The sequence below is a fragment of the Meles meles genome, chromosome 1 (genome assembly GCF_922984935.1).
Source record: "Meles meles chromosome 1, mMelMel3.1 paternal haplotype, whole genome shotgun sequence".
Lineage (NCBI taxonomy): Eukaryota > Metazoa > Chordata > Mammalia > Carnivora > Mustelidae > Meles > Meles meles.
In genome coordinates, this window is record NC_060066.1 from 117,318,469 (window position 1) to 117,588,658 (window position 270,190).

The following is a 270,190-nucleotide window of genomic DNA, read 5'->3' on the forward strand; positions in this document are numbered from 1 at the left end:
CTAGTAAAATTTGAACTCCTTAGGTCTGCTGTCTCTTATAATGCTAACAAAGGAATTCTAGAACCTAGCCTTTTAAATGCAAGTTTTCTTTTTTTTCCCAAGTTTTTATTTAAATTCCAGTTAGTTAGCATACAGTGTAACATTAGTTTCAGGTGTAGAATTTTGTGATTCCTCACTTACATGGAACACCTGGCGCTCATCATAAGTACCGTCCTTAAAGCCCATCATCTATTTAACCATCCTCCCAACTTGGCTAGATTTCTTTTTAAACAAAGAGTTTGCTAATCTGTATCTCATTAATGAAAGAGGAAGACTGCTGGCTGCCCCCACAACAGTCACTGCTGATGCAGCCACATAAAAAGAGAAATAGTGATTACAGCATGGAAGTCACCCAGAAGTTCTCACTGGCCTCCAAGTAAACGAGAGTAGTAGCTGAGAATGTGGCTAGGAAACTTACCAGAGGAGTTGACTGCAAATTCAGGAGGGACCAAGGTGGTCTGTAACTCAGGACTCTAAGGATTACTGCCTCAGCCATGAACCTATTGGTAGGTATGCCTTAAGGAGATGTTAGATCTGTAAACCCTCTCTACCACCCACCGTGGTCAGGGAGGACTACCAGGCCCTGAGTCTAGAGAGGACAGACGAAGCTTGTGGAGGGATGGAACCAGACTAGACTAACCAACCACACATCCACAAGGCGGGGGTTTGGGGGTGGGAGGACACTCTTTGTCCCAACACCCCAAACGCCCATATTCCATCATGGATCAAAGTGGGGAAGGGGGAGGAAATCTGAAAAACTGCATTACACATAAGAATCTGATTTACCGGGGCACCTGGGTGGCTCAGTGGGTTAAAGCCTCTGCCTTTCGCTCAGGTCATGATCCCAGGGTCCTGGGATCGAGCCCCGCATCGGGCTCTCTGCTTGGCAGGGAGCCTGCTTCCTCCTCTCTCTCTCTCTCTCTCTGCCTGCCTCTCTGCCTACTTGTGATCTCTATCTGTCAAATAAATAAATAAAATCTTTAAAAAAAAAAAAAAAAAGAATCTGATTTACCCAAAGAAACTGTTCAATTACTTAGACTAAGTTTATAGACTCAACTAAAAGCTAGAGTTATTCTTTTTTTCCTAATGAAATTTTCCTAATTTCACCTAATGAGGTGGATAAGGGGTCCACAAGAAATGGCAGATTATAGAAAAATAAGCTCAAGTTTCTGTACACATCTGTGTAATGGAAGTAAATTTGTACCCACTGCATACAGTTTTACATATTGATCACAACTGGTCAGCATATTTGTGAAAAATGCAGAGCACATTAGATGATGACATTAAAGAAATGTTTTAAAAAACAAATAGCCAATTCCATTAAAATAAAAGTACAGTTACCCACCCTTTGGTCCCACGCAGATTCCACCATTGTTAATAGGACTTTGGGGCTGCATTGCCAGTCCTCCCATTCTGCCAGACAAGCAGCTTCAGTAACCAGAGACTAATCCAATAAGAGGAAGTTTGAGTTTCATAATGAGGACCATCCATCTTGCTCGTCCCCCAACATTCTGATAATACCCAAACGCCTGTTTTTTGGACTCCCTCATTAATTTGAATGAGAACAGACTTTTTGTTTACTTAAGAAAGATACCAGTCAAAGCTTTTGTTTCTTTGTTTTTAATTTCCTTTGTTTTTAATTCTTCCATGCATGAAGGATAAGAGGTCAGTGCCAATGATGTTCTGATTTCATTAAAAACAAAACAACAACAAAAACAATGTGTATCAGTTTCCTAGGGCTATCTTAACAAATCACCACTGGGTGGCTTACTCAAAACAACAGAAATTTATTCTCTCACAGTTGTAGAAGCCAGAAGTCTGAAATCAAGGTGTTAACAGTGCAGATACCCTTTGGAGGTTCTGAGGGAATCCATTCTATGCCTCTCTCCTAACTTCTAGGGGCTGTAGACAAACCTTGGCTTGTAAACACACCACTCCAATCTCTGCTTCCTTAATATGACATTCTCCCCTGTGTGACTGTGTGTCTTTTTCTTTTCTGTTACGGTTTTTAAAAAATATTTTATTTTTAATCTCTAGGGGCGCCTGGGTGGCTCAGTTGGTTAAGTGGCTGCCTTCAGCTCAGGTCATGATCCCAGGGTCCTCAGATCGAGCACTGCATTCCGCTCCCTGCTCAGTGGGAAGCCTGCTTCTCCCTCTCCCACTCCCCCTGATTGTATTCCCTCTCCTGCTGTGTGTCTCTGTCAAAGAAATAAATAAAATCTTTAACAAAAAATGTAATCTCTACACCCAACGTGGGGCTGGAGCTGAGATCAAGAGTCGCACACTCTACCAACTAAGCCAGCCAGGCACCCCCTTTCTGTCACTTCTAAGAATAACTGTCTTTGGATTTGGGGTTCATCCTAATCCAGGATGATCTCATCTTGAGATCTTTTCCAGTTACAAATGCAAAGATCCCTTTCCAAGTAAGGTCACATTCATAAGCAGAGGGAGTTAAAGCTTGGACTTATCTTTTGGGGAGAAACAATTCAACCTACTATAAAGCATTTTTAAACCTTTTAGGAAATAGGGATGTCAGTTTAAATATTAAGACCAGGACAATAAATTATTAAGTAAAACAACCAATCAGAATTACAGACTTTTTAGATGTTAAAGGTTATTTTCAAAAGCCACAGCAACCATCTCTGAAGTCAGGGTGTCTCATAATTAGAATTAACATTTATGAGGAGTTTTGTGATACAAACTAGTATCTGCTTTTCTGGCTTTCTAGAAGACTAAACATTTTTCCTTATCTTACTGAGATTTCTTTTACCATAATGATGAGGGTCTGTGGTTTTTCAAGACCAAGTCCTAGAAAGCCAGTAGTTAGCAGCAACAGGAAAAAATTAGGTATGAGAGCTCAAAACTTACCCTATGGAGGATGAAGGAGCAAAATAAAACAGACAGATTTTTCTAACCTTAAACACCAACAATTTCATTCCAAATGTCTCCTGAGAGGCGTACACCATATACAGGAAACCATTTTCATGCTTCTTACTTTTGCACACTTCAGAAATTGGCATGGATATGCTCACCATGCTGTATCCATTCTTTACCAGGAAGAAGGCTTGATTGACATTGAACTGTAAGAGTCTTCTAATTATTTGGATGAGTTCATCATGTTGACATGATCAGGTACAAGAAACTCAGCTTTATTCTGAGTTTTATTTCCTATCTCCTATTTTATCTTCTATCTCAGGATAGGGGACTGCTTCTCATCTTTGTATGGCTCTTCCCCCACCCCCACCCCCACACTTGCATGGTACTATTATCACTGGGATTTTGGTAGGAGTTGCTTTTGGGTAATTCTGGCACCTTTTATTCTTTGTTCGATGGTGCAGCACCACTTAAAGTTTTCTCCAAGGTCTTAGCATGGTAGGTTGAGGTGGTGTTGCAGCAGTGGTGGCTGTGGTAACAGCAACTTCTGCAAAGACTTAGTGAATAGCTACTATCTCCCTTTCTTCTCCTGGTTTTTCCTCCTTCAAATGTCCTTCTACTCTCTTCTAACTTTTCCTTTATTAGATCCTTCCCATACGAAGGCTACAAATGTACTTAAGATTCGTTCATAAAAATAAAAGCAAAAACAGAAACAAAAACCCTCTTTTATTTCTGTATCTCCTTTTAGCCACTACTAGAATCATAGGATTGGTCAAGGGTTGGCGTTTCCTGCTTGCATTTGGCTTTTTAAAAAAGTGCACCGGAGCACCTGGGGGCACTGTTGGTTAAGTGTCCAACTCTTGATTTAGACTCAGGTTATGATCTCAGGGTAGTGGGATCGAACCCTCCACCCTCACTGAGCTCCAAGCTCAGCACCAAGTCTGTTTGTCTCTCTCTCGGCTGCTCCCCACCCACTGCCTGATGTGCGTATGCTTTCTCTTCTTCTCTCTCTCAAGTAAATAAATAAAATCTTCCCAAAAGTGTGCAGAGAAATTAGGGGTACTGGAGAGACTCTGGTCCAGATTGCCTATTGTAAGAGCCCTGTCTGGTCAGGGAAAGAAAATTAAACAACAAAGAAATAATCTGTAGGTAGAGAGAATGTGGACATATTAAAAAATAGAAGAGCTGGATGAAGTCAAAGAGACAGTAATGGGAGAAAAGTTTGCAAGAACTAGATAGACTGAAAGAACGGTTGTAGTCAAACAATTAGATGAAAGCTTAACACTTATGATGAACAATTCTTGGTGAATGATCGAGGGTACGACCAAATGATCAAGGGATGGCCAAAACAAATTCAATGTCTCTAGAAATGCGGAGGCCAAGGAAGACCATTAGCTAAATTGTTCATATAGACATGAATGCCATGGAAAGCATGAAGTAATCAAAAAGACTGTAAGTCAGTTCCTCAAATCTAGGAATAAAGGAGAATACTCAAGGTAGATGGTCAGCAATAAGGAGGAATAGAAGATTCTTCAGCTGGATGACACAAACTTCAAATAAAGTGGAGGTTTTACACAAGCAGGTATGAGTAATTACTTGGCTGTGTCATTGGGGAATTAGAACAACCAGTCTAGTTCTCAGCCCTAATGTGCATGGGGCATAGAAGAATAATTACCACCATTGAAGGGCAGCAGGCCTTGTGGTATCCTTGATGAAGAGCTATTAGAGGAAAAGGCAACTTGAGGTAGGGAGAAGTCCAGTTAGGAGACCCTTGCTTTATAGGGATGAGAAAGGATGATGGCCTAACCTATGGTAGCAGTGAGAATACAAAGAAGGAACTATGGAAGGAACGATGTCCTAAAGATATAAAGGACATATATTGCTTTGATAACTAATTAAATGTGAAGAATAACTAGGAAGAATAAAGTACAAATTTCAGGATTCTGTTTTGGGCAAATGGATATGAATGCACTCTTTACTGAAGCAGAGGGAGAAGCAGGTTTTAAAAAATAATAATGAGATCAGGTTTTGACCTCCATGTCCCTCTGGAAATACCCTATAAGCAACCCAAATATATATTCTAGGCTCATGAATGAGATTAGGCTACAGAGCTGCATTTGAGAACCATCATCCCTGAAGGTAGTCAAAGACAAATAAGGGAAAGAGATCACTTAGGGAGGGTGTTTTGTTTTGTTTTAATGAATGAATGAATGAAACCTCTTTATATCTGTGGCTCTGTGTTAATCTTTTTCCTGTTGGTTAGGAGTCCTGATTTGTTATTTTTGTTAAACTTGTTCCGCATCTCCCTCTTACAATTATTGAATGTCTCCATTGTGTGATTTTGTATTGTGAATACAAAAGTAAAAAGCATTGCTCTTTCCCTGCTGCTTCTCTACCCTCTCACGACTGCTCTGAGGCTCTTGCCCTTTTACCAACCTCCTAATTCTGTCATTACCTTCAATTATTTATGAGTATAAACTCTTTTTCCCACTAGAATACTCCCTAAGGGCAGAGACCCTGTGTTATTCTCTGCTGTATTCTAGACACTAAACAGTGCCTGAAACAGAGCAGACTCTCCAAAAATATTTATTAAGGTAATGAATGAAAAAGAACAAAGTTTGACATACACGCTTGACAAAGTAAACTCATAAACCAATAAAACAACTAGTACAAAAGTCATTGCCATTCTGGTTTATTTTTAATTTGTTAATTGAATAAAGAAAAAATAGGCAAGCAGAAAATAATAGTTACTACATCTCACACCCATTAAAATGGCTATCAACAACAGCAATGACAACAAAACAGAAAACACCAAGTGTGAGCATGGATGTGGAGAAATTGAGACCCTTATGCACTGTTGCTAAAATGTAAAATGGTGCAGACACTGTGAAAAACAGTGTGATCTTTCCTCAAAAAAATCTAAGGTACGATTACTCCCTGACCCATCAATTCCACTTCTGGGTACAAAGCTAAAAGAATTGAAAGCTGGGACTCAAACAGATAAGCAACACCCCTATTCATGGCAATATTACTCACAATAGCCAAAAGGTGGAAGCAACCCAAGTGTACATAATGGGTGAATGAACAAACAAAATATCGCATATACATACAATAGGATATAATTCAGCGTTAAACAGGAAGGAAATTCTGATGTGCATGAATAAAACTGGAGGACATGTTATGTGAAATAATCTAGTCACAAAACAAATATGAATTGCACTGATTCCATTCATTTTACATAAAGTATGAAGTAGTTAAATTCCTAAAGGCAGAAAGTAGAATAGTGGTTGCCAGTAGCTGGGAGGGTTGCGGTGGGATAAGGAGTTAATATTTAATAGATGCAGAGATTCCATTTTGCAAGAGGAAGAGCTCCGGAGATGGATGTGGTCATAGCTATACAACAAAGGGAATGCACTTAATATTACTGGAGTGTACTTCTAATATGGTTAAGATGGTATAATTTATTGTATTTTAACCACAATTTTAAAAAAAATTAATTTCAGAGAGAAATTAGTCAAAGAGACTAAGCGCCAAAAAAAATAAATAAATAAATAAAAATAAAAAGCCTAAGACTGAGTAACAACCGACATCAATCAAAACGCGTATAACGAAGGAAGAAGCTCGGTCCGCCCAGCTGCAAACCAGCTTGACCACCAGGCCCTGGGAGCCCGAGACCAAAGGCGAGGAAGGGTCAGGCCTGGGGCTCCCGCAGGTGAAGCTCCGGGAGGCCGCTACTGAAAGTAGGTCACGTGTGGCCTGGGCCGCCACTGCGCAGGCGCATATGGCTGCTGCCCGGGAGCCTTTGAAAAGTACCGGAAGTGACGTTTGTAACGCTGGGCCGGGTTCAGGGAAGATTCGGGTCGGTGATCAGGGCTGGGCCTGCGGTCCTGGGCCACTATGAGCTGCACCATCGAGAAGATCCTGACAGACGCCAAGACGCTACTGGAGCGGCTGCGGGAGCACGACGCGGCCGCAGAATCGCTGGTGGATCAGTCCGCCGCGCTGCACCGGAGGGTGTCCGCTATGCGGGAGGCGGGGACGGCGCTTCCGGACCAGGTCGGGCAGAGGGTAGGGGTCCGTGCCCGCGGGATCTGTGCACCGGAGGGGTGGAGGGCGAAGGAAGGTGGGAACTCGGGTTTAAGTCTATGCCTAGTCTCAGAGGGTGGCGATGAGACCTTTCTGCGGGGTCGGGGTTGAGAATGCTGCCCTGGAGCTCCGATTCCTGCTTCTTCGGTTGCATCCGCGGCTGTGCCCCTGTTAACGGCGCGCTTAGTCTGTCTCTGTTTGTCCAGTATCAGGGAGATGCATCCGATATAAAGGACATGTCCAAATTCAAACCTCACATTCTGCTGTCCCAAGAGAATACACAGATTAGAGACTTGCAGCAGGAAAACAGAGGTTAGTCAGGCCTTTTTGCGTAGTTATGATTTTCTCATATCCAGTAATATTTCAAAAGTTTTTGCCTAACTATTCACATCCTGTATGTATTTTAAGATTAGGACTTTTAAAAGCGTTATTCTGTGGTGATCCCTAACAATAAAGTGTTAACATTACCCGTTTTAAGCTCATCTGACTTATTTTGTATCTGTAGGCAGCTCTTCAAAGGGGTGCTTAGTAGAGTTGAATTATTTCATGGCTTATTTATGTATCCCCTTATGGATATTTGCACAACAAGAGTGTTAATATACTCAAGGGCTTGAACTTTTTAATGTTTTGATATTAATTGAAATACACACTGACGTTAAGATTGAAGATTTTTAAAAAATGTTCTTGTGCAAGGTGGAAGAACTGAATTTTACCTTCAGGGTGTATATTCTTAGGCTTGATGAGTACATTATTAATGATAGCAGTATGAAGTTATTTGTATATCACTTGACAGAGAACTTTCGCATATATCATCCCATTATATTCTCATCTTCATTTTGAGGTAGATAAGTCTTAGGTACTTAATATGACAATGCAGTTAAGAAATAGGCTCAGAGAGGGTATTTATAATACCCTCTTTTATAATACCTTATACCTATAATACTTATAATACCCATTTTCATAATATGAAAATGAGATTTTCATAAGAATAGTAGTAAGCTTGTAACTCACTGAACTGAACTGAAAACCATGTCTTCTTATTGTACATCCCATGTTGTTTCTACCAGATTATGCTGCCTCTGCCTAGAAAGTTATTTTTCTCATAGAGCTTAACTGATGAGTTTTGTGGACTTAAACACTGAGTATAACTTTGCATTCACAGTATCTCATGGAGTGTCATAAAATTCCAACTGTTAAGAGTTTGGCTTTGAGAGCTCTCTCTCAGATGTCACTGCCAAGCGATTTTATTTTTTTGATAGAGCTATGGGTTTCCTTGGAGGAACACCAGGATGCTTTGGAACTCATCATGAGCAAGTACCGGAAACAGATGTTACAATTAATGGTTGCTAAAAAGGCCGTGGATGCTGAACCAGTCCTGAAAGCTCACCAGTCTCACTCTGCAGTAAGAAACTTTAATGAATAGCTTCTGAATGAATGGGATTAAAATCTTGAATTGTTTTAAATTGATTGCTTGTTTTTGAAGGAAAGTAAGCCTGTTTATCACATTCACTGTTGATTTTGCTGTAGCTTTGGAAGGATATGAATAGAAAGAAGGGAGTAAAGGGTAGCTGAGAAGCTTTTTTTCTTTTAGTGGGACTAAGTTTCCTCACTCCTGTCCGCCTCAAGATCTCTTTTCACAAGATGAATGGATGCTTATGCAAACATAAGGCAAGGTAGTGCTGATGGTGCTCAGTAAATACTTGGTTGGTTACAACTGTACTTCCACTAAATTGTAAGCTCCTTGATTAAGAAGCATGGATTCTTCTCTTATCCCTAGCACAGTACCTGGCACATAGCAGGCAGTCAGTAAACCTTTATTAAACTGAACTACATAGCATCATACTATGTTGTTAGAGAGAAATAATATTTAATATTTAAACAACATTAATAAAATGTTAAAATAATAAATAATATAAAATACATAATAAATAATATATAAAATCTAATGTATGTAATATATTAAAATAATAAGTAAGTAATAAAAATATTAAATATTAAATAATATTTAAATAATATTTTTAAAAATACATGGCATAGTTTCTACACTTCGGTTACTTACGTTGTAATTTGAGAGACCCAGTAATTGTGCTTATGTTTGTAGAGTGTTTCATAGATATCATTGTACAGTCATATGTATTATATCATTGAAACCTGGATTGACAGATTGGTACCTCACTATTTGTTCCATGGAATTTATGAAAGATAAGTTTCATCTTAGATTCCTTTGAAGGCATTTTGTGGACTTAACAAAAGTCTTAGTGACCAGGAATATTTTAAATATGTGACTAGTTCTCAAAGTAAATAAATACATAGCTCTCATCTGGAAGAGAAAAATAAACTATTTTCCATAATCTGGAGAAAAGAACTTAAACCTTAAAAGATACAGTTTAGCTCACATAAGAAAGTTGGGAAGAGATATAACCAAAGATAAAGTAAGGTACCTTGGGATGTGGTAGGCTTCCTGCCAATTAAACTATTCAGTGGGTGGTTAGACTAGAATCAATCTTTAAAACAAATTGTGAATACCACGAGATAACTTTATTATGGCTTTGCCTCTAAGGACTCAGATTATGGTGAAACTCCTACGTAACTTCTGTAGCATAGATTAAATGAACTTCTAACATTGTAGTGCACGTATCCTCATGAACTTCATATCTGCAGAAAAGATAACTTTTTCACTTTTTTTTCTTAATATCTTCACAGGAAATTGAGAGTCAGATTGACAGAATCTGTGAAATGGGAGAAGTGATGAGGAAAGCAGTTCAGATGGATGATGACCAATTTTGTAAGATTCAGGAAAAACTGGCCCAATTAGAGGTAAGATTGCTGCTATTATAGACTTGCAATACTTAGGAAGTTTTCTCAGAGTCTGGAAGGTAGGCCATCGCTATCCTAGGCAGTGTATTGATGTTTTCTTTGTGTTCATGATTTAAAATTAAAACTTCCTCCAGGGGTATCCAGGTGTCTTGGTTGCTTGATTGACTCTTGAGTTTAGCTCAGGTCATGATCCCAGGGTTGTGAAATGATCCCTGTGTTGGGCTCACTCAACTTCTTTCTGCTTGAGATCCTCTCCCTCTTCCTCTGCCCCTGCCGCTCCCCATTCTCTCTTTCTCTAAAAAATAAGTAAAATAAATCTTAAAAGAAAACAACTCCTTCTCCATAACCTTTTCAGGAACATAAATGTAATCAGCAGCAAACAATGAAAATGCCAACTATGTCTTGGCTAGAAATTGAAATAATTGTCATATTAAGAGGGTAGAGACAGTGGAAGAAACAAATTATATGTGAACCAAAATCCCTCCTCTGGGAACGCTTGGGTGGCTCAGTTAAGCGTCTGCCTCTGGTTCAGGTCATGATCCCAGGGTCCTGGGAGCAGGTACTGCGTCGGGCTCCTTCCTCAGCAGAGAACTTAGTGCTCCCCCTGCTTGTGCATGCTCACTCTCTTCCCCTCTCTGTCTGACAAATTAATCTTCAAAAAATTAAAATACAAAAAAAAATTTTAAAATTAAAAATAAATCCCTCCTGTCGTAAAAGGAAGTCGAAATTGATGATCAAAAAATAGCAATACAGCCATATTAATAATTATTAATCATTCCTCTATGAATCATAGAAGAACCCAAAGAAAGAGATAAAAATATTAGAAGTGGTTACCTTTGGGGAACAAGGCCTGCCACTTATTTTATAAACCTTATGGTCTTGATTTTTTAAGTTATTTTCATGTAATTTTTTCCATTATAATAGCAGTATTTTACAAAAAAAAAAGGCATGGGGTATTAGTATGCTCATAAAATTATTAAGAAAACACATTAAAATAGGTGGTTTGAATGTTGCTTAATTACCAGGTACTATCATGGACCCTTTGAGAAATACCAGAGGAAAAAAGATAGGATATCCCTGAGTCTTGTGAAAGGAATAAGACTGATATGATATGAAATGCTTCATACATGCTAGGAGAGATGCACAGTACTAAGGAAAGCACTTTATATGGTAGACGATTTAATGACCATGGGCCCAGACTCTTGGTGAAGCATGAAGATGCTATGGTTTATCAGAATTTCCTACAGAGAGAATAAAGATGAAAAGTGCATGCTGCCCTACCTGGAAATCAAAGGGAGTGACAAAGGTCTCAAGTAGGAATTAGGAGTTAGTTAAAATGATAGGATGACCTTATCTGCACTATCCCTGATTTACTCAGATATAGAAACAGCCCTGAGGAAATATGGGACAAATTTTATTAAATATTTTAAGTGGAAAGGACACGGGCATCAGATTGAAACCCCAGGAATACCACATCTAAGTTGTCTGAGTTTGGACAAGTTTTTGGACTTTTGTGGACCACAGTGTCCTCATCTTAAAGAGAACATGGATGTGAGCAATGGTACCTGCCCTACGGGTTGTTCTGAGGTGTACATATGTACATCGTACATATGTAAGACACCCAGTGGTACCTGATATCCCCAGTGAGTAATTTCTTCCCCCTTTCTTTCCTTTCTCCAAAACATCCAGGAGAGAAGACTGAGCAGAGTCAAGATATTTTTAGGAATTTAAAAGGTAGAAGAAACAGTAGTACAACTTGTGGGAACCACAAGAAGTATGACAAGCAGTGAATTCCTCAGTGGAGAGAGACTTTGTTTTTTTCTTTGTTGTCCTAACACAGGGCATATAGAAATTACTCAGGAAATGTATGTTAAATGATGAATAATTAGTGTTTTAGGAAATTCTCAATTACTTTCTTTCCATAAAACGTTTAAAATTAAAACACTTTCTGTTCCTGCTCTAAAACAGTGTATTCTGATGCAGTTTGACAGTCAAAATACTTGATATAAACAAAACTTTTTTTTTTTCCAGCTTGAAAATAAAGAACTTCGAGAATTATTGTCCATCAGCAGTGAGTCTCTTCAGGTCAGGAAGGAAAACTCAATGGACACTGCTTCCCAAGCTATCAAATAACTCAACTTCTGAATGAAAGCTGGAGATTGTTTATCAAGGAAGGAAATTATCTATTTGAGTATTGTCCATTTAGTGTCTTGCCTCAGGCTTGATTTAGTGTTGATTAAAGGTATCAGGTGGCACTCTAGAATTCGCAGTCAAACTGGCTGTCCACAAAATGGTTTTTGGGTGTGTTTGTGAAATACACACTGAGTTTCACCATTCCTTTCTCTAAGAGACCTACTTTTAATTTTCAGCTCTGGGACCTCAATTTAGATAATATGTGTTACCGGTTCCTTTTTGTTTCTTCACATCTCTCAGACTTAGAGCCTTTTATTATAAGCCAGCAATCTTTATTTTGTATAGGATTATAAGTTACAATTCTAAAAAATTTTTAAGAGATTAGCTTTTTAAATTATTTGGCACAAACCTAGATTTTTTTCCCCCATTTGTGAAAAGTAATACAATTCCACACAACTAGATTGGCAGATTCTCTGATTTGTGATGTCCTTCTCCTCCTACGAAGTTGTAAGTCTCTCTGGTGCTAAGAGTTGGCACTTTATGACCTGGTGTCTTTACTCTTAATTTGAGAGAACCTACTGATAGTTCCCAAGAAACATATTTGAAAATAGGTAACAGGAGAGTCATCATATTGTTCAAAGAGCCCTGAGAAATTTGTCCTCTGTGTGCACATACACATGTACTCTTAGTTCAGATGCTGAAGGAGCTGTTAGATATTAATAGTCAATTTTTCAATATTGTCCTCCTAGGTAATCTTCAACTTGGGTGGTTTACTCAGTTGAAGAGCATAAAATGGGTCTTTTCACATTGTAGTTTTTAGGTACTACATTCTGTTTAATTTATATATAACTTTTGTTTCATAGTTAAGAACCATAACTTACTTAGGTGTCTTTCATTACTAGTACTGATAGTTGGCTTTCTTTTTAGATCCATTTATCATGAGGAAGCAAAGTTTTATCACGTAATGAGAGTTACTACATTCGTTGTGCTGTGAGGACAACAAAGCAGTGTTGAGATTCAAATGCTGAGCAGTCAACCAGACTCACTCATCAACCCACTCGCCTATCTCAGTATAGTTACATGCCAAATTTACAAATTGCTTCATGCTACACTTTCAACTCGGGTTTGCCCAAAAATAATTGAAATAATGAATCCCAAACCTATCCATATTTTCCAGTAGCACTGAGCACCATACTGCACAGGAGACACAGTATTTAAAAGAGTTTTTTGTTAGTACTTTGCATGATGTAAAATTTCTTTTGTACTGCCATAAAGAATTAACTCCAGTTAAAACAATAAAACCTCACGAAGATACCCTGAAAGCATCTGATCCCACTAATACTGAAAGAACTTGGCCTATTGTGGTCTTTAATGATTAGGTATATGTCATTTTAGAAACTCAAATTTCTATTCAAAGTCCTGCATAGAATTTGAAAAATACTTCCACCCCCAATGTAGGCATTTTTATCTTATTTCCCAACAGGAAATAAAACTTCAGTCCAGCCGTTTGGCTTGAAGTATATGCTCTAAGTGCCACTTTGTGTTCCATGGTTCCACTCAGGAAGCAGGTACCCCTACGTGATATATCAGCTGCCATGGCCAGTTTTCAGTAAAAATGATAAAGTCATCAAATGGCCCGTTAAAGTATGAGATGGTGTCTCTTTATCTGCCTTATGTTCCTTTAAAGTTGTTTACATCTTGGATATCAGGATAAATCTGTGTTAACTTTTCCCCCTGCCAAATCAAAAGCATTTCAACTGTACCTCGTTTTACACATACTCAGGCACAAGGAGGTTATGCTACATATCTAAAGATTCCAACCCGGAGAGACTCTAAAACATATTCTTACCCACTAAGTTAAGATGCCTTTAAATGCCAAATACTGGTGGGAATTCAAGTGGTTCTTGATAAGCAAAAACTATTTTTAGTAATGTGCAAAGGAAACATCACAGCCCATATATTAGGAAATAGGAATTCAATAAATGGAGTCATAATGAGACATATTTGTCATCTCTTTTCTAGAATGATGTAGCTGAGAGCTTGTATGCGTGCAACTGACAGTGTTTCATCAGTGGTCTTACCTATGTATGGAAAAGTGCAGTTCTGTCTTTCAAATCTGCTTCCTTAGCATGTATAGCTTTTCATCTTTCATGTTCTTGTGATTGCAAGAAGGTTGGTGCTGTGCCAGGTGTCTTGGCCATACTGAAGGCAGAAAGAAAGAAGGAAACGGCCTATGTCAATGTGTGTATCCTCTTTTATGAAGAAAAGCAAAGCTTTCCCAGAAATTCCAGACAGATTTCCCTGTCTCACTTGTCTGCCTCTTTAAATGGTTACTTCTGTCTGCAAAGACTGGGTACATAGTTGCCTCAAATAAAATCGTATTCTATTAGCAAGGAGGAAAGAGTATTGAGAAAGCAATTAACAATGTCTGACAAATCCTTTTACATTGAATAGTTTTAACAAGTGAAAACATTAGCTGAAGGTGTTGGTGTTAGGTAGCCAAGAGAATGAGCTGTGGTAGACAACTGTCATTTCTTTTTTGGCTGCCCAATATCTTTATTCCTGTCTTGTTTAGGGAATCCCTCACCTAATAAGGCAAAGCCTTCCTCCCTCCTAAGAAATTTGAAAGTGTCAGGGGCGGGGCGCCTGGGTGGCTCAGTGGGTTAAGCCGCTGCCTTCAGCTCAGGTCATGATCTCGGGGTCCTGAGATCGAGTCCCGCATCGGGCTCTCTGCTCAGCGGAGAGCCTGCTTCCCTTCCTCTCTCTCTGCCTGCCTCTCTTGTGATTTCTGTCAAATAAATAAATCTTTAAAAAAAAAAAAAAGAAAGTGTCAGGGGCGCCTGGGTGGCTCAGTGGGTTAAAGCCTCCGCCTTCGGCTCAGGTCATGATCCCAGAGTCCTGGGATCGAGCCCCGCATCGGGCTCTCTGCTCAGCAGGGAGCCTGCTTCCTCTCTCTCTCTGCCTGCCTCTGCGCCTACTTGTAATTTCTGTCTTTCAAATAAATAAATAAAATCTTAAAAAAAAAAAAAGAAATTTGAAAGTGTCAGATAAAGGTTTGCCCAGTCTGTTTTGCAGCTAAGGAAGATGCATCTGTCTTAAACTCTAAAGTTAGGCAAAAAAAGCAGGAAACTACAGAATTCTTTGAGTAAAGACCTACAACACTGACTACCATATGCAGTTCCCCAGAGGAGCTGCAAAAGTGGCTTGAATAACATTCAGTAACCAGTGTCAGCGAAGTCAAGGGTGTAAGCTGTAGTGTCCCTGCCACACAGTGGGATCTTCACTGAAGCAATTATCTGAAGTGATTAGAGGCTCTGTAGCCTCTAATTCTGGTTTTTCTGGCTGTCTTAGTGATCCTGAAGATTGCTTATTAGCGTTTCAATAAAATCACTTTTTGTTGAAGTCAACCTGAATTGCCTATAATTAAGAATGCTAATTGATAAAATAAGCATAGTTTTAAAAACAACCATGCCAGGGGCACCTGGGTGGCTCAGTGGGTTAAGCCTCTGCCTTCAGCTCAGGTCATGATCTCAGGGTCCTGGGATCGAGCCCCGCATCGGGCTCTCTGCTCAGCAGGGAGTCTGCTTCCCCCCACCCCCTCTCTGCCTACTTGTGATCTCTCTCTCTCTGTCAAATAAATAAATAAAATCTTTAAAAAAAAAAAAAAAAAAAAACCATGCCAGGGGCACCTGGGTGGCTCAGTTAAGTACCCAACTCTTGATCTCAGCTCCTGTCTTGATTTCAGGGTTATGAGTTAATCCCTGTGTCTGGCTCCACGCTGGATGTGGAGACTACTTAAAAACAAAACAAAAAAAAAACCATGCAGATATAAATTTTGCAACACTGTATACATAGTGTTGTACTTATATTTTAATATTTGACAGATAAAAGGATGTTTAACATGCAAATAATTTTCAAACATAATCATTTGTTACGTAAGAATTAGAACTATTACCCACAATTTGCATTTATCTATTTGAGCTCCTCTGTCTCTCCCCACCCCGCTACTCCCTCTTTTTGATAGTTCTCTCACATGGGAAAAGACCTAAAATATGTATGTATCCCTAAAGTGCCATTTTTTAGTTTTGTTCCTTTTTGAGCTTTACAAAAATGGTATCATATTTTACATAGACTATGGAGATCTGATTTTTTTCACTCAACACTGTTTCTAAGATCCTTTTGTACATAGCCTTCATTTATTTCCACTGATACACAATATTTCATTGTGTAACTATGTAATAGATTGTGAAAATACATATATAATAGTAAAGTTAATGCATTTTTAAATCCTAGTATCTGACTTCCTTATTTCTAATTCTCTGTCTACCTCATTTAGATTAAATATATTTCACAATAAGCGGTCATATTGCACATTTTTCAGTTATTTCACTTGCAATTGTCTCAGCAACCTTCAGAGGGAATTAAGGACTATTATCTGCTAATATGATGGAAAGCAGATCATGCTTTTTCTTTTGTTACAAAGAATCCTAAAGAGGAGGCAGAACCTTCAGAGCTTCTGAATGAACTACAATTCACTCAAAATTTGATCTAGCCTCCTAAAAATACACAAAAAATTGATGGAAGTGGTCTTCTGTATGTTATTGATCCTAAGATTCATTTTTATTTCCTATTTTAACATCTCTAAAATTTGGATAAGTCTAATACATGTAGGGGTTTGTAGTGTAGTTGATTCTAAGCATAAGCAATAGCCATGTTCCTGATGGCATGGACTGGCCAAAGGTAAGTTCTTAGTATTCTGATCAAGAAACCATTTTAAGGGGTGCCTGGGTGGCTCAGTCGGTTAAGTGTCTGCCTTTGACTCAAGTCATGATCCCAGGGTCCTGGAATGGAGCCCCCACATCAGGCTCCTTGCTCAGCAGGGAGCCTGATTCTGTTTTTCCCTCTGCTGCACCCTCTGCTTGTACCCTCTCCCTCTCAATCCCTGTCAAATAACTAAATAAATAAATCTTTAAATTTCAAATAAGTAAGTAAATAAAATCTTTAAAAAAAATTGTTAAGCACTATTCGAAAAGGGAATAGGGGTTTAGCTGTTGTTTATGAACTTTGCATTCATGTGAACCCTTCTGTAGGATCAGGAGAGTGCCAGCACAAGAATTTGCAGTATGGCTATATTAATTCTCTATTATAACCATATAACAGATTACTGCAAATTTAGTACTTTAAAGCAATGATCATTTATTCTCTTACGATTCTGTAGGTTAGAAGTCCATGCAGGATTTAACTAGGTTCCCATCTAATGATCTCACAAGGCTCAAATCAAGCTGTCAGCATAGACTAGCATCTCATTTGAGGCTCTGGGCCCTCTCCCAAGTTCACGTGTTGTTGGCAAAATTCCTTTCTGTGCATGTGTACAACTCCTAGGACTTCAAGGCCAATAGAAGATCCGACTCCCTTTAAAATGCTCACCTGAGGAGTGCCTGGATGGCTCAGTCCATTAAGCAACCGACTCAATTTTGGGTCAGGTCATGATCTCAGGGTCCTGAGATTGAGCCCTGTGTTGGGCTCCACGCTCAGCTTGAGCTGTTTGAGAGTCCCTCCCCCTATGTCCCTCCCCTCACACCCTCTCACTCCTCTAATAAATAAATAAAAATCTTAAAAATAAAAAAATAAAAGCTCACCAGGCCTAATCAAAAGAATCTTCAGCTTGATTAACCCAACTAATTAGAGAGCTTAATTACAACTGCAGTAATCTCTTCTCCACAAAGGAGATATGACTATCTTCTAATATCCACAGGTTCAGCCCATGCTCAAGGGCAGGTGATTATACACAGCATGTACAGGAGGTGGTGGGATTTTTGGCAGCCATCTTAGAATTCTGCTGACCACATGGCTTTTAGCAGCTTGAAATAAAATCCTAGACAACAACAATGACACACTCTTAGGAAATTCTGCATTACCAGTATTCTTGATGACCCAAGAATGATTCTGTGAGGAAAAATCTGCACATCTATGAGCCAAAAAGAGATTTAGCAAGATCTATCAACGTATGTCAAAATTAGTGAACTAAAGTTTAAGCAGAAAAATGTATTTTCCTAGTCTCTTGTTAGTTTCCTAGAGTTACCATAACAGATTAATACAAATGGATGGCTTAAAACAATAGAAATTTATTCTCTCATAGTTCTGATGGCTAAAAGTCTGAAATTAAGGTATTGACAAGGTTGGTTCCTTCAGTTTCTGTCAATCCTTGGTATTCCTTGGCTTCTAGATATAGTACGGCAATTTCTGCTTCAGTCTTTCTATGGTATTCTCCCTGTACGTTTGTGTCTGTGTCCAAATTCCCCTCTTGGGAAGGGGAATTGGATTAGTGTTTACTGTAATTCATTATGACTTTATCTTAATTTGATTATATCTGCAAAGACCCTATTCCCAAAAAGGCCACATTCTGACTTCTGAATAGACTTGAATTTTGAGAGAACAAATTAAGTATAGTCCCAAAGCATCTTCCCCCACTCCCCCGCAAAAAAAAAAAAAAAAAAAAAATTAGTAATTATAAAGGAAAATTAAAATTTTACTATGAATAATCCTGGCTGACTCCACTTTAACCAACTGATTAAGGTAAACATCACTAACAATACATTTCAACATTTTATGCCCCCTGGTATGATGCAGTGAGAAGGGTACATAATCTAAACAATGTTTCAAGGGAAACATCAGATAAAAACAAGTAGAAGGATGTTTACAAAATAAGTGATCAATGTTGTTCTAAAGTATCCAGGCCATGAAAGATAAGGAACTTTCATAGAATGGAGGAGAGTAAGGAGACAGAACAGCTAAATGCAGGGTGGGATTCTGGATTTGATTCTGGAAAAGAAAATGGATATTAGGGAAAAACTGACAAAACCTGAATAAATTTTGTAATTTAGTTAATATTGTGTCAAGGTTAATTTCCTACTTCAGAAAATTGTTCTATGGTTAGGTAACCTTAACATAATGGGAAACTGGGTGAAGGGTTTGTGAGAACTTTCTATATAATTTTTCTAATTCTTTTGTAAGTCTAAAGTTAACTCAGCAGAGACATCTGGGTGGCTCAGTTGGTTAAGCGTCTACCTTCGGCTCAGGTCATGATTTCAAGGTCCTGGGATCAAGCCCTAGGTTGGGCTCCCTGCTAAGCAGGGAGCCTCCTTCAGCCTCTGCCTGCTGCTCCCCCTGCTTGTGCTTGCTCTCTCTTTCTCTGACAAATTAAATAAAATCTTTAAAGAATAAAATAAAATAATCTCAACAAATTCATATTCCCCTGATTACTAATGAGGCTAAGCATAATTTCAAATGCTTATTTGCCTATACATTTTTTAAATTAAAAAAAAAATTTTTTTTCAGTATTTAAATTTATTTATTTTTTCAGCGTAACAGTATTCATTGTTTTTGCACAACACCCAGTGCTCCATGCAATACGTGCCCTCCCTATTACCCACCACCTGTTCCCCCAACCTCCCACCCCCGACCCTTCAAAACCCTCAGGTTGTTTTTCAGAGTCCATAGTCTCTTATGGTTCGCCTCCCCTTCCAATTTTTTTTTTTATAAACATATAATGTATTTTTATCCCCAGGGGTACAGGTCTGTGAATCGCCAGGTTTACACACTTCACAGCACTCACGATTTTTTTAAAATTAAAAAAAAAATGTTTATTTATTTGAGAGAGAGAGCACAAGGAGGGGATTGGGGCAGAAGGAGAGGGAGAAGTAAGCTCCCCACTGAGCAGGGAGCCCAATACAGGGCTCAATCCCAGGGCCCCAGGACCGTGACCTGAGCCGAAGGCAAACGCTTAACAGTAAACCACCCAGGCACCCCTATATAGTTTTTTTTTAATGTCGACATTCAAGTCATTCCCCCATTTCTTTTCCTTGACTTTTTCTTATTTATATAAAGTATATATACTTTATATATATATAATATTTTTATAATATAAAAATATATTTATATTTATTTTATTTATATATAATATATATTTATATTTATTTATTTAATTTATATATATAAAATACTTTTATAATATAAAAATATATTTATATTTATTTATTTTATTTGTTATTTATATGTATTAATTTAATATATACCCGTGATACTAATACATTGTCAGTTTTACATGTTGCAAACATATATTCTCCTAATTTGTTGATATTAAATTTTTTAATGTTGTCTGTTGATCAATGACTATATAATCAAATTTATTACTACAAAGAAAGAGACTCAAAAGAGTTAGGCTTTGTGAAGAAGTTTTAAGAATACCTTCACCAATTTACTTTGCTTATTTTTTTTACTTTATATACACATAAGAGTGATACATGATAAAAACATTTTTAAACTTTTATCTAATTAGACCTAAAGTACATCTAAATAAGTTTTAAAGAGCTCCATTAACAAATATAAAAATTCTAAGTAATAACAATGTTATGTCAGGGTGAAAATGTCAACATATTTTCTTCTTGCTAGTCCACAAATAATGATGTATCATACAATCAATACTGTCTTAGATTTAATGAAATATATAACTCATTCATTCGATGACTATTTATTTAAATATTAAGTACTTACTCTTATATTAGTCCCTGTCCTAGGGTTAGGGGATGCAATGATGAACCAGAGAACTGACGCTTGGACTATTGTTGAGGAAGAAGAGGAATAAACAAATTCAAAAATGTGTTAATTTTGGATAACAACACATTATGAAAACAATAAAACAAGTAATGTTATAGAGTGACGGCAATAGTGCATACTTTTACTTTAGAGAAGATCTTTGTAAGGCCGTAACATTTGAGCTAAAACCTGAATGATGAGAAACTGTCAAAAAGTGATGGCTGGTGTTGGTGGTGGGGCACCTGATTGGTTCAGTTCAGGCTCTTGGTTTCTGCTCAGGTCATGATCTCGGGGCCTGGAATGAGCTCCATGTTGGCCTCCATGCTCAGCAGGGCATCTGCTTCAGGATTCTCTCCCCCTTCCTCTGCCCCTCCCACCCTGAGTGTGCACAGGTGTGCGCTCTCTCTCTCTCTCTCTCTCAAATGAATAAAATAAATCTTTAAAAAACGTGATGATTTGGGGAAAGAGAATTCCAGATGGAGGCAACAGTAAATGCAAGAGTTCTGAGTAGGAACAAATCTACAATGTTGAAAGAACCAAAACAGCAATGGAATTGAATCACGGTGAACTAGATGTTAGAGATTTAGTGGGAACTAGGTCATTTAGGGCTCTGTAGGCCATGATAAAATAGTTTGGATTTTATTTTAAGTGCAGTTGGTTTTCATTTGGGTCTAATTTAAGTTTGGTTAACAATATGCTTTTGCTCCACCTTTCCCTTTGGTTAACTGATCCCAAAGCTAAAGTGTTATGGTGACTACCTTTATAGTACAGCAGCTTAGCAAGTCCACATAATTCTTGCCTACAGTGCAACATTGACACTTTAAAGGAAAGCATATAGTTTTTGCACTATTCTTATTTAGATTCTAACATTTTATTACATATTTCTTATTTTTATTTACATAATGCATTTGAACTGTTGGGGGCTTGTTAATGAATAAAAAATTTTGGAATGCAGGATTCTAGGATTAAATCTTAATTGTTTCTTAATAATAAGAAATGATGAGGAGTGCCTGGGTGACTCAGTTGTTAAGTGTCTGCCTTCAGCTAGGGTCCTGATCCCAGGATCATGGGATCGAGCTCTGCATTGGGCTTCCTGCAGAGCAGGAAGCCTGCTTCTCCCTCTCCCACTCCCCCTGCTTGTGTTCCCTGTCTCGCTGTTTCTCTCTCTGTCCAATAAATAAAAAAAATCTTGAAGAAGAAGAAGAAGAAGAAGAATTGATTATTCTTTATGAAAGCTGCTGCTCTAAATGGTGTTTTCCCATTCTGAAATCTTGAATATGGATCCCTTTACCATCCACTATTACCAAAATTTTATAAAAGAAGTTCCCTTTACCTTCCCTAAATAGGAAGGACATAATGTCAGAATAAAGAGTCCAAATCTTGAATAAATTTAGCCTTATTTTTTAAAAAATCTCCACACTGACCTAATTTTTCTCATTTCATAGAGAACTTACAAAAGTCTCATCCTATACAGTTGCCATCACTGCTCAAGAAAACTTTACAAATCTGTAAAGGATGGTTACTTTTGATTGTCAAATATACAAGAGATATGTGCTTATTGATATTCATAGAGAAATTAAGAAAAACAATCATAATCGATTTCATTGCCTCTGTTTCTCAGAGAAGAAAAACTAATATGATAAATACCAAAAATAATATATACACTATTTTTGCTTCATGTTATTCCTTAATACACTTGATCTTAGCCAAAAGGCCAAGAAGCGATCACATTACTCCTTAATAGACTAAATATCTCCTCAAAATCCATGACTACCCCATTATATAGGAAAAGTTTACCAAGTGACTTCACAAGTTTCTGCTTTAACTTCTGTTTAAAAAAATAAACCTAGGGACGCCTAGGTGGCTCAGTGGGTTAAGCTCTGCCTTTGGTTCCGGTCATGATCCCAGGGTCCTGGGATGGAGGCCTGCATCCAGCTCTCTGCTCAGCAGAGAGCCTGCTTCCCCCTCTATCTCTGCCTGCTGCTCTGCCTACTTGTGATCTGTCTCCCTGTTTCAAATAAATAAATCTTTTATTTAAAAAAACGTGGTAACTATACATTTTTTCAGCTTTTTTACTTCAAAATTAACCTGAAAAAAAAATTATTGCCATAAAATGTAGTGATCTTCTAAAACTGAAATCAACCTCTAGTTATGGGTAGTACTTGTAGAAAGAATAAATCACTTAAACTGTGATTTAAATCAAATGACTCCATCTTTTGCTTTCTTGAATGCATTGAGGAGCTAAAATGGAAGCCTCTGGATGTAAGCATATTTGCATTTTTGGTTAAATGTAAACTGATACTATTATGGACTGAGGAGGAATTTAAAGGCAATTGAGACAATCAGAATGATGACGATGAAATGGTTTTATGATTTAAGAAGGTATTTAGAAATTATGTGTAATGGTAGAAATCAAGACTCACTCATTCTTAATCTTTCTTATTAATTGGAATTGTGTATATAGAATTTGAGACTATTATTCTTTACATTTCCCATTACTGTGATATTTGAGAACGTGCGCTCTTAGACCTAATTCTACTTTTAGCCCAGCTTCACATGACCTTGTTTCTAGTGCAAGAGCCCAGGGCAGTTTCTCTGTAACATTAGATTGGGTTATCCAGACTAGACCTATTGCTAAGAAAAGATCTCAATTTAAGAAATGGACAAAGGAAACAAAACAGCTGGTTTGATATATTAAATGATTTGTACTGCCCCAAAAGAACATTCCAATTTCTGCCAACTTCTTACACTGTTGTTCAGTGCTACTCGTTCAACAAGCCTTTGAGTTGTCTATGACAAGCACTGTCAGGACCAAGTATGCAACGATGAATGTCATAGGCTCTGTCCTAAAGTATCACTAGCTAGTATAAACTAGTAATTACTTACAGTAAGCGACGAAAGTATTGAAAGCAAATGCAAAGCAAATATCTTGGGCCTAGGAAAGCGTGGGAAGGCATCAAAGAGAACAAAGAGGCTGCTAGGAGGTGGAATGTAATTGGACCAATAGCAACAGAGGTAAGAGGAAAATCTTTTTAAAAACCCTAAGTAGGATACTGCCTCCTCTTAGAATTCGATAACTTGCTCAGTATTGGAGGCTACTTACTCTCTTAACACTGCACCTTTCCTTCATTGCACTTATTTCACTGAATATGTTTAAATTTGTTTTTGTGATTACTGAATGATGCTAGACTTAAAGTTCCTTGAGGGCAGAACCATACCCATTTGTCTCGAAAACGGTATACACCCCAACGGTGACACATTAAGAGACGCAGGATAAGTATGTGTTGAAAGCTAAAATAAAGTGGCTATCAGAGTTCTCAGGAGCATGACTGGTCATTGTTTATCCAATACTGTTGAGAGAGAGAGAGAGAGAGAGAGCGCGCGCGCGATCGCGAGCTGCAGAATCTGGGAAAAGCATTCCTCTCACCAGAGGGTACTGCTCTCTTGTTTGACAAGGGAAAATTCACTGAACTTTCCTGTGGCCACAATTAACTTTTTCTCCCTCCTCTTACCCCGTTGGATTAATCATCCATTTGCCCTGATTTCAACATTTTAGTTACTGATTCAGCCTCTTTGATTACCGGATAAACCACGAATATCTTGTGGTAATTACAAAGGTCAGATGAAGGTTTTTGTGGGGTTTGGGGGCTGTTTTTTAAAGATTATGCGCCTTGCTCACTCTTGTCCGTCTGTTGCAAGCAATATAGTTTCTAGGTGACAACGATCTCACGTAAACCTTCCAAATTACCTTACTAAAAACCTACTCTATACTAATGAAAATTTCAGTATATTATAGCAAACAAGAGGGGGAAAAAACTTGCATTATGAGGAGAAACTAGGGCTTGGGGCTTCTGGATTATCTAGAAAAAGCGAAATCCTTTATATGACATTCCTGGAAATGCCCTCTAAATCGTGCCCCCTCGAAGTTTACCCTGTCTCGAGGTTTAAGGTATATTCAGGTTTGCTAAGACCAGAGATGCCGAAAGTTACCCGCCACCGCTCCCCAGGCGTCCCAGCGGAGTCAGTAAACACAGAGATTGCTTCCCGCAGCTCAGGGGGAAGGGAATGTAGGGTAACGCGGACAACCATATTGGTTGTGGTTAAGCGCAGCGCTCTGCTTGGCGTCACTCAGCCCTCGCGCGCAGGCGTATTAGGAGCAAACCCCCGCCCCCGCTTCCCGTGCACGCGCTCGGAGCCCGCAACTCTCGCGAGAGAAGCGAGATTATTCCTACGTACCGGGCCGTGCTGCTTATGGCGGCGCTGGAGAGGGGGCGCTGAGCTGTTGGGGTGAGTACGACCTCGGGGTCCAACTGGGGTAGCAAGAAGCCAGGTTAGGGGCAGAAGAGAAGACCAAGATTAACGGGAGAGACTTCTGAGCCAAGGTGGCCACTCCTAGGGCTCCGGGCAGGAAAGATCTCACCCTGAGTCTTTACCCGGGCTTTCCCACCTAGGCCCCGTTCAACTGTCTAAGCCTCACGTCAGGCCGCAGAGCTGAAACGAAGAGTCGAACCCAGGCAGCCGCGCGTGGTAGTGGTGGTAGTGACTACAGTGGGGGGAGGGAGCGAAAATGGAGGCTCCGACCGCAGCCAAGATGGAGGCAGGGGTGCGGGGCTCGGGCGCGGAGGCTGCTGGGAATTGTAGTCTAGTCACTTCCTCCTCTGCGGTTTGGCGGGGGAAACGGGAACTACAAGTCCCGGCGGGCGGGGCGAGGGGGTGGTGGCGCGGTCCTTTGTGTGAAGCTGGAGGAGCCTGAGGGAGAGGGGCCTACTCTCACTCTGGACTCTGTAGTTTACTGTCCGTCACCTGCTTGGGGGTCTGTCTACGAGTGCCAGAGCGCAGTGCGGTAGCGGCGCCTCCTTTGTGTGTGGACTGACCCTGCTCCGTCTAAATGCTTAGAGACATCTCCTTTCCCGGACCACGTCTGGCACAGTAGCTCAGCCGAAGTGTCATCTTTACTTCAACTCACCTGGAGCTGTCTGTCTTAAGTCTCCGCACCCAGCCTTCCTTTCTTGCTTCCTCTTCGGCTTTTTGAGAAAGGAAACCAGCCCCTAATCTTAGGCACGTGGCTCTTACTCCTTTATCCTGGAGTTAGGGCGTGCTGTTAGAGCCACCATCTCTGGCTCTTATGGTGCAAAAGCCCAGCCTTCGTTGAGCAATGAACGGCGTGGCTTCGTCATACTGTGTAGGGTTAGTGTTTTAGAGCCCTGGTTGGAGACACTTGTGGTTTTTAACCATCCGATATTTTATCTGTATGAAATTTCAGTGCCACGGTTCTTTTGCTTTAAGGTTTTCCTTTAGAAACACCTAGATGGTTTCTTTCTTGCTTGACTCAAAAGTGAGGGAGGGAACGCTCCTAAAAACAGCTTTCAATCTGCAAACACAGAAATCTGAACATTGTAGGAGGAGGTAATTGATTTGCACCTAAAATGAGTGAAAGAATGTGGTCCTCTTTAAAGAGCGTGGAGACAGGGCTGGAGAGGGAGGGAAGACTCTCAAAGGCACTGTGGTGGTTAAATTTCTTTTGAGAGACTTAGGTTAAGACGAAGATACATGAACTGACAGCTGTTGGGCAGAGCAACTGGTCTATAAAATGTAGGTACCAAGTTGTAGCTCATAAGTTATTCTGTATCAAAATGCTGAGTAATTTTCATTTTGAGTTTCTAGAAGCTGAGCATTCTCAATACTACATTGAGGGGTAGTACAATATCTTGGTCCTTTTGGGGTACTAATGAATAATAGGTGTTCTGGGTGTGGATAGAAGGGTTTATATGCCTGAACGGGCATATGCCTGAGTCATAATATCTAGATAAAAATTCAGTCTTGTTTCTTTTTTTTCCTTTTAACCTTAGGCCTGAAATAAGAGAGATGGTAGTGGTTTGAGTGATTTTGCAGCTGCTCTGGATGTTTACCATTGAGATGAGTATTTATAGCAGCTGAGTTGAAAAGTAAAGTATTTGAGGCGCAGAAGATAGGTTTTCTTTTTTTGTAATTAAGTTCTGACTTAACCAAGTATGACCTTTAGAGTGTGGTTGAAAATTCTAGTAAATTCCTGCAAATCAAAAATAAGAGCATGAAAGCTGACATACAGTCCTGCTTTTTCCCCCTCCTATTTTCCCCCACCATCCATGTAAAGACCCACTCCGCAGGGCCATCCAACATTTTAAAAAAATTAGTTCTTTTAAAATGTGGTAGAATATACTAGCATAAAATTTATCAATTGTAATCTTTTTTTTTTAAGTGTATGGTTCAGATTTACTAAGTTCCTTCATGTTGTTGTGAGGGCCATACTTTTGACAAGGTAGTTGAAACATAATGCTGTTTGGAAAGATTTTTTTTTTTTTTTTAAGGAGCTGAACTTTAGGATGGTATCATGAAATATGACAAAAATCCTGATTTTGTTAAATAAACACAGAATTGATGTGCCTTCTTAGCTTTGTCTTTTAAAAAAACCAAAAGGGAACCTTCTTTGAGATCTTTAACTCAAACTATCTCATGGAGAGGTGTCTGTGAATCTTGTAGGATTTTTCATAATAGAGAATTACAGCCACAGAAATTATAACTTTCTTTTCTTTTCTTTTTTTTTTTTTTAGACTTCATGGCTAGAATGTCTCCAGGGGTGAAACTGCTTTGGTAGGAGTGACTTTTTTTTTCTTGAATCCCATCATTTCTTGATGTTAAATTCTTTCTGCCAAGTCAGGATTTAAAAATTCCTTTGTCTACAGATATTGGAATGTTTTCCACTTCATGTATGAGTACCAAGTTAAAAACAATGCAGAACTTTTTTTTTTCAGTTTATACTGCCAAGCTTGAGGAATTGTGCTACATTTTTCATTAGGGTTGTTAAACTGGAATATGACATTCTTGGCAGTATTTCGTTCAGAAGTATTGAATGGTAATTTTATTTTTGGAGTGTTTTTATATTTAGTATGTCCTTTAATGCTGAGGCAGAACTGTGTAGTTGAAATAAACTGATAAGCAATTTCGTCATAGTTAACATGTAGGCTATCCATTGGTTTGTATCTATAGCCAGTAGATAACCAGCTAGTTATTTGCATTTCTGCTTCTCAAATGTAGTAGGTACAAGCTCTGGCTATGGCTTGCTAGATAACTGCCTCCTTTTAACTCTGAAAATCTTCTTCCAGGAGCCTTTTGTTTACCATTTATTGGGTATGACAGTGCCTTTTGCCCTCATGAGCCTATACTTACTGTGACCAGTGTTATAGCCAGTAGCCATGTGTGGCTGTTGAGCATTTAAACTGTGTACGTTCTGAATTGAACCGTGCTGTAATTGTAAAATAGACATTGGATTTCAAAGAAAACTTTTTAAAGATTGATTATATATGGAAAATAACATTTTGGATATATTTGATTAAACAGATGTAATTAAAATTAGTTTCACCTGTTTCGGCTTTTTTAAAGATTTTATTTATTTGATAGCATGTGTGTGCACAATCAGGGATAGCAGCAAGGAGAGGGAGAAGCGGAGCCTGATGCGATGTGGGGCTTGATCTCAGCACCCTGAGATCATGACCTGAGCCGAAGGCAGACACTTAACCGGCTGAGCCAGCCACCCAGGTGCCCTGTTTCTCTCAATATTAATATGATTACTGGAAAATTTTAAATTACATATATGGGTTGCACTGTGTTTCTTTTGGGACAGTGCTGGTCTGCGCTATTTTCTGATTTTGTGTCTGGAACATTTAGCTTCCTATACTGGCATCTGTCCTATTTCAAAGTGTCAGTATATTGTAAAAACAGTTAAGTGATAAATGAATACTTAACTTTAAAATGTCTTAACAGCTGTTCAGGTAACAACTCATCATAATTGCTATTACTAAACATACACAAAAAAATAGTTGTAACAATTTGATTTTCTCTAATTTCAGCCTGACATGTTACTGACTTAAATTGGTTAATTATCTGAACTCTGTCATTTTCCATAGATTCTAAAGTGAAAGTGAATTAAAACCTGTTAAGCTCTTCAGTTTTACAGGTTATTGCAAAATCTGACATACTTAAACTTGTCTTGAGTTACAATCAAGAAATATGAAGGAGGAAGTTAGGGTAAGAGTATTATTCATATAAAGCAACAATAGAGAGCCTTCTCAGTCCCATGCTGCATAATTGGATCTTCCCTCCTCTCAAAAAGGGGGGTGGGCGCCTGGGTGGCTCACTGGGTTAAAGCCTCTGCTTTGGGCTCTGGTTGTGATCCCAGGGTCCTGGGATTGAGCCCCTCGTCGGGCTCTCTGCTCAGCAGGAAGCCTGCTTCTGCCACTCTCTCTCTGCCTGCCTCTTGGCCTACTTGCGAGATCTGTCAAATAAATAAATAAAATCTTTAAAAAAAAATTACTTAAGGAAGTGGGTTGGGGGGGAGACTTTTAGACTGGTTTAGCCTTTCATTAACATTCTCCCCAAGTGAGCCCTGTACAAACTCTGAGAATAATGTCAAAATGATGAAGTGAGTTATGGGATAGATTTTAGGTGGGTTGCTGGCCACATAAGTTTATTAATTCAGCGTGGATTTATTAATAAGTTTATTAATTCAGCGTGGATTTAGTACTGAGTGCCTGGTTTCTAGTAGTCCTTTTGAGCTAAAGCAGTGAACTGGAGAAGACTGTAAATAAAACAGGTGATGATAATTTTAAGACAGGTGAAATAGGGAATAACTATTTGGGTTATCAGTTTAAGTAAATGAATTAGCTTTAATTCCTAACTAAAACAGTAACATAATAGAGTTGCTTCTGTTTCCAAACTGAGCAGAAAGAAAGTAGATTACTTAACAATCAGGGAGACTTTCAGATCAACTATCAATTAGTATTATAGTTGTTATTCTGTATTTCATGTGACTTAAGTATCTAACTTTTGGGGGATAGAGGGAGTGCACTGTGTTCAGAGGTTTAAGGCAGAAGAGTTATCAGTACCACCCATGAATGTTAATAATCTTGGCATGAGCGCATAACTAATTTTATTAAAATGCCTAGTGGGTACTTTTTAAGTGTTTCGTTAAGTGTTAATTTGACTGGAAAGTGTTTAGTTAACCATAGAAATCTCTTAGCTATGAAGGTCATAATGAAGTGAAATTACACCACTTTGGGTTTTTCATGGTAGTTGGTGGGTTTGTTTGAGCTTTAATGGATCCTAATAGGCTTCATTATTAGTGCCCAAGTTTGGGTCTGAGTGCTCCAAATTTTAGATTCTGGAAGTCTCATTTCTCTGTTACTTTGTGTCAAATTAGGCAGTTCTTAACATAATACAACACCCTAGACTGGGTTAATCCAGTTCAAGGTTTTCAAGGTAGGTTGTTTTTCTTAATTCCCCCCACCATGAGATATACAAGCTTGTCCTTAGCAGTTTGATGAAATTCTTATCTGTTTTATGATACAACAATTTTGAGGTCTTTGGGTTCATAAATAGATGTAAAATATTAAGATTAAACCAGTGTGTTGAGTCTGTATTTTTTTTTTAAGATTTTATTTATTTATTTGACACAGAGAGATCACAAGTAGGCAGAGAGGCAGCTGGGGGGTGGGAAGCAGGCTGAGCAGAGAGCCCGACGGGGTGGGGGGGTGTCATCCGAGGACCTTGAGACCATGACCTGAGCCGAAGGAAGAGGCTTAACCCACTGAGCCACCCAGGAGCCCCTAGAGTCTGTATTTTTAAAAGAAGACATTATTTCTTGGTGGGATGAGTAAGACTATACAGTTAACCGAAAAACAAAACCGAGGGGCGCCTGGGTGGCTCAGTGGTTTGGGCCGCTGCCTTCGGCTCGGGTCATGGTCTCAGGGTCCTGGGATCGAGTCCCGCATCGGGCTCTCTGCTCGGCGGGGAGCCTGCTTCCCTCTCACTCTCTCTGCCTGCCTCTCTGCCTACTTGTGATCTCTTTCTGTCAAATAAATAAATAAAATTAAAAAAAAAAAAAAACGAAAAAAAAACAAAGTTTTTTAGAAGTTGGTAGAACTGTCTGCCCTTAAATTGTGGTGTCGTTTCCTATTATGGATTAACTACCTCTTTGCTATTGTAGTTTTGCTATGGTTAAGTTTGGCAGTGCTGCATTAGATGCTGAAGGGGGCTGTGGTAAATATACTTGAGTTTGTTTCATAATTGGAGGAACAAGATACATAAAAATGTGAATTAAAGCAAAGTGTGGAAACAATTTGGTATCAGAAAGAATGATGCCAACAATGGGAGTTAGTGCCTCATTTCGTGGAAATTAACATAAATCTACTGGAATGGTCAAGAAAAACTTCTTTGTTACTTTGAAGATGGCAAAAATTACTTTCTTTGTGAGAAGACCCATATATATGCATGAGGAAGACTAGAATTCAGGCATCTCCCAGGGATTACACTTAAGGATTAGGCAGGAAAATACACCTATGTAGGAGAAGATCTGGAGAGAGGCAAAAAGTAAAAATGGAAAGGTAGGATAGAGAACGTCGTAAATGGTGATTCTTAAATCCTGGCTGCAAGTCAGAAACACGAGGGCAGGGGTAGAGGGAGGATAAAATGTACCAACTCCCGGGACCTAACCCTAGTGAAATTAAATTAGAATCTCAAGGTTGGATCCAGGCTTTGTTTGTTTGTTTATAAGTTACCCAGGTAGTTGGGTTGGATGTGTGGCCAAGATTAAGAACTTCCCGTCTAGAATGCTGGAAAAATCACTGAAGATTTTGGACAATGAAATGAGTGAAATTGGAGTTTTAGATTGATCAGTCTGGCAATGTTATGTGACAGAAAATGGAAAAGGTTGACAAAAGAAGTTAGCAGATGTGTTAGATATCTGGACTAAAATGTGATGTCATTTTAAGGAGGTATTGATCTCAGTAAGGAGGTATTGATATGACTTGGCAACATTTGGTGTGGAGGTGGAGTGGGAAGAATCAAAGATCATAACAGAAGTGGCCCTACTTCAGGCCACTTAAATTATTCATTGAGTGGGGACTGGGCCCAAGTATTTTTTAAAACTTACCAAGTGATTTGCAACGAATGCTCTAAGAAGTATCTAGTGTGTGAAATAGAATGATCCAAATAAAATCTGAAAGATGGGACAAGTGTAATATTTGAAGTGATAATATAAAGTCAGGAACTGTTAGGTATAGCCCCCTCCCCCCAAAAACACAACCATAAGTCAGCTGTTGATAGGTTTTCATTTTGCATGTGTGAAGCTGAAATTTAGAGAGATGAAGTGACTTGTTCATGGCATTTTACTAGGAAGTGTCAGTGAATGAACTTGAGCTCTCCTAGTCTAAACTATTTCACAATCTCTGGCCTCTAACCATATAGTCATTCTTATTTCTGATGTTTTTAAAATAAATACAACATTCTGGGTGCCTGGGTGGCTAAGTGGGTTAAGCCTCTGTCTTTGGCTTAGGTCATGATCTCGGGGTCCTGTGATCAAGCCCTGCATGGCATCAGACTCTCTGCTCAATGGGGAGCCTGCTTCCCCTCCTCTCTCCACCTGCCTCTCTGCCTACTTGTGATCTCTCTGTCAGATAAATAAATAAAATCTTTTAATAAATAAATAAGTAAATAAATACACAATTCATTTTTCAGCATTTCTAAAACCAAATCTACTTTTTTCTTCTCCCCATATAAATCATTTAGCTAACAGCACCAGTTTAGTTAATACCCCAGTCAGTGCAAAAGAATCATTTTTATGGCCAATATAAAGCACAGTTCTGTGGCTTTCCTTATAAATATATTTCGCTTCCCATCTCCTCTCATCTTAATTGTTTCTTTTTTATAGACATTTCTCATCTATTTCTGGCAACAGCTCAAATGAGATTTCTGTTTCCTTCACTAAGTCATCTCTCATAGGATTTCAAGACTTAATACCCTTTCATCAAGAGCTAAGGCTTTCTATTTCCTGTTATATCAAGTTGAAATACTTCATAATCTGGCTCCACTACACCTGTCACACCACATATCCCATTTCACTTTAAGCTAGCCCTCTGTTCTGGCCGGACTAGCCTATTGATTTCTCTGAAACAAGCCACACTTGTTGCCACGGTCCTTCATGTCATAAACCTCCCTTGATGTCAGGCATAGAAAAACATATATGTGGTCCCTGCTTTCAGGGAACTTAGAAGTTAGTGGCACACCCTGTCTTGGCTTCCTTGACGTGCCTAGAATACTTGGCTGTTATATTTCTTTTAAAATTTTCCTGATTTCTCCAAATTAAGTCTCCAACTCAGATTAAAAGCCTTCTGTGACTGCACACCATGTTGCTTCAATGTACATGCAGTGGCGAATAAACAATAAGTAGTAGTTCTAGTGTATAGTATATGACAGTCAATACTCAGATATTAGTTGAGCAAATTAATTTTTGGCAATTTTGTTCTATACTTGGTTCTTTTTTTTTTTAAATATTTTATTTATTTGACAGAGAGAAATCACAACTAGGCAGAGAGGCAGGCAGAGAGAGAGAAGGAAGCAGGCTCCCCATGGAGCAGAGAGCCCGATGCGGGATCATGACCCGAGCCAAAGGCAGAGGCTTTAACCCACTGAGCCACCCAGGCGCCCCCTATACTTGGTTCTATATCTGGTTTTTCTCCATATATAATTCTTGTCTTTTCAGAAAGAGTGTAAATTACCTGATGGCAGGAACTTCTTTTATATTTTCCACAATACCTGCCACAGTGCTAGATACCTATAAAACACTTGTGTTAAATTGAATATTATGCTCTGTAACTTAGAACTTACAGTGTGGGGGTATCACCAGGGAGTGTGAAATAATTTCCTGTTTTGAGTATGATGTCAAAGGAGGTGGTATCCATTAGCACTTGAGAGAATGCTCAGATAACATCAAATGAGTGTGCTTCCGAGTTTCCCGCATTACTTGTTAACCAGTGGTTCTAAGTTTATGAAATGAGTCTGTCCCTCTACCCACCCTCTGTCCTGGTTCTTTTCTGTAAATTAAACTTACTGTCTTCATTTTTTATCTCTAGTATGAAGTGTAACAGAACAGACTTTACCACCTGAAACTGCTGCTTCAAGTTCAGATCAGGCAAGGAACAAACCTCGAAACAACCAACAAGACCAAAGAAGAGTACACTTAAGTTGAAGACACAACACTTGATCTGAAACAAGAAGTTTGTGCCTACTCAACAGCTTTGAAAGAGCACTTCCCAACGCTGCTAGTAGTCTTTGTTTTCTTCAGTGCTGCACTGTGAGATTGCCCGGTGCAGCAGCAGTTGTATTCTTTATTAGCTTGATAGATCATTTTCTCTCGCTCTTTTTTTTAATACTAGCAACTTTCATCCTTTGAAACGTGTGCTGAAAAGAAGAATCAGCAAATACTACTGAAAGTGCAATATTTGATTTTCACTGCGAGGTAGGTTTGTAGTTTTCTTTTGGCAAGAATCGGTTTATAATTTCCTAGTTATTTTGGTCAAACAGCAAATCTTAATCTGTTCTAAAGATACTTTGAAAACAACTTAGAGTCTCAACTACTGTGAAAATATCAACACTGGATTATTTTATTGAATTTATTGTCTCTTATTAAACAAGGACAATATTTATGGCCACACTATGGGATTTTTTTCACACAGTATTACATTTGTTAATACATGTGGATCTCTCCTAACTTACTGGTCTCCTAGAAAGAAAACCTCTCATCTGTACTGTTTAAAAGTTAAGGTTTCAGTTATGGATGCCCTTGGCAATCTATGTTCAGAGGTCTCTCTAAAGGGGTAAAGAAAGAGAAGGGATATTGAAAGTGAGTAGTGCTTTGAGAGAGAGAAGAGTCTTCTGGTAGCAGCAACAGTATGAGCAGATTCAGGGAGATTTGAAAGCACATGGTATGATATGGTGAGTAAGTTCATTATGAATGAACTAGAAAATTCAGCTTTGTGGGTAGAGAGAATAATTAGAGTAGGAAATACAGTTTTGTGGGTTAAGAGAGTAATTAGAAAGGGACGCTTGCTGAAGGCAGGTTTTGAAGGCCCACTGTATTTGACTTTGTTCTGTGGAGAAGTCATTAGGTGTTTATAAGCAAGGGCTTAATGGGTTTTTTATTTCAAAACTGAGATAGTTTTATTGCTACAGAATTTAAAGAAACACTAAAAGTTACATATTCAGAAGTGTATCTTATAAAACAAATGGTGTGACTTTAAGAGATGGGCTGAAGATAGGAACACCTGTAAAGAGCAATGGATCGAATATAAGGAAGATAAAAGCCAGGGTGTAGGCAGAGAAGAAGGCAGTAGGTGTTTTAGTGGTAGAAGTCATAGGATGTGATAACCAATTGAATGTGAAGATGAACCTGCAGGGATTTGACCCAATCTATCCAGTTTTAGAAGTTCGAAACCTTCGAACTATTCCTACTTCGTAGGAATAAGGAAGTTTATGTGGGGACGTGCTGAAAGCAAAATACACTGTGGAAATCTATTGCATTCATTAGATACGAATCTGAAAATTGAGAAAGTATGCTAGCATGGAATGTCGAACAGTGTTTTTTTTGGGGGGAGGGAGGATGAGAAAAGGTGGTTTTCCTTTTTAATCTTAAGTTTGGGTTTTCTAAATTGGATAGAAATAAAAGCTTGAAATTCAGAAAGGAGCCCTCACTGTATACATAATAAATGAAGATGTGCCAAAGAAGGGAATGTTCAGAGAAATGAGGTAGCCAGTAAGGAATACCAAGGAAGATGCTTTCAAGGAGGGTTTACTTTGTGGTAAACCTTTTTAAAAATGCTGCAACAAATAGAATGATGAATGAAAATTCCTTGTCATTCCTAGGTTGTTGTCTTATAAAAGCTTCATCACCATTTCAGGAGGCACTCTGGCCTTTAATCTGCAGTTTCTTTAAAGGTTGATGAGCCTACTATGGTAATGACCTTACTGTGGACCAAAATTACTCCTTAACTGAAAACTGTCAACAGTAGTTAATTTAAATTATCTCTGTTCTTTCAACAGACAGTTACTCAGTTTTAAGGCTGTTGTACCATTTGCTTTTTCTGTTTGTTTCTTCATGCCTCCTCATCTGATTACAAAATAATTTTAAGCTGTAATAAATTGTGCTGGGTAGTTAAGATAGTACAGATTGAAACTGTACAGTTTTATCTTGACTGTTGAAAGGGTAAAAGACTAGAACTAAAGCTTCCATTTTGTTTTATTGAAATGAATTGTAGAAATGGATTTAAAGTAGAAGTGCTTTTTTTAGCCTAATCTTTGCATTCTGAATATTAGTTTAGTACATGAACATTTTTATAAATTTTGTTTCTTTTTTAAAGATTTTATTTATTTGAGAGAGAGCACGAGCTAAGAGGCATAGGGAGAGGGAGAAGTGGACTCCAAGCTTAGCAGGGAGCCCAACGTGGGGTTAGATCCCCGGACCCCAGGATCATGACCTGAGCCAAAGGCGAACGTTTAAGCAGCTGAGCCACCCAGATGCCCCTAAATTTTATTTTTCTCTACCCCCAACATTCTGCTCAAACTCAAGAGTTTCATGCTCCATCCACTGAGCCAGCCAGCCACCCCAATGTGAACATTTTTAATATATAAATATATGCCCTCATAGCTCTCAAAATTTAAGTTCACAAATTTTACAGAAGATAAAAAACAATTGGGGTTTTTTTGATTATGTAATTGTGAAGTATTCTACTTAAAAGGGGTATAGCAAAGGAAATATATCTGATAATGCAAAAGAACCCTAGATTTTAAAAGGGACTTTTTTGGTAACATGGTAAAGGTATTACATAATTAAGAAGGAATAAATACAGGAGACATTGGCCTGAAAAAATGGCAAGGAAGAATAAAGCTTCTGAGAAGTTTGTTTTGTATATGAAATAGATTGATTTGTTGTTTGCTCAAGGCAGTCTAAAAGTGACAAAAGGAAAACAAAGATGGGAACATTAAAAGAAAATTAAAGCCCCAGACTGAATGAGAATATAACCCTTGTAGGAGTGTGGTAGTTAATGGAGACCTGTGACCAGGAACTGTATAGATCTTGACTGATTTCTAAAGTCAGGTGTGGGAACTTTGAAGCTTGCTCTCCATCCCTAGCAAAATCCAAGAGCAAATGAATTTAAAAAAAAGTTTTCAATGAGGGTATTTGATCGAGTATCTCCTGATATTCTAATATGGTCACCCTGGAGAAATGTAGATTGGATGATAATACATTAAAAGGTATTAACTAATGGACTGCTTTTCAGAGAGGTTTCCAAGTGTGTTGCCAGATTATCTCCTTGCCCTGCTTTTGAAAAGGACCTAATAATAAGTAGTTATGTGAGCACTTATGTGCTAAGCACTACTATAGGCTTTTAGTAGAGCTGCTCATCTAACCCTCCCAGCAACCCTCTGAGGTAGGCATTAAGGGACGCCTGGGTGGCTCAGTTGGTTGGGCGGCTGCCTTCGGCTCAGGTCATGATCCCAGCGTCCTGGGATCGAGTCCCACATCGGGCTCCTTGCTCAGCGGGAAGCCTGCTTCTCCCTCTGACTCTGCCTGCCACTCTGCCTGCCTGTGATCCCTCTCTCTCTCTCTCTCTGACAAATAAAAAAAAAAAAAAAAAAATTTGATTACAAAGCCTAATTTAAAATTACCTCTAAACTGGAATTGGAATTCCAGGTTAACCAACAAAGGAAATGTAGCAGTCAGTTAGCTTTTTCTTTAGGAGCAAGATCAGTCACAGAAGCAACTAAATGGAGAAAACCTGATTTTACTAATTTGTTAAGAAATGATGTGGAGAATATTTTTACTGTACAGAGTTACTGAAACTTAGGGCTATAGAATCAAACGTAATCACTCTGCATTCTCTAAATGTTTGTCAGGGTACAGTAAGAGTAGTAGTAAACTACACATTAACGAGTAATTACTTGGAACATCTCAAAAACTTTCAATCCTTCAGAAAAACAGTTGCATTCAGAAAACTGAAAGGAGCAGTGGGAGTGAAGGGTAGATATGTTTAGATAAAGAATAACAAGTCATTTTCTAAAACTGTCTTCAAGCGAGATCAGCTACCTCTTCTAAACTAACTCCTTGTCACTTAGCAGCCAAGCAGACTAGGTTAGGAAAAAGAAGAAACAACTCAGGTTTTGGATGAAGAAATTTCAAAACACAGAATTTTGATTCCTCCCCACAGGAAAATTTGGAGACCCCTTAGGCTTTCACTTTACATTTGAGGAAACAATCTTAGAGAAGTTCATGTGTGAGAAGCAGGACTAAAAGCTGGTCTTTTGATTCTAGTTCCGTTTCTTGGATCAAGTTTAAATTTGACCTCTGATTCTAATTCTTTTTTTTAAAGGGTTGGGTTGACACTGTTAATGACTTGACTTTCCGATTTTTAAAAATTAATACGTAGAAAAGAGTAGAAAGTTTAAACTTTATGAAGGTGGAGATTTTTGTCTGTTGTGCTCTTTATATAAGCAGAGCCTAGACCAGTGTTGATGTATTATAGGTACTAAATGGTTACGAATGTGAAACACAGGGGTGTCTGGGAGACTCAGTCAAGGGGCTAACTCTTGATTTTGGCTCAGGTCATGATCTCAGGGTCCTGGAATCCAGCCCCGCATCGGGCTCTAAGTTCTGCGTGGAGTGTCCTTGTCCTTGCCTCCTTGCTTCCCCCCATGCTCTTTTTTGTGCTTGCTCTCACTCTCTCAAATAAGTCTTTAAAAAAATGTGAGTCATGGAATGAGTACTGGATTCTATCCGCATTTACCATTTTAAGACACCTTCCAAGTGTTTTCTTGAGAAGTCTGAGCATTAAATTAGATTTTTCTGGTCTTTCTTTTTTTAAGTACATTTGAAATCATACTTGCATAGGTATCTTTCTCTCTCGTTTTCATATTATAGCATAAGCATATTCATACATCCTTTCTAATGACTGTAGAGCCTTTACATAAATTACTGTGACTTCTTGAACTAGCTTTAGGCTAGATTCTTTCCAGGCACTTGTTACTAAAACATTTCTATGAATGCATTTGTGCTAAGTGTTCACATTTCAGACTGCTCCAGGATAGGTTTCCTGCATTGAAATTATTAAGGAAAACAACTCCACGTCTTGATACATGTTGCTAAACTGCATTTCAGAAAGGTTATAACCAGTTTACCACCATAAAAATATTTGAGCATATTATTCTTAACCTACCTTCTCGCGATTTTTAAATCTTTTATCTCTGGTAGTTTGATAATGACTAATTTGCTTTATCGAAATTTTTTACTGACAGAGCTGAAGTTCTTGTGTTTTGTGTTTAATGTTTAATTATGGTCTTTAAGACTAACTTATTTGTCTTAATACTTCTAGTGTTAAGACAAATGAGTGCCTAATATGGGCCAGCAACTGTTTGTCTAGACTCTTGGGATTTAGCTTTGAACAAAAAGTCCTTGCCCATATAGATGATGTTTTTCCTATACTTACATGCCTGTAATTAAGTTTAACTTCTAAATTAGGTGCAGTAAGATACTAGTATATAGCAGTTACAACAGTATGTGAACGTGTCTCTGGAAATATCTTTTTTTTTTTTTTTTTTTTTTTATTTGACAGAGATACAGCGAGAAGGAAACACAAGCAGGGGGAGTGGGAGAGGGAGAAAGCAGGCTTCCTGCCGAGGGAGCCTGATGTGGGGCTGGATCCCAGGACCCTGGGATCGTGACTTGAACTGAAGGCAGACGCTTAACAACTGAGCCACCCAGGTGCCCCTGGAAATATTGTACAGTACTTGGCCTTGTTTTAATGATGTGAGGTGATAAATGCTTAGATGACAGGATGAAGTGATGAATGACATATGCATAGTGACGCAGTGTGACGCTACTGTTGACCTTCTGAGGATATGTCAGGAGATAGCACCTGCTTCCAGACTGCTGTTGGGGGGAAGTGGGGGGTAACATTGCAGAAGGCAAAATGCGGAAAAGGGGTGACTATTACAGATCTTACTGATTTAAATTTCCTTAATAGTACAGAGATATTTGCATTTGTTTTCCTTAAGTTTGAGTATAAAACTTGTCCTTTTCATTGAATCAAATATTGATCTTTCCTTTGCAGTTTTTTTCCATTTCAAATCTAGAAAGTCTTCCTTCCAAAAAAATTTTTAATATGTTTTTATTTGATGTTTGTTAGAGTATTTAACTCAGTCTATCTTCAGTATATTTTTGTATGCTATAAGGTGAGCAAATAAATTGGATTTTCCCACTATTTAAAAAAAGCCAAGTAACATTTATACATTGGTCCTTTCCTTCCACCTCTTGTGGTGGGAGGGTCTTTACCTTAATTTATTATTAAGTCTCTGTTTTTTGTGTGTTTTTTTTTTTTTAAGATTTTATTTATTTATTTGACAGATAGAGATCACAAGTAGGGAGAGAGGCAGGCAGAGAGAGAGAGAGGAGGAAGCAGGTTCCCTGCCAAGCAGAGAGCCCAATGTGGGGCTCGATCCCAGGACCCTGGGATCATGACCTGAGCTGAAGGCAGAGGCTTTAACCCACTGAGCCACCCAGGCGCCCCTAAGTCTCTGTTCTCGAGCCATGAACTTTTTTCATTGGACTTAGACTTTTATGTAATTGGTGGTATTTTTTTAATGAACTTTTATTTTGTTTAATGGTAAAGTATAGTGCTGGTTAAGAAAATTTTACAGTGCAATAGAATTGTAGTTTAATCTGAATTGTGAGGAATTCTTTGAAGGGAAGGTCGTCAACCTATTGTTTTATCTAAAATTGAGTAATATGTTTTTCCTTAGAAAAAGAAGAGCCCCCCGCAATGGATAAAATCTAGAGAAGGAAACTTCAGTCAGGAAAGATTCTAGGAGAAAGGAAAGGCCTTTTTCAGTTGTGTTTTGATGTTCATTTAGAGGCGAGGTGAGACTTAAAGAGCAATACAGCTTAAATTCCAGAACCTTCCTTGTAATTCTGTTTCATTTACCCTTAGAAGAGCAAATGTCTTACCTCTTTCCTACAGGAATATGTGGTAGGACTGGAGACTTGAGGTTTCTGTGATTCCATGGCCTGTGTGATACAAATGCCAGTGTAGTGTTCTTACCTATACCTGTATGGTAATAACTATCATCCAAATATGAGAGAAAACTCAGCTTGAAAGTCATGATCCAAGATATATCTTGGGCTTAGAGTAGTCTTCTTCAGATTAATTTGATCAAATGGTTAGTGTAATAGCATGTACAGTCAGTGTGTGTGTGTGTGTGTGTATACTTAGAAATCACATGAGTATGCTGTATTTGTGTTGTAAAATCTAGTGCTACAAATAAGATAAAGATGAAATAAGCAATATTATAAAAATATTTTAGCTGTTAACAGTGCAGAAACTTTCCACTCTTACTAAAAATATTATGTCTAAATGCTTAGTTTTTAGGTGTTTAAAAACTTTATGCCATCATGAATTATTATGTGAGGAACAATGTACATGTAGTGTGTCTTACTGCTCCTAGTATAAGTCTGTACATAGTCTTGATATTAATGTTTTGGCAGACTTGTCAGATATTATTAAATGGTCATTTTATGTTCTGATATGGAGGTCAAAGAACTAGTACTAGGATGAGAAGTGTCGGGTCCCATTTTCTTTGCCTATGTTTGCCTTGTTTAGCATGGTCTACCTAAGATTCTTCTGCAGCAATCTTTTTCTACCATTGTCTGTTTTTGAGGGCAGTTTAGTTAATCTAGATAGCTAAGTTTGTCCACTTAATTGGGCAAATATAAACTAATACACTAAAAGTAAATGAGTGGGGGTTTCACTTACCAACCTCTTGTGTTCCTCACCCTTCCCTCAGAACACGTAATTAATGTATATATATGTGATGTGCTCTAACATACCAACTCAGTCCTCTCCTACAAGTACATGATAGATATTTACAAAGCTTAGTTTTATCTTCGCACAAAATAAAATATGTAGTTGTAATATTTTCTTCCCTTATCCCATTGGATTATTTTGTGTGTACTCTGGGGAGCAAGTTGATTGAGAATTTTAGATTATTTGTAAAGTTGTGAGATGTTGAGAAGAAATTGGGCTGAACTGTGTCATTATAGCAACCACCAGAGAATCCTGATGGCATTTTAAAAATTGTAAATGTTGTGGATTAGGGATTGTAAAAAAGATTTTTAAAAATACATTTCAGCTTGACCTTTTAATATTAACGCCATAATTTCTTTTGTCAATAGAAATTTGATTGAATGAATTATATTTTGCTGAAGTAACCTGGTGAATCTGAAAAGATAAAGAAGTTGACTGTTATGTGTGTGTTAAATTGTTCTTGATCCATAGTTATAAACATTGTGCTATGTTATCACAGCTGTTTGAGATGGAGAATGCTTTTACTGTATCATCATCAGATCCTCATCCCCCTCCTGCAGCCCCTTCTTCACATTCTTTACCTTTATCTTCATCTTCTACCTCATCTGGGACTAAAAAACAAAAGAGGACCCCCACGTATCAGAGATCTGTAAGTCAGGAAACCTGTCATTTTAGCTTATTTTGCTTTGTGTTAAAAGCATGACTTAGGAGGGCCACTCACTTCTGTTGAAATAACCTGCAAACTCACTTTCTAACTTCCCTAGGCCTTTCCTTTATCTTGTAGTTTAGGGTCTTGCTACTCAAAGTGAGTCCAGAAGTGTAAAGTGTTGCTGTCACCTTGGGAGCTTGGAGAATCTCAAACTCCTGTCCCCAATACCATCAGTAATTTGTATTTTAACCAGATTGCCAGGTAGTTGAAGTTTGAGAAGCCCTAGTTTAGAGCCAAATCATAGAGGTAGGCCTTAGTTTGAATCCTCTACCGTTTGACAAGTCATTTAACCTTTCTGGGTCTGTTACCTCATTGGTAAGGTGGTGATAATACTACTTTCTAATGGGCTTTGTAAAAATTAAATAAGTTAATAAATCGTAAACACAGAGCAGTGTCTAGCACGAAAGAACTAGAACTTAAGCACCTACAGGTTTGGCTTTGATTTGTATGATTTGGCCATCTTATGCACTGTTTCACTACTCATACTTGGATTTAGTGTTCTACAATTTGTCATTTTTTTTTCCTAATGAAAGACATTTTTATATTTAATAATGCCAACATCACACTTAGGATGCTTATTAATAAGTCAAATTTTCAGTGAAAGGGTCTAAAACTAGTAAAGATGTGGATATGTTGCTGTTACAGACCTGACCTTTGCTAAGGATTTTGTGCTCTTTAATTCATCACTTACTTATATTAATAAAATAATTTGTTTTTATAGTATCCCTCAAGGCAAAATGAAATATCCAATGTGATAGTATTGATGATGTAAACAGGTTCCATTGCATTGTACTTAAATAGCTCTTTTCACTAAAGATTGTTTTCTTTTACTTTATATGATCATAGAAGCAAATGGCAGTTTTTAGAGATTTCATCAGCCTCTGAAATGGATGAAAAGATTTCTTTAAATATACCTGTGAAATGATTAAAAATTTTTAGATTTGAAGAGCTTTTGTTTTCTTGGAGGTTTGTCTTAGAAAAATCCTGTTTTCCAATTCACTGTTTTGGCTCGTTTTCCTTTGGAAAATCTAAGTATGCATTTATTTTCTGATATTTTCTAGTTTGAAATAAGTATTGCATACCAAGTTTTTTTTGTTTTCATCTCTACTAATTTAAATAATTGCTTTTGGATGCATGGCTTAACAAATAGTATTCAGGTTTCTATTTAAGTCTCAAAGTCGATTTTAATTTCTTAAGGAAGTATTCTGGTAGTTTGGGTTGCCATCCCTTTGATATCCATTACCCTTCTTCTGAAATTATTGTTTTAGTAATTTAAAGTTAACATAAAAGAAGCTTTTACTTATGTAGCTGCTCTGCCTTAACACTGAACTCCAGAAATCCTATTTGCTGGTAAGTGAAAATTCTACCATAAATTGGGGAAGTTCCCTAAAATAAATGAAATTATGTCTTCTGAAATGTTTTATAGCTGAACTAATAGTTCAGTAATAAAAGTCCTTAAATTTCCCTTTACCTACTTTATTTTCTTACTTTTTTCCATTAAAAATTTAGTGGTTTGTTAATCAGACTTAGTATGGTATGAAGATACTGTACAAATCTGAGTATATTCTTTTTCTTTTTTAAACAGATGAGCTTTGATCCAAACCTTCTCCATAACAATGGACACAATGGGTACCCTAATGGTACTTCAGCAGCACTGCGTGAAACTGGGGTTATTGAAAAACTGCTAACCTCTTACGGATTTATTCAGTGTTCAGAACGTCAAGCTAGACTTTTCTTCCACTGTTCACAGTATAATGGCAACCTGCAAGATTTAAAAGTAGGAGGTAATCTGTCACTGATTATCCTTTTTAAAATAACTAATCACACATTTCTGTTGCATGTCAACTTGCTTATGACAGTGTTATAGTTTTGGCCTTTTAATTGTCCCAATTACAGAAGTGTGTCTCTCTAAACCAGCAGAATCTTGATTTCTGTTGTGGTGTCTTTGGGGGCGATGAAAGTCTCATTGACTTAAAGATAACTTTGAATTTTTTTTTGAATGGATACTTGGAAGATCTAATTATTTTTCTCCATATTTATGACTGTAGTTATATATTGGATTTTAAGCCAATGGAAATATTAAACTTAAAATGTTAGTTTTGACTATTTTATTAGGTCAAATATTTGGTAATACCTGAAAAAAAAAACGAAGAATGTCACCACTCGGACTGTTCATCTTGGTTTACACAATAAAAATCACTTCTACATATGAAAATATATGACTTAGTAGAAGGCTGAAATTACAAGGTCTCATTGTGTGTTTTTTAAAATATCTTTGGGGGGAAAGTCAGAACAATGGTTAACATGAATATTTGCATACTGAATACTTTAAACCCTACAAGAGCATTATTTTGGTTAATCCTTATTTTGTGGATGAGGAAACCTGAGGTATAGAGAAGCTTAAGAAAAAAGAAAACTTGCCAAAAGTCATGATTTGCAGTATACGTAAATACTGTGAAAATGAAGACTAAGATATTTCTATCTTAGTCTAAAGCACTGGTTCTGAAGCATTAGTATGTATGAGAATAACCTGGAAGGCTTGTTTAAACATAAATTGCTGTACCTGGTGCCTAGAGTTTGTCTTTGAATAGGTCTGGAGTGGGGCCCAGGAATTTGCATTTCTTCTAAGCTCCCAGGTAATGCTGCTGTTACTGGTCCAAGAGCCACGCTTTGAGAAATCACCAGTGTACAGCAACTCAAATGCAAAGTTTGGCTTGAAAGTGAGATACCATTTTGTCAAAGTTAGTCCAACAAATACAATACTTAATTTATTTTAGATGATGTTGAATTTGAAGTATCATCTGACCGGCGGACTGGGAAACCCATTGCTGTTAAATTGGTGAAGATAAAACCAGAAATCCTCCCTGAAGAACGAATAAATGGACAAGTTAGTGGCTTTGATGCTTTGTGTTTTCTTAGGGCCCTGCATTTGCATATCTTTCACATTAGAAAAGGAAGATTCTGCCCATCTCCTCAGTTTGCACGCAAGAGAGCTATAGTATATAAAGATTATTATTTTAAAATTCCATCAGAAGCACTGGCATTTCTTGACCTGAAACATAAAATATGGTCAAGATTCAATTTGGGTTTTTACATATAACCCTAAGTCTATACTTACAGTTTGTGTACTGTAAGTTTGAAACTTGGCAGCATGACATCCTCTTGTGGATCATATTAAAATGCATCCCTATGTATAGTATAGAGGATATTAAAATTCAGTTAATATTGCACAGTGCTGCTCCTGAAATGATTAGCAATGGAAATTTTTTTTTTTTTGACTGGTAGGTTGTGTGCGCTGTTCCTCACAACTTAGAGAGTAAATCTCCAGCTGCCCCGGGTCAGAGTCCAACAGGGAGTGTATGCTACGAACGTAATGGGGTAAACTTGTGTATTTTTCTTAAACCTTTGCCTGATCCACCATGTGATCTGTAAGCGTACTTTAAAATTCAAAATAGAAAACGTAAGCTGCAGTTGGTAAATTCAGTTTTAAATTTGGTTTCTAAGAGACTTCGAGTGCAGCATAATCAAAAAAAGAAAAAATCCTTAGGACTTCCAAGTGTCTTAGCTTGCCCAAGTGTGACCTTAGTTAGAATATTAAGGTAAAATGTTCCTTTTACTTGCTTTTTTGGGGGTTGTGGGAGGGGATCTTTTTTCTGGTTCTTTTAAAGCACTAACTCCATCTTTTTGTTTGGAATGCCTTACATAAAAATTGTTCTTTTTGAAATGTAACTACAGTCTCTGGGCAAATGCTTCCACGTGTGTAAGCTTTTTGAAGTTGGATTGCTGCTCAGCTGTGGACTCGCAGAAGTCATCAGCATCATGGAGGGGAAGTGTGTGTTTATATGATTAAAACAATGTACTTGTTATAAAGCATTTTTAAGAAATTTGGCTTAAAATGCCAGTTAAAGAGGTATTTAACGAAGTAAATCACAGTATACAGAGAACATGCATCCTGCCAATATAGTAATAATAACTTACTAATTCACAGGAAGTGTTTTATCTGACTTACACCCCCGAAGATGTCGAAGGGAATGTTCAGCTGGAAACTGGAGATAAAATAAACTTTGTAATTGATAACAATAAACAGTAAGTTCTTTTATTCCACGTAAGTTGGGGTTTTTTGTTTTGTTTCTTTTGTCTACCCCCTCCAATAAAAAGAAATCTGAAATGAGTTAAAAACCTAACATGTAAATGTGGATAATTTTAATGATTTTCATGATCTTTTAAGCTTCATTAAGCATTTGAGGGACTGTTCTATGATGGGCACTGTGTGAATAAAATAGGAATATAATTAAAATATGGTCAGAGTTTTTAAGGAGCTGTTTGAGAAGTCAGTGAAAGTTTTGGAAAAACAGCAGTGTGGGAGAGAAGTTTTAAGGGAAGGGTGAGGGTGTAAAAGTCACTAGGGAGATTGCAGGGTGGGGGGGAGCATTCTGAATACAAGTATCATTTTGAGGAAATGGTGAAAAATTTGAGTTGATTGAATTGACTGGATCATGGGAAGATGAAGTTTGAGCTTTATCCTATAGTCCTATGACTCTGAAGGATTTTAAGTTGGGGGGTGGGAGCGGGGATGGAGGTGTGATCAGTTTAGGTCATTGTAAGTCATGGAGATGGTAGACATGGAGAGTAGTGGTACTCTAGAGGCAGTGACATAAGAGTTAATATGCAAGATGAGGATCTAATACACTAACATGGATAGGCCAGCAGTGATCAGGTGGAGAAGTCAAGCCACACTGAGAAGATAAAACCATGTTTTGTGATTGATTAGGTAAAGGTGTATATGGGAATTACTGAGAGGGGAATACCAAATGCCACTTCTCTGGCTACTGGGCAGATAATGATATTATTAACCAGACTAAGAAGATACAAAAGAAACTATTAAGTGTGGGAGAAGAATTCTGCCTATTTTGGCATTTTGAATTTGAGATGTCTGGGTATATCTAGGTGAAGCTACTGAACATGTAGTTGTATGTCTAAGTCTAAAACAAGCTAGTACTAGGATATACAGCTGTGAAATTCATCAGCGTAAGCAGTTTAAGAGAAGTGTAGTTAAGAAAGCCTAGGGATAATTATTTTTAAAAGAGTACAGAAGGAAGTTAAAAAAAGTAGGAAGTTGAAAAAAATGCTAAGAATGCACTTTCCAACAGCACAGAGAAAGCAAAGACCCAAGAGCATGTGCAGAATTACTAGCCCTAAATCTTATTTCTTATAAGACTTTAGTCTTCATTTTAAGGAATCAGATTGAGGGGCTTCTGGGTGGCTCAGTTGGTTAAGTGTTGGACTCTTGATTCCACTCAGGTCATGATCTCCAGGTCATGGGATATGGGCCCACACTGGGCTCTGTGTCAGACTTCGTACTCAGCAGGGAGCCTGCTCCCCTCTCTCTCTCCTCTTCCCCCACCTTACACGTGCTCTTCTGCGCTCTCTCTCTAAAATAAATAAATCTTTAAAAAATAGAAGGAATCAGATTAAGTTGGTGTTATATTAATAGTTCTAGCCTAAGGGCCTCAATTTGATCTCAGGAAGTACAGGGATAGGGCTTGAGTTTAAAGGTGGAACCAGGGAAAGGATTTTATTTAACCTTTATTAATTTCTGTGTGTGCCAAGTACTTGCACTGAATACTTTATGTATAGTTGTTAATCCTGAGAACAGCTTCACCTGATGTCTTCCATCTGTAAAATTGAGGTATGTTCTCACTTGCCTAAGTCATAACAGCCTTGAAATAGCAGATATTTGAACCCCAGTCTGGTTCTAAAGCCTTTCACTGTAGTAAATTGCAAATTTTTCCAGTGCCTTCATTATTCTGTTAATTTTTGAAATAAAAAGCACAGTTGGGTTATAGTTTGTCCATGAAAAATTAAGGGAAATAACTGCTTAGTCTGCAGCTTTTCTTAAAACAACTCTACCGTCTTTGAGAAGAAGCCAGATTCATATTGCTGCTGCTCAAAGATGGGGACAGAATAATATGTGGTGCTTAATTGGTTTTCAGTGAAGGTGAATGTCATTTTTAAAAGTGTAGCAAATTTCTTCTTTAATTACTGCATTTACTCAACTTTCTTTTATGACTTTTAATCAGAAATAATTTTGGGGATAGCTACTAAATTCAGCACTTATTGAAAACAGGGACCATCTCTTACTCTTCTCTGTATCCCCAGTACCTTTGTTTGTGGCATATAATACCTGCTCAAATGTTTATCTGAGAAATTATCTTCCTAAAACTTCAGATTCTCCATCTTTTGTTGCATTCAACTTGTAACTTCATTCTTTTGTTGGAATAGGAAAGCATAGAGTGTCCATGATATTCTTTTAAGAATCTAAGAGAAAAATGATTCATATGTGTGTGTGTGTGTGTGTCTAATTTGGAAGGATAGGGAGTTTGAGCAAAAATCCTTTGCATATGAAGCCATATGAAAAGGATCATGTTCTGTAAACTACATTTGCTCTTCATGTTGACATAAAATTCTTGAGACCTCAGAAAACTAGTTTGCTTCTCTGAACTTACCATGTCTAACCAAACCAATGCATTTTTCACCCCCTCTTTGACCCCCTCCCCCAACCCCACCCAATTACTCCCTTTCTAGTACTGGTGCTGTAAGTGCTCGTAACATTATGCTGTTGAAAAAGAAACAAGCCCGCTGTCAGGGAGTAGTTTGTGCCATGAAGGTAAGTGTCATCAAATACAAGAAACTTGAGGTTTTTTTCTTTTACTACTTTTAGTCTGTACTTCATACCCAAGCAAGCCTTTTGTTTTCATTTTTTTCTCTTTATCTTCCCTTTAAAAATATTTTCACTATTAACATCAGAAGTAATCCCTTAAAATTCCTTGGTTACTAATTCATTATGTTCTTTAAAATTGATACTGTTGGGGCACCTGGGTGGCTCAGTGGGTTAAGCCGCTGCCTTCGGCTCAGGTCATGATCTCAGGTCCTGGGATCGAGTCCCGCATCGGGCTCTCTGCTCGGCAGGGAGCCTGCTTCCCTCTCTCTCTCTCTCTGCCTGCCTCTCTATCTACCTGTGATCTCTCTCTGTCAAATAAATAAAATCTAAAAAAAAAAAAAATAAAATTGATACTGTTAATAGTAGACCTAACCAAATATATTGTTTCTGATACAGTATAATTTTATGAAAAGATTGCTTATTGAATGCAAATTGTAATCATTAATACATGCACTTAATAGTACCTAATGTTCCTATTACTTTTTTGGGTTTTGCTTGTTTGTCTTTAGGAGGCGTTTGGCTTTATTGAAAGAGGTGATATTGTAAAAGAGATATTCTTTCACTATAGTGAATTTAAGGGTGACTTAGAAACCTTGCAGCCTGGAGATGACGTGGAATTCACAATCAAGGACAGAAATGTAAGATAGTTGACTGGCTTGATCTTTGGCCTTTTAAGATCAAAAATGAATTACATTTTTAGGAAACACTTAAAATTATATGATGCCCCCCCCACTTTTGTAATTTAGGGTAAAGAAGTTGCAACAGATGTCAGACTATTGCCTCAAGGAACAGTCATTTTTGAAGATATCAGCATTGAACATTTTGAAGGAACTGTAACCAAAGTAATCCCAAAAGTACCCAGTAAAAACCAGGTAAGGAGTCTTTCTCAGGAGAGTTTTCTTTTGTCTCATCAGTAGTAGAGTAATTTGGTATACAGAAATTTTAATTAATGTAATTTTATGATGTTGAACTGAACAATTGACTATTTCTTGACATATATAATTAAACTAAATGAGAAACCAGTGATTGTATCCATGAATATGTTTTAGTTTTTACTGGTTTATAAGGAGAAAGGGACAAAACTGCTGGTTAAATTGGGGGAAAACCAGTTTGGGTGTGCATTTATTGGGGTTCTCTCTGAGGCCCCGCCCCCCCTCCCCCCATTTGTTTCATTTGTGTGGGAGGTAAGGTGAGGAGAGGACACTGGTGGTGTCATTGCTGAAGAAATGTGAAATGCAAAAGACTTGAAATTCTTTTCCTTAAATATCTCTGTGTCATAGTGGAGGTTCTTAACCTCCACGATTTATGATTGTATTATGTGACCATAGAACACAGAGCTTTCAAATTGGACTTGTTATCGACATCTTTTTTCCCGGTAGGGAACTGTTTATTATAAATAACATGGGTTTGCTGTGTGTTCTTCTTGTTTGACTTAGAACTAGGAAGGATGAGAAATCTCCAGCTAAAATAGTTTTTCCTTCTCATCAGAATGACCCATTGCCAGGACGCATCAAAGTTGATTTTGTGATTCCTAAAGAACTTCCCTTTGGAGACAAAGATACAAAATCCAAGGTGACCCTGCTGGAAGGCGACCATGTTAGGTTTAATATTTCAACAGACCGACGTGACAAATTAGAACGAGCAACCAACATAGAAGTTCTATCAAACACATTTCAGTTCACTAATGAAGCCAGAGAGATGGTACGTGTTGGATATTGTTCAATACTTGTATTCAGTATGGGGCCAATATTATATTTGAATTTGTAATGCTGTACTGAGAAGTTTTTAAGGTAATGATAACATTGGGCAATTACCTTAGTGATTAAGAAAACACATCTTTGAGTCAGTCTGAGTTTGATATCTGACCCTGACAGTTATCTTGGAGTAGATGTGAAAAAGTTTTAGAAAAGAAAGTGTGTACAGGATGATTTCTGAGATCTTTAGTCACTGATTCTCTGGACCTTAAACAGAAATTTTGAGAAAAATCAGGTCTATTGTAGAAAGTAAATTTTCCCAAACTGTTCCATAAAATGTTCAGTGAACACTAAATAAAGTTAAATAGGCTTTGGGTTTTTTGGGGCATTGCAGATTCTTTTTAGTGGATATAAATCCAGGAATGACATGTACCAGAATTGTTTCCCAAACATATTTTATGGGCTTGCTTTTCATAAATTAACTTTCTCAGATGTAATACATAGTTTTGTTGAGGGTCATAACGTGTGATATATCTCATGCTGTTAGTAGAACTGGGTACATTCACTGGAAATTTAAGTTCCTTGGGACTTCTAATATTTACCCTTGGAGATCTGATCTTATTTGACACTTGCAGTGTGCTTTTAACTTTAAAAATTTTGAGAACCAAAGGAATGTGTTTTTAAGAACTTCTCAGGTAGCATCTATTTTGCTTGACAGTGTGGACTGCATTGTAGAGTACCTTGGCTGCCATTAAGATTTAGCAAGGATTAAATGTCAATATTGTTTGTGCTGTATTCAGAACTGGTTATAGAATAGTCATCAGTAATAATGTAAATAAATATGCAATGTGTAAGTCATTGGTAGGTTGATAATAATTGTTTCAGTAAACATTTGAATACCTGCCATGTGCCAGTTAACTCCGGATACAGTGCTACCACAGAGCTGATAATTTACAGACCTAAATTTTAAGCCTTTCCTGTGCCTAAACTCAAATAAAATTTTTTAAGGTAGAGACTAAAAAGTTGCCTTTAGTTGACTTTGGAAGTTTTTGAAATATTAGTGTATAGATTTTTGTAAATTCCTGGATGTCATCATAAAGCTTGGGCCTTATTTGGAGTCTTCGATTCTACCACTTAATTAGCTGAGTGCTTTGGACAAACTGCTTAACCTCCTTCAGTCTCAGTTTCCTCATCTTGCAAAACAGGGTAATAATACCAAGTTCACAGATTTGAGAATTAAAAGGAATACATTGTGTGCATGTTCACATTCAAATGTTGGTAATTTTTCCTATGCATACTGGCCAGGGAGTAGCATCTCACACATTGCTTAAAGGTTAATTTACTAAAAGATTGAAAGCGGTGAGTTTGTATTTAAATGGAGAAATTAAAATGTACATACAGAATTTGAGTCATTAATACAGAGAATTCCTAATGAATTCAACTTGATGCTTCCAAAGTTGAATGTTGTTTTCTTGGCAAGCTTCACAGCCAGTGAAAATATTATTGTCTGGATTTCAGGGTGTAATTGCTGCCATGAGAGATGGTTTTGGTTTCATCAAGTGTGTGGATCGTGATGCTCGTATGTTCTTCCACTTCAGTGAAATTCTGGATGGGAACCAGCTCCATATTGCAGATGAAGTAGAGTTTACTGTGGTTCCTGTGAGTAGTTTTTGAGGAAAGAATGGAATGGTTTCTTGGTCCTTCGTTTTTCAGTTTAAAGTTACTTTTGTTTATCACTTGTAGGATATGCTCTCTGCCCAAAGAAATCATGCTATTAGGATTAAAAAGCTTCCCAAGGGCACGGTTTCATTCCACTCCCATTCAGATCATCGTTTTCTGGGCACTGTAGAAAAAGAAGCCACTTTCTCCAACCCTAAAACCACTAGCCCAAATAAAGGCAAAGAAAAGGTAAGTTTTACATGATCAAAATGATTTAAAGATTTATTTATTTTAGAGAGAGGTGTGCAGTGGGGTGAAAGGGGCCTCAGGAGAGGGAAAAAGCAGACTCTAAGTAGAGCATGGAACCCGATTGGGGGCTTGATCTCCCGACCCTGAGATCATGACCTGAGCTGAAATCAGGTGTTAGATCCTTAACCGACTGAGCCACCCAGGCGCCCCTGATACATGTAGTATAGTATGTATTAGTCTTCTGCTTCAAGGAAACCACTGTCCACACAATAATGGAGTTAATTATTACCTCTTTTGGAATTCTCTAATATTAATATTGGTGAACTAATCTAAAAGTTTTCTAATCTCAGCACTGTTGACTTTTGTGTGGGAGTGGGTTGCTCTTGTGTACATTGTTGGAGGTCTTGCAGCATCCCTGGCCTTTTCCCAGTAGAGACCAGTGTCTTTCTTCTCCCCTCTATGACAGCCAAAAGTGTTTCCAGATACTGCCAGACATCCCAGAATCACCCCTGGTTGAGAAACACTCATCTAAAATGACAGTACTTGTCTTCCAAAGCACTTTAAAACTTGCACATTTGGGTAGACTCAGTTCACACTTTTGAACTCCCATTTATTGACTAGTTCACTGAATAGAAATATAAAGCTATCTAGTCTAACATGGCTTTTGCTCTCAAGTAAGTAATAAATTGAGAGTGTACAGAAGCAGGTAATTCATGCAAAATATAAGATGTTGCCCAAAAAGGTCAGTAATAAGAGTGCTGTGGTGAAAATGAATTCTAAAGAGGGGGGTGCGCTGGGATGGTTTCACTAAGGCACTGGCATTTAATAGGTAGAGATAACTGAGGAAAGGACATTCCTTACAGAATAGAGGCCAGATGAGAAAAATTCGGTTTCTTTAGAAAGCACTAAGTATTAAATAGGAAGACAGAGTTTTTCTTTGATGGGGCCAAATAGGGGAAATAAGAGTGAAAAATCAGAATACAGAAAGATGGAGAAGGTTTGATTGCTACTCTAAAGAATTTAGACATTGTTCTGTACTCAGTAGATTTCTTTTGGAAATTGTCATCAGATACGTACTTCAGGAAGAAATGGCAATAGTATGAACCCTAGATGGGAGTGTGGAGAAAGGCAAAAGATGAAGAGGCCTGATGGGAAATTTAGATAGTTGTTGAACCAGGGGACAGAGATCATGGGTGTAGACAAGAGAGAAGGAACATGAAAGAGAAGGTGATACAATTTTTTAAAAAAAACTAGGAGCCTGTAAGAGTGGAATAGCATCTTTTTTTTCTTTTCTTTTCTTTTTTTTTTTTCTTTTCTTTATTTTTTTTTTTGAGAGAGGGGGCGAGCACAGGGGAGGGGTAGGGAGAAGGAGAAACAGACTCCCTGCTCAGCAGGGAGCCCAGTGTTCCTGCTTGATCCAAGGACTCTGGGATCTTGACCTGAGCTGAAGGCAGACGCTTAACTGACTTAGCCATCCCCAAGAATAGGCACCCCAAGAATAGATTAGCATCTTGTTTTACCATTTTTCTTTTTGTAGCTTAGGAAATCAATTCACCTCTGAGCTTAAGTTTTTAAACAATAAAAAAATCAGTCTCATATTTCGTTGAAAAAGCTCTCACAGGGCCTAGCCCATAGTAGGAATTTCACAAGTGCTCCTGTTAAAAATAATAAAAACAAAAGAAAACCAGTGGGGCTTATTTTTTAATGGTTTTTAGGTCTTAGAATGCTCAGCTTCCCAGATGGCTCTGGCGAAGCTGACTTGATCAAGACAGCCTTTGTATAAGCTTTTCCTGCCCTTCTATTATTCTTTTCTTCTTGGCCAACACTGGACCCTAGTGAGTCCTTCTGTCATTGGGTTTATTTATAACAGTATATTACACTTGTTTATGAATCTGTGTTCTCTACTAAACTGGGCTCTTCGAGAACAGGGATGGTCTTATCTCTATTTCCTATACTTGCTGTGGAGTATGGTGTCGGTGATGGCTAGATATCGAGGTTAATGGATTATAGTTGAGAGCAAAATCAGATGCTTAGATTTGAGTGTGTTTGACTTGCAAAAGAATCAGTGTAAGACCTGAATTCGCTGACTACCTCCTTCATTTAACCAAAGTCAGATACTTAGCATCATTTTGTGCTGGCTGTATAACCTTGGTTGAGTTTCTTTTAACTTCCTAAAACATTCCTAATAGAGGTCAGAGTAACTTTTGAAGATGGTTTTATCATAACATTAAATTTGGTATTATAAAGTGCCTAACATAATGTCTGATACAATTTAAATGTTTAGTATGATTACATAGTAGTTGTACAAGGAATATGAATGGTAAAAGAGTAGAAATTAATTGGTTTTGAATATTAATAGTTGGTAATGTATTCTGGAGCTTAGGAAAGGAGAAATGTGGGCAGTAATCCCCATAGGAATGATAATTGAAACCATAGGAGCAGTATTACTTATGTAGTTGCTCTACAGTGTTGTTTACTATGTGATTCTGTGTGGCATATCCGAAATTTCTTAAGACTTTTGAAGAGCTAATCTTTCTAGTATTCATTTAAGTGTTATTGTGGAAAAATTGGTATAATTGCCTGAATATCACATGCTCTGAACTGTGCTAGATCCTATACCAAATTAAATTCTTGTTCATTAGTTAAATTAATTTCATACAAAACACTACAGGGTATTATGGGAGATTCAAAGCAGGTGATAGAAAAGCTTCTTACCCTGCAGAATTTCCACTTTGCTAAATATTCATGCTTAGTTTAATTTCTGATGGTCTATGAGAAGTATGGAGTAAGTATGGTAAATTTTCCATAAGCTTTCCCTCCTCAACAAAAAAAATCGGGTTCTTGAGACTAAAAAGCAGATTGAGTTGGTCTTGGGTTAAGGCAAGACTCCCTTTTATTCATATGAGAAATCTTTTACTGTTAGGGAACCCTAGAATAGGATATTTCTTATAGCCGTGCCAATTCTGTAGCTCAAAGGTCTATAAAAACTGTAGCTGCTTATTGCCTTTTTGTTCTTGATACTTTTCATTGTATTCTGTCTCTTTTTTTAGGAGGCTGAGGATGGTGTTATTGCTTATGATGATTGTGGGGTGAAATTGACTATTGCTTTTCAAGCCAAGGATGTGGAAGGATCTACTTCTCCTCAAATAGGAGATAAGGCAAGATAATTCTGCTAATTTGAGAGCAGGGTTAAAGATTGTCATCTTAATCCTAAGTCTTGTACAATGGTTTCTTTTGAATTTTATCAAGTTTTACTAAAACTGCTTTGTGCTTATGCAGTTAATATAGGAACATCTTCCCATTTAAAAGCAGCTTACTCAATTAGAACAGGGTCTAGAAGGCCCTTGTTAAAGCTTTTTGAGGAGTATTTAAAACACTAGCTAAGATATGCCTAAATCAACTTAGATAAAAGTAATAATATTACAAGCTAAAACAGCCACCAAAATATTAGCAAAGTAAAATCACACTGAAGATTTCATTTTGCTTTGCATTTTTCTCATACTTACAATGTCTGGTTTTCTGATAGCCCTGCTTTAGAGAAATTGAGACTAAATTTGAGAAATTGAGAATAAATATACACTGGAAAAAAAACTTGATCCCTTATGAAAAATGGAATGAGACATAGAAGTGTTAGCTTTGGTGAAAATGTATTTAACACAAAGGATATTTAGAGTGGAAAGCATGGTCTAGGGGAAGTTACAGGTCCTGAGGTAAAGAGCTTGATGTGGAAAAGACATGGTATTAATGAGTGTCCTTATTTTTCACAGGTTGAATTTAGTATTAGTGACAAACAGAGACCTGGACAACAGATTGCAACTTGTGTGCGACTTTTAGGTCGTAATTCCAACTCCAAGAGGCTCTTGGGTTATGTGGCAACTCTGAAGGATAATTTTGGATTTATTGAAACAGCCAATCATGATAAGGAAATCTTTTTCCATTATAGGTGAGGAATGCCTTATAGAACTTAGAGCTTACTATCCATTCTTTGGGAGTCCAAAATATTTAGTATTGGGTGGTTATATATTTTTTTAATTCCAAATCTCATATTGGTAAAATTATGGCAATATATAAACAAAAGTTACATATTGTATAGAGAATGTATGTATAAAGATTATGTGGCCAAAAGATAAAGGCCTGTACCTGCTTTGAACATTGGATGGAACTTTCCTGCATCAGTGAAAGAATACTGTTTCATATGTTGTTACCAGATAATTATACGTTTGATTTGGTGTTCTAATAGAGCATAGTGTTAGTTAAGGGTGTGGTCTCTTAGCTGGTTCAGGTTTAAACGCAGACTCTGCCACCTAATTAACCTCTTGGTATCTTAGTTTCATTGTCTTAAAACTGGGGATAATGGTGACCTCTTAATGGGTTGTTTCTGAGGATTAAATGAGTCAGTGCCTATAATGTGCTTAATACAGTATCCAGCATAAGCACACCATGAATGTTGTTATGTAAGAAATAAAATTTATTTGCTACTGTTGATATTTGTGGTGATTCCTTTTTCACATGTTTCCTTTCTTCCCAGTGAGTTCTCTGGTGATGTTGATAGCTTGGAACTGGGGGACATGGTCGAGTACAGCTTGTCCAAAGGCAAAGGCAACAAAGTCAGTGCCGAAAAAGTGAACAAAACACACTCGGGTAAGGAACTGTGATTTCTACTTGTTCAGTCTGCTTTTGGTGTGAAATAAGGGGTAGGTAGGATGCGAGAGGGAGCAAAAACCCAATCATTCTAGATTAGTGGTGTCCCAGGTATGATCCAGCAGCATCACCTGGCTACTTACTAGAAATAATACGTTCTCCAACCCCACCCCATACGTACTAAAGTCAGGATGGGCAATCTGTTCTAACAAATCCTTTAGATAATTCCGACGTACACTCAAATTTGAGAACCACTTAGATAGATGATTGAGGTCATTGTTTTGAATTTTATCAATTTTATGCTTATTTTCAATTTAATATCTGTTTCTTAAAAAATAATTCTAAGGTATAGTCATAGGGATGGGGAGAGAGGCCTTTCTCTAGGAGACTGTCTTGGAAAAGAATGAGTCAATTAGGAAAAATAATGGGAACTTAAGAAAATTGTTGCTATTTGGATCTCTTAACTTTTAAAAAACCTATACTTTTGGGCTTTCATCTCAGTTCCCCAAGTAACACTTTTCTTGGTGAGACCTAGAGAAAGGACAGCCATGAATGTTCATTTCAGTTCAGTAAATATCTAAGTGCATGCTGTGTTTTAGGTACTGGGGATATAGCGGTGAAGAAATCAGACAAACCCCTGCCTTTGTTGAGTTTATTTTTTAATTTGTCTGTAGTCACAGGCAAACAAGATGAGTATTGTATGTAGTATGTTTAGAAGTATAGTAATATATGTTAATAAGATTAACATAAAGTGGGGGACGGGCCTGGGTGGCTCAGTTGGTTAATCCTCTGCCTTCAGCGCAGGTCATTATTCCAGGGTCCTGGGATTGAGTCCTGGCACCAGGCTCCCTGTGGTTCAGAGCCTGTTTCTCCCTCTGCCCACCCTTCTCTCTCTCTCATTTAAAAAAAATAATAATAAAATGTAAAGATTAAAATAAAGGGAAATATGTAAGTGTTGGGGTTCCCATTTTAGAGACGGGGGAAGGCACCCCCTAAAAGTGATACTTGGTCACCTAGAAAAGATGAAGAGAATAAGACACGTTTTAAATATAAGTACTTGTTAATTCCTTAAATTAACTTTCTCTGTTTTATGGTAGTCAAGAATAGCAGACAAGCAGTCAACCCACTGTTAACATTTGTTGCAATGATTTTGGCTTCTTTTCATCTAGAATGAGTTGAAATTGTTGAGTAAGAGGTAGAACATGCTTTTGTTTTGTAGTGAATGGCATTACTGAGGAAGCTGATCCCACCATCTACTCTGGTAAAGTCATTCGCCCCTTGAGGAGTGTTGATCCAACACAGACTGAGTACCAAGGAATGATTGAGATTGTGGAGGAAGGTAAGAGCATCCCTGTCAGATATGTTGGTGGTGTTGCAGTTCTTTTTGGATTCCTTAAAAACTGAAATTAAGGAAAAGTGATTCTTCCCTACCCCCACCTACTCCCATTTCTTGGCTTCCATTTCTGTATTGTTTGGAAATTAGATCAGCCCGGATTTATATTGTGGACAAATGATAAGTGAGCAACTGAATTACTGAAATAGACTGAGAATAAAATCTCACACTAACAGTAGTCCTCCAATGTGTGATACCAGATATTGACATTGATTATGTTAAATACAACTTTATAGTTTTCTTGTATTATTTTCTACTTATTTATGTCAGTATTGGCAAGTTTTCCTAGTAGCATTCACTTCTGTGAACATTTTTGCTTTCTATAAAAGTACTATATTTATTCCTCAATATCTAGGGTTCCATGTGGATCCTACTACTTGTCTCTGAGCCAAAGCTCTCTGCATTTTTCATTTTCGGCTTTTTTCTCTGCATATTCAGTAATTCTCTGAGTTTTGGTACCATTCCTTATCCCTAGGAATTAGCACCAAAAAGACAATTTGGGAGGTACCTAGGTGGCTCTGGTCATGAGTTCGAGCCCCGAGTCGGGCTCCACTCTGTGTGGAGTCTGCTTGAGCTTCTCTCTCCTTCTCCCAATCATGTGCATGTGCACGCTCATGCACGCTCAGATACATCTTAAAAAAAAGACTACTTTGTACATAAAATAAGTTTGCAATAGGGGTGGTAGTAGGAACCAATGGATGATTAGTATGGCTAAATTACATAATGATGGGGTTGGTGAGAGGGTTTGAATTTCCAACCAAAGATAATAGCTTGGCTCACAAAGAGAATAAATACTGTGTCATGTAAGTGTCAAAGAGCATGAAGTGAGGAAGAACAGGTCATTTGAAAGAAAGAAAGGAACCTTGATAACATGTTCCTTTAACCATATGAGGTCCTTAGGAGTTTGTTTTACACAGAACCTCAATACACCCCATCTCCCACCCACCCACCTCAAAACCCATCCAAATAGGAATAGATTTTATAGTAAATCATTCTCAACTTTAATCAATCCTTTTGTTAATTTGGGTCTAATTCATATTAATTTAAAATAAACTTACTTTGTTCTGCTTTCCCACCTTTACTTGTGGTTAAATACACTGTTTAAAAAAAAAATCACTCAGTATAGATCTGGCCTTTTACAAATCAGTATTTTAAACTAATGCCATGATTACACCATATCCTAAAAGGGCTGTGAGGGCTAGGCAACTTACTAAATTGTCCTTCTTCCTCCTGTGTAAGTGCCACTTCTTTTGTGTTCCCAATCCCCAGTCCATTTATTCTTCACCACTGGCCCTAGGATACAGTCCAAAGCAAGGATTTTATGGAAAAGGAAACTTTCCTGAAATCTATAAGCCTAGAGGTTTTTGAGATTAGACCAGTCACATTTTCCCACTTGTTGATGAGAACAGCTCTTTTATTCAGGAATACAACAACTTTGTATAAGACCATGGACTTTGAAGTATGGCAGGCCTGGATCTGAAAACCAGCTTTTCCACTTCCTAGCTATAGAATCTTAGATTACTTCAATCTTTCCTAGCTCAGTTTCTTCATCTTTGAAATGAAGATAACTTCAATCTAAGGTTCTGGAAATACTAAATATGAATCTATAAGTGTTTAATAAATGGTAGTTAGTATTAACACAACTACATCACACCAGCTATCTCTAATCCTTCTATATGACTTCATCTGTTGGAAGTGTATCCAAAAGTTTGTGGTTCCTGTATGGGTTTTTTTTTTTTAATTATTTTATAACTTTTTTTTTTTTTAAAGATTTTATTTATTTATTTGACAGAGATCACAAGTAGGCAGAGAAGCAGGCAGAGAATGGGGGGGAGCAGGATTCCTGCTGAGCAGAGAGCTCGATGCGGGGCTCGACCCCAAGACCCCGGGATCATGACCTGAGCTAAAGGCAGAGGCTTTAACCCACTGAGCCACCCAGGCGCTCCAGGGTTCCTGTATGTTTGAAAAGAAGACCTTCACTTATCCTATAATCATCAAGAGAATTATTAAAAACATTTCCAATTCTGAAGCTTCCGCTTCCACCTGATGGTTTTCTCCTCTTCTTCATCTTTGTTGATTCATTGCCTTACCATCCTGGCAAACTGATATGCAGCTGAACCTTTGGCATGGTTTTTATTCCCAGCCTCCACTGACCTACAGCCAACGTTTTTTATTTACTCTTTTAAATTTTATTATTTATTTATTTGTTCGTTTATTTTTTAAGTAGGCTCGGTAACCACCATGGAGCACAGTGCAGGGCTTGAACTCTGGATGCTGAGATCAAGAGTCAAAACGCTTAACCAACTTAGCCCCAGGGAGCCCCAGCCAACTTTTTTCTCTAGGGAAGAGCTCTACAAAACTGGTGGCTTGTTTCTGTAAAGAAAGGTGTCTTGAAACAGCCATAGCCATTCATTTATATATTGTCTTTGGTTGCTTTCTCACTGCAACAGCAAAGTCGTGTAGTTGTGACAGGTGCAGGATGACCTGTGACCCTAAAATGTTTACTGTTTTTTAAGAAAAAGTGTGCTGAGCTCTGAACTGGAAGAAAAGTACCGATTGGTTTGACGGAGCCACAGTCAGAACAAAGAAAAGATGTAGAATGCCAAAGAAATTTATCCATATTGTTTTTGCCTGTTCCTGACTTGTTTAATGCCCTGTTAGGTGTGGGCCAGAAGTAATTTCGAGTGGTTGGCTAATATTGTGAACTGGGGAAGAAGAAAATCCAGTAGATCATGTTAGCAACCTGTTGTGTTTAGAACACCCAAATATTTAGGTAATGAGATTGTGAGTGGTAGTGTTATTTTTAATTTTGTAAGTGTAGTTTAAAACTGTTTATTAGGGGTACTTGGCTAGCTCAATTTAAAGAGCATGCAACTCTTGAACTCAGGGTAGTGAATTCAAGCCCCACATTGGATGTAGAGATTACTTTTAAAAAAAAACTTTTAAACTGTTCATTAGCTATTCTCACTTTTTTCATGATAGTATTTCATTGAAGCTTTATGGTAAAATTTCTCAGGTATGAAAATCTTTTTAGGAACATAATGCATTTTTAACAATTTACTTATTAATTTATTAGGAACATCGGCATAGGACCGTTGTGAAATATTAGTTTTTAGACTTTGTACCTATTTCTCCTTACAGGGGATATGAAAGGTGAGGTCTATCCATTTGGCATAGTTGGGATGGCCAACAAAGGGGATTGCCTGCAGAAAGGGGAGAGTGTCAAGTTCCAGTTGTGTGTCTTGGGCCAAAATGCACAGACTATGGCCTACAACATCACACCCCTGCGTAGGGCCACAGTGGAGTGTGTGAAGGATCAGGTAAGTGGTAGTATCTCTGAATCTGAACTTGATCCTTTTATTGGTTGGTAAACAAGTGTTAACCAAAACCTTGAAATTTTTTTCAGCCAAGGGAAAACTGCCAATATTCACTTGGTTTTTATTTCTGTTCCACCCCTTTTTCAATGATTTGAGGTAACTTGTAAAAAATATGAAGAAAGCCACATGAAGAAAATGGCGATACGAGCAAAAAGAAAGTTAATTAAGAGTATTATTGATTAACATTACATGACAGGAAAAATAAATTTGGAGTGAGATATTTCAGAATAGAACAAGATTTTGCATACTTTAGCTCAGAGCTGCTTTTGCAGACCACACAAGAAAGAAAGCTGTGTAAAAATGTTCATAAATAAACTTAGGGCAAACAAAACTATTCCTCATATTAAGATCTCAGTATGATTTTTTTTTTTTCCTAATTCAAAAACTCCATATACTATATGAAGACACAGCCAACATTTGTCTCAGTCAGGCTATGATAGATTGAATGGCAGTGATTTCAAAGATTTCTTCCCTCACAAGTTTTTTGGACCCATATCTTATATTCTAGCACAGGCAAGTCAACATTAATATACCATGTTTTATAAATCCCATTCTAGTTAGGTTCGGGCAGCGTGCTTCATTCAGAGTGAGGTACTTTTCCCCCTTGTAATATGTCTCCCCCCCCCCCCTTTTTTTAAAGCTATCATTGTCTCCCCCCCCCCTTTTTTTTAAAGCTTTTTTTTTCCTCCCCTCTTCCCCCAGTTTGGCTTCATTAACTATGAAGTAGGAGATAGCAAGAAGCTCTTTTTCCACGTGAAAGAAGTTCAAGATGGCATTGAGCTACAGGCTGGAGATGAGGTGGAATTCTCAGTGATTCTTAATCAGCGCACTGGCAAGTGCAGCGCTTGTAATGTTTGGCGAGTCTGGTGAGTTTGTTGTTGTTGGGCTGATAAATTCCCTGGACTGCCTTTAAACTTTCCTAAACTCTGGTTTATCACGCTTCCTCACTTTTCATCACAGCTTTTTTTTTTATCCTGCCACTTTCTGGTTATTTCTTGATCTTTCCTGTGTCTTTTTTTTTTTTTTTTTTTTTTTTTTTTAACCTCTAGTCTTCATTTTCTAAATTTCATAGTCTTATACATCTGGCCCAATGAAACATTAATTGGGTACATCCTATGTATTAGAACTTAGATATAGTAAGATTATGTAGTCCTTGTTCTTAAAGGTTCTGTTTAGCTTTTTCTTTCTTTCATTAAGCCATTTATATGCTGCTTAAAATTCTAACTTTAAAGTCTCTCTCTTTTTTTAAATGTTTTAAATCCCTAATGTTACCGTGAGAGGAGCTGAGAGTCTCTTGAAATATTTCTTCATATTTAACTTTTCTAAGGCTTTTCACGTCCACTACCTTATTTTGTGGAACTGGTTTTTCTAGTTGTAGACAAGATGGGATGAGGGATGACCCTTACTCAAATGATTCTTCCAGTTCCTCTGTAGTAATAAACCTTGAGTTCAGAACAAAAACATAAACAAACTTGTCTGTCCTGTCTTGCTAGCTAGCTGGCTAGGTGAGGCAAGAGTCCCTTATTAAAACTGAGTCATTTGGCGGTAGTTAGAAAACATACTCCTCTGCAAGTGCTTGCTTTCTTTCCACCAAGAGTTGTTTCTTCTCACCTCTTGACTTCATTACAGTGAGGGCCCCAAGGCTGTTGCAGCTCCACGACCTGATAGGTTGGTCAATCGCTTAAAGAATATCACCCTGGATGATGCCAGTGCTCCTCGCCTAATGGTTCTTCGTCAGCCTAGGGGACCAGATAACTCAATGGTATGAGGTTTTGGGGTTTTGGGGTTTTGGGGTGGGTGGGGGCAGCTGACCAGTATGCTACTCAGGGTCTTGTTTCGGCATAGCACAGAGCAGGAAGACTTCAGGATTCTTTCATTACTCAGTATGCTTTTAACTAGTTAAAACTCCCTACTCATTTGTTCAGCCCCTAACAATAACGGTTTGCTCACCATAAGCACATTTCTTGATCTTTCAAACAGATTTTAGGTAATAGATCAGGAGGGCTTACTATGGATTTCCTCCTCTGGGAAAGAAATGGTGGTTATGATGATTAAAAGTAATACTTTCATAGTAATTAACTGCAATTTTACTTTTTCACAGGGATTTGGTGCAGAAAGAAAGATCCGTCAAGCTGGTGTCATTGACTAACCACATCCACAAAGCACATCATTAATCCACTATGATCAAGTTGGGGGGATTCTGGTGAAGGGTTCTGAATATCTCCCTCTTCATCCCTCCCAAAATCTGGAATACTTATTCTATTGAGCTATTACACCAGTTTTAACACCTTCCTCGTGTTATGTTTAAAAAAATAAATAAATTTAAGAAAACCATTTTAAAATTATGCACAGTTGCAGCCTGGAAAACTTAAGGTGGCGCCTTATAGTATCAATTTTAGGAGCTTTATTTGGTGCATTTAACGCAACTGGTAATTGCAAAATCCACTTCGCCTGTGTAAGTGAAAAATATAGACTGTTATCTCGTTGGCCCTATGAAATTCTGCACTTGGTATTTAGCATATAATCTACCTTCATTACTATCTGGCAAGATGTTCTGCCTTAGCACTCAGTTGCGTTCTTTTCCTTTTCTTTCCTGTTCATTATGCTTTAATCCTGAGGACCATATGAAGGTAGAATATATTAAAAATTACAAAAATAATAAAAATTTGTATAGGCAAACCATTTTCTTAAGTTGATGGCCAAATGTTAAAATGTTATTTTTCATATCATTTATAATCTTGTCACAGTCCACTTAACGAAGTTTGGTTAGATTTCAGTGAAAATTATCTTCCAGAGTAGTTTCTTTTTTCCTGGGATTGGGGAGGGGGGTAATTTTACTACAATTAGTATGTATGGTGCAGAATTTCATGCAAATGAGGTGTGCCAGCAGTGTGGTAATTTAATCGTATTTAAACAGAAAACAACAACAAAAAAACGAATGCACAAACTTGCTGCTGCTTAGATCACTGCAGCTTCTAGGACCCAGTTTCTTTTACTGATTTAAAAACAAAACAAAAAAAAAATAAAAAAGTTGTGCCTGAAATGAATCTTGTTTTTTTTATAAGTAGCCGCCTGGTTCCTGTGTCCTGTGAAATACAGGCACTTGACCCCTGGTGTAGCTTCTGTTCGACTTTATATCACGGGAACGGATTGGTCTGATTTCTTGGCCCTCATCTTGAATTGGCCACATCCAGGGTCCCTGGCCAGTGGACTGAAGGCTTTGTCTAAGATGACAAGGGCAGCTCAGGGGATGTGGGGGAGGGCGCTTTTATCTTCCCCGTTGTCGTTTGAGGTTTTGATCTTCTCTGGGTAAAGAGGCCGTTTATCTTTGTAAACACAAAACATTTTTGCTTTCTCCAGTTTTCTGTTAATGGCGAAAGAATGGAAGCGAATAAAGTTTTACTGATTTTTGAGACTCTAGCACCTAGCGCTTTCATTTTTGAAACGTCCTGTGTGGGAGGGGCGGGTCTGGGTGCGGCCCGCCGCGTGACTCTTGGGTCGGTGGCCCACGTGGCCGGGGCGGGGACTCTGGCGCCCGGGGCGCCGTCTGATTACGTAGCGGGCGGGGCCGGAAGTGCCGCTCCCTAGTGGGGGCTGTTCATGGCGGTTCCGGGGTCTCTAACATTTTTCCCAGTTGTGGTCCTAAATCCGTCGGAAGCGGAGGCAACGAAGCTTGAGGTAAGGTTCTGTGGTGTGTAGCGCTCGTCTTTGGAGCATACAGGCGCCTCCTTGTTGCCAGGAATCGAACGGAGTCTGCAGGCTGGAGACAAAGGCCCTTGGGCGGGGGTTCTTAGTTTTGAGCCCTCCGGGGGAGATCTTTGGAGACTGGCGGGGGTGTAAGACTAGGGGGCGGCCTGGAGGCTGCCCCGCCATAGCTGAGAAGACGTGCGGGAGGAGTGAGAAGAGGGTATTCCTTTACCTTAGGCTGAGGGCGGGGCCCACGGACTTGAAAAATAGAGCTAGGTGGGGGTAGCTCGGCGACTCACCAGAATTCTGAGGCCTGCAGTTACCTGCGAATGATTTTGCACTCCTGAATCACTTTGAGAACCAAGTGGAGGGTCACGTGTCTGGAACCGATAGATTTCAAACTCGGGCTTTAGTTACTATTGATTATGGAAGGCTTTGAAGAACTGTAGTTGTGGCTCGCCCATTAAACCTAACTGCTGCTTTCCCACAGGTTCTTGCTGGTGTGAAATGACTGAGTACAAACTGGTGGTGGTTGGAGCAGGTGGTGTCGGGAAAAGCGCACTGACAATCCAGCTAATCCAGAACCACTTTGTAGATGAATATGATCCCACCATAGAGGTGAGGCCGGTGGTAGTGCGCTGACCCTACCTCTGACTTTTGGTTCACCCGTACACCCACCTTTAGCTGTTCGTTAGCTAAAGGAATAATCAGGAGAGAAAGTAAAAGTTATTTGGAGTAGTGCGTTCAGTAATACAATAAGGAAGCTTTCCATGTTTGTGGAGAAGAGTTCAAGAGTTCTTCATAGCTGCTAAAGTTTTCTAAGAAAAACCTGATAATGTAATAGTTTAGTAAACTCCCATACTCATTGTTGAACTCATGACTCTATTAAACACAAGCATAGGAATAATAGGATGGAGATAAAAGTTTCAAGGATCAGGTGATCCTTCACTAACTAAAATTCTTCAATTTTAGTTAGCTGGCTGAAGCAGCTGAGACGGGGCTGGAGTAGAAAGAATAAGAGATTTTGAGTCATTGCCTAGATTTCTTTTGGTCCCTGTTTGCAGTTTATTTAGTCACATTATATTGAGCAAATCACTTAAACTCTCTGAGCCTCATTTTCTCATCTACTAAATTACCATAAACATGTCCTGCCTGTCACACACAGGGATGATCCGTAAAATCAGTATGTTTTTTGTGTGAGTTCATGTTATAGATTGGCTTGAATAATGGCATCTAAGTTCCTTTAATTAAAAGGTTTTGTTTATTCAGTTTAGAAATGTATGATTAGAGAGTATTTTATTTTAACCCACACCCTGGTCTTCCTAATCCCCAGCCACTTAATGTTTAATGGAAGCTAACATAGCCATTATTAAAAATCAGTCTTCAGTCTTTGAAAGAAATTTTATTTTAAATGTAAGTGCTCATTTAAGCTTTAGTGTTAATAGTTAGAACCTTTTTATATTTTTCTGGATTTTATTTATTAAAGGGGAATGTACATACAGTAAAATACACAAATGGTAAAATACACACAGTAACTTAAAAATTTGTATATACTTACATAACCACCGCTCAGGAATATAGACAGTTTCCAGTGCCCCAGAGAGTTCTCCCATGCCACTTTCCAGTCAATAAACCCCCACCCTGCCAGGAAGTAACCACTTCTCTGACTTCTGTTACTGTAAATTAGTTTGACTAAAACCTATCTTAAATTGTGCTCATTTCCTCAGCATATTTGTACACTTAGCCATATTTCATGCTTTGAGCAAGTTTTGTCAATGCGTATGCTGTGTTAATTTCAAAGTACATTACAGTCCCACAGTGAAGGTGCGTTACAGAGGCACTGATCAATGAACTGGGAAACTAGATCACATTCTGTTTCTGGAGCCAGATCTTTACCAAGAGTGATGGGTTATTTTCTTTGAACTGAATTTCAAAAACATATGTATTAAGATGCAAGTATAATTTTGGCCTCAGAACCAAATTGAGAACTTTTAAAATGTAAATATATGTGATCTATGCATGTTTTTCCTCCTTAGGAAATAGAGCTATAAATCTTGTTTGGCACATTTAGGAACTTGATTCAGGAATATTCCCCAAAGGTAAAAATTCACCATGATGAGAAAAATATTTTTATGTTATAATCTTGTCTGAAATAAAAAGTATTTGTGTGTTTAGTCATAAACACAAATGACACCGTGTCTAGGGTCAGGTATAATTGGTGGAGGTATATTTAGAACTTTGAATATACAGTAAATAAGTAAGAAAAGTCCACTTCGTACCTTAGTGAAACACACTGTGAAATCGAATCTCTAGTCTAACTGCAATAGAGCTGTCTTTTGAATTACCACACTTTTCCATCTTTTCCAGGAAGAGAATGACCACATTTTTCTTTCTACAGGCATATAGGATTTGGGGCTTTTATTCCTAGGGTGATATTAAGTACTTTCTGATTGTGATTATATAGGAGGAGTTTGAGGGATAAACCAGAGAGATGGAAATAAACTTAGGTAGGAGCTTATCTTACCTTGGCGATAGCATTGCATTCCCTATGGTTTCTAATAAAAATGAAATCTTCCTCTCTCCCTGCCATCTCCCACCCTCCACACCCCCAGGATTCTTACCGAAAACAGGTGGTTATAGATGGTGAAACCTGTCTGTTGGACATACTGGATACAGCTGGTCAAGAGGAGTACAGTGCCATGAGAGACCAATACATGAGGACAGGCGAAGGCTTCCTCTGTGTATTTGCCATCAATAATAGCAAATCATTTGCAGATATTAACCTCTACAGGTACTAGGAACATTATTTTTTCTGAAAGGATGATCTGTAAGTGTATTCTGAAGCTTTGGGTGGGGGGGTTGAGGATACCACACTAGGGAAGATAGCGTTTTTTAATTATGAGAAGAGTTGGTTTCAGTTTGTTTAACATTGAGGTTCTGGGTTATAACTGAAAGTTAATATTGGAGTTTATTTTATATAATACGCCATGGCTAGAAGCTTGCTTATTGGATGATTTGGAACCAGAGGTGGTGTTACGAAGATCAACAGGAATTTCAGAAAGGAAAACATGTCTGAGAGTCCTCAGTCATGGAAGAGAGAAGATGGTTGGAAGAAATGAGTGGGAAGTAAATAAAGAGGAAAGATGGTCTTTCTCAGTAAAACCATTTCAAAGATCAATCAGATCATAAAAAACTCTAGTACAACATCCTTGTTTTACAGAATCAGAAGTAGAGTTGCAGGAAGTGGTCTGTTAGGTTTTTGGAGCCATGGTTGTTACTAGTAGCAGAGCCAGGACCAAAAACCCAGGACTCCTTAGCTCTGTATTCTTTGAGCAGAGTAATATAACAGGTAGAAACTTGGCTCCGTCATCTACTACCCATGGGACTTTGGGGCAAACTACCAAATGTCTGTGCCTCAGTTTCCTTACCTGGAGAGAATAGTATCTACCAAGAGTTGTTTTTAAAATTAAACAAGTAATAAACATGTTAATCACCCAGAAAAGCGTGTAGCACATAGTCAATTCTATGCAAGTGTTCTTCCAATGGCCTGCAGTGCTGGCTTGTGCTCGATCCATATGATGTCTGCTCAGAGAAACAGGCTAGCCCAAAACTGACTTCAGTGGGGGGGTTTTTCCACCTAAACCTGTTCTACTTTCCATCTGGTCTCTGGAAGTAATAGCAGTATGTAGTAAGATTTCCAGCACTTGTCAAGCATCTAATATTTGTTGAATTTCTAGAAGTCATTTTTCCTCTTTGACTGTCTTGACTTATATTATGCTTTAAACACTGCCATTACAGGAAAGGTCAGTTTTAGAGCTAGCCAGTGTGACGCCGGTTCAGCACATGACCGTGTCTGTAATCCAGGGCTAGGATCTGGAGCAGTACTGTACCGTATGGTGGCCACAACCTTATGTGCTTATTTCATTTAATCACAGTTAAAGAAATTGAAAAATCAGTTCCTTGGCCACATAGCAACTGATTCCTCAAGTGTCCAACAGCTACATGTGACTAGTGGATGTAGTTGGACAGCATAGATAGAGAACCTTCCCATCACCGTGAGAAGTTCTGTTAGACAGTATTGGTCAGGAGAATCTAGAGCAGTTGTTTCCAAACTGCTGTTTGCTATGTCTTCTTTGTCATTGAAGGGAGTGCTGTAAGTTGGGAGTTGCAGATCCTTCAGTCCCCTTTTAGTAAGAGCAGTTCTGGTGTTTTCTATTTTGTATCTTGGACTTCCAGCTAATACTGTTTGAAGAAAATGTCTGAATACTACCCAACTAGAGAAGTGGATAGACTGTCTTTCATTAAACACTGTTACTTTGAAGAAAACCTCAGAAAGTTATTTTGAGACAGTAAGATTTACTTTTTATACTTCAGATCTTAATCTAGAGTGTGATTTCAAGTTGCCAGTTAAAATCCAGAGCCAAGTTCTTTGGAAAATGAAGGGGCCTAACAAGGGTATGTGTCAAAAGGTAGAATCGCCATCCATTTCCACTAGAAGGTGAACCAGTATTTGGCTTCCCTCTCACTACATCAAATCTAAACCAGTCAATGTAGTATGCTTGGTCTTTTATAATTAGTGAGGGGGAAAGTAAAAAGTAAAACTCCATACTAGAAGCTAATAGGACTAGATAAAATTTATTAGAACTTTTTTTGTTCTAGCTGCTCATTCCTTCCTAAAAACCTACTGTTAGGTTAGGATAACATATTCCTTTTTTTTTTTTTTTTAGGGAGCAGATTAAGCGAGTAAAAGATTCAGATGATGTACCTATGGTGCTAGTAGGAAATAAGTGTGATTTACCAACAAGGACAGTGGACACAAAACAAGCCCACGAACTGGCCAAGAGTTATGGGATTCCATTCATTGAAACCTCAGCCAAGACCAGACAGGTATAGCAAAGCTTTGAGCATCTGGCAAGCGTTTGTTGAATGCAGAAAAGTTTGACTGCTAGAGATAGGAGCCGCCTTCTTCGTTGTTAATTTTCAGTATTCTGTTTTTTTAATCTTCAGTTTAACCCAAAATGAACTGATGAATATTCTGGTGTGGTATTTTACTCCCACCTTAACATGCTAATATTACTTAACATTACTAAAGTGAGGACCCTTAAAGATAAGTACAAACGTTAGACCTTTTCTCCATCAACACCAGCCACGGTTTAGGGCTTTTGCTCTCCTGAATGGAATCTTTAGATCTGGTAGTTCTGTATGTCCCACATTACCCATTTTCCTGTGCTTGAATGTTATTTTTGCAAAATACTGCCATTTGTATATCACGCTGTTGATGTAATTTGGTAAGAATGCTAAGTTTGCTGTCCTCTTCCTAAATCACCCTATTTCATCAGCTAATTGGAATTTTAAATCCACTAAAGAAGTACAAATGAGAGAGCTTACAACTTGGATTGTGTCTATTAAGCCATTGCTACCATGTTCTTTTATAGGGTGTCGAAGATGCCTTTTACACACTGGTAAGAGAAATACGTCAGTACCGAATGAAGAAACTCAATAGCAGTGATGATGGGACTCAAGGTTGTATGGGGTTACCTTGTGTGGTGATGTAACAAGGTGAGCATGTGGTCTCCTAACATAATTATCAATTTTATTAATTTAGCATCGGGAAATTTGGAGGAGATTGCTATTATTTTTTTCCTGTGGTGCTATTTAACTGAGAGTTTCTGCTCACTTACAGTTATAAAACATTTTCCTTATGACACCTTTTCTGAGAGTACTGAAGTCTAAACTGTTTTTAAAGCATTTAAGTAGGCTACACCTGGGTGGCTCAGTTGGTTAAGTGTCTGCCTTCAACTCAGGTCATGATCCCAAGGTCGTGGGATCAAGTCCCTCATCGGGCTCCCTGCTCAGTGGGAAGCCTGCTTCTCCCTCTATCTGCTGCTCCCCCTGCTTGTGCATGTTCTCTCTCTTTCTCCCTGACAAATAAATAAATAAATAAAATCTTTAAAAAAAAAATAAAGCATTTAAGTAATTTTATAGACATTATTACACTTTCAATAATTTTAGAAACTAGAAGGCATTATTATGAAAAGTACACACTGTGCCATATTCTTGGCATTGATTAGGAGTTTGAAGAACCACTACATGAAGCCTGATTATAATGACCTGGTGTGTGTGCTTTTCTTATAGATACTTTTAAAGTTCTAGCATCAGAAAAGAGCCACTGTCAAGGTAGGACAAGTTTGGAAATGAGTATGTTATCGTTCGTGTTCTTTGTATGTCACTTATACAGATTCTGTCTTTATTTTAGCTGCACTGACACCCTGGTCCTGACTTCCCTGGAGGAGAAGTATTCCTGTTGCTATCTTCAGTCTCACAGAGAAGCACCTGCTACTTCCCCAACTCTCAGTAGATCAGTACAATATTCTCTATTTGAGAAGTTCTCTGAATAACTACCTCCTCACTTGGTTGTCTGACCAGAGAAATGAACCTCTTGTTACTCCCCACTGTTTCCACCCTGGGTTCTCCCCAACATAAACAAACCTCCGCCATCCCAGGTTTTTCATCTGAAAAGTAATTCATGCTCTGAAACAGAGAACCAAACTGTAGACATGAAATTCTGTAGGAAACGTCTTGAGCTCTAAAGTAGCAACTGCTGGTGACTTTTTTTTTTTTCCTTTTTACTGTTGAACTTGGAACTATGTTGGTTTTTGGAGAAATGTCATAAATTACTGTTTTGATGAGAATATAGTTAAATTGCCATTTGGTTTGTTTGTGATGTCATTGGCTATAGTCTATAACTTGGCATCTGCTTTGCATTCATAAATAGGCAAGTGAATACTGACTTGAGTCTATCCTAGTGTTCTCGACTTTCACATAATTAAATCTTAACTCTTGCAGCAAAGTGCCTTTTTTCTTAGGAGTGGTTTGTAGACTTGCTTTATAATATTTCAGTGGATAGATGTCTCAAAAATCGTTATACATGGAAATGAATGTCTGAGATACATCTATGACCTGTCTATCTTTGAGGGAGAGACATACCGATGTGATAGCAGATGCCATTTCTTACGTGTATGAGGTTGGATTTCCAGAGACCTGATTTGGGTCTCTTCCAAGAGAAAGGTGAAACTGGAAACAATTATGAATAATTTCACTTAATTTTTACCTAATTTCTACTTTTTTGGGGGGCGGGGCAGGGGCTTGGTTACCACTTACAAAATGTATGCAATTTGTTTCTTCCAGCTTATTGATAATGAACTTCCATTCATATTTAAATTTAGGTCATATCTGAAAGCGCCACATTTGTAGGTGTTCTAAATTGTAATAGTTTAATGCAGTTTTACTAGCTATGATTAATATTTTCAAGCCTCAGATGTATTATCAGACACATTTTCACTTTATATCATGGTATTTTAATGATGTATATTATTGCCCTCATTCCCCTTCTCACTCCACCCTCTCCCTCATCCCACCACAATGGCAGCATGGTTATTTCAGTTGAGTAAAGCATGTGCTGACAGACCAGGGTCATAGTTTCCAAACTTGAGCAAGCCAGTTAGCATCACAGAGAGAGAAATTCTTCCATGTTTTCTCATTGCACCAGTAACTTCAGCTAGTAGTTTTGCCAGATACATACTGTTAGTCCTACAAGGAAGGAAGAGGTCAGTTAGCACAAATCCTTCACCATGGCTGGAAAAACTTGCCATCTTGAAGACGGTCAGCCTAGAGGTTTTTATAAATAAAATATTTAGACCTTTTTTAGCCATGTGGAAACTCTGAATTAAACCCATTTTTTTTTATTATTTTGAGAATGAGGATGCCTCAGATCAAAATTTTTTAAAGTTTTCTCTGTTGATAGTGTTCTTCAAAGGATGCAAAACAGTATGTTAATGAATTAGTCTGTGCATACCAGATATATAAGCTGATGAGTTCATTCAGAACAAGAAGTCACCTTTCTATTGAAATCGTCGTTTGAGAAGGGCATCGAAAATAGAATGAATTGTTCGTTATGAGGATTTGGAGGTAGGGCTTTTCCATTTGTAGATAATTTCATGGTAATTCTAATGAAAAATAGACTCGATAACTTCTGATAAATGACTAGTTCCAAAATGGCCACTTTTTGTTCTGGTTTTAGATGTGTAAATACTTACTGAGGTCCTCCATCTTCTAAAATGAATTTTCCTTTAAGTAAACTCTACATTACCTTGAAATAAATTCCAGAGATGGGAAGAAACATCAACTGTGCCCAGAGTGGAATAAACCCAGAGAGTTGTGTTCCTTTGCGTTAATTTTGAGACCTTTCACATACTGTCAACATCTGTAAACAGAAACTGCTGCTGTGTTTCTGCTCCCTGGGGAACACTGCTGTGTAATTTTCTCAAGGCTGGATTGAGGCTTGTCGCCTCCATCCTTGTCATTGTCTTCCACCTCTTCCTCCTCGTCCTCTGCTCTGCTCTGTGTGACTCACAGCAGAACTCCTTTTTTTTTTTTTTAAATATCAAATTTAGGGGGAAAGATACTCATTTTAGCCCTTATATGGATGTACCTTATAGTTTTTTCAATGTTCTAAGCACAGATGTATCAAAATGGGGCCAAAATTCAGACTTCAAATGTTCTTTTAATAGCTTCTTAAGAAGTTACATGTAGGTGTGAATTTTGGCACAATAGAGTGACAAACTTAGGGTTAAATGCTGAATAACTTCAGTTGGTGTGAAGTAAAGTGTGGTTTTTAGAATATGTTTGTAATTGCTGAAAACAGTTCTAGTTTACCTCAAAGTCTGAAAGTCTCTTTCCCCAAGTTAAGTGCCTGGCCAGCTGTTATGAATTACATACTACTTTATGTGTGTTTGTGTTTCAAAGGTTGCACCCTCAAGAGTGTGAAAATGTTCTGTCTAAAGGCTACCATGCCTAATCTGTAAATGAACCTGTTAAGTGCTGTATTCGCTCCAGCAGCATACTCTAGAATGTTACTTGGTAATATAATATCGTACTTACTACAGTTTTCACTTTAGTGTAATAGGTAAAATTATTCTCAGTATGTATTTTAGTTGGCCCATGTTTAGTCTTTCATCATCCTTTAAACTGCTGTGAATTTTTTGTCTGACTTGAATTGAAAGCAAGGATAGAGAAACACTTTTAAAGAGCTATTTTGGTTTTTTCCCATTCCAGAATTTGTGAGCATAATCATGTTGCTTTACATTTACAGTCATGAACTCTCAAGCTGGCAGCTACAACCAAGAACCAAAAATGGTGCATTCTGCTTCTTGTAATTCATCTCTGCTAATAAATTATAAGAAGTGAGGATAATTAGGGAAAATATTTTATTTAGGTGGTTTCTATAAGCAGGGGACTATAATTCTTGTACATTATTTTTCATCTTTGCTGTTTCTTTAAGCAGTCCAGTGTGCCACAAAATTATTTTTAAGGTTTTTTTCCTGTAAGAATTATTTTAAAAGTGTTCTCATTATCAGAGTAGTTGTAGATATGTTTCAGAATGTAACTGGTGATTCTTAAAGGCCCAAGAACTGACCTAAGAAGCAACTATATGAATTCTACTCTGGAGGGAATGGAGGATCTCAGTGGAAATTGTATGACTTTCATATTTCTGTGCCATCGAGTATAGGTAAAAATACCAATTGTGCAATTCTGCTGTTTAAACAGGAATTATTGGCCGCCTCGGCCCTAAATAAAAAGGGCTGATATTTTAAGTTGACTATTTTATTGTAAATTAATCCATCCTAATTTTTAAAAATTTGGTTGAATGTTTTTCTTGTTAAATGTTTAAAAAATAAAAACTGGAAGTTCTTTGCTTAGTCATAATTCTTTTTTCCACGTAAGTGCCATTATTGAAAGTTAATATCAATTTTAGACATTTGGATGTGACATTTGGACAATATTTAGAATATGAAAATTCCTTATTTTATACCAATATAAATATGTCAAAGCCTGCTTTTAAACTCTTGCATTGGGTGTGATTCATAGCCCTGATCCACAGCTTCATGTCAGATTCTAACATTAATATGAAGTGCTTGAAACTATCTTTGGAAATCTTTTGTCCTATTTTTGCATTACTGCACAGTCTACCAATCTTGGTTATCATTAGAACATCTTTGTGGGAGCCAAAGAACATGGGTTCCAACTATTATTTTACTACTATGAACTATAGCTCACTCATTTGCAAAATAGGGAAGTTGAATTGGTGTATCTCAGATTCCCAACCCTAATCAAGGAAATGTAGTTACTAAGAAATAAACACAAAACAAACTTTACACCTAGGACTTTCCACCAAACACTGGCATACTGTGATTATGAGGACCTTGATTTGTTCTACCACAGACAGAATTTTTACTTTCACTTTAATTTCAAAAGAGGACAAGGATGGATAGCATTAATATTTGGCTGAGTTAAGCTTGAGGAAAACAAAGGTAAATTACAAAATACTGTTTCCAGATAGGACTATTAGGAAATATAAACATTTTAAATAATAAAATGTAAATGTAAAACAGAATTACGTCCTTTGTATATCTAAAACATTTTCCCCCAAGTCTATCACCTGTGCCTACTGTCATTTATTTTCTGCTAATATTTGATACCGTAGTAACAAAGAGGAGAGGAGAAAAGGATGTTTTCTGGCTTCTGCTGATGGGTGGTATTCTGTTTGGCAAAGTGAAGCTATAAAGAGACAAATGATGAAAAAGTAGCCTAGGAAGCTTGTTTGTTTGGGATATGTGGAGACCTCCCATGCATCTCTGCGCTATTAAGATTTCTGTTCTCGGAACAAGCAATACTCAAGGTCGTTAAAAGGTCAACATAGATGAGTTATTTGATAATCCATAAATACAGATCAAGTGCCAAGAAGCCATGCTAGTGATCATTTTGCAAAACTGCTTAAGAGATGTTTCAGAGAGTGTCCGTCTTCGTGACTTCAGAGCACAGGATCGATGTCCAGTACCCAAGTAGGAAAATGTGCTTTGTATTGCTTTAAAAATAACTTGGCAATGAAATGTGGTCAATAAAAGCAAACAGAACTCTAGGAACATACAAAATACAGGACACAAGTATCCTTTGCAGCGTCAAGAGGAGCAATAAAAGGTTCAGATTCATGAACTGGAAGTAAACTTCATGAATTGATCATTCTTATCTGGAGATTTTGTATTCCTTCACACTTGTATTTTTGTATTTTGTATTTTGTATTTTGTATTACTTCACACTTGGCACCAAAACAGTTTATTAACCTACTGCATGTTCTTTTTTTTTTTTTTTAAGATTTTATTTATTTGACAGATCACAAGTAGGCAGAGAGGCAGGCAGAGAGAAAGGGGGAAGCAGTCTCCCCGCTGACCAGAGAGCCTGATGTGGGGCTCGATCCAGGACCCTAAGATCATGACCTGAACTGAAGGCAGAGGCTTAACCTACTGAGCCACCCAGGTGCCCCTGCGTGTTATTTTTCAACTTAAAAGAATGAACTTAGTCTCTTAAAAATGGGATAAATACTCCAGTATAAACGTACAACCGACTTGTAGGAGTGTAAAAAGAGGTAGCACTCACCCAATGTTGGGAGTTAAAGTGATATTAAATGTTTCTGAAATGTTTGTAAAGATAGAGGCAACTTCCAGCAGAACTGCTACAGGGGGAGGACGGGGGAGGACGTGGTTGGAAGGGCGCCTTGCCTCCTAGAGCTTTTGAAGCACAGGAGTCTGAAACATCCAAGTTAAGAGAAGTCTAGAATGGCTGCTGTGAAATGATACAACTGGCACTATTGACCCTTTCTCTAGGAGCTACGAATGTGCAAGGTACATACAAGATAAAGTCTGACAGAAAACTTGCACATTATTTTAAAACATCTTACCACAAATTGTCCACATTTGCAACTGAGATCCAACATCCCTGATATTTTTTTACATCAATGGAATTAAGTTTAAAGACCTCTTCAAAGTTAGATCAAGAACTCTCATAAATTTATGCTTGTTTTGCTTGTGAATTTGAGGAGTTTGACATTTAATAATTGAAGTCCAAAATGAAACTCTAGCATATGAACTGAAATTACCAAGGCCTGTGCCTGTGTCACCCCATCATTCTGTATGTGGTGTTGACATTTCCTCTTAGAGCACCACATTTGGAGCCCGCTGTGAGGCAGAGCCACATGCCCTAACAAAATGTATTTGGTTCATTGGCTCACTAAATTTTCCTTATGACTTACCTTCCTAATTCATTCAGCAAGTTTTTTTTTTTAAAGATTTTATTTATTTATTTGTCAGAGAGAGAGAGAGAGAACACAGGCAGCCAGAGTGGAAGGCAGAGGAAGAGGGAGAAGCAGGCTCCCTGCCCAGCAAGGAACCCGATGTGGGACTCGATCCCAGGACACCGGGATCATGACCTGAGCCGAAGGCAGCCGCTTAACCAACTGAGCCACCCAGGCAGCAAGTTTTTATTGAATACCTACTATGTATTTCTACGCCATGCTCTGGACATTGAGTAGGGAACCAGAGAGACATTGGTTCCTTATTGATCTTTTATATTCTGTTGAGATCACTAAAACAAAATTTCTTAGCTGGAATTTGATGATTGTCTCCAAGACTCTACCCAGTTTTTCTGATTCCTCTCACTCCTTCCCTGTCTTTCTGAGAATGCTCAAGTCTACCCAAGATGCTCCAAAAACTGCCTTGTGCCTCATTGCCACTTGGGTCTCTCCTTTTCAAGTTGAGCCTCTGTAGAAACAGAGACTTTATATTGCTTCACAAGTTCAAAGTGCTCTTACGAACTTCATGTAATCCTCAACAACAAGGTAATACAGGAATGGCCTCCATTTTACTGGTGAAAAAACTGAATCTCTTAAAAATGGATTTTGGACAGCTGGGTGACTCAGTTGGTTAAGTGTCTGCCTTCAGCTCAGGTCATGATACCAGGGTCCTGGGATCGAGTCCCACATTGGACTCCTTGCTCATCAGGGAGCATCTTCTGCCTCTGCCTGCTGTTCTCCCTGCTTGTGCGCTCTTACTCTCTCTCTCGGTCTCTCTCTCTGACAAAGTCTTAAAAAAAAAAAAAAAAGGGATGGATTTATTTCGATTTGAGCCCAGGTCTCCCGATTCCAGATCCTGTGCTTTTTGTTTCACTTAGTAGTTTTGAAACCATGCTTCTCAAAACTCTTTGAGTCTTCTAAAGAAGTCTTCTGAGAAAGCCTGAGTGGTTGGAGCCCTGCCCTTCCTTGCCCCCCTACTTCAGCCGAAGCAGTCCACTTTCATCCACTTTTCATTTTAGGCTTTCAGTCAAGATTTAGTTTGAAGATTCCTTAAGAAAAAGTTCAAAAACCACTCGACTTCACCAATCTACTTCCACAACCATCTATCAATGGGGAAACACTAGGTCACATCCTCATGACTAGTCCAGAACCCAGTACACTCTAGGCACAGTCATGGTCATTGCACACCTAAGAAATAGTGAGGCAGGAAAGAACACAGTGGTTCAAAACCCCCACTCTGGAGCCAGAATCCCTGGGCTACTAACTTACCACTAAGCTTTGGGCACATCAACCTTTCTGTATCTAACTTTCTTCAACCGTAAAACGGAGGTAATAACAGTTCCTCAAAAGACTGTTGTGAAGGGACGCCGGGGTACCCCTTCACAGTTGGACACAGTTAAGTGTCCAACTCTCGATTTTGGCTAAGGTCATAATCTCAGGGTTGTGAGATTGAGCCCCACCCACAGTAGGCCCCATACTGGGCATGGAGGCTGCTTAAGATTCTCTCGCCTCTCCCCCTCCCGCACATGCAAACCCTTCCCCCGCTCCACCACCCCAAAAAAGACTATTGTGAAAATTAAATGAATTAATATATTTCTGAATTAATATATGTTTACAAAAACAACAACAACAACCAAAAAGCTTGGAACAGTCCTCAGCACAATTAACATTGCACAGACCGCATAGCACACCTCCCTCTTACTTCCAACAGAATGCAGCACCCTGTTAAGTTTAGATTGTTTTGTTAAAAGCAAATTGCTGAATTTCAGTTCCATTCAAGAGACAGGAAGTAAAGTCAGTTTGTCTCATGGAAAAGGATGAGTCTTATAAATCTGACTTCTTTATTTTTAGGCATGTATGGGAAATTATTACCCACAGGAAAATGAAGCTGAATCCAGTAAAATTCCACAGGTTTCGTTATACTCCAAACAAAAACTGATTACTTAGGTATAAAGTAACTTTTCCATACCTGTAACAGGGTGACAGAAACAGTGCACAGATGCTGCTGGCAAAAGGATTGTGTTCCCCAACCAGAAGTTGTAATCCACCCGTTTGCTCCCATGAGGCAACGAGGCAATGTAACAGAAGACAAAGCTGATCCTGAAAGTGTACTTAGAGCCACCCTGAGCCCCCTAGGTGGCTTTGGTATCTCTGGACGGTGCGCATGGGGGTTGGGGGGGTGGGATGAAAGGCAGGTTGGAAGGAGTGGGACCTCCCAGCAGGTTTCACAGCAGAGAGGGAGACCTGCTGTAGCAGAACAGAAGGGCTTTGTAGACCCAAAAAAGGCAGGCAGCAGTGAGCTGTGTACAGCTGATTCCCCATCCATGCCTGTCATCCTCCCCAACAGTCTCAGGTTACAGATCTCTCTAACTCAATGAAGTACAAGTGATCTCGCCCTTTTAAAAATACTTGTAGGGCACCTGGATGGCTCATTTGGTTAAGCATCTGCCTTCAGCTCACGTCATGATCCCAGGGTTCTCTGATCAGCCCCTGCATCGGGCTCCCTGATCAGCCAGGAGTCAGCTTCTCCCTCTCCCTCTACTCCCTGCTCTTGCTCGCTCTCATTCTCTCTCTCTCTCTCAAACAAATTTTTTTAAAAAACTAAATCTTTAAAAAAAAACTTGTAAATTTGTTATTCAGAACTCTGGACATTTTCCACTGGAATAATGTTCTAAAGGATTTTTTCCTAGGTTAGCTCCAACCAATGTAGTCCTTAATATAGCTGAAATAGTCACGTTAATAGTTTTTAAAATAAAACAAAATAATACTTTTTATTTTTTTGCTAAAAACTAAAGCAAAAAAAAGAGTTGAGTAAGACTAGTTTATCTTATATACTGATGCTTGAAGAAAAGCAAGCTTGGGGTCCCTGGGTGGCTCAGTTGTTCAGCATCCAACTCTTCATTTCAGCTCAGGTCCTGATCTCAGGGTGGTGAGATTGAGTCCCAACTGGGGGCTCCATGCTGGGCATGCAGTCTACTTAAGATTCTCTCTCTTCCTCTGCCCCTTCCCCCCCACTCCAGCTCTCTCTCTCAAAAAAAAAAAAAAGATTAAAAAAAAAAAAAAGAAAATGGAAATAAGCCAATAGAAAAAGTAAAAAAATGGCCATCATTCTACTCCCAGACAGAACACTCGTGTAAGTTCCCCAGGCTGCTTTTCAATGTCTATAGTGATATTTAAATTAAATGCCTTTCTCTCTTTTTTTTTCCACAGAAACAAGATTATATTATGTATACATCTTTGCACTATGTTTTCTCACTTTAGCAACATCTTTGAATGATTCCTATGTTACTATATATTCATTCACATCATCATGTTAATAACTAAGTGGTATTTTATGTGATGGTTGTATCATACTTTAATCATTCTTCTTTTGCAGACAAATCCATTGTTCCCACATTTTTGGCTCTTATAACAGTTTGGCTATAATTAACATTTCTGAAATACATTTTTGAATACTTGTATAACAATTTCCTTAAAATAAAGTCATAAAATGAAGTTGTTTTCTCAATAGATAAGCAAACTTTTTAAGGGTTTCTGATAAATGTGTGTCCAATTCCCTTCCATAAAGACTAAAATCTTGGAATGCCTGGGTGGCTCAGTTGGTTAAGCCACTGCCTTCGGCTCAGGTCATGATCCTGGGGTCCTGGGATTGAGTCCTGCATCGGGCTCCTTGCTGGGCAGGGAGCCTGCTTCCTCCTCTCTCTCTGCCTGATTGTGTTACAAATAAATAAAATATTAAAAAAAAAAAAGACTAAATCTTATACTTCCACACCAATCCCATGACAATCTGTTTTCCCATTTATTAAACATTGAGTATTATCAAGGAACTGGTTCTTTTTTTTTTTAAGATTTTATTTATTTATTTGACAGAGAGATCACAAGTAAGCAGAGAGGCAGGCAGAGAGAGAGGGGGAAGCAGGCTCCCTGCTGAGCAGAGAGCCCCATGCGGGACTCGATCCCAGGAATCTGAGACCATGACCTGAGCCAAAGGCAGAGGCTTAACCCACTAAGCCACCCAGGTGCCCCGGAACTGGTTCTTTTTTTATATAAAATTCACTTCAAGTTGTATGGAATAATAGAAACAAATTATAAATTATTTTAAAAAAATAAATAAATGTTAGGGAGTCCCTGGGTGGCCCAGTTGTTAAGGGACAGACTCTAGATTTTAGCTGGGTTCATGATCTCAGGGTTGAGAGATTGAACACCACCCCCTCACCCGCCCCCATTTGGACTCCATATTGGGTGTGGAGCCTGCTTAGGATTCCCTCTCTCCCTCTACTCTTCTCCGCCCCTGTTCATACTCTTTCTCTCTCTCTCTCTCACAACAACAACAACAAAAACAAACAAACAAAAAAACCCACTGAGGGGCGCCTGGGTGGCTCAGTTGTTAAGCATCTGCCTTCGGTTCAGGTCATGATCCTGGGGTCCTGGAATTGAGCCCGCATCAGGCTCCTTGCTCAGTGGAGTCTGCTTCTCCCTTTCCCATTTCCCCTGCTTGTGTTCTCTCTCTCACTGTGTTTCTCTCTGTCAAATAAATAAATAAAACCCTTTTTTAAAAAGCCACAAAGTATTAGAATACATGTAGTTTTAGAAATTCCTCATAGTATAATGAATCACATTTTTCAAACTTGCATCAGGTGGAATTCTCCAAAAGACTTTTGAGATATTTTCATTAAAAAAAATTTTTTTTATTTATTTGTGATGCCAGAGTGGCTCTGTTGGTTAAGCATCTGCCTTCAGCTCAGGTCATTATCCCAGGACCCTGGGATCGAGCCCTGCATTGGGTTCCTTCCTCAGCAGGAAGCCTGTTTCTCCCTCTCCCCCCAACTTGGGCTCTCTCTCTCCTCTCTCCGACAAATAAATAAAATTAAAGATTTTATTTAAAAATTTTTTTTACTTATTTATTTTGAGAGAGAGAGAGTGCATGCACACACAAGCATGGAAAATGGCAGAGAGGGAGGGAGAGAGAGAGAGACTCCACACCGAGCTTGAAGTCCATGGGGCTTGACCCCACGATCCCAAAATCTTGACCAGAGATGAAATCAAGAGTCAGCCGTTCAACTGACTGAGCCACCAAGACGCCCCAAAATCTTTCCCTTTTTTTTTTTAAGGTTTTATTTATTCATTTAACAGAGAGGGAGAGTACAAGCAGGGAGAGCAGCAGGCAGAGTGGGAGGGAGAAGCAGGCTCCCTGCTGAGTCAGGAGCCGGGTGTGAGACTTGATCCCAGGACCCTGGGATCATGACCTGAGCTGAAGGCAGCCACTTAACGAACTGAACCACCCAGGCATCCCGATCTTTTCACTTTTAACTTGACGGTAAATACTTAAAATCTGTTCTTCTCTCTTTTTTTTTCCATTTTATTTATTTTTTCAGCGTAACAGTATTCATTGTTTTTGCACAACACCCAGTGCTCCATGTAAAACGTGCCCTCCCTATTACCCACCACCTCTTCCCCCAACCTCCCACCCCTGACCCTTCAAAACCCTCAGGTTCTTTTTCAGAGTCCATAGTCTCTTATGGTTCGCCTCCCCTTCCAAAATTTTTTTTTTTAATAAACATATAATGTATTTTTATCCCCAGGGGTACAGGTCTGTGAATCACCAGGTTTACACACTTCACAGCACTCACGATAGCACTCCCCCTCTCCCAATCCCACCTCCCCCCAGCAACCCCCAGTTTGTTTTGTGAGATTAAGAGTCATTGATGGTTTGTCTCCCTCCCAATTCCATCTTGTTTCATTTATTCTTCTCCTATCCCCCTAACCCCCCATGTTGCTTCTCCATGTCCTCATATCAGGGAGATCATATGATAGTTGTCTTTCTCCGATTGACTTATTTCACTAAGCATGATACGCTATAGTTCCATCCACGTCGTCGCAAATGGCAAGATTTCATTTATTTTGATGGCTGCATAGTATTCCATTGTGTATATATACCACATCTTCTTTATCCATTCGTCTGTTGATGGACATCTAGGTTCTTTCCATAGTTTGGCTATTGTAGACATTGCTGCTATAAACATTCGGGTGCACGTGCCCCTTCGGATCACTATGTTTGTATCTTTAGGGTAAATACCCAGTAGTGCAATTGCTGGGTCATAGGGTAGTTCTATTTTCAACATTTTGAGGAACCTCCATGCTGTTTTCCAGAGTGGTTGCACCAGCTTGCATTCCCACCAACAGTGGAGGAGGGTTCCCCTTTCTCCACATCCTCGCCAGCATCTGTCATTTCCTGACTTGTTAATTTTAGCCATTCTGACTGGTGTGAGGTGATATCTCATTGTGCTTTTGATTTGTATTTCCCTGATGCCAAGTGACGTGGAGCACTTTTTCATGTGTCTGTTGGCCATCTGGATGTCTTCTTTGCAGAAATGTCTGTTCATGTCCTCTGCCCATTTCTTGATTGGATTGTTTGTTCTTTGGGTGTTGAGTTTGCTAAGTTCCTTATAGATTTTGGATACTAGCCCTTTATCTGATATGTCGTTTGCAAATATCTTCTCCCATTCTGCCAGTTGTCTTTTGGTTTTGTTAACTGTTTCCTTTGCTGTGCAAAAGCTTTTGATCTTGATGAAATCCCAATAGTTCATTTTTGCCCTTGCTTCCCTTGCCTTTGCCGTTGTTCCTAGGAAGATGTTGCTGCAGCTGAGGTCGAAGAGGTTGCTGCCTGCATTCTCCTCAAGGATTTTGATGGATTCCTTTCTCACATTGAGGTCCTTCATCCATTTGGAGTCTATTTTTGTGTGTGGTGTAAGGAAGTGGTCTAATTTCATTTTTCTGCATGTGGCTGTCCAATTTTCCCAGCACCATTTATTGAAGAGGCTGTCTTTTTTCCATTGGACATTCTTTCCTGCTTTGTCGAAGATTAGTTGACCATAGAGTTGAGGGTCGATTTCTGGGCTCTCTATTCTGTTCCACTGATCTATGTGTCTGTTTTTATGCCAGTACCATGCTGTTTTGATGATGACAGCTTTGTAATAGAGCTTGAAGTCCGGAATTGTGATGCCACCAACTTTGGCTTTCTTTTTCAATATTCCTTTGGCTATTCGAGGTCTTTTCTGGTTCCATATAAATTTTAGGATTATTTGTTCCATTTCTTTGAAAAAAAATGGATGGTATTTTGATAGGGATTGCATTAAATGTGTAGATTGCTTTAGGTAGCATAGACATTTTCACAATATTTATTCTTCCAATCCAGGAGCATGGAACATTTTTCCATTTCTTTGTGTCTTCCTCAATTTCTTTCATGAGTACTTTAGAATTTTCTGTGTATAGATTCTTAACCTCTTTGGTTAGGTTTATTCCTAGGTATCTTATAGTTTTGGGTACAATTGTAAATGGGATTGACTCCTTAATTTCTCTTTCTTCTGTCTTGTTGGTGTACAGAAATGCAACTGATTTCTGTGCATTGATTTTATATCCTGACACTTTACTGAATTCCTGTACAAGTTCTAGCAGTTTTGGAGTGGAGTCTTTTGGGTTTTCCACATATAGTATCATATCATCTGCGAAGAGGGATAGTTTGACTTCTTCTTTACCAATTTGGATGCCTTTAATTTCTTTTTGTTGTCTGATTGCTGAGGCTAGGACTTCTAGTACTATGTTGAATAGCAGTGGTGATAATGGACATCCCTGCCGTGTTCCTGACCTTAGCGGAAAAGCTTTCAGTTTTTCTCCATTGAGAATGATATTTGCGGTGGGTTTTTCATAGATGGCTTTGATAATATTGAGGTATGTGCCCTCTATCCCTACACTTTGAAGAGTTTTGATCAGGAAGGGATGCTGTACTTTGTCAAATGCTTTTTCAGCATCTATGGAGAGTATCATATGGTTCTTGTTCTTTCTTTTATTAATGTGTTCTATCACATTGATTGATTTGCAGATGTTGAACCAACCCTGCAGCCCTGGAATAAATCCCACTTGATCGTGGTGAATAATCATTTTAATGTACTGTTGAATCCTATTGGCTAGTATTTTGGCGAGAATTTTTGCGTCTGTGTTCATCAAGGATATTGGTCTGTAGTTCTCTTTTTTGGTGGGATCCTTGTCTGGTTTTGGGATCAAGGTGATGCTGGCCTCATAGAATGAGTTTGGAAGTTTTCCTTCCATTTCTATTTTTTGGAACAGTTTCAGGAGAATAGGAATGAGTTCTTCTTTAAATGTTTGGTAGAATTCCCCTGGGAAGCCGTCTGGCCCTGGGCTTTTGTTTGTTTGGAGATTTTTGATGACTGTTTCAATCTCCTTACTGGTTATGGGCCTGTTCAGGTTTTCTATTTCTTCCTGGTTCAGTTGTGGTAGTTTATATGTCTCTAGGAATGCATCCATTTCTTCCAGATTGTCAAATTTCTTGGCGTAGAGTTGCTCATAGTATGTTCTTATAATTGTCTGTATTTCTTTGGTGTTAGTTGTGATCTCTCCTCTTTCATTCATGATTTTATTTATTTGGGTCCTTTCTCTTTTCTTTTTGATGAGTCTGGCCAGGGGTTTATCAATCTTATTGATTCTTTCAAAGAACCAGCTCCTAGTTTCATTGATTTTTTCTATTGTTTTTTTGGTTTCTATTTCATTGATTTCTGCTCTGATCTTTATGATTTCTCTTCTCCTGCTGGGTTTAGGGTTTCTTTCTTGTTCTTTCTCCAGCTCCTTTATGTGTAGGGTTAGGTTGTGTACTTCAGACCTTTCTTGTTTCTTGAGAAAGGCTTGTACCGCTATATATTTTCCTCTCAGGACTGCCTTTGCTGTGTCCCACAGATTTTGAACTGTTGTGTTTTCATTATCATTTGTTTCCATGAATTTTTTCAATTCTTCTTTAATTTCCTGGTTAACCCATTCATTCTTTAGAAGGATGCTGTTTAGTCTCCATGTATTTGGGTTCTTTCCAGCTTTCCTCTTGTGATTGAGTTCTAGTTTCAGAGCATTGTGTTCTGAAAATATGCAGGGAATGATCCTAATCTTTTGATACCGGTTGAGACCTGATTTGTGACCCAGGATGTGATCTATTCTGGAGAAGGTTCCATGTGCACTAGAGAAGAATGTGTATTCTGTTGCTTTGGGATGAAATGTTCTGAATATATCTGGGATCTCCATCTGGTCCAGTGTGTCATTTAAGGCCTTTATTTCCTTGTTGATCTTTTGCTTGGATGATCTGTCCATTTCAGTGAGGGCGGTGTTAAAGTCCCCTACTATTATTGTATTAATATTGATGTGTTTCTTTGATTTTGTTATTAATTGGTTGATATAGTTGGCTGCTCCCACGTTAGGAGCATAGATATTTAAAATTGTTAGATCTTCTTATTGGACAGACCCTTTGAGTAGGATATAGTGTCCTTCCTCATCTCTTATTATAGTCTTTGGCTTAAAATCTAATTGATCTGATATAAGGATTGCCACCCCAGCTTTCTTCTGATGCCCATTAGCATGGTAAATTGTTTTCCACCCCCTCACTTTAAATCTGGAGGTGTCTTCGCGTCTAAAATGAGTTTCTTGTAGGCAACATACTGATGGGTTTTGTTTTTTTATCCATTCTGATACCCTGTGTCTTTTGATTGGGGCATTTAGCCCATTAACATTCAGGTTAACTATTGAGAGATATGAATTTAGTGCCATTAGTAGCCTGTAAGGTGACTGTTACTGTATATTGTCTCTGTACCTTTCTGATCTACTACTTTTAGGCTCTCTCTTTGCTTAGAGGACCCCTTTCAATATTTCCTGGAGAGCTGGTTTGGTGTTTGCAAATTCTTTCAGTTTTTGTTTGTCCTGCAAGCTTTTTATCTCTCCTTCTATTTTCAATGATAGCCTAGCAGTTCTGTAGTGATTGTATCCATTTAAGCCTTCGTGATCTTTAACCAAGATTTTCAAAAATGACCTTTTAGTGGTTTTCCTTCTGCCAGCCTTTCTCTCTTCCTAACTACACGGTGGGCAGAGGGATGTCCTGAAATGCAAATGGGTCATATAAGAGACAGTAAAATGCAGAAGTAAAGCACAAAGGCTTTAGCTTAAGATGAATCTAAGTTCAAATCCTGACTCTGCCTCTTATTGACTGTGTAACTATGGATAATCTCTTAATATTTCGTCTCAGTTACTTCATTTGAAAAATGAAGATTAATAATCATATCTACCACAAAGAAACATTGTGAAGATTAAATGAAATAATAAATGCAGGGCAATTGGTGGAAGATATATGGCCAAAATATGTTTTCTGGCTCTTTTTTTTAATTAACTGTTGTTATTTTTCAAGTAGACTCATACCCAGAATGGAGCCCAATGTAGGACTTAAACTCACAACCCTGAGATCAAGACCTGAGCCGAGATCACTTAACTGACTGAGCCACCCAGGTGCCCCTTTTATTATTTCACATTGTTCCTGAAAATCTTCAGTGGTTCCCCAGTGTTATAATGATTACATTCAAAACCCTTAACATTGTATGCTTTTGCCTCAGTTTCCTCCCTGCCTCTTGGCAGGCACCATTTCAATTCTATCCTTCCATCCCAACCATACTGAAGTAATTGCAATTCCACAAGTGGGTCATGAATTCTTGAAAATAGTACATTTATGAAAAAGGGCTTGGGCTCTGAAGTGGATTGGTATATAAACCTTTGAATTTGGAGAATGGGAAGTACCAGTGGGATAAGAGTATGAAGTAACTAGAGTGATCCCATAAACTTGATGAAATTTATTTTCTCTGTAGTGTTCCACAGTCATATGGAAATCTATTCAAGAGTTCTCAAATTAATTCTTTTGGTGGGGAGAGTGGACAATTTTCTAAAAGTACATTATACCATTTGTGTGGATACTCTTGATGACCCACTAGAGACATGTGAGTTATCTAAAAATCTACACGAGTAGTCTAAACAGTTCTGTAGGGACACCCGCATGGCTCCGTTGGTTGAGCGTCTGCCTTTAGATCAGGTCATGTTCCCAGGGTCGTGGGATCGAGGCCCGAATTGGGAATCCTTGCTCAGTGGGGAGCCTGCTTCTCCCTCTCCCTCTACCTGCTGCTCTTCCTGCTTTGGGCTCCCTCTTTCTGACAAATAAGTAAATAAAATCTTAAAAAAAAAAACAACCCAAAAACAGTTCTGAGAAGAGATTTGCTTCTGTCCTCAGTTATAGAATTGCTTGAAAACCATCTCATCATTACAAATTGTCTCATTTTGTTTTCTTCATAGCACCCATTACTATCTGAAATTACCTTATTGCCCATTAGAATATAATCAGAAACCTTGTCTTTCTTGTTCACTATACATATGCCACTGCCCACTACAATATCAGGTTAGGTTTTCAAAAACTGAAGCCACACAACTAGTAAGAAGAGATACAACTAGAACCGAGGTCTGTCTGAACTTATCCACTAAACTTGGTGTCCTTGAGTACCCAAGAAATATTTGTTGAAACAATAAAGGAAGAGTCAATGAATTTTTTAAAGATTTATTTATGTATTTGAGTGAGAGAAAGAGAGAATAAAAGGAAAGAGAGAATCTCAAGCAGACTCTGTGCTGAGCATAGAGCCTGGCATGGGGCTCGATCGCATGACCCTGAGATCATGACCTGAGCCAAAACCAAAAGTCAGACATGCAACTGACTGAGCCACTCTCAATGAATGTTTTTAAATGGAGAATATAGGGATCAAAGTGGTGTTTTTAAAAGATTTAATCTGGCAGTATTTTGCAATATGGTTTGGAGGCAGGGAAAATAATTAAGAATCTATTGCAGTCATCTGAAGTTGGGGAGACTAATAACTTACCAGAATTACATTAGTTGCTAGTAGCCAAAAACCTGACTGATCAGTACCTAAAGCAAATTCTTCTTATATACAGTTAACCCTTGAACAACATGAATTTGAACTGCCCATGTCCACTTACACACAGATTTTTTGATAGATTCTGTACTGTAGTTGTATTTTCTTTTCTTTATGACTTTCTCTCCTCTAGCTTATTCTATTGTAAAAATATAATAAATATACACATAAAATATATGTATAATACATATAACATACAAAATATTTGTTAATCCATTATTTACATCATCAGTAAGTCTTCCGGTCAGCAGTGGGCAATTAATAGTTAAGTTCTGGGGAAGTCAAAAGTTCATGTGGCTTTTTGACCATGCAAAGGGGTGGGAAGAAGTGTATCAGTGCCCCTAACTCCAGAGCTGTTTGGGGGTCAACTGTTTCGGAAGTCTGCAGGTGGGCAGTCCAGAGCTAATATGGTGACTTCAGGGGTCATCAGGGACCCTGACTCTTTCTTTCTACTCAGGCATTCTTCACATGTGGCTTTTGTCCTGTTTGTCACTTGCGTTACAGCAATGACTGATTTGCACCCACTCAGATTTTTTTAATTCCAGACAGGAAGAAAAACAGGGGCAAAAGGCAAAACATAGGCCAGCTAAGTTGACCTCTTTTAAATGTTTTTTTTAAAGATTTTATTTATTTATTTGACAAAGAGAGACACAGCGAGAGAAGGAACACAAGCAGGGGGAATGGGAGAAGCAGGCTTCCCGCTGAGCAGGGAGACCTCCCACTGAACAGGAAGCCCCATGCAGGGCTCTATCCCCAGGCCCTGGGATCATGACCTGACCCGAAGGCAGACACTTAACCACTGAGTCACCCAGGGCCCCTAAGTTGACTTCCTTTAAAAGAGCTTTTATAGACAGGCTATCCAACAATCCTATCTATATCCCATTGGCCAGATTGTGCTGCCTGAAGTTTAGCAGATGCAGTTTTCCATTGAGTACGTTAGTGTCCAAATTAAAAAAAAAAGGCTTTATTAATAAGAAAAAAAGGGGAAATGACTTTGGAGTAGACAACCACAAAGGGAATGGGAAAATTGGAGGATAATATATAAAGATAAGAATCACTGAAGGAGAAGCAGGATTGGTGAAGGAAATGTTTGGTTTGGATATATCAATTTGTAGATACCACTAGGAAATCCAGGTAGAAATATCATCCAAAAATGTTGGAAAAGAATGAAAAACTATTTCGGTTTAGTAACGGTGTTGTGAGGTGTTCTGATGTTGATTAAAAGGAGGTGATGACCATAAAGCTGGGCAGCAAAATACTCAGTTTTGCCAACAAAGAGGCTTGTCCCAATTTTTAACAGGAAATAGTAGTGAAAAAGATCATTCAGTCTAGGTCCATTCAGTTTATTCCAAATCTGAAGTTCCAACCTCTGCTACTGTCTTTTTTTTCCTTTAGATTCTTTAGATTTTATTGATGTGTTTGTCAGAGAGAGAGAGCTTAAGCAGGGGTAGCGGCAGGCAGAGGGAAAAGCAGGCTCCCCGCTGAGCAAGGAGCCCAGTGCAGGATTCAAGCTAACGGCAGACGACCGAGCCACCCAGGCATCTCTCTGCTACTGTCTTTTTTTTTTTTTTTAAGATTTATTTATTTATTTGACAGAGACACAGAGAGAGAGAGACTGAGAGTGAGAGAGGGAACACAAGGTGGGGGAGTGGGAGAGGGAGAAGCAGACTTCGCACAGAGCAGGGAGCCCGATGTGGGGCTTGATCCCAGGACGCTGGGATCATGACCTGAGCCAAAGGCAGATGCTCAATGACTGAGCCACCCAGGCCCCCCTCTGCTACTGTCTTTAATAAAAACTTTTACAGCGGTGCCTCGGTGGTACAGTCAGTTGAGCATTGAACTCTTGGATTGGGCTGGGGTCGTGAGATGGAGACTTTCATCTCTGTGCTCAGTGGGGAGTCTGCTTGGATCTCTCTCCCTCTGCTCCAATCCTTCTCAAATAAACAAATAAATCTTTTCTAAAAATTAAAAAATAAAAACTGGTACAGTCGATACATTCTGCTGAATCCAGGAAAAAACTTTCTTTGCCTAGACGTAAATAGCACATAATTAGCCATAACAAAGACTCACAATAACATTGTGGAAAGATCACAATATTTTGGTCTAGAGAGCCTCAGCTTTGCCATTTCTGAGCAGAATGGCTCTGGGCAGGACATTGCACTTCTCAGAGCCTCGGTTTTCTCACTTGGGAAGCAGAGATAAAGTACTTCTAAGATTGTAGTTAGGATCAAATAGATAACATCTGGAAAATGCTCTATGTACTATAAAATGTTATGTAAAAGAAAGATACTATTCCTTTTGTAAAAATTTACAGAGTAGGGGTAACTGAGCACTCTGATGGCAGGTGACTTTTCTCTAAGATTGGAAGTAAGTTTACTACCTCATTTATTACATGAGCTCTGTCGGGTGAGTTTCTGTTCAATCTAAGGTATTTCTAAAGAAAATGTGTGAGTGCACGCACATGTGTGTGTCCGTGTGTGTGTTGCGAACTCAATGAATACACCCGTATATTCATCAACTATAGAAACCTTTCCTCATGACTGAAATCCTGAGAACTTGGACATCCACAGCTTGGAAGATTCCTGTGGTAAAAAAAAAAAAAAAAAAAAAATCATCACTGGTGGTCAGGTCATGCGAGAAAGCTACACTTGAGGAGAATCCAATCCGTTGGAAGATTTAGAAAGTAATGAAGTGCAGTTCCTGACCTAGCATGTATCATCTCTGAAATCCCTGAGTAAAGACCGGAGGCTTCACCTGTTTTGCACCATCAATTGCCTCAACCTATAAATAGGTCTAAAACTCATCTCTCTCTTTTTAGCAGAGAAGGGTCGGATTACGGGTGCAAAGCAAAATCACAAAATGAGTGTCAGGGTATTCTACTGTCTGACAGTCATCCCCACAGCCTCTCTCCTCTCTCCTCCTTCCTCCTGTGCTATCCTAGAATCCAGGACCCCAGCAACAATGCCTCTGTCGAAACGGGCAGGTAGGTGTGCAAAAGCGTTTGGAGAGCTCGATTCTTTTAAATGCAACCCGTTCCTCTAGGTATCTTGTCAGCTTTGACTACCCTTTCTTTAGGGTCAGAGTAGTTTTGATAATACTTTTCAGGAAGAAGCAAGACATGATTTTCAAGGATTTTTTTTTTCTTGTTAGTTTTGGAAGGGAGGTGATTTCCTAGAACTGTGTCATGTGGTAGCATCTTGGATGATCCCAGTTTGAAAACTGTGAGAGATATTTAAAATCCCCTCTGCTCGTCCAAACAAAACCGGTGTTGTCACCATTCTGAAAAGGGTCCCCTACAACATCTTTAGCTAGAGGGTTTAGCTGACAACCATGAGCATAGTGGAAACATTAACCCAATCACAATCTAAGTTTGTACACATAGTAATTTTTAGAATTATAATGTCTTTTTCTTTGTGAAAGAAATACATGTCTCCTATGAAATAAGAAAAAGAAATGACACTGAAAATAAAAGGAGTAACACTCATGCAGAGAACGCAGAACATTCAGGAAAGGTAATGCAGAGAACAGTAATGTAGAGAATGCAGAACATTCAGGTAAAGGTGTTGCTAAGTGCAGAAGTAAGTAGTAGCAAGAAAAAAACAATCACCGGCCCATCATCCAAAGATACACTTCACATGTCAATTTATTTTCTATGCAAATTTAAAGAATTTTTAAAAGCATTGTTATGATTATTCCATACATGTCACTTTATACCCTGCCTTTTTTTTTTTTGGCTTAATATTATCATTTACCATCGTTTTTAAAACTCTCCCTAATATCATTTTGAATGGCACTGTAATATTCTAATTTCCTTAACTAATCCTCCAGGCTCTCTACAGTTGGGGTAAGTATAATTATACTCTGAGAACATTATTTGCACCTAAAGCTTTTTCCATTTTTAAGGATGAAAATCAGTAGGATAGATTCTCAGTAATGGCTGTTTGGTAGGTGTTACTAAATTGTTGACCAGATGAGGTGCATGGTTTACCCGTAACAAGTATCATAAGAGAGTTTCCATTTCTCTAGATCAAATTTCTTTAAAATCACATTTTACAAAGAGTACCTCTTTAGGATTATAAACATAAATTTAAAGAGCCATATTAGAAAGAAAAAGAGAGGGAAAAAGGATGTGTACTGGCCATATACCTAGAGGCTTCTGATGGCAGCAAACTGTAGGTAAATCACGTTCCATCATACCCTCTTCTTGTACAAGTCTATGCGCTTCTTTTCCAAAGCACTGAATAACAGCCACTATCATTTCTGAAAGTTGTTTATATATTTTATCTTGTTTTATTTTTCTTCATACAGCTAAAGAAAAACGTGAGTATTTTGGACTATTTTTCCTGCTATTTGCCAAAGAATCAGTTAAAAAATGACACTATTCATTAATTCAGAAACAAGAGTATTTTTCAGCAGTGTTTATTAAATATCATTGGAAGCCAACAAAGATTAATAATGACCAGGGTGCCTGGGGGGCTCAGTCAGTTAAGCCTCTGCCTCTGGTTCAGGTCATGATCCCAGGGTCCTGGGATCCAGTCCCACCTAGAGCTCCCAGCTCAGCGGGGAGTCTGCTTCTCCCTCCACCCCTCCCCCTGCTTGTGCTCTCTCTCTCTTTCTCTCAAATAAATAAGTAAAATCTTTTTTTTTTAAAGATTAGTAATGACCATAGATATTCCAAAGCATTACAAATGAACTCATAGATTTTCTGGACTCCCAAGAAAAACCACATTTTTTTAAAAAAAAAGACTCTCATGGGGTATTCATTTGATGTTTTAAAATAAAAGATGTTCTTCCTTAGATATAGATTAGCCAAGGGGGTCTATTGAGTCTTGCCTTAGGAAATCCTCAGCTCAAAAGCAAAACATTTCATGGTCAATTTTTAGAACCAGAAAAATGAAATCTTGCTTTAGGTAAAACCATAACTCTATGTTTCCCTCCATCACAAATGAGATTTGTCCTTTAGCTGATGGATAGTAGGTCTGCCTTGGAGTTCCTCCATGAGAAGAGATGCGGCAGATGAAATCCCTAAGACCTTTCCTACACACCCCTAAAGCACTGCTGGGAAATAAGCATGCTTTTCCGGATTTGTTGAGTGAAGAGGCAAGCATGATATTCCTTTTCTCTAGAATCTTGCACTTCCCATGTTAATAATAATAATTCCCAACTTCTTTATAGTACTGTGTAGTTTTTAAAGTATGTTTGTTTAATCTTTATAACAGTTCTCTGGAGTTGACATCGTTATTATTAACATTCCCCTGTTATGATGATGAACACTGAGGCTCCCTGTGATTATGGGGTTTGCCCAAGGCCATCCAGCTGCCACAGACACTTTTTCTCTCCCCTAGTTCAATGTCTTGGCTTCATCATTCTACTATTTGTTTCTATTCTCTGTCTATTCTATATGTAAAGGTAGATGTCCTATCCTCAAGATATTTCCACTCGGATGATGCATTATCACAAGCAAAAATGCTCAAAAAAGAACTCAACAATTATCTGTACACCCAAGGGAGTCATCTGTCCTTTATGTCAGGAATTCCAATTGTCACCAGATCTTATCTACTCACCTTTGGAAATACCAATTCCACTCTTTCCTTCTCACAATCATCACCACTCCCTGAAATATTTTAGAAAGGCAGAGTTCTTGAATTCAGAGTCAAATTGCAGCTGTGGTTGCGTAAAGTCAAAACAACTGGTTGATTCAGTGGAAGGAAACGTCAACCATATAATTTGGGGGCATCATGTAAGCCACTTCTTGACAGTAGAGTTTCTACTTGACAACTGTCTATAGTGGCTTAGGGAGATGCAACCTTAGGAAAAACAATAGCGTTTGAACATATGAAACAAATGGATATGTGCAGTCCTAGATAAAGACTGCTTGTTCTGGAAGAACTAGATCTCCAGCATGTAGGATTTGGTTTCTGCGGCTCCATTTCCCTGCCGTCCTTCCTGAGGCCTCTGACAGCATTGCCACAGGCTCACCATGACAAGCCAGGTGCATCCTCATCGCCAGCCCTGTGCTAATTCTCATCTCCATCCTCATCTTCCTCCTCATCATCATAACCAACCAGCCTATTTTTATTTGCCTTTCATGGTGCATGAAGCCTCTTCTAACTTCTGCCTGCCATTCATCATTGAGGTGCATGGGCATGCTTGTGATTCTCATGCAGGAATGATACTAATTTCTGGGAATCTGTTGGTAGTGGGGTGGTGAAGTATTCTAAGGCTATCAAATGTACCTACTTAGAGTTCCATTTGGTCCTTTGTGGATTGTGGTACTTGTCAAAAAACCACTCCAGAGCATCCAAAGACAGTTTTAAGTTTCAGGCTTCGCTTGAGTTTAATGAAGCAAATAGATGATAAAGTTCAGCCAGTAGAGTGGGTTGCTGGTATTCTCCTGGGAGAAGCCAGGTTTTGAAAGCAGGCTGACCTGACAGTGTTGGCAAAGTTAGGAAACAATCGCTATCATTTCCAATGTATGCTTCAGCCTAAATTAAGTCATATTGTTGATGCTTTACTTAATAGCCAGCCCAAAGCTAGCCCCAAATGCCACATAGCTGTCTGACCAATGCTACCAAGTTGAATTATTCAGTCTGAGCTATTGCTTTATTCTCACCAAGTTGAATTATTCAGTCTGAGCTATTGCTTTATTCTCTGTAAAGCATTTCCATGTACATTACCATGATAGCCTATGAGTAGGTATTAGTCTTACCACTTTACAGATAAGGAAACTAAGACGGAGGAAGGTAAAGGTGTTATTAAGTGCAGAACAGGGACTTGAGCATATGACACTTCCTTAGGTTAAACTTGAAAACGTGGCATTTTGGAGACCTGTATGGATACTGATGGGACAGAAGCGAGGGGTACTTTCTCTTTGCATGCAGTTTTCTCTGTCATCATATGAAGAATGTTCCATCTTCTGTTGCTTCAAGTAGCTAACTGTTTGTCATTCTCATTATTTGCTACCTGCTCTTTTCTGGAAATACCAAGAGATTTTGGAAGTATTAGAAGTAATGCTGAAACAACTGAGTATGTGGACAATGCAATGGAACTTAACAGAAGAACAGATCCTTAATGGCCATCACCACTCTATATGATGAAATTAGTTCTCTTACATCCTGAGAGTTTTGGAGTTAGTCATTGCCAAGCAAAAGGTCACCCCTCCACCCATTCTAAGGATGGGAATATTAAGGGGTACCTCAGTCGAAAGAGCATGCGATTCAATCTCGGGGTTGTGAGTTCGAGCCCCACACAGAGTGTAGAGATCACTTAAAATTAATTAATTAATTAACAAACTTTTTTTAAAAAAATGGACATATTAAAGCACGTAAAGTGAAATTTGCTTTCTATGGGTCATTCATTATGGAAGGCCATGTGTCCACAAGAAATGGGACTCCCAACACTGAGTAGTAAATTTCAGTGGCTCCCTTCCTCAGTGTATCATCAAGTTGTCAGGATTTGAAATAATGTGTAAGAGAAACACAGTATCTGCTCCATGAGGAGGAAAGACCCGAAGGACATACTCATTTCTCAGAACTACCTACATCCCTGGTTCTCTTTAGGAAGAAAAACTCCAAGGACTAACAATCCTATTCACTTCTTCACAAGCATCAGAAAAACTCCACCAATCTAATGAGAAGGACTATGTTGCATGGTTACTATGAAGTCAGATTTAGCCTTGCCAGAAACAGGTGATCTTAGATTAAGTGCTAGTCCTATAAGAAGCTAATCCCATCTTCAGGACCTCCTGGGATGTGCTGTAGGAATCTGACCTATGTCTCTGAGAATGGATTTCCAAGCTACCCACCGGGAAACCTCTAAAGAGAGAGCAGGCATTGAACTCTGACATGTTTCTGGGACACTGGTTAGAGTATAGGGGAGCCACACCCCCCAAGGCAGTCTTTAGCACTGTGCCTTACACATGGCAGGAATTCTGTGATGACCTCTGACAAAGGGTTCTTAAATACTAACCCATGAAAACCTCTTTCAGAAATTGATGATGCATTACGTAGCTTTGCTGAAAAAGTATTCGCCTCTGAAGTCAAAGATGAGGGAGGCCGTCATGAGATTTCCCCCTTTGATGTGGATGAAATCTGCCCAATTTCTCATCAGGAGATGCAAGCACACATATTCCACCTGGAGGCCATGGCCACCTCTATAGAAGGCAGGAGGTAAGCGGTGTAAGGGGAATGCTGGGACATTGAGACACGGGAAGCAGAAATGTCAGTCTGTCTGAATGATGGTTCAACATGGAGGAAGAACTGTGCCAGAGCTAAAAACTCCTCCCTCTCCCCAATACCCCCACCCCAGCACTGTATAAGCTAGGGCAAGGTTACCAATGACTCAGAAGAAGAAAACAGAGACATCCTGTGCTCATCGCATCTTCCTTTAGTTCAAGCTTCCCTATCTATCCAAGTAAGAGGATGTGAGCTCCTGGGAAACTGTTCCAAACCACAGTGGGCTGATGGCTGCTGGGCACACATTCAGCTTGCATACCAGGGGTATAGAAACCAGAACTTAAGAGCCTCATCTTCAGGTCGGTTTGAGCCAAACTTAGCACTGTGCTCTCTGATATGAATATTGCCCTCTGGCCAGTCTGACCTTCTCCAGGCCTCAGGGACACAACCTTCCATTTCTGTCCACCTGCCCTGGTCATCCTTGTCATTTTATGTTTTTAAAAGAGCAATGATCCACTTTCTTGGGCAGGCACCATAGGACCTATCATAAGTGTCAGGCCAGAGCAGAAACTCAGTACTTGTTGATTTGAGGAAGTAATATTAATTAAGCAACGTATAAGTTCCATACACTAAATCTCACCGAATTCCTATAAAGTAGGAATTTTCATATGGGGCAACATGAGCTCAAAAGTTTAAGAGCAAACATAAAACGACACATGTAGTGACTGACAAAGTCTGTGCTTATTATGATACCCAGACCCCTATCTGCTAGGAGCCAACTGCCTGTGAAGAACAAGGTCATGCTGAAAGCCTTCTAGCATGTTCCCAAAGGCCCACTGTTCCAAGAGCTACCAGGAAGAAAGGAATACAGTCACATGATACCTCTTCCCATATGCTTGGATCCTGTTTCTGACACCCCGCTGACATTTTTTTTTAATTTTTTTTTAGATTTTATTTATTTGACAGGGAGAGATCACAAGCAGATAGAGAGGCAGGCAGAGAGAGAGAGAGGGAAGCAGGCCCCTGCTGAGCAGAGAGCCCGATGTGGGACTTGATCCCAGGATCCCGAGATCATGACCTGAGCCGAAGGCAGCGGCTTAAGCCACTGAGCCACCCAGGCGCCCCCCCGCTGACATTTTAATTTTCAATTTTTGTCCTCAAAATGAAATTGGACAGTGAAACATCATTCTATCACAATGAAACTCCCAACGAGGCCAACATTAAATCCTTTTATTTTTGCATTTCAAATCCAGAAAAAAACGTTTCCATGGACGGAAGACTGTTAATTTGTCCATTCCCCAATGTGAAACATCGTCCACCAAACTGTCCCACATCGATGAATACATTTCTTCATCTCCAACCTACCAGGCCGTGCCTGATTTCCAGAGAGTGCAGATCACCGGCGATTATGCTTCGGGGGTGAGTCACTCCCTGCCCCTCAGATGCAGCTGCTGCAAAGACACAGCTTCATTATTTCAGCTTCCTTGCCTTCCTCCCCTTCCTACTGAGAAAGGTGTTAGCTTGCTTGTCCTTGTTCTACTTCCTAATTGCCTCTCAACACCAATATGCTATACCTCCTATTTCTGTTTTGCTTTAGCATCCCATATAATTCATCCTCCTTCATCTCATTTGATTGCACATGGAGAACATGTGACAGGAGGCAATGTGTGTTATGGAATACGTTAGACAAATCTGGACACAGGAGACGAGAACAGCTGGTGGGCTAGTCTTGCCAAGGATACCACAAAGCAGGACAGGGAGCCTTGGGAGGCACAGGGGACTCCTGGGAAAAGATGGTCCAGGGCAGCCCTAGACCTAAAGAGAGGGTAGCATAAACCAGTCAAAAAAAAAAACAAAAAAAAAACACACAGATGGGAAGAAAGAGAGGGAGATGAGAGGAGTAGAGAGCCCAGAGAAAAGAAGGAAGATGAGAGACAGGCTAGAAAATTCTAATGGGGCTATTGTTTTGTTTTGTTTTGTTTTTTTGACCAACGGTCATCTCTGATTTCATTACAGATGCTTACACAGTAGATTATTGCCTGGAATAGACTCTAGTTATGCCACAGGGATCGTAAACTTATGTCACAAACAACTTGACCTGCCTGTCCTATCCAGAACAGTTGGGCAATTAATAAATCTCTGCCACATGGACTTGCAGAATCAGCATCATATTGGTGAAACTGATGGTTAGCTATCAGTCTGTGCTCCAAATATAGTTTTAATGACCCATCCTAAGCCCTCTTCTCATGTAACTGACCCACTTGGGGTCAGTCCCAAGATACCAAAAGTGACAGAGCAAGGAAACAAACATGATTCTTGTCTGTTCACTTCTCTGTATGATAACACGGGTACTCTGCAAATGGTTGGCGTTTTAGATGGTCAATAACTGAAAGGATATGTTTACTAGAGACAGGGAAAACAAGGTTTGGAGACACCACCCCCACCCCGCTGCCCCGGAAGTTTAAAAAAAAAAAGCCATAAAAATTGGGAGACAAACTTGATACCTCTGTGCTTGGTAGAAGCAAAAATAAAAAGAAGGAAGATGGGAGGGACAACAAGTTCACAGAAATCAGGGAGCAGTAGCTGCTTCTTCTCTGGAAGCTGGAGGGCACATGGAACCATGACTGGGAGTCTTTGAAGAACTAGGTGTGTTGCTATACCTGTTGGCTGAATGTGGCTGGGTGATGAGCAAAACCCTACCGAGTTGGAATCTGTGCCGCATTGGTCTTCGCCCTTGTAATTGAACAGAGAGATAGGGGGATCAGGACTAAGTTTCCAAGGCCATTAATCCCTGCTAATCAATTGATGCCATTTAATCAGGTCTTTCCCAGCACCTACTCTGTACTAATGGTGTGTGTAACATGGTGTGCTAAGTGTGGAAGATACCAAGGTGAATATCTTTTCCAGCTCTTATCCTGGAGAAGATAGACTGGTGGCCCACCATGTGGCAAAGCAGCAAGCATGCCGTGCTGGAAGCAGACCCTTAGCTCCACCACCTGAGCCAGACTCTCTTGGCCAATGTCAGCAGAACTTTAAGGAGAGTTCAGCAGATTAGTATCAACATCAGGACCTCAAACTCTGGAAACACGCTCACACTGGTCCCACAAAGTCTTTGGGCTCTGATGATGAGCCTTCAGTGATTTCAAGTTATGACTCCCTGGGTGTGCCAGGCCCAACCAGGGGTCGGGGATGGTGCATGGGAGAGGCCAGTTTAGGAAATTTCCAACAATTCTAGGAAAATGTTACTCTAGAATCTTGCTATTTTTAGCCACGGCCAAAATTCTCTTTAAAGCCATCCAAAAGAGGCTGCCTGGGTGGTGAAGTTGGTTAAGTGTCTGACTGTTGGTTTTGGCTCAGGTCCTGATATCACGGTCCTAGGATCAAGCCCTGTGTCAGGCTCTGTGTTCAGCATGAAGTCTGCTTGAAGATTTCCTCTTCTTCTCCCTCTGCCTCTTCCCACCACAACCACCCCCCCACACACACTCTCTCTAAAATAAATAGTTAAATCCTTTTTAAAAAGTTAAAAACCATCCAAAAGAATGGATGATGTTCTGATTCATGTATAGCTAAAGAAGGCTGTGCATGTGTGATGGGGTTGGAGGGATGTGACACTTTATTAATTCCCAAATATTTCCCTTAGTGACCAAAAAGTAGTTTGAATTCTCAGATTAGAGTCACATGGTCTTTCTGTTGAGATATTGTCTTCAGAAGCCTCTACGTAAAACGTCCTTACCTGGAAGGAAGAAAGTATTCTCCACGTTAGGGAGAATGGGATTTTTTTCCATCACATTTGCTAGATAATCACTGCTTTCTGGCAAACCCCGCAAACACACACCAGCCTGTATAAGCCAAGACCTGTAGAATAGGTGAGTTTTAGTAGAGATGGGAGAGTTGGAAAAACTTCAAGACCTGCTCTTGGAGGAAGACCGAGGGCCCAAGTCAAGCAGGAAGCGGCTGCATGGGCAGGCCAGGCTCAGCATGGGCAGCAACAGCCCAGAAGGCGGGCTCGTACCAAAGACAAACTTAACCCGCTCCCTGGATTTTCACAGGAGCGACACTGACATTCTGTCGTCTTCTTGGCAGGTTACGGTTGAAGACTTCGAAATGGTCTGCAAAGGTCTATACAGGGCATTGTGTATACGGGAGAAGTATATGCAGAAGTCATTTCAGAGGTTCCCTAAAACCCCTTCCAAGTACCTGCGGAACATTGAGGGTGAGGCTTGGGTAGCAAATGAGAACTTCTACCCAGGTAAGTAGTTTTCTCATGCAGAGTATGAAATAGATATTTAGGTTTAATTACTAGATATCAAATATGCCCCTAGATTACAGTAGTTTCCCATCCCCCACCCCCACCCTTCCCTCCCCACCCTGCTCCACCCATGGTTTGGCTCTCTGCAGTTTCAGTTACTCGTGGTCAGCTGAAGTCCATAAGCAGATGATCCTCCTGATTTATTGTCACATCAGGAGTGGCCTAATGCTATGTCACAATGCCTACATCATGCCCCTCTCTTCATTTCACGTAGGCATTTTACCTTCTCACATCCTCATAGCAGGAAAGGTGAGTATAGGGCAATAAGATATTTTGAGAGGGGTGCCTGGGTGGCTGTCATTTAAGCATCCAACTCTTGATTTTAGCTCAGGTCATGATCTCAGGGTCATGAGATCAAGCCCAGTGTCGTTCTGTGCTTAGCGGGGAGCTGCTTGAGATTCTCTCTCTCCTTCTGCTCATGTTCATTCTCTCTCTCTCTCTCAAAATAAACAAATAAATAAACAAATAAAACCCAAAAAAAAGGTATTTTGAGAGAGACCACATCACCTAACTTTTATTATACTAAATTGTTATAATCGTTCTATTTTATTATTCATTGTTCTTATTAATCTCTTACTGTGCCTAATTTATACAAATACGAGTAAGTTGGTAGACCAGTAGCCCATCAGTAGGCATGTAAGTATAAGAAAAGACATAGTATATACAGGGTCCAGTTCTAGTCACAGTTCCAGGCATCCTCTGGGGGTCTGGGAACATATCCCCTATGGCTAAGGAGGGACCCTTGCATAAGTAATCCAGTCTAAAAATATAGTCATCTTTGACATCCATTGTCTCTCCTGCCCACATAAATAATCGTAATTGACTCTGTACAATATCTCTCAAAAATCTCCCCTCTTTGCTATTCCCCAAACCCTAAGTTAGGCCTATATTTCTTCTTGTCCAGATTACTGCCAGTTTCTGACCTACTCTGTTAAATTCTAGTATCACTCCCTTTTGGTTCATATTCACTTTAGTGTCAAATATGAAAACACAGATCTGAGCATGTCCTTCTCTTAACAAAACCTTTCATTGCTGCCCATTACCTACAAACTTAAGTCCAGTCTTCAGCCTGGCATTCAAGGCCTACCATCAACTGGCTCCTAACTACGTTTTATTTATTGATTTTTTAGACGTGCACCCTCAACGTATTTATATATTTACCTTATCTACTCCACTTTGTTCTGGTGGGAAGTTCTGGTGGGAAGTGGTTTAGCACTGTCCTGTCCCTTGTCATGCTGTGCCCCCATGCCTGAACAGGGGAAGAGTTCACTTTTTCCCTGTATGTCCAAATGTCTAGATCCAACCACATCCTTCAACGTGCAGCCCAGATACTATCATTTCCTGACTTGCTTTAACCTCTGGATAAATCTAAACTACACATTTTGACTTTCCATAGTCCTTTATTTACATATCTCACTGGTTTACTTTCTCCCTTACATAAAGCTCAATACCTGTTTTTCAATAGTTAGATTTTAATAATTTCCCAAATTTCTATTATATAACTGTATCATAATTTATTTAACCAACTCTTACTTTTAGACATTTAGATTCCTGATTTTAAAAATTTATTTCCAGTAAGGCTATCATAAATGGCTTTATATAAACATCTTTGTGTAGCTGCTTTACCTAGTTCAGATTATACTTCTAGGATTGAAATTTCAAGGGAGGCAAATATTAAAGCGTTTCTGAACTTTCAGATCGCTGATCATTAAAAGATTTCCAGTTCTACAACTTCTTCTCTATAATGCCTTTTAATATTAAAATCACTTTAAACATGTATCCAGTTTTGTAATACATCAAATTGGTTTACCTATTTTTCTATAATATCGACATTTAGGATATCTGTTTTGTCTTTGTTTCTTCTAAATTATGCTTTATCTCTCTAGGGTGTTTAAGTGTAAAGATTGGAAAATTAAGATTTCACACAGAAACATATTGTTTTATGTTCCTTGTGTTCCTTAGCTCCCAGTTTTGAATAGAAAATGTATGACTTTTTCTTTCTATATTCTTTTCCCCACTCTGGCCATCAGTCATCCCATACAAAGGAGCCTTCCTGCTGCCTTGGGCACACACTTGTAGAAAGTAAAAAGCTGAGGGGCACCCGGGTGGCTCAGTGGGTTAAAGCCTCTGCCTTCAGCTCAGGTCATGATCCCAGGGTCCTGGGATCGAACCCTGCATTGGGCTCTCTGCTCAGCGGGGAGCCTGCTTCCTCCTCTCTCTGCCTGCCTCTCTGCCTACTTGTGATCTTTGTCAGTTAAGTAAATAAAGTCTTAAAAAAAACAGAAAAGAAAGTAAATGGCTAAGTGCATTACAGGCCATGACCACATAGAATTTGTTCATAGCTTACTTAGGCTGAAATCGTTAGCATGGGACAGAAGGGGACATTTACCCACAAAATCCCTTCTCAATTCCTTTAGCAGACGTTGTAAAATTACAGGTGCTTTAAAAGGTGGAGAATACATTATAACAAGAACTATAATTCTTAGAGTAAGAATTTATTTTATATTTCCATTTCTATTAAAACCACTGTAGGTGGAGTGCAAAGGGCCTTTAGGGCAGTGAGACTATTTTCTCTGATACTGTAAGCGTGGATACGTGTCATTATACATGTGTCAAAACCCATAGAACGTACAACCCCAAGAGTGAGCTCTAAGGTAAACTATGGACTTTGGGTGATTATGACCTAATCACCCAAAAAAAATGTACGTTCATACATTTTAACAAACATACCCCTCTGGTGGAGGGTGTAGGTAGTGGGGAAAGCAGTGACTGTGTGGGGGTACGAGTATATGGGAACTGTGTACTTGGCCCTCAATTTTGCTATGAACCTGAAGCTGCCCTAAAATATAAAGTCTATTGAAAAATAACCACTCTAAATGAAGACTTATAGAGAAAGTTGATTTTATGAAGGAAAAGATCCAAATTCTACTTTTATTTCTATGCAGTTATCTCATAAGCTCATAAAACGTTCTAAACAGAAAGCCTTTGATAACCTACTGTAGTAAATAAAATTCTTTGTAAGTAGTATATCAATTATATGAACAGTTCTTCTTAAGAACTTGAAAAGCATTCTTATTCTAGAAACAATCTTATAGTTACTTTACACTACTAATTTAGTCACCTTTGGAAAATAATACAAAAATAAACTTTAGCTCAGTGCTGGATAATTATAACTTATGATGTACAGGATTCCAAACGAATGAGATCTTACAACGTTTCGTGTTTTGGTTATTTTTATGCAGCCATTTATCATATTTCTTGATCTATTGCTCTGTGTTTTATTGAGAAAGTCTTTACCCCTCCTGTAAAGAAAGGAGAAGACCCCTTCCGAACAGATGACCTCCCGGAAAACCTTGGTTATCACCTCAAAATGAAGGACGGCATAATTTATGTCTATCCTGATGAGGCGGCCGCCAGCAAAGAGGAGCCCAAGCCACTTCCTTATCTAAATATGGACAGCTTCTTAGATGATATGAATTTTTTACTTGCTTTAATTGCCCAAGGACCTGTGTAAGTGTTTGATGGTGACTGAACCATTATTATTCCCATCATGACTACCTCCACCCCCATGACTACCACCCCCACCCCCACTACTAGGACTACTACTACTCAGAGTAAGAATGAGTATTTATTAAGTGCTTACTATGTTCAAACATTATGTGAAACCCTTCATGTATATTTTTCCTCCCTCCTCACCGTCATTCTCTGAGGTGGGTATATTTATAATTGCAGTTTTAGAAGCTGAGACTTTGATGAGTTAAGTAATGTACCCAAAGTTACACAGCTGGCTGAGCCAGGATTCAAGCCCTAATGTGCTCTCTCCAAAGCCAGGGTGCTTAGCCTTGAGCAATATTGTCTTACATGGCTTTATTATTATTATTATTATCAACTTAAGTAATCCCTACACCCAATGTGGGGCTCAAACTCACAGTCCTGAGATCAAGAGTCTCATGCTCTTCCAACTGAGCCAGCCAGGTGCCCCTCCCCCACCCTGGCCTTTAAATGCCTTCCCAAATCCTCCCTCACTATTCTCTCTAGCTTTGATGAAAAGATTGAGCCCGGGGAGCCCCATATTTTTCAAGTGAGATTAACTGCAAACTGGATGTTTGTTCCAGTAATTGTTTCCAATATGTAATAAGGGTCCTGACGATTTTGAAATTGAGTCTATTTTCTTTAAGTGTCTGAATGTTTCAGAACAATGCTATTTAATTTTTCACAGTAAGACCTATACCCATCGACGCCTGAAGTTCCTCTCCTCCAAGTTCCAGGTGCATGAGATGCTCAACGAGATGGATGAGTTAAAGGAGCTGAAGAACAACCCCCACCGAGATTTTTATAATTGCAGGAAGGTAAACATTGTCACAGGTCACTGCTGGGCAAGAACATTAACCCAATGTGTTCTTGAGTGGGACAAGAAAGATAGTGTTTCTCTGATTACTGTAAGATTCCTGCAGGTTCAGTGGGTTTAGTGAATGCAGACGAATTACTCTAAAAGGTTAAAATGCCATTTCTATGGTTTTCCACACAAGAAACATTTACCACATCCTTGCCATAAAAGTTATAATGATCGTGAACAACAAAAATAACAAAAACAAATGAAATCTCAAAAACTGCTACCCAGGGATTTGGGAGATCTTTATTCTAGTCCTTTTTCTTCTACTTCCTGACTCTATGATATTGAGGGAGGTGCTTAAATATTTCTGAGTTTCAATTTCCTCATTTGTAAAATTGGGAAATATATCTGCCCAGTCTAGCTCACAAGAGGACTGTGAGTATCAAATGCACTAAGAACTGTGGATAACTAATCAACTTAGAAACATTTCTGAGATGTGTTCTGACCATTTAAGTGATTGCAAGAGGTAGGGATAGACAATAAACGAGCAGATATTTGAGACCAAATCCTGGCTCAGCCGCCTGTTTAACCATGGATAAATTAATCATTAATTAATCAATTTAATTAAACATAAATCTAGCAAATTTATATTTTATTAATAGTTAACAAAATAATAAATTGATAGATTTATAATATAAATAATAAAACAATAATTTATTAAGAAATAAGGTTAAATATTAAATTTAATGAATTTATTATTAAATTAATTGAATCTCCAGCTTATAAAATTGTAATCATAAAAATACCCAACTCAGAAATGCTATCACTGAGCCATGGCATCGTAATTTCGATCCTTTCTCTCTTTGGGGTGAAAGCTAGGCCAGCTACTTCATTTTGGGGGTGCAAAATGCCCCCCAAGAATTTTATGTGGATCAAACGTAGGGAGTAAATTGGATGTACAGATATCCAAAAGAAATGTGCATTATTATTATATCCACCTAACCTGTGACATTCTTGCAAGGGTATAAAGAGGTGCCATGGGTTCTTTTCTGCTGGGCACCATAGCCTCTAACAGAGCGGCACAACTAAGGCTGACTGTTGGTTTTCTTTCTCTGAATGAACACACAGGTGGACACGCACATCCATGCAGCTGCTTGCATGAATCAGAAACATCTGCTCCGCTTTATTAAGAAATCTTACCAGATTGATGCTGACAGAGTGGTCCATAGCACCAAGGAGAAAAATCTGACCCTAAAGGAACTTTTTGCCAAATTAAAAATGCATCCCTATGACCTGACTGTTGATTCTCTGGATGTTCATGCTGTAGGTTGAAAAAGATCGTGTCAGTTTCATGATCCTACTCAGAACCCTGCATGCCTTTCTCCTACAAACTACCCACTTCTCAGAACCCTCTTAACCTGACCACGCTGACTGAAAGCACCCACAGACAATTTTGAGGTTCACTCATTGTCGACTGTCCCAGAGTCCATTCTTGGAGACCGACCCTTGCCCCTGTTCCCAGGCCCCCATTCCTGCTGGCCATTCCCTAGCTCTCTATGTCCCATACGTCCTATGTATAATGATACACTTGCGCTCCTGTTTCCTGATTCAGGGACGCCAAACCTTCCAGCGTTTTGATAAGTTCAACGACAAATACAATCCTGTAGGAGCAAGTGAGCTACGAGACCTCTACCTAAAGACAGACAATTATATTGATGGAGAATATTTTGCTACTATCATCAAGGTGAGGAGGAACCAACCAGATCTGTGGCACCTGGTCTGGTTCTTAAGGAGGGGGAGGAAGTAGGAAGAGAAGGAAGAAAGGTAGAAAGGAGAGAAGAGCGAAGGAAGCAAGCAGGGAGGGAGGGAGAGGAAGGAAGGAGGAAGCGTGCTATCCCTGGGACCAAGCACCCCAGAAATGAATATAAGAATTTCTTTGGAAATGTCCGCTGCAATGATTTTAAAAGACTTCTATTCCTAGACCAGAGAAGCAGAGACTGTGGATTTGGGACTGATTAAGGACCCTTTCAGGCTCTGGGAGTTGTAAGCCTGGAAAGGGATGGGATCGGAATTCCCCCTCATCTTCATGGCCTGAGCACTAGGACAGGGAATGACAAGGTGGACTTGGGAGATGTGTGTTTTGGAAAGTAGGAGGTATAAGAGAAACTGAATGTCTTTTGCAGGTGCCTTGGATAGGATGACTCATCATCCTTTGACTTCTTCACTCTCTAGTCTCCTTTATTTCTTATCTGTCTCTTACTGATTAGATTCCCCTCATCTCTCAATTTCCTTAGGTCTTTTTTTATAGATTTACATTTATCTATTAGAGAGAGAGAGCATGCACACGAGAGAGAGAGAAAGGAGAGAGAGCAGGAACAGGGCCAGAGGGAGAGGGAGAAGCAGGCTCCCCACTGAGCAGGGAGCCCAGCACTGGCAGGGCTCCATCCCAGGACCCTGGGATCATGACCTGAGCCAAAGGCAGGCGCTGCACCAACTGAGCCACCCAGGCGCCCCTCAATTTCCTTAGATCTTAACATGAAACAGTTTCCCTCTGCCTTCCTTTCACACCTGCTCTGTTCTTTGTAGTACCTATGTCCACCCCCAGACCCCACAGGTTTAGACCCCTGAGGGACTTGAGGGAATTCCTGGCTTTGGACTCCTCTCTTGGCTTCGCAGGAGGTAGGCGCGGACCTGGTGGAGGCCAAGTACCAGCACGCCGAGCCTCGCCTGTCAATCTACGGCCGCAGCCCGGATGAGTGGAGCAAACTGTCCAGCTGGTTCGTCCGTAACCGCGTCTACTGCCCCAACATGACATGGATGATCCAGGTCCCCAGGATCTAGTACGTACCTCCCCGTTGGAGCCCCTAAAGCCTGGCTTCATCCCACTTGTCCGACCTCCTCCACATGAACAAGGAATACACAGTCACAATAAGCTTTGTTATAGCACTGCTCGGAACCCCGTCCTGGGGGCCTGGTTTGGTCCACTCTGGGTTCGGCATTCTTGACCAGAGACAGGAGTTAGGAAGATCATTTCACTTCAGTTCTCTAGCCAGAAGGTTTTTTGGTTTGTTTTTTTTTTTTTTTTTTTTTGAAACACAGGTCTTTACGCGACCACAAAATAACTCATTGAGAATATTTAAAACTTAGCTAGGCTAAGAACTATGTCCACTTTATTCTATTTTTTTCTTTCTCTTGGCCTGCCTATCTGTGTCCAGCTCATTCTTCCCCATGTTTATCTGGACTGGGAAGTAGCTTTCTTGTATCAGAACCTTTACTACCATCTGCTGATTGTCTCATCTACAAGTGCTCAAGTTCCCCATAATCAATGAGTATTTACTGATGATATTACCACCTGCTAATTACTCATTGGCCTCAGGGATGCTCAGTATCATTGATCTTTTATCAAACTTGTATTTATATTCTGGCCACCTGCCCCTGTGTTCTGTGTGCTCTGGTAACACAGGAGTCTTTTACTGTCTCTTGAGCCAAAAAATTAACTTTGTTGACTGGAGTAGAACTTCCTATATTGTATCATTATGGCAAGGAGATGGTAGCTATGGTAGTTAGGAGTATGGACTCTGGACTAGACTGGCAATACTTGACTCTTGGTTGTGTTACATATTAGCTGTGTGACCTTAGGCAAGTTTCAAGAGCTCTCTGTGCCTTTGTTTCATCATCTTTAAAATGGGGGCACCTGACTGGCTCAATGAGTGGAACATGCGCCACTTGATCTCTGGGTGGTGAGTTCAATCCTCACATTAGGCATAGAGCTTGCTTAAAATTAAGAAAAAAGGGGGGGGTCATAAAGGTACTTAACGTATTGAGTTGTTATGATTAAATTCACTAATATTTCTGGCCACTTAAAAGAGTGAATTATATATACTAAATGGTATATTAGAGTTTGTTAGATTGTCCAGAAGTGTTCTTTTAAAAAATATTTTATTTATTTTTCAGAGGGGGAGAGAGAGTGTGTGTGTATGGCAGGCAGAGGGAGAAGCAGGTTCCCCGCTGAGCAGGGAGTACAATGTGGGACCCGATCCCAGGACCCCAGGATCATGACCTGAGCCGAAGGCAGATGCTTAACTGACTGAGCCACCCAGGTGTCCCCAGAAGGGTTTTAATAACTATTTCATGCTCACCATTTTATACGCCACAAATAAATCACTGAATCTTTTGTGGTGTAGTTCCTATACTCTTCATTTTCCACCTGGACTTAGCTGTGAAGGTTAATATTTTTGCCACAGAGGGTTTATGGAAGAGGTGGGGACAACTGGTCCAGCAAGACATTTGTATCTCTTTGCCTATTCTAAACTGAATCCCTCTTTATGGGTAACCAAGAAGAATGTATCTAAAATGGACCCAGTCTTTTCCTGAACATGGCGTTTTGGCCCTTTGATTCCCTCACACAGGGGCTACCAATCCTAAAAATACTTTCTTCCTGAATTCTCCCCATTCTTGCCTCTAGTGATGTGTTTCGATCTAAGAATTTCCTTCCACACTTCGGAAAGATGCTGGAGAATGTTTTCATGCCAGTGTTTGAGGCCACCATCAACCCCCAGGCTCACCCAGACCTCAGTGTCTTCCTCAAGCATGTAAGCATGACCCGATAGGCCTTCCTGTTGCTGTGCATGAACCAGGACTCCCACATAGCTGTGACTCATTTTTGCTGCTTATCTCTGACGTTTGGTCCTGGGCTTTGGGAGCTGAAAGTTTGTCCGAGGACCAGGATCCTGCAGTCAGACTGACCCCATTGCATGGCTCACTTTTCCGGACAGATTACTGGCTTCGACAGTGTGGACGATGAGTCCAAACACAGTGGCCACATGTTCTCTTCCAAGAGCCCCAAGCCCCAGGAGTGGACAATGGAAAAGAATCCCTCTTACACTTACTATGCCTACTACATGTATGCGAACATCACGGTGCTCAACAGCCTGAGAAAGTGAGTAGACGAGAACTGGCACTAGAAGGAGATTCTTTTTTTTTTTTAAGATTTTATTTATTTATTAGAGAGAGAGGGCGAGCGAGCATGAGAGCAGGGTGAGAGGCAGAGGAAGAAGAAAGCTTCCTACCAAGCCAGAAGCCCAATGCGGGTCTTGATTCCTGGAACCCTGCGATCATGACCTGAGCCAAAGGCAGACACTTAACCGACTGAGCCACCCAGGTGCCTTGAAGGAGAGGATTCTACCTGACACACCTCTGCTGAGACATTGGTGCCCTGGGTGGTCATCCCCCTGCACTGCTGGGATGCCTCTGACCTGCCCAAACCAGACCCTTCTTTCTCTTGTCTTTTTGTTAGGTTTCTTTCTTTCTTTAGCAGGAGGAATGGACGTTTTGGAACCTTCAGTAACTTTCACAGTTCCTTTTCGTTGGAAGTTTAGGAATTGATACTAATCTCTGTGTGATGTATTATAGACCTCCATACATGTTGCCCTTCTTGATATACGTGGGTAAGGAATAGGGGAATATTATAACAGGGTTTTCTGGAAATGTTTCCCCCTCAAAAGCATGAGTAGGAGAAATGAGAACTTCGTGATACTGGTAAACTTCCTGTTGAAACTGAAGGTAATCAGATCATGACTAGGTTCCGCCATACCCCAATACTCTTTGCTGCCTCTTTTTTCGGAAGTCTGCATTCAGGAAGAATTAAGATTGTGATTTGGAATTGCCAGTTTCACTGAATCCTTTAGATGCCCCCACTCCCTTTCAGAGTGTTAATTTTTTTTCTACCAGATTTTCTTGTAAATCCCTCCATGCCCAGAATTGCTGCCAGGTCCTAGTCAGCGACCTGTGATTACCATGGCGGTTCCCTCTCCCTAGGGAACGAGGCATGAATACGTTCCTGTTCCGACCTCACTGTGGGGAAGCTGGGGCTCTCACCCATCTCATGACAGCATTCATGACAGCAGATAATATCTCCCATGGCCTGAATTTAAAAAAGGTGAGTTGGAGGCTCTCTTCCGAATGTTTTATATTGGAGCTAGAGGAATAATTTTTTTTCCTTATCATTTTGTCACAAGCCATTATCAACAATGGAATCAAATGAAAGCAGAGCAAAAAAAGATTTTTAGGTTATGAAGTGCAGTACATTTTACAGAGGCCCAGAGAAGTCAAAGGAGCTGCTCAAAATTACCTAACCAGTTAGTGGCAGGGATGAATTAATGCAGGTCTTCAGGCTTCCATTTTAGAACTCTGACAAGGGATAATTCAGAGGCGCTTGGCTTACCTTAAGCTGGTTTTTGCTAGATTTCTTGTTATTGCATGTTTCCAAACGCCTCTGGTGAGAGTCAGAACTTTCTCGTAGAGAAAGAAAAAATGTTTCAAGATGAAGTTTCTTCCCTGAGAGAGACCATCTAACTTAGGCAATTAAAACTCAAACATATGATTTGACCAAATGCTTCTGAAAATTGATGATCCCAAATAAATTTATTCTAAATAGTATTTACATTTAAACACTAGTATTCTTTTTTACTAAGGGATTTAAAGAACATGTGATCATTTTGTGGAAAGCTGAAACTTGAGGTAGACCACGGGGTTTTAACATTTCTAGTCTGTATCTCTTTTTCAACATCCTTAAATATTGTTTTTCACTATTCCTTTTCAGAGTCCTGTGTTACAGTACTTGTTTTTCTTAGCCCAGATTCCCATCGCTATGTCGCCATTAAGTAACAACAGCTTATTTCTAGAATATGCCAAAAATCCTTTTTTAGATTTCCTCCAGAAGGGACTAATGATCTCGCTGTCGACAGATGACCCAATGCAATTCCACTTCACCAAGGTATGCATGTGGAATCTTAAGCAACACCAACATATTTGGTGGGACTGTTGTTGCCCACCCAGAATTTTCTCTATTTATTTGTTTATTTATTTATTTGAGAGAGACTGAGTGAGTGAGAGAGAGAGAACATGAGCAGAAAAAGATCGGAGGGAGAAGGAGAAACAGAGGGAAGAGGGAGAGGGAGAAGCAGACTCCCTGCTGAGCAGGGAGCCCCACATGGGGCTCCATTCTGGGCCTCCGGGATCGTCAGCTGATCCAAAGGCAGACGCTTAACCAACTGAGGCACCCAAGTGTCCCTGTTGGCCATCTAGAATTTTAGAGTCTACTCAAGAGATTTCACTGTACTTTTTCTGCTGGATGCGTGTTATTTTTTATTAATACACTATTTCCTTTTTTTTTTTTGCCTCATTTAAATAAATAATCCAAGGAGCCCCTAATGGAAGAATATGCCATTGCTGCACAAGTGTTCAAGCTGAGTACCTGTGATATGTGTGAAGTGGCAAGAAACAGTGTTCTGCAATGTGGAATTTCTCATGAGGTAGACCTGTCCTTGACTGGTTGCCCTTCTGTGTATGGGATCTGGTAACTGAGTACTGAAAAGATAGCTGGGGAAACACATGTGGAAAAATTATCCCACAAATTATATGCTGTTACTATGGACAGGGACTAGAAAAAAGTCTTCTATGTCTCTGGCTCTGCCTTTGTCAAGGCAAATAAAATACACTTGACTTCTCAGCAGACCATGAGCATTGCGGCCCTGGATGAGTGCTTTGAATGGTCTGTTTTTCCCTTTTGTCAGTAAGTAATGCAAGGCAGGAATCTTTGTGGAAGATGTAATTATAGTCTATATCAGGATAAAAAGACAATAATCATTCTGCTTCCTTTTCTCTTATAGGAGAAAGCAAGGTTTCTGGGCAACAATTACCTTGAGGATGGCCCTATTGGAAATGATATCCGGAGGACAAATGTTGCCCAAATCCGCATGGCCTATCGCTATGAAACCTGGTGTTATGAACTCAATTTAATTGCTGAAGGCCTTAAATCAGGAGACTAAATTAAATAAACCAAATAATAATATGGGTGACATTTTCATTGAAGAATATGAATCATAATAGTTACTGGTTATTGAATCCCAGCTATAAGCCAATGATTGCTCTAGATATTCCTCCACTGACATTATTCACTTAATCATTTTCACTTTATGAAGTAGATAATAACATCTTCATTTGGGGGAGATGAATAAACTGAGGTTAGTGAAGTTAATAACCTGCACAAGGACACATCTGTTGAGTGGTAGCAATGGGCACATAGGTTTGTCTGACTCCAGAGTCTCCATGATTTTCAGGCAAAACATTTGCTCACAGTTGCTCATATTTTTGCCCCACCTTAAAAACTATTAATTACTCATAATAACTTGAAACAGGACAAAAACTTGTGGTTGGGAGGATGTAGGCTTTTGGTTTATAGAATGAAATTTGCTTGAAACACGTAGACCATTAAAATATCCTTTTGACAGGATATGACAGAAGTCTGGCATTCTTAGACAAAAACATATGTTGCCCAATATAGAAAATCCATACTTATAAGCTATTTCACTTCAGGAGAATTTACCTTACAAAAGGATTCTTAGTTGTAAGGACGTACTTGGCAATAAAATTATAGTCAGTGTCCTTGTACATTTTAAATAATTCCACTTACCAAAATAAGATACACATGTAACTGTTTAGAAACCTGCCTGTTACTCAAGGCCAGCCAGGCAGAATTCCTATTAGCTAGATCATATCTCTACATACAACTGTGTTGCCACCTAGTGGCTGGGCTGATAGTTCATTTGATTTATCAATAAACAGTTACTGATCAAACAGCTCAAATATCAGGCTCTATTTAGGCAGCAAAGTTATAAAGAATAAGATTTCATTACTCCTCTCAAGTTGTTCACAGTGTGAAACACTATCCACAGTGTGGATAGAAATGTGAAAAAGAACATTTTGTGAAATATCTCAGAAAGTAATGACTTTTCAAATGGAAAAAAAAAATTAAGGGCAAATTCCTGCATGTTTCCACATTCTATACCGGTCGCTGTAAGCATGGGTGTGATCCTGACAGCGTGTTTATACTAGCCCTAGTGTAAGGATCCTCTCCTTGGTTTCTGAGGTTGAATTTCTGTTTCCTGAGTATTTGTAAGTCCCTTAAAGAACCTGATTTTATTTTACTTTGTTCTCCATGTCATTAAAAGAATACAGATTGCTAAACTAAAAATCTTTCTCGAATTAAAAGGCGTTAACTAGCATTAGTTATATTTCCATCTTACCCATGAGAGGGCAGTAGAATACATACATGTTAATTCCTTTATTACAGCCACAGAACCCTTGCCAGGTTTGGTTTCCTATCTGGTACTTGGAATTCAGTCGGCGTCATTTTGCCAAATAATCTTCTTGAATGCAAAGTTTGGACTCTGAAATCAATTTGTATTTTGAAATAAGTTGTAAAATCATACTGTTCTAGCTTAAAATTTCGTCTTAGACAACTGTTTGGGAAGTTTTCTAAACACAGAAAGACTTGGGGAAGGTGAGAGGGATAATCCATGAAGATCACCATTCAAAATTTATGCAAACAATATTGACATTTATTTCCTCACCAAGTCACGATATTTAAAATGTCTTGTCGTTACTCCCCCCCTCCACCACCACCATAAAAGGTAATTCCTGTTTGTCCATAGCTCACGGTTTCACCACGGTGTGGGATATGCAGCTTTCACTGCCCTGGCTAAATTGGCTTGTGACAGTCATCTGTGATTTGTAACCAAACACCTCTCTTTCTGGCAGTCTTCTATTTTGGTACCTCTCTGCGAACAGATGTGGGAAGATTTTGGTCATCAGACCCAAGAGGCTGGGGCGGGGTGGGGTGGGGTGGGGTGGGGCGGAATGGGGCGGAACGAGGTGGGTTGGGGTGTTTAGCGAGTGCCTGGGAAACAGGCTCAACTCATCCCGATTCACAGCCTTAGTGAAACTGGGCTGCCGCTCGCAGTAGGCACAGCGCCACGCACATACCTGAGTACGAGCGTGTTGCAGGCGTAGGGCTTGGGCATGTGTGTCACAACAGGGCGTGGGGGCCGACCTCAGGCACTGGGAGTATCAAAGGCACCCTGCTCTGGGACTTCAAACCTCAGGTGTTCGGAGCGTTATTTGCATCTGTCTACGTTTCAGGTTGGCACCGGACTGCAAATGCAGTGGCAAGAGAGAATTTCATGCTTTCCTTGAGGGAGGTGCCATCTGGATTCCTCGCTTAAACTAGGAAGAGTCAACCTTCATGTAAAATTCAGGTCCATCACCGTGGGGCCAGTAGGACCGCGGGCACGGCAACTGCAGTGGGACTTCGGCTAGAGGCCTTGACGGGAGTCCGTGTCACCAACTTCTAGGGCAAGGTTCTCGCCCAGAGGCTGACTCGAACAGGGGCGATTCCCTTCTCGACGGTTTTCGGGCGGTGCCGGAGGCGGGCCCTAGCGTGAAGGGTGGGAAGAGGAGCCAATAAAAACCGAGCTTTGCCGGGCGGGGGTGGGGTCGCTGCCGGCCGGGGGCGGGGCCCTCGCAGGGCCTGCGGGGGCGGGTCGGAGCCAACCCCGAGTGAGTGCGCCGAGACCTGGCGCGTCTGGGGAGAGCCGGAGAGTTTCGCAGCCCGGCCGCGGGGGCGGCGTGAAGACCCAGGGCAGGTAGGCGCGGGGCGATCCGGGGTGGACTCGGAGGCGGGGGCCTCGGTCCCTCATGGCAGTGGACGTCGCACGCTGGGCGTCTGGAGCCCGGCTGGCAGTGCGGGAGCGGATCGGCGGAGGTGTCGGCCCCGTAGTCTGAGCTCCTCCCCGGCCCCGAGGGACGCGCGAGTTGTCGGACCCTGCGCCCCGCGACGGCGAGCCGTGGGAGCCCCGCTCTTGGGACCCGGCGGGCCAAGTCCCCGCCACTCACCTCGGGGACCGGAGGCGTTGGGCGCTGGGCAGTCTTAGGGCAGGGAGAGGGAGCGCCCCGTCGCGGAGGAAGCGCGGGGCTGTAGCCCTCTGGGGCTGGCCAGAGAGCTTGAACGTCGACAGGCTCAGACTTTTAAACATTCTTGCTTTTTGTGGGTTTTGATTCATAACAGAATCTGATGAGCACAGCATTGAAAGTTGCCCAGTAGGATTTTGATGTTAAAATTGGACAGTGGAACATCTAAGAACTTTTGAGTAACGAGTATAGCAGATGATGATTAGATAATGAGTCAACGGCTGGAGTCTCGGCCAGGACCCACAGAACTGATGGGATACCTTGGTCAAATCGACTTTTCTGGGCCGCTGTTTCCTTAGCCGTAAATCTGGGATGTTCATGCCTAGGGGTACTCCGAGGGTCAAAAGAGATGAGTGAGAGTAGTCTGTAAATGTTAGGTATTGTACTTTGCGCACCAGCGTTAAGCATATTCTGCAAAGCAACTACTAAATGCCAAGGCACATAGTAGGCACTCTGTAAACCTTTACTCCGAAGCTAGTGATTCACCTCCAGTGTTTATTAGATAAAGTCCTAAATCTCTGTTTACTTAGTAAATAAATTGTTTAAGCTCCCACCCCACCCCCCAACAAAATCACTGTTGTTTGAAGTGTGGTCCATTTTTTAACTGATCAATGAATTTTTCTAGAATAGAACATATTATCTACATATTGTTACTGCATTATTTATCATGAAGTTCAGTACCAATCAAATTATCTACTTTCTTGCTTTAAGTAAATAGTTATAGTTTAAGTTATCTGGTAAAGTAAGCTGGAGTATTGCTTCAGATCTTGACTTTCATCTGCTTTTAGTAAAAACTTAGTAAATTTTTAGTCCTTCAAAACAAAATTAATATGTAGCTGTATTTTTTGTACAACCTTTATTATAGACATGCGCATTCTTTTCTATGGGTATATGGATGTATGTGGGATTTTAGGGGGAGAATGGAAATAAAAAAGAGAATAGCAGTTTGTAACCAGCAGACTTTTACTGGGGATACTTGTAGGCGTGTTCTGAAGTAGTTTCCCAGGCAGAAACCAGGAAATGTAGTAATTGTGTCCCTTGGCCTTTCGTTGGTTTTGTTTTTTTTTTAATATTGACTGTGGCAATAGATATTTTAAAATACAGATATAAAGGAAGAATGTTAGTTTTTTTGATGTGACAAGAGAGTTTTCTAAACCTGGAAATTTTATTTTTTTTTAAAGATTTTATTTATTTATTTGACAGAGATCACAGGTAGGCAGAGAGAGAGAGGAAGGGAAGCAGGCTTCCTGCTGAGCAGAGAGCCCGATGCGGGCCTCAATCCCAGGACCCTGGGATCATGACCTGAGCCAAAGGCAGAGGCCCTAACCCACTGAGCCACCCAGGCACCCCTGGAAATTGTATTTTAAATGATCTGTCTTATACACAAGAATTTTAGACCACTGGATACTAAGAGCAGGTCAAATGGAGTAGAGGTAAAGTTCCTAATGAATACAATTTTTATAATTTTTTAAACATTTTACGTTTCAGCAGTTCAGTGGAAGATAGGTGTTTTGAAACTACTTAAAGTGTTATTTTAAATGCGTACTCCATGTATAAATTTTGCTATAACTTATAGTTTGTTCATGTTGGAGGCCTGAAGCCTTACAGTCACGTTACTTATTGAGCACCTATTCCAAGGCACAGTTTTAGCACTTCCATCGAATTTGTGTATGGAATACAATTCCTTCCTTCTGGGAGGTTAACACTACCGAGTGGGAGAAAATAAGTAGCAAGAAAACTGTTTTTAAAACTGGTGATAACATTAGTCAGCATTTATTGGGACCTCTTCTGAGCCAGGCAGTGTTCTAAATTCTTCAGGTGCATTAGCTTATTGAGTCCTTACCACAGCACCATGAGGGTTATCGTTTTTCTGTGTCCTCATTGAGAGATACAGAGGTTGAATAATCCCCTACCAAAGAGCCTAGGCAGGAAGGCTAGCATTCAGACCAGACAGACTCCAAAAATCCTAATCCTAACTTTTGCATTGTATGGAGTTTCATATTCTGTGAGTGAAATACCAATAAAACCCAATGTGTGTTTAAGAGAGTTCTGTAAAGAACTTCTTCAAAAAGAAGGAAAGAAAGAGACATAGAGAAAAAGATGTGGATGGAGGTTTGTCCAAGCTACAATTTAATTATACTTTGTATATAAGAGCATCCCCCCGCCACCCCCCCGCCCCGTGAATGACAGGATTCTTCTTGTTTCTCAATTCTCAGTCACTCAGTTACTGCAATTATGGCATTATCATCATAATAGAAGAGGTGGTTATTTTTCAATAAGAAGCTTAAAATATCTATTCTCAGACCATAAGTTAAATGTTAGATTTAAGAAAAGAAAATGCTCTCCTGGTGACAAGAAGCTAATGACCAGACATGTAAATAAGTCCCTACAATTTTGGTGTGATAAGAGTTGTAACAGAGATAGAGATAGAATTCAGTGGGGACAATGATGAGGGGAAATAATTCTATGTGTGATAAGGAGGAAGATTAGAGAGAAGATACCATATTTGAATCTGGCTTTTAGGAAAGGATAGGAGTTAACTGAGTTGGGGAAGGAAACAGAAGATGTGGATGAAAACAGGAATATTACGTGAAAGTATATGGTATTTGTGAGGAATATGTTGTAGTTTATTGACTAAAGGTCAGAGTGTGGGCCCCTCAGTAGCTCAGTTGGTTAAGTGTCTGCCTTTGGCTCAGGTCATGATCCCAGACTCCTGGGATCCAGTCCCATGTTGGGCTCCCTGCTCAGCAGGGAGTCTGCTTCTCCCTCTCCCTCCCTCTTCCCACCCCCTACTCGTGCTCTCTTACTCTGTCTCTCTCTCTCAAAAATTAACCACTCAATTAATTAATTTAAAAAATCTTAATGTATATTTAAAAAGAAATAAAGGCTAGAGTGTATGGAGATAAGAAGTTGGACTAAAGGGGATGGTGCTTGGAAATAAACTGGCAAAAGAAAATTTCTGAGCTTGACTGCTAACCAGGTTAGGATCACTGAAATTGCTAGAAATGAGGTAAGCATGGGGTTTCAGTGCCTCTCGTTTGAAATAATGAAGGTTTATCCAGTTTGGCAAAATCGTTCACTATAGAATGTGGTATTAAAGGTAGTTTTAATACTTTGAAATGCAGGATGTGTTATAGAAGAACATATGGAGGTAGGTAAGTAAAAAGTTAAGACTCAGAAAGAGAAAAAAGAAGTCTGCTGGTGCCACACAGTGAAGAGCTTGTGGATCATGCTAGAACTTTGGACTCAATTCTAAAGACAATGGAGAGCCAGTGAGGGATTTTAGGTAATGAAGACAGATAACGTGGCAGTATGGAACAGAGGCTGGATTGGATGGAGGTAAAACGTAGAGAGATAAGTTAGAAGGCTAATAGTATTGAAATAGTCCAGATAAGAGAGGATAAGGGCCTGGAGTGGGAAAAATGTAATAGAGGTGAAGAGGACAGGATAATGAAGATGTAGAATTACAGGGCTTAAAAAGTGGATTGGCTTTGAAGGTGAACAGAAAAGTAAATGACTTCATTTTTTAGCTTGGGAAACTGTGGATAGAGGAACTTGTTCTGTTTTTTTTTTTTTTGTTTTGTTTTTGTTTTTGTTTTTATGTGGGAGGAAGAGCATTGTTTCATTTAGAGCATGTTGAGTTTGAAGTGTCTCTGGACACTTCACGTGGAGTTGCCAGGGGAGGGTCCAGAGCCTCCAATCTCAGGAGGGAGGCTGAGATTGGTGATTCAGATTTCAGAGTTAGCAAGTAAGTGGTAATTGAAGCCTTAAGAGCAGATGAAATTGCTCAGGAAGAGCATATGGAACTAGAAGAGAAGAGGGCCAGGGATAAATGGTTTGCTTTGTATGAGTGGAAGGGATTACTGATTGATTGATTGATGCTAATTTTGTCTTATAACTTGTGATTATAAATCAATAAGATGGGCTTTAATTGAAGGTTAAGCAACTTTTGCAACCCAGTGAATCCTGTTCTTTTAAACTTTTTTTGAGGGCCGGCTTTTTTTTTTTTGTGCCTGGCTGGTTCAGTTGGTGGAGCACACAACTCTTAATCTCAGGGTTGTGAGTTCAGGCCGCATGTTGAGTGTAGAAATTACTTCAAAATAAAATATAAAAATAAATTAAAAAATGAGTAAAATAAAATTTGATTTGGGAGTAGCTCATTTATTCCAAAAGTGTATTGCCTGAAATATTATTGGAGTTCCTCTTTGTAAAAAAAAACTTTATAGCATATTCCCAGCCACACAAGAAAGTAGATCTTCTAGTTTTATTTTTCCTCTTCTGTACTTTCTTTTTTGTTGTAGTTGGACTCAGGACTGAGATCAAGACCTGAGCTGAGATGAAGGGTCCGACACTAAACTGACTGAGCTGCCAGGTGTCCCCCTCCTCTGTACTTTCAGTTTCCATGAATATACAGCCTATTTATCTTGAATCAAAGCTATGAAAACAAATGACTATACCCTCATGTGATTGGAAGTGACAAATGCTTTTTTCCAGAAGAGATCTTCGCTTCCGGTAAATATATAGATTATTAATACATGTTTGTTGGTTGATTCATCTTGATAACCAGTCTTACTCAACTTTGGCTCCCGGTGGCTTAACCATCTCCAGAATTCATACTCATAATCAAAGAGTGAAGGTTTGCCACCATTGAGAAGAGTCAAAAGAATATGTTATAGCTTTGAAAGCATTTTCAAAAATGGACTTTCAAAAATGTTTTCCTAATTTGTAGTATTATTCAAATAAATGTATGGTCTCCTAAGGCAGGGAGCGGCAAACTTTCTGTAAAGGGCTAGAGAGTAAATATTTTAGACTCTGTGGACCGTCCATCCTTATCAGCCCTCAGTCCTGCTGGAAGAGCCGTGTCATACTTCAATGAAAGAGCATGGACTGTGTTCCAGTTAAAGTTTATTTGTGGACATTGAAATTTGAATTTCATATGATTTTCACATGTCACAGAATATTATACTTTTTGATTATTTTTTCAACCATTTACAAAATAAAAACCAGTCTGCTCAAGGGCTTTATAAAAACAGGTAGTGGGCCACATTTGCTTGATCCTATCATATGGGATGTTTTTTTAGGTACTTAGATCTGCAAGTTTAGTTTAAAAAAAAAAAGCTCCTGGGACGCCTGGGTGGCTCAGTTGGTTAAGCCACTGCCTTTCGCTCAGGGCATGATCTCAGGGTCCTGGGATCAAGTCCCACATCAGTTTTCTTGCTCAGCAGGGAGGGAGCCTGCTTCTCTCTCTGCCTCAGCATGCCACTCTGCGTGCTTGTGCGCTTTTTCTCTCTCTATGACAAATACATAAATAAATAAATAAATAAATAAATAAATAAATAAATAAATATTAAAAATAAAAAAAGCTCTTCACTACATCTGAGGCTAATGATGTACTATATGTTGGCTGACTGAAGTTAAATAAAAGTAAAAATAAAAGTTCTTCAAAGTTGCACCTCCTGCTGAAAACGTATGAAAATTTTTAAATTCATCCTCTCATTTCTCATATAGAGTAGGTGGAAAATATTCCCCTTATTGTTTTGGAAACTGAGAGATAGACTAACTTGTACAATGTCAGGATCAAAAATATGTTTGAGGTTAGGGAGAGGGTGGCTGGGTTATGGACATTGGGGAGGGTATGTGCTATGGTGAGTGCTGTGACTTGTGTAAGCCTGATGATTCACAGACCTGTATCCCTGGGGCTAATAAAATATATGTTAATAAAAATAATTTAAAAATATTTGAAATATTTTTCAGTATTCAGTGCTCCTTACTAAACCAGTAAAACAGTAATCTGTTTGCCTCAGTGAAAGTGGGGACATTGAAAACTAAATGAAAAAAAAAAAGACTAAAACTTGAAGGAGTGTCCTGCAGGGGTTCCCAGAGGGTTAGACAGGATGGAATCTTTTTTGTCTTTTTCCTCTCTGACTTAAATGAGTAATTTTTATCCTAAGGAAAAGAAAACATGAGATTTTTTCTTCACTTTATGGGTATTATAGGAGGTTGTAATATTGAAGGATTAAGTAAATGATGGTGATTCAAGAGAAAGAAATGTAAAGGACTGACTTCACATCTGGCTGTTCCTGATGTTTCTCTTGTACCCCCTGTTTTTGAGAAGGAAATTCAGTATTTTTTTCCTTAGAAGTCTTAGACTCCTGGGTAGCAGCTTGAAAACAGACTTTTTAGCATTCAGTTTAAGCAATATTAAGCCACTTATATTAGTTAAAGGTTATTATTTATGCTGTTTTTTTAAGTTAGATTTCTGACTTTCAAGGTTTTTACAGCAGTGATAAATGTTTACAACAGAGACCATGGAAGAAAATTATTAGTCTTCCTTCAAAGTTTAAATTGATAGAAATGGCATATGTGTGGGTTTTTTTCTGTATGGATATTAAAATTAAGACAGACGGGTGAGTGTGTGTTACTCTTGCAGCAACTTAAAAAAGATATGTGGTTTGTTGTTGTGTTTTTTTTTTCTTTCTTTTTTCCACTGGAGTGGAAAAAAACCCCAAAAATCTCCAGCTATCTAGGATATGTTTGAATTGGTTACTTAGCAATATGACGCATAATTTTATATTTAAATATTTATCTATATTCTTTGATACTCTATAGAGTCTATTGAAGCAAGTGATAATAGGACCTGCTGGGAGGAAAGGCCACAGCCTTCTCTGCAACAGTGTTTACAGCAAACTCCCCTTTCCCTGGTCCCTACCTCCACTGTAAGGGCTAACAAGGAACAAAAGAGCAACATTATGTGAATTAAAGTGATGTTCCATTTGCACATGATCACAATGCAGTGGTTATCATTGCATAGTTCAATTCAATTAGCATAATTCAAGGTCAAGCAAAATGTTGCAAAATCATCTTGGCTGTGGTTGAAAGTCGTGACCTGCTGTCTAATCAAGAGAGAGAGAGAGTGCATGAGCGGGGCAGAAGGACAGAGGGAGACGGAGAAGCAGGCTCCCTGCTCCCAGGCTTGATTCCAGGACCTAGGGGTCATGACCTGACTCCAACGCAGACATTTAACCCACTGAGCCACCCAGGTGCCCCTAATAATTGTAATTTAAAAGCAAATTAGATCAATTTGCCTGTAAATTTTATTGTTTAGCTATTAGAGGAAGAAAGCATGAAGTAAGGATCCAGAAACATGTTCAATAGCTGCATTTGGAAGTATAAAAATGTTGAGAAAATAGTGAATTGAGAAAGAGCCTAGACTTTTAATGAAGATTATTTAAAATACAGGTTTATCAAATGTGCAAAACCTGAGTATAATGACAGGTTTTTGTATTAATGTCTTTGTATTTGTATTAATGTTGCAGATGAAAGCTAAAAATCTTTAAAAAGACTTTTAGAAACATAGTATACTGGATTTTTCAGTAAGCCTTTTCAAATATTTTCAAAGACAAAAAAAGTAAAATTATCTCAGGTTCCTTTTTATTCAAGGACCATTCCTGGTAAAGATTCATTGTTGTTTTATTTAGTTTCAAAACAGAAATGGCTACATGCCTCTTGGGAAAAAATATTCATCTAGAATGCATGGATGAGGGGCCCCTGGGTGGCTTAGTTGGTTAGGTGCCTGCCTTCGGCTCAGGTCATGATCTCAGGGTCCTGGGATCGATTCCCTGCTCAGCAGAGAGCCTGCTTTTCCGTTTTTTGTCTGCCCCTCCCGCCCCATGCTCATGCTCTCTGTCTCAATAAATAAAATACTAAAAGTGTAGAATGTATGGATGTTATGTTTATGATTTTTTATGATAAATCAGCTGAAAATTATAATTTCATCTCTTAGTGATGACATATCTCCATTCCATACCATTATGGGATGTTTCATTAATGTTGAAAAGGTGGCCATAGTCTGGTACAGATATCACAGTCCAAAGTGATGGGATCACAATTATAAGTTGTACCATGCTTTTAATTTGTCAAGAGAATGGATTTTTGTGGATTAGTTCTTCATTTACTGTGAAGAATGATTATATGACGTTGCTTATCATCATTTTGTATTAAGACCAGAGAACTTCCATTGCAAAGTAGAAAGAATGTAGTACTATTTTTGCCATTCACACCAACTTATTGTTTCAACTAGGATTTTCCACCCTGACCCAATTTAAAACTAAAGAATAAAAGACTCTATAGTGAACCTGATGAGTATGTAGCATTGTCTTTGTGTTTTTCAGACTGGAATTAATTTATGAACAAGAAAGGTCACCTATTGCATTACACTGAATCTCTTCTAATTTTAATTTTTATGTTATTTGTTTTAGAACTTTAAGTATATTTGCATCATGGGAACATAATATTTGATGTTAACTTTATGTTTTATCATATGTAGTAAGGGTAATTATTTTGTGCAACTTCTGTTTCAGGTGTGTGTATTATGACAACAAATGTATTTCTTGCCATGGGTTTGGTTAGGACAATTCATGAAACACTGGCCTGTAGTGCAAGAGGAAGGACTTGACTCCATGGGCAGTCCTCACTCACTAAGCAGGCTCAAGAATCTTGGTGATGGTGTGTGCATGTTTTATAAAACCAGACCAATGTATACTTCTTCTGTTACTGCCCTTAGATGATCCCTTTTTGCCTTTCCATTCCTCCCCAGAAAAATTATGATTGCCTGCTCTATCCCCTCCCCTGTGGATATTACATGTTCCTACTTTCCTTGTGTTTTTTGATTCCCTCAAGCCCAGTTTCTCCCCACAAACAGGCCTCTCCTTCACCCAGTGCCTGAGACTTCAGTTTTGCCCTCATCATATCACCAGGTTGCTTTCTCCACTGATCTTCCATTATGCACCCCAAGAAGCAAGGCATTCCCCTGAGTGGAGCGAATCACTAGTTTTCCTGTCTCTGGCCCCAGCTTATTTTGTTCATTCTTGTGCCCAGCTTTACAGGGAGATGAAGAATCAGGTAAGCCAGACCCTCTATGAATCATGCCATCCAACTTCAATCAGCTATCCAGCCACTTATCTATGAACTGTGCACCTTGTTGAGTAGCTCTTCAAGATTTTAACCTCAGGTAGCCAGGTCTTTTCTCTAAAATAGTCAGGCATTTTCTTTTCATAGATTGAGACCTAGTACACCATGAGCAAGCTTCACTGGCTTGGTGTGAGAAATTTTCCCTGACTTGGTCTGAGTCTTCATTATACACACCTTCTCATGTTTCTCCCACTTCTGTGAGAGCTGCCATCCTTCTTGGACTCCTAAGCTTTTTTCTTCCATGACACTTAACTTTCTGCAAACCGTTTCCCATGGATTTATCCTTCTTCTTCTTTTTTTTTTTTTTTTGCCACAGTTTTTAAAATGTATAGGTTTTTTTCCCAGCTTTAAAACATTGTGTTTGAAATGGCTTGCCCTTGTGTTTTTATTCGTCTCACTGGCTTTACGATAGCTGTTGTATTCATCACTGCTCCATTTGCTCAGTGATTGTCATCTAGCTAGCTGTCATCTGTCCTTACTGTCCTTTTGACACCATTCATTAATACCCTCTCATCAAAACTAAGGACCTTTCTCGGTCTTTAGTCTTCTTACTCCTCAGATACTGATGTGCCTCTTCCTTTTCTTTCTAGGACATTTTCCTCCCATGATAACCTGTAGTCCACATTATCCTGATCCTTTCGGCTATCAGTAGTCTATTGGCCACTCATTGCCTGATTTTGTCATTTCTGCTCATTTACAGATCGTAATCATGTTTCATGTTCTCAAAGGTTTAGTTCCTGACTCTGCTTTTTCAAAACTCTCTGCTTAGGGAACCTGTAGATTCTTGCTGCTTTTTTCTACACTGAGCCTCTCTTAAAACCTCCTCTACGCTGGGGTTTTCCCTCTCTCACTTGACTCTCACCAGATAATCTCACCTGTTATTTCAAAGGGGAGACAGCAGCCCTGGCGGAGAGGGAGTTCATCCGTGCACGGCCCTTCCACCTTCTATGAGTATAACTGCGTCCTTACCTTTCTTTCCTCATTCCCTTCTGTCCCAGTGGGAGAGCCATCCCTCTTCCTGTCAGCTGCTAACCCCTGCAGCTCCAGGTGGGTGCCACACCATCTCTCCCTTTCGGGGTTTGCTCTCAGACCTTTGTTTCTTCTCTACTGACTCTTTTCCACCAGTGTTTAAACAATCTTTTTTTTTTAATATTTTTTATTTATTTGACAGAGAGAAATCACAACTAGGCAGAGAGGCAGGCAGAGAGAGAGGAGGAAGCAGGCTCCCCGCAGAGCAGAGAGCCCGATGTGGGGCTCGATCCCAGGACCCTGAGATCATGACCTGAGCCAAAGGCAGAGGCTTTAACCCACTGAGCCACCCAGGCGCCCCTGTTTAAACAATCTTAATTCTTTTCTATTAAAAAAAAAAAAAAAAAAGGCTTTACTGAAACCTGTGTTCCTGGTTAGCTACTACTCTGCTGTCCACTTGCCTGCCTGGATGAGCTTCCGGTTCCTGGTTCCATTCTTTTTGTCCCATTCCCCTGTCAGTTCACTGTGACCTCCCTTTAGCTTCCTCCATGCCAGCGAACCTGCTCTTGCCTAGGTCCTAATGACTAATACACATTCAGGTCTTTACCTGATCTCACCTTTGTTTTTTAAACTTTTTTTTGAAACTTGTTTTATTTATTTATTTATTTATCTCAGAACATGCCAGGGCAAACCTGAGTGGAGGTGGGTGGGGGGATGGGTAGAGGGAAAGGGAGAGAGAGAAACGCCTTAAGCACACTCCCAGCTGAGTGCGGAGCCTGATACAGGGGCTTGATCCCAGGACTCTGCAATCATGACCTGAGCCAAAACCAAGAGTCAGATGCTCAAACAACTGAGCCACCCAGGCATCCCTACCTTAGTTGACCTTCTGATGGTGTATCTATTGACCATTCTTTTCTGTTTGAAGGATTCTCTTCCTTTGGCTTCCATAATTCCACACACTCCTGGCATTTTCTCCCATCTTTTATCTAAATTTGTGACAGAAATTACCACCTAAAATAGAAAAGAACTGACCTGTTTCAGGTTAGTACTGTTTTGGGAATTTATAATGCTTCATTCCAGCAGAGTATGATAATCTATAAAAATCTATAAAAAATCATTTGAAGAAATAAAGTTATGATTCTGTGGTAATAAAGGATATGTGGCATGATATGGTAAGAATAAATGAGTGTAAAATTTACAGGGAAACCACAGCGAGATGCCTATGCCGCTGCATAACAGAGTGGCTAAAATGTAACAGACTAACAGTGTAAGTGCTGGTGAGGCTGAGGAGTGACCAGAACTAATAGACTGCTGGGAAGAGTGTAAATTGTAAATTGTGTAAGTTGGTACAAACCCTTCTGAAAAGCCTTTGGCAGTATCTATTAAGGTGAAGCATCTGTCTATTATAATCCAGCAGTTCTACTCCTAGTTAATACCCAAGAGAAATAAGTGATTGTGTATATTAAAGACACATAGAAGAATGTTTATAAGAGCTTTCCTCATAATAGTCAAAACCTGGAACAAATGTGTGTGTCTATCAAAAGGAGAATGGATTCGGGGATCGAGCCCCGTATTGGGCTCTCTGCTCAGAGGGGAGCCTGCTTCCTCCTCTCTCTCTGCCTGCCTCTCTGCCTACTTGTGATCTCTGTCATATAAATAAATAAAATCTTAAAAAAAAAAAAACAAAAGGAGAATGGATTAATAAATCCTAGTGTTTCCATTGGATGGAATAATACTCAGCAATGAAAAGGGGAAAACTACTGCTATATACAACATGAATGAATCATACAGACATTATTTTGCTTGAAAGAAACCATATACAGAATACTACGCCTGTGGGGTACCTGAGGGGCTCAGTTGGTTAAGCGTCTGCCTTCGGCTCAAGTCATGATCCCAGGGTCCTGGAATCAAGTCCCACGTCGGGCACCCTGTTCAGTGGCAAGTCCACTTCTCCCTTTCCCTCTGCCCTTACCCCCCCCCCCGTTTGTTCTTTCTCTCTCTTTCTCAAATAAATATAAAAAATTTTAAGGAATAAGACTATTGTATAAATTATGTTAAAATGAATTCAAGAAAAGGCAAAAACAAGAGAAATACTTGTTACTGTTGTTCTGTTTGTCTGGTATGCCTCTTAGTTCTGTTCTTCTGGTAGATACTTTTCATCTGTCAAATCTCATTTAATAATAAACTGCCCATAATTATATATAAATTTCCTGTGAGCGTGTTTGTATTTTATTTTCATGTATTGATTTTCTAATGGGACATAATATGAAATGAAAGGTACATAGACTGATGACATTCTCTGCCACTCTGCTATGTGACTCTACACCTCTGTTTTCTGTCTGCAAATGAGGACAGAAATAACCTGCCTGCAGCAGAGATTTTTTTGCTTACTCTAATATGCATTCTCCAAAGAAACAGAAATCAGTTTTTTAGCTGGGCACATTGCAGGATGAAAAGGTGAATGATTATATTCCCAGCCTCCATTCAAATGGTACATGTGACTTAAGTCCTGGTCAGTGGGCAATAAGCAAAAGTGTTATATGGAACTTCCAGGAATGCGGCTTTAATAGAGCTCCCTTTTTTCCTTTCTATTTCCTGGAATGTGGATGTAATAGTTGGAGCTCCGACAGCTAGTTTGAGCCATGAAGTGATCATGACGACAGGAGCTATATGATGAGGATGGTGTAGCAGAAACACTGGAGCCTGAAGGACCTGGGGGCACCTTGGGCTGCCTACTCTCTCTTAAGTGGCAGAGAAAGAGACATCTCTTTGTTTAACAAACATTGGTTAAGCCACTGCTATTTTCAGTTTTTAAGTAATCTGTACCCAAACTTAATCCTAACTGATCTACTATCCCAGAGAGGTGCTCTGAAAATTAACTGAGATAAAGTGACTGAAGTGATTGGTGCATAATAGTTACTTAAGAAGGCTCAACTACTGTTACTGCTATTGTAATTCCCAAATGCCTTATATGAAGTGGGTGCTCAGGACACATTTGATGAATCTTCTAAAAAGTAAGTTACCTTTTTTGGTAACAAATGCTACACAAGTGATTTATGTTTATTTTTTAAAATTAGAAAATACAAGTGTTTGTGCGTGGCTCAGTCAATTAAGCATCTGCCTTCTGCTTGGGTCATGATCCCAGCGTCCTCGGATCAAGCCCTGTGTCTGGCTTCTTGCTCAGTGGGGAGTCTGCTTCTCCCTCTGCCTCTGCCTGCCACTCCCCCTGCTTGTGCTCTCTCTCTCTTTCTGTCAAATAAATCTTTAAAATAAATTAAGGGCGCCTGGGTGGCTCAGTGGGTTAAGCCGCTGCCTTCAGCTCAGGTCATGATCTCAGGGTCCTGGGATCGAGTCCCACATCGGGCTCTCTGCTCAGCGGAGAGCCTGCTTTCTCCTCTCTCTCTCTGCCTGCCTCTCTTGTGATTTCTCTCTGTCAAATAAATAAATAAATAAATCTTTAAAAAATAAATAAATAAAATAAAATAAAATATGGGGCACCTGGGTGGCTCAGTCGTTAAGCATATGCCTTTGACTCGGGTCATGATCCCAGGGTGCTGGGATCGAGCCCTATATCGGGCCCCCTGCTTGGTGGAAATCCTGCTTCTCCCTCTCCCACTCCCCCTGCTTGTGTTCCTTCTCTCACTGTCAAATAAATAAATAAAATCTTTTAAAAAAAAAAGTAAAATGAGGCACCTGGTGGCTCAGTGGGTTAAGCCTCTGCCTTTGGCTCAGGTCATGATCTCAGGGTCCTGGGATTGAGCCCTGCATTGGGCTCTCTGTTCGGCAGGGAGCCTGCTTCCCCTCTCTTTCTGCCTGCCTCTCTGCCTACTTGTGATCTCTCTCTCTCTGTGTCAAATAAATAAATAAAATATTTTTTTAAAAAAAGTAAAAGTAAAAATTAGAAAATATAGATTAACTAAAAGAAAACTCAACCATAGTTCTATTACTTAGAGATAATCACTGTCAATGTTTCAGTATATATTTACTTTTAAATTTTATTTATTCATCTAGATTTTTGAAATAATTCTTATAACATTTTTCTTTTTCTTAATAGATTTTGAACATGGTATAACTTGTTAGTATTTCAGTGTATGAATTTACCGTAATATTGTACATTTAATGATAGTCCCCTGTTGGAAATTTATTTTCAGCTTTACAGTAATCTAAATCTACTCTTGGGGTGCCTGCCTGTCTCGTTCAGAAGAGTATCTGCATTTGATCTTGGGGTCATGAGTTCAAGCCCCACACTGGGTGTAGAGTTTACTAAAAAAGAAAAAAGAAAAAAAAAAGAAAAAAGGAAAACCTCAACAAAATAAAAAAGCCTACTCTTATATACATAGTCGTGAATTTATCCAGTTACTTCCCTAGGATAAATTATTGGAAGTGATATTTCTGCAATATCTGTGTGTTCATTTTTTAAAAAAAATTAAGGGGCACCTGGGTGGCTCAGTGGGTTAAGCCACTGCCTTCAGCTCAGGTCATGATCTCAGGGTCCTGGGATCGAGTCCCACATCGGGCTCTCTGCTCAGCAGGGAGCCTACTTCCCTTCCTCTTCTCTGCCTGCCTCTCTGCCTACTTGTGATCTCTCTGTCTCTGTCAAATAAATAAATAAAATCTTTAAAAAAAATTAAGATTTTATTTAATATAGAAAAATATAAAGGATACAACTTAAAAGATCCATTATTCTACTGCTCGAATAGATCCTGTTTTAATATTAAAAACAACAAGAAAAATATATAACCCGGGTTAAAAAAAAAAAAAGATTCAAGCCTTGTAAAAAGTTATAAAATAAAGAGTAAAAAACTTGTTCCAGGGCCTTATCACTGGTCCCATCACTGGTGATTTCTTGCTTATCCACCACAATCCAACACGCAGTGTCCATAAAATTTAATCTTATAGAACATTGAGTCATGTTACTACAAAGACTATAAAAAATTTCTTTAAGTATGGTCTGATTGTATAAAAAGTATCAATGTGAAGATAATGTAACTTTTACTGACAGAACCAGCCATATACTGAACTGAGAAAGTCCAAATGATTGTAAGATGATCACTTTCTAACCAGTCCCTTGGTCCACTTTGAGGAAGAGAAGAGGCCTCGTCCATCCAGTCCATTTCAGAGAAGGAGGCCGAATGGAGGAGGAATCAGCTGTGGTAACGTCCAGTTTACATCATGGCAAGGGGTGTGTGTGTGTGTGTGTGTGTGTGTGTGTGTGTGTGTATGAATATGTATTATTAATATCTGTATATCCTTTTTAAAAGTCTGTATAGAGATGTAATCATACTAGAGAGATTGTTTCCCCCACTTTTATTTTGGACATTTTTCCGTATCTGCCCACAGATCTCTACCTCATTCTTTTTTTTTTTTTTTTGCTTTTTAATTTTTTAAAAAGATCTTATTTACTTATTTGACAGAGATCACAAATAGGCGGGGGGGGGGGGACGCGTGGGGAGCAGGCTCCCCGCTGAGCAGAGAGCCCAATGTGGGGCTCGATCCCAGAACCCCAAGATCATGACCTGAGCTGAAGGCAGAGGCCTAATCCACTGAGCCACCCAGACACCCTCTACCTCATTCTTTTTAATATTTGCATGTTACAGGTATCCCCCAGTTTTTGAGAGTTCACATTGGGCTACTTTGCTTTTATGGGCAATCCGCAATTTTACAAAGAAAGGCCAAAAGTGAAAATAGCATTCAGCATTTGTTTTGCATCACACTGAGCTGTTATAGACACAGCTTCCCCACCCTCTGCAAGATGACCCCTCACCCCGCCCTGCCACACACACAGAGCTAGCCTGTCTCTGCGGAGCTCCTTCCCCTGAAACTACTCTCAGCATCTCAGCATCCAGCCACCATGGCTTTGAACTGCATCTGTGAGCATCTGTGCTTTAGCTCAATTTATTTTGTGCATCCATTAACAAAATGTGTCCTTAGGTAACAGAAAACCCTAAGAGAGGTTATTTGGAGGGAGTCTGGAAAAGCTCAAACAGTTGTCCATATAAATTAACAATGACCACTTCTTCACTTTACACCAGTTTGGGTTAGGAAACGTTTCCTAGAAATGCTCTGCTTACAGATGGGGGGAAGCCTGTAGTCAATCAAGGTGTTCTGTTTGTGCAGGTTGTCTGTTACACACTGACACCCCGCTTACAGTCTGAAATCCAGCCAGAGTTTCACTTGTCAATACTGTGGGCCAGTTTGCCCTGGCTCCTCACCCCACTCTGGTTCTGAAAATCCACCCAGACCACCCATCAGCCTTGGACCCCCTCATTTTGCTCAGCCACTGACATCCTGTGCAGGGCTGCACCTTGTAGGGCCTGTGCACTTGACCTTGTTCAGGCCCTGCAGGCCACACCACCTGACCTCCTACACAGATGCTATCCTGACCCCTCCAGCTCAGGTGCTCTGATCCCCTCCTCTGGTCTCTTGCAGCTCTGCCTTACTCTGGATGCCTGCCTTACTCTGTTCCACCTAATGGCTTTAGGACTGGATTGTCCAGGAAAGAGGAGGGGAAGGAGAGTAACTTGGATGCTTTAAAGAGATAATTGTTGGGTCCGAAGGTTAGCATATTACAGATCTAATACTTCGTGTGTTTCGATGGTAATTTGAGAAATAGGAGACATGTTTAATAATTATGTGAATGCAGGGGGCCTGGGTGGCTCAGTGGGTTAAAGCCTCTGCCTTCGGCTCAGGTCATGATCCCAGGCCCTGGAATTGAGCCCCACATCGGGCTCTCTGCTTAGCAGGGAGCCTGCTTCCCCATCTCTCTCTGCCTGTCTCTTTGCCTACTTGTGATCTCTGTCAAATAAATAAATAAAATCTTTTTAAAAAATAATAATTATGTGAATGCAGTTTTACTTTCTGTTGTTTCTATATTGTCAAGTGAGAGAAAATATCCACTGAATGTATAATTTGGGGATTTGAGAACTTGAGAAATCCGGTCTTCCGGCTTTTTGGCTTTAGAATAACATTGGAAGTTACGTTCAGTGGATATGAATGTATGTTTTTAGGAGTGCTTGTTATGTCTATAGTTTTAAATCCTTGAAAAGTGCACTTTTTTTTTTACATAACACTAAAAAAAGCAGGATATGAATACATATATACTATAATTGCTACTATATAAAAATATACTTATTTAAAAAAGGCAGGGAGGAAATATACTAAAATATACCAGCGATTATGCTGGAGGTGGTAGGTTTAGAGGTGTTTCCCCTCATATTCTCTATTTTTCAAAATTTCTAAAAAGTAGTAGTTTATGATATTTAAAACTTAAAAAATTTTTTTTGTTTACTTTCTAGAATTTTTTTTTCAACCTTTGAACACTATAGGAAGTAAGAATTTTGGTGCTAAGAAGAGCTCAGCCAAGTTTGAATTTGTGATTTAAAAACTATGTTACTGGGGCACCTCGGTGGCTCAGTTGGTTAAGCATCTGCCTTTGGCTCAGGTCACGATCTGGTCCTGAGCCTACTTCTCTCTCTCTCTTTCCCCCGGACACACACACACACACACACACACACTCTCTCTCTCTCTCTCCTGCATACGTGTGCTATCTCAAAGAAAATCTTTTAAAAAAATAATAACTGTTGCTTTAAAGTTATTTTGAAGTTATTTGTAAAGTTTAAAAGTTCTAATTTCTTATAGTTATTTCTTACTACAGAAGAGGTTTTAAAAAGGATAATTAGATAAAAAAATTAAGATAAACTTCATTAATTGTATGGACAGTTACTAACATTGCATTAATTTAATGAAATTGTAAAGTTTCATGTAATTAAAGTCACTTTTTTTTTAAGATTTTATTTATTTATTTGGCAGAGAGAGATCACAAGTTGGCAGAGAGACAGGCAGAGAGAGAGAGAGAGGGAAGCAGGCTCCCTGCTGAGCAGAGAGCCCGATGTGGGACTCGATCCCAGGACCCTGAGATCATGACCTGAGCCGAAGGCAGCGGCTTAACCCACTGAGCCACCCAGGCACCCTAAAGTTACTTTTATATATGTTTCCACATTGTGACATTTCATAAAATTCCTCTTCTGCTGAAACATTTATTCTGACTATTGTACCTAAGTGGTCTTTTTTTTTTTTTTTTTTAAGATTTTATCTATTCATTTGACAGAGATCACAACTAGGCAGAGAGGCAGGCAGAGAGAGGAGGGAAGCAGGCTCCACACCGAGCAGAGAGCCTGATGTGGGGCTTGATCTCAGGACCCTGAGATCATGACCTCAGCCAAAGGCAGAGGCTTCAACCCACTGAGCCACCCAGGCGCTCCTGTACCTAAGTGGTCTTTAAAATTTAGCTATGAACCAGCACGTTTTATCCCATTGGGTGGGAGTGGTTACCAGTCCCTGTGTCTCTCTTATTCTGGGTACAAGTTAAGCACTTGGAGTGATTTTCTTGAGCTTCCAGTCCCTTGGCTTGAGGTAAGCAGGAAGTACCTCCTCCTTTTCCTTTAGGAGGCAAGGAAATACACACTGTCTAATTTCTTTAAAGTTCTTTACAAAAAAAAAAAAAAGATAAAAAAAAAGAAGTTCTTTACATTGTCCCTTGTAATCCTTACAACTAACTAATTATAATTCTTCTTACGTAGTTGTGATAAGAGGGTAATGAACTGATGTTAGCAGGGCTGGTTTTTGGCTGCCCCACTTTATAAGCTTTGTACTTCTCTTTAGAATATGAAGTATTTGACTCCTATTGTTTTGATCTTGGCCTCTGAGGCCCCTGCTGAAATTCCGAGAGGACAGGAAAAGTTGCATTTGACATCCTGTTATATTAGCTGGTATTATTGTTATGTCTACCCACAAACAAGTAATGCATACTGGTTAAATGCAGAAGCTTGGGAGCAAAGCGGAACTAAGTTTGTGTTACCTGGGTAACTTACCGAACCAGTTCAGTCTCCGCTTCCTCCTCTGCGGAAGGGAGGGAATAATAACTGTCTGTCAGAGCTGTGAGAATTAAGTGTAATAATGTCTGTAGGTACTAAGCACAGTGCTTGGCACCTGGATCACTTAGTAAATGATGATGATTATCAGTTAAAATATCCCATTACTCTGCAGACAGACCTGTGCTACCTGGAATTTTTTCTCTTTACCTTTTATTTGCTGAACATATTTGGGTTGTGGAAATTAGGTTCTGCTGATGAGAAATATAAGAACTGACTTAGAGAGGACTCTTCTGACCTCAGTTATGCTATTACATGACATTGAATACTCTCCTGTTAACTTATAGCCTTCTTTATAAGACAGGAACAGTGATGAGGATAACCAACTATACCATTAGTTGATTTGGAGGATAGGTTGTAAAACTTAGGGATTATATTATGTGGGTATTTTTTCCCCAAAGTATCTTTCAAAATTTATTTTTTTAGGTAAATTTAGTTGGATGTCTTTGAAGTGTATTTGGTAAAACATTACTTTATAGGCTAACTGCATTATAGTACTCTTTCATTTAGTTTTCTGTTTCAGTCCAAGGATATGGTTTCAACAGTGTACTGATTAGCATATATGTTTTAACAGGGGTCCTTCTGTAAGAAAATTAGTTTGCATTCTTTTCACAAACATTACCTAGTAGCAGGAAGAGGTGATGTAAAGCCAATGAAATTGCTTGACAAAGTGGGGCAAATATTAGAGATTTGAACAGAATGTTGTCATATTGTGAATCAGCTAGACAGACATCATCTGGTTTTGATTGTTGGCATGCCCACTGTACAAATCAAATTATTGTCATCCCCCTTGGCCAGAACAATAATATTATATGTCTCTGATTTTCTATCTATATCATCTAAATCTGTTTTGCTATATCAATGGTTCATCCACGAGTGAAACGTTTTTACACCTTTCACATCAAAAATTGAAGGTGCATGTTTACAAAGGAGGAAAAAGCATAATTCTTCAGGAAAATACAATAATTTTAAACTTGGATATAGGTTACAACATAATCTAAAAAAGAAAGGAAGGAAGGAAGGAGAAAAAGAAAAGAAAGAAATGAAAGCCACATCCCAAAGAAATTTCAAAGTTTATAAAGGAAACATTTAGGACAAGGCAAGAGTTGCTAAGAGCTTGGTCTCTGGATTCCTGATACAGGAATCAGATAAGGATTTTAGTGCACACAGCACTGCCAGTGCTTGTGAATCTAATTTCCAGCTTCATTTTGGGATCAGTGCTCCAGAGTAACTCTTTGGAAATCAGAATTATCTCCTAAGTTCTAAAAGGTATGGTTAGCTGAAGAGCCTGCTTCCACACTCCTAGGGATTTGGAATTTTTTATAAGATGCTGGTTTGGGAAGTTAGTACTTCTACTTAATGTAAGGCCTGATTTACCAGGAGCCCATACAGCCTTCTAGGACCGGTACACTTCTGGATATAGTACAATGCGGAGTTAACCATACCTAGTTTGCTTTAAACTAGATGATTAGCTGGAACCCTGGATTCAGGTCTGGCTGCAACAGAAGCACAGTGTGATGTCCAGCCTCCTGGGTATTTAGACTGAGGAACGCTTTTCCCAAATCCCATTCTTCTTTCCTCCTGCCTCTAGTGCGTATCTCCCCTGCTGGCCGAGGCTTCTTTTGTGTTTCCCTGTCATTCAAGAAAGGCTGAGGATGGGTGGCTCAGTGGGTTAAAGCCTCTGCCTTCAGCTCAGGTCATGATCCCAGGGTCCTGGGATGGAGCCCTACATAGGGCTCTCTGCTCAGCGGGGAGCCTGCTTCCCTTCCTCTCTCTCTTCCTGCCTCTCTACTTACTTGTGATCTCTGTCTGTCAAATAAATAAATATTTAAATATCTTTTTTAAAAAGGAAAGAAAGAAAGGCTAAGCACTGTGCAGACGTAAATGACCTCTATAGGCAGGTATTTCCCAGCTTTCAAAGAATAGTTCTTGGTGACTGGCTAACAATACTGTTGCTAAGGGAGTAGATCTTAAATATTCTTGCTACAAAACAAAATCGTAGAGGGGTGATAAGTGTGTTAACTAACCTATTGTGGTAATCATTTCACAATATATACACTTATCCAGTCACATTGTGCTTCTAACTTACAGTGTTTTATGTTTGTTATATCTCAATAAAGCTTCGGGGGAAAAGACTTCTTCCATCTTCTGAGTACTTCTCCTGAGCTTCAAAGGAAAGGGTTGTTTACATTTTAGACTTTTTTTTTTTTTTTCTCATTTTATTTATTTTTTCAGCGTAACAGTATTCATTCTTTTTGCACAACACCCAGTGCTCCATGCAAAACGTGCCCTCCCCATTACCCACCACCTGTTCCCCCAACCTCCCACCCCTGACCCTTCAAAACCCTCAGGTTGCCCCAACCTCCCACCCCTGACCCTTCAAAACCCTCAGGTTGTTTTTCAGAGTCCATAGTCTCTTATGGTTCGCTTCCCCTCCCCAATGTCCATAGCCCGCTCCCCCTCCCCCAATCCCACCTCCCCGCAGCAACCCCCAGTTTGTTTTGTGAGATTAAGAGTCATTTATGCTTTGTCTCCCTCCCAATCCCATCTTGTTTCATTTATTCTTCTCCTATCTCCTACCCCCCCATGTTGCTTCTCCATGTCCTCATATCAGGGAGATCATATGATAGTTGTCTTTCTCCGATTGACTTATTTCACTAAGCATGATACGCTCTCACACCAGTCAGAATGGCTAAAATGAACAAGTCAGGAAATGACAGATGCTGGAGAGGATGTGGAGAAAGGGGAACCCTCCTCCACTGTTGGTGGGAATGCAAGCTGGTGCAACCACTCTGGAAAACAGCATGGAGGTTCCTCAAAATGTTGAAAATAGAACTACCCTATGACCCAGCAATTGCACTACTGGGTATTTACCCTAAAGATACAAACATAGTGATCCGAAGGGGCACGTGTACCCGAATGTTTATAGCAGCAATGTCTACAATAGCCAGACTATGGAAAGAACCTAGATGTCCATCAACAGATGAATGGATAAAGAAGATGTGGTATATATACACAATGGAATACTATGCAGCCATCAAAAGAAATGAAATCTTGCCATTTGCGACGACGTGCATTTTAGACTTTTAAAACTTTTTGCTGCCTGACCCCCGAATTATCTCAATTTACCTTTGTAAAGTGGGATCAAAGTTAATGCACGTGTAAACTGGAACGCTTTACTATGTCTCCTGGGGGTGCGCAAGATGATACACTGTGAAGCGAAAAGAGCATTTGAATTGTTATCTATATTAGTTTCCATTGAAAAAAGCAAGAAATTCGGCTTTAGGGGATAGTTGCTATATGGATTGACATTGGTGCCTTCCCTCCTTGTCAGAGTTTATCTGCGGGATTAATCCCGATGGGAAAAGTGTTCATTCCCCAACAAAAAGGAGCTGACACTGACATCCTCACTTTGTGTTCCCTTTTAGCTGTTACAACATAGCTTCTGTGTGTCTGAGTAGGTAGATTTACAGATTTGTTGTTGTTGTTGCCGAATCCCTGGGTATTTACAAATTATATTTTATTTTTTAAGATTTTTATTTCTTTATTTGACAGAGAGGAGAGAGAGAGAGAGAGAGAGAGAAAGAACACGCACCAGCAGCCGGGAGTGGCAGGTAGAGGGAGAGGGAGAAGCAGACTCCCCACTAAGCAGGGAGCCCAATGGGGAACTCGATCCCAAGACCCTGGGATCTTGACCTGAGCCTAAGGCAGATGCTTAACCCACTGAGCCACCCAGGTGCCCTTACAAATTTTATTTTAAATTGTAGAATCATTACAATCCTTTGAAAAGGAAGATGAGTAATAGCCTTGAAAATATAGGTATCTTATAATAGTTTCTTAGTCTTTTACCGAGAACTATTTTTAAGAGTCTCCAGAATTAAAATAAGCCAAACAATTTTCCTTTTCCAGTAGAAAAGTTCCATAATTGTTGGTTTTATGTAATGATAATTGGTTATCAGCAGAAAAATTTAAAAATACAAACACCTTCAGTATATCCCTTCAAAGCAAAAGTGATGTATTAATAATGAATGGGAAATATTGTTTTTCTGAAGAATCTTCATGATTTGGAGAGAGAATTTGATATTTGGAAATGTTTTCATTGCTATTTGTTGTTGCCCAAAACAGAGGATGTGTCATCAATAAAACTCTGATATCTGCACACTTAGGACCCTTGGATACAATTTTCTAGTCTGTTTTAAAATCTTTCAAGGTAGTTTCAGTGGATTTTTAATCACCCTGTTAAAAATTTAAATAATATAACAATGACCAAATAGTATGCAGATATAGTTCATAGACATTGGAGGAGATGGAAATATACTAGTCACAATTCAAAAAACTTTTGCTTGATTGGTGAATGGCATCCTCAGATTTTTTTTTTTTTTTATTATTCAGTCCATGAATCTTTTCTTTCATTGGCTCTATGTTACTGTGGTGAGTTATCTTTTTCAGTTACTATGGCCCTTTGTATTTGTCAGCTCAGCTGCCATAAGAAAAGTACCACAGAGTGAATGGCTTAAACAACAGAATTTATTCTCTAACACTTTTGGAGGCTAGAAGTCTAAAATTGAGCTGTTGGCAGGGTTGGTTTCTTCTGTGCCCTCTTCTTGGCTTTATAGATGGCTGACTTCTTCCTGTGTCTTTACATGTCTTCTCTTTGGGTTTGTGTACAATTTTCCTTTCCTTTTTTTTTTTTCTTTTTTAAGATTTTATTTATTTATTTGGGGGGGGGCAAAGGGAGAAGTAGACACCCCACTGAGCAGGGAGCTGGGTGTGGGGCTCCATCCTGGGACCCCAGGATCATAACCTGAGCCAAAGGCAGATGCTTAACCCACTGAACCACCCAGGTGCCCACAAATTTTCTTTACTTATAGAGATACCAGTCATGTTGGATTAGGGCCCACTCTGGTGAACTTATTTTAACTTGATTACTTTATTTATTTATTTTTTTTAAGATTTTGTCTCCAAATACAGCCATATTCTGAAATACTAGGGATTCGGACTTCAACATATGAATGGGTGGGGCGGCACATTTCAGTCCATTAACACCCTTAGGACCAAACATGAAATAAAGTGAATTTAGAACTATATCTTTGAATCACAGTTTCAAGAAAAGGACATAATGGGGACACCTGGGTGGCACAGTCAATCAGCTCTGGATTTCCTCTCCATCATGATCTTGTAGTCTTGGGATTAAGCACTAGGCTCCCTCCCCACCAACCCCTCAGCTCAGCATGGAGTCTGCTTGAGATTCTCTCCCTCTCCCTCTGCCTCTCCCCCTGTTCACACTCTTTCTCTCTCAGATAAATAAATAAATAAAATCTTTTTTTTTTTTTTAATTGTGTTTAGGGTGACTGGGCGGGTTAGCTGGTTAAGCATCTGCCTTCGGCTCAGGTCATGATCTCAGGGTTCTGGGATCAAGTCCCATGTCAGGCTCCCTGCTTGGTGGGGAGGCTGCTTCTCCCTCTGCCCTTACCCCCAACTCGTGTTCTCTCTTTCAAATAAATAATAAATAAAAATCTTTTAAAAAGTAAAATTAAAAAAACAAAAAAATCGTGTTTAATTACATTAGTCTTATCTAAAATATTTATTATTTGTAAGACTTGAGTGAGAGAGAAAATGGTTATTTTATCCTCCATTTATACATTCAATTCTTTTTTTTTTTAAGATTTTATTTATTTGACAGAGAGAGAGGGATCACAAGTAGGCAGAGAGGCAGGCAGAGAAAGGGGGAAGCAGGTTCCCTGCTAAGTGGAGAGCCCAATGCGGGGCTTGATCCCAGGACCGTGAGATCATGACCTGAACTGAAGACAGAGGCTTAACCCACTGAGCCACCCAGGTGCCCCTATATATTTAATTCTTAACAAAGCCAATAAAATGAAATTTTTAAAAAATCTCATGCTCTAAAATTTTTCATTTTATAGTATGCATGATGTTATTATAATTGTTACATCTGTAATTTATAAATATACACAAATCAATTTTCTTTTTTAGGCATTTCAAGGCAAAGTTTGGTGACCTCTGACTTAGATATGTCCCTTATCAAAATGTCTTTTTATTTTGAAGGTAGTATGTTATATGCTAATAAGAACAAGAGTTTTAGAGTTCAAATTCTGTTTTTTCCACTTAATGTAATGTATATGATCTTAAAAAGTAATCTAACCCTGCTAAGCCTCAATTTCCTCAACTAGAAAATGGAAATATCTTCCTCCAAGAGACTGTTATGAAGATTAAATGAGATTATGCATGTAGTACTGGGCAAACAGTAAATGTACAAAAAGGTTCTTATTACTGTGGTGCTTATTATCATCTAAGTAAGTTGTTTTGGTGTTATTTCCCCTTAAATTATTCTAAGATGTTTTCCTCTCCTACAAATGCGGCAATTTCACGTCATCAGAAACACTTAAAGTAATAGGCATTGCTAATTGTCATAAACCTTTCCTTGCTCTTTATACATTCTTATATTCAGGATTTAGTCATTCAGCAAATATTTATTGGGGTGTTACTGTGTGGTACATAGTCTTCTGGGTGCTGGGAATATAGTAGTGGAAAGTCTTTTGTTCCAACAAGGGAGACAAATAATGCATAAACAAACAAATAATGGAATTTCAAGTAAATTATAAGATCTGTGGAGAAAATATAGAAGAGTAAAGGCATAGAGCACTATGTGGGGAAGGAAGCCTTATTTTAGTTTTTTTTAATTTAATTTAATTTAATTTTTTAAGATTTTACTTATTGAGAGAGAGAGCGCATGCCCATGAGCAGGAGGAGGGGTAGAGGGAGTGTGAGAGAGAGAATCTGAAGCAGACTCCATGTGGAGCATGGAGCCCACTGCCAAACTTGATCTCACACGACCCTGAGATCGTGACCTGAGTCGAACCAACTGAGCCACCTAGGCACCCCAAAAAGACTTATCTTAGATAAGATGGCCAGGAAAGGTGAATATTGAGTAGAAATAAAAAATCAAGAGGGGAAAAATGGTGGTGGTGGTGATTACTGTGGTAGCAGTGGAGATGGTAAGTGGTCAGAGTTAGGGATATGTTTTAAAGGTGAAATTACTGTTTGTCTAGTCAGCTCAGGCTGCTATAACAAAACTCCTGTAGACTGGGTGGCTTAACAAAAATGTATTTCTCACAGTTCTAGAGACTGAGAAGTCCAAGATCAAAGTACTGTCCAGTGTGATTCCTCATGAGGGGCCTCTTCCTGGTTTGTAGATGGCGGTCTTGTTGTTGTATCCTCTCACGGTGGAGAGAGATATCATCTGTCTTATGTCTCTTCTTATAAAGGCACTAATCCCATTCATGAGTACTCCATGCTCCTGACCTCTCAAAGGTCTCACCTCCAATAACATCACATTGAGGCTTGTGGCTTCAACATAGGAATCTTGGGGGGACACAAGCATTCAGCCCATAACATTGAGTTAGTTATGAGGATTGCTCCTCGGGTCACACAGCTTTGTTAAATAAAATCTCCAGCACCCATTAGAATCAGTGAACAGGGGGCGCCTGGGTGGCTCAGTGGGTTAAAGCCTCAGCCTTCAGCTCGGGTCGTGATCTCAGGATCCTGGGATCGAGTCCCCAATGTCGGGCTCTCTGCTCGGCAGGGAGTCTGCTTCCCTCTCTCTCTCTGCCTGCCTCTCTGCCTACTTGTTATCTCTGTCTGCCAAGTAAATAAATAAAGTCTTTAAAAAAAAAAAAAGAATCAGTGAACAGCAAAGAAGAATCATAGTCATATGGAAGCTTTTTAAATAACGTGGATAAACAACTCTGTAAACATAATCACAAAATTAATGTTATTCTAGTTCTTTGACTTGTGCCTCAAAATTCTGAATATAATCTAAATTAAGTCAACTATCACTTTTCATTCTTTCATTGAAAACAAAACAGGGAATACCTGGGTGGCTCAGCTGGTTAAGCGTCTGCCTTCAGCTCAGGTCATGATCCCAGGGTCCAGGGATTGAGTCCCCCATCGGGCTCCTTGCTCAGCAGGGGCCTGCTTCTCCCTCTGCCTGCCATTCCCCCTGCTTTTGCAGTCTCTCTTACAAATTCATAAAATCTTTAAAAATAAATAAATCAATTAAAAAAATTTTTTTAAAAACTCAGAAATTTTCCATGACATATGTCTTAAGAGAGTTGTTAGAATTGGTAAGGAATTAAATTTATTTTTTTGAAGAATCCTATTGCTTGCTTTGCAGTTAGGCACAACAGCTACTGAGAAATTTATATCGTCTATTATTAGTAGTATTACGGTTTTTTTTTTAAGCGTCCTTGCTATTTTGGGAATCATTTTTAGTTACCTATAAGGCTGTTTCCTCTGATAGAAATGAGATAAAAGGCTGATATCCTGTATGTGCTTGCTTTGAAGATTTGTTGTTCAAGGAAAAGTTAACAAGATGGTAATAGTTTGAAAGGTAGAAACCAGCTTGACATTTTTTTTCTCTTTTGCTTTAAAATATTTTGAGCAAATTCAGTGAAGAATTGTATGCAAGATTTATTTCTGTGGGCTTTCTTAAAAATTTATCCAGAGGCAGGGAATCTGGGTGGCTAAGTCAGTTGAGCATCCAACTCTTGGTTTTGGCTCAGTATTAAATACTATATTAGTATTTTATTAAATATACCTACTAGAAATTTCCAAAATGCAGATAATTTGAGCAGTTCAAATTCCTACCCATCTTCCTGAGCAGATTTTATTGCATCCAATTTTCTTAAAAAAAAAAAAAAGATTTTATTTACTTATTTGAAAGAGAGAGCAAGCGCATGAGTTGGGGGCTGGTTGGGGAGGGGCAGAGGGTGAGGCAGACTCCGGGCTGAGCAGGGAGCCTGATGCGGGCTTGATCCCAGGACCCTGAGATGATGACCCAAGCCGAAGGCAGATGCTTAACCCCAAGCCACAGGCAGACACTTAACAACTGAGCCACCCAAGCGCCCCTGCATCTGGTATTTCTATAACACGTCTTAGCATCCTCTGCTATAGCCAAGTGGGGGCATCCCCTTCTGACATTTAGGTTCGCTTTAGGGCTTTCAAGACGGCATTACAGAGATATGTATTCTTCTCTGGCTATCAGTGTTGCTTCTCCATTTTCACCCTTAACTGTCCTCTTTTTCTGAGTATCCCCAGCAAGAACGACTCCAGAACATTAAGATGATTGAAGTCATGGCAAATGTATACAGAAGTTTTTTGTTCTTAGAAGAATTTAACTTTGGGAGAGGATTATAGAATACTAAGGGGTGTAATGGGAGCACTCAGGAGTGATTAACTCCAGGTTAAGGTCTAAGGAAGGTTTCACAGTAAAACTTTGAAAGGGTCTTGAAAGTATATTGTGTGTTCCGGAAGTAATTAGTAGCTATCATGTTTCTGTTATGTAGGCTCCACACCCAGCGTGAAGCCCAAGGCAGCAGGGCTTGAACTCACGACCCTGAGATCAAGACCTGAGCTGAGATCAAGAGTCAGACGCTTAACTGATGGAGCCACCCAGGCAACCTGATAGCTGTCATTTACTGAGCAGTTATTATATGCCAGGAATTGTCTTAAATAGTTTTTTTTTCATCATTTCATATTTAATCCTTACAACAACCTTATAGAATGAATACCTGTGTCTTTTGTGGCAGAGAGTACCAAGACCTGTATCTGTTATACTTAATCTCTTGGTGCTCTGTTTTCTCTTCTGCAAAATGAGGATAATGACAGTATTTATATCTCATGGATTATTACAAGCATGAGATGAGTTAATATTGGTAAAGTGAGTAAAATTATGTCTGATTTATAGATTTATAGTAACACTCAATAAGTGTTATCTGTAATAATGTGATCATTCTATCGATAAGGAAGCAGGCTTAGAAGGATTACATAATTTGAGGTTACACAGCCAAGAACCAAGTCTGGTGATATATGAACTTAGCTCTAAACCACTGTCTTGGAATGTAGTATGTAAGCAAGGCAAATGGCAGGAATCAAGCTGGAATGAGAGCGTGAAAGATCATCTATATCATATAGAGGAGTATGGACTTTATCTTGTCTCTGGACACCATGAAATATTTACGTGTTTACTTTTATCACTTAAACCAAAAACGATTCGAGTAGCAAATTTATGACCATATTTTATGTATGCACTATAAGAGTGCACATATGTGTACCTATGACATTTTTAAAAAGCTTTAAAACTTCATGAGACTGGCTTATCCCAGTTTTTTTCATTAATTTTTGTTGACCATGTGTTTGTTTTGCCATTTTGTTGGCACTGACTAGCAAACTCCACAAACAGTATCAGGGGTCAAATGTGGAAAGATAGGTTTGTGGAGGAGAAAACCTAATATTGAGTAAATAATATCTACTAATGTAACTTATTTCTGCAAACTCGTGTGTGGGGGTATTGTGCAATTTTTATGTCCTATCTCAGTTCAGTTCTTAGAAGTCCATTGTTCCTTTGGAGTACATTTTGATAACTACTTTGGTAGATTATGGAGCACCAAAATCCACCAGAAGTTTTAACTGGCTTGTGATTTGATCGTATCTAACTTTTAGAAATATCACTTTGGCAACAGTATTGGAAGGGAGTTGATAGTAGAGGCAGATGGGTCATAGAGGAGGCTATATTATGGTAGTTCTAGAAGAAGAATGATAAGTACATAAGTTGAGGTTGTTGTAATAGGGATATTACATATACATATTACATATAAAATATACATATAATATTTAAATAAGTTGTGGCAGTAATGTCATAACTATTCTTGGTCACTTACATTATACAAGAGACTTTATATATTATTTCATTTGATCCTTCTAATAACTCTACTGATGTGTGTTATCCCCTTGTTATGGAGTAAGGGATTGGTTAAGAGTACAAGGCCCACTACCAAGTAAGTTGCAGAAGATTTGAATCCAGGTGTCCGGTCCCAAAGCCTACACCCTGTTTGTATCCTGTACCATAATGCCTCCCTTATAAATACTATGGTCTGTACCTATGTTTTATAACGTGCTTTTTTAAATTTTTTTAATTTTTTTTAAGAATTTTAAAAATTTATTTGACACAGAGAGAGAAATCACAAGTAGGCAGAGAGGCAGGCAGAGAGACAGGGGGAAGCAGGCTCCCCCGCTGAGCAGAGAGCCTGATGTGGGGCTTGATCCCAGGACCCTGAGATCATGACCTGAGCCAAAGGCAGAGGCTTTAACCTACTGAGCTACCCAGGCGCCCCATGCCTTTTTTTTTTTTTTTAAGATTGTATTTATTTATTTGAGATAGAGCGAGAGTGAGCGTGAGTGGGGGGAGAGGGAGAAACAAGCTCCCCACTGAGCAGGGAGCCCAACGTGAGCCTCGATCCCAGGACCCTGGAATCATGACCTGAACCAACGGCAGACACTTAACCAACTGAGCCACTCCTAAACATGCCTTTTCTATGGCTTGTTCCATTGATGCTGAGTTAAAGATGACTTATTCTGTTTACTTAGGAATAACTTTCTTACATTCAGAGAATCTTCTTATCTCTTTCCCTTCCAAAAAAAGAAATTTTAAAATATTTTTATTAAAGAAGCCAAATATAAACGGAGCACATTGTGTCTCCAGAATATTTCTTTGCATTCTTAATCTAACAATAACAGTCAGTAAGCAGCACATTGAACTGGCTTTAATAAAAACCAAAGACTGTTTGTTGTTAAAATATCTGGATGTATTTTATTCTTCTCTCACAGTTGCCTGTTGTGATACTTTTTGCTTCGTGTATTTTTCCAAGGACATACTTTGTTCTGTGTTGATATGCAAAAGCCTGTATGTTTCTGAACTGTTTCAGTGCCTGAAATTCAGCTAGCAGTAGACAATTATCTTTAAAGATTCATGTCCTGATACCCTTTCTCTAAACTCCTTGCCTTGCATTGAAGTGGATTCCCATGGCTCTAGACAGACTTTCCAAGTTTTTTGACCACACCGCACCATAATAAATACATTACATTACACACACACACACACACACACACACATGCCCCTGAAACAAACATTACTTACCCTTACCTTCATGCAGGGTATTCTGATTTATACTATTGTTCACTATTCTATTTCATTAAAAACATTTTAAGACTCTTCTTCTTCCAGTTAGGATGTAGGACTTGAAAAACATTTGTTCCCATAGTAACAAGAAAATCCTGGACAAAATAAAAATCATGCATTTCTCTGGGGCTAGTGAATAGTAGTGGGTGCAAGGAAATTTTGGTGAACTGAATTCCGAAGTGAATTCCTTTATAAGTGAGCAAAGAGCCATAACAACTTCCATACCTGAGGACAAGCATATAGTCTGGATAAAGTAGCCCTGGCATAGCTGGTGAGGCTTCCCAGAGGAAAGGGGAAAATCTGCCAAGTCTTAGTTCACATTATGGACTGTTGGAATTGGAATGTGGTGCTTGCTTCGGCAGCACACATACTAAAATTGGAATTGGAGAGTGGATTGGAATCTGGAAGAATCCCAAATGCAAAAACAAACCACTTGGCCCAATAATTATCTGCTGTTTCAGTTTTTACTAAGACAGCAGCATTGCAGGGGGTATGAGAGGCACAAAGAAGTTTTTTAGTCCCACATATTTGTGCAGTGATATCCTGCCAGAGTTGAATCCAGAATTGAACCAAGAATAATTGAAACCGTACCCATCCTTAGTCCATCTCAAATACTAACAGTATTTAAAAGGTAGCAGCCGCTCAGGAGGTTGGAGGTTGGGCTAAAACCAGGTGAATTCCATGTAGGAAGACCTGCTACCCAGCTTCAGCTCATCATGACTCTATGAGGAATCTGAATGATCAGTCTCTCAATCTAATTACCAGAGAGAGGAATGTTTATAATCCCAGAAATATATAAAGAAAACAAACACAAAGTGTATCTAGTATATCTTTTCTTCTACTATTCTTTTATAGGCAGTGTCGAGAATATGATTAAAAATTACAGGTAGTAGGGATGATTGGCTGGCTCAGTGGGAAGAACATGTGATTCTTGATTTTGGGATTGTGAGTTTGACCCACAGTGGGGGTAGAGATTACTTAAATACATACATACATACATAAATTAAAATTACAAGACACTAGAAGAAAAGAAAACATAAGCCATAATGAAGAGAAAAAAGAGTCAATAAAAGGAAACCTAAAGGTGACACAGTTGTTGGCATAGCCAACAAGGGCTTTAAGATTATTATAAATATGTTAAATAATATACAGGAAAAAAATAAATGGGTGAAAATATGGAGTATTTCAGAAGAGGAATGGAAATGTTAGAAGAACTGGATAGAAAATTTGAAGCTGAAAAATACAATATCTGAAATAAGAATTATTAGATGGACTTAAAATCAGATTGGACTTTGCCCTGTAGAATGTTTAGTGAACTTGAAAACAGGTCAGTAGAATTTATCTAAACTGAAGCAGAGAAAGAAAAAAAAAGGTGAAAGAAAATAAATGAACAGAGCACAAGTAACCTGTGGAATAATATTAAATTGTCTAACATATGCATAGTTAGAGTCTTGAGAAGAGAAAGAATGGGGCTTGAACTCACGACCTCAAGATCTAGAGTTGGATACTCTACCAACGAGCTGGCCTGGTGCCCCAGGATATAACTTTGTTCAATAAAATCCACCTGTTTTAAGTGTATGGTCAGTTAGTTTTGACAAATGTATACACTCTTGTAACTGCCATCCCAATCAAGATATATTTTCATCACCCCCAAAAGTTCCCTCATACTCTTTTGAGGTTAGTTCTCACCCTCCTGGCACTAGACAACTACAGATCTGCTTTCTTTCATTATAGATTAATTTTGGCTGTTCTTTAATTTCATATAAATGGAATCATACTTTATGTACTTTTTTGTTTCTGGATGTTTTTGGGAGATGTCTGCGTTGTGCGTATTGTGGGTTTTCCTTTTTATTGCTGAGGAATATCCTGTTTCATGAATATATTACACTTTGTTTATGTATTCGCTTGCTGATGGCCTTTAGGTTGTTTCTAATTTGGGCTGTTCTGAATAAAGATGCTGTGAAAATATTCATGTAGAAGTATGTGTGTGAACATAACATTTTTCTTTCACATGAAATACCTACAAGTGAAATTGCTCCTCCATATGGCAATCATATGTTTAATTTTATAGGAAACTGCCAAACTGTTTTCCAAAGTGGTTGTACCATATTACAATGGAACAGTGTTTGAGAGTTCCAGGTACTCCCATACTTAGTATTCTTTCACATTTTAACCATTCTAGTGGGTATGTAGTGGTATCTTGGGTGTTAATTTGCATGTCTTTAATGACTAATGATAGTGCACCACTTTTCAGGTACTTTATTTTACTAACGGGCTACTCATAAAATCTTTTGGAAAAAGATCACATCTGATTGTATATTTTAATTATATTGTTTGCCTTATTCATTTGTAATAGTTATTTATATGTTGTGGATTTAAATGCTTGTCAGATATATGTATTTTGAATATTCTCTGCCTGTTTGTGGCTTGCTATTTCATTTTTAAAACATACTTAGAAGAGTGCAAGATCTTAATTTCTTCCCTCTGTGGGTTAGTGCTTTTTGTGTCCTAAGAAATCTTTTCCTTGGGGCGCCTGGGTGGCTCAGTGTGTTAAGCCTCTGCCTTCAGCTCAGGTCATGATCTCAGGATCCTAGGATCGAGCCTCACATCAGACATCAAATCTTTTCTTTCTTTAAAGATTTTTTTTTTGTCTATTTTTTCTTCTAGGAGGTTTATAGTTTTATCTGTTAGGTTTAGACTTATGATATATTTCAAGTTAACTTTTGTAAATGCTGTGTAATGGGCAAGGTTAATTTTTTTCCCTGTAAATATCCATTTGTTTCAAAGCCATCTATTAGAAAGATTATTTCCCCCCGGCTTTGTGGAAGTCAACCTCTTTCTAGACTCTGTACTTTTCTATTGATCCATTTGCTTCTGTTTTCACTAATACACATTGTCTTGATTACTGTAGCTTTACAGTGTCGAAACCAATAGTATATGTTCTTCAACTTATTTTTTTTTAAGATTTTACTTATTTATTTGACAGACAGAAATCACAAGTAGGCAGAGAGGCAGGCAGAGAGAAAGGAGGAAGCAGGCTCCCCGCGGAGCAGAGAGCCCGATGCGGGGCTCGATCCCAGGACCCTGGGATCATGACCCGAGCCGAAGGCAGAGGCTTTAACCCACTGAGCCCACCCAGGTGCCCCCAACTTTCTTATTTTTGAAAAAGTTTTAGGCTATTTGAGGTCCTTTGCATTTCCAGATAAATTTAAGAATCAGCTTGTCAATTTCTGCAACAAAGCCTGCTGTGATTTTGATTAGGACTGTGTTGAATCTACAGCTCAATTTTGAGAGAATTTGATGTCTTAACAAAATCTAATCTTCTAGTTCATTAATGTGATGGATCTCTGTTTATTTAGTAGTTCTTTAATTTTTTTCTCTTAGCAATATCTTGTATTTTCAGTGTACAAGTTTTGTACCCCTAAGCATTTCATGATTTTTATGCAACTTTTTATATTATTTTACATTTCACTTTCTAATTATTTATTCCCTGTATGTATAAGTACAGTTTCCCTCTTTCATATTGATCATGTATCCTGAGACCTTGCTAAATTCCCTGATGAATTTTAGTAGCTTGTTACTGTAGGTTTCTTAGGACTTTCTGCATATACACAATCTTGTTTTATTTCTTTTCCTTTTTCTTTCTTTTCTTTTTTTTATGCCATAAGTTTATTTACAAACATATTATGTTGAATTCAAGAGTTTGATTCATTTTTTCAAAGAGATTGAACCTAAATGTTCCTTTTCACATCTGTTTAATGGATTAATTAAAACATCCTTATTTCTTAAGCAGCTGGTGTCTTACTATTGAAAAAAAAGGTGCTGCAAATCCAAATCCAAAGTACACAGTTATCATAATCACTTGTTTTCATAATCACTTGCCACTTGTTTTCCATTGAAAATGACAAATTCTTCCTTAAGCCCTTTTCATAGTGGCTCCTACAGACCACATAGGTTGTGAACCACTAGATGGTCTGTCCCAATGTAGCACTGTTGGGAGTTCTGCAAAAGGTGTAGGGACCCAAGATGTTGGAAATGGCAGCACCACACCAAGTCCTCCTCTTTTTCACAACCTTGTTCCTCAGTGTGTCAGACCTGAAAGGGCACTTTCCCTATCTAAATGAAATAAGAGTATTGAATAAAAGCAGTGGAAGAAGATATCCTTGCCTTTTTCCCAATCTTAAGGGAAAGGTGTCAAATCTTTTATCACTTAGTATGATATTACCTTGATTTTTTCATAGTTGCCATTTATCAGATTGTGGAAATTCAGTTTCTGATTTGCTAGAAGTTTTTTCCCCCAATTATGAATGAGTGTGAAATTTTTTCAAAAGCTTTTTTGCATCTGCTAAGATAATTACAAGGGGACTTTTTTCTTTATCTCATAAATATAAAGATTTTTAATTGTAAAGCAATTTTGCATTCTCTTATAAACTGTACTTAGTCATGACTCAGTATTTTTTATGTTTATTTATGACTTTTATTTGCTGCTGTTTTGAAAGGACTTTCACATGAGTTCATGAGTTCTGTTCTATATTTTTCTTCCCTTGTAGTGTCTTTGGTTTTCCAACAGGGTAATGTTGGTCTTACAAAATGAGTTAAAAATGTTTCCTCTTCTGTTCTCTGGAAGAGTTTGTATAAGATTAGTATTATGTCTTTGAATGTTTAATAAAATTAACAAGTGAAGCTGTGTGGACCTGGAGTTTTTTTAATGTAAGGCTTTCAATTAAAATTTTAATTAAAAAATAGAGATACTCAGAATTCCTGTATCTTCCTGTGTCTGTTTTGGCAATTTATATCTTTCAAGGAATTTGTCCATCTCATTTAAGTTGTCAAATTTACTACAACAAATTTATTCATAATCATCCTTTACATCCTTTAATGAAAGATCTGTAGGTAATAACCCCTTTTTTATTCCTCATACTGCTAATTTGTGCTTTTTCTTTTTTGTTGTTGTTGTTCAGCCCACTTAGATGTTTATCAGTTTATTGACATCTCAAATAACTTTTTTTTTTTTAATTTTTTATTTATTTGACAGAGAGAGAGAGATCACAAGTAGGCAGAGAGGCAGGCAGAGAGAGAGGAGGAAGCAGGCTCTCTGCTCCGCGGTTTAATCCACTGAGCCACCCAGGCGCCCCTCAAATAACTTTTTATGTTTCGTTGATTTCTCTGTTGTTTGGTGGTTGTTATTTCATGAATATTTACATTTTACTATTTTCTTCTACTTTGTGTTTAATTTACTTTTTATTCCTTCTTAAGAAACAGCCTTACATCACTGGGATTTTTTTCAGATATTAAGTGGAATAATGACATTCAAATTTCACTATAGGATTTAGAAGCATGTAATATTGAAAAGGATGGTACATTTTGTGCAGGATGGGCAGTAGGATAATTTAGACAGATATTAATGTAGAGCATTTAATCTGGAGAATAATTTAAAGTGATGACTTGAGGGGCGCCTGGGTGTCTCAGTGGGTTAAAGCCTCTGCCTTCGGCTCAGGTCATAATCCCAGGGTCCTGGGATCGAGCCCTGCTTTGGGCTCTCTGCTCAGCAGGGAGCCTGCTTCCTCCTCTCTCTCTCTCTCTCTGCCTGCCTCTCTGTGTGCTTGTGATCTCTGCCTGTCAAATAAAAAAAAATTTTTAATCTTTAAAAAATTAAAGTGATGACTTGAAACTTAATGGAATAAAATGTATTTTAACTTAAAACAGCAAGATACAGTATTTCCAAACTTTTTTCTTTTTATAACATAAGCATTTTTCCAAATATCTTGGCATTTTCCAGATATCTTTTGATTATTTATTTTTAATTAAGTTCCATTTGTGTTAGAGAATCATTCTCAGGATGACTTCAGTCATTTAAAATTCATTAAGTTTTATTTTATTGTCCAACAAATGGTTTACTTGTAAATATTCCATGTATGCTTGAATATATATTCTATTGTTGTTGGGTGTAGTGTTCTAAAATATCACTTAGGTCAAGTTGATTAATGGCGGTATTCAAGTCTTTTATCTATTTCCTGATTTTCTGTCAATGGGGCTATTACTCATGAAAGAGTAATGAAATCCTCAGTAAAATTACAGATTTGTCCATTTGTCCTTTTGGCTCTACATTTTTTGCTTCTTACATTTTGAAACTGTGTTATTACGTACATGAACATTGAGGATTATTCAATCTTGGGGGCACTTGGGTGGCTCAGTCATTAAGTGTTTGTCTTCAGCTCAGATCGTAATCCCAGAGTCCTGGGATTGAGCCCGCTTTGGGCTCCTTGCTAGTCAGAAAGCCTGCTTTTCCATCTGCCACTCCCCATGCTTGTATTCCCTCTCTTGCTGTGTCTCTCTGTCAAATAAACAAAATCTAAAAAAAAAATGGGGGGATTATTCAATTTTCTTGACGAATTGTCTCCATTTTTGTTTGAAATGTCTTTATCTCTTTATCTCTGCTAGTATTTCTTGGCCTAACCTCTTTATTGTAACAGAAGTGTCTTGAAATTCAAAATGCAGTTCTTAAAGAAGTGCAGAGTTAGGTCTTGTTTTTTTGTTTTTTAATCAAGTATGATCATCTTTGCCTTTTATTTAGAATTTAGCTCATTTACAGTTAACATAATTATTAGAATGGTTAGATTTAAGTGTACAGTCTTGCTATTCATTTTCTGTTTCTTTTTGGGTTTTTGTGGTGGTGGTGGTGGTGGTGGTGGTGGTTCTTGTGGTTCTTCCTCCTCCCTGCCAACCTGTCTTTTTCTGCACTGAGTATTTTTTTAGAATTCGATTCTTTAGTGATTGCTTTAGAGTGCACAGCGTACAACTTTAATCTTTCCCCTTCAGATAATGTACTGCATGGGGTTCCTGGCTGCCTCAGCCAGAGGAGCATGCAACTCTTGATCTTGAGGTTGTGAGTTTGAGTCTCATGTTGGATATAGAGATTACTTAAAAATAAAATCTTAAAAATGTACTACTTCATATATGAAGTAAGAAACTTATATATTTCTTTCCATTTTCCTTTCCCTCCTTTGTGCTCTTCTGACATTTTATTCCCACATTGCTATAAATTCCACAATATAGTGTAGACAGGGCCGGCTTCATGGGCAGACAATCAATGTAGCTGTACAGGGTCCTGCACTCAAAATGGCCCTCGAGGGGCTTTATGCTCTGTTGTAGACATCTTGAAATTCTGATAACTTAATCTTTGAATTTGTGGGTTTGTTTGTTTGTTTTTAAAGATTATTTATTAGACACAGAGATAGAGAGCACAAGTAGGCAGAGCAGCAGGCAGAGGGAGAGGGAGAAGCAAGGTCTCTGCTGAGCAGGGAGCCCACTATAAGACTTGATCCCAGGACCCTGGGATCATGACCTGAGCTAAAGGTAGATGCCTAACCAACTGAGTCACCCGCTTTTAAGACTTTTTACATTTTTTTTAAAAGATTTTATTTATTTATTTGACAGAGAGATCACAAGCAGATAGAGAGGCAGGCAGAGAGAGAGAGAGGGAAGCAGGCTCCCTGCTGAGCAGAGAGCCCGATGCAGGACTCGATCCCAGGACCCCGAGATCATGACCTGAGCTGAAGGCAGCGGCTTAACCCACTGAGCCACCCAGGTGCCCTGCTTTTAAGACTTTTTAAAAGCTTTGTTAGGGTAGTTCGAAAGTAGTCTTTATTGTAGGGCTAATTTAGCCCTACTGACAAGCCATGCTCCTAACGTCTTTACTGAATCGCCTGGGTGTTCAACAAGTCTGCTTCTCTATAGATCATTGGAAGTTGGACATTTCCCAGCCCTTTGTGAACTCTGGGTATTAATCGGCTTCTTTCCCTATTAATTTGTTTCCAGCAGTGTTACCCTGTGCCTTAGCAACTTAGTATTTAAACCAAGATTCCAGGGATCCTACATAGATTTCTGGAACTTTTTCTGTGTTGCTCCCTCCTATCTGATACGGGGCCCTGAAAATGCCATCTTTCCTAGCCCCTCCAAACTCTGATCCATTTATCTGTAACTCAGCAAGTGTATCATGTTCTGTGCTGTTTTCTGGAAAGAGCCTCCAAGGTGAAAACTGAGCTGACATAGTGCCTGCCTTATTTGTTTTTCTTCATTTAGAGGTTACAGTCCTGTGTTGTCTGTTATCCAATATCAAAAGCATTTATTTTATTTAATCTGTAAGTCTGGTTTTGTAGTTATGCTGGGAAAGCAAGTCTAGTTCAATGACTCTATTGTGGCCGGTGGTAAGAGTCTTTCTTGTCCCTTTCATCATTTTTCTTTCTTTCTTTTTTTAGATTTTATTTATTCATTTGACAGACAGAGATTACAAGTAGACAGAGAGGCAAGCATAGAGAGAGGAAGGGAAGTAGGCTCCCTACTGAGCAGAGAGCCCCATGTGGGGCTCAATCCCAGGACCCTGAGAAGACGATAACACTGAGGATGAGCCACCCAGGTACCCCTTTCATCATTTTTCTAATTGAGGTAAAATTCACATAAAAAATATTAATCATTTAAAAGCATACCCTCGGGGCGCCTGGGTGGCTCAGTGGATTAAGCCGCTGCCTTCGGCTCAGGTCATGATCTCAGGGTCCTGGGATCAAGCCCCGCATCGGGCTCTCTGCTCCGTGGGGAGCCTGCTTCCTCCTCTCTCTCTGCCTACTTGTGATCTCTCTCTGTCAAATAAATAAATAAAATCTTTAAAAAAATAAAAATAAAAAAAAAAATAAAAGCATACCCTCAGGGCACCTCTGTGGCTCATTTGGTTGAGCATTAGACTTGGTTTCAGCTCAGGTCTTGAACTCATGGGTTGTGAGATTGAGCCCCTCACCCCTACCCCACATTCCCAAACCCTCGCATTGCACCCCCTGTTGGGCTCTGCGCTCAGGGGGGAGTCTGGTGGAAAAGTTTCTCCTTCTGTCCGTCCCCCCACACTCACGCAACTGCCCTCTCTCTCTCTGTCTAAAGTAGATCAGTCGTTATAAGTATACTCTTACATCAGTTTTTAAATCAACTTTCAGAATGTTCCAGATTCTTCCTATTTTGTCAGATATTTATGTTTGATCAAATAAAATGTTTCAAAGGATTTGGAGTGAGAAGCTTTCCCATGTAAGGCTTGAGTTAGTAAAACAGAGCATCAGTATTCTCTTTTCCAGAGAATTTCACTTACCTGAATGGAGTCAAATTGGTTTCTTTTTAATATGTTAAGAACACAGAATCCTGTATATGATAAGTTATATTACACATTACATTTTAAGCTGATAAAGTACAGTTGATGGGTTTCTTGGATGAAAGTAAATACTCAAAATAAATAAATAAAAACAAGGGGACCTAGGGGCACTAACCCTGGCTCAGTGGGTTAAAGCCTCTGCCTTCAGCTCAGATCATGATCCCAGGATCCTGGGATCAAGCCCTGCATCGGGCTCTCTGCTCAGCAGGGAGCCTGTTCCCCCCTCCCCCGCCAACCCCGCTTGCCTCTCTACCTACTTGTCATCTCTGTCTGTCAAATAAATAAATTAAATATTTTTTAAAAAGTGGAGGGGGACCTGATGAAGGATCACCTTTTTGGGAGCAAAGAATAGGAGGGAAAAAAGTTTGATTAGTACCCTTTATTCCAAGCATGGTATTTTATTATGCTTCTAAAACCATGCTTGATTTTTCATATTTGTACATCTTTTGTTCTGTCGCTGTTTCTTCTGTTGAGATATCCATTATGGTGATTGAGTGCTCTCCCTCCTCTTTAAGTTGTGAGTCCTGCCTGCTGCCTTAGTCATCTTTACTGGGAGGGAAGTCTGACTCATTTCGTGGTATTAAGAAAAAAAAATCCTAAAAATTGTTGAAGTTGTCATATTTTCTCAGTCTCTGTTTTTGTTAGAACCATTGCAGCAAACTTGAAGAAGCAATCTCTAGGGATAAATGTGTGAGTTGGCTTGAGGGAGTTTTCCAAAAGATGAAGATGTGGAGAGATCTAGGACTTGAAAACTGGGCCAGCACTTGGGGCTTAGAATGTTCCTGGTAGGGAGATCAATGCAAGAAACTGGGGATGTGAGGGGTGGGATATAAAGGATCGCATGGAGCAGGAGAGCCACGTAGAGGAGGTTCTGGGGAGGAAGGTGGCTCAGAATTCAATTAGGTTTAAGTCAGACATGAGATGCTTCTTGGTTTGGTGAGTGATTCTTATTTTTTGGAGGGGACAGAATCAGAACTTGTATATGAGAAGAGGCAAGCCACATTATAAAGAGTTTAATCTGTCAAAAATTGGAACTGTGAAATCAGATATAAAGGTAAATTCTCTGTACTGTCCAGGTAGACATCTGTCTAGTTAGAATGCATTAAAACTTTTTTGTTTCTGAAATCATTTGTCCATATTTTGAAAGTTGCAGTGTATTAATATGTATGTTTAGGAGCAAGTAGCATTTGTTTATGATGTCCACGTCTGTTAGGAGTATCTGAGGTTCATCTGCTACCTGATTGCCCCTGAAACACCATCAATACACATCATTCATAATTGTGTGTGAAGTCCATAAATCTAGCGTTTGTTGCTAATGATCTTCAAGTTAAAAATTTCTTTGGCCTGCCTGGATGGCTCAGTCAGTTAAGCCACTGCCTTCAGCTCAGGTCATGATCCCAGGGTGCTGGGATCGAACCGTGCATTGAGTTCCCTGCTCAGGGTCTGCTTCTCCCTCTCCCTCTGCCTGCTGCTCTACTTGTGCTCTCTCTGTATCTCTCTGTCAAATAAATAAGTAAAAATCTTTTAAAAAAATTTTTCTTTGGCGCTAAAAAAAATTTCTTTAGCCCTAGCAAATTTCATCTTTCTTCCCGGTTTGATCCATTTGTACCTTACAGTCATTCATACATTACATACATTCACATATTAATTAACAAAGGAAAGGTAAAGAAAGCATTGACAAAGACTGCTGAAAACCTCTACTAGGCTCCTAGGAGAGAGAAAAATACAGTTGACCCTTGAATGACACAGGTTTGAATTGTGCAGGTTCACTTCTAGGTAGGTATTATGCAATAAGTACAGGACAGCACTGTAAATATATTTTCTCTTCCTTAAGATTTTTCTTAACATTTTCTCTGTTTTTTATAAGAATACAGTATATTAAAAAAAGAATATGGCATATAATACATATAACATAAAAATATGTGTTAATCAACTGTTAATGTTATGTGTACAGCTTCTTCCTGCCATCTGATAGGCTTTTGGTAATTAAATTTTGGAGAAGTCAAAAGTTATATGCAGATTTTCTACTGTGGGGGTGGTCAGCACCTCTCACCCCAGCTTTGTTCAGGGGTCAGCTGTACTTCCAACCTTGTCTATTGTGAGGAAAACGTGAGTCTCAAGCACACCCTGAAATCCTTAGGACTACTCTGTAAACATCAGAAGCGACAAAATGATGTTCAGTTTAATAGTGAGCAGTGGCTGATTGGGCCTTCACATTGTACGCGTTAGTCTTTATGGAGAGTTCTGGGCCTGGACCCCAGATGGTGTGGGCAGGTCACGCACAGCGAGGGCTAGGGACCGTGGTGGCAGTGGCAGCAGCCAAAAAAAGAAAGAGTTCTGCAACAACAGCTTTGGTATTTTGGGGCTTAGGGTTTGTTTTTTTCCACCCACATTAGTTTAATATCTTAAGGTTATTTAGAATGATTTTTTTTTCATTCAGTCCTCACCAGAGTCTATTTGCAGGCCAAGCTGATTTTCCTACAAACTTGTAGGAATGGTTGAAAGGAAAGTTGATGGAAGCCTGATTAGCAATTGTCCCGCCTAGAATAAATTTTGCGTGTGAATTGTGTATCAGTTTTGGTCAGCTGCCCTGACAGAGCTGGGCCAAGATATTTTCCTGCCTGTTAATCAAGGCCCCACAGACAAAGCTCAAGGAAGGATGACCCCTGCCTCAGGAAGTTTTGAATCAGTTGCTATTTATAACCAGTATACATTAGAACTTGAGATCGGGTCTTTACTCAGTTGATAAGAAAAGTTCTATGCCAAATTTTACATTTGAGGAAACATTTTTGAGCCTCAATGAGTGAAGCCTGTGTGTGAAAGGAAGGACTGTGACAGTGCCTGTAAGTATTTTTGCCGAATTGGGTCAAGGGTGTGGTGGCAGCAATGTGCAAAAGTTCAGTGGGTGACAAAATAAGTTATGATATTTTGAAGCAACTGATAGTTAATGGCACATTGGCTTGTCATTAGCTCTGTGCGTATGGAGTCCTGTGCTGCTAAATGGGAAAGTTGAAATAAGGGTATGTTGAAATAAGGGCTAGTATTATCTCCCAACATAGGAGAGGAGGAGGAAATTAGGTATTGATAAGTTTCCAGACTAACTGGATCTTTCTCTGGGTGTATGAATAAACTTCTTAGTTATTTGGGAGGTATTTCTATATGTGTATGCTTTTTATAATACTCTTGATGGTTCTTGTTTTGTTAAGAGAAGTTTTCATAAGGAATTAATTTTACAAAATAATATATACTACTCTATGTAATCTCTTATAAAACCTCCTTCTATGTAAGTTTAGGAAATTAAATAGGGCAGGACATTAAAGCTGACAATTTGAGAAATATCACAAGGTAGTTATTTTCTCTGTGTTCTAGCATCATCTTAGGAATGCCTTTATGGAGTTGAATGATTTAGTGGATGACAAGTATATTTTTACATATGCAATGTAAGTGAATTATTTAGGGAGAGATAGGCAGTGTTTTAGTGGACTTTAAATTAGGAAATTATAAAACTGTGTTAACATAATGATTGTCTCTTTTTAATAGGAATATTCAACATAAAGTTGCAGCCGTTTTCCACAGGATCAGTAATCAAGATTTTTCTTTTTAAAAAGAGATTTCCAGGTTAAAGATGAAAGGAAAATGCTGGAATTGTTTGGATACTAAATGACAGGATAAAGAAAACAGTATTTTACAGTTACTTATAATGGAGCCTCAGTAAAATCCATAGTTTGTCATGCACCCAACTGGGAACATGGATGCTGGTTTTTCTCGTTCTGCTGTTCAGACACTGTCAAGAAGCCACTGCAAAAACATCAAACAAAAAATTTCTCAGTGGGAAGGAAGAGCTAACGGTGAATCTAATCCAGGGAAGTGGCATCCGAAGGACTTTGGAGTGAGATACACTAACTGCCATCAAGAGATTCTTCTTAAGAAAAGTCCTCTTGCTGAAGGAAAGAGCAAAAAGTTGGATACCAACTCTCGAAGTGTTGGTCTAGACGTTAATGAAGATGCTAACAGCCACGATCACACTGAGGATGAAAGTGGGCAGTGTGGGTGTGATGATCCACACCTCTTTAGAAATGAATCGGAATCCACCTGGGTATGTTCTAGGGTCAAACAGATCGAGAGCTGGAAAGGGGTTGTTCTGGATCCAGAGACTTCCTTACCTCCAGGAAACTTCTATACCTCCCAGATACTGTGGAAGAAAATAGAAGCACTCCCCCCAGACAAAGTCTTAAATTTGGCTTTAGAACGCTGTGACTCTTCAGAAAAAGAAAATTTCAGAGTTCTGGATAGTTCATATGGAATAACCAAGAGCTTAGAAAATATTTACTCTGAACCCGAGGGACAAGAATGCGGACCTTCTATAAATCCTTTGCCCAAACCTCGCAGGACATTCAGATATTTATCTGAATCCGGTGTTATGCCACCTAAGGAAAGAAACTGTGACAGAAAATACTGTGAAAATAATTCCTGCACGGAGTCTTCTTTGGCCTCTTCTCAGGAACCTGAACCGAAGAAATATAGCAGAAAAATCAGAGGGAGATCTAAAAGGTGTGTTTTTATTTGCTCCGTAATGATTTCTAAGTATTGCCCTTACAGAGCTACTGAACTGCTTTTCTCTTTTCAAAGCCATTTTCATTTTCCTGCATGGGTTACAGGCCTAGTTTGATTTTACAGATGTTGATTAACCCAAGGGAAAATTACCTACAAAAGGAAATAATACCTAAGACAATTTGCGGACATAAGAACATCGGGAAAACTTGCATTTTGTATCGTGTAAGAATGTGTAGGGAAGTAAGTACGTTCTTCTGCTTCATTTAGGACATGCTGGTCTTGGCTTCACTTTTCATCAGAGTGAATTTTATAAAGTTATGCAATAAAGAACGTGAATGTAGTGGCCAAAGGCCTCCAGTTTTCTCATGACGTGTATAAGGTATCAGCTTAGTTTATTATTCTTAGGCATATGATAAAACACCTTTGTAATTTTGCATGCAAGTCCTTTACTTACTGATTTCTAGCATACCAATTTAAAGAACACTAGTGTTTCATTTATTTGTTTTTTAAAGATTTTTTTTAATTTATGTATTTAACAGACAGAGATCACAAGTAGGCAGAGAAGCAGGCAGAGAGAGAGGGGGAAGCAGGCTCCTCGCTGAGCAGAGAGCCCGATGCAGGGCTCGATCCCAGGACCCTGGGATCATGACCTGAGCTGAAGGCAGAGGCTTAACCCACTGAGCCACCCAGGTGCCCCAAGAACACTAGAGTTTTAAAACAATGTAACTTTAAAACATATCTCCTTTCTTAAGGAAATCCTTTGAATTTGAGGATATTCAGCACTTTCGAAATCGGAGCTCACAGAAGATTCATGAGGAACTTGGAAGAAATTCTGGCTCAGCACTTTATTACACACAGTCGGAGGACAATATCTATGAGGATATCATATGTACGTGTCCACAAACTTTGCAGTTAAATTTAATGAGTGTGTATTTGGTGGGGCCCTTAACTGTAGGATGGTATTTTCTTTTATAATCAAGCATATGTTGCTGTAGGTGTTTCTTTTTTTTTTTTCTTTTTTTAAGATTTTATGTATTTATTTGACAGAGAGAGACACAGGGAGAGAGGGAACACAAGCAGAGAGAGTGGGAGAAGGAGAAGCAGGCTTCCCACCACGGAGCAGAGAACCTGATGCATGGCTTGATCCCATGACCCTGGGATCCTGCCTGACCTGAGCCAAAGGCAGACAAGCTTAACAACTGAGCCACCCAGGCGCCCCACTGTTTCTTTTAAATATGGAAACTTTTGTCATATAAATTCTTTTATTCTTGAATGGTTTTTGTAGCCAGTTTAGTGGACTGCTGAGTTCAGAAGTAGATGTTTATAGTATATAGTATTTTGAGAATTCTTTTAGCTTGGTGGGATGCCTGAGTGGTTTTCAAGCTTAAAGGGCCAGCAATATAGACAAGGGAGCTGAACATAGTTCTTAATTTCTCTTCCTAGCTGTAGTCCCTTTGTTTACATGTAACTGTGTTTCTCTGAACTTTGTTTTCCCATTATTTTTTAAGATCCCGCCAAAGAAAATCCCTATGAAGACATTCCAGTGCACCCTTTGCCCATGTGGAGATCCCCTTCGGCTTGGAAGCTACCGCCCCCAAAAAGTGCTTTCAGAACACCAAAGGTAAAACCAAAGGATCAGTATGAGAAAATATTATATGTAATTAACCTAAGAAAACCTAAGATTCTTGTTTGTGATCCCCCAAAAAGGTTAAAGTGGTTTAACTAAGGCCAAGATGAAGAGTCACTGAAATACGGGTCTTGCTGGTAGTGGTGGTTTTTGTGTTCTTTGTGGGGTTGTGGGGGGCAGCACACAACTTTTTATTTTCTTTCGTTTTGGGGTTTCTGTTTGTTCACTTACTAGCACTTCAAAAAATATGAGATTATGCACACCATTAGACAAGCTACTAGCTTTTCGTTTCACTGTAGTTACCACAGCTCCCTATTAGTACCACAACACTCTGTGCCCTAAATTACCTGACTTGTCCCTGAAAGCATTCGTCACCCCTGCAAACAAAAGCTGCCTTGAGTTAATGAGGACTCTGAATTGTTGTTTTCTGGAAATGTGATGACATCGTTGTAGAACATTGGATTAGAAACCTGAGAAATGACTTTACAAATGGGGAAAAAGAAATTCTGGTATCCTCAACTGAGGTGACTTTAAAGACAAGAGACATGTTTTTCTGAGATAACTTGACCGTGACACGTTGGCATTCCCTGTACGATCTTACCAGTACATCTTCTCCTTTTTTAGCTTCCTCCCAAACCTCAGTTCCTCAACCGGAAGACTATGGAACTGAAGAGCTCCCAAGCTTATTTACGGTCAAAGCTCACAAAGGATACCACTTTGCCTGTCACTTTAACTGAATGGAAGCTTTTCCGAGCTGGAGAAGTTGCAAACAGGAAGAGGAAAAATCTTCCAAGAGTAAGGACTCTAGTATTTTCATTTTTTGACTCTTAACTTCATTTCCATAAATGAGAATAAATCACTTTAGACTGAAATGAATAATAGGTTAGAACTGAACTACTGGTGGGAGGGGGGCGCCTGGGTGGCTCAGTGGGTTAAGCCTCTGCCTTCAGCTCAGGTCATGATCTCAGGGTCCTGGGATCCCTACATTTGGGCTCTCTGCTCAGCAGGGAGCCTGCTTCCCCCTCTCTTTCTGTCTGTCTCTCTGCCTACTTGTGCTCGCTCTCTCTCTCTCTCTCTCTCTCTCTCTGAGTTAAATAAATAAATAAAATCTTAAAAAAGACTGATCTACTGGAATGAGAAGATTTGGAAAGCAGCCTTAGAGTTTAGGTTTTTGCTCATGCAAGAAAAATGCATGAGTGCCTTTTGCCAGGGCTTTTTTATGGATTTGGAAAATTGATTTTAGATGGGAGGTTTCACTTCAGTTACCTTAGTTCTCATTAAAATCAGCTGTCCTGTTTCAAGGAAGCACTAGAATCTCATGTAAGAGGACATTCTGTTAAGCTGGCTTCAGTGTTGTTCTTTTCTTTTCTTTAAGATTTTATTTATTTATTTGAGAGAGAGAGAGAAGAGAGTGCACAAGCCGGAAAGGGGCAGAGGGAGAGAGAGAGAAGCGGACTCCCCGCGGAGCAGGAAGCCGGGCATGGGGCTCCATGCCAAGACTCTGGGATCATAACCTGAACCAAAGGCAAATGCTTAACCGAATGAGGCGCCCCAGGTGCCCCAGTGCTGTTATTTTCACTCACTCATTTAGTTGCTGAAGTGAACAGTTTTGTGCCTAAGTTTACAGATTTTTTTTTTTTATTTTTATTTATTTATTTATTTGATAGAGATTGCAACTAGTCAGAGAGGCAGGCAGGGAGAGAGAGGAGGAAGCAGGCTCCCTGCTGAGCAGAGAGCCTGATGTGGGGCTTGATCCCAGGACTCTGGGATCATGACCTGAGCCGAAGGCAGAGGCTTTAACCCACTGAGCCACCCAGGCACCCCAAGTTTACAGATTTTCAGTAATCACAAAGTATGTGCCTTTAATTTGGGGCAAAATTTTCCATTTGGGGGAAGAAGAACGAAATTTGACTCTTGCTTGGGAATAGAAATTATCAGCAATTACATTAAATAAATGATTTTTCTCTCAAGGGAGAAAAGGCAGTAAATCTAAACCATCTCAGATAGAGCTATTAGAACCAAAATGAAGGGGGCGCCTGGGTGGCTCAGTGGGTTAAAGCCTCTGCCTTTGGCTCAGGTCATGATCCCAGGGTCCTGGGATCGAGCCCCGCATTAGGCTCTCTACTCCGCAGGGAGCCTGCTTCCTCCTCTCTCTCTGCCTGCCTCTCTGCCTAGTTGTGATTTCTCTCTGTCAAATAAATAAAATATTTTTTTAAAAAAAGAACCAAAATGAAGAAATTGGGATTATTTGTAAACAGATACATATTTTTTTAAGGAGAGACACTTGAAGTGCATGAAAATATTTTTAAATTCTTTGTTACTTTGTTCTCTATAATTTAGAACGTCTTCAGGATAACTCTGCAGAAATGAAAAAAAAATCAGATCACTTAAATATTATTCCTTCCCTTAATCCCATCTGAATGAACTGCATGTATTCATTTGGCACGCAGTTTTTGTACCTGATTTTAACATTAAACAAAAGTCCCAGCTGTTTTTTGGTTTAGTAACTGCTGATCGGTTCCTTGGGAAATATTCTGTTCCACAATACTTTAATTCTTCTGATCTATTTCCTGCCCCTCCCTCTTTAATATGTGAACAGTTAAAGACACACGGTTCTAAAAAAGCACGAAACACTTTCTTCACTGAGAGAGAAGAAAAAAAAAAAAGCAAACCTCTGCAGCTGTTTACTGTCCTGCATCTGGTGAGGAATATGTAAGAATCCAATGTTTAAAGAATGGCTAGGCTTTCTAGAGTAGTTCTGTCCTCTGATCTGTCATGCCAGCACAACAAAGCAGCCTCCTGCATGGCCCAGAGATAACAGATAATGTGTTCACAGGGGCGAGAGTACAAACACAGAAGGGACTACATTTAAGACGTGATTCTCAGAATGACATTAACAAATATTTGGGAGTAATGGATTGTAGATTTCAGTGAGACTGACGGAAATTTGCCGTGCTTTTAATTTCATGCCTCGGTGTTTTAAGTACTGTGGATCCCCAAGTACTTGAAGCTCGTTCTCTTCCTAACTTGGGTGATGTGATCCAGCTTTTCCTTTTCTAGTTATTTCCTCAAGGGCCTTTGGAGAAGTGAGGGTGGGAAATATGATGATGAATCCTTGATGACCAGGAAGGAATAAGCTATTAGCGAACCTCCTTGGATAAAATCCTTTTAGGATGTTCTATTTGCAATACAAAATTTTGACTTTTGAGTATCTTCAGCCACAGCATTCCATGAGGAAAGCAGTTTTCATTTACTTCCCTTTTGATGACTAGAACTATCCCAGGAAGGAAAACCGGTTTCATAGTTTGAAAATCACTGATCTAGTCCATATGCCTCTTCCCCACCCTTCCTTTCTTTCCCTATTGTGAAAGCCTGTGTGGGATTATTTCCTAGAGTAGATTTCCCAAGGTCTCATATTGTTCATGTCAACCGTGTATAGCAGTATGGTTTCTATCATTTCGTTGGAAGAATATTCTATAATACGTCCTGCTGTACCCTACAGTATTTACTAGAAGATAAATGTAGGCTCCTCTTCCTAACTCATAAGCAAAATTACAATTTTATTACTTTATCTCGTGTTTCTAGAACAGACAGTTCCCTTTCCTTTATAATATTTGAGTCTCCTTTTGAGTATACTTTTCAAATACTGATTACTAATTACACTATTTTTAGGGACACCTGGGTGGCACAGTCAGTTAAGCATCTGACTCTTGGTTTCAGCTTGGGTCATGCTCTCAGGGTCATGAGATTGAGCCACATGTCGGGCTCTGCACTCAGCATGGCATCTGTTTAAGATTCTCTCTCCCTCTTCCTCCCATCCCATCCCTCGAGAGCATGCTTTTTCTCTCTAATTTAAGTACATAAGTCAATCTTAAAAAAAAGAAATAATTACACTATTTTGGTATGTCTCCAAAATACATGTTTACTCTCATATGTCTTTTCTATAGCCCCTAGCAATATCTTTTTATGTTGAATTCTCTTATTTTTTTAATAATGGTAATATTTAAGAACACTGGTAATTTTTCACTTAAATGGCAGCTATAAAATCTTTAAAAGAGTAAACTCATCCAGAAATGTGGGAATAATCTGCATATTGGAAGCACATGTTTCTCACATGTTATTTTTCTTGCTCTGGGCTGATTCACTGCCTGTGGATTGCCAGGATTGCTAGAGAAACAAGGACAAAAGAGAAAACAGGAACATTTTTCTCAAGCAAATTTGTTGGTTTTTATGTTCCTAACAGTTGTAATTCTGGGCGTTAAATATGTTAAATCAGGATTAATGATTAAAGAAAAGCTTGGAATTTTAAGAAAGAAAGAGAAATACGCATGGAAAACTAATGAATTCCTTCTTTCATTTCTTTTTTAAGTTTATTTACCTAAGAAATCTCTACACCCATGGTGGGGCTCAAACACAGGCTTCACCGACTGAGCCAGCCAGATACCCCCAAATTCCTCCTTTTAAAAGTGACTGTTCATCAGCTTGATTTTTTTCTCTCTTTTAAAAAGATTTTTTTATTTGAGTTTTGTTGACACATCTTTCCTTTTTTTTAAAACCTACTCTGGGGGCGCCTGGGTGGCTCAATGGATTAAAGTCGCTGCCTTCGGCTCAGGTCATGATCTCAGGGTCCTGGATCCAGCCCTGCATCTGCCTCAGCATCCCTGCTGAGCAGGGAGCCTGCTTCCCCCTCTCTCTCTCTGCCTGACTCTCTGCCTACTTGTGATCTCTCTGTCTGTCAAATAAATAAATAAAATCTTAAAATAAAAAAATAAAACCTACTCTGTGTGCATGTCTGTCTTTCTCTTACACGGCAGCAAAGAAAAAAATTCAAAGTAATGCTTACTAAGTGGAGCCTGCTTTTTTTTTTTTTTTAAAGATTTTATTTATTTATTTGACAGACAGAGATCTCAAGTAGGCAGAGAGGCAGGCAGAGAGAGGAGGAAGCAGGCTCCCCGCTGTGCAGAGAGCCCGATTCGGGGCTCGATCCCAAGACCCTGAGATCACGACCCGAGCCGAAGGCAGAGGCCTAACCTACTGAGCCATCCAGGCGCCCCTGGAACCTGCTTTTTATACTAAAGTATATTTGAGAGCCTCCTATTTTTATGATGTTTCTAAAATAAATTACAATATTAGTGCTCCGAGTAGCAAAGAGAGTTATTTGCTTTGACAAAAACTTTGTCAACATGATTATTTTCTTTTGCAAAGGATTCCTGGGAACAGAAATAACCGAGCCTTACCCTGACTTCCAAATGGAATGAGTATTCTTCTTCCTACTCTGGGCGATAGGGAAGGCTTGGTCAACAAATAGAATGCAATAGGCAGATTTCTTGCATGTTGTGACATAGAGTGACAAGGAATCTCTCTAAGAGCCTGTGCTGGATTCTGCTGGAAATGACATACCCTTTCCTCCTTCTCTTACCCATGTTGTATGGACTTTGTATTAGAACAACATATCATCTTAATAAAGATCACTTTAGTTTCAAAATTTTTAAAATGTGAAGGGTTTTATTTATAAAATGGATCTTTCTCTGAATGAGAATCACTAATTAATATCATCAGAACTTGGTATTGAATCTTTAAAAAGAAAAAGTGGGGGCACTGACTGGTTCAGTCAGTGGAATGTACAACTCTTGATCTGGGGTATGAGTACCAGCCCCAAGGTAAGTGTAGAGATCACATAAAAATGAAATCTTTAAAAAAAACAAAAAACAAAAAACAAGTTGGTGTTGGTTTTAACTTGTACTTTGTTGGTCTTTTTTCAGCTTGTATTGAAAATTGCTGACATATTTGAATCTAAGAGAGGGAAAAAGAGGGTAAAGTTACATCCATACACTGGAAAAGATGTACCTCCCTCAAAAGGTAAGAATTGTTCCCGATGTCCAGAGCTATCAGGATTTGAGGGGAAAATCACATAACTTAATGTCTTTGTGATTATAATTTTTGGTTTACTTTCCTATCCCACTTCAATATAACTTCTTTTAAAGATTTTATTTATTTATTTGACAGAGAGAGAGACAGTGAGCAGGGGGAGTGGGAGAGGGAGAAGCAGGCTTCCCGCAGAGCAGGGAGCCCGATGCGGGGCTCGATCCCAGGACCTCAGGACCACAACCCAAGGCAGGTGTCCAACCAGCTGAGCCACCCAAGCGGCCTTCAATATAACTTCTTTAGGATAAGGGATTATTTCTATTCTTCCTCAAATCCCTTTTATTTAGTTCTGTGGCAAGTAATAACAATGTAAAAAAATTAAATAAGTTGGGGCGCCTGGGTGGCTCAGTGGATTAAAGCCTCTGCCTTTGGCTCAGGTCATGATCCGGGGTCCTGGAATCGTGCCCCGCATCAGGCTCTCTGCTCAGCAGGGAACCTGCTTCCTCCTCTCTCTCTGCCTGCCTCTCTGCCTACTTGTGATCTTTGCCTGTCACAAAAATAAATAAAATCTTTTAAAAAAAATTAAATAAGTTAAAAAATATTAGAAGCCAGTAAGACTAATTTTCTTTTTTTTAAAAAAAACGACTAATTTTCATAGGCAGAGTATGTCATTATTTTGTAATCCTACTTTGATTTATAGTCATTTATCAGTATTGACCCTTTAGTGGAGAAATGAGCATCTTAGATATATACAGACGACAGGTGTGTGGTGCTCAACTGATAATCATCTACTCAGCTCAGTAGTTTTATCCTTCAGATGCCTAGAGAAAATTTACATTTTCTTTTTTTTTTTAAGATTTTTTTAAAAGATTATTTATTTATTTATTTGACAGAGAGAGAGAGAGATCACAAGTAGGCAGAGAAGCAGGCAGAGAGAGAGGGGGAAGCAGATTCCCCGCTGAGCAGAGAGCCTGATGTGGGTCTCTATCTTAGGACCCTGAGACCATGACCTGAGCCGAGGGCAGAGGCTCAACCCACTGAGCCACCCAGGCACCCCTAAAGATTTAATTTTTTATTTTAGGGAGAGCATGAGTGGGAGGGGCAGAGGAAGAGGGAAAGAGAATTTCAAGCAGGCTCGACTCTGAGCACTGAGCCTGACATGGGGCTTTATCTCACGCCCCCTGAGATCACGACCTGAGCAGAAACCAGCAGTGGGATGCATAACCGACTGTGCCACCCAGGTGCCCCAAAACTCATCTTACTTAATCAAGAAACTTTCAGCATCCGTAGTGAGTTATTAGAATTTCATATAGACTCATGCAAGATTCTCAACTTGGGTGTCTGGCAAAGAATATGTAGAATTTAGCAATTTTTGTCAAGTGGGAAACAACAGCCAAGTCATACCACAGAAAAAAGTTTCCTATTTTTGCAGACGTCCAAAGACAGCAATTTCTTAATTTCCCTTGAAAACCTATCCTGCATTCCAACAATTACTATCTGAAAATAAAATCCTCCATGCTGCAATTTAAGACTCTTTTCTTCTTACTCTAAAATCAACTAGTCACCATTTTAGATACAAGTGTTCATATTTTTTTCCAGTTTTCATATTTTCAAAAGCAGTTATCAAAACATGTTCCAATCTTCTCTTCTGCAGAAAAAATGATTTTGGTTATTGTGACTCATAGGTACCTTTTACAGAATGCAGTATTAGTTTTTCTATGCCCTTTATCTCATGGACAACGTCTGACAACACTAGGAGGCAGGGACTATCCTAATTTTATAGAGAAAGGAGCCAAGCCAGTGGAGAAAATGTCCATTTGAAGGAAGGAGCATGGGACCATGAAATCTTATCCTTTATTATCACTAACAGTTACTCTCAACTTTTCTCATAACCCTTGATTTTTAGCAGTTTATTTCTTCTCCATGTGTATCTTTTATCCTCAACAAGGATATTGTCAAAGGCTTTATGTTTGTGTAGTTCAGAACTAGATACAGAAGGTGAAAACTGATGCCAGTTACCATGCTGGACCCTTTCAGACACATTCTCATTAATTTTCTCAGCAGCCCTATGTGGCAGATGTTATGTCACTGTTTCTAGTTAAGGAAATACATTGTAAATTTCAGGTTACGTAAAATTTCAGGACACTGGGGCCCGGACAAATTCTTAGAGAACTTTACCATTTTCTCAGATTAATAGCAGTCTTCTAACAAGTCTACTGTCAAGGGGTACTGCTGAATGGACTCTCACTGAGCTCTTATTCTGTTTGTATGCCTTATTTATGCCTTAAGGATTAGGAATATTTTAGTAGATTTGACTCTAAGATAAGTTTTTGAAGAGCCAAACCCTTTTCTTTTTCTGCTATATCATTATTGAAAAAAAAATTCAACGGCATGAATGAACTTCTAATAACCACAAGAACAAAAAAGAAAGGAGCAATCTTCCCCACAACTCTGCTTTTCTTTTGCATGGCTCGAAGAAAATACGCATGTACCCAGTCTCTGGGACCAGGTCCTCTAGTGGGTCTGAGGAATTTCTCTCATGCCTGAGGATCTCCTGGCTCCCTATTCAAATTCTCACATGTTTTGTTTTCCTCCCTAAGCTTTTGTCTGTAGGTCAACAATGACTAGTAGAACCAGATAATTATATTTACCTACTCTGTCAGTACATGCTAAGTTTTACTGAATCTGTTCCAACCTAAACGTTTCTTAACTTTTAGTTATCAGCTCTTACAGAATGATTTATTGTCCTTCCTCAATTCTATCATTATAATTTTGGTGTTGAAGTCACATATAAAAAAGAGACAACCTCTTTCTTTATTGATTCCCTACAGATTCTCAGTAGATTTTCCTATTTGGCTTATAAACCCCTTCACCTTCATTCAGTGTCTTGGAACGCAGATCATCAAAACCTACAGATGTGAATGTATTAAAGCTACCTAAATGAGCTTTGGCAGGGTCTTTTTCCATTGTATTATCTTTCCTTCCTTTCCCCTTTCTTTTTCTCTCTCTCCAGACCCTTAATAGGCCCCTAAGAAGTGCCTGATGCTAAGGACACAGATAGGACTCAGGAGCTCACAGTGTTTGTTCCTTCATACCAAGTAATGCTTCCTAGCTCCATTATACTTTCTATCACAGATAGTTTGAAGTTATAAAGCCTGTGAGATAGTAGCTATGCTCGCAGTCATCAGAGCATAATGTATGCACTTGTCAAATCACTGTATTGTACACCTGAAACTAATGTAACACTGTGTGTCAACTATACCCAAATCAAAAAAAATTGGGGATGTCTAACTGGCTCAGTCGGTAGAGGGTGTGACCCTTGTTCTCAGGGTCATGAGTTCAAGCCCCACACTGGGTGTGGAGCCTACTTTAAATAAATTAATTAATTTAAAGATTTTTTTTTTTAGCAACAACAACCAAAAAAAGGTGCCTGGCTGGCTCAGTCGGTGCCTGGCTCTTGATCTCAGGGTCATGAGTTCAAGTGCCATGTTTGGGCATGGTTCCTACTTAAGAAAAAAAAAATCGAACCTGCAAAACCCATACAGTATACAATATTTAAATAGTTCCTTTTTCTGTTATATCTCTTATGAAGAAGCAGCATTTTTTAACATTCTCTTATTCCTTATTATTAAATTTAAATGAATATAGCAAAAAATTATAATAATAAACCTCCCAAACATCCTGTTACTTCCAGAAAATTTTATGCACATGTAGCTGTTTTTCTACCCAAATAATTTTTATACCATTCAGACTTTGTATATCTTGCTTAAAACAAAAAGTGATATATTTCAGGGGCGCCTGGGTGGCTCAGTGGGTTAAGCCTCTGCCTTCGGCTCAGGTCAAGATCCCAGGGTCCTGGGATCGAGCCCCGCATCGGGCTCTCTGCTCGGCAGGGAGCCTGCTTCCCCCTCTCTCTCTGCCTGCTGCTCTGCCTACTTGTGATCTCTCTGTCAAGTAAATAAATAAAATCTTTAAAAAAAAAGTGATATATTTCAGAACTCTTTCAGTATCAACACATAGAGATCCATGTAGCTGTACTACAGTTCATTGTATGGATGTAGAAGGATTTTAAGCTGGTAGACATTTTGATTGTTTCATATTTTTTAAAAAGATTATTTATTTATTTGAGAGAGAGAGAACAAGTGGGTGTGGGAGAGGGAGAAGGAGAAACAGACTCCCCTCTGAGCAGAGAGCCCAACTCGGGCCCCAGTCCCGGGACCCTGGGATCGTGACCTGAGCTGAAGGCAGACACCCAACAACTGAGCCACCCAGGTGCCCTGATTATTTCACATTTTATTTAACCTATGGATTTGAAGGTTTGTGTATATATATATATATATATATATACACACATCTATACACACACACACACATACACATATTTTTTTGCTCTTCAAACAATGCTACGTTATACATCTTTTTGTATATATCTTTGTATATTGGTAAGAATACATCTGTAGAAGGGTGCCTGGGTGGCTTAGTGGGTTAAGCCTCTGCCTTCAGCTCGGGTTATGATCTCAGGATCCTGGGATCAAGCCCCGCATCAGGCTCTCTGCTCAGCAGGGAGCCTGCTCCCCACCTCCACCTCTGCCTGCCACTCTGCCTACTTGTGATCTCTCTCTCTCTCTGTCAAATAAATAAAATCTTTAAAAAAAAGAATACATCTGTAGAATAAGTTCTAGCCGTGGACTTAAGCAGAAAACATGTACATCTAATATTTTTATAACTGCTGTCAAATTGTCCCACACATTGTAACTGCCTACATTTCTATGAACAGCATTGGAAAATGACTTTCTTCTTATAGTTTTCACTAATACTGTGTTGTCTAAAGCTTTTTTATTTTTGCCAATAACATGGTTGAATATTGAAGCTTATTTATTATTTTAGCTTGCTTTTGTTTAATTATAAATTTGGACAGTTATCATGTTAACCAACAGTTATAAATCATTTTCTATGTATTGCTTATTCCTGCCCTTTATTCATTTTTCTGTTGTGCTGTAATTTTTCTTATTCATTCATAACAGCTGTTTGAATATGAAGAAATTCATCCTTGTGTCGGCAATGTGTATTATAAATATCTTCCCAGTTCATTGTTTACTTTTCAAATTTAGTAATTTTTTATAAGGTAGACACTTCACATTTTTATATAAATAAACTTACATGCATTTTTCATTTATAAATCCTAGCCTTGTTTTTCTTGATATAGAAAGTCCTGCCTTAGCATCCAATACCTCTTAGGAAACTATGGAAGTGTCTGGAAAGAAAGAAAGGAAAGGGAAAAGGGAAGAAAGTTACAGAAAGATTTTCCCTTTCTGTATCTTTTTAAATTTTGCTTTAACTTTTCCAACTTAATCTAGAAATTTTTCATTTACTTGTTCAGAAAGCTCTGAGTACTATAAGCAGTCTGAGTACTGTAAGAATTCAGAGTAAAGAACACCAAGTTTGGTCTAGAGGTAGCTTAGAAGCATCATAAAAGAGGTATGGTTCTTCATAAATGTATGTGGTTATCCCTCTGAGCCCCACATTTTCCTATGACTCTAAATTCATAGTTGGTTCTGTGTTGAGATTTTGATTCAGCCTGGTTGGTGTGTCTACCTTTGGTATCTTATTTGGGAATATAAAGACAAGGCAAGGAAGGTAGAAATAGAATCTACTCTCAACCAGACTCCATAGAATTAGGGAGGAGCTGGGAGCTGGGGAGGGAGGGCGGGAGAGTGTGGGAAGAAGCCAGGGTGGACAAGTGGCTTCTTGGAGTCGTCTGTTCTCTTTCGTGACTGCCCGACCCTGTTGTAACTAAGTGTCTGGAAAAAGGCTCAGCATCCTTAATACTCCCGACTCCTAAGTCTCCAGGTCCATGGAGGCCTTATGCTCTCCCCAACCCCACGGACCTGCTACTATTGAACAATACAATAGGAACTCTCTCTCTTTTCAGGTGAAGCCAGTGGGAACGAAAGTGATGCTGAGTATCTGCCAAAGAGTGAGTGAGTCAACGGGGCTGCTCCCTTTGTCAAGATGATCATGGTCATGGGTGGAGTGGCACCTTCCTTTGGGATTGAGCACATTTTCCCCATGTTAAACTCTATTTTGTAGGCGATTTCTTCATTACAAGAACCTGTTGAGATTTGGGGAACTAAACAGTACGCCATCAGGTGTTTGACAGCGTTAAAAATCTGCCATGTTGCAATGAGGCAGACAGGCTCGTTCTTAAGATGGAATGTTCTTAGGGGAGCGGTGGGACTGCGTGTTCAGACATATGTGTGGTAGTTTCCCAGCAGCCAAAACAGAGTGTGTGAATCATCCTCTGAGACAAATACATACCATTAAATATCTGATTTTTCGTAGTCATTCACATGTACTAATTTAAGTAACTTCATTATCTCTGACATCAAGACAGGAGACATTGATCTGTTTCTTCTCACAGGCATTTATTTATATTTCAAATTATTGTGCCATTTACTTTCTGTTAGGATATAGAGTCTGCCATATGCAATTTTGGCTGTATTTCTTTAAGTACTTCATGGTGCTCTGTATCCTTCATCTAATAGGTTTTCACAGCAAATTATAAGTTCTATTTAACTGACTGACCGACATACTGAGGCATGGGAAAAGTCAGAGACATGGATTATCCAAGCTGAGGACTGGGCAGTTCCAAGTCTGATACTCTGATCTTATGATTAATAGTCACGTGCTCTCTCTGTTGGCCTGAATCACTTCAGGTGTTTGATTCAGTAGATGAATTCAGTAGTCACTTCAGTTTGACTGAAGATGAAACTTAAGTCATCATCAGGTTCAGCCTGCATGTGTAAAAAATGACGAATTTAGCGCTGTCACTACTGAGAAACAGGACCTAAAATTGTCTTGACTTGAACTGAGACCTTTAGAGTTAAGTAAAGCTTTGCCTAGAGCCTAAATATACTGGATAATTCCAGGAGCCGTTCTGAGGTGAATTTTTAAGTGTTCTTAATATTCGATTCATAGTATAACTTTTTGGGGGACAGAATGCATCTTATCTCAAAAGAAAAGCACAATTAGAGGCTGCATCGTGGCTCAGAATGACACATAATCAAATCTCTGGGATGCTTAGACTATTTCTTCTACAAGTACTGCATTTTCCCTAGAGGAGACTACCCCAGATTGTTCACAATTTAGAGATAAAGGAGAATAAAGGCTAAATGCTCTCCAGTTTTGAATGGATTTGCTCATACTATTTAAATATTTAGTATGCTTCCATAATTTCATTCTTTTGAAAACTAGTCCATTAATAGATGTCTTCTGTTGCTTCATTTTTTCCCTCTTCATTTAGCACCATATGTCGATATAAGCATATGTCCATTATTAGCAATATTTGCCAAGGAGAGAAGGGAAAAGGACAGTTCTGTTAATGTGAGGATTATTTTTGTTTGAATTTTATCAGACTCATCTCTTATGTACCTAGCCTCTGTAGGACTCAGTTCTTCTATCAGATATCTCTCTCTCACACACACACGAGCGTGTGATTTCATGGTCCTGACCACGGCATCTGTTGTCAGGCTAGTGCTTTCACCTGACATTTTCCACATATCCTGCTGTTGTGTCATGAAAGATGGGACAGCACAGGAATATGTGTTGGGTCACACGTAGAGTATGGGTGAGGACGGGGAATGTCAGAGCCCTCCCAGGTCTGTCTGTGTGGCCGGCAACTGCGGGTAGGCAGCCCGCAGTTGGCAGTGACCAAGTGAAGAGTAGTCCATAGGGTTCATGAACCGAGGAAAAACCACGCTCCCTGGTTTCATTGCAGATCGCCACAAGCGCTTAGCGCAATTGCAACAGTCTTCCAAGAGGAATCCTCACTACCAGACCTTGGAGAGGGATCTCATTGAACTGCAGGAGCAGCAGCTCTTTGAACTTTTTGTGGTGGTGTCTCTCCAGAAGAAACCATCAGAAATAAGCTACACCCCCCAGGTCATACAGCAGTTCCCTAGCAAGGTAGGTGCAAGGAGACCCAAGAGGCATTCGGGAATGTTCTTGCATCTCTGTGTGTATTTTATTTCCTCTCTTCTTTTGACTGTGGTCTGAAGCAGCTTTTACTACTACTGTACCTCTTGTGGGATCTGGCACGTGACTCTGAGGACATCTCCTGTCAGACCTGAGCTACAAATGAGGGCCACAAAAGCTCATTATCCAAGTTGGTTTTCTAGGTTTTGCTCTGCTGTTTACTAAGTACCCCTTAGTAGTTGCAAAGCCTTGGTTTTCTTGTTCTTAATGGGGGAAATGATAAATATGGCAGAATAGGGTAGCAGTTTAGAGCTAACTCTGCACCTGCCACTTATTAGTTCTGTGACCTTGAGCCATTACTAACTGCTCTGTGCCTTGGTTTCTTCATTTGTAAAATGAAAGTAATCATAATAGTGTCTATCCCACTGAGTTGTAGTGAGGATTAAATGAGCCATATAAGGCACTTTGAAGAGTGTCTAGCATGTAGTCAGCACTATAGAATGTTATCCCTTATTAGTGAGCGTTTAATGAGATAATATATGTGAAGTCCTTAACACAGTTCCTGGCACGTAGTAAGCACTTGATAAATGGAATCTGTTATTAACAATATTCTTTGGGTTTTTTTCCTACCTTATGCCTGGGGGAGCATAAGATTAAATAGCAAATAGAAATCCCACTAAAGGTTGAAAGATTCTAGAAGAAAGGAAAAAGTTTAATATTTTATTTTCTATTTAATTTTTCCTGCTTTTTGAACAAGGGACCCACAGTTTGATCTTGCTCTCTGCTCTGCCGATGATGTAGCTGGCCTCGGTAAGGAGTAGTCCTTTCACACAGGGACACTGACTCACATGCCATCTTATTCCTTGGACCCCTCCTCTCGTTTACGTTATCTGCTCAGCTGCTTTAGGATCTGAGGTTTAAACCCTGAGTTACATGTGTGAAGCCCGATTGTATTGCCATGGAATCAGAGACATTTCCTGCGTGACCTTTCATTAAAAAAAAAAAAAAAAAGTGCTTGACAACATCCCTACTGTAAATAAGTCTGTGTTTAATTTCTTACAAAATTCTTCAGTGTAGCCTGAGAGCACAGTGTCACAACACTGAGCCATAGAAGTCATAATAATGTAATCCAGAGTCTTGAGGAGTCTGATTTCCCATAAGAGAAGCTCAATTTTTTCTCTGTTTTTCCATCAGTCTTACATTTGCTGAGAAAGCTTGAGGTTGAACATGTTTTCAACAAAGCTGGAATTAGGGGACTCAGAACCAGCTAAGGACCCAGTTTGACCTGGCAGTGATTCAGGGTTGTTTCTAAGTCAAGCTTCTCAGCATCTTTATGCATGAGGCTCCTCTGAGTTAAGGTGGGAAAGAGCTGATGAAGTCTCTCCTGGTTGTGTTGTGGAGAACCTTAGATGAAGATGATGGTATGTCATTTAACAATATAAAAATAACAGAATATGAGACAACCAAAATTTTGTGAGAGTGGTTTTCCAGGGGCACCTCGGTGGCTCAGTTAGTTAAACGTCTGCCTTCGGCTCTGGTCATGAGCCCAGGGTCCTGGGATCGAGCCCTGATTCGGGCTCCTTGCTCAGTGGGGAAGCCTGCTTCTCCCTTTCTCTCTGCTGCTGCTCTGTTTACTTGTGCTCTCTATCTCTCTGTCAAATAAATAAAAATAAAATCTTTTAAAAAAATGAATGCTTTTCCATATCTGATGCGCTTATATTGCAGTGACTCAGAATGGCTGCCTCTTCTGTTTAGTAATTAAATTAAAGGATCTGCTGTATTAGTCACATGAAGGTAATATGTTTGTTAGGCTTATTATCTGCTTGTTTTAGTACTAATTTTTAAACATCTCTTGGTATAACTAATTTTAGATTGCTCTTTGACATACAATATCAGACTTGCACAGAAGGGTGTTTCTTGCAAGAATTTTACAGGAAGTTGCAAACCAGTAATTAGAAAAGATTATATGCAAAGGGAAATGATTATATATGGGGTAGATTCTAAAAGTAGGATCTTTTCTAAATAACATTCACCTGCCATTTTGAAACATCTCTGATTATTGATCAGAGAGTATCTGGAGCTAACTGGGTTTTTGCTGTCAGCATATTATACCATCGATTTTTATTTGATGTCCTGTGATTCATAAAAATATTGTTTCCACTAGTATGTGAATCCTGAATTAAGATTCTATCTGTAGACTAGAAACTATTTTCAGTCACCTCTCTTGCTTCAGATTATAGGATCTTCACAAGTAAACATTTCTATGTAAAAATAAGATTCTTTATTCTTAGTAACTCTGTTCTCCATGTGTCTTCAGTGATTATAGGTCTTGGTCTTCCTGTCTTGTTAAACAGTACAAAACCGTGCTGAGATAACTACTTAGGCTTATCAGAGACCTCTTTTCCCGAGACGAGGCTTTTTGTATTTCTAGTTTCCACTTACATAGAATATTAGTCACCTAAGACATTATCTTTTTCAGGGTGATCATGGCTTTAAACAGTCCAAAGACACTGAAGAGAGGCTCAAAGTTATCCCCAAATTTTGTTTTCCCGACTCAAAGGACTGGGTGCCAACCTCAGAACTCAAGAGGTAAATACGCTCCTTTATCTGATTTCTATTTGTTAGAACTGCAAAAGTAGAATCAGAATGTTTGCAAAAAGGGTAGAGCCAGCAGTTAAAGCTACGTGGACACTGTGGCAGGTCAAGGATGCTGTGGGAGGAAAGGAAGAAACAGAATTAGAACATTTCCTATGGGAGTACAGAAAAGAAAAACACAGAATAGTTTCAGTGTCAAAGGGAAAGCGAGTTTGAGAATCTCTGTAGCTTGCCAGTTCTGCGGGGCGGTGCGGGGAGCGGGGGAATGTTCCATTTCACATACAGTCAGAAATGCCACCAAGTGGACAGAAAAAGGAAAGAAGACTTGAGCTTTAGGACTCTCCTTAGAAGGAGCTAGAACAGAGCAGTGTTGCACTTTGTTTGTCCTTCAGGTGGACAGAAGCCACAGCGCAGGTTGTACGTTCCCCTGTGGATCTTGTATGAAGGGAAGCTCCAGACTGGGAGGTGTGAGTGTATTGAGAGGGGAAGAGCACGAGGGAACCGTGTTCAATCAATAAACAGTCGTCATCTCTGAATCTCAGTCTCACTTTGTTCGGAACTATGATTATTGACCATGCTATTGGGGCTGAAAAGCGTGACTCTGGGAAGCATGTCACATGCAGATAACCTGCTGGCGGACAGCCTCCCCTGTGACCTGAGTAGCTGCTCTGCTCTTCCGTGTCACGTCGCCTCCTGTCTGAGCTGCTGTGCCTCCTGACCAGTTTGGCCTGATGTCTGCTGTCCTCTTTGAGCCATCGGTCCCAATGCTCTCGTGCTGTCACGTGCACTGCAGCTTCTTTCACACCGGCCTGTCTGCTCTGTACCTGGCTTTCCTCCCCAGCCAGTTATATGGGTTTTTTTTTTTCCCCTAAACCATTTGGAGGACACAGAGGAGTAAATAAAAAAGCAGAAATTATATGTCACTGGCCTTCTGGTACTCAGAGATAATAACCATATATTTTGGCGTACTTCGTTTCCATCTTTATTTTTTGGCCATATTAGACATATGTATTCACTGTTCAGATTTAGATTCCTTGGATTATTAAAGAGTTTCTGTCTCGGTCTTCTCTTTGAAAATTACCTCTGCAGATCTTTTGCCCGTGTTTCCAGGGAGGAGTGGGTAGTCTCCTATTAACTTTTTTATGCCAAGGATCTCATCCTTGGCCTCTCACTGTTCCGTCGGACCTCTCAGACCTAAATGGAAGAATTTGGAAGGACAAAAGAGCTTATCCAAATCCTTCACAGCTTACCTAAATTTTAGACCAAATTGGACATTCACTAAAAGGAGAAGTAGGCTTGATTACTACTAGAGTGGATGAAGAAGGACGTAAAGGCAGACAGCGGTGTCAGCGTGTCTCCTACACATACACACTCGCTCCAGTGCCAGGCAAGACGTTCTCAGGCCTGGACATTCTCCCTCAGGAGGAAGGTGACTTGCAATTAATACAATATTATTGCCTCCTCTCAAATCACAAAATGACTGTTGGACAATCCTTTTCAATTGTCTTTTCCATGAAGAATGCCCTAAGTGATTGTTTAGATCTCAAACTATTCACTATTTTTCCAGTGAAACATTCTCCTTTGTCTTAACTGGTGAAGATGGGAGCCGGTGGTTCGGTTACTGTAAGAAGCTCTTGGTAAGTACCAGACTTGGGCTACGGGTGGGGTTGGTCAACTCAGACTAGAAACTTCGGAAACCTTATTACTAGATGAGTTTGAGGGCTACTTAATGATCTGTATATTAAAGAGGCTATGTTGGGGCACCTGGGTGGCTCAGTCAGTCAAGCGTCAGCCTTCAGCTCGGGTCATGATCCCAGGGTCCTGGGATGGAGCCCCACATTGGGCTCTCTGCTCAGCGGGGAGCCTGCTTCTCCCTCTCGCTCTGCCTGCCCACCCCCACTCATGCTCCTGCTCTGTCTCACTCTCTCTCAAATAAATAAGTAAAATCTTAAAAAAAAAAAAAAAGGTACATTAGCTTTAAATAGTAACAGCAAGATTGGAGTTAGCCAGTGTTCCAGAATAAGAGGGTTACAGACTTTTATTTATGTGTTTGTTTGCTTGCTTTTTATTTGTTTGTAGTAGATGAAGAAACCAATGACAGAATGGCTAGAGATCAGTCTGGGTCTGTCTGCGGGATGGACTGGTATGAGCCAGTTGTTGGAGCTCTGAGCTACTTTGTTCTTGCTTAGGTGCCCCCACTAAAGCTGGAATAAGTTGTGCTGTCACATTTTAGCTTTTTCCCATCCATCTTTCAGTGTTCAGTGAGCATGAGATCCTTGGTTCCTGCTCGGTACTGAAGACCACCAAGAGCGTATTAATAATTTCCATGAACAGGCTTGTGAGGCTTCATGGTTGCTTTGATGTTCTTTTCTTCTAGCCAGAAGGCAGAGGGAAGCGACTTCCTGAGGTCTACTGCATGGTTAGTCGCCTCGGCTGCTTCAACCTTTTTTCCAAGGTGAGTGCAGCTTGAGCCCTGGGAAAGGTGCTGTTTTTTCTGGGCTCTAAAGAAATTTTCATCTCTGATGTTGTCACAAGGCAATTTTCAGTGACGTGGCCTCTAACATACAACTTTAGGAAGGATCCTCAGTAGGAGATTAGAGCCGCAGGTTTGAGGGTTTACATTCAGGTCTCTAATCCAGGCGCTGTTGTCTTGTCATCCTGTTTGGTTTGCTAAACCTCCCAGCTTCAAGGAGAGCATAGTCTGAAGCTCGTCTTGTCTCCTGCCTCTCCCAGACCCCACACGGCAAGATATGGTTGTCAGTGTCAACGAAAGGGGCTCCTCTTCTACAAACGAGTTGATTTATTTGAGTAACTTTTCTTGGGGTTGTCAAGATACCGCAAAGACATATGATGCCTTTAATGGACGTGTATTCATTGCAGAAGCTTATCGGTCTTAAGATCTTCTGGTGTGATTTTCAAGTTTGTGCGTCACGTCTGGCAGTTCCTTATGTTTTTGAGTCCCTAAAACACTAACATATGTTGCGTGTGTAGATTCTGGATGAAGTAGAGAAGAGAAGAGAGATGTCTCCAGCCCTGGTTTACCCGTTCATGCGAAGTGTCATGGAAGCTCCTTTCCCAGCTCCTGGACGTACCATCACAGTTAAGAGCTACCTCCCTGGGGCTGGTGATGGGGTAAGTTAGCTCATTTTGAAAAGGTTTGATAGCCACAAAAAAGCAGGCCTTAACACCAACAGGCAAAGTTTCCATTAGCCTCGCGGCATAATTTTCCTTTTTCCATAAACTGTACAGAATAGAAATGTCCGATTGATCTGTGAGATAGTGGACCCTAGACCTAGGAGCCAGAGATTTCGGTCATTCCTAGAATGAGCCCCTTCCTAATAATTTCAGCATGATAAATGAAGATGATACATGCTATGGTCAGGTGAGATAAAAGCTTTTTTTAAGATTTTATTTATCTATTTGAGAGAGCACAAACAGGGGGAGCAGCAGGCAGAGGGAGAGAAGCAGGCTCCCTGCTGAGCAGAGAGCCTGACATGGGGCTCGATCCCAGGATCCTGGGATCATAACCTGAGCCGAAGGCAGACGCTCAACTGACTGAGCCACCCAGGCACCCTGGGATAAAAGATTTTATCAGAAATTTACAGCACAAAAGCAAGGTATTAGGGGGCACCTGGCTCACTCAGTCGGTAGAGAATACCATTCCTGATCTTGCGGTGATAAGTTCAAGCCCCATGGTGGGTGTAGAGATTACTTAAAGAAATAAAATTTTTTAAAAAATCATATTCATGATAAGGTATTAGGTCTTGGAATTAGCAGAGGCAGCTTCACAAGCTCTGTAGCAAAACCTGTATCCTGAATTTAACCTGTGAAAGAATGACAGGATCCATTGATGTTCTCAGGAATCGTTTTCCAGTCTGAGCGCCCCTGATTCAGATTCTTTCATTTCAGTCCATTGAACTCTGCCGACCACTGGATTCCCGACTGGAGCATGTTGACTTCGAATGCCTCTTTAAGTGTCTGCGCGTGTGCCACCTCATCCGGGTCTGGGCCTCCCTCCTGTTGGAACGGAGGGTAATCTTTGTCGCTAACAGCCTAAGGTAAGAAATGCATAAAATGTCACTTCCTACTGGTATGTTACTTGTTCTCAGTATTTTAAACTTTGGGCATATTCAGGGCACCTGGGTGGCTCAGTGGGATAAAGCCTCTGCCTTCAGCTTAGGTCATGATCCCAGGGTCCTCGGATCGAGCCCCGCATTGGGCTCTCTGCTCAGTGGGGAGCCTTTCCCCCACCCTCTGCCTATCTGCCTACTTGTGATCTCTGTCTGTCAAATAAATAAATAAAATCTTTGAAAAAAAATTGGGGCATATTCAAAAACTGAAGATGTCATTTACCTAATGCCATATGGACATAGATAATTCCAAATGGTAAATAATCCTAAAGCTGTTTGCATTAGGCTATAGCAGTGACTTTGGGATTGCAAGTAATTTATCTTTATAAATGTGTTTTACTTAAACTGTTGTTAAAAATTCAGCATAGGGGGGTGCCTGGGTGGCTCAGTGGGTTAAGCCGCTGCCTTCGGCTCAGATCATGATCTCGGGGTCCTGGGATCGAGTCCCGCATAGGGCTCTCTGCTCAGTGGGGAGCCTGCTTCCCTCTCTCTCTCTCTCTGCCTGCCTCTCTGTCTACTTGTGATCTCTCTCTGTCAAATAAATAAATAAAATCTTTAAAAAAAATTCAGCATAGGGAATATAGTCAATGGCATTGTAATAGCGTTATACGGTAACAGACGGTAGCTATGCTTGTAAGCACAGCATAATGTATGGAAACTTTGAATCTCGATGTTTACACCTGAAAATAATGTATGGGTCAGTTATACTCAAAATTTTTAAGAATAATTGTTATTGCTTTTCTAAGTACATACAGATTTTTAGCAATATAAATTATGGCAAAAAGCTGGTTAAGACTAAAATTTTTCAGGGCACCTGGGTGGCTCAGTGGGTTAAAGCCTCTGCCTTTGGCTCGGGTCCTGATCCCAGGGTCCTGGGATCAAGTTTCACATCCGGCTCTCTGCTCTGCAGGGAGCCTGCTTTTCCCTTTCTCTCTCTCCCTCTGCCTGCCTCTCTGCCTACTTGTGATCTCTGTCTGTCAAATAAATAAAATCTTTAAAAAAAAGACAAATTTTTCAGTAAGTTAAGTTAAAAATTTTAATAAAATATTAAAAATTAATGAATAATCACAGCGTCATTAATCTGTGATCAGTGATCACTAAGTGGTGTCAGTTTATAATAACTGTAACATAATATCTGAACCATTCTCCATGCATTGCTCAGTATGTGACACTATTTGCTTTCTTCTCTGGCTAGCACCCTGTCCAAATGTGGCCATGCTGTGGTTGCCACACTGTATCCATTCACCTGGCAGCATACCTACATTCCAGTCCTCCCAGCATCTATGATTGACATCGTGTGCTCACCCACCCCATTCCTTATTGGAATCCTGTCTTGCTCCTTATCACAGCTCCAGGACCTACCCATTGAAGAGGTGAGATGGGAGAAATAGTACATATGGAAAAGACAGGGCACTGACAAATGAAAATGAATCACCTTTAAGAATGATGGAGCTGGGGGCGCCTGGGTGGCTCAGTGGGTTAAGCTTCTGCCTTCGGCTCAGGTCATGATCTCAGGGTCCTGGGATCGAGCCCTACATCGGGCTCTCTGCTCAGTGGGGAGCCTGCTTCCCCCTATCTCTCTGCCTACTTGTGATCTCTCTCTCTCTCTGTCAAATAAATAAAAATCTTAAAAAAAAAAAAAAAGGAATGATGGAGCTGGGGACACCTAGGTGGCTCAGTCAGTTAAGTGTCTGCCTTCGGCTCAGGTCATGATCCCAAGGTCCTGGGATCAACTCCTACCTCGGGCTCCCTGCTCAGCGGGGAGTCTGCTTCTCCCTCCTCCTCTCTCTTTGTGATCTCTCTCACTCAAACTCTCTCTCAAATAAATAAAATCTTTCAAAAAAAAAAAGAATGATAGAACTGTCATTAATATTAATACATAATTATTATCTATATTATGCTATCATGTTTTTGTATTGTTTTATTGTGAAAAATTCTGTAGTACACATCAATCTGAAGTTGTATCTTATTTACAGTAGTGTGCCTTGGGCTCATTCATGCGTTACTCTGAAGGGTAGGTCTTTTTGTTTGTTTTAAGTCAAACACAGAACAACTCTGGGTTAACTTAAAAAATTGTTTCAGGGGCGCCTCGCTGGTTCATTAGGTTAAGCGTCCAACTCTTGATTTTTGACTCAGGTCATAATATCAGGGTTGTGAGATCGAGCCCCAAGTTGGGGGCTTAAGATTCTCTCTCTCTCCCTCTGTCCCTCCCCCCCACCAATTGTTTCAAATATAATACACATATAGAGAAATGTCCAAAACAAAGTGTACAGCTCAGCAAATTCACAAAGTGAATGCTTATGTAACCCATGTTGGAAAAGAATGGAAGCATCACAGCCATGGAAACAGTGCCAACACCTTGAGAAGTCTCCATCAGGCCACCTTCTACACTGTTCTTTCCTCACACCCCATGATAGGTAACCACTGTCTTGACCTTTATGGTGTTCATTTACCTGTTTTTCTTTATAATTTTACATCCTAGGCATTTATTCCTAAACAATGGAGTTCAGCTTTGCCTGGCTTTATGTTTGTTATAAATGGACTCATATATATTTTGTCGGGCTTCTTTTGATTACCATGATGTCTGTAAGATTCATCCATGTTGATGAGTTTAAGAGTCATTCGATCATTCTAACTCTGGGTAGTATTCCATTGTGTGAATGTACCACAACTTTTTATCCATTCTACAGATGATGGACATTTGAGTTGTTTCCAGCTTAGGGTTATGACAAATAATGCTGCTATAAATATTCTTGTGTACTACCCTTAGCACATATGTGCTTGCAGTTCTAAAGTATATCCTTGGGCTTGCTGGGTCATAGGGTAAGTGTATCTTCAGCCTCAGTAAATAAAGTCAAACTGTTTTCCAAAGTAGTTCTGCCAAGTTAAACCCCTCTCCACCGATGTACAAGCATTCCTGTTGTCCCACACCCTTGCCGACACTTGTTATCATCAGTTTGTGTAACATGGCCTATCTGGTGAATGTGGAGTGGTATTCTCTTTGAGGTTTACTTTGCATTCCTGATTACTCTTGGGGGTGAGCATCTTTCTGTGTTTATTGGCCATTCAAATATCATTTCTTAAAAATTCGTTATCTGTCTTTCTCCTGGTTGGTTTACCCTCATTGAGTTGTAAGAGGTATTTTTATATTCTGGATATCAGCCTCTTTGTGGCATGTCTTTTTATTCTCCAAAATGGTGTTTTTAAATGCATGGAAGTTCTTCATTTTAACATAGTCATGATTATCAATCTTTTCCTTTATGGTTAGTATGTGGTTTTATTTTATTTTATCTTAGTGAGCTGTTTATGTTTTTCTTTATATTAACTTCATGGAGATATCCTCCTATATTTTCTCCTGGATACATTGGTTGCTTTATTATTGTGCCTTTAATTTTTGATTCTGAATGCCGGGACTTGTTTTTTTGTGTGTGTATGGTAGGAGGTACGGGTTTGTTTTTTTTTAAATATGGATAGCCAACTATCCTAGTACCATTTATTAGAAAGATTGTTCTTGGGGCGCCTGGGTGGCTCAGTGGGTTAAAGCCTCTGCCTTTGGCTCGGGTCATGATCCCAGGGTCCTGGGATCAAGCCCCGCCTCGGGCTCTCTGCTCAGCGGGAAGCCTGCTTCCCCCCCCCACCCCCCCCCCCCCCGCCTGCCTCTGCCTACTTGTGGTCTCTGTCTGTCAAATAAATAAAATCTTTAAAAAAAAAAAAAAAGATTGTTCTTCCCTATTACCCACCTTTTTAAATATTGAGCTATAATTGACATATAACATTGTTTTAACATTTAGGTGTACAACATAATGGTTTTATAGATGTAAATGTTGTGAAATGATTACCCCAAAAAGGTGCACCTCGCATAATTACAATTTTTTGTTCTTGTGATGAGAACTTTTAAGATCTGCTCTCTAAGCAACTTTCAGATAGACAGCACGGTATTGTTCACTGTAGTCACTGTGCTGTATACATTGTGCTTTATCTTATTTATAAATAAGATAAAAATTTTATCTTATTTATCTTATAACTGACAGTTCATGCTTTTCCACCACCTTCACTCATTTCACCCATCACCCACCCACCCCCACCTCTGACAACCACCAATCTGTTTTTTGTATCTATGCGTTCAGGTTTTTAGATTCCACATATAAGTGAGATCTGACATAATTTCTTTTACTCTGCCTGACTTATTTCACTTAGCATAGTGCCCTCTAGGTCTATCCATGTTGTCATAAATGGCAGAATTTTTTACATTTTTATGACTAAATAATATTGATATTATGCATATAATATGAATATTGTATATTATATATATCATATCTTCTTTATCTGTTCAACTACCAGTGAATACTGAGGTTTTGTCTATATTTTAGCTTTTGTAAATAATGCTGAAGTGAACATGGGGGTGGAGATATCTTTTCAAGATAGTCATTTCCTCCTCCTCCTCCTCCTCCTCCTTCTTTCTTCTTCTTCTCCTTCTTCTTCTGATAAATGCCCAGAAGAGGGATTGCTGGATCACATCCACATAGCAGTTCTATTTTTAATTTTTTGAGGACCTCTATACAGCAGCCGTACCAGTTTGCATTCCCACCAGCAGTGCATGAGGGTTCCTTCGTCTCTACATCCTCACCAACACTTGTTATTTCTTGTCTTTTTTGATAATAGCCATTCTGACAGATTGAGGTGATATTTCATTGTGGTTTTGATTTGTATTTCTCTGATGATCACTGATGTTGAGCATCTGTTCATGTGCCTCTTGGTCGATTTGCCTGTTTTCGGAAAAATGTCTATTCAGTTCCTCTGCTCATTTTTTAAAGTAAACCCGACTCCCAATGTGGGGCTCGAACTCATGATCCCGAGATCAAGAGTCCTACACTGCACTGACTGAGCTAGCCAGGAGCCCCTGCTGTGCTCATTCTTAATAGAATTGCTTTGCATTTTGTTTGTCTTATTTTGTTTTGCTGTTGAGTTCTATGAGTTCTTTGTATATTTTAAATATTAACCCTTTATCAGACATGTAATTTGCAATATTTTCTCCCATTTTATAGGTTTCCTTATTATTTTTTGATGGTTTTGATAGGGATTACTATTGAACCTCTAAATTACTTTGAATAGTATGAAAATTTTAACAATATTCTTCTCATCTGCAAGCACAGAATATCTTTCCACTTGTGTTTTTCAGCTTCTTTCATCAGTGCTTACTGTTTTCAGTGCACAGACGTTTTGCTTCCCTAGTTAAATTTATTCCTAGGTATTTTATTCTTTTTGATGGAGTTGGAAACGGGATTGTTTTCTTAATTTCTTTTTCAGATAGTTCATTGTTAGTGTATAGAAACACAGCTGATTTTGTGTTAATCTAAGCCATCCAGGAGTCCCCAAACTTAATTTTGTTTAACACTATTTCCATTGCCTGAGAGAATCAGTAGTAGTGTGATCTAGTAGTGCCTAATGTATGTGTCTGTGAATGTCTCTGGTTTAACCAACCTGGCTGCTTGATCCCACAGGTGCTGATAGTTGATCTCTGTGCAGACAAGTTCTTACAGGAGGTAAGTGACAAATGAGCTGATTACATAATGGATGGGAATGATTGGACAGAAAATATGTGAAAGTACTTAGAGAAGATGACTCAGGCAAGACTTTTAGTTCCTACACATGCGTGACACTGTGGCCAATCATACAGGATTGACCAGAAAATTGGGTTAGGTTTATAACTATCTCTCCCAAAGAAGGAAGGAGGAAACAGATTAAATGTCAGTATCAAAAGAGGTAACCTTCCTCTGACGTCCAGATGGGTTGGTGTATATACCTCTAATTTAATTGGATTTAACAAGCATTCAGCACTGATTATTTCCAGTTACTCTGTTAGAATCCAAAAGTGAGTAAGACACAGTTTGAGCCCTCAGACCTTATAATCTAATGATGGGAATGGGGAGCAGATATAGCTATAAAATTTTAGAAACAGTGTCATAGAAATGTCTACAGGGTAAAGTAGGGGCAAAAAAGTGTCATTTATTGTGGGTATTGAAAGTGGAAGGGAGAGTTAGCAAAGCCTTCTTAGAACAAGCACCCTGTGTGGAACCTGTATATAAGTTTGTGAGCACTGAACACAGGGTGAAAAGAACGTTTCCCAAGACTTTGTCTCCTTTCAAAATCAATTAGCTCCTAACTTACTTGTGGATGATCTTTGTGATCCTTGATCCAGCATAAGACTTGCAGATGAGAGATACTTGGTGGAAAGGTGCCAGAAAATGTCATAAGACATATTTATTTTCTTAATGTAGTTAAGACAATTAATATATGTGTACCATCACCATACTGAATTGTGCTCAATGTAGGGAAGGAAGGTTCAGACTGAATCTTTAGCCAAAATCTATACAAAGTCACCTGTGGAATTTTGGGGAACTAATTAGCGTGTGTTGGAGACTTTCTCTCACAGCTCAATTTCTTCTCTTAAGGTATCTGATGAGGACGAAATTCTACCTCCTAAACTCCAAGCGGCCTTGATGCAGATTTTGGAAGAAAGGAATGAAATCTTGGCTCAGGAGCAGAATTTTTCACCAGGTAGGAGACAGATGGTTTGAGGACTCAAGGTCAACACAGTGAATACTGACTGGACGCCCAGCACCTTGCTGAAAGATGTACAGGAGTTAGCCATTGCTTAGGATGTGGGGAGCTTAGAATCACCTTCCTCGCCGCCCCTCAGATATGCTAGTCCGCATCTATTTCAGTACTTGGACACTCGCTGTTTCAGTTCTGGAATGCTGTTCCCTGGGTTGTCCATGTGGCTCCTGCTCTTTTTTCCTGCAGGTCCTTGCTCACATGTCACTCAGTGAGGCCTTTCCTGACTGTCCTTTTAAAATTGTACCCATTCCTGGAGCGTCTGGATGGCTCGGTCACTGGGCGTCTGCCTTTGGTTTGGGTGATGGTCCCAAGGTCCTGGGATCCAGCCCCGCATCGGGCTTCCAGCTTGGTGGGATGCCTGCTTCTTCCTCTTCCACTCCCCATGCTTGTGTTCCCTCTCTTGTTGTCTCTCTCTGTCAAATAAATAAAACCTTTAAATAAAATAAAATAAAATAAAATTGTGCCCATTTCCTTAATGCTGCTACTCCACTTCCCTGCCCTTAATTTCCTCCAGGGCTTTTACTGTTGTCTGACTTGCTAGCAACATCAGGCCCATGAGAGCAGCGACAGTCTGTTTTGCTTATCTCCAGCACTTTAAACAATAGTCAGTAAGTAGGTTTAGGATAAATATTTGTTGAATAAGGGTGAAAAATAAATTTACTGAGCAACTTACTCTGTACCAGGCCTTGCTCAACACCTAGCATACATCTTATTTCATCCTTGTAATAGCCTTATGAAGCAGGTCTCATTATTTAATCCCCCTTTTTTACAGATGAGAAAACTAAGGCTGTTTACTGGTGGGGAACATTAAGGGAGGAGTAGGTTCAGAGAAATAATTAAACGTTCAGTTTTGAATATTGAGATACCTATTGGATGTCCATATATAGCAGACGTTCAATTAGAGATAACAAGTAGGCATTCATATACGTGAATTTGGGATTCAGGGGAGAGATTTGAACTAAAGACATACCTTGAGAAGGTGCTGGGGTTTTTTTAATGTGTTTTTATTTATTATTATTACATATATATATTTAAAGATTATTTATTTATTTGAGAGAGAGAGAGAAAACAAGTGGGGGGAGGAGCCCAGGGAGAAGGAGCAGCAGACTCCCTGCTGAGGAGTCTGGGGCTTGATCCCAGGACCCCGAGATCATGACCTGAGCCTACAGCAGACGCTTAACTGACTGAGCCACCCAGGCGCCCCTAGAAGTTGCTCTTTTAAAGCTGTGGAACCAGATGAAGTAACCCTATAGAGTGAGGATAGATAGAAAATGACAGATTTAAGGGTTGAACCTTGAGTTGGCTGGTAATGGTGTGGTCAGATTGGTAGTAGGGAAAAGGCAGAGGATCCAGCAAAAAGTGATTACAAGAGCAGCTAGCGAAGGGGGAGAAAAAAAACCAGGGGAAGTAATATTAGAGAAGTTGAGTGAAGAACGTATTTCACAAAGGAAAATAAACAGTTATTTCTAATGCTGCAGAGAGGTCAAGCGAGGTGAAGACTGAGGATTGGTGGGTTTGACAATGGGAAGAGCTTAGAGACCTTGTTAGCAGCAGATTCAATGAGATGGTGGGAAGAAAGCAAGATTGGGGAAACTTCAAGAGAGAATTGGAAGGGCATTCAGCTTTTTGTAAAATTTTAATGGAATTAGAAAGGGCCAAGAATAGTTAAGTAAAAGAACAACATTGAAGGGACTTCCCTCTGAAACATCAATTAATCATGAAGTCATAGTAATTAAGACTTTGGTTTTGGTTCAGAAATAAATAGAGCAAGGGAAGGAACGGAGTACACAGACATAAGGAAACTTAATTTGTGTCTGCACCAGCATTGCCTATCAGCAGGAAAAGAATGAACCATTCAGTAACCAGTAGTAAGGCAACTGGTTTTCCATATGAAAAGAAATGGATAGGATGTATACCTTACCCTACACACAAAACTAATTCTAAGGAATTCAAGTTTTAAATGTTAAGATTAAGGACTCCCAGCTGGTAAAAAAAGAAAGGCTTAATTTGACACTTAAATTTTTAAAATTGCTAATCATTGAGGAACACCATGGAAAAGAAATAAAAAACAAGCTACAACTAGGTGAAGATACTTTCAACAAATACAACCACAAAGGAGTAGTATCCAGAATTTATTTTTAAAAATTCTTACAATGCAATTTCAATAATAAAAAGATGAACAACCCAATAGAAAAATGGGGAAAAGATACAATCATTTCACCAAAGAGGAAACATGAAAGGCCAGTAAGTATATGGAGAGATGTACAACCTTGTAAAAATCTGGGAAATGTAAATTAAAACCACACTGAAATACCATTTTATACCCACCATACTGGCAAAAGTTAAAAAGTCACAAGTCCTGACTATGTCAGGAGTTGGTGAGAATGTAAGTTATTTCAGCTGCTTTGGAAAAATAATTGGGCATCATCTAGTCAACTTAAAGGTGTATATATCCTACAACCTGACAATTCAGGTTTTAGATATATACCCTAGAGAAACTCTGGCACATGATAATTAGGAAATAGGTAAGTAGTTTTCCAAGTAGCAGCATTTTACGTGATAGCAAAACCTAAAAACAACCGAACTGTTCATTGACAGGAGACTATCGCATTAAAAAAAGCATCTTATGGGGTACCTGGGTGGCTCAGTGGGTTAAGGCCTCTGCCTTCGGCTCGCGTGGTGATCCCGGGGTTCTGGGATCGAGCCCCGTGTCGGGCTCTCTGCCCGGCGGGGAGTCTGCTTCCTCCTCTCTGTCTGCCTCTCTGCCTACTTGTGATCTCTCTGTCAAATAAATAAATAAAATCTTAAAAAAAAAAATGTTTAAAAAAAAAGCATCTTAAAAACATATATTGACTAAAACAGTAAGTTACAGAAGAATATGTTTTATGTAATGTTCAAAGATGTACAAAACCTAATAGTATGTTATGGGGGTTGGCTATGTGTATATGCACTGGAACTGTAACCTAAAGCAAGGAAAGGACAAACCCAGTATCACTGATAATGGTCGCCCTCTATTGGAGAGTAGGGGGAAGAACACCTCGGAGAGGGCATTATTGAGGGAGCATGTGAGATACCCTTGATGTTCTGTTTCAAGCATTGTTGTGGGTACTGATGTGTTCATTTCACTGGTGACCTTATGGAATATTTATACATGTAAAAGAATATTAACGGCATTAACGTTAAAACAGAAACAATTAAAAATAAGTTATAGAAGTGCATAATTTGGGGCGCCTGGGTGGCTCAGTGGATTAAGCCACTGCCTTTGGCTCAGGTCATGATCTCAGGGTCCTGGGATCGAGCCCCGCATCAGGCTCTCTGCTCCACAGGGAGCCTGCTTCCTTCTCTCTGCCTGCCTCTCTGCCTGCTTGTGATCTCTCTCTCCGTCAAATAAAAAAAAAAAAAAAAAAAAAAGAAGTGCATAATTTTTTTAAAAAAGGAATTAGATTAAGAAAGTGTACAGCAGATGGGGCGCCTGGGTGGCTCAGTGGGTTAAGCCGCTGCCGTCGGCTCAGGTCATGATCTCAGGGTCCTGGGATCGAGTCCCACATCGGGCTCTCTGCTCAGCAGGGAGCCTGCTTCCCTCTCTCTCTCTCTGCCTGCCTCTCTATCTACTTGTGATCTCTCTCTGTCAAATAAATAAATAAAATCTTTAAAAAAAAAAAAAAAAGAAAGTGTACAGCAGATATAAACAACTCTTCCAAGAAATTTGGATGTAAAGTGGGAGAGAAATGGGAAAGTAACTGGAAGGGCATGGGAGACTGGGGCAAAAGTGTTGATGATAAAAGTGGTGATGGACCGTGGATCCTCAGCTGCAGAAGGAGAGATGAGAAGGATATCTGTTGAACAAAGTATAGCAAAAATCTAGTTTGTAATGAGATGGAATGCCAGAAGAGACCTTAGAGATCACCTAATCAGCCCCCTCATTCTGCAGATACAGGAAGAGACCAACCAGGGATAAAATGAGTTGCACACCATTATACCATTGCTTCATGGTAGAACTGTTACTACAGTAGGTCCCTGATTCCCAGTCCAATATGGAACCCATGGAAAGAGCAAGCGACATGACATGGTGAAAGGGGAAAAAATACTATTAGGAATGGGAGAAAAAAGAGGAGTCTAAGTTGAATTTGAGGCCTGAGTCTGGAACGTGAAAGGCAATGTATTTCATGTTACTGTGGTTAAGAAGCACCTGACTTGGGAGTCTGGCAGCTTCTGTACCCTGTACCAGATGAGCTGACCCTGGAGAATGTCTTTGTTTTGAGTGTCATTTTCCTCAGCTGTAAAAAAGGAAATAATACTTACTTCACTGGATTATTTTATTTATAAAAGCTCTAAATGCAGTGGCTGACAATATCTTAAGCACTAAATAAATTATTACAGAATAATCATTGCTTATGAAATGAGAAAGTTGAGAGAGAACTGATTTAGTGGAGAAATAGAATGAATTTGGTTTCACACATGTATTGTTTATTTATTCGATTCATATTTTACTAATTTCCAAAGGCCCTGATTTGAATATTAGACAAATGGAATTTAAGTGCTGATGGGACAACCAAATGATGATTACCCATAGGTAGCCTGAAAATGTAGAAGGTGAGTTCTGGTGACTTATATAAGGGCTAGAGACATAGGATTGCAAATTATCAATGTGGAAGGCCACCTCCCCATCTCTATACTAGTTAGCTCTTTAGGGATGGGAATGCTGAAGAGAGGTGGTCTGAGGACCATGCTTAGGAAGAGGAAGAAGAGGCAAGAGAAATACAAATGTTTGGTCTTAAAAGCAGGAGAGGAATCCAGAAATCAGGAGAGTATAAAATTGTGGGAGACGAGGAATGAGAAGGTTAACACAAATGCAGCATAGAGTTTAAAGGTGAGACAGATAGAAAAGCAGATTAAATTTGGCTGGCTCTCACTGGTGGGCTTTGAAAGAGCAGTTACAGTGAGATCACAGATGTGCAGGCCAGGCTGAAAGGTGGAACAGGAGTATATGTGGGTAGAAAACAAAAGTAAAAATATGAGCTAATGGTGTTTTGTTGGTTGTGGAGTGTGCAAGGAAGCTAAGAATGAGGATTCTCAATCCTTCAGTCTGATTTCTTATGCATCACTTTCATAACAATTTCCCATAAATACAAACTTAGGGTTTTTTTCTTTTCTTTCTTATTTTTCTTATTTTGCAACAGATGTGACACTCAACTCTCTGGTGTCCGAGGCATTTGTGAGGTTTTTTGTGGAGCTAGTGGGACATTATTCTTTGAGCATGACTGTCACAGAGCGTGGGGAGCGTGTATTCCAAAGGGAACCATTCCGTAAATCCCACACCTCCCGAAGTGTACGCCACTTCCTGGATCTCTTCATGGAAACACAGATGTTTGCCGGCTTCATCCAGGACCGAGAGCTTCGGAAAAGTGGGGTGAAAGGTCAGTTTCATCATAAAGTTCTCCCCCTGTATTTAGTGAGCCCTTTGACGGTTTGAAAATAATATAAACAACAACAAAAAAATGGCTACAAGGGCTCAAAATCTGAGTTGTTTATTATGGAAAATAATTCTTTAGTAAGTATTGGACAATTTCACCAACGTGAGTTTTCCTTGTAGGTTTGTTTGAGGTCCGGGCCCTCCAGTATTTGGAAACAATTCCAGAGTCCGAGCCCAGTGGGATGAATAAAATTTTGCGGAGTCTTGGTGAGTTGTTACGGTTTCTTGTTAAATAATGTGACTAAAAAACCTTTTGCAGAAACTGTGCCTCATCACAAAAGCTTTATAATCAGACCAACAATATAACCTCAAATAGGCTGACCAGAAACCATGAATTGTTTTGGAGAAAAAGAAGTCTTTCTCAGAGGTGGGGATTCTTCCATCAGAGTTGTCCTTGGGTCTGTTTTCCTCAGATAACATGCAAATTTGCATATCATAATTATTAATCTTTTCTAGGTCACATCACTTTGAGAATCTCACAAAAACTGGATCTTTATCTCAGAAAAGTATGCTAGAACATACAAATTTGCATATAATTATAGGGTATTCATGGACCCTCCTGAAACCCATCCATGGACTCCAGATTAAAAACACCTTTTAGGGGCGCCTGGGTGACTCAGTTGGTTAAGCAACTGCCTTCTGCTCAGGTCATGATCTTGGGAGTCCCGGGATTGAGTCCTGCATTGGGCTTCCTGCTCACCAGGGAGTCTGCTTCTCCCTCTGACCTTCCCCTCTTTAATGCTCTCTCTCAAATAAATAAATAAAATCTTAAAAAAACAACAACACCTGGTTTAGAGGTCATCTGAGGCAAAAGAGGATTTCCTACAAGTCTAATTTTACACTTCAGAAAGAAACACAGATGTTTCTGATTTTTTAATTATAATAATTAACTTTTTATTATCCTTTGTGATATTGGGGAACAGTGATGTGGTAGCCCAAAACAAGGAAGAACTATATTCCATGCTGTTTATATTGGTCTTTGAAATACGTAACCCCTGGTAACTAGACTTATCATAGGGGTCATTTTGTAGTGTATAAAATTTTCAAACCACTATGATGTACACCTGAATCAAATAGGACATTGTATGACAATTTTAATACAAAAAGAAAAAGAAACATGCCCCTAATTAAAGTAAGGCCTTGTTCTTATGCCTCGCGTTGTTATTTCATCTTTATACCATGAGGTTAGATCAAATGACTGGTCCTGAACTCTGACTACAATATTTTAATCTCTGGGGAACGTAAATGAACATTTTTCCCACTGCAGGCTCCAAGAAATCTCTGGGGATCAGGCCAAGCAATTTTAACCTGTAGTCAAGGTGGAAAGCCACTGGATTAGGTGATGTCAGAGCTCTCTTCTACCTCTACAATTAGAGACATGGGGTTTGTTTATTTCTTTGGTAAACACATCACATGCTAGCTTGAGATGGCAGCTCACTCGTGGGCTGTTCCAAATGACTAAGTTGTTAATCCCTTGCCTCAAATAATGTACAATAAATAAAAATGAACTAATGAGAGTTCACTCTACTTCTTTCTCCCTTTAGGAAGTAAGATGAAATTTCTGCAGAAGAAATGAAATCTTTGATTGACTGTCTCCATCTTAAACAGAAAGTGCCAAGAAAATATTTCTCCAAGAGTTGGGATGCCCTGCAGTGGCCTAAAAGATCCTGGAAAGTTGAAAAGCTTACAAAGTGGACCTGGTCCTTGGAGGAGGATTCTCCTGTTGCTGCTGTATAATCACTGGAGGATTGTTGGGAGTAGTCTGGAACCCATGTACTCATTACTCTGCCTCCAATTTTTCTTTTCAGTGGCTTTTTCTATTTGATTCTTGGGCTCATTCTTTGTGTTATGTGCTTAGTCTGTGAAGGCACTTGTTTTTTACTAGGGAAAGATTTGGTGTTGGATTTTTTTAAAAAAGCAGCTCAAAGATGAGCACAGTGAGAGAAATGCTGGATTGAAGGTACTGGGAAAGCATGATGGAAGTGCAGAGTGCACCCTACCCACGTCATTCTCATCACTGAAATATCACCGTGGCAGCTTGAAAACTATGGGCTGTTGGAGCTGAGCTAAGGAATAGATTCCTCATGTATCTCTAGTTTTTGTTTTTTAATCTAATGTTCTGTCTGAGGGAATCTCACTTATGTGGAAGCCCTAGTTATTAACACTGTTATTGAGTATCTTACACAAGTAGACACCTTGCAGCTCCTCCTCCACATCATAGCTTTTCAACATTAAACTTTGTGGGATTATAGCTAACGAAACCCTTTTAAGAGCATGAGAACTCCTATGCCTTTTCTTGGTGTCCCCCATGTGCCATGTGTGATGTATATCTGTCATCTTACTCAGTCTTTAAGTCAACTTATGAGATACTTGCATCTCCATTTTATTAATGAAGAATCTGGAATTCAGAAAAGTTAAGTAACTTGCCCAAAGTTCTACAGCAGAGCCAGAACTGAAGTCACGACTGTCCATTCATGAGCACAGAGAAAGTTGGTTAGTTCTGCAGATGGAAACTTGAGCTCTGTGGGATTTACTGAAAAGGTTCTTTTAAACTGAAGTGTACCAGAGCTGATTTTTAGCTCTGAGGATAAGGGACGTCAAACTATAGGAGCCTAGATGACTCTCTTTTTTTTCCCCTAGAATTGGACTTTTTGCCCTAATTAAATTGGACTCAGACTATGAACATTCCTGGGCATTCACCACATAATCACCCTGAACCTTAATACCTAAAATAGCAGTAGTGATTAGGAGGAGGAACTTATCAATGATGGTTTAATTTTCATTGATAAATGTTACAGCAGATGTCAGTTTGTTTTCTTCAATTCCTGCTGAGGGTTTTAACTGTTACAAAAATATTTATTCGAACTTAAAACCTTTTAAGTTGTGTTATGATACAGTTTATTGAGTTGTACAGTATTGTCATTACAGCCCATTCAGTTGTGCATGAATGAACCTGAAGCAGACCCCATTTAAGACTGGTGCTATATAGTTCTTATGGGTCTAGAAAATAGAACTGAGCCTATGTCTTGTTAAAAAAATGTTTAAGCTTCTTACCCCAGTGGGGTTCTTACCAGACATCTCTCCATTTGCCACTCCAATCCCGAGGGAAGAATGAGTAATTGGGAATTGTTTATAAAACGGGGGTAGGTCTTACGGTGGTGAATCCTGACCGTCCCTCTGTGAGGAGACCTTGCTTCAGGGATGGGGGTCCTAGTTTACCCCGGTGACCTGAAGCTGCTTCCTTTTCTTAGGTCTGTTTTACCTTGTTTTTGTAAAGTATGAGTTCTGGACGTATTTGTAAGAGTTGCTCAAGCAACTTATACAAGTTGCTCAACTTGTATAAAATGTTGTTTACAGATCTTTTAATGAATAAACAAAAAATTGGAGAATTTTAAATAAAGTTGCTTAAGATGTAAAGATCTTCTACTTCGCATAAATCCATTAACTAGCACATTAATCTAATAATAGGGTTAGACAGTCCGTGGCCAACATTTCCAGGCTGTTGGCAGACAAAGCCCGGGTCTTGATCTTAGACACCGGGCAGAGTATGCAGTCCGACTACCTTATTTGGCCTTGGCCTGATTAGTGTGTGCGAGCTGGGGACGCAGAGCCCGCGCACCGGCAGCCGCAGGAGTAGTTCGGAGGCAAAGAGGAACACGAGTCTATTTTCGAAAGTCCTAAAGACAAGTGAGCGGATTTTATATACGCCCCGAAAGCAAAACGACCGGATTTGTTGGAGCTGGAGTTGGTGGGCAGTTTTTTAATCTCACCCTGGAGGAAAAGATCAGGTTCCTTTGTTATGTAGACCCTAAAGCTTCCCAATTTTAATTGGCTACTGGCGCCGACTTCCAGAATCTGAAAAAACTGCATTTATCCAATGCAAGTGTTCTCAGAACTAAGAATAGTGAGGGGTACAGCAAGAAGCGCAAGGGGAGAGAAAACCCGCCACAAAGAAAAAAGTTAAGGGTTGTAGGTGAAGGGTTAGGGGAGTGGGAAACCTGTATCCCTCTCCCTGCCAAATCTACTGCCGGTTCCTCCAAAAGTTTTAAAGCATCCCGGTACCAGATACCACCTTCCTCCAGGGAACGAAAAGTCCCTATTCCCCTCCAAATTGCTCCCGGGTGGAGGCAAAAAAGCGGAGCACACTGGAGGACAGGAAATGGAGACGTTCCGCTGATTCTAGGACTCCCGACGTGACGTCACGTCCGACCAAGACAAAATGGCCCGGCCCTTCCTAGTAGCTCGGCGAGGGCGCCATCAGAATTGACAACTGAGCATGCGTCAGAGCCCAGGCGCAAGCGACCTGTATTACGTCAGTGCGAGCGCAGGCGTAATGAAATGGGCCTGAGTTTGCGCACACTCAGAAAATTTGGGCAAGCTTCAGAATGGCGGGGACGGGCTTGGTTGCCGGAGAGGTTGTGGTAGATGCACTGCCGTATTTTGACCAAGGTTATGAAGCGCCCGGCGTGCGGGAAGCGGTGAGTTCGGGCGGGGTAGCGGATTCAGCGCTCTCGGGCCCTTGGTGCTGGAAGAAGCACCTTACAAGTTGCTACCCCTCCCCGGCCCCCGTTCTCGTTTCTAGGCTGCGGCGCTGGTGGAGGAGGAAACCCGCAGATACCGACCTACCAAGAACTACCTGAGCTACCTGACAGCCCCGGATTATTCTGCTTTTGAAGTAAGTGGGACGTCTTGAGGCCATCGTAGGAGCTAGGATCCTCTGACTCTACTTTGGATCGAGAGTCTTAGACACGTAAAAATGCATTTTAAATTCTGGCTTTAACAATTGCCTGCTACTTACTCTGTCTTATCGGTGTTCCCGGTCCATTGAAAACAGCTAAATCAGCCTTCTCCGGCGTTCTGATTCTGGGACCCACTGAAGGACTTTCCGGGACTTGGCGAACTGCCCAACCATGCAAAACGTAGTGTGTACGTTTTTCGGAGATCCGCTCCTTGCGTAAATTCTCAGAGGCATCCTCGGCTCTCTAAGGTCTTCTTTAAAACAAGTGATGAGGAATTTTTAATATATGAAAGCCTAGGTTCCTGAGAACCACTGGAGGGCGGCCTTTGTGTCACAGCCTAGATACTTAGCGAATGTATGTGAATGAGTGAAGTGAGAAACCATTTTTAAGTGCTCTTTAGATATTTAGCCTAGAAGTGCCCCCAAGATACTACTTAGGGTGTAATCAGCTACATGAAATGTAAAATATCATCTCTAAATTAATGGGTTCTGTTAGGCATTTTAGTATTTACATGTTTGGGGGGTTCCCCCCATTATAGGTAACCATGTATTTAATGAAAGAAGTCTGTTATTTTTTTAAAAGATTTTATTTATTAATTTGACAGAGAGAGAGATCATAAGTAGGCAGAGCAGCAGGCGGGGGGGGGGGGGGGGGGGGGGCGGGGAGCAGGCTCCCCGCTGAGCAGAGAGCCCGTTTCGGGGCTCCATCCCAGGACCCTGAGATCATGACCTGAGCCGAAGGCAGAGGCTTAACCCACTGAGCCACCCAGGCCCCGGAAAGAATTTTGTTATTAAAACACAGTGTTTATCTTGAAGTAACATAAAAAGAAAAGTCGGTAAGGTTTTAAATAGGAAAATATTCCTATGATACATCATTTTACCATGTGTTTCCTAAATGTTGCTACCCAGATATAGATGGTACCACATTAAGAAGTAGATACAGTAATGCTTTCTTATTAGATTGGCTCCTAAAAATTTCAGATAACTGCATTCAATCACGAACTTTTAAATATTTGAACCAGTTTTCCTTTTAACTTTCCTAAGTGCAATGTATCTCCTATCTTTATAATTAGTATACTGATCATTTATCCCTTTTTCACAATTGGAATTGATAGTGTACTGGGCTCACCATCTTAGTACTGAAAACAGCTCTGTGAACTATATAACTATATGTTTATTATCCTAATTTTTTAAATGGGAAAACTGCAGCTTAGAGAAAGTAATTTGCCCACGACCTTAACCACTCCTCAAATTTCTTTTGAAACTGCTCTTCCATTAATTCATTTAACTATTTATGAAGGTCTTTTCTAGCTAGGAATTGGGGGACTGTCTTAACTTTTTAGTCTAATTAATATAGTTGAAGCCCTCAAAAAATTGATAATTGCTCAGGATAACTGAAATACTACTATAGGTGAATACTTAAGCAGTTCTTTATACTCAGGGCCAGGAAACGTGCAGAACAGAAATGGAATAGGATATTGACCAAAACTTGGACCTAAAGAAGTAGGGCTCTACCATTTGTTTTTTAACTTTTTACCATGTGCTTTGTTTTTGTTTTTATTTTTTTAAAGATTGTATTTATTTATTTATTTGACAGAGCAAGAGAGCACAAGCAGGCAGAGCAGCAGAGGAGGGAGAAGCAGGCTCCCCAGTGAGCAGGGAGCCCAATGCGGGGCTCGATCCCAGGACCCTGGAATCATGACCTGAGATGAAGGCGGCGGCTTAACCAACTGAGCCACCCAGGTGCCCCACCATGTGTTTTTTTAAATTGTACAGTTGTGGGGTGCCTGAGTGGCTCAGTCGGTTAATCAGCTGCTCTCAGCTCAGGTCATGATCTCAGGGTCCTGGGATTGAGCCCCATGTCGGGCTCCATGCTCAGCAGGGAGTCTGCTTCTCCTCTCCCTCTGCCCCTCCCCCTTCTAACTCATGCTCTATAGCTCCCTCATGCATGTGCTCTCTCTCTCAAATAAATAAATTAATTAAAATCTTCAAAAAGAAAGAAAGAAATCATACAGTTGTTAGAGCAGATAGCAGAACCGGTTTCTTTAACCCCTTCCCCTTTTCTCATTCTTTGCAAAGAGCGAAGTGTAAAAATAGCAGCCAGGGCCAAAAAGAAAGTATGGATATAGGCTCAGAGCCCTAAAGCGAATTATTTTATGTCCAAGTCCTCTCCTCCCTTCCCCGACCCCCCAGTGAATACTTAGATTCAGGGTCCTCAACATTGGCTTCACTATACAGTCAACTGATGGGTTAAAAACAAGTTACAATCATGCCCAGTCTCCACCTCAGAAAAGTTAAATGGGAATGGGAGAGAGGGGTAAGATGATGTGGCTGGGAATGAAATTGTTTTCAAAGCTTCCACCTGATTTCTGTGTGCTGCTGGGACTGGGAACCACTGATCTAGGAATAATCCTTTTCTCTGTGGGTCCCTTTACATATGAAGTGTATGTATTCTGATTCTTGAAAACATTTAACTCAGAGAAGACTTGGTGGGAAGGAAAACGATCCATTTTATTTTATTTTTTAAATTTTTTTGGAAATGATCGATTTGAATGGATAACAGAAATATTTAAGTGGTTAGATTCATTGTTTGGTGGTTATTAATTGAAATTTATTGATATGATTTTGGAAATATAATAATTATAATTATTATTATTATATAATAATATTATATATTTATATTTTATATTTATATTTATAATAATAACTATAATAATTATAATAATAATAAATAAATAATAATAAAATAATAATAAATAATTCTTTCCCCTAATTAGACCGACATAATGAGAAATGAATTTGAAAGACTGGCTGCTCGGCAACCAATAGAATTACTCAGTATGAAACGGTAAGTTGTATTTCTGGTTTCATCTGGACCCAAATCATTTTTTATTTTTTATTTTTAAGTTACTAGTAAAATTGCTATAGCTCTTAAAATGTGGAAAATAAAAAATTCTTGTCTGATTTTATGTTTATGTTTCTTCACATAATAGTGGTTCCTGTATCCTTTGTTTATGTTCAGATATATTCTTTGCACCTTTATTTAAAAAGGCAAAATAGGGGAGCCTGGGTGGCTCAGTTGGTTAAGCATCCCATTTTGATTTTGGCTCAGGTCATGATCTCAGAGTTGTGAGATCAGTTGCCTGCATAGGACTCCATGCTGGATATGGAGCCTGCTTAAGATTCTTCCATTCCCTTTCCCTCTTCTCCCCGCCTCCCCATTTGCTGGCACAAGTGCATACTCTCTCTCTGTCTCTTAAAATACACACACACACACAATATGTAAAATCCAACAACAGGAATGGTGATTGTACTGAAGTTCATGTTTTTAAGGTATTCCAAGGAGGGGCGCCTGGGTGGCACAGTCAGTTGAGCTTCTGACTCTTGGTTTCGGCTCAGGTTGTGATCTTGGGGTCATGAGATCGAGCCCCGCATTTGGGCTCTGCGCTCAGCACAGGTTCTGCTTGGGATTCTCTCTCCCTTTCCCTGTCCCTCTGCTCGTGCTCATTCACTACCTCTCTGTACAATAAATAAATCTTTAAAAAAATATTTTTTTTCAAGGAAATGTTCCTGATTAGGCATCTGATTCTTCATTGATCACATATCTAGGTTAAATCATGTTATGGTTTATAATGATCCCTGATTGACTCTGACACAGAACATTAGTAAACAGAGTGCCCAGGTAGTTTGACTTTGGTTCCACTGTGTTCCCTCCTGTTCCACTTTATTAGAAAACTGCTTCTCCTCTCTCAGAGAAGAAAACTCCAAACATCCTTTGTTACTGTCTTTAAAATGGAGAATCGGATTGCTTAACCTGTGAGATCTCTATCAGCTTGAAGTAGGTGTGGAATTAAGGGAACCAGTAAGTACTCTGTCAGAGCAGAAACCTTTGAGAGAGGGCCACATGCACAGGTCTATCCTCTCAGCAGATGTATAGATTTAGAAGAGAGATTTGAGTCTGTAGTACCAGAGGATCGTATTTCTTGTGCTGCATTTCCTATCTAGCCTGAATGAGTGATAAAGGAAGAAGTTCTGGGATTCCTCAATTCTTCATTTCCAGATGCTTCTGCTCCATAGATATTCACAACAGTAACTCCTTTATGGTAGTATATCTCACAGAAGTAATGACCCATTAAGCAGTGATCATGAAGGAAATTTAGTAAGTTTCCAAAAGTTAACTTACTTAATAAGAAAGGTAGTAAGATCCAGAAGTTCTCAGAGCAGTTTTTTTAAGGAAATAGAAAATAACAGAATATAATGCAAGTAAAGGCAACTATTGTTTTGTGAAACTTTTTTTCTTAAGATTTTATTTATTTGTCAGTGAGAGCAGAAGTGGGAGAGCAGCGGGCAGAGAGAGAACAGGCTCCCCACTGAGGAGGGAGCCCGATGTGGGACTCAATTCCAGGACCCTGGGATCATGACCTGAGCTGAAGGCAGATGCTTAACCGACTAAGCCACCCAGCCATCCCTATTCTGTGAAACTTCTGTTGAGCTATGTGTATTTGGGTACTGGATCACAGATAATTCCTACCATGAGTTATAATCAGAAGTTTGAAAACTGCCATATTACAGCTTTTTTTTTTTTTTTTAACAGAGTGGTATGTCACTTTTTTTTATTTTGAGAGAGAGCAAGTGAGCAAAAAAATCTTAAGTAGACTCCATGCCTAGTGTGGAGCCTGACACAGGGAATCAGGGAATTGATCTCACAAACCTGAGATCATGACCTGAGCCGAAATCAAGAATTGGATGCTTAACCAGCTGAGCCACCCAGACGCCCCTGGTTTATCACTTCTTGATCCTAGTTGCATGCCCCTCAGTTGTTCATAGGAATAATGTAGAGTTTTTACTGTATCTAGTCAAATTATTAAAGTAGAAATTAAACTTAGTTTATAGTAACTCATCAATAATGAGCTGAGATTCATGAAGAGTGTACTTACTGGCTATATCAACAGTGCTATAGGACTGTTTAGTGTGAAGAGAGAATAGAGTAGGTCCAAATGCAAAGAAGTTTTACATCCCTTACTATTTTTTTCTCTAGAATGGTTTGGGTGTGTCAGTGGGAACCTGGATAAATGTAAGTGTGTTTTTCAAAAATGATAGCAGGGGTGCCTGGGTGGCTCAGTTGGTTAAGCCTCTGCCTTCAGCTCAGGTCATGATCCCAGAGTCCTGGGATTGAGTCCCACATGTGGCTCCCTGCTCAGTGGGGAGCCTGCTTCTCCCTCTGCCTGCTGCTCCCCCTGCTTGTGTGTTCGCACACGCGCTCTCTCTCTGACAAATAAATATAATCTAAGAAAAAAAAAAGATAGTATAGGTTTTTCTGTGTCCTACTTTTTTCTCCTAATATATCACAAACATGTTAATGTTTTAAGTATTCTTCAGTGGCATCATTGAGCAGCTAATTTAACAATCTTTTATATGAATACACTATAGTTTATTGAATCAGTTCATGTTGAAGTAAACAATTTTTTTGTTACTGTATATAATGGTGTTAAATCTTATTTGTAAATGTATTTTAAATAGGTTCTTATTGAACAGTCTGATCTTATCTTCAATTTTCCATGGATTTTACATTGTGCATAGACCTGTGAGGTGTTCTTTTGGAAAGAACAGAAAATTTAGAGGAATATGTGATTGCAGTTTATTTTTGTTTAATTTCAGGTATGAACTTCCAGCCCCTTCCTCGGGTCAGAAAAACGACATTACCGCATGGCAAGAATGTGTAAACAATTCAATGGCCCAGTTAGAGCATCAGGCAGTTCGAATTGAGAATCTGGAACTAATGTCACAGCATGGATGCAATGCCTGGAAAGTATATAATGAGTAAGAAGCTTTGTTTTTATTAAACCCATCCCACCCACAGTTTTGGTATTTTTTTTAAATATAGGAATGGGTGCCTAGGTGGTTCAGTCAGTTAAATGTCTGACTCTTGTGGCTCAGGGTCATGGGGTTGAGCCCCATGTCTGCTTGAATATTCTCTTCCTCTGCCCTTCCCCCTGCTTGTTTGCTCGCTCTGTCAAACAAATCTTCAAAAAAAAAGAAAAGTGAAGTGGGATTTAAATAGTATAGTGGACTTTCATTTGAGATCATGTCCTGGAACTACTACAACCCATATGATAAGCCATGGCTTTCAGCCCCACCTCAAAGAGTACAGAGGAGGGGTGCCTGGGTGGCTCAGTAGATTAAGCCTCTGCTTTCGGCTTGGGTCATGATCTCATGGTCCTGTGATCAAACCCCGCGTTGGGCTCTCTGCTCAGAGGGAAGCCTGCTTCTCCCTCTTTCTCTGCCTGCCTCTCTGCCTGCTTGTGATCTCTCTCTGTCAAATAAATAAATAAGATCTTTAAAAAAAAAAAAAAAAAATACAGAGGAGATCTAAGCCTAACTACATTTATTGTGTAATATTGTAATTAAATGAGTTCTGAGGTCTGATTGACAAATCACAATATGGTGGAATGGAATCCTTAATGTGGGGCACTGCTCATACAATTGAGTCTCATTAGTTGCCTGTTATATTCTATAACTGAATTAGCAAATACTGTAACATTTTTCCTGGTGGAAATAATGTATATGTATGTATATACATCTCATATAGACTATAAATCCTAAAGACTACTCCTGGCAAATTCTGTTTTCTTTATTTTATGGAAGAGAAAACAAAGTTCAGAAGTGTTAAGTAATTTGGCAGAGTTAGAAATTAAATCCTGTCCTTCGGTCATCTCTGTATGAGACCTGAAGCAGTAAGTCAGAGTGCTTCCTTGTTCCACTTCAGCTAAGAACCTACACATTCAACAACTCAAATTTTGCACATGCTGTTCATGATCTCGAAATGCCACAGGTACTGATCTTGGGGTTACAAGTAAATTTGAGTGAGTAGGTAAGTTCATAAGTACAGAATCTGCAAATAATGAGAATTGACTGTAAGAGAATTAACACAGGAAGCAAGGTGCCCACATAAGCCACTGAGCTCTACTTTCTGTTCCATGCAACTAGCTTTAGGTTTTGTTATCTTTCTAGGGCTCAGTTTTCTTATTTGTAAAATTTGGTGGTTAAACGATATCTATGATGCCTTTGAGCCCTAAAATCCCCTGAGACTGTATTAACATTCTAATAGTTTAAGGAGAAAAAGCCCTTGAACTTCATGACACTGCATCAAACTATTTGCTAGAGTACGTTTCCTGGAATAATAAAGCAAAATCACAAAGTGATAAATGGTTTTTCTCAGTTTTTCAGAATTATGTTTTAAATTTATTTGGCCATGTAAGGATCCAGTGGGCAAAATCCAGAATTTGGGAAACTACAGCATAAATAGTTCATTTCTTTTGTAAATATGTTGCAAGGGAGATAAAGGAAAATGGGTTTGGGAGGATTAAGAAACAGATCAAGCAAACAAATGTCTGTTAAAAAAAAAAAAGGTCTGTATTGTACAAAGTGGAAAAATGGAATTTTTGTCCTCAAGAAGCTTTACCTAGTTGAGCAGACAAGATACTTCTCTGCCAGATAACCAGTAGCCTGTAATTAGCAGTAGGGGACATGTGCTGTATCGTGTGCTGTGCTCTACTACAGACATCCACAGAAGGGACATTAAGAAATAAGGTCATTAAAAAAAATTAAGGTCATTTTAAAATGGTGAGATTTGGGGGAATTTTGGTGGTTCAGTTCGTTAGGTGTCTGAGTGTTGATTTCGGCTTAGGTTGTGATCTCAGGATACTGAGATTGAGTCCCATGTCGGGCTCCTTGCTCAGCAGGGAGTCTGCTTAGATTTTTTTCTCTCCCTCTCCCTCTGCCCTTCTCCCCCCATGCTCTCTTTCTCTAAAATAAATAAATCTTTAAAAAAAAAAAAAATGGTGAGGTTTGGACATTTAGAAGAGAATGAGAATGCTCCCAAGAAGGGAAGAGAGCATAGATGCAGGGGAAAAAAATAATACATTGAAGAAAACATTGCTTTCAACTTGCCTAGAAACCTCTAATACTTTTTGGGTGCCTGAGTAGGTCAGATGGTTAAGCGTCTGCCTTCAACTCAGGTCATGATCCCAAGGTCCTGGGATCAAGTCCCACATTGGGAAATCTGTTTCTCCCTCTCTCTCTGCCTCTCCCCTCTGCTTGTGCTTGCTTGCTTGATCTCTGTCAAATGGATAAATAAAATCTTAAAAAAAGAAAAGAAAGAAACCTTTATTACTTTCCCATTTGTTGCAAAGTAAGATCCAGACTATTTAACATGGTATTCAAGGCAAATGGCTGTGTATCTCAGTGGTAGACATTCATTCCAGCCAAGGGAATCCTCTCTGTCGTGATTATCGTAGCTCGGTCCTTGCTCATGGTGGAGCATGGTGAACTCATGGTTCACCACCTCCTAGAGTGTCTTTACCTAGTCTACCTAAATCCAGTTTATTTAAGGCTCTACTCTAATCCACTCCTTTGTCTTCCCATCTTATTAAAGTAAGTTTTCTTTCCTTGTGAAAGGATTTGAGGGCATCAAACATGGCATGGGCAGAAAGCTTTTAGTTCTAGGTAGGTCTTGGTTCATGATTGCTTAAAAAAATTTTCATTAATGAGAGATTTATGTACTTGCAATGAAAGGGAAACCTTCAAGGCCAGGCCTTGTTTTTACAGATAAACAGGTTTAGCCTCATTGATGTCAAGTGACTCATTAAAGGACATACAGCTTTTTAGGGCAGAGTTAGGACTAGAACCCAAGTCTTCTGACTCTCATGATGCAGTGCTATAACTTTTAATAAAAATGTGTTTATGGGCGCCTGGGTGGCTCAGTGGGTTAAGCCGCTGCCTTCAGCTCAGGTCATGATCTCAGGTCCTGGGATCGAGTCCCGCATCAGGCTCTCTGCTCAGCAGGGAACCTGCTTCCTCCTCTCTCCCTCTCTCTACCTGCCTCTTCAATCTACTTGTGATCTCTCTCTGTCAAATAAATAAATAAAATCTTTAAAAAAAAAAAATGTTCAGTGCTTGAGGAAGGTCCTGTATATGGATAAAACCTCATTTTATTACACTTTGCTGTTTTACATTTTTTGTGGATTGAAGGTTTGTGTCAACCTTGCCTCAGCCAGTCTGTTGGCCCCATTTTCCAATGGCATTTGGTCACTTCCTGTCTCTGTCACAATTTAGTAATTCTCTAAGTATTTCAAACTTTTCCATTATATTTGTTACAGTGATCTGTGATCAGTGATTATGACTCATTTTTTTTTTAATTTATTTGACAGAGAGAAATCACAACTAGGCAGAGAGGCAGGCAGAGAGAGAGGAGGAAGCAGGCTCCCTGCAGAGCAGAGAGCAGGACATGGGGCTCGATCCCAGGACCCTGGGATCATGACCTGAGCCAAAGGCAGAGGCTTTAACCCCCTGAGCCACCCAGGTGCCCCTGATTATGACTCATTTAAAAGAACATTGGTTAGCAGTTTTTAGTTAATAAAGTATTTTTTAATTAAGGCAGGTACTTTTTTTTTTTTTAACGTAATGCTGTTAAACACTTAATAGACTACGGTATAATATAAACAGCCTTTATATGTATTGGAGAACAAATTCATTTGATTTGTTTTATTGCTATACTTGCTTTATTGTGTGGTCTGAAACCAAGCCTGCAATATATCTGAGGTATACTTGTGCTCATGGAGGATGAAAGAAAGGAGAAGACAGCAAATAAACAGGCTTTCAGGAAGAGGTCATTCAAGGGGAAGCTTCCTGTTAAAGGTCAGAGGTCAGGAGTGGAGTACCAAACTTAATTGTCCTCAGGAACATGGAGTGATCCCTAGAAATCAAGGAAAGGGAGATGAGCTGTAGGTAAGCCTGGAGAGACACAGCTGTTTGAAGACTGAATCTTCAGAGAATTGCAGTTAGGAAAAAAAAAAAGTAAGTCAGTAGAGACAGAAGAATAACTTAGGAGAAAAGTAGGATATTTGAGTCACAAAAGCCAGGAAACAATAGTAGATCTACAGCAAGAGGATAGTAGGGCCAATGTGGTTGAAATGAACCCTAAAGGTGCTTTTCTGCTGCCTTAAGAGGAAATTGATATGGTTGCGAGAATTACATCTCAGTAAAGCTGTTATTTAAGGGCAAGGACAGGGGATGGCCTCTACTCTTGAATCACTTCTCTAATGACAGTAGTAACTTGGCATTCTATATTGCTCAACTTTCCCCCTGTGGCACCGAGAGCCAACTTGCACTGGAATCACAATCTCCAGCCTTCCGGTTTTCATTTCTCTCTCTAGCTAGCCGTAGACAGGAGAGGAGAATAGCGGGATAAATGCAGGTGCAGAAATAGGGAGATAATAAGGGATTTGAATGAATACACTCATATGAGTTATTTTCAGTGTTCTCCATGAAAAAAAGTACTGACAGATTAAGTAGTGACAAATACAAAAAATCAGAGTGTCAGTGAACTGGTTGGGCTCCAGAGGTTAAAAGACCTGAAATGAAATTCAGCTCCAACATTCATCTACGTTACCTTGACTAAGTTACTTAATTTTTCTAAGCTCTTAATGTCCCTGTATGTGAAATAGGGACAGTCGTACCTACCTCAAAGAATTCTTAGGAGAATTAAAGTGGCTGATATGTAAAGAGTGTCTAACATGGTGTTTGGCAGGGAGCTCAATAGCGGAAGAACTGGAACTTGTATCAACTAGATAGCTCACTTTAGTTGGTATTGTTAAATGTTAATGTCTGCTAATCTGATTTTCCTCTTTTCCTTCCTTAGAAATCTAGTTCATATGATTGAACATGCACAGAAAGAGCTCCAGAAGTTAAGGTAAGTTGTTTCTTCCTCTTACTTTATTTTATTATTTTATTTTAGTTTTTAAGTAATCTCTACATCCAATGTGGGGATCAAGCTCACAACCCCAAGATCAAGACCCGCGTGTTCTTCTGACTGAGCCAGCCAGATGCCCATATTTTCCTCTTATTTTAGAGTGAAGTTTAGGTAGAACCTTAATAAACAGAATGAGAAGACAAAGGAACCAATGGACTGTAGTCATTTGAGAGTAATACTTGATGATTCACTCTGTCCAGCATCCAGTGCTGGGTTTGCCCTACTGGAGTGGAGGAGAAATAGACTTAACGTCTGGAAACATCTCTACCAGGTCATTTGCAATTTGCAAGTCTACAGACATTGAAAAGGCACTTTTAGGAGAAAATGTTGCAGAACGACATGTATAATTCGGGGTGCCTGGCTGACTTAGTAAAGCATGCAACTCTTGATCCTGGAGTGGTGAGCTTGAGCCCCACATTGGGCGTAGAGATTACTTAAAAAATTAAATCTCTACTTGCACATACACATATAGGAGTTTGGGGAAACACCCACCAAAAACTGAACAATAATTAGGAGAAGCACGTGGGAGGAGGGACTTCTGCTGCTTTTTTTTTTTAAGATTTATTTATTTATTTATTTATTGACAGACAGAGATTACAAATAGGCAGAGAGGCAGGCAGAGAGAGAGGGGGAAGCAGGCTCCCGGCCAAGCAGAGAGCCCGATGTGGGGCTCGATCCCAGGGCCCTGGGATCATGACCTGAGCCGAAGGCAGAGGCTTTAACCCACTGAGCCACCCAGGCGCCCTGGGACTTCTGCTTTTTAGTTTCTATGTGCATGTATGTGAATGTGTTTAATTTTTCATGATGAGCTTATGAAATTTGTAATTGAAAAATAAAAGATAGTTAATTCTCAGAATTGGTCTGTAACTGTATACGTCTGTTCTTTTCAAGGGATTAAAGATGTGTTGATTTATTTCTCTGTTGATTTTAGTCTTATGTTCAAATGTAGGTGGGTTGTATAAATAATTTTTTACAGGAAACATATTCAAGATTTAAACTGGCAGCGAAAGAACATGCAGCTCACAGCTGGATCTAAATTAAGGGAAATGGAGTCAACGTGAGTATCTTCTCTTCCATCAACTGTTAAATCGCTTAGCACATTTTAAGATCAGGATTTAACAGTATGGTTCAACAGTATTCAAATGCGATGCCACAAGTGTCACAGAAATGCTGTTTTCTGAATGCTGCTCTTCACTGCCTCTGCCTGTCTCTGATGTGTGGTCTGGGAAGGCATTGAGAGGGACAGAACCACTGTTACTTGATTCTGGTCTCAGAGCACCCTATTTTCAGGATAGTTCAGTATTTCTGCTCTGAATAGGATTTGACTTACATTCTCCATATTTCTCTTTTTTGCTTTGCTATTTCCCTTCTTCCTCCCCACCCCCATCTTTCTTTTTGTTCTACCTTTCCACCTCCATACCTTCCATGTTACCAGTCTATTCGTCTTTTCACATTTTTCTTCAAGCTGATATAATCTCCCAAATACACATCTGTGTTTCTTTTTATTTGTTCTAGAGATTTTTTTTTTCTGGGGAGGGGGGAGGCTGCTTGGATCTATGGAATTTTCTCTAGTTCTAGAAATTTTTCCACCATTTTTAACTTACTGCCTCTGCCCTATTTTCTCTCCTTTTATGTTAATCCCATTAAATATAATCTTCCATCACCTTGTCCTATCCCCCAACTATTTCTAATTTGGTTTTTAAATTTTTTTTAATTTGAAATAATTGTAGATTTACATTAATTTATAAGAGATAATACAGCTAGAGTCTATTTTCTTCTTCTAAGATTTTATTTATTTATCTTGGAGAGAGTTTGAGCAGGGAGAAGGGCGGAGGGGAAGGGAGAGGGAAAGGGAGAGACTTTCAAGTTGACTCAGCATGGAGCCTGGCATGGGTCTCAAACTCATGACCCTGATGTCATGACCTGAGCCAAAAGTGGACGCTTAACTGACTGAGCCACCCAGGCACCCACTACATCTAGAATCTTACATACCCTTTTCCCCCCGATTCAGCTTTTTAAAATGGAAATTTAGAAGTGAAGTTTCATATTATGAACCTGGCTGAAAACATGTATATGGTCAAATCTCCTAAGAGAAATTTTATATTGAGTAATTTTTTTCTCTTTTTTTACTTTTCTAGTTGGGTATCCCTGGTCAGTAAGAATTACGAGATTGAAAGGACTATTGTGCAATTAGAAAATGAAATCTTTCAAATGAAGCAGCAACATGGAGAGGCAAACAAAGAAAATATCCGGCAAGACTTCTAAAAAGATGAACTTGGTGGGAAGTAAAGAAGGCAAGCTGGGCTTTCACAGAAGATCAGGCATCTGAACTGTGAGGGAGAGCCGCATCCTGAATATCATCAGTGGTTAAATGTTTATTGTAGAGTGTGGACTGTTATATTTGTACATTTCAGCAAAATAAAAACTTTCAGCGTGATGGGGTTTTTTTCCTGTTTTTTTTTTTTGCCATTAAAAAAAATCTAGGCTTTCAAAATAAGTATGATATTAGAATAATATTATATCGTGGGATTAATTTTGAATCATTGGAACATATTTTGTATCTGAGAGATCTTTACTGAACGTTTTTAACATGTACAAGAAGTGGGAAACTTTTGGTTTATATATTTCCAAGTAAAGGGGTGTTTCTAAACAAATTTTTGATTACCAAGCAAGACTTCCAAAATACAATGGCTCCATCTCTGACAACCAACATCAACATCATAGGTAACAGTTTCATAAAACTTTTGATACGTGCTGAGCCCTGTTTTAAGCATGTTAGGTAGATGAACTAAAAGGAATAAAAAGATAATTTGATCCTCACAAAAACCTTAGGAAGCAGATATGTTGTTCCCATGCACAGACTTGTAATGGGTGCTGATTAAGTAGCCTGTTGAAGTTGTATAGCTGGAAAGTCATCCACGTGTTCAGTCCAGTAGTAGTGCAGTGCCAGAGTTGTGTTCTATCCCTCTATTTGTAAGGAATGAACAAGTATAAAAGATTACTGCCTGATGCAGAAAAAATACTTGCAGTCTCCTGTAATCTTTGTGCTCTCACTTTTTGCTCTCTGGGTTCCAGGTTTTCCTTATCCCAAGCCCAGCTGAAATGCAGAGTATTAAGTTTGTGATTATGAAATAAAAACTAGGCAGTAAAGCCCATTATTGCAGGAGGGGGTAAGATGGAGAATTAAAACAATGTTACTCCCAAGTTTTTCTTAATGGAGGAGAGAGAATACCATCCTTGGGAGCAGAGGGTTCCTGGCTTAAGGTCATAACTTGCCATGAGCATCAAATATTGCAACCTTTTATTTTTTAAGTTTTTATTTTACTTAAGTATCTCTACACCCAACATAGGGCTTGAAGTCACAACACCAAAATCAAAAGTTGCATGCTCTTCTGGCTGAGCCAGACAGGCACCCTTGGACTCTCTTAATTTTTTTTTTTTTTTTTAACAGTATTACTGCCCCATGGGAGGATTCATTCCACTATTGCCTAATCCAATTTGCTGCACCTTCTACTCAGCCCCCCCAAAATTGTATCTTCTGCTGTTCCCTGCCTAAGAGACTAGACTTTAGGTAATCCCTGTCTCTTGCCACACTCCTCTCTCCAGTGATACTTCCTCAAATCCCCCCTCACTCTTTTCTTGTTTTGCTAGTAAATCCCAGTCTGGTTTAGTGACCAGCCTGAGGGCTTGCACGTTTCCTTGGCCAAGGTGAGCTTGGAGGGCCCAGTTCAGAGGACATTACTCCATAGAAAGCAGCAGCTCTCATCAATGGCAAATCACTAAAATGAGATTAAGCATTCTCTTTCTTTAGACTCATTTTACTCCTGAAATTTGTCCCATTAGTTGAGATTGCCCTCTTGTTCATAAATAACTACGTAGAGCTTGAGGATGACCCCAAAACTAAGAAGTCAGCAAGTTAACTATCACTGGGTTGATCTGTGAGCCAATAAACTGCCTGTTTCATAAGTCGGTTTGAGTTGGATTTTCTGTCACAACATAAACCATCCTAACTTAAGACCCTCAAGATAAAATAACCAGGTTTTTTTTCCTGAAGATATGTAACATATGCAGCAAAACACTGGATTTTTACAATGTTTTATCTTACAGTATGCAGCGTGGATTGAGGTCTCTTATGTTGCCATCTTACAAGGGAAAATATTGAGCAGAGGTAAGCGTGAAATAGTTACCCTTCTCTATCAACTTCAAGAGAAATTGAGCTTCCTAGCCCATATGAAAGAAATCTCAGTTATTAAGTTCACTGGCATGTTTGTAAGTTCTCTTTTTTTTTTTTAAAGAGTTTATTTATTTATTGGACAGACAGAGATCACAAGTGGGCAGAGAGGCAGGCAGAGAGGGGGTGGGGGGAAGCAGACTCCCTGCTGAGCAGAGAGCCCGATGCGGGGCTCGATCCCAGGACCCCGAGACCATGACCTGAGCCGAAGGCAGAGGCTTAACCCACTGAGCCACTCAGGTGCCCCTGTAAGTTCTCTTGAAAAATCTCCGGGGTGTCTGGCTGGCTCATTCGGTAGAGCTGTGACTCTTGATCTCAGGGTTCTAAGTTTGAGCCCCAATTTAGGTGTAGAGAGGACTTAAAAATAAAATCTTTAAAAGATATTTTAATCTCATTATCTTTAATCTTAATTTTTTAAAAATTTTTATAAAAGATACGTACTTTGTCTTCCTTTACCCCTCCACCTGCTTTTCCCTTTCTGCTATTTGGTTCCAATCCTGTATTACTGCCATCCCAAACTTAGTGGTATAAAAAAACCAATAACAAGCATTTATGTTATCTTTCACAGTTCTGAGGATTTACTGGGCTGAGGTAGAGAGTACTTAGGGTTTCTTGTACAGTTGTGATTCCCCTCAATAGATTGTTCGCTTGTATCTGACACATGGGCTGCGAAGATTCAGACAGCTGAGTGCTGGGACATTCAGGAATCTTTGGGGCACCTCTCTCTATGTTTGTTGTTTCTCTGGTATGGAGGTTTCAGGGTAGCCAGACTTCTTACGTGACAACTCAGGACTCCAAAGGCATACATCAGAGAGTCCAGCAGAAGCCTATTACCTTCTATGACTTGGCCCCAGAAGTCCTACTTAATTCTGACGCATTGTATTTGTTAGAAGCAAGTCAATGAGTCCAGCCATTATTCAAGGGAGAAGAATTAGGTTTCATCTGTTGGGGATAGTGTTGAAGAATTTTTGGACATACTTGTTTTTTCTAAACTTAAGACATGTCTTAACATCCCTCCCATTCCCTTTCCAATGATTCAGTCCTAAAATCATTAGATGGGGCAGAACAAGTAAATATCCATGTAGAGCATGGGCCCTAAATCCATTCTGGCTGCTGTCCTTAGAAGAGAGGAAGACACACACACACACACACACACACACACACACACACACACACACACACACAGAGAAGGCATTGGGAAGACACACCAAGGGATCATCACGTAAAGACAGAGATTGCAGTGATAAGTCTGCAAGCCAAAGAATGCCAAGGATTGCTGGCAAGCACCAGAAGCTGGGAGGGAGGGATGGAATGCATTCCTCATAGAGCCTTCTGAAAGAGTATGGGCATGCTGACACTGTGACTTCAGACTTCTAGGCTCCAGAACTCTGAGACATCGGTAGAACTCTGAGACATCGGTAAATGTCTTGTTTTAAGCCCCCACGTGTGTGGCGTGTTACTAAGGCAACCCTAAAAAACTAAAACAGATACACTGTGACAAAGCTGAGGGCCACAGTTGTGTTGAAAACAAGGACTCTGTGAATGATATTCTGGAGACCTGAGGCTGTTCTCCATCCCTCCATCCCCTGCTCTCTGCTCTCTCTCAATAGGAAATTGGAAAGTCTTTGGAGCCCAAGAGAAAAAAAAACTAAAGTTTGTTGAAATTGACAGTTTTTCAACAAATGCCTCAGCCAAGTCACTTAGCAGTGAAGCTCAACAACCCCTTCCACTCCAGCACACAGAGCTTCTAATCTGTTTTACTTCCCCACCTTTTTTTCCCCAGAAATTAATTTTATTATGTTAGAATATTCCTTAATTAGTGAGCAATTATTTATGTGAAGGAGAGTTCAAAAAACAGATTTATGATTCTATTAGCCTTGTCCTTGATTAGAGATTTATGAATTATACACAAAATATTATTGCCTAGAATATGTCACTCTAGAAGCGGTAGTAGAGAAGGTCTAAGAGGCTATGAACTTGGAAGAGCTTCTCTCTGCTTGTCTGGCTGTGCCAGTTGGACCATAGGACTATGTACAAGGATGGAGATGTTTTCTCTGCTGAATTTAAAGCTTTCCCGCAGTTCAAATGCTCTTTCCTGCATGCATCAGTTCAAAGGCTTCATTCATTTGGTCAGAAGGCAGATTTTGAGTCATAAATTCATCAACTTTAATCTTTTGGGACATCTATTCGGACACCAACTTTGGGACATTTTGCATACTCTTCCATTCTCCAAAGGCAGTGCCTTTCCACATGCGGCCTGTGACCAGCCAAAACGGGCGAGTGGCGATTTCTACCCCTGAAGCAGCTACTCCGACTACTATGCTGACTCCCCAGCCTTGGTGGTGGGCCTGGAGCACGGCCCTCATGACTTCCACGTAACCAACACACTCGAAGGAATGGGCCACTCCCCCATCAGTCATTTCAATGAGCACTTCCTGGATGGGTGTCCAGAAGTCCTGGGGTTAATACATTCAGAGGCTCCAAACTCCTTGGCCCTTGTGAATTCATCTTTATCGATGTCCACACCAATGATCCATAATGCACAGCCCACGAGAGCCGCCAGTCCAACTCCTCCTAGGCCAAAAATGGCACCAATGGAGCCAGGCCGCCCTTTGTCAGTGTTCACGGCAGCATCATGGCCAGTTGAAACACCACAACCCAGAAGGCAGACTTTATCCAGAGGTGCTAATGGATCAATTTTAGCAACAGAGATGTCAGCTACGACTGTATATTCAGGAAATGTGCTGTTCCCATGGAACGTAGAATTGTCTTTCCTTTCCAAGTAAATCTGCTAGTACCATCTGGCATTAGTCTTTGTCCCTTGAGTATCTCTTATCTTCTGCAAAGGTTTGTTTTAGCGTTTAGACAAAAGTTGCATTCTCCACACTGGGATATAAAGTGGGATGACAGTATCATCTGTCTTCAGCTTAGTAAAGCCTTCGACAACACTTTCCGTGATTCTAGCACCTTCAGGGCCCAAGATCATTGGAAAACTCCCCTAGGGATCAGCTCCACTCAGGTTATAGGCATCGGTGTGGCAAACTGCAGTAGTGATCATCTTAATTCAGAGTTCATGAGCCTTTGAGGGTGCCACCTCTACCTCCCCTGCAGAGAGAGGCTCTCCTGCCTCCCAGGCAGGTGCAGCCTTGCACTTGATAATGTGGTTCGCCGTGTCCGTGGACTCAGATCAGTGAGGGGCAGACATGGTGGGCCTCATGGGGCATCCCATTCTTAACCAAGAATGGACAGTCGAGGATTTCCAGACATAGCCAACGAGCATCTTTATTGTGAAAGACTAGGAACAAAAACAGAGGAAACCCCATGAGGAAAACAGATGGTGCAAGGAGGAAACTTTTGTTAAGAAATATATCCTCAGACGGGGCGCCTGACTGGCTCAGTTGGTAGAGCATGTGACTGTTCTTGGGGTTGTGAGTTCAAGCCTCACATTGGGGGTAGAGTTTACTTAAAAAAGAAAGATGTAGGGGCACCTCGGTGGCTCAGTGGGTTAAAGCCTCTGCCTTCAGCTCGGGTCATGATCCCAGGGTCCTGGAATCGAGCCCCGCATCGGGCTCTCTGCTGAGCAGGGAGCCTGCTTCCTCCTCTTTCTCTCTCTCTGCCTGCCTCTCTGCCTACTTGTGATCTGTCTGTCAAATAAATAAATAAAATCTTGAAATAAATAAAGAAAGAAAGAAAGAGAAAGAAAGATAGATACATCCTCTGAGAAGAAGATAAAAAACCAAGATGCTGTTTTATTAAGGAACACCCAGAGAACAAAACAGCTCTTAGGAATGTTGATGGTAGCAGAAGTTAAAATTCAATATAATCTAGGAATTAAAAATTTGGGGATGTCTGGGTGGCTCAGTGGTTAATTGTCTGCCTTTGGCTCAGGTCATGATCTCAGGATCCTGGGATGGAATCCCTCATGGTCGTGTTCGTTGCTCAGTGGGGAGTCCACTTCTCCCTCTGCCTCTGCCTGCTGCTCCCCCTGCTTGCTTCTCTCTCTCTGACAAATAAATAAAATCTTTAAAAAAAAAATTGCCAAACTGTCCCAGAAAGTGGGGCCAAAAAGGCAAAAATAGAAAATAGAGAAAAGAAAAAGGATTAGTTCAGAAGATCAATATCCAAATATTTTGAGATTAGAAAAGAGAGGAGAGAGAGAGAATAAAGAGAAAAGAGAACAAAACAGAAGGAAAGAGGAAATCATCAATACAATAATCCAGAATTTTCCAAAACTGAAGGATATGAGTTTCTAGATTCCAATGTCCCAGACAACAGATGAAAATAAACGTCAAAGCTTTGAACATTGTGAAATGTCAGAATACCAAGGACAAAAAGATTTTTTTTTTAAGATTTTATTTATTTGACAGAGATCACAAGTAGGCAGAGAGGCAGGCAGAGAGAGAGAGGAAGGGAAACAGGCTCCCCACTGAGCAGAGAATCTGACATGGGGCTCGATCCCAGGACCCTGGGATTATGACCTGAGCCGAAGGCAGAGGCTTAACCCACTGAGCCACCCAGGTGCCCCGGACAAAAAGATTATGTAAGTTCTAGGGGAGGTATCAATAATCAAGAATCAGTAATGCTCACTAGGAAAATGTTTGTGGTATCCTCCATACTGGTGATAGGAAGAATGGTGTATTTTTTCTTGAGCTCCTTGTCATGAACCCAGAAGGGCCCAGGCAGACACCTGGGGGTGATGTCAGGCATCCTCAAGATGATACCGGTAGTCCATTCTCAATACTGTTTATATAAACAAGGAATGTGAAGATATTTCCTAATAAAAGAAGAGAGTACAGCAACAACTTTGAAAAAAAAAAAAATCCAGAATCTCTGTATCTTCACGCTTCTCAAAATTAACTCTGGAAGCTAGAAAGACAAAGAAGTAGTGCCTTTGGAATTCTTATGAAAATTTTCCAAACTGTGACTACACGTAGTCAAATTATTAGGTTGAGGATAGAATAATGGCATTTTCAGTTAAGTGAGATCTCAAAAACACTACCTGAGTATCTTTTCTTAAGGAGCTGCTGAAGGGTGTGCTCTTCTGATCCAACAAAGGGAAACGGTAGGGTTCCTGGGTGGCTCAGTTGGTTGGGTGGGTGCCTTCTGCTGAGATCAGGATCCTGGAGTCCCAGGATCGAGTCCCGCATCGGGCTCCCAGCTCCGTGGGCTGGGGGGTCTGCTCCCTCTGACCTTCTCCTCTCTCATGCTCTCTCTCTCAAATAAGTAAATAAAATCTTTTCAAAAATTTAAAAAAAAAAAAAGGAAAACAGTAATGGGAAACTTCCACAGAGATTGGTGAAAGGGAGTCCCAGATTATAAATCTTTTTTAAAAAGTTAAGGTTCATGAGATGGGGAAATAATTCTGGATTAATCTGGGTGGCCCTCAAATGGTTAAGTAAAATCTTAAAAAAAAAGTTGGGGACACCTGGGTGGCTCAGTTTTTAAGCATCTGCCTTCCACTCGGGTGATGATCCCAGGGTCCTGAGATCAAGCCCCCCATTGGACTCCCTGCTCAGCAGGAAGCCTCCTTCTCCCTCTCCCAATCTTCCTGCTTGTGTTCCCTCTCTCACTGTCTCTCTCTCTCTCTCTCTCTGTCAAATAAAGACATAAAATCTTTAAAAGAAAGTTAAGGTTCATGAGATGGGGAAATAATTCTGGATTAATCTGGGTGGCCCGATGTAACCACAAGGGTCCATAAAGGAGGGAAGTTGGAGGTCAGAGAGGGGAGAAGATGCTGAATGACTGGCTCTGAAGATGAAGGAAGGAGACCATGAGCCAAGGAAGGTGGGCAGTTTCATGACACTGGAAAGGTAAGGAAACAAACCAGCCCAGAATGTTCTTCTCCTGAAGAAATTCAGCTTTATAGATCCCAATTTCGACTTCTGACCTCCAAAACTATAAAAAAAAAATATTTTTTAAGCCACTAAGTTTGTGGCAACTTGCTTTACCATCAACAGAAAACTAATATAATAATAAAAATGAATTAAATAACTTTGATTAAAATGGTTAAAAATGTGTTTATTATAGGCATTTTGGAAAAAGCTGCAAGAAAGAAGAAAATGAAAATTATTCAGAAGCTACCACTCAAAGATAGTCACTCTATATTATAGGATACTATTTTTTGTTTGCTTGTTTGCTTAAATATTTTATTTATTTGACAGAGAGAGAGTACAAGCAGGGGGACCGGAAGAGGGAGAGGGAGAAGCAGGCTCCCCGCTGAGCAGGGAGCCTGAAGTGGGGCTCCATCCCAGGACCCCAGGATCATGACCTGAGCCGAAGGCAGATGCTTAACGACTGAGCCACTCAGGTGTGCAGAGTGTGCTGTTTTTAAGATCAGTAGGGCACACAGTCACGGAGAGAAACCCCACATTTCATTCAAGTTCAATATAAATTTGTTGTATACCAAGGGCATCGAAAATAAATAAGAAAAAAATAATGCAGATTACTGGGGCACTTTTTAACTTATTTGTGAGTGGATGTTTATATTTTTATTTTACCCTGCTTTCTACCCTGAGGACTAATGTTTACTTCATTAGATCCTCTTTGCTTCCTCTATCTTTAGAATGTATTGCTGCATATTGGAACTCTATTTGCAAGTGACAGAAGGCTAACTAAAAATATCTTCAACAATAAAAGGGCATTTACTGGTTCATTTACCTGCTAAGACAGAGCTGTGTGCTGGGTCAACTAAATCCAGGGGTTCTTTGTCATTCTAATTGTTTTTCATCCCTTTTTTTCCTTTTCTGGCCTTATTCTCTCCTCCTACACAGAGGCTTCCTCTGTATAACGGGAGCCACAGCCAAGGGAGCTCCAGACTTACATTCTCCCACTTTGGTAATCTCAGAAGAAACAAGTCTGTCAGCACGTATAATTCCAGAGAAGGGTTCCAGTTGATCTGGTCTGGATTTCATGCTTGGTCCTCGGACTCAGGTATGACCAGGGGATTGGGGTCATGTGATTAGCCAGGCCTGGGTCATGCACCTGTGGTTTTGGTGGGAGAATACTACAGTAGGAAGTTGATAGGAAGTGATAATTTCCCAGAGTAAGATGGGGCTGGTGCTTCCTCCAGCAGAAAGAAAGAAGCTAGATAAAAATAATGTATCAAGTATACTTTAAATCTCCCCTAGGGTTAAAGATAACCCTTTTGATTTAGCAGGCCCACTATGATGAGCAATTCACCCATCTACTCCCCATAATGTTTTTCTTTACAGAGAAGAATGTAATATGTAACCGCTATTATGGTATAATTTTAGTAGTGGAGAATAGGGATGTTTTTAGAGGTCTATTATATAGTTTGGGCTGGAAAATAGCCATAAAAGTTGAGAGATGAGGGATAAGTAATTTGTTACTAACAGTAGGTTGAGATCTGAAGTTTCTAATACCTGTCTTTTAAAACATATTATAAAGATTCAAGATTATCCCTCCAGGGGTGCCTGCTACTTGTCCCTTGAACATACGTTCTCACCTTCTATAATAATGGAAGTCTTCACTGGGCACATGGCTGCTTAGCCAAACACTCATCCCCCAGTTTCCCATCCAATCACGTGCATACCCCATGTGACTAGGTTGTGTTCTGTGAGATAGGGACTGAAGTGATGTATGCAACTTGCAAGTCATGCCCTTAATTTCCACATTCACCAACCAGGAATCTTAAACCTGGATAGTGATGACTTATCTAACATCACACCATCAATTACTGTCGAGCTAACATTAGAAGAAAGGATGGCAGATAGACAAGGAAAAAGGAGGATACTGGGCTGATAATGATGTGAACAATGTGCTTTGTATTTAATAGTCTGTCCATGTTCAGTAGCAGTAAATTTCCATTTTAATGAGATTTAGATACAACACAGTAATTCATATCATTAAAATGAGACTTTACTTATATTAAAAATTATGAATATCAACTGCAACATTTTGACTTACCTTCAGTTAAACTTTAGTTTCCCAAAGCTGATTTTGCACCATCATAAAAATATTAATTATAGGGGCACCTGGGTGGCTCAGTGGGTTAAGCCTCTGCTTTTGGCTCAGGTCATGATCTCAGGGTCCTGGGATCGAGCCCCTCATCGGGCTCTCTGCTTGGCAGGGAGCCTGCTTCCCCCTCTCTCTCTGCCTGCCTCTCTGCCTACTTGTGATTTCTCTCTCTGTCAAATTAAATAAATAAATAAATAAACAAACATCTGCCTTCGGCTCAGGTCATGATCCCAGGATCCTGGGATTGAGCCCTGCATTGGGCTCCCTGCTCAGCAGGAAACCTGCTTCTCCCTCTCCCACTCCCCTGCTTATGTTCCTTCTCTCGCTGTCTCTCTGTCGAATAAATAAATAAAATCTTAGAAAAAATATTAATTATAAGAGAATGTCAAATCAACTGAAGAAAAGTACACTAGTAATATTAATTTATATACAATTTGCTACAAGTAAAAATACCTTTTTTTTTTAAAGATTTTATTTATTTATTTGACAGAGAGACAGCATACATAGACAGAACAGCAGGCACAGGCAGAGGGAGAAGCAGGCTCTCCACTGAGCAGGCAGCCCGACGTGGGGCTCAATCCCAGGACCCTAGGACCATGATCTGAGCTGAAGGCAGCTGATAAACAACTGAGCCACCCAGGTGCACCTAGAAATGCCTTTAAAATGTATATTAACAGGGGCACCTGGGTGGCTCAACTGGTTAAGCACCCAAGTCTTGATCTAAGGTCTAGGTCTGGATCCCGGGGTCATGAGTTCAAGCCCCACATTGGACTTGGAGGCTACTTTTTAAAAAAGCAAAATGGACATTAACATCTTGTAATAATGAAATTTTGTTCACATGAAAATATAATCTCATTATGCAGAACTTAGAAATGAAATGGAAGTTACCCCAAGTGTCCCATTATATTTCAGTAAGTGAAAAGAAATGCTTTTAATACAGTAGGCGAAGGAAAGGTGTTAATACCCTTCTATAATTTTCTTTCTCCAGGTCTTGAAAATTGTTGGTCAAGTAAATTACTTGAGTATGGAGTTTAGGGTTACATAATTAGGACAGTTAAAAGCTCAGCTTCAGGGGCGCCTGGGTGGCTCAGTGGATTGAGCCGCTGCCTTCGGCTCAGGTCATGGTCTCGGGGTCCTGGGATCGAGCCCCGCATCGGGCTCTCTGCTCCACAGGAGGCCTGCTTCCTCCTCTCTCTCTGCCTGCCTCTCTGCCTACTTGTGATCTCTCTCTCTGTTAAATAAATAAAATAAAATATTAAAAAAAAAAAAAAAAAAAAGCTCAGCTTCACCTTTCCTCTCTGTTCCTTTCTCCTACTATAAAATCAAACTCTTGTAAAAAGGAAAGATGTGTGTACAGCTTAGAAAGTAGCTTTCTTAAACTGAATTCTGTTAGTGACTATATTGGGCTTTTGCTGATAATTATAATTAAATTTTAACCACTCACTAAAAATGGCCCAAAGAGCATCTACTTCACCACACTTAAATGTCCTTTGCCTTATTTTATGTCTTGTGCTTTTTACTAAGTTTGAAGATCTTCCCTTAAATCCACATTCTGTTATTCTCTCCTGCTTTTTAAAATAGATTATTTATTTATTTAATTATTTATTTTAGAGCATGCAGGAGCTTGGGGGGGAGGGGACAGAGGGAGAAGCAGACTCCCTGCCAAGTAGGGAGCCCAATGCAGGGCTCCCTCCCAGGACCCTGGGATCATAACCTGAGCTGACGGCAGATGCTTAAACAACTGAGCCACACAAGCACCCCTCTCTCCTACTTTTGAAAAGAAACTGCCTATTTCTTATAGTGTTCTTATTTGACCACAGAGAGCACAAGGTCATCAAAAAGTTAAATAAATTGGGATACCTGGGTGGCTCAGTCGTTAAGTGGCTGCCTTCGGCTCAGGTCATGATCCCAGCGTCCTGGGATCAAGTCCCACATTGGGCTCCTTGCTTGGCAGGGAGCCTGCTTCTCCCTCTGCCTCTGCCTGCCACTCTGTCTGCCTGTGTTCTCTCTCTCTCTCTTTCTCTTTAAAAAAAAAAAATTAAATAAATTGTTCGGGCAGCAATGCATAATACTTGCTCTCTACTCCATGACTTGAGAAAATGGAGATAATTTATGCTGATGTTTTACATACTAAAGAATTCTTCTGTTTTTTCCAAAGGTTAAATTTAATTTCACAAAGACTTTGTTTTCTTTGTTTGAAATATAAGGGGTGCCCAACTCATCGGAAAAATAAAAGATGATCAGTTTGTCTTCCTAGACTGTCAGATTCACACTGAAGATCTGCAAGGAAACAGAGTTCTACTATATCTAAAATAGCAATTAGTTTGCCACCATTAATCTCAATTTCTAACAAAAAATAAACAATAGCATATCTTGATATACTCCATTATTACAACGCTTTTGCATTATTTTGTTCTGTAGATAGATGCAAAAAATGCAGTGAATGTATTACAATAGCATACAAAAAACAGATTAGAAAATTAGAAACCAGAGAAGCATAAAACGATGAAAATTGTAGCGTAACTAAAATAAATTTTCATCAAGGGCAACAATACAAATTCCTGGTACTCTTCTAAATTTGCTGAATTTAATATTTATAAAAAGGAATTTTAGGGGTACCTGGCTGGCTCATTCTGTGGAGCACATGACTCTTGATCTCAGAGCTGTTAAGTTTGAGCCCCCTGTTGGGTATAGGCAGGTCCATCCTCCCCAGGACGTGATTCACACTGAAACCCTGGAATCAGGTATAACTGCTTTCTTCCACACTCTGCTGGCTGTGAAAGATTGGGTATAGAGATTACTTAAAATCTTGAAAAAAATAAATAAATTAAATAAAGGAATTTAAAGAGTGACCAGATGCCTTTTTTTTTTTTTTTAATTTATTTATTTGAGAGAGAGCACAGGTACACCCACGGTGGATGGGGGTGGGGTGAAGAGGAAGAAGGAGAGAGAGAAACTCAAGCAGACTTGTGCTGGTTGTGGAGCCCAGCACAGGGCTTGATCTCACTACCCTGAAATCACAACCGGAGCCAAAGTCAAGAGTCAGACACCAAACTGACTGAGCCACCCAGGAACCCCTGGAATCAGATATCTTAATGCATCAATGCCTTCTTGTGGCATAAGAGAGAATAATAAAATGAGTGTGTCTTTTTTTATGTTAATACCAACTGATCAATTGTAATTGGTATAATTACTACTTTGCTACTTTCTCCTAGTATTCATTATTTCTGAAAACACAATGATAGCACAGGATATAATTTATTCTTTGGCAATATATAAATTGCAGACCCTGTATTTTTTTAAAATTATTTATTTATTTATTTGACAGACAAAGATCACAAGTACGCAGAGAGGCAGGCAGAGAGAGAGGGGGAAGCAGGCTCCCTGCCGAGCAGAAAGCCCGATGCGGGGCCCGATCCCAAGACTCTGGGATCATGACCTGAACTGAAGGCAGAGGCTTTAACCCATTGAGCCACCCAGGCACCCCCAGACCCTGCATTTTCAATACATTTCACTTTACAGAATTTGTATTTGTTAATAAAGAGTACAATATAAGTCCATTTATTTCAAGACTAAAACCTTTTAGTGGGCACTGAATGTTACTTGTTTCTAAGCTCCATCTGTTAATCTTGTGAAGGAAAGGACATTTGAAAGACAAGGCTTTAGGGGCACCTGGGTGGCTCAGTCGGTTGGGTGTCTGCCTTCCACTCAGGCCATGATCCCAGGGTCCTGGGATCGTATCCTGCATGGGGCTCCTTGCTCAGCAGGGAGCCGGTTTCTCCCTCTGCCTGCTGTTCCTCTGGCTTGTACTCACTCTCTCTCACACACACATAAATAAATAAAATCTTAAAAAAAAAAAAAGACAAGGCATCATAAGGACAAAAAGGTGACATAGGTCATCAGCAATACCTTCCCTCAAAAGCTGCCAGACCAGTCATTGCCTTAGCAAGATATTTTGCACAGGTACTTTATGCTTTGGACACTTTGAGGCAACCCTTCTAATGATGCTAACCACTTTACCACCAATTTAATTAAATTTTATTTAATTTCATTTTATTTTAGATTTTATTTATTTATTTGACAGAGAGACCGAGACATTGAGACAGGGAACATAAGCAGGGAGAGTAGGAGAAGGAGAAGCAGACTTTCCGCTGAGCAAGGAGCCCAATGTGGGGCTCGGTCTCAGGACCTTGGAATCATGACCTGAGCCAAAGGCAGACGCTTAACCGACTGAGCCACCCAGGTGCCCTTTACCACCAATTTTAGAATGACAATGTTTTGTTGCCCATTTTTTTTAAAGATTTTATTTATCTATTTGACAGATAGAGATCACAAGTAGGCAGAAAGGCAGGCAGAGAGAGAGTGGAGGAAACAGGCTTCCCGCTGAGCAGAGAGCCCGATGTGGGGCTCCAGGATCCCAGGACCCTGGGATCATGACCTGAGCCGAAGGCAGAGGCTTTAACCCACTGAGCCACCCAGGCGCCCCTTGTTGCCCATTTTTATTCCAACTTTTTAATTTCTAAACTTTGTTCATGGGGCTTATAAACTGAGGGAGAGTCATGTGCTTAGCTGAGAGATGTCTGGTAGTATAATGGTCGGTGACGTTTTTTAAAAAAAGTGGTGCTAAGTGCAAGATATTTTGGACTACTGCAACAACTTAAAAAAATCAAACGGTGTCACGGTTTCTTTTTGATCTGAAACAGGACTTTGTAAAATTTCCAGCTGTGGACTGACCACTTCTGCACAATACCTGTGACCTCCGGGTGTATTACTCTACAAGGCAGCCAGCAATGTGCTCCACTAGGCAAGAGTATATCCTGCCAACTGTCCCCTAACTCATTTCATTTTGATCAGTATTCATTATTTACGCTTAACTGTTTGTGGCTGTACTTTTCTCAAAAACTGCACTGATATATATTTTGCCAAAGGGATATGTGATCTTAGATATCGTGGGTTTTATAAGAGGAAGACCCTGGTATTCTAAACTAAAGTGTCAAAGTTGTCAAGGAAAACTGCTCAAACCAAAATCTGGGTTTACAAAATTTTTTTTGCACTTAAATTGTTCAGCAGCCTAGATGACAAGTTGTGTGAAAGTATAATTAATTATCCCATGTGTTGCAGTTCAGTTCCCCGGGAGAAAAATCTGAGATGGAAATTTGCATGCAGGAAGTTTATCAGGAAGTGTCCTTGGCATCAGCACCTATGGGAGATTGAAGGAAGAAGGTTTAGGCAAGAGTTGAACTGTGATGTTGCCACCAAAGCCTCAATTAATCCCTACTGGGAGCTCTAGAGCGTAGATGACACTTTTGAGTCTTTCTGCACTTGGGGGAGATAGATGGGCCTTGGTAAAGCCCGTGAACCAGTTAGAGTGTGTGGGCTGCTCCTGGTGAGGTGGCCTGCCATCAGACAGGTGGCTCTCTTTAGCCTAGAGCAAGTTCCAGAGAGGAGCCTTGGCTGAGAGTTGCCAGCTCTCCACTGGCAACTGGACGTGCCCAGGTCAGCCCCTGTGGGTTGACCTGGGGGGCTGACCTGGGCCTCACATACCAGCATCCACTACAGTGCAAGATGGGCCATGGTAAGAAGTGTAATAATGGTAGACATTTCCTGCAGTGAAAACAGCTGAGATCAAATTAGCTACATCCTGCGCCTTAAGTATGTTACAGCCCTGCCCAAGAAACTACAGTAGCTCGCTACTGCGTCCATTCAATTCTAATCCCCATTCTCTGCTTTAGAAGAACCACCACAATCTGCCTTACCCTAGCCATCAAAAGTTCTACTTCCCATGTGTTCCCAGTAGAGATCTTCAAGTTCAGTGAAGTCAGTGGACTCACTTTTTTTTTTTTTTTAATATTTTATTTATTTATCAGAGAGAGAGGTCACAAGTAGGCAGAGAGGCAGGCAGAGAGAGAGGGAGAAACAGGCTCCCCACTGAGCAGAGAGCCCGATGCGGGGCTCGATCCCAGGACCCTGAGATCATGACCTGAGCTGAAGGCAGAGGCTTAAACCACTGAGCCACTCAGGCGCCCCTGGACTCACTTTTTTATTCCTGCCCATGCTCTTCTCTTCTCTACCTAAATCTAGTAAGCTTCCATACACAGATCATGGTATTCTCTTCCTTCTCCAGATTTGCAGCCCACAGGGTATGCCACAAATCCCCCCACCTTAATTATAAATGATCTCTATCTCCAGTGGTTTTTGGTATGTTGGGGGAATAGGATCCCCAACAAAGTGAAAGCTCCTCCGCAGCAAGGATTGCTGCCTTGTATCTTCCCATAGAATCTACCACATTAGTGGGCATATGATTAGACATTGAATAGATTCAGAGGTTTAGAGACAAAAGAGACTTCAGGGACCACTTAGTCCAACCTAATTTTACAGGTGATTTAACAGAGACTCAGAAAGATGAAGTCATAATCCTCCTCTCAACTCCCACATTACTTTGTTTGTATTTTTTAATGGTATTTATTACTTCGTATTTTTTACGTTAATTACCTGCCTACCTGTTTTACCAGTCTTTATCTATATTTTTATGAGCTACTTCTCTCCTGCTGATTACTTACACGCTGGTGTTCTCTAAGGCTCTTTGGGTTGTTTTACCCGAGCCATCCATTCCCATAGGCTTCAATTACCACTAATAAACTGAATGACTCACTAATCCGTATCTTTAGCTGTGTGACTCTGCCTGAATAGTCCTTAGAAAACTCCATGGGATGTTCTGCAAGATTCTCATGCTCAACTTGTCATCGACGCCTCCCTGATCCTTGTATCCAACTAACCACCAAATTCTATTCATCTACTTTGGAAATGTCACACAATTTCTGACCTCCCCGCAGTCCCCCGGCATTCACTGCCACACGTCACGAATACTAGGAACAGCCTCTTCCCTTTTCTCCTGGGAACCATTCTTTTCCTACTACTTCACCCTCAGGTCTGCTACCAAAGTAATTCTCCCTCTCAAATTGACCTGATATGTCACTCCTTTCTAAATCTTCTTTAAATTTTTCTTTAAAAAGTCTTCATTGAGACATACAAATGGCTATCAGACACATGAAAAAATGTTCATCATCACTAGCCATCAGGGAGATTCAAATTAAAACCACACTGAGATACCACCTGACACCAGTTAGAATGGCCAAAATTAGCAAAACAGGAAACAACGTGTGTTGGAGAGGATGTGGAGAAAGGGGAACCCTCTTACACTGTTGGTGGGAATGCAAGTTGGTGCAGCCACTTTGGAGAACAGTGTGGAGATTCCTCAAGAAATTAAAAATAGAGCTTCCCTATGTCCCTGCAATTTCACAAAGATACAGATGTAGTGAAAAGAAGGGCCATCTGTACCCCAATGTTTATAGCAGCAATGGCCACAGTTGCCAAACTGTGGAAAGAACCAAGATGCCCTTCAATGGATGAATGGATAAGGAAGATGTGGTCCATATACACGATAGAGTATTATGCCTCCATCAGAAAGGATGAATACCCAAATTTGTAGCAACGTGGATGGGACTGGAAGAGATTATGCTGAGTGAAATAAGTCAAGCAGAGAGAGTCAAGTATCATATGGTTTCACTTATTTGTCAAGCATAACAAATAACATGGAGGACATTGGGAGATGGAGAGGAGAAGGAAGTTGAGGGAAATTGGAAGAGGAGGTGAACCATGAGAGACTATGGACTCTGAAAAAGAACCTGAGGGTTTTGAAGGGGCGGGGGCTGGGAGGTTGGGGGAACCAGGGTAATAGGGAGGGCACGTATTGCATGGAGCACTGGGTGTCGTGTAAAAACAAAAAATACTGTTATGCTGAAAAAAATAAATAAAAATTAAAAAAAAAAAAGTCTTCATTGGCGGGATACCTGGGTGGCTTGGTCAGTTAAGTGTCTGACTCTTGATTTTGGCTCAGGTCATGATCTCAGGGTGGTGAGATCAAGCCCCATGTTGGGCTCTGTGCTCGGTGTGGAGCCTGCTTGGGATTCTCTCTCTCCCTCTCCATCTGCCCCTCCCCTACTAAAAAAAACATTCATTGTCTCTTTGTTACCTGTAATAAAAGCTAAACTTCTTACCATAACATACAAAGCTAGCTACAGAGAGAGGCAGATAGTGAACCTTATGATTAAGACAAACTTCCAGGAGTAAATTCTGATTGTAACTTACAGCTATGGGACCTCAAGCAAGTTTATTTATTCTTTCTGTCTTTCTTCCATGTGAAAAATACATACAGTAATTGTACTATTTGTAAAGATTTTTGTAAGGAATACATAAATCGATAACACAGAAAGTGCATAGAACAGTAATGTTGCATATTAAATTCTGCTATTATTTCTAAATCTAAGACAAGTGGGGTTTGGGGTGGGGGTGGGTGATGGATATTGGGGATGGTATGTGTTGGGGTGAGCACTGTGTATTGTGTAAGACTGATGAATCATAGACCTGTACTCCTGAAACAAATAACATGCTATTTGTTAGTAATAATAATTTTTTAAAATCCCAAGACAGGTTATCTTTTCATTCTCATCTGCCAGTTCATTATCTGAACCTAATTCTCAACCCATAGTAAATTTTCATAATTCTCCAAACCCACCATGACATACCCTTTCATTATTTTGTCCTTTCCATACACCTCTTCTTCAGAATACTTTCCCTACTTCGCTGCTGGTGAATTTAAGGAGCTTATCCTTCAAGGAGCTTGTAAAGGTCATATCCTCCTTGCAGCCTTCCATGAGGCACTTACAGTCTTCTTATCAATGTTCTCTAAGTGGTAAACATACTTTTATATTTACTTATCACACATTGTATTAGTGCTCCTTGTTTACTTGTCAGTCCTCCCAGCCAGGATAGGAGTTCCTAGAAGCCATGCCTTAATTTTTGTGCCTCTGATGCCCACCTAGTACAGCTCCTAATACATATTGGGTATTCAAAACTGCTTATTAAAGTGAACTATTTTTTTTAAAGAATTGGGGGCACCTGACGGGATCAGTTTGTGAAGCACACAACTCTTGATCTTGGGGTTGTGAGTTTGAGCCCCATGTGAGGTGTAGACATTACTTTTAAAAAAATCTTAAAGGAAAAAGAGTTGAATGAAATTTTAAGACATTTTTGGCTAGGAAGACTAAAATAGATTTTAAATATAGCTATTTTCCCAAAAATTAATCTGTAATTTCAATTTAGCTTGTGTTTGTTTGCTTATTTGGTTGGATTTTCATGAAATGATTTTACAATTTATCTAGAAGAGTAAATATTTGAGAAGAGCCAAGTAACATCTGACAAAGATGAGTAATAGGTAGTTTGAATTCCAAATAACCATATAATAAATCTTATTATAAAGCTATAGTAATTCATACATACTATCAACTAGAGCAGAAATGGACCTAAATTAGACCAAAGGAAAAAACTAAAAGTAGAAAAACAGACCTAAAAGTATATAATATTTAATATGTATTTAAAAATCTTTTTCAGGGGCGCCTAGGTGGCTCAGTGGGTTAAATCCTCTGCCTTCAGCTCAGGTCATGATCCCAGGGTCCTGGGATTGAGCCCCCCATCAGGCTCTCTGCTCAGCAGGGAGCCTGCTTCCTCCTCTCTCTCTGCCTGCTTCTCTGCCTACTTGTGATCTCTGTCAAATAAATAAATAAAATCTTTAAAAAAAATAAAAATCTTTTTCAGGGCGCCTACATGACTCATTTGGTTAAGTGTCTGCCTTTAGCTCAGGTCATAATCCTGGAGTCCTGTGGTCCATCCCCATACCAGGCTCCCTGCTCAGTGGGGAAACTGCTTCTCCTTCTGAACCTACTCCCTCTTGTGTTCTCTCACTTTCTTCCTTTCTCAAATAAATAAATAAGTAATCTTGGGGGGGAAAATCTCTTTCATATCAGTGAGAAAAGATAGATTACTCAAAACAAAAGTGTTGGTGGGGCACCTGGCTGGCTCAAGCCCCACGCTGGGTGTTGAGCCTACTCAAAAAAAAAAAAAAGTAAATAAGAACAAAAGAATATTGGGAAAACTGTAAAGCCATTTTGCAAAAATATATACACCTCAATCTTTTCTTTATTTCTTGTATAAGCATACATTTTCTTTATTTTTCTTTTATGTAATCTTTATACCCACTATGGGGCTTGAGCTCATAACCCCGAGATCAAGAGTTGCACACTCTACTGACTGAGCCAGCCAGATGCCCCATCTGTTATCATTCTTGTAGAGGATCCCTTGTATGTGAAAGTCAGTTCTCTCTTGCTGCTTTCAAAGTTCTTTCTTTGTGTTTTGTCTTTTGACAGTTTGATTAAAATGTCTTGGTATGGGTCTCTTTGTTTTATTTTGTTTATTTTTAAAGATATATTTATTTGAGAGAAAGAGAGAGCATGTACATGCGTGCACAAGCAGGAGGAAGGGGCAGAAGGAGAAGGAGAAGCAGATTCCCGGCTGAGCAGGGAGCACGATGCAGGACTCCTTCCTAGGACCCCAAGATCATGACCTGAGCTGAAGGCAGACACTTAACCAACTAAGCCATCCAGGTGCCCCATGTGGGTCTCTGAATTAATTTCCTTGGAGTTCATTGAGCTTCTTGGATGTTTATATTTCTCTCTTCCAAATTTGGGACCATTATTAGATTTGGGACCATTATTTCTTCAAATAATATATCTACCCCTTTTTCTCTCTATTCATATTCTGGAATTCCCACAATGTTTATATTGGTCCATTTGCTGGTTTTGCACAGGTCCTTTAGATTTTGTTGTTTTCTTCTTTTCCTTTTTTTTTTTCCTGCTCCTCAGAAGTGATCATTTCCATTGTCCTATCTTCAGGTTCACTGATTCTTTTCTCTGCCTGGTCAAATATGCTATTGAATTTTTCTTGTGAATTTTTCATTTCATTTGTTGTAATTTTCACCTTTAGAATTTCTTTTTCATTTCATTTATGCTTTCTGTATCTTTACTGATATTTTTCATTTTGTTTATACATTATTTTCTTGCCTTTATTCATGTCTTCCTTTACTTCTTTGAGCATCTTTAAGACAGGTATTTTAAAGTCTTTGAAAAAAATTAAAAAAAAAAAAGTCATTGGTAGGTCCTCCATCTGGTCTTTTGCAGGGATATAGTTCTGTTGACTTATTTCCTTTCAATGGGCCATATTTTTCTGTTTGTTTATACGCCTTGTGATTTTTTTTTGTTGAAAACTGGACTTTTTTGGGTGCTTGGGTGGCTTAGTCAGTTAAGCATCTGCTTTCAGCTCATGTCATGACCCAGAGTCCTGGGATTGAGCCCTGCATCAGGCTCCCTGCTCAGCAGAGAGCCTGCTTCTCTCTCTCCCTCTGCTACTGTTTCCATGTTCAAATAAATAAGAAGTTTTAAAAAAAGAAAAGAAAAAAGAAAACTGGACTTTTGAACTTAATAATGTGGTAACTTAAAATAAGATTTTCCTTCTTCTCTAAGTTTTACTATTTTTTTGCCTTTGTTTTCATTTTTCTTTTTGATTGTTGTAAACTGTATCTGTGCTGGGGATAAACCTGAGGTATAAACTTAGAATCTTCTCCAGGCTTTAAGATTTATTTATTTATTTATTTTTTAAGTAAACTTTACACCCAACGTGGGGCTCAAACTCATCACTCTGAGATCAAAAGTCACGTGCCTTTCTGACAGAGCCAGCCAGGCACCCCGAATCTTGTCCAGTCTTTTCCGGTCCTATACATTTTCCTGGGCATGCATAATGACTTTATACATTCCCTCATACATGTGCTTGCTTTGGAATGTCCTAGTCCTTAAATGTCCTTAAATGTCCTAGCACAGCTCCTAAAAGAGGAAAAAAATAGAAAAATAGAGATTAAAAAAAAAAAAAAGCATCAGCCCTTTAAATCCTCTGAAAGTTGCCTCAACCAGAGCTGGAGAGGCATGTAACCCTGGTGGGAGGATGGTTGCCTACCTCTGTGTCTGCACCTCCATGATTAGAACCAGCAATCACTGATCAGAGTACAGATCCCTGCATCATTAGAGGAGACAGTCTCTATTGCCTACCCTGGCTCCCACAAGTTGTGTGCAGGCTGCCCCTGGAATGTATATACACTTGCCTGCAGTGGGGCTGGGATGTAGGGGATAGGCAGCTGCTGCTTAGGTAGGAGCTTAAACTGACCAAAGTTAACCACAATCTATTGTCCAAGACTTGCCCTGGAAGTTGCAAGCCTTGCAATAGACTCCAGAGTTCCAAAATAGTACACCAGACAGATTTTGCCAATAAAATTGTTGTCAAGGTGGGGTGAGAGATTTCTGGTGGTTTTTACTCTGCCATCTTCCCAGACTCCTCCTTCCAATCCATCACTTTTCATTCAATCAGATTGGTCAACATAAAAATAATTGATAATGCTCAGTGTTGCAGAAAATATGGGGGAAAGGAATTTTCAGAGTGTTGAGGGTAAAGACGAAACAAAAAAAAAAAAACTGCTACAAATTGCTACAGGCTTTTGAGAAGGCAATTTTTTTTCTTTCTTTCTTTTTTTTTTTTTAAATAATCTCTATACCCAACATGGGACTCAAACTCAAAACCCCAAGATCAAGAGTTGGATGCTTCATCAGCTGAGCCAGCCAAATGCCACTGAGAAGGCAATTTGATAATAGCTATAAAATTTTTTTAGGGGTGCCTGGGTGGCTCAGTGGGTTAAACCTCTGCCTTCAGCTCAGTTCATAATCCCAGGGCCCTGGGATCGAGCCCCAAGTCAGGCTCTCGGCTCAGCAGGGAGCCTGCTTCCTCCTCTCTCTCTCTGCCTGCCTCTCTGCCTACTTGTGATCTGTCTGTCAAATAAATAAATAAAATCTTAAAAAAAATTTTTTTTGAATGCGTTTACTCTTTGATCTAAGAATGAACTGTATAGTTTTATTTGCACAAAAACCCAATGATACATTTACAGTAATGTTCACAGAAGTATTGTTTGTAACAGTGAAAAGCTGGCAGCATCCTGTGTTAATGGAGAACTTGGTTAAATAAACTAGAGAACATCCATACTGTGAAATACTTCACAAATGTTAAAAAATAATGAACACACAAAATATTTAGTAACTACAGCATAGTCTTTGACACTTTTGAAGAACACTGATAAGTTATTTTATAGACTGTCCTGCAACTGTAATAATCATCCCACAGTTGTCTGATGTTTTTTATGATTACTGAGGTTCTGCATTATTGGGAAGAATACCGCAAGGTAACATGCCCCTCTCAGTGCATCACATCAAGGGTACAACATGATTTTTCTTTATCTTACCAGTGATGTTAGCCTTGATTACTTGGTGTCCACCAGTTTTCTGGTGGACAAATAAACAAATGAAAAACAAAGTATTTATTTTATAAGAGGATAAAAATCTCTGGGGATGGGCCAAAAATGTCTGGAAATTAGTTATAAATATATAGAAGAATACCTATACGTCATGTGCATATTAAACTGTAACTTAAATGTACTGTAATCCACATGTGCTATGGCTTTTCGTGAGCTGTTTCTTTTAGCACCATTCACTAACATTCTAAAAATAAGGATCTCTGTACAGCTGAAAGGACTATGATGATTCTTTTATCATTGTGCTAGGTTGTATTTTTCTAAATTCTTGAAAAGCCTTTCAAAATTTGGACTATATAATAATCACACAATAAGTAATATATGTACTAATAATAATTATTAATATGTATATATTATAAATATGTATATATTTTTAAAGATTTTATTTATTTATGTGAGAGAAAGAGAGTGCAAGCAGGGGGTCCAGAAGAGGAAGAAGCAGGCTCCCTGCTGAGCAAGGAGCCCGATGTGGGACTCGATCCGAGGACCCTAGGATCATGACCTGAGCTGAAGGCAGTCACTCTACCAACTGAGCCACTCAGGGGACCCTAATTATATATTATTTAGACAAACATTTAAAAAAAAATTTTTTTTTTAAAGATTTTATTTATTTATTTGATAGACAGAGATCACAAGTAGGCAGAGAGGCAGGCAGAGAGAGGAAGGGAAGCAGGCTCCCTGCTGAGCAGAGAGCCCGATGTGGGGCTCCATCCAAGGACCCTGGGATCATGACCTGAGCTGAAGGCAGAGGCTTTAACCCACTGAGCCACCCAGGCGCCCCTTAAAAATTTTTTATTAACATATAATGTATTATTAGCCCCAGGGGTACAGGTCTGTGAATCGCCAGGTTTACACACTTCACAGCACTCACCATAGCACATACCTTCCCCAATGTCCATAACCCAGCCACCCTCTCCCTACCCCCTTCCCCCTGGCAACCCTCAGTTTGTTTTGTGAGATTAAGAGTCTCTTATGGTTTAGACAAACACTTTTTTTTTTCTTCTTAGACAAACACTTTTTTTTTTTTAAGATTTTATTCATTTACTTGACAGAGATCACAAGTAGGCAGAGAGGCAGGCAGAGAGAGAGGAGGAAGCAGGCTCTCCGCAGAGCAGAGAGCCCGATGCGGGGCTCGATCCCAGGACTCTGGGATCATGACCCGAGCCAAAGGCAGAGGCTTTAACCCACTGAGCCACCCAGGCGCCCTAGACAAACACTTTTGATAAAGAAATAATATTTCAGAAGAAAGGTATTTGGGATAAAATACAAATGCCCCCCCCCCAAAAAAAAGATTTTAAGAAAAATTTAGGCAAAACCTCAGACTTAGGTTTGGAAGATTTTAGCTGATAAATTAGGCGTTTGGGTGTGTGTATTCTTTAGTTTTCCTTTGGAGGAAGATTGAAATTCCTTTTTCTTTTGAAAGAGGTAGTGGTTAAATGAGGCTGTTAAGGAGGATCATGTGTATTCAAATTTAGCACCAGGATGAGATTATCTCTTACAGAAAGGGCCAGTATAGAAGTCCTTGGCCTGTGTCTTTGCTTTCTGCAAGGACTTTGATCAGTCATTTCAGTGGCCATCAGAGGAAATACTAGAGGGATACCTAGGTGGCTCAGTAATTAAGCGTCTGCCTTCAGCTTAGGTCATGATCCTGCGTCCTGGGATAGAGTCCCACATCGGGTTCCCTGCTCAGCAGGGTATCCACTTCTCTCTCTCCCTCTGCTGCTCCTCCAGCTTATGCTCTCTCTGACAAATAAATGAATAAAGTCTTTTTTATGTGGAACTTGATCCCAGATCCCCAGAATCATGACCTGAGCCAAAGGCAGATGCTTAACCCACTGAGCCAATTATTTGGGGAGCCAGGTAGGAGGATAAGGCCATTTAAAAAGGAAAGAAAATCAAATTAACATAGACTTTCCAACAGCAAAATTGAATGTCAGAAAACAGAAGAGCCATACCTGTAACATACTCAAGGAAAAAAACTGAGCCAAAGATTATTTTTTATTCAGCCAAACTGTCTTTCACATGTAAAGATTACAGACAAATAGCTTTAAGCCAGCAAGAATCTGGAAAATATTGATTATGTGAACGCTTGAGAAAACTGCCAGAGATCTAACTGCAACCAGCCAATAGAACATGGACAAACTTCAGCTAAAAGAGCTGGCAGTGAGAATCAAAATCAAATCTACACAAAATAAGCAAACAAAAATAAAAGTAAGGATAAGAAAAATAAAGGTGGGAATGAGAGTGACAGAATGTTACAGGCTCTGACATTGCAGGAAGACTAGAACTACCAAAAAATAGGAGAAGGGGGAGAATCTGGGAGGAGAGGAAGTTTTGAAAGCCTCCTGTGTAATAGCTTGTCACCTTAAAAGGGTGACAAATAAAGTAGCAGAAAGATAAGTGTATTAATGCTTATAATGGCACAAAACTAAGCTCTGAGCCAGTGATGTTACTGATTGAAACTGGATGGAGAGAGAGAAGGGGGTGAGACAGGAGGAAGAGGCTCATGTTGCATAGGGCAGGGAGATAATAGATATTGTTGAAACAAAGAAGGAAAAAAGATATTATATAAAGGTGGAATTATAATCATGAGAAAAATAAAACAGAGCATTTAAAAAATGTTTTAAGTGATCTCCACACCCATGACCCCAAGGTCAAGAGTCACATGCTCTATGACTGAGTCAGTTAGGGGCCTCCAAAGAGAGTGTTGTAAGTACTAGAACTGCAGTAACAATAACAACAAAATATAGAAGACCAAAAAAAAAAAAAAAAAAAAGAATTAAACTTCTTATTACTGAATATAAAAGATATGCAGAAAAATAGCTGAAGTATGAATTACAGAGTAACCAATCATTATGAATCACATACCCATTAAACACTATCCAAGCCAGGAAACGCAACATTACTAGCATTCCTTCCTGATAACCAGTAGCCTGACTTTTACGGTAATTATATACTTCATAATATATGTATATATGTATATATGAAGTATATAATTATTCTTAGACATAAACTATATATGTTTTATAATCTATATATGTATATATTTGTACTTTTGCCTGATTTTAGTCTTTATATATCAGAATCACTTTTTTTTTTTTTTAATCTTGTTTCATTTATTTAAAAATGTGTTTTGGGAGCCTAGGTGGCTCAGTCAGTTAAGTGTCTGCCTTTGGCTCAGGTCATGATCCTGGGGTCCTAGGATGGAGTCTTGCATAGGGCTCCCTGCTCAGCGGGGAGCCTGTTTCTCCCTCTCCATCTGCCCGTCCCCCCACTTGCGCTCTCTCTTGGTCTCTCTCTCTCTTTCAAACAAATTAAAAAAAATAAAATCTTTGGGAACACCTGGGTGGCTCAGTGGGTTAAAGCCTCTGCCTGCGGCTCAGATCATGATCCCGGGATCCTGGGATGGAGCCCTGCATCGGGCTCTCTGCTCTGCAAAGAGCCTGCTTCCTCTTCTATCTTCCTGCCTTCCTCTCTGCCTATTTGTGATCTCTGTCTGTCAAATAAATAAATAAAATCTTAAAAAAAATAAAATCTTTGGAAAAAAAATGTGTTTCAAGATTCATCTATTATGTTCCATGTATCTTTAGTTTGTGCATTTTCATGGAAGGATGAACATTTCATGTTCATTTGTCTGAACATAATTTATTTACCATGCTTCTACTGATAGATGTTTGCAGTGTATCAAGTGGATATGTTGTGATAGCTCATTTAAAATTTTCTTGCATTTCACTGACTACCAACAATATTAAGTAGTTCTTCATAGGTTTATTAAGAGTCTTCATTTATGAATTGCCTGTTCAGAATTTTCTGCCCATTTTTCCCAGTGGGTTGCCTTTGTTTTCTTATAGATTTTTAATATACCTTCATATAGCTAGGTTATGAGCCTTTTGTGAGTTACATATGTTGTAAATATCTGTGTCTTGTCTTCTTATATGGTGTTTTGGGATGAACGAAAGCTCGTATATTTAATGTAGACCAATTTATCATTTTTTCCCTTTATATTGATTCATGACGTTATTCTTCTATATTACCTCCTAAAAGCTTTACAGTTTTGTCTTTCATAGTAAATCCATAACCTTTCTGTAGTTGATTCATGTGAACAGCACTCTTTACTTTAAAGGGCTGAAAACAAGAATTCTTCAAAGACTATATAGAGTTGTTAGACCATCCAGCCCCTTCTCCACCTGGGCGTAAGCAGTCGATAACATTTCCATTCAGGTGATGTGGGAGGGGCTCCAGATTTGGGACCACAGACATGCCTAAGGGGTGGGGGTTGCCTTTGGGCTAAAAATGGAGGGCATTGGTGAAAGGTCAGTCTCTTTTCCAGCTTTGGCCCCTGAACTCAAGTAGTCAGGCTTATACATTTGGGGAGATTGGGAAGTTCTTCTACAAAGAAATTGAATGGCTCCAGAAAAAGGCCTGCAGATGAAAACATTTGTGGTTACTAAATACAGAGTTTCCCCTGATAAATCTGCAGATGAAAACATTTGTGGTTACTAAATACAGAGTTTCCCCTGATAACCTTGTACCGTAACCCAGTTTATAAGAAATTACTCCAAAATGTGATGTCTAAATGGGGAGGCCCCCAAATGTGGGGCAGGAATCTGGTGGAAGCCATTGGCCTTGAAGGTGAAAGAATTCATCTGACGCAGAACAAAGGAGATAGAATTGTGTTGAACCCACCACAAGGGAGTGGCCCAGCAGGACAGCAGAGGAGAGCTGTCCACCATGAAGTAGTCGGTGGGGGCGGTTTTTAAAGGGGGGAAATTGAAGAGGCATGGTGACTAATGGGATTCTTTCTTCTTTGGTAACTGTGCCTGGTTGTAAGTAGCCCATTGGTCAGTGAGGGCCTATGGAAATCTTGAGGTGGGCCCCCTGAGGGGCCTGTCTATATCCAGCCAGGGGCCTGCTATCTGCCCTTTCGACATTCCATTGCTCAAGCCTCTTTGCCTAAAAGCAGCCTCTACATAAAACATGATGGTTTAAAACAACAAACATTTATTATCTCACAGTTTCTGTGAGTCAGGAATTAGGGCATGGCTTAGCTGGGTAGTTCTGGCACAAAGTCTCTCATGAGATCGCAGTCAAGCTGTTAGGCTGGGCTACAGTCTCATTTGAAGATTCATTCACCTGAGGTGAGATACACTTCAAGCTCATTTCTGTGGTTGTTGGTCCTTTACCAAGTGGGCCTCTCCATGGGACTGGCCCAGGACATGACAGCTGTCCTCTTTCTGGGCAAGCAATGTAAGAGAGAGCCCCCAAGATTGAAGCCTCAGCCTATTTCTAAACTAATTTCAGAAGGGATATCCCATCACTTCAGTCAGATTTTGCTTGTTAACAAACCAGTCAAACCACCAGCTCACGCTCAGTGGGTAAGGATTACACAAAGCAATACAAATTTGGGGAATCATTCTAGCACCAGCTGCAAACTCGGGGGTTCCCAAGACTATGCTCAGTTTTGATAATTGGCTAGAAGGACTCACAAAACTCACTGAAATCTGTTCTTTTCATAGTTACAATTTATGATAGTGAAAGGATACACATTAAAATCACCACAAGAAGAGGAACATAAGGCAGCGTCCATGGAACTTTTTCAGTGGGGAGTATCGAGCGTCTTCTCCAAGTGGAGGTGTGCATATGGCATTTACTTCTCATGGCACCATATGTGACAGTACACATGGAGCATTACCAGCCAGGGAAGCCCACTGAGCCTTGGTGTGTTGTGCCCGAGTTTTCGAGTCCGAGAGACCACCAAGGAGCCAAGCATGCAATCACACGAGGGTTTATTTGAAAAGCTTAAGCCTGGGCCCAAGTATACCCGATGCAGCGGAGTAGGGACTTGGACCCCGAGCTTAGTTAAGGCAGAGGTATGTATGGGTTCCTGTTACTAAAGCAGGGTGGGGCTTCCTGAAACCAAAACAGGGTGGGGGTTACTAAAGCAGGATGGGGAAAGTTCAGCCCTTGGGCACAGGGGTCTGAGATGGCTGCCGGAGCTAAGATGGCTGTGCTTATGCTAAGCCTAACCTGAGGTGGGATGGCCTTGATTTTCTCGGCCTCCACAGGTGTCCAGAATTTTTATTGTCCACATCTTTATTGTCTATTATGTCTACATGACTGAGTACCTGCATGGCTGACCTTAGTCTCAGCCCCTCTGGAGGTTTAGCTGATACTTCATGGTCCCAAACTTCCACCAGAAATCACAATGTTCAGTGGAGTATCTGGCCTGGTCCAAGGCCCCCAAGTAAAAAAAGAGACTCTTATCACACAGAACATTCCAAAGACTGAGGGATGACCTCTCAGGAGCTGAGGGAGAAAGCGAGACCTCTCTTTGGGAAGGGTTGATTCTTCACTGCATAGGCCTGACTACCAGGAGGTGAGGACGGCCGCCTGCCTGCCACACCCACAATTTAGAAAACTACCCCTTCAGGCCTCCCTATCAGCTTAGATCCTCTAAGATCAGGAACAAGATAAGGATGCCTATTTTTTTGTCAGTTCTATTCAACCTTGTACTGGAAGTTCTAGCGAGAGAAATTAGGTAAGAAAAAGAAATAAAAAGCATCAAATTTGAAAAGAAGAAGTAAAACTATCCCTACTTGCAGATGACATGGTCTTATATATGGAAAATCCTTAAGTATCCACAAAAAAACTATTAGAGCTAATAAACAAATTCAGTAAATTTGCAAGATACAAGATCAATACACAAAAATCAGGGGCACTTGGATGGCCCAGTCAGCTAAGCATTGACACTTGATTTTGATCCCAGGGTCCTGGAATTGAGCTCCACATGGGGCTTCCTGCTCAGTGGGGAGTCTGCTTCTCCCTCTCCTTCTACCCCTCTCCCCTGCTCATGCTGTCACACACTCTCTTTCTCAAATAAATAAATAAATGTCTTTTAAAAAATATTTTATCTATTTATTTGCCAGAGAGAGAGCGAGCACACACAAGCAGAGGAAGCAGCAGGCAGAGAGAGAAGACTACCAACTGAGCAAGAGGTCCAATGCAGGACTTGATTCCAGGGCCCTGGGGTCATGACCTGAGCCAAAGGCAGACGCTTAACTGACCGAGCCATCCGGGCACCCCTAAATAAATAAATATCTTTAAAAAGAAAGAAAGAAAGAAAGGAAAGAAGGAAGGAAGAAAGCTCAGTTACCAAAATACCATCCTTCCCAAGCCCTCTAATAAAGTTCTGCTGAATTCTTTATTATTATTATCATATTATGTTCAATTAGCCAACATCTAGTACATCACTAGTTTCTGATGTAGTGTTCAGTGATTCATTAGTTGCTATAACACCAGTGCTCATCACATGTATTCTATTTAAGAATGCAAGTGTAGGGGCACCTGGGTGGCTCAGTGGATTAAGCCGCTGCCTTCGGCTCAGGTCATGATCTCAGGGTTCTGGGATCGAGTCCCGCATCGGGCTCTCTGCTCTGCGGGGAGCCTGCTTCCTCCTCTCTCTCTGCCTGCCTCTCTGCCTACTTGTGATCTCTCTCTCTGTCAAATAAATAAATAAAATCTTTAAAAAAAAAAAAGAATGCAAGTGTAGCCACATGTTAAAAAATCATTTCCTTAATTTTTATTTCATTATGTTTAGATTTGGGGGTCCTAGGTTCTGATGTTCTTATTTCTCTCTTCTCCCCAAAATTTCCCATGGCAAAGACAATTAAATGTATTTACTAAGCCGGTTCATTTTCCTCTTGAGAAAGACTCCATGTCCCAGTACATCTTTCAGTTAAGTGGGGCCATGTGACCAGTTCTGCACCATGGAAATCAGGCAGGGGTGATATGTGATTCTCCATGCACAAGTCCACTCATCTCCTCTCCCTTGTCAGCGGTCTTAAAGGCCATCTGTTTGGGTTTTTGTTTTTTTATTTTTTGTTTATCTATTTGAGAGAGAGAGCCCAAGCAAGGGGAGTGGGAGAAGGAGAAGCAGGTTCCCCACTGAGCAGGGAGCCCAGTGCAGGGCTCCATCCCAGGACCCCGGGATCATGACCTGAGCCAAAGGCAGATGCTCAACTCGCTGAGCCAGCCACACTCTCCTTAAAAGCCACCAGTTGATCACTCCCATATGAAATCAGCCTGAATGTACCCACACCTATTTCGCTATCCCTACATTGTACTGTGACATGAAAGAGGAGAAATCTTTTTTAAAAAAGATTTTTTTAAATTTATTTGACAGAGAGAGAGATACCAGAGAGGGAACACAAGCAGGGGGAGTGGACAAGAGAGAAGCAGGCTTCCCGCTGAGCAGGGAGCCCAACTCGGGGCTTGATCCTAGGACTCTAGGATCATGACCTGAGCCAAAGGCAGACACACTTGATGACTGAGCCACCCAGGCGCCCCGAGGAAAAAAAAATAAGATTTTATTTATTTATTTGAGAGAGCAAGCACAAGTGGAGGAGAGAGACAGAGGGAGAGTGAGAAGCAGACTCCTGGCTGAGAAAGGAGCCCAACAGAGGGCTTGAATCTTAGGACCCTGGGATCAAGACCTGAGCCACAGGCATATGCTTAACCAACTGAGTCACCCAGGCTCCCTGAGAAGAAGACATTTTTATTGAGCTGAGCTACTGGAATTTGGGGTATTGTTATAGCTGTTAGCCCGCCCTAGTGTATATTCCCTTATTTTTTAAAATTCTTTTAAAGTATACTATATGTATATACATATATGTACCTATATGTGTATGTAACTTTGACATATGATTTCTAGATTAGTTAAAACTACAGTTAGCTATGGGGATTAAGAAGGATACTTGTTGTGATGAGCACCAGGTGTCCTATGTATGTGTTGAATCACTAAATTCTTTTTCTTTTCTTTTTTTTTTTAAAGATTTTATTTATTTATTTGACAGAAAGAGATCACAAGTAGGCAGAGAGGCAGACAGAGGGCGGGGGAGGGGGGATGCAGGCTCCCTGCTGAGCAGAGAGCCCAATGAGGGGCTCAATCCCGGTACCCTGGGATCATGAGTGGAGCCCAAGGCAGATGCTTAACAACTGAGCCAAACAGGCGCCCCTGAATCACTAAATTCTACACTTGAATCTGATATTACACTGTATGTTAACTAACTGAAATTTAAATAAAAACTTGAAAGAAAAAAGAAACTACGGGATGCCTGGGTGGCTCAGTTGGTTGGGCAGCTGCCTTCAGCTCGTGTCATGGATCAAGTCACACACCGGCTCCCAGCTCCATGGGGAACCTGCTTCTTCCTCTGAACTCCCCCTCTCATGCTCTCTCCCACTTTCTCTCTCTCTCTCTCAAATAAAGAAATAAAATCTTAAAAAAGAAAGAAAAGAAAAAGAAACTACAGTTAGTTGAGCATTATCAGAAATATGCTTTCTTTTTTTTTAATATTTATTTATTTATTTGACAGAGAGAGAGAGAGAGAGAGAGATCACAAGTAGAGCAGCAGGCAGAGAGAGAGGGGGAAGCAGGCTCCCCGCGGAGCAGAGAGCCCGATGCGGGGCTCGATCCCAGGACCCTGAGACCATGACCTGAGCCGAAGGCAGCAGCTTAACCCACTGAGCCACTCAGGCACCCTTTTTTTTTTTTTTTTAAGATTTATTATTTGAGAGAGCGAGTGGGCACGTGAATGTTGGGAGTAGGGGCTAAAAACGTAAACATCAAGGAGACTCCCTGCTAAGTGTGGAGCCCCTTGTGGGGCTCAATCTCAAGACCCATGAGATTGCCCCCTGATCCAAAACCAAGAGTCAGAGGCTCAACCACTGAGCTGCTAAAGCCCCCCCCAAATAAAATAAAATGGATAGCCATTAAAATTATTGTGCCATGTGTGTCTACATCTTACACAAATCAATATCTATATTTCTAGCTAGGTAGCTATCTGATTTGTGTTTTAATTTATAGCTACTAATAATAATTGGGTATAGAGATTACCAAGAAAAGAAACTTTAAAAACACAGGAGTTACTATGCTCTAAATTATATCCCTGTGCTTTATTTATTTTTTTAAGATTTTATTTATTTATTTATTTGACAGAGAGAGAGAGAGAGCATGCGCACGCAGAAGCAGGGGTAGTGGGCAGGCAGAGGGAGAAGCAGGCTCCCTGACGAGCAAAGACCCTGTGGGACTCGATCCCTGGACCCTGGGATCATGACCTGAGCCAAAGGCAGATGTTTAACCAACTGAGTCACCCAGGTGTCCCACCTTATTTATTTTATAACTGGATGTTATATATGACTAATACCTGAAGCCAATTAGACCTATTCTTCTCAAGCAAGGCAAATCCGGGTATACAGAGTGACTGTATGCCCTGGTTTTCCCAGGACAATCAGAGAATAATTATTTTTTTTAATATTTCATTTATTTATTTGACAGAAATCACAAGCAGGCAGAGAGACAGGCAGAGAGAAGGTAAGGGAAGCAGGCTCCCCGCTGAGCAGAGAGCCCGATGCGGGGCTCGATCCCAGGACCCTGAGATCATGACCTGAGCTGAAGGCAGAGGCTTAACCCACTGAGCCACCCAGGTGCCCCCAGAATAATTATTAATAGCATCCCCTTTCATCCTCAGGTGTTTGGGTTTAGATGATAAAATGTATGGTTTTCCTTTATATCTAAAGAACAAAAAAGTGCAGGGATTCCTGGGTGGTTCTGTTGGTTAAGTGTCTGCCTTCCAGTCTGGGATTGAGTGCTTGCATCCGCCTGGGCTCTCTGCTCAGCGGGGAGCCGCTTCTTCCTCTCCTTTGGGCGCCACTCACTTGTGCTCTTTCTCTCTCTGTCCAAATAAATAAATAAGAACTTAAAAAAAAAAAGAACAACTGCAAATGAACTGTTGGCAATGACCTAGAAGGGGTCAGTAAAGAGTTTACTTTCCAGAAATGAGTAAATTACATTTACATTTCATTTGAATCCCACTAGCATTTCTCTTGTGTTAATACAGAAGACCCAGAGGCTAAAATTTCTCTAGATTTAGAAATACCAGTTCTCCCTTTTTCCCCCTTCTTCTCATTCAACTTTGATACAGTGGTTTCCTTTGTTCTTAAGAGTGGCTGACAGGGGGCTGTTAAGCGGCTTCCTTAGGCTCAGGTCATGATCCCGGAGTCCTGGGATGGAGCCCCATGAGGGCTCCACTGCTCAGTGGAGCTTCTCCCTCTCCCTCTGTCTGCCACTCTGCCTGCTTGTGTTCTCTCTATCTCTCTGCCAAATAAATAAATAAAATCTTTAAAAAAAAAATAGAATGGCTGACATGGGGACATGGCTGGCTCAGTCAATATTGCTTGCTTCTCTTGATCTCAGGGTCTTGAATTCAAGCCCCACATTTGGCCTAGAGCCTACTTAAAAGCATTGGCTGAGGGGCACCTGGATGGTTCAGTCGTTAAGCTTCTGCCTTCAGGGGTGCCTGGGTGGCTTAGTGGGTTAAAGCCTCTGCCTTCGGCTCAGGTCATGATCCCAGGGTCCTGGGATCGAGCCCCGCATCGGGCTCTCTGCTCAGCAGGGAGCCTGCCTCCCCTCTCTCTGCCTGCCTCTGCTCACTTGTGATCTCCGTCTGTCAAATAAATAAATAAATAAAATCTTAAAAAAAAAAAAATAAAGCTTCTGCCTTCAGCTCAGTTCATGATCCTAGCATCCTGGGATCCAGCCCTGCATCCACTCCCTGCTCAGCGGAAAGCCTGCTTCTCCCTCTCCACTCCTCCTGCTTGTGTTCCCTCTTTCGAGGTATCTCTCGCTATCATAAAATCTTAAAAAAAAAAAAAAAGGCCGAGAAATTTTACAGCAATTTAGGCATAGTTGGGGATGGGAGTTGGTGGTGGAGGGCAGTGAATGAACTTCCAATAATATAGACATAACAACAGAAGGAAAATCTTAGGACACTCATAAATGTGGAAGGCATTGCACTGATCTCTTTTACTGGACTCACTCCAAAACATGATTAATCTACTATTCTCATGAATTATGTATATTATTTAACAGTGCTATATAACTGGGTGGTTCAGTCGCTTGAGTGTCCGACTCTTGATTTCAGCTCAGGTCATGATCCCAGGATCCTGGGATCCAGCCCAGAGTCAGGGTCGACGCTCAGTGGGGAGTCTGCTTCTCTCCCTCTCCCTCTGCCACTCTTCCCAGGAATGCACACACCCTCTCTTTCTCTCAAATAAATAAATAAATAAATCTTAAAAAACAAAACAATTCTACAACAGATGTTAATACATCTTTGGGCACTTGACCAATTATTTCCTTAGAAATCCTACTTCTGGGCGCCTGGGTGACTCAGTGGGTTAAGCCTCTGCCTTCAACTCAGGTCGTGATCTCAGTCAGGGTCCTGGGATCAAGTCCCGCAATGGGTTCTCTGCTTCAGCCTGCTTCCCCTCTCTGTCTCTGTCTCCCTACTTGTGACCTCTCTCTGTCAAATAAATAAATAAAATCTTAAAAAAAAAAAAGAAATCCTACTTCTATTTATCTTTAAAAATTAAACAAAAATGCATATTAAATTTTTTATACATAATGACAACTTGCTGTACCTCTTATGGTATATGGAAGTATATCTTTTTCTCATATCTTCGATAACACCGAATAATATTTTCTTTAACCACCTGATCTGTGAAAAATACCACATTTTTCTATAGTTTTTAGATTACCAGTATACTTTAAACATTTTTTTAAAGATTTTATTTATTTATTTGACAGAGAGAAATCACAAGAGAGGCAGGCAGAGAGAGAGGAAGGGAAGCAGGCTCTCCGCTGAGCAGAGAGCCCGATGTGGGACTCGATCCCAGGATCCTGAGATCATGACCTGAGCTGAAGGCAGCGGCTTAACCCACTGAGCCACCCAGGCGCCCTACTTTAAACATTTTTCATACATTTATTGGCAAGTTGTTATTTTTATTGTTCTATAATTGGTCATGCCTTTTGTCTATTTTATACTGAATGCTTTTTTCTTCTTAATTTATAAAAGAGTTCTTTCTGTATTAGTGTAACTAGTACGATCTGTTCTATAAACTCAAGGTAAAAATGTGGTCAGTTATATATGTTAATTTTCTCTATCATAGCTGAGACCTTCCCCATGCCCTATTAAAAGAAAGTCCCAATTTTTCCTATTGTGGTTTCCCTTGCTCTCCACTGATCGTCTAAGAATTTGGTGGGGGAAGGGAGGGCTTTATTTCGCCCAAAGAGCGAAAGAATTCTCATCTATATATGTATATCTATCTATATTTAGATTTTATTAACTTCAGAGAGAGAGACAGAGTATGAATAGGGAGAGGGGACAGAGGGAGAGGGAGAAGCAGGCCCCCTGCTGAGCAGAGAGCAGAAAACAAGGATCCCAGGACCCAGGGATCATGACCTGAGCTGAAGATAGAAGGTAGACTCTTAACCAACGGAGCCACCCAGGCACCCCAGAAGAATTCTTTTCCAAATGCCAAATACAAAGAGAACTAAAACTGATGTCTACTCAGTCTTCCTGGCCACTCACTGGGCCTTTGCATGTGTACATATATCTCCTTAAATTCAGAACTTGGTGAGCAGAAACTGGGGTCTTGGTCCCCTCTTTCCAAAAGGTACCAGGCTCCTGAGACAAACTGATCCACCTCTTCCCAATGACAAGGCAAAACAAAGGGTGAGGCAGTTTTTGCCAGTTAGGAGAAAAGTGCACACATGCGTGCACACACTTACATACACCCACCCCAGAAACTTTTGTTAGAAACTTCTTGCAGGCCAGTGGGTGCTTTTGCTGCATTCAATGGACTCTTCACAGAACAAAGAATATCAACTTCATCTGATGAAAATCTAAAAAATAAACAAAAAATGCTGTAAGATATACAAACCCAAACCTAACTCTTTGGTATGTGTGTTGTGTGCATATATATATATATATTTCCATCTGTGGATTGCTTTTTAGCCTTGTTTATTTTCAAAGGAGGAGGGTAATATCTGTTTTAAATTTTTTATGTAGTCAAACATAAAGCCTAAGTGGCTCAGTCCCTTAAGCGTCCAACTCTTGGTCTTAGCTCAGCTCTTGATCTCACGACCCTAAGATCAAGGGAGTGGGCATGGAGGCTACTTAAAAAAAACAACAAAAAAGCAAAGACCCATATAGGCTTTATTTGTTTCTTAATTCTTCAAGTTTCAGAGATCTTCCTTACCCGAAGTTTATAAAAGATACTCACCCAAACTTTATTTTGGTACTTTAATATTCTCATTCTCTCATATTTAAACTTTTTAAATGAATGAATGAATGAATGAATGAATGAATAAAATTTGCATCTTATCCAAGGTTTATTTGCATCTTATCCAAGGTTTATTTGGTAAAGGAGTGAGGTAATGATCTTTTTGCTGACTAGCCAGTTGCACAGACCTCACTTACGAAGAATCCAATACTTCCTCAGGATTTGAATTGTCCTTTTACCATATACAGGAAATTCCCACAGCAATTATTTCAAAACCTTATGACTCTTTTAGCCCCAGTCAGCCACTTTTCTATCACTCTCAGCAGACAACTTTTTGCAAATAAATAAATCTGTCAAAAACTCCTTCAACTTTACCACAATTCCACTCTTCATGTGAACATACACCATTCCTTATTTCTGGAACAAGGCTCGACAACTGTTTTCTGTAAAGGGACCGATAGTAAATATTTTAATTTTTTGTGTTTTTTAAAAGTTCATTTATTGATTAATCTCTACACCGAACATGGGGCTCAAACTCATGAACCCAAGATCGAGAGTCACACACTCTGCTGACTGAGCCAGCCAGGTGCCAGTTTTTTTTTAATGTTTTTATCAGATAGTAAATATTTTAGATTTTGAAGTCCAAGAGGTAAAATCAAGGATATTATGTAAGTATTTTTTTATACTTAAGTACATTAGTATTTTTTTAAAAGATTTTATTTATTTGACAGATAGAGGTCACAAGTAGGCAGAGAGGCAGGCAGAGAGAGAGAGGGAAGCAGGCTTCCCACTAAGCAGAGAGCCTGATGCGGGGCTCGATCCCAGGACTCTGGGATCATGACCTGAGCCGAAGGCAGAGGCTTTAACCCAGTGAGCCACCCAGGCACCGGAGAAAGACATTTTTTTAATTAAAAAAATTTTTTTTAGTAAGAACATTATACTTAATTGCAGCTCAAATCATTTACAAATATTCATCCGTTAAAACCATTTTTCCCTCCTGGTGTCATGCAAAAATGGATTTGTTCCTGACCTTCGACATCTCTCTCTCCTTAAAAGGAGAACTGCTTCTGAGCGCCCCTCCTGTCCCTCAAGGTCAGTTCCAGATCTCAATTCTTCTGCTCTCATCACTGACATTAGCCATAAATCTAATTAGCAATTCTATTCCAATCCCAAACCAGCTTTCTAAACTTCCCTTTCAATGTTTAATTTGCATATTTACATAATAAAAGCAGCCTTTATAAGGCCAAAGAATATATAAAAGTAATTTAAATAGGTAGGCAGCAAATCCTGTTTGACTACAGTATATTTACAACTAAAGGAAGTTAGGAGGCACATCCTCTAGTAAATCCATACATTTCTGTGATAAATATGATACAAAATATTTTTAAAATTAAAAAATCATTTATAATTAGTTTCAAAATACAAACATAATTTTTTGTTCATCAGAGTTGCTTTTCTATTTCCATTCTTTTTTCCTTATTATTAATTTTTGGTATCTCATGAGGATGGTGACTGATAACACAATAATGTGCTAGGTAGTTAGAAGAAGCCAGGCTTTCACAAGGAAAACTTTATGTACCCAAAACACTTACTACCAATGGAGTGTTTATTATAGTAACATCGCACTGCCTTATGGGAAAGTGCTCCAGGATCCTGGTGCTCAAATTCCGATGCTAACACTGACTCAGGACTCCTTTCTCTCAACTGTTTAATGACTGCTAACTTCCATTTTTTATTTTACCTTTAAAAATTTTGTGGAACTAATCTAAAGCATAGAGAAAAGGTATAAGTACAACACAAAAGCTTTTCTTTTCCCCCTAGATCATGTGAGTACAAACAGCAGATGGGATGCCTCCTCCCTGCCCAACACTTCCATATATTTCCCATCAGCAAGGATATTCCGAATAGCCACAGCACAACCATCATAATGAGGAAGTTCATATCCATGCATTACTATTACCTCAGACCCCGTTCAGCTTTTACCAGTTGTTCCAGAAATGTCCTTTGTGTCAAAAGAAATTTACCGGGGCGCCTGGGTGGCTCAGTGGGTTAAAGCCTCTGCCTTCAGCTCAGGTCATGATCCCAGCGTCCTGGGATGGAGCCCCACATCGGACTCTCTGCTCTGGGGGAGCCTGCTTCCTCCTCTCTCTCTCTCTGCCTGCCTCTCTGCCTAGTTGTGATTTCTCTCTGTCAAATAAATAAAATATTAAAAAAAAAAGAAATTTACCATTTTAACCATTTTTAAACTATTAATACATTCACATTGTTGTCCAACCATCATCATCAACCATCTTGACTCTTTCATCTTTCCAAAATGAAACTCCATACCCCTTAAACAAGAACTCTCCAAGTTCTCCTTCCCTTGGCCCCTGGCAACCACCATTCTACTTTCTGTCTTCAGGAATCTGACCACACTAGGTACCTCATATAGGTAGAAGCATACGATATTTGTCCTTCTGTGTCTGGCTTATTTCACTTAGCATAATGTTTTCAAAGTTCATTCATGTGTTGCTTGAATTTCCTTTCTCTCTCTCTTTTTTTTTTTTTTTTAAGAGTTTATTTATTTGACAGAGAGAGACGAAACGAGAGAGAGGGAATACAAACAGGAGGGGGAGTGGGAGAAGGAGAAGCAGGCTTCCACAGAGAAAGGAGCCTTATGCCGGGCTCAATCCCATGACTCTGGGATCATGACCTCAGCTGAAGGCAGATGCTTAACAACTGAGTCACCCAGGCACCCCAGAATTTCCTTTCTTCTTAAAGCTCAATACTATTCTCTTGTGTGTACATTTTGTTTATCCATTCATCCATTAATGGACACTGTTCAGTATTAATAATGCTCCTTTGAACAGAAATATCTGTTCAAAGTCTTGCTTTCAATTCTTTCAGGTTTATACTCATCAGTAGTATTGTTGGATCACGTTATAATTCTGTTTAATTTTTTAAGAAATTGCCATAATATATTTTTTTAAAAATTTTATTTATTCACTTGACAGAGAGAGACAGAGATCACAAGTAGCAGAGAGGCAGAGAGAGGGAGGGAGAAGCAGGCTCCCCGCTGAGCAGAGAGCCCAACGTGGGACTGGATCCGAGGACCTTGGGATCATGACCAGAGCCAAAGGCAGACACTTAACCGACGGAGCCACCCAGGCGCTCCTGCCATAATATTTTTAAGAGCGCCTATACCATTTTACACTCCTGCCAACAATACACAAAGGTTCCATTCTCTACATCATAACCACCACTTGTTATTTTCTGTTTGTTTAGTAATTTTAAAAAAGATTTTATTTATTTATTTGAGAGAGAATGTGAGTGCACGAGCAGAGGGAGAGGGAGAATCCCAAGTGGACTCCTCACTGAGCGCGGAGTCCTTCTCGTGGCTCAATCTCAGGACCCTGAGATCAAGACCTGAGCTGAAATCAAGAAGCAGACGTTTAACCCACTCAAGTCACCCAGGAGCCCTTTCGTGTGTAGTTTTTTTATAATAGCTATCTTAATAGGTATGAAGTGGTATCTCATTGAGGTTTTTATTTTTGTTTTGTTTTGTTTTTTCATTGTGGTTTTGATTTGCATTTTGTAATGCTTTTTTAATATCTTTCAATCTGGAATAATTAATTCCTCAGTCTCTCCTTGACATTCATGACCTCGATGTTTTGTTGTTGTGATTCTTCCAAATGACCCTGGCTCAAATAGAACTTTAATCACCACTCCCATAAATTCCAAAACCAATTCAAGATTCGAGAGCCCAGGCTTCTTCCATCTTGTATCTTTGTCATCTTACAAGGTTTCCAAATGACCTTGAAACCTTTGAAGATTAGAGATATGCGGGGATTTTTAAAATATTTTACTTATTTATTTGACAGAGAGAGATCACAAGTAGGCAGAGAGAGGGGGAAGCAGGCTCCCTGCAGAGCAGAGAGCCCCATGTGGGGCTCAATCCCTGGGATCATGACCTGAGTCGAAGGCAGAGGCTTTAACCCACTGAGCCACCCAGGTGCCCCTAGAGATATGCTATTTTACAGAATATTACTAAGTTTGGGTTTGTGTGATGTTTCCTAATGATTAGATGCAGATTATAGAATTTTAGCAGGAGTGTAAAAGAAATGATTTTGTATTTTCACACTTTCCTAACATGATTTTTATTTGTTTCCTTACTGGTTAACTTAAATTCAATTCCTTGATTTAGGCAGTGTCTGCCAGGCTTCTCCACTATAAAGTTACTCTTTTTCCCTTTATAATTTTTATTTTAATTCTAATATATTTAACATGCAGTTTTACAAAAAAAACCCATACACTGTTATATTAGTTTCAGGTGTATTTATTAATAAATCTTAATAAATATTTTTGAGTAATACTTGGACCCTATGTAAACATGATATGAAATTATGCAAATAGTAAACTGTGAGGCTATGTTAATAAAATTTCCTCAACAAACTTTCAATTTGTTCACTTATTTTCTTAGTTTGGATTCATGGTTTTCTGTTTCATTCAGTAAGTTATAAGTTATAATCTGTTATAGTCCTTATTTATTTTGATACTCAGGTTATTCCAGATTTGGCTATGGGGAGCTCATTCAAGCTGGCTTCTTTGATCTTTTAATGTGTTACCTTCATTCTATGAGGACGTCCTTACTTCCTACAATAATAAGCTATTTCAGGCTCATCTTGTATTTTCCCTGCCTGAGCCTTAGAATCAGCCATTTCACCAAGGGGCACTAGTTCTTTCTAAAAGAGAAGATTGGGGCACCTGGGTGGCTCAGTGGGTTAAACCTCTGCCTTCGGCTCAGGTCATGATCTCAGGGTCCTGGGATCAAGCCCTGCGTCGGGCTCTCTGCTCGGCGGGGAGCCTGCTTCTTCCTCTCTCTCCCTGCCTCTCTGTCTACTTGTGATCCGTCTCTCTCTGTCAAATAAATAAATAAAATCTTAAAAAAAAAAAAAAAAGAAAGAGAAGAGCATCTAGGGGGCCCTGGGTGGCTCAGTTGGTTAAGCGTCTGCCTTTGGCTCAGGTCATGATTTCAGGGTCCTGGGATCGAGCCCTACATCAGGCTCTCTGCTCAGCAGGGAGCCTGCTTCCCCTTCTCTCTGCCTGCCTCTCTGCCTACTTGTGATCTCCCTCTCTCTGTCAAATAAATAAATAAAATCTTAAAAAAAATAAAAATAAAAAAATTACTGGCAGGAGAGATCATCGAAGTGAGTGATACTGCTGTCAGTATATTAGCAGATGTTTGCTCTTTTTCTTGTTAATTTGGGAGGGCTGGGCAGAGTGAAGGTGGGAGGCGGGGAACGGCATATGTAGTAATTTACCATTAACAGAAGGTGCCATAGTTCACTGTAAAAACAGAGACAAAAAATACAGCTTGCTAAGATAAACTAATACTTAATTAGGGCACCTGGCTGGCTCAGTGGGACGAGTGTGTGACTCTCGATCTCAGGGTGGTGAATTTGAGCCCCACCTTGGGTGTAGAGATGAATGAATGAATGAATGAATAAGCTTTACAAACAAATAAATAAATAAACTCCTATCTTCCTTTAGGTTCCCCATATATTTTAGTTACTTTCCCATAATTGCCTCTCTTTGTTCAATGTCATATATAAGCCCTTGCATTTTTGTCACTTCCTTGGGTCTTCATTTCCTGATGAAGTCTCCAATGTTATGTAAACCTTACATCAAATAAATCTGTATGCTTTTCTCCTGTTAATCTGTCCTAAATCCATTTAATTCTCAGGCCCAGCCAGAGTTGTGAAGAGGGTAAAAGATTTGCCTCCCTTTCATATACATGTGCATGAAAACACACATGTATGTTACTTCTTTCCTCCCTCCCTCCCTCCCTCCTTTCCTTCCTTCTTTCGCAATATCTACACCCAGCATGAGGCTGGAACTCATGACCAGGAGATCAGGAGTCACACGCTCTTTGGATTGAGCTAGCCAGACACTCCTGTCTATATTTATTTCCATACTATCTCTATATATTGACATCCCCAAGGACCAAAAGATACCACAATTCCAACCCAGCACTGCAGAGTTCATTTTCATTTTTTTCCTTTTGTATTTGTAGCTGAAGAGGCTGTCCTCACCCCACTGGGGCTCTGACATTTTATGACAATCCCATTCCTGTACTGATGCCCTCCTTCACCCTGTTGGGATATGCTGTGCTGGACTAACCCGTGTACTCAAGGTTGTACTCAAGGCTGTCCTCCCATTGGATTTCTTCCTTAACCTGCTCAGGATCCAACACTGGGCCTTCCTCCCATATAGATGCCTTCTCCATCCATCTTGGGCTCTTACACCAGGGCTGGGCCATCCCCTTGTGCCCAGCCACCCTTCTCAGCTTGTTCTTCCTCTGATGCCCCATGCTGCGTACCCCTACCACCACCCAAGGGGGACAACCTCCTCACCCTGCTCTGGCTTTTACTAGTTGTGCCGGGTGGCAGCCCCTATGTAGACATCCTCTTCCTCTCCTTTCTTCAGACTTTTTTTTTTTAAGATTTTATTTATTTGAGACAGAGAATGAGAGAGAGCATGAGAGGGGGAAGGGCAGAGGGAGAAGCAGACCTTCTGCTGAGCAGAAAGCCCGATATGGGGCTCGATCCTGGAACTCCAGGATCATGACCTGAGCTGAAGTCAGTCGCTCAACCAACTGAGCCACCCAGGCGCCCCCTTTCTTCAAACTTCTTGATGGCCCAGTCTCCTGGGCAGAAGCCTTTCTCCTCACCCTGAGCCAACTTCGGCACACTGCGCAAGGCTGACTCACCCCTTGGGATGCCCCCTCTCAGTGTTCAACCCTCTGCTCTGGACCACAGCCCCTCAGGTATGGATACTTACATTGTTGAGCCCACTTAATGGCTTCTGGGCTGAATTGTTGGGGAAGGGTAAAGGAAAGGGAAAGAAGAGGAGCTCAGTGACTATTTTTATTTATCAGTTGTGACAGACCATGCTGATTGCCTTCTCAGTACCCATTCTTCCCTCATCTTGTGTTTCTCGAAGCCAAAAGAATTCTAACTGCCCTATTCCCTTTACTGATGCCCCTTCTTTTAGCATAAGGTCTTGCTTCTTTCCAGAGGCTATGCAGGCTTTTCCTATTTTTCTTTATCCCCAAACCCGAAGCCAAAAAATTAGCTACATCTTCACAGTACTCAATTTCCTTTCCCATAATTTTGAGGCAATGGTATCCTTTCTCTTATCCTAGACTGATCTACCCATCTGTGTTTCACATCCTATTTTTTCCCAGATTCTTAGGGAGTCCGCTAAAAAGTTTCCTGTCTTTTTTTTAATTTTCAAACTCTGGAATATCATTAGTTCTTTCTTTTAAGCAGAAACATGGTCAAGTCTTTCCCTTCTTCTTGTTTTTTAAAAGATTTTGTTTATTTATTTGACAGAGAGAGAGATAGAAGAGAGGGAACACAAGCAGGGGGAGTGGGAGAGGGAGAAGCAGACTCCCTGCTGAGCAAGGAGACCAATTCCAGGCTCCATCGCAGGACCCTAGGATCATGACCTGAGCTGAAGGCAAACACTTTTTATTTTTTAAAGATTTTATTTATTTATTTGACAGAGAGACACAGCGAGAGAGGGAACACAAGCAGGGGGAGTGGGAGAGGGAGAAGCAGGCCTCCCGCTGAACAAGGAGCCCGATGCGAGGCTCAGTCTCAGGACCCTGGGATCATGACCTGAGCCAAAGGCCAGTGCTTAATGACTTAGCTACCCAGGCATCCCTGAAGGCAGATACTTAACCGACTAAACCACCTACACACCCCAAGTCTCTCTCTTCTTATAAACAAAATTAACCGTCCTCTGAGCATTTCAATTATGGGTATCAGAAAATACTTAAACTGTGCAAATTTTTGATCTAATAATTATAAGAATCATTTGTTAATTTATCAGATATTTATGAGCACTTATGTGCCAGCAATGTTAATAAAATGGTAAGCAGAAATAGATATAATCTATTCATGGAGCCTATTCCAAGAGGCAAATATCAAGGTACTTGGGTTCAGTCACTAGAGCATGCAACTCCAACTCTTGATCTCAGGGTTGTGAGTTTGAGTCTCATGTTGGGCAGGGAGCACTTAAAAAAAAAAGATCTTTACAAAAAGGAGACAAGTTAAAAAAGAGAGAGAGAGGACACAACAATCAGATAATCACGCTAATGAATGCATTGTTGCAAATTGAGAACTTAATGATAAAAGGAAATATTGTATACTTTACATTTGCTAGTTTATATTCCAAACTTCCTATGTATTAATTTAATCACATAAAATTACTTATTATATGCAATATAATATGTATATAATTTTATCACTATCTTACCCATTTGCAGATCATGAAACTTGGGCAGAGAGAGGTGAAGTAACCTGTCCAAGGTCACACAGCTAATAAGTAAGTGGTAGAGCTGGAATTCAAACCCAGATAGTCTGGTCCCTGCTTCTAACCATTATACTACACTGCTTCTTACAGTAGCTCTGAAGGAAAGAAACAGGCATCGGTGAGAATATCTGAGAAGAAAAACTGATTTAAAGTTTGTTTTTAAGTAATCTCTAACCCAACATGGGGCTCGAACCCACGAGCCATGATTAATCATTGCACGCTCTTCCAGGTGAGCCAGCCAGGCATCCCAGAAAGAAAACTGATTTAGACAGAAGCTTTCTGAGGAAGTACAGCTTGAGCAGAGACCCCAAGTCTGAGTAGGAATTAACTCTGCAAAGTGGATGGTGGTGGTAGCCGAAATGATCATTCAAGCTCGATGACATATTGTGCAAAGTCCCTGAGGCAATATAGAGCGTGGGACAGTGAAGAAACTAAAAGGTCACTGTAACTACATTGCAAAAAACAAGGGGGAAAATAGGATATTATGTGGCTAAAGATGTCATCAGGCCAATGAAACAGGGTCTTATAGGTTCTCAGGATTTTGGTTTTCATCCTTAAAGCAAAGGAAAGTCATGGAGATGAGGGTTCAGAAAGCAGGGATCAGCTTCTGTTTGAAAAGATGACTCTTACTGCAGTTTAGACAATGTGTTGCAAAGGAGTCACAAGTGCATGTGGGGGCGAGGGTGGTGGTATTTTGAGGGTGGTAAGTTGGTTTAGGGTGGTGACAATGGAAATAGAGACAAATGGTGGGATTTGGAGAAATATGTAGAAAGTCAAAATGACGGAACAGGGTAATAGGTTGGATGAATGGCAAAAAGTTGTAGGTTTCAAGGATGACTCCCTCTTATATCAGATCCGTTAGTAAAAATCAATTAATTTTTCTTCTAAATGTCTTTCTTTCCAGCACAACTAAGTGAATGGTAAGTGTTTTTTTTTAAATAGCTAGACTTTTTTTTTTTTTTAAAGATTTTATTTATTTATTTGACAGAGAGAAAGTGAGAGATCACAAGCAGGCAGGCAGAGAGAGAGGGGAAAGCAGATTCCCTGTAGAGCAGAGAGCCCGATGTGGGGCTTGATCCCAGGACCCTGAGATCATGACCTGAGCTAAAGGCAGAGGCTTTAACCCACTGAACCACCCAAGTGTCCCAACGGCATTTTTTTTTCTTAAAGATTTTATGTATTTATTTGAGAGAGAGTATGAGCAGGCGGGAGAGGGAGAAAGAATCTGAAGCAGATTCTGGGCTGAGCACAGATCCTGACACAGGGCTGGATCTCACCACCGTGAGATCATGACGTGAGCTGAAACCAAGAGTCGGACTCTCAACTGACTGAGCCACCCAGGCGCCCCAGTAACAGCATTCATTGAGGTAGGGAATGTGGAAGAAGATAAAGAGGTTTAGGGAGAAGATTATTGAGTCTTTGACATGCTGAATTTGAGGTGCCTTTGAGACATTCATGTGGAGATATTAAATAGGGAGTTGTCAAGGTGGATCTAGATTTCAAAGATTAGACCTGGGCTGAAATTACACACTTAGGAACTATCATTGCATGCCTGGCAAATAAAACTGTAGCATGGATGAGTTTGCCTAGGGGCGAAGAAAATGGATTGAGAAGATAAGTATTGAGAAAGTCTAACATTAAGTAAGAGTGAGGAGTGCAGGAAAGGGCGAACTTAGGCCTGGATGGTTTAACCCCCACACATTCCAAAGAATGGCCTGTCTTTAGTGAAACTCGTGCTTGACTGACCCCCAGGAGATACTATCTGAGCCCTTGAAATACTCTGTCTAATGAGAGTGTTTTGTATGCCTGAGGCCTGGGCCGTGTTGTATCAATGACTTCTGCGGGCTGGTGACCAACTAGCTGGGGTCAGTTAGGTGGGGGCTCTATGCTTACATGACAGATCCCCAATAAAAAAAAAAAAACCCTGTACACCAAGGCTTGGATGACTTTCCCTGCTTGGCAACCTGCGTGTTATCACACATCACTGCTGGGAGAATTAATGCCTGTGCGATTCCACTGGCAGGGGACCCCTGGAACCTTATGTGTGTTTCTTCTTGGATTTTACTCCAAGTAGCTTTTCCTTCTGGTGATTTTAATTTGTATTATTTCACTGTAATAAACCATAACTATAAGTATAATAGCTTTTCTCAGTCCTGTGAATTCTTCTTTCCTGGTCATGGGGACCCCTGTCACGGTCTGTAAAAGAGAAACAGCCATCTAAGAAGCCGTGGGAAAACCAAGAGAATGTGGTGTCATGAAAGCCAAGGAAGTTAAGTGATTCCAGCAGGGGGATGGCCAATGGTGTGAAGATGTGTAAGGTTGGGGAATAAAATATGTCCACTGGATTAAAACATGGAGGTCATTGATGACCTTATCAAGAGCTGCTTTATAAGTGATGGGAGTGGAAGCCAGGCCAGGGTAGACTGAGGAATGAGCGAGATGTGAGGAGACACCTTTCTAGAAATAAACTGAAATTTGAAAAAAAGACTACATGTTAATTCCACCTGTATTTATAGTAGCAAAATACATCAAAAACAATCTAGTTATCTGATAACTTAATAGGAACCCTTCAAATTTATTTACTGAAAATTTTTACGGTGGGTATACTTGCTGAATCAGCAATTATATTTTAGAAATATTCAAGAGAAATAATTATAGACATGCAAAGAATTATTCATCATAATGGTTTTCACATTATTGTTTATAATAGAAAAAATGAAAACCTTATTATGTAACAACAGCTAATACATTACAGTACACTCAAGTGATGTCTACTTATTGTCTAATTTGAGATGTATCTTTAAAAAAATTTTTTTTTAGATTTTTAAAAAATTTATTGGACAGAGAACACAAGTAGGCAGAGAGGCAGGCAGAGAGATAGGGAAGCAGACTCCCTGCTGAGCAGAGAGCCCAATGCAGGGCTTGATCCCCAGGACCCTGAGATCATGACCTGAGCTGAAGGCGGAGACTTAACCCACTGAGCCACCAGGTGCCCCTAAAAATTTTTTAAAAATAAAAGATTTTATTTGCCAGAGAGACAGAGCGCATGTGCACACACAATCAGCGGGAGTGGCTGGCAGAGGGAGAAGCAGGCTCCCCGCTGGGCAGGACTCAGATTCCAGACTTGATCCCAGGACCCTGGGATCATGACCTGAACCAAATGCAGATGCTTAACCAGCTGAGTCACCCAGGCACCCCTCTTTTTTCTTTTTTTAAGTTTTATTTATTTATCTGTTTGAGACAGAGAGCAAGAGAAAAAGCATGAGCAGTGGGGAGGAGTAGGGTCCCCCCTGAGCAGGGAGCTTGACAGGGGGTTTATTCCAGGACCCTGATATCAAGACCTGAACACAAAGGCAGATGCTTAACCAACTGAGCCACCCAGGTGCCCCTAATTTGGGATGTATCTTACTGGTTGCAAGAATTAGAGATAATGTATATGAAAGGACTTTGTAAATTATAAACTCCTGTTCAAATGTCTTGTTTATTACTGGGATTACTAATGTGCTCCTGGAAGGCCTTAGAAATATGGAAAAAACAAGAGTTAGCAGTTAGGCTCAGCTCTGCCATCTGTCTCTCTTTTGTTGGTACTAGAAGTTCTCAAATTCATTCAGACAACATAGAACCTAGAAGTTGAAGTACACTTTGAACAGCATCATGAAATGTTGACAAATGAACTCGATTACTTTTTCTTTGATTTTCAGCATCTTAAGCCTTATGAGTACATAATTTACAAATCTGTGCTGATGGTATATATCCTGTTTTAATCCTTCTAATGAGTTGACAAAAACACCATTACCTATATATATCTATATATATACACACAGATATATATACACACATGAATATATGTGAGTTCTACAGTTTTATGTGTTTGTGAATCACTGTTTAAAGATAAACCTTTTTTTTGTTTTTAGATTTTATTTATTTATTTGATAGAGAGAGATCACAAGTAGGCAGAGAGGCAGGCAGAGAGAGAGGGGGAAGCAGGCTCTCTGCTCGCCAGAGAGCTTGATCCCAGGACCCTAGGATCACGACCCGAGCTGAAGGCAGAGACTTTAACCCACTGCACCACCCAGGCGCCCCATTCTTTTAATTTTAAGTAAGCTCTACACCCAGTGCGGGGCTCGAACTCACAACCCTGAGATTGAGTCGCATGCTCCACTGACTGAGCTAGCCAGGCACCCTAAGACAATCCTGAATTATAACTCAGTCTTACTTAGATAGTAAAGGATTCAAAAGCAAAGTTTAACTTGCTATTATATGTCATGCTGATTTTTTTAAAAGATTTTATTTATGTATTTGACAGACAGAGATCACAAGTAGGCAGAGAAGCAGGCAGAGAGAGAGTGGGAAGCAGGCTCCCCGCCAAGCAGAGAGCCTGATGTGGGGCTCAATTCCAAGACCCCGGGACCATGATCTGAGCTGAAGGCAGAGGCCTTAACTGAGCCACCCAGACTCCCTGATCTTTTTTTTTAAGATTTTATTTATTTATTTGACAGAGATCACAAGTAGTCAGAGAGGCAGGCAGAGAGAGAAAGGGGAAGCAGGCTCTCCACCAAGCAGAGAGCCGGATGCGGGGCTCCTTTCCAAGACCCTGGGATCATAACCTGAGCCGAAGGCAGAGGCTTAACCCACTGAGCCACCAAGGTGCCCCTGTCATGCTGATTTTTAAAAACATCTGATCTTATAGGTAATTTATAAAATGTGAGAAGTGTTAACTATTCTTTGACATTACACATAAACCACACTAAAATACCTTTCATTAAGTAAAAGGCAACATTGTAGATACAGGGAATTTCAGTGGGCATAATTAAGACCAAAAGATAAATTGGACATTGCTACCTTATCTTCAGCACTTTAACAGCCCAATGAACACACAATGAAGGACAGGTGAGTCTTGCTCAGTTCTATGAAACAGTGAAGGCATTTCTTCAGTATTAAAATATATTAATATGACCAGTTATAGAAATCTAAATATAAAAAGCAATGTCCTATAGGTTTTGAGATGGCATTCACCATCTTTTTTTTTTTAATATTTTAGTTATTTATTTGACAGAGAGAGAGGTCACAAGTAGGCAGAGAAGCAGGCAGAGAGAGAGGGAGAAACAGGCTCCCCACTGAGCAGAGAGCCCGATGCGGGGCTCGATCCCAGGACCCTGAGATCATGACCCGAGCCGAAGGCAGAGGCTTAAACCACTGAGCCACCCAGGCACCCCGGCATTCACCATCTTTGTGAAGAGTTGAACCTTACTAATCAAGTCCAGTTATATCTTTTTTTAAAAAAGATTTTATTTATTTATTTGACAGAAAGAGATCACAAGTAGGCAGAAAGGCGGGGCGGGGGGGGTTGAGTGGGGAGCAGGCTCCCCACTGAGCAGAGAGCCCTATGTGAGGCTAGATCCCCAGAACCCTGGGATCATGACCTGAGCCTGAAGGCAGAGGCTTTAGTCCACTGAGCCACCCAGGGGCCCCAGTTATATCTTTAGAAGGGAAAGCAGTGCTATCACTTGCTGAACTGGAGTTACTACCAAAATTTAAAAAGCTGATTGTATTAATTTAACCATAAGCCAGTTTTATTTAAATCAGAACTGTCCAACAAAAATGTTCTATTAGCCATTCAAGATCAGAATTCTAGTGTATAAGATCAATTTTTTTTTTTAAAGTAAGGTCTACACCCAACATGGTGCTTGAACTCAGGACCCCAATGTAAGGGCCTATTTAGCTAGAGCAGCTCCATCCTGACCCTGCCCCCCTCCTTCAGGAACTTACTTAAAAACAAGTCCTGGAAACCAGTCCCAGGTAACAAAAGCCCAAATACAAGGGTGGGTCAGGCCAGGTGGAGGTATCCAATCGTGGGGGCGCATACTGTCTCCCTAGCTACCAAGGAGTATGGGCCCCGCCCTTTGGGTGCCCTTTGGGCGCCAATTCTGACCAAGGTGATAGGCTAGTTCAAATGTCTACTATAGGGTAAATTGTAATTCAATTGGTCACTTATGTGTGACCTAGCAGAATTGTGCAGCTTTCTCTGTGTTACAATCTCATTGGTCACCTGTGCGTGGCCAGGCCCAACCACATGGCCTTTGCCCTTAAAAGTTAGTCTGTAAGGCAGAGAGACGTCGCCTCTTTGCAAGAGATGGCCCTGGCCGGTCATTTGATTCTCGATGCTCGGCACAAAATAAAGCTTTGCTTGACCTTCGCTTTGTATCAGTCTCGCTTCTTTAACCATGGACCCAACACCGAAAATCAAAAGTTGCATGCTATCTTGAGCCAGCCAGGTGTCCCTGCATGAGATCACTTGAAGTATGTTACACTTAAAAGAAGTCAAGACATTTCTGTTTTGTAAGAAATAAGGCAGTGGCCGACTATTACTCAATACCTTTTTTGAGATACACTGTCAAGTCTGCCTTTTTTGTCTCTTAATGCCAGCAGATTATTTTTGTTCCAGAGATATACTTCTTGGGATATTCTAAATATATCTCTCCCCAGGTGATGCCTTTGTTCTTGTTGGTGTCAGGGTATCTGGGGGCCTGACAGGTCTTCTACCCCAACAGACCGTGGAGATTTCTTGTGCTTGTTTTCCTTTTCCTCAGTGTGGTGCTGCACTCACTTCTGGACGAAAATTTGCTCTTCTCAACATCACTCCTTTTTATTTCCTCTTTCAACAACTTGTGTTAGGAAGGTCCCTTCTCTGAAGCTGGACATCCCACTAAGTCCAAGGATGAGTTGAGTTCCAGGTGCATGCGCTGATGAGTCAACGCTGTTGAGAAGTGAACTTTATTTATTTTTTAAAGATTTTATTTATTTATTTGACAGAGAGAGATACAGAGAGAGGACACAAGCAGAGGGAGTGGGAGAGGGAGAAGCAGGCTCCCCGCTGGGCAAGAAGCCAGCTCCTGACCTGAGCCGAAGGCAGATGCTTAACGACTGAGCCACCCAGGCGCCTCGAGAAGTGAACTTTAAATCACAAAATTTCACCTTTAAGACCTGATGGCCTCACCCACTCATGAGTGTTAAGTATGACATTCAAGAAATGCCCCAAATCTCAATGGTAGTTCAGCATTCCTCTGCTGGCCCCCAGGCACTCTTCTACTCCTGCTATTGACCATGCTTGCTGGGCGCAAGAGCTGCAGAACTGGCCCTTACAAGTCTTCATGCTACTCTGGCCCTCTGCCTTATGTCACAGACCTCCTGTGTCCAGCCAATGGATTATGCTCTCCCAATCGCTAAATTCATTTAATGTCATTTACTTCTAGTGCTTTTTCTCTTTTCCGGACAACTGGAACGTTCCTTCCACTTCTGGTTACCAACAGTCTCAGGGGGTTTTCTCCATAGCAGAGCTGCTAGGCACCTACAGCTCTCCTTCATTTCAGAACTATTTTTCTCATAATTCTTGTGCAAGAGGGTCAAAGGTAAAAGGCAGCCTTAGCCAGGGGAATGGCTAGGGACAGCCTCTACTTATACCCACTGCTCAGTTTAGTCCATAGCACAATTTCTCTTTTTGAGATTTTCCTAAGGTATCTTTGTTTCTCCCTCCAGTTCAGTCCCCTTCAGGAACCTTTGGGTCTGCCTTTATATTCATTTCGGATTTACCATGTGCCAGGTACTGTAAGCACTTTACAAATATTTGTCAACCTTAAGGTGGGTCCTTCTAGGATGAAACACCTTTTTACAAATGAGGAAACTGAGGCAAGTTAACTAAGTTACCCCAATGTCATACTAGTAGGTGGTGGAATCAGACTTCAAATCAGGCATTTAAAAAAAAATATATTTATTTATTTTGACAGAGATCACAAGGAGGCAGAGAGGCAGGCAGAGAGAGAAGGGGAAGCAGGCTCCCCGCTGAGTAGAGAGCCCAACGTGGGGCCCGATCCCAGGACCCTGAGACCATGACCCAAGCTGAAGGCAGAGGCTTTAACCCACTGAGCCACCCAGGTGCCCCCAAATCAGGCATTTTGCCTCCAGGACATACATTCAGCCTCTGTGTTATGCATTCTCCATCAGACAGATTTGTGCATATGGTGTCTCAGCCTTATGGTTTTAGTTTCTCCCCTAAGATTTCTGAGCTACCATTGCAAATCAAGGACATACTTGGGTGTCTGTCTGCTGGTTTATTTATTTTTAGAGTAAGTTCTATATCCAATGTGCAGCTTAAACTCACAACCCCAAGATCAAGAGTCACATGCTCTACCGACTGAGCCAGCCAGGCATCCCAGGAAATACCTAGGTATGTGTTTGAATGTCCCCAAATATTCCATAACAGCTTACTTCCTGGTACTCCCTTTTCAGAGCACACAGTAAATCTCATGAAGGGCAATTTCTTCTCTATAAAATTATATAGTTTTTAAAAATACTTTTATACTAGATTTTAATAAAGGCGTAGTAGCAGGCTTCAAAAGGTTAAGAAAAATTCAACAAAGCAAAACTTGGTTGACAAATTCAGCCCCATTAACTTAATTTTTTGAAGTGAATTTGGATTAAAATCTTTATTTGCTCTTTATTATATATACTCCATATTTTTCGCCATCTGCACAGATACCCTGCAGGTCCAAACCGGTATTCCTTGACTATTACTCTATTAGCAGCCTAACTGATCTTTTTTCCACTCTGAACCCCTACATATGATTTCTCTAGGAAGCAGCCCCAGCGACTCTTCACTGCTTTGCTCAAAATTCATCCAAACCTTCCCATCTCCCTCAGCATCTTAAAACTAGGTTAGGAGTACTCCTTGGATAATCCAGCAGAGGGATTTTTTCCAAGGGGTACAAGCTAAGGATAGTTTCGAGGGAATTTGTCACATATAAAAATAAATGTACACACACATATATAGTTTTTTCATACAGTGCTTATTACACCTATAAAAATGAAAAATGGAATTAGATGTTATAACACATTCAGGTCTACATGAACTAATTGATAAAACTACCAGCCATCTCATTAAGACAATCCCAATAACAACTTATTTTCCATGTTTATTTAGCAAAATACAACATTAAAAAAAAAAGATTTATTTATTTTAGAGAGAGAAAAGAGAACACAAGAGTGGGAGGGGCCAGGGACAGAACGATAGGGAGAGAAAAAATCCCAAACGGATCCCTGGCTGAGCATGGAGCCAGCCCAGAGCTGGATTTCACAATCCTGAGGAGATCATGACCTGAGCTGAAATCAAGTGTTGGGAGGCTTAACCAACTGAGCCACCCAGGTGCTCCAAAAATAAAACATTTTCTGATGGATGTGTTTAAACTGCATGGTGGTGTTCGTTAAATAATGTTTAACTTTATTTTTTTTACAGAAAATATTTTATTTATCCATTTGACAGAGATCACAAGTAGGCAGTGAGACAAGCAGAGAGAGAGAAAGGGGGAAGCAGGCTCCCTGCTGAACAGAGAGCCCGATGCGAGGCTTGATCCCAGGACCCCAAGACCATGACCTGAGCCAAAGGCAGAGGCTTAACCCTCTGAGGCACCCAGGCACTCCAATAATGTTTAACTTTAATGTTCACTTTTAAATTGGATAGATTTAAAATAACAATTTTAAAATGTCAGTATTGCAAAATGTTGGTAATTGCACTCTTTGCAACTATTCAGGTGCATGATGAAAAATTTTACTGTCCACTACTTACAGTGTTTGAGAAAATAGTTTTTCAAGGTTCTTTTCAAGGGCATAGAAGTTTAAAAAGTTGAAGACTATTTCTGTATACGACCTGCCCCCCTTAATTTCCTTATGCTCATGTTCTACTACTCTGTCCCATATTCAAACCATTCAAGCCCCCCTGACTCATTGCTGTTCCTCTAACATGTCAAGAATCCCTGTCTGCCTCAGATCATTTATACTTACTGTTTGTTCCTTCCCCTGGAACACTCTTCTTCAAGAACCACAATTATTGTTCATCTATCAACAGAGGCCTTCTTCAGTCATCTCTGATTTCTTTTACTCTTTTGTCTTCATAGTACTTACCACTCCCTAGCATATATTTACTGTCAATCAACTTATTGTCAATCTCCGTTATATTGCCAACTCCTAGAAGGCACAGATCTTCGCTTTCTGCTGTTAATTTCTAAAAGGCTCCCTAATACATAGTCTGAGGTCCATTATTTTTGACCGAATAAATGAAAAATATTTCGAGGTGGCTTATTTTAAGGACTTGTGCAAGCTCAAAGAATAACAGTTCCTTGGCAACACTGTCAGAAGACGAAAGCACGTCATGATCCTAACATTAAAACAGCCGCTGCGCAACATAAACATCCCGAGTACTTGTTTTCAAATAAAGACAAACCTTTCCGAAAGCTGCGATTACCCACATTACTAGGGCATTTGGAACCCAACTCTCGCCAGGGCATTAAGCGGGACTTTCAGGACATAACATTGGGTAGATCCGTGGCTCCTCAAACTGACGCACAACTGAATCCGCGGAAGCGACTTTGCAACATCCATCTGTCCTGCGCACCCCCCCTCCACTTCCTGATGCAGGTCTGGGGTGTGGCTCTGGCATCTCTGCTTTGAAAAAGCTCCTCAGTTGGTTTTCTGATGCGTAGCAACGTCTGAGAATCAATCACCTGAAGAAGCTAAAAATAGCTGTTAAAGAGTTTCTTCCTCAGGGGAGCTTTTCAGCCTATCTCTGGCAGGCCTCCAATAAGGGTGGGGGGAAAAAGGCCCAGTTTCACGGCACCCTTGGGGCACAACCACCCAAAGGAACACAGCCGGTTACGGCACCAAGCCCCAGGAGGCCCGCAC

General features: G+C 39.8%; 6 protein-coding genes, 1 long non-coding RNA gene and 3 pseudogenes across 16 annotated transcripts; 6 read left to right on the forward strand and 4 right to left on the reverse strand.

Moving 5' to 3' along the window:
- Window positions 1–5,623: 5,623 nt before the first annotated feature.
- SIKE1 (suppressor of IKBKE 1) lies at window positions 5,624–14,824 on the forward strand. Of its 4 annotated transcripts, none has more exons than XR_006819629.1 (6): window positions 5,624–6,981; window positions 7,206–7,311; window positions 8,259–8,401; window positions 9,703–9,816; window positions 11,848–14,579; window positions 14,774–14,824. XR_006819629.1 is itself a non-coding variant. In XM_046012023.1 (6 exons), exons 1-6 carry the CDS (start codon window positions 6,811–6,813, stop codon window positions 12,889–12,891), a joined length of 603 nt encoding a protein of 200 aa, XP_045867979.1. In that variant the 5' UTR covers window positions 5,624–6,810; the 3' UTR covers window positions 12,892–13,948. The 4 variants fall into 4 exon arrangements, 3 of the variants coding, with proteins under 3 accessions (XP_045867979.1, XP_045867990.1, XP_045867969.1); XM_046012023.1 differs by lacking the exon at window positions 14,774–14,824 and having other exon boundaries at window positions 11,848–11,901; window positions 12,877–13,948; XM_046012013.1 differs by lacking the exon at window positions 14,774–14,824 and having other exon boundaries at window positions 5,628–6,969; window positions 11,848–12,110.
- LOC123946591 lies at window positions 14,031–24,883 on the reverse strand. 3 transcript variants are annotated; one of them, XR_006819630.1, is made up of 3 exons: window positions 24,781–24,883; window positions 20,503–20,567; window positions 14,031–14,151 (listed from the first exon to the last, which is right to left on the reverse strand). It is a non-coding gene; the product is annotated as an uncharacterized LOC123946591 (long non-coding RNA). The 3 variants fall into 3 exon arrangements; XR_006819632.1 differs by lacking the exon at window positions 24,781–24,883 and adding an exon at window positions 24,535–24,640; XR_006819631.1 differs by lacking the exon at window positions 24,781–24,883 and adding an exon at window positions 20,685–20,768.
- LOC123927697 lies at window positions 22,179–22,270 on the reverse strand (annotated as a pseudogene).
- On the forward strand, window positions 24,711–65,130 carry CSDE1 (cold shock domain containing E1). 4 transcript variants are annotated; one of them, XM_046011987.1, is made up of 20 exons: window positions 24,711–24,831; window positions 33,489–33,874; window positions 43,562–43,760; window positions 44,754–44,863; window positions 45,262–45,354; window positions 45,965–46,062; window positions 48,562–48,643; window positions 49,207–49,335; window positions 49,444–49,569; window positions 50,186–50,398; window positions 51,910–52,050; window positions 52,135–52,299; window positions 55,350–55,457; window positions 56,067–56,242; window positions 56,828–56,940; window positions 58,160–58,279; window positions 61,475–61,653; window positions 62,413–62,576; window positions 63,340–63,472; window positions 63,812–65,130. In XM_046011987.1, the coding sequence occupies exons 3-20, from the start codon at window positions 43,562–43,564 to the stop codon at window positions 63,857–63,859; spliced, it is 2,397 nt and encodes a 798-aa protein (XP_045867943.1). In that variant the 5' UTR covers window positions 24,711–24,831; window positions 33,489–33,874; the 3' UTR covers window positions 63,860–65,130. The 4 variants fall into 4 exon arrangements, with proteins under 4 accessions (XP_045867943.1, XP_045867951.1, XP_045867922.1 ...); XM_046011995.1 differs by lacking the exon at window positions 24,711–24,831 and adding an exon at window positions 27,156–27,174; XM_046011966.1 differs by lacking the exons at window positions 24,711–24,831; window positions 33,489–33,874 and adding an exon at window positions 41,761–41,916.
- Window positions 65,131–65,249: 119 nt separating this feature from the next.
- Window positions 65,250–73,829, forward strand: NRAS (NRAS proto-oncogene, GTPase). Of its 2 annotated transcripts, XM_046012049.1 has the most exons (7): window positions 65,250–65,388; window positions 65,888–66,015; window positions 68,010–68,188; window positions 70,125–70,284; window positions 70,833–70,956; window positions 71,533–71,574; window positions 71,654–73,829. In XM_046012049.1, exons 2-5 carry the CDS (start codon window positions 65,905–65,907, stop codon window positions 70,950–70,952), a joined length of 570 nt encoding a protein of 189 aa, XP_045868005.1. In that variant the 5' UTR covers window positions 65,250–65,388; window positions 65,888–65,904; the 3' UTR covers window positions 70,953–70,956; window positions 71,533–71,574; window positions 71,654–73,829. The 2 variants fall into 2 exon arrangements, with proteins under 2 accessions (XP_045868005.1, XP_045868015.1); XM_046012059.1 differs by lacking the exon at window positions 71,533–71,574.
- An 18,403-nt stretch (window positions 73,830–92,232) lies between these two features.
- AMPD1 (adenosine monophosphate deaminase 1) lies at window positions 92,233–114,018 on the forward strand. Its single transcript, XM_046020263.1, has 16 exons — window positions 92,233–92,356; window positions 93,682–93,693; window positions 97,361–97,541; window positions 98,801–98,966; window positions 101,631–101,796; window positions 105,147–105,366; window positions 106,076–106,205; window positions 107,318–107,512; window positions 107,802–107,933; window positions 108,866–109,029; window positions 110,655–110,781; window positions 110,965–111,128; window positions 112,007–112,127; window positions 112,791–112,964; window positions 113,392–113,502; window positions 113,860–114,018. Exons 1-16 carry the CDS (start codon window positions 92,233–92,235, stop codon window positions 114,016–114,018), a joined length of 2,346 nt encoding a protein of 781 aa, XP_045876219.1.
- A 2,617-nt stretch (window positions 114,019–116,635) lies between these two features.
- Window positions 116,636–199,294, forward strand: DENND2C (DENN domain containing 2C). Its single transcript, XM_046019522.1, has 19 exons — window positions 116,636–116,673; window positions 160,632–161,642; window positions 162,398–162,534; window positions 163,154–163,266; window positions 163,897–164,067; window positions 169,035–169,131; window positions 175,070–175,114; window positions 176,915–177,102; window positions 179,591–179,700; window positions 181,274–181,343; window positions 182,084–182,161; window positions 182,698–182,838; window positions 183,616–183,764; window positions 185,032–185,209; window positions 189,338–189,379; window positions 190,289–190,394; window positions 195,635–195,871; window positions 196,048–196,134; window positions 197,472–199,294. Exons 2-19 carry the CDS (start codon window positions 160,822–160,824, stop codon window positions 197,501–197,503), a joined length of 2,802 nt encoding a protein of 933 aa, XP_045875478.1. The 5' UTR covers window positions 116,636–116,673; window positions 160,632–160,821; the 3' UTR covers window positions 197,504–199,294.
- Window positions 151,680–152,140, reverse strand: LOC123951461 (annotated as a pseudogene).
- Window positions 199,295–200,246: 952 nt separating the features above from the next.
- BCAS2 (BCAS2 pre-mRNA processing factor) lies at window positions 200,247–213,912 on the forward strand. The gene is made up of 7 exons (XM_045980517.1): window positions 200,247–200,405; window positions 200,510–200,602; window positions 203,443–203,513; window positions 206,324–206,485; window positions 211,365–211,415; window positions 212,452–212,532; window positions 213,614–213,912. The coding sequence occupies exons 1-7, from the start codon at window positions 200,313–200,315 to the stop codon at window positions 213,738–213,740; spliced, it is 678 nt and encodes a 225-aa protein (XP_045836473.1). The 5' UTR covers window positions 200,247–200,312; the 3' UTR covers window positions 213,741–213,912.
- A 3,875-nt stretch (window positions 213,913–217,787) lies between these two features.
- On the reverse strand, window positions 217,788–218,911 carry LOC123926688 (annotated as a pseudogene).
- Between the last annotated feature and the right edge of the window lie 51,279 nt (window positions 218,912–270,190).

What these genes read in the sequence shown, in the direction of transcription:
- NRAS (XM_046012049.1), top strand. Translation starts at nt 65,905, where the DNA reads ATGACTGAGTACAAACTGGTGGTGGTTGGAGCAGGTGGTGTCGGGAAA. An exon ending in GCAGATATTAACCTCTACAG is followed by an intron (nt 68,189 to 70,124) that starts GTACTAGGAACA and finishes TTTTTTTTTTAG; the next exon opens with GGAGCAGATTAAGCGAGTAA. An exon ending in CCTCAGCCAAGACCAGACAG is followed by an intron (nt 70,285 to 70,832) that starts GTATAGCAAAGC and finishes GTTCTTTTATAG; the next exon opens with GGTGTCGAAGATGCCTTTTA.
- CSDE1 (XM_046011966.1), top strand. Translation starts at nt 41,776, where the DNA reads ATGGAGAATGCTTTTACTGTATCATCATCAGATCCTCATCCCCCTCCT. An exon ending in AAGTACCCAGTAAAAACCAG is followed by an intron (nt 49,570 to 50,185) that starts GTAAGGAGTCTT and finishes CCTTCTCATCAG; the next exon opens with AATGACCCATTGCCAGGACG. An exon ending in AGTGAACAAAACACACTCGG is followed by an intron (nt 56,941 to 58,159) that starts GTAAGGAACTGT and finishes TTTGTTTTGTAG; the next exon opens with TGAATGGCATTACTGAGGAA.
- AMPD1 (XM_046020263.1), top strand. Translation starts at nt 92,233, where the DNA reads ATGAGTGTCAGGGTATTCTACTGTCTGACAGTCATCCCCACAGCCTCT. An exon ending in ATTCTCTGGATGTTCATGCT is followed by an intron (nt 107,513 to 107,801) that starts GTAGGTTGAAAA and finishes TTCCTGATTCAG; the next exon opens with GGACGCCAAACCTTCCAGCG. An exon ending in ATGGCCTGAATTTAAAAAAG is followed by an intron (nt 112,128 to 112,790) that starts GTGAGTTGGAGG and finishes ATTCCTTTTCAG; the next exon opens with AGTCCTGTGTTACAGTACTT.
- BCAS2 (XM_045980517.1), top strand. Translation starts at nt 200,313, where the DNA reads ATGGCGGGGACGGGCTTGGTTGCCGGAGAGGTTGTGGTAGATGCACTG. An exon ending in GCCTGGAAAGTATATAATGA is followed by an intron (nt 206,486 to 211,364) that starts GTAAGAAGCTTT and finishes TTCCTTCCTTAG; the next exon opens with AAATCTAGTTCATATGATTG. An exon ending in TTAAGGGAAATGGAGTCAAC is followed by an intron (nt 212,533 to 213,613) that starts GTGAGTATCTTC and finishes TTACTTTTCTAG; the next exon opens with TTGGGTATCCCTGGTCAGTA.
- SIKE1 (XM_046012013.1), top strand. Translation starts at nt 6,811, where the DNA reads ATGAGCTGCACCATCGAGAAGATCCTGACAGACGCCAAGACGCTACTG. An exon ending in CTTGCAGCAGGAAAACAGAG is followed by an intron (nt 7,312 to 8,258) that starts GTTAGTCAGGCC and finishes TTTTTTTGATAG; the next exon opens with AGCTATGGGTTTCCTTGGAG. An exon ending in CTCACCAGTCTCACTCTGCA is followed by an intron (nt 8,402 to 9,702) that starts GTAAGAAACTTT and finishes ATATCTTCACAG; the next exon opens with GAAATTGAGAGTCAGATTGA.
- DENND2C (XM_046019522.1), top strand. Translation starts at nt 160,822, where the DNA reads ATGCACCCAACTGGGAACATGGATGCTGGTTTTTCTCGTTCTGCTGTT. An exon ending in TATCTATGAGGATATCATAT is followed by an intron (nt 162,535 to 163,153) that starts GTACGTGTCCAC and finishes TTATTTTTTAAG; the next exon opens with ATCCCGCCAAAGAAAATCCC. An exon ending in TAAAATTTTGCGGAGTCTTG is followed by an intron (nt 196,135 to 197,471) that starts GTGAGTTGTTAC and finishes TTCTCCCTTTAG; the next exon opens with GAAGTAAGATGAAATTTCTG.